Source organism: Mustela nigripes, chromosome 1, assembly GCF_022355385.1.
Source record: "Mustela nigripes isolate SB6536 chromosome 1, MUSNIG.SB6536, whole genome shotgun sequence".
Lineage (NCBI taxonomy): Eukaryota > Metazoa > Chordata > Mammalia > Carnivora > Mustelidae > Mustela > Mustela nigripes.
Genome location: NC_081557.1, coordinates 40,326,285 through 40,576,965, shown reverse-complemented (window position 1 = coordinate 40,576,965; position 250,681 = coordinate 40,326,285). Strand labels below are relative to the sequence as shown.

At 42.4% G+C, this 250,681-nt stretch overlaps 4 protein-coding genes and 2 pseudogenes across 19 annotated transcripts in view; 2 read left to right on the top strand and 4 right to left on the bottom strand.

The window, feature by feature from the left end:
* Positions 1–10,503: 10,503 nt before the first annotated feature.
* On the top strand, positions 10,504–56,642 carry AMPD3 (adenosine monophosphate deaminase 3). 8 transcript variants are annotated; one of them, XM_059408356.1, is made up of 16 exons: positions 10,713–10,965; positions 11,553–11,654; positions 20,619–20,844; positions 30,614–30,818; positions 34,441–34,603; positions 36,786–37,005; positions 38,920–39,049; positions 43,137–43,331; positions 44,671–44,802; positions 45,310–45,473; positions 46,227–46,353; positions 48,929–49,092; positions 50,215–50,335; positions 51,682–51,855; positions 53,427–53,537; positions 54,619–56,642. In XM_059408356.1, the coding sequence occupies exons 3-16, from the start codon at positions 20,624–20,626 to the stop codon at positions 54,793–54,795; spliced, it is 2,304 nt and encodes a 767-aa protein (XP_059264339.1). In that variant the 5' UTR covers positions 10,713–10,965; positions 11,553–11,654; positions 20,619–20,623; the 3' UTR covers positions 54,796–56,642. The 8 variants fall into 8 exon arrangements, with proteins under 8 accessions (XP_059264317.1, XP_059264339.1, XP_059264334.1 ...); XM_059408334.1 differs by lacking the exons at positions 10,713–10,965; positions 11,553–11,654 and adding an exon at positions 10,504–10,701; XM_059408351.1 differs by lacking the exon at positions 11,553–11,654.
* A 1,638-nt stretch (positions 56,643–58,280) lies between these two features.
* RNF141 (ring finger protein 141) lies at positions 58,281–95,674 on the bottom strand. 3 transcript variants are annotated; one of them, XM_059408395.1, is made up of 6 exons: positions 95,554–95,674; positions 83,823–84,015; positions 81,092–81,200; positions 72,800–72,981; positions 67,400–67,507; positions 58,281–61,440 (listed from the first exon to the last, which is right to left on the bottom strand). In XM_059408395.1, exons 2-6 carry the CDS (start codon positions 83,963–83,965, stop codon positions 61,290–61,292), a joined length of 693 nt encoding a protein of 230 aa, XP_059264378.1. In that variant the 5' UTR covers positions 83,966–84,015; positions 95,554–95,674; the 3' UTR covers positions 58,281–61,289. The 3 variants fall into 3 exon arrangements, with proteins under 3 accessions (XP_059264378.1, XP_059264385.1, XP_059264393.1); XM_059408402.1 differs by lacking the exon at positions 95,554–95,674 and adding an exon at positions 95,311–95,547; XM_059408410.1 differs by lacking the exon at positions 95,554–95,674 and adding an exon at positions 95,187–95,268.
* A 22,904-nt stretch (positions 95,675–118,578) lies between these two features.
* On the bottom strand, positions 118,579–134,811 carry LYVE1 (lymphatic vessel endothelial hyaluronan receptor 1). Its single transcript, XM_059408311.1, has 7 exons — positions 134,717–134,811; positions 134,254–134,382; positions 130,350–130,521; positions 130,104–130,243; positions 123,649–123,963; positions 120,509–120,587; positions 118,579–119,980 (listed from the first exon to the last, which is right to left on the bottom strand). Exons 2-7 carry the CDS (start codon positions 134,333–134,335, stop codon positions 119,794–119,796), a joined length of 975 nt encoding a protein of 324 aa, XP_059264294.1. The 5' UTR covers positions 134,336–134,382; positions 134,717–134,811; the 3' UTR covers positions 118,579–119,793.
* Positions 134,812–144,892: 10,081 nt separating this feature from the next.
* The window catches only part of IRAG1 (inositol 1,4,5-triphosphate receptor associated 1), a 127,787-nt gene continuing 21,998 nt past the window's right edge, over positions 144,893–250,681 (bottom strand). For 2 of the 7 annotated variants that reach the window (XM_059408287.1, XM_059408297.1), the window contains exons 2-21: positions 226,616–226,772; positions 209,145–209,245; positions 207,966–208,036; positions 205,098–205,271; positions 204,463–204,540; positions 203,634–203,686; positions 203,396–203,443; positions 201,615–202,232; positions 199,741–199,819; positions 186,734–186,857; positions 178,214–178,244; positions 175,639–175,779; positions 175,031–175,162; positions 173,597–173,738; positions 164,633–164,682; positions 163,991–164,098; positions 161,743–161,807; positions 152,783–152,902; positions 151,308–151,439; positions 144,893–146,275 (exon numbers count right to left, since the gene is read on the bottom strand). In XM_059408287.1, the coding sequence (XP_059264270.1) occupies positions 146,032–146,275; positions 151,308–151,439; positions 152,783–152,902; positions 161,743–161,807; positions 163,991–164,098; positions 164,633–164,682; positions 173,597–173,738; positions 175,031–175,162; positions 175,639–175,779; positions 178,214–178,244; positions 186,734–186,857; positions 199,741–199,819; positions 201,615–202,232; positions 203,396–203,443; positions 203,634–203,686; positions 204,463–204,540; positions 205,098–205,271; positions 207,966–208,036; positions 209,145–209,245; positions 226,616–226,684 (2,580 nt within the window). In that variant the 5' untranslated portion in view covers positions 226,685–226,772 and the 3' untranslated portion in view covers positions 144,893–146,031. Of the gene's footprint in view, positions 146,276–151,307; positions 151,440–152,782; positions 152,903–161,742; positions 161,808–163,990; positions 164,099–164,632; positions 164,683–173,596; positions 173,739–175,030; positions 175,163–175,638; positions 175,780–178,213; positions 178,245–186,733; positions 186,858–199,740; positions 199,820–201,614; positions 202,233–203,395; positions 203,444–203,633; positions 203,687–204,462; positions 204,541–205,097; positions 205,272–207,965; positions 208,037–209,144; positions 209,246–213,266; positions 213,403–226,615; positions 226,773–250,681 lie in introns of all 7 variants that reach the window. The other 5 variants (XM_059408246.1, XM_059408254.1, XM_059408262.1 and 2 more) reach the window with 5 other exon arrangements.
* LOC132010916 (large ribosomal subunit protein uL23-like) lies at positions 166,403–167,336 on the bottom strand (annotated as a pseudogene).
* Positions 236,359–236,521, top strand: LOC132009070 (U4 spliceosomal RNA; annotated as a pseudogene).

Here is a 250,681-nt window from a genome sequence, read left to right as displayed (position 1 = left end):
GCGGGTAAGGAGAGAGACTGATTTCATTGTCATACTCCAGAGATCCCTGTTAGGAATGGAATTTGGCAGTGCAGTTAGGCAGGACACATCGGGATAGGTAGAGATTAGATAGAACCAGTTGGAAGCAGGGTGAGGTGGTGCTATTAAGAGGCAGTGTAACCGTCCCTCAGAACAACGTACTGCATAAAATATAACCGCGGGTAAGGAGAGAGACTGATTTCATTGTCATACTCCAGAGATCCCTGTTAGGAATGGAATTTGGCAGTGCAGTTAGGCAGGACACATCGGGATAGGTAGAGATTAGATAGAACCAGTTGGAAGCAGGGTGAGGTGGTGCTATTAAGAGGCAGTGTAACCGTCCCTCAGAACAACGTACTGCATAAAATATAACCCATGAGAAACTATACTAGCCATCAAGCATGCTTGGATTCAGCCTTAAGAAAAACATGTACTGGCAACAGGCCTCTGGGGGAGAGGACGATAGAAAAGCTAATGAAGCAAGACCACAGCCCAGGATCACTGGTCACCCAGATTTTATTCCACTTGCTCTCTGGAGAAGAGCTGAGCAGAATGCTAGACTTGGGTTGGATGAGTGATTAAAGTTAGAGCTCATGAGGAAGGAGTAGGGTGGGTTGGCAGCTCCCTGACGGGGTCTGGCACTCGTGGGCCCCTCTGCAGATTTGGCAGAAGAAATGAAGATGCTTAGGGACACCTGGTTGACCCAGTTGGTTAAGCATCTGCCTTCGGCTCAGGTCATGGTTCCAGGGTCCTGGGATTGAGCCCTGCATCTGGCTCCCTGCTCAGTAGGGGGTCTGTTTTCCCTCTGGCTGCTGCTCTCCCTTCTTGTGCATGCTCTCTCTCTCTCTCTGACAAATAAACAGATGAAATCTTAAAAAAGAGAGAGAGAAATGAAGATACGTACAAAACAGCATAGGGAGGACATTCTTCTCCACTGACTACAGAATATACTCTCATGGAGGAATGTTTGAGACAGTTACTGGAAATACTCAGAAAACCCAAGGGGTTGGGGAGGGTGGGCATGAGGAATTTTAAGACAGCTTTGTTATAAATTTAATAAATGCTGGAAAAGTGACAGGATTTAGAAAAGTTAATTAAAGGGCGCCTGGGTGGCTCAGTTGGTTGGACGACTGCCTTCGGCTCAGGTCATGATCCTGGAGTCCCGGGATCGAGTCCCACATCGGGCTCCCAGCTCCATGGGGAGTCTGCTTCTCCCTCTGACCTTCTCCTCGCTCATGTTCTCTCTCACTGTCTCTCTCTCAAATAAATAAATAAAATCTTTAAAAAAAAAAAAAAAAAAAAAAGAAAAGTTAATTAAAAAAAACCACCCTGGAGCACTAAATCTGGTTTTATTTACCCAGGCCATGTGGTACTTCCCTTAGTAAACTAAAGAATTTATAGACATTGGAAATTGAGGTTTTATTGTGTAAACTTAGAACATGCCATCATGAATACATGACAGAAATAACATGGGGGGAAATGTCTGCAGTATTATTCCCTTAAATTCTCCCAGGGCCTTTGCACATGCTGTTCCTAATGTCTGGAACCTTCTCATTCCTCAGGTCAGGGTTTCTTGTTATGCCCTGATATAATTCTTATACTTTTCCTTTACAGAACTAGCACTATTGGAAGTCATGCTTTTTCTTTCTTTTTTTTTTTTTTTTTTTTAAGGTTTTTTTTTTTTTCCCCCCCCCCCCCCCACCCACACACAGCACAAGCAGGAGGAGCAGCAGGCAGAGGGAGAAGCAGGCTCCTTGCCGAGGAAGGAGCCCGATGCAGAACTTGAACCCAGGACCCCAGGATCACGACCCGAGCCAAAGGCAGACGCTCAACCAACTGAGTCACCCAGATGCCTGGAAGTCATGCTTTCATGGGGTTGTTTGATCAGTGGCATTTTTTACTCCATAGTCGATAGCCTCCAGGAAGGCAAGGGCTGATCACCATTGTTGCTCTAAAACCCAGAGCCTGACACCTGCCAGATGCTTAATAGGTATTTCACAGATGACTACCTGAAGAACTTTTAAAGCATGCCAAGTTAAGATGGGCTTCCCAAGTAAGAGAAGGTAAAACATAACATAATTTTGGTAACCTGGGCCTATGTTGTCTGCATTTGTCCATGTAAAGACATTCTTCTGACACCATACTAGTAAAATGGGAGCATTTTATACCAGCATGGTAACTGCCTACATTGGGACTTGATGAGGTGAGGGTAGAATCCTGCCCTTGTAGCATGAAACACAAATAACTCCTTTGATTTCCCCCAAATTGCCAAAAGGCTTTCACTTGACTCAGAGGTCTTGGATCTTGGAATGGCTGCCACAACTATGCAAACATCATGGCGTCCTGACTGACCCAGAGAAGTTCTGAGGTGGTGAGGAGATCAAACTGCACTGTGTTGGTACGTTTCCTGCTTTCTTTGATGTGAGATTTTAGGCCTGTTATCATCTAGTTAATCACGAAAGTCTATGGCAGTTATATTTGGAAAGGAAGGCTACGCCTGGGCAGAGTTGTATGTGAAAGAAGCACCAGGGTCATTGGTCAGTGATGCTACGAAGCTGCTCAGTGTGGCCCATGGGAGTTAAGTGGACGTGTGATATGGTGGCTTCATTAAAAGACATTTGGCATATGCCTTCTGACTTTAACTCTCCCTTCCTTCCGTCTCCTTTCTCTTCTCTCCCTCCTTTCCTCCCTCCCTCCCTCTCTCTCTTTCCTTCTTTCTTTTTTTTTTTTTTTAAAGATTTTATTTATTTATTTGACAGAGAGAAATCACAAGTAGTCGGAGAGGCAGGCAGAGAGAGAGAGACACGGAAGCAGGCTCCCTGCTGAGCAGAGAGCCCGATGCGGGACTCGATCCCAGGACCCTGAGATCATGACCTGAGCCGAAGGCAGCGGCTTAACCCACTGAGCCACCCAGGTGCCCTCTTTCCTTCTTTCAAGAACACTTACCATGAGATTTACAGTCTTGACAGGTTTTTAAGTGTACAGTACTATTATCTATAGGCACAATGTTGAACAGCAGGTCTCTAGAATTCTTCTGACTTGCATGAAATTTTATATATGTAGTATTTGTCCATCTGTGTCTGGCTTATGTCACCCAGCCCAGTGTCCTTAAGGTTCATTCATGTTGTTATCCATTTCAGAATTTCCTTCTTTTAAAGGCTGAGTAATATTCCAGTGGATGTGTATATCATATGTTCTTCACCCATTCATCCCTTGATGGACATTTAGATTTTATCCGTATCTTGGCTATTGTGAGTATTGCTGCAGTGAACATGGGAGTGCTATTATCTCTTGAGATACTGATTTCAATTATTTTGGATAAATATGTAGAAGTGGGATTGTTGGATCATATGGTAAAAAACTTAATAACAACCCCCTCCCTCCTACCAATAACCTGATTTTAAAAAGGGAAGACTTAAATAGACATTTCTCCAAAAAAGACCTCCGAAAGGCCAACTGTAAAATTGCTCAACATCACTAATCATCAAGGAAATGCAAATCAAAACTGGGGGGATTCTCTGGAATGTGATGGAGACATGAAATATGCAGATGGGCCAGTGACTGGGACTTCTCTTTCAGGGACAGTTGACAGATGATAGATACTGGTGACTTCCAGATGATTTATTTTTCTTTCTCAAAGGCTCAATCTTGAGAAAAATCACGAGTGATGGGACTTCTGCCCACCTTGAGCCGTAAGGGGCTTGTCTAGTAATGTGTCCCAAGATTTCTGAAGGTTTCTGGGAAGAGCTTCTGTATCATAATGACCTTTGGATTCTCTTTCCTTGTTATGTGATAAGCCTTTTTTTCTTCTGACAACTGCCTTCCTTTGTTTTCTGGGTTCTTTCAGGGTGGAACAGAACTCTTCCTTCTTTGTTCCCTCAGAGATTAAGCAGCTTTGCCTGAAGATTTGTGGAGTCAGATAGCTGACTAAGAGCCCTTTGCCTTGTTCACACTTAATGATGCAAAGCTGTGAAGTAACAGTTTTTTTAAAATTCAATTTTTGATTTTTTTGTTCTTTCACCTAGTTTTTCAACTATTTTTTATTGTAGTAAAACATATAGAACATAACATTTGCTATTTTTAACATGTACAATTTGACATGCATAATTCAGTGGCATGAATTAGGTTCACAGTGTTGTGCAACCATCACAATTTTTTAAAATATTTTATTTATTTATTTGACAGAAACACAGTGAGAGAGGGAACACAAGCAGGGGGAGTGGGAGAGGGAGAAACAGGCTTCCCGCTGAGCAGGGAGCCTGATACAGGGCTCAGTCACAGGACGCTGGGATCGTAACCTGAGCTGAAGGCAGAAGCTTAATGACTGAGCCACCCAGGCATCCCAACGATCACCAATTTTTAAGTTATTGATTTCCCAAATCAAATTCTTTTCTTTGGAAGATTTATTTATTTATTTGAGAGAGAGAGAGAGAGAGCACGCAGACGAGCAGGAGGAGGGGCAGAGGGAGAGAATCTCAGCAGACTTCTTGTCCCACTTGGGGCTTGATCTCATGACCTGAGCTGAAATCAAGAGCCAGTAGCTCAACCAACTGAGTCACCTAGGTGCCCTTCCAATCAAATTCTCATACAGAGTCCTCCTTTCTCACCCAAGGTGTTATTATCCCTAGTGAGATCATAGTTAGGCTCATTCCAATGACAGGAATTCAGGAACTGGAAAAATCCCTATGCTTCCCTCTGATAAAATTTCAGCTACTGCCATTCCTCCAGATGTTCCTGGTAGCACCCACGGAGCTGAGGGTGGATTGGGTGTTGAGTACTGTCTGGAGTTTGATGCTCAGCTTGTAAGCAGACATGGAGGGAGAGGATAGCTGCACACTTGTGCTCCCGGCTCAGCCTTTGACCCTGTCACTCACTGAATGGTTGGGCGGGCAGTTCCAAGCCAGGGATTGGGAAGGGGACAGCCTGAGTTAGCAGAATGCTAGAAGCTACAGGCAGGAGGGGTCTTGGGAATGAGTATGACCTAAAGGGTGTGTGTGTGTGTGTGTGTGTGTGTGTGTGTGTATGCATGTGCAGGGGGCAATGGGGAAGTTGTATCTCTGGGAGACAGAGGTCACAGCCTCATCTGAGACTATTCTGCCCACCACCATCTTATCCTTCCCAGATAATTCTAGAGGACCACAGTCATGCTAGAATTTGACATTTGACTTTCAAATTATAAGGTAAAAGATGAAGGGAGTTGGGGGCAGATGATTTGGGGAGTTCCGACAATGGGTTAAATGTGCAAGGCTGTCTGAGGCTGTGACTTTCATTGTAGAAGTTCAACTGCAGAGTCTCACCAGAATGGTGTTATGGCTCATGGGGGAGTTTTGGAGAGTATGAAAGACACACGACATGGGAATGAGCTAGGGGTGAGCTGGAGCAATTGCTTAGGAGTATCTTGTACAGAGTCTTGGAGAGAAGGCAGAGACAACAGGCCATTCTTAGATGGGGAAGGGAACTGCTAATTGCCAGAGATCATGTGTCTATGAGCACATAGGTGTGTTCTGGGGAGTATCATCCCCCTGACTACTGAGAGAGAGAGAGAGAGAGCATTCTGTGGCCATATGCTGGGGGCTCGCACCTCAAACATCCACTAACTGACCCTCCTTACTGCAGTGCCAACAGGAGTGACTCTAAGCCCAAGGTCTCCAGTCACCCCCAGACTCAACACCAGTCCCACCCCTGAGCTCTCCCCTCTCCCTCTGCTTCCTGTCACAACAGCTCCATTTCCACGACTGAGTACATGTGCTCTGGGTCCAGGGCCCAGCTCTCATTCACACTAGTCTTTTGAAGTACTCAGTTTTGACTTTCTCCTTTCTAGAAACCCATTTCAGAAAGAAGGAACCAGCTGTTAACTGTAAGGGGACTGTTCTGCCAACTGTCCATCTCCAGCTTGCTCAGGGCTGATTGATGTCCAGAGACTTAAATTCCTGGGGGAAGGATATGAACCTCAACTTGGAGCGAGAGGCACTGGCACGACACTGGCAAGGGGCCACAAGCCCCTTCTGTGCCCAGAGCCAGGAGAACTGCCTTGGGCACTCTTCTTCCAGCCTCCATGTACTCCTGATATACCTATTTCTGTCCATTGTTAGACCATATGCCATGATTTCAGTCCACTCAATGAGTAGTAGGAATGAGCTAGGGGTGAGGCACTTGGTTTGAAAACTGGGTGTATTTGATGAGGCTCTGTTAACACACTCAGAAGCAAAGCCCCTTTCTCACTGTCCCCTGGGGGGAGGTTTTGGCTTCTATAACCCAGGAGACTATAAAATGAGGCAGAGAAATTGGGTATTTGGAGGCTGCTACGGCCATCTTGGATGTGGGTGTACGTTATGTAACAATCACCCAGAGGAGAGCATTAGTGAGGGTGGAGGGTGGAGCCAGATCCCAAACACCTCTGGGTTGCCAAAAATGCTCGAATAACACCCACCCCCCAGTGGTATTAGGACTCAGAGCACTGTTGGAGGTAATCCGCAGCTCTGATCCCAGTGCTCTCCAGGACGTTCAAGTCTGAATGACTGGAGCAGATGGGAAGAGAGCAGGAGAGGACTCCGGATGTCTGCCACTGGTGGCAGAAGCATGGAGAGAGACTGGTGGTGGGTCTGCTAGGGATGGGAGAGGGGGCTGTATGGGCAGCGACTAGTTACGTGGTATTCACATGGAACCGAGGCAATGGCAGGGATGGATTAAATCAATGGTCTTCAAAGTGGGTGTTAGGATGATCCACTGGCATGTAAAAGAAAAATTAAAGCTTCTATTTATATTTATGTTGGAGACTCAAAATAAATAAATAAAGGTTCACCTATACTTACTATGTGGATTGACATAGGGGCCATAACTTATCCCTTGCTTCCGGTGGTGTCCACATCATGTAGTTAAGGTGTCCTCAGGGAAGAGGGGGGTTCTATTCCCCAGGGGAAGAGGTGACTATGGTGCTTTCACTGGTTCAGTTGCTTTTAAGTGAATCCCGAAGTATGATGAATTATTTGTATCCCAGGTGGTAGAAAGATAGATTATGTCATCTAATTATCATTTAACTAAGTTAATTCTCACAAAAGGAACAAGTGGCTTGAGAAGAGTACTGCAAAGACATCCACAGATTGAAAATAACATGAACAGGGCACCTGGGTGGCTCAGTGGGTTAAAGCCTCTGCCTTCGGCTCAGGTCATGATCCCAGGGTTCTGGGATCGAGCCCCGCATTGGGCTCTCTGCTCAGCAGGGCGCCTGCTTCCCTTCCTCTCTCTCTGCCTGCCTCTCTGCCTGCCTGTGATCTCTGTCTGTCAAATAAATAAATAAAATTTAAAAAATTAAAAAAAAAAAGAAAATAACATGAACAGTGTGAGCGAAATCAAACTCAGAAACATGGCAGGGCTAACAGTTTCCAACTACTCCTATGAGATCCATTATGATATATCAGAGAAGGGAGTAGACCAGAAAAAGCTGAAATTTATGAAAGAGACTGCTTGGAATACTGATCTACATCACTGTGATTAACTAACCTAAGGGTGTATTGGGCCCTGAGGTATCGGCTAATAATATAAATGCTCCATTCATAATCAACAAGATGTGTGAATTCTACGTGACCAGAGCTTGAAGACAAATCTCTACAAATTAAAAAAATTTTTTTTTAAAATTTATTTATTTGACAGACAGAGATCACAAGTAGGCAGAGAGGCAGACAGAGAGAGAGAGGAGGAAGCAGGCTCCCTGCTGAACAGAAAGCCCGATGTGGGGCTCGATTCCAGGACCCTGGGATCACGACCTGAGCCAAAGGCAGAGGCCTTTTAACCCTCTGAGCCACCCAGATGCACCATAATCTCTACAATTTTTTGAGGAGGAATATTACAAGTCCTGTGGCACTTAGTTGTGTACTTTGTGAGCTATCATTAAATGCAATAAACATGTCTAAAAATCTCTTTTGAGCAAAATCCCTTTTACTTAATAGTAAAAGGCAAAATGTCAGTTAGTGTCATTGGGAAAAACCTCTGTTGCATTTGCCATTGTTAAGGGGGATGGAATTAGTACAGAGAGAAGAAAGTGATACCAAAAGATGTGTTCTGTTGAAAGACACACAAGAAACACTATTGAAGATTTGAAGAAAAGGTTTAGAACACATGATGTGTGTACACATTGCTGACATGTTTCTCCTTACCCTTTTGCCAGACTTTTCAATGATGATATTCATAAAGAAATAATTTTTGTAACCTACTAAAGGAAAGATGTTTACAACCTGAATGGCTTAGAACATGCTGTGGGTTTTTTTTTCTTTTAAAGATAATTTCTACCTTTGAGAGAGAGAGAGAGAGAGAACCAGCAGGGGGAGGGCCAGAGGGAGAGAATCTTCAAGCAGACTCCCCACTGAGCCCAGAGCTAGAAGCGAGGCTCAATCCCAGGACCCTGAGATCACGACTGAGCCAAAATCAAGAGTCAGACGCTAAACTGACTGAGCCACCCAGACGCCCAACATGCTATGGGTTTTATGTGTAATAGGAACCACTGAGGGAGTGGCTGCCCTGACTGGAACACAAAACTGGGAGTTGGGAGCAGCGAGGGTCTACACACGAAACTCATCCACTGCATTACTCATTCATAAATTCTTGATTGTGGGGACGCCTGGGTGGCTCAGTGGGTTAAAGCCTCTGCCTTCGGCTCAGGTCATGATCCCAGGGTCCTGGGATCGAGCCCTGCCTCGGGCTCTCTGCTTGGCCGGGAGCCTGCTTCCTCTTCTCTCTCTCTCTGCCTGCCTCTCTGCCTACTTGTGATCTCTGTCTGTCAAATAAATAAATAAATAAATAATCTTTAAATAAATAAATAAATAAATTCTTGATTGTAATTGAAGTTGGAAGGGCACATAATACTATATGATGTCAATCACATGGCTAATTTGAACAAAATATGTATTTTTTTAATTTTATTTATTTATTTGACAGAGAGAGATCACAAGTAGGCAGAGAGGCAGGCAGAGCGAGAGGAAAGGAAGCAGACTCCCTGCTGAGCAGAGAGCCCGAAGCGGGACTCAATCCCAGGACCCTGAGATCAGGACCCGAGCCAAAGGCAGCGGCCTAACCCACTGAGCCACCCAGGCGCCCTGAACAAAATTTTAAGTACAGTAGCATCTTTACAATACTTCGTAATGAAATATGGAATGAGACTATGAAATCCTTCATATTACTCAAAGGTTTACTGATTATCTCAGGGTGAAGAACTTAAACACTGTGGAATTTAAGATGAGCTTAACAGAAGGACCAAGGATTCCAAATGTGCTGACCTTTGACGTGTGCTGGCTTGTGACTGTCACAGATACATGCATACACATACACACACAGAGTGTATCGTTTCAGATAAAGGTGATATTTTTGCCGTGAATATAATTGTGTTTGAAAGGAATCATGTTATAGGGAAAGAGTTTTGAAAACTGATGTTTGGAACTGTTTCCATTGTCATGTGATTTTAGTGCGTCTACTTATCTTTTGAGCTATCTTTTTTGGGGGGGGCAACAACAGCATTAGGACTAAGTATTGACATTAACTGAACTTAAGAACATACTTTGTAGATTCACAAGATATTAAACTAAGATTTATTAAGACCATTTTTAATCACGTTGCTCTCCTTCAACAGATTTTTGCAAATAACTTTAAAGTGAAAGGAAAAAGGTCTATTGTACCATTCATTAAACATGAAGTATTTTTTTTTTTAAACATGAAGTATTATCTTAACCACATTGTTTGACATCCGTTTTAGGTATGCTGCATAATATTAATACAGTTGTATGTGCATATCATTTATAAATAAGTAAACTGTAAATACCAGTCTGTGGGGGAGAAGGAATAAAACTGGATGTTTAAGGGAGGCCACTTAGTGACAGCAGTTGGCACAGGGAAGACACAGTGGGTGCTAATGACTAATGACTGGTTCCATCTCCTCCCTTGGTGATAGGTTTGATGGGAGAGATGATAAGCAGGGAGTCAAGGATGGCTCCCCGATAGGGCCTGGAGAGGAAGGTGGTGCTATCATTCACTAAGACTGGAAACACAGGAGCAGGAGCAGGTTATGGCACATTCCTGGGCGGAAATTGGGAGTTTGAGTTTGGGACTACAAATCTCCAGTGGAGATGGCCCCCAGGAAGCTGGATTTGCCACCTGCAGCTCTAGGACGTTTTGTGTTGGAGGTGAGGCTCAAAAGTCATTAGGCAGAAGGAGGTTGCTGGGGAGGCCTGCAGAGTGATCGAGGGGACAGGCTGCGCAGGTACCTGGCGGAACACCACAATGAAAAGCTGGGCCACCAAGGCCGAGAAGTGTAGTCACCAAGGTATGTAGGAAATTTGGAGAGAAAGCGGCGGGCGCCAACTCTGGAAACTTTTGTACTTCAAGCGATCCAGAAAGGAAGGCGTGGTCAGCAGGCTCAAACCCTGGAGAGAGCAGAGGGGCTACAAGGCACCCGCTGGATTTAGCAACTAGGAGGTCAGTCGGGACTCGGAGGAGCAGGTGTACAAGCCGGAGAGCAGGGGGAAGGAGTGAGTATGGGAGTGTGAGGGCGTGTGTGTATTCGCGCGCGTGTGTGTGTGTGTGTGTGTATGCGCGCGCGCGCTCCCGGGCGCGCGCGTGTTGGGAGGGGCAAGAAGGTGATCCAAGGAACTAGGCTGACACCCGGCTGATGCTTGCGAGTTCGTTCAGCTACAGGGAGTAAGTCACCTGTTTGGGGGCCGTGACCCCAGACTCTCACCTTGGGAAACGTCATGGTGAGGGAGGAGGCTCGGGCAGGTCCAACCACCGCGGCGAGCGCTCTCTGGGCCCGGCGTGTGGCCGCGGAGGCGAGTTCGAGGAGCCGGGCTGGAGGCTGACCCCGGGCTGCGGCGGGCGCGCTTCCGGCCGGCGGGGGGACAGGGCGGCCACCGCGCCCCCGGCGCTCTCAAGTTTCCTGTTGGCAGCGCCGCCCGGGCGCCTCAGGTAGCGGCGGGCAGGCCTGGTTGGTGGGTGGCGGGCAGGCGGACCTGCGCGGCTGCGGCGGCCCGGCCCGCGCCCTTCTGCTGCCCGCTCGTCGCCTCTCGGCTCCGCGCCCAGGTAGGGCACCGACCCGGGCGGCGCGCGGCTGGCGGGCTTCTTCTGCGAGGAGGCGGCTCACCTCTTCCCGGCGGGCCGGCCGGGGGTTCAGGGGTACGGGGGTGCGGGCGCTTCGGCGCCGCGGCGCTGAGCGGGCAGAACACTGGGTCCCCGCCCCCGCCGCGGTCTGCACGGCCAGCGCCCGCTCAGCTGGCTGGGGGCGCGGCCTGGCCCCGGCCGGGCCCGTACTGGCTGCGGTGCTGGGCAGCCCCTCCGCGGCGCTTGCGGTGCGCCCTGCCCGGCGTGGCCAACTGCCCTCCAGCCCCGCAGGCCGCCCCCTTCAGGCCCACGGCTGGGCCCTGGCCCCGGCCCCGGAGCCCATGAGTGCGCGCGATGCTGCATTGCTGACCTTGGGCCAGCGGCCCGCGGCCCCTGCTGCCCAGGACCGGAGCCCGAGCCCCCGGAGGTCGGAACCTTGGCTCTGGGTTTCCCAGGCCACCCTGGCGGCGGCGCCAACCCCGGACTCAGCCCTGTCCTGGCCCTTCCCTGTGCTCCTGCTGCTGTCTCTGCGGTGGCCTGAGCTCCAGACACGTCAGGTGAGCCAGCCTCATCTCAGTTCCCTGGCGGCCTACGTTGGATTTGAGAGGTTTATAGAAATTGAGGGACCTGAGACAAGCTGCCCCTTAAGGTCCGGTACAAGTTTCTAGGTGTTTGACGTTCAGCCAGATGCCCACTGCTGAGGTCGGCTTTCCACCTAAAAGGCAGGGGGATGGACAGAATGACAGGGTGTGGGTTCATTTGAGGCCTTCATCCTTACCTCTTTGGCTGCCTCCCAGCATGGGAGGTGTACTGGCCTATGAAAGTCTGCTTTCTGCCCTTGAACTTCCTGGTAGCTGCTTTGCCAGCAGAGTTCCTAATGGCTCCTCTCCCCTGGCAGAGGCCTCTGGGGGAAGTTTTGAGAGACCCTGGAGTAGGAGAGGCTTGCTAACTACAGTGTCATTACTCCAGACTTTAGGTCCTTGCATGTGTCTGGAAGCTTGGGGGTGACAAGTTAGCAAAGGAGCCAGGTGAAAGCTGGAAGGAAAAAAATTTAGCATGGTCCTGAGCCTATGATGTGGTGGCTGACATTTGGTCAGCTTCAGGGAAAAGCTGATGGTGGCTGAAGCCATCGCTGTGAAGCATTTTGGCTGAGTGGTAGTTGAGCTACTGAGTCAGAAAGACAGAGCTCCTATTAGCTCTCACCTCTCCGAGTGTTGGCTGCAGGTTTGGAGTCATAAGCCTGGGCTGGCTACTTCCCTGGGTGAAACTCTGAGGGGCTGGCTTGCTGTGTAGTTAATGGAACTGGGCTGCCCTAAGAATCATGGAGTTTGCATGAATGGGTTCCTGGGAGCCTCTTGGATCTCTTGGCCCCAGCCTCAGCACACCTTTAGTCCTTTTAAGATCCGAGATGATGGATGAGTAGCTTTCAGCTAGGTCAAAAAGTTCTTTGAGAGGTGAGGCCTCTTTTTCTTGTCCTGACACTAGGTAAATACATAGCTCTTCAAATGGCCTCAAAGTCAAACCCAGATCGTGAAAATATCACAGGCAGATAAAATATAGATAAAATATAACCATGGGATGAAGGAGGAAGATACCTTTTCTCCCCTAAAGCTCATTGGCCTTTCTGGTTCTTCTCCCAAATATATTAATCCCTTAGATCTTCTGTGTGCTGGCTGCATATGGAGGAGAGGAGACCCTGTCTTTGGGCTTTGATATATAAGGGGCCTGGGGCATAGAAAGAGGGGCTCATGGCCGGAACACTGGCCATGCAGAGTCAGCAAGAAGTATCAATCATGGAGGAGAAGGCTGTTTCTCCTGATCTGGTTTCACATTTAAACATGGTTTCTCTCTCTTTGCTCCCAAATAGGAGCTTGAGAGAGTGCCTGGCACATAATAGTGCTCCATAAGTAATATTGAATAGAAGGATTCAGTGCCTAGATGAACCTTCACTTTTGGTTACTTGTACCTGAAACCATGATGACGATGACGTTGATAAATGATACTTATAAAACATATACTATGTGCCAGGTACTATTCTAAGCCTATTCTAGCATATTTGCACATGCTAACTAACTTAATTGCCATGGCAACCTACAAGGTTGGTACTGTTATTATCCCCATTTTATAGGGAATAAAACCGAGCCAGAGAAACTGAGTAACTTGCTCAAGGTCATGCAACTAAGCCGTAAGATAGGACTCAAACCTGGGTAGTCTGGCTTGAGCCTATATACTTAACCATATACTGTACTGACTCTTGAGATTGCTATAGATAGATTAATCACTTAACTCATTCACTCATTCATTCATTCAACGATTATATTGATACCTACTGTTTTCTAGGCAACAGAGAGATATAATAGTGAATGAGGTGGTCAGGGTCTGCCATGAAGCTGGTATTTGGCCATTAAGCCCCTTTGTCCCACTCCCATGAGAGTCATGCACACCTCAGAAAGATGAGAAGGAAAAATGAACCCTTAGAGGCAAGCCCAAAGCATCCTTTCAGAGGAAGGGAGAGTACTATCTTTCTCGGTGAGACACAATTCGATTCCAGCCTTTCCTGTCCTGGTGTTTGTAAGGGGTACGTAAGCGGTAAAAGTGAATGCAGTCTGGTTTCCTGGGCAGGAGAATACAGGCCCTGGGCCTGGTTATCACATCTTGCCTTAATTTTTGTTCAAAAAGGAAATAAGGCTTTGAGCTTGGGACCCGTGCTCCTTAGTCCAAAGAGACTTCTAGGCCACATGTTGGGCTCAAGATGGACTTGTGAGGTCATGAGCGTAGTTTGCCCTCCCAAGGCAGAGAGTCACAGTTGGCGCCTACATTGCCACAGTTCTGGAAGCTCTTCTATCTCTTTGGCTCTAGCAGGACCCTTGGCCATTGTTCCAACCTCTATTATCTTTTTTTTTTCTTTTAAGATTTTGTTTATTTATTTGGCAGACAGCGATCACAAGTAGGCAGAGAAGCAGGCAGAGAGAGAGGAGGAGGCAGGCTCCCTGCTGAGCAGAGAGTCTGATGCGGGGCTTGGGATCATGACCCCAGCCGAAGGCAGAGGCTTTAACCCACTGAGCCACCCAGGCGCACCCTAACCTCTATTATCTTGACTGAGCTGCTGCCCATCTCTGTCCAGACCTGATGGTGTGGATCGCACATCCATACCTGAGTGTCAGGAAGGCAGCTTTCTCTATGCCGGAAAATGAAGGCTCAGGTGGAAAGCATTTTCCAAAGTCTGTGCCACAGATATTAATAGGTCTTTTTTCCTATGGTGGCAGTAGTGAGAGGCTCAAGTAAGTATGTTGGGCTCAACAGAGTCAAACAGCTTGCTTTACTAAAGGACTTCTGATGTTTAGAATCTGCTAGTAGAAATTGTGCATGAATCCCAATAAGTGATCATGGTATGCAGTATTTTCTAAGCCTTCTGACCTTATATGTTCTACACACCACACTTTGGAAAGTGCTTGTTTAGACTGAGGCTGTCCACGGTCTGGTTACAGGTGCAGAATAGAATTCCCTGAACTGAATCCAGGTAGATTCTCAGATGCATGGGCTAGAATGCTCCCACTGCAGACCCCTGTTGTACCTTCCCCTCCCCAAAACATTTCAGCAGAAGGACTCACTTGCCCTTCTTCCCTTCTGGCAGAACTGTACTAAGGACCTGGATGTTTTTCCCATATGCTTTAAGTTCGTTTAATTATCTAATGAATAAATATTACCCTCCCTCTAGGTTGCTTGTAGCTTGCTGATCTCACTGTTTGTGAAACAGCTGTGAGGACAGGTGGGTTGTAATCTCTGGGTAGCTAAAGCCCAGCGGCAGCCCGAGGATCATGTGTCAACCCTGTAATCCCACTCTGCACACACAGGAATCATTATGTGGGCTCAGGAAGGCGCAATCTCAGGATTGGACACGAGGAGGTGACTCAGGTCCAAGTCAGGACTAGCACTAGCCTCCTGGTAAACAACTGACCCATCCTTTCTGGGCTCTTGTCCCCAGGATGTCAACAGCATCACAGAAATAGCTGTTTTGCTCACGGTTACTTCTCAGACCCACACCATTTGTCTAAGTCACGGTACCGTTCTAAGCCTTGCTTTCAGGGGACTGCTTCTGTGGCTTGCCTGAGGCCACACCACCGTCCCCAGGGAGAGTAGCAGCCGCGGTGGCCAGGGGGTCGAGGGCAGCCAGTGCCCAGAAGGCTCCTCAGAGCTGGAGGCCCACGTGGGAGTCAAGAGTGGCAGTAAGAGGAGGAGGACGGGGTGGGGGAAGCAGGTGGGTCAGGAAGGATGGCCTTCCGTTCTGGTGCGTGCGTATGTGTGTATGTGTATGTGCGTGCGTATGTGTGCGTGTGTGTGTGCCTGTGCACACGTGCGCTGCTGCACTCATGCTCTGGTAGAGCCTGTTAGGCTGCCCAGTCACCTGGGACGTCAGGTCCTTTCAGGGAAGAAAGGAAGCAGAGGGACAAGGCATGCCAGCCTTTCATCCTAAGCCTGCTCCTGTACTGAGAAGTCTCCTCTCCCAGAGTCCCTGTCCTTTCCCGGGAACCAGGGAGCAGGTCAGAGTCCTCGGCTCTTTTAGAGGAGCAGGGGAAGGAGGAACTCTGTTGGCAGCTGGGCTCAGCACCTCCCCGTCAGTCCTGGGGTGCTTTCTGGGAGGTTGCCTGGGGGGGCCTTCTGAGGGAAGGCGGGGCAGGTTGTGGCCTAGGCTATCCCTTGGGTAAAATGAACCTGGTGGCCAGGCCAGGCCTGCCGCGGGGTTCGAATGGAATCAGCCGAGGGGACGGTATGGCCGGTTCCTGCCGGGCTGTCAGGGGTCTGGTCCGCAGAGGGAAGCTGTGGCTTCTGTGCTTGGTCAGGAAGGCCAAATGTTCAGCTGGGTCGGGCAGCAGTGGCTTTAGCTTCTGGCTCCGGAGAGGGGCACGAACCCCGCCAGGATGCCGCACGCCGCACGCAGCCGCTGAGGAGAGTTGGCATCACTTGGGCCCTTTAGGACCTTTGGAAATTTTCCACTTACATTTCGTATTCATGGAAGAATTTCCAGCCCGGACGTTTCCTGCTCTTGAATTTCCAGCCCGGACGTTTCCTGCTCTTGCTCAAGGCTGCGCACAGATATGCAAAGCAGAGACCTCCCACCCCAGCCGCGGCAGGCAGGATAGGCTAGCTGCTGTCACACTGACTCAGCTCAGCCTCCCGGGTGCACACGGCCCATGGCCCGAGCGTGTCGCCCGTGTGGCATCCTTGGGGCCAGCCATGGAGACTCCAGCAGCAGGCTCAGGTCTGTGTCATGGGTGCTGACAGTGGGAATATGGCAAGAGCAAGAGACGGCTTCTTTTGTCAGGAGGGGACTTAAGGGGTCCTGTGCTTCCTTTCTGAAGGGGTTGTAGAGCCATGAAAAAGCTGTTTCTTGACACTGGTGGCATTCTATAGCTTTCTAACCTTGGGCCACTTCTCCAAGCCCATCAGAGGGTGTCATTTGTAACAACGGGATAAGCTATACCCTAGCTGATTGACTTCACAGTTAAGCCTTCCAAGCCGGTGGCTTCAGCTGACAAACAGTTGACAAACGGTTGAAAACCAGGCTTGAAGAAGCAGCTGTAGCTGAGCCTCTGCTTAGCATCAACACAGCTGGCTTTTCTGGGCATGTCTGCCCTGCCAGGTGTCTCTGGGTCTGTGAAGAGAGACGAGCCATGGAGGGAGGGGTCAGCAGGTGGGAGCTGTCTGCCCAGGATGTCCAGAAGACAGGGTTATAACTGGCTCCTGAGGCCCACTGACTTAGCCTGGCACCCCAGCTGGGTTCCTCGGTCCATACTGTGGTACGGAATGAAGTCTCCCCCACTTATTTAAGACACTGGTAGTAATTCTGCAGGAGATGGTTATGGGTTCTGCGACAAAAGGGATCTAGATGGGGAAGTGTCCTCGGGCCTTTGATGTGTCTTGGGAATCCAGGGTCAGGAACTATGGGATGGAGCATCTCCCTGATAATTGACCACAAGACCTGTTTCACCAGCAACAAGTATCGACTTTTCATGGGACCCACTTTGGAAAAGGCTGATTTAAACTATTTAAAGAAAAAAGAAGATCTTTTGTAGAAAGCTGCCTCCAGGAAAGTATGTTTAATTGACTTCAGCAAAGTCAATTTTGTGTAAAGACATGGCAGGATCTGGCAGAAGAGTCCTCAGACACGAAGAACCACCCCCACCCTAACCCCATTTCTGAGGAGGCCTGGTACGCTGTGGCTGGTTCATGCCTGGGTGTGTTTATAGGGTAAGGGTTAGGGGTAGGAAGGTGGTGGTGGGCAGGTTCTGTCCAGGGAAGAGATGGGTCTCAATGGTATAATTCCCTTAGCTGGCCTGTTTCTGATGTGGGTTAAGTGGGAGAAGACCTTAATTACCAAAACCTGGGATGTAGAAGTTCACAATTTTTTTCCTATTTTCCTTTCTCTTTAAGAAACTCTTTAGGCTATTTTCTCTCTATCTTCTTTGTGTTCGTTAAAATGACATTATAACAGTGTTAGGGGCACCTGGGTGGCTCAGTCGGTTAAGCCTCTGACTCTTAATTTTGACTTGGGTCAAGATCTCAGGGTCCTGAGACAGAACCCCCTCATCAGGCTCCCTGCTCAGCAGGGGTTCTGCCTCTCCCCAGCCCTCCCCGCCCCCTCTCATGCACACACTCTCTCTCTTTCTAAAATAAATAAGTAAATCTTTTAAGAAACGGCATTATAACAACATTAGTGATAAAAATCAGATATTGCCTCACACACAGGCAATCCTGCCATCTGGTCATTTGAGTATCTCTCCTGCAGCCCTTTATCCTTAAGGGGAGGTATTTTCATATCACTGTACTCAAAGCATGGGTACAGTTTTATGTATTAATTTTTTCATGTACTGTCATTTCATGGCACTTTTTTATGTGATTGCATTTTCCTCATAGTTATAATTTTGGTTGTTTAACTTTTTTTTTTCCCAAGTGAGCATGCTCTCATTTGGACATTTTTTTTTTTTAAAGATTTTATTTATTTATTTGACAGCGAGAGATCACAAGTAGGCAGAGAGGCAGGCAGAGAGAGAGGAAGGGAAGCAGGTTCCCTGCTGAGCAGAGAGCCCGATGTGGGACTCGATCCGAGGACCCTAAGATCATGACCTGAGCCGAAGGCAGCGGCTTAACCCACTGAGCCACCCAGGCGCCCTCTCATTTGGACATTTTAAAGCTACATACGAATAGTGCAGGTAAACGTCTTTGCACTTTCCTTCCTGCAGATTCTTTTCTTAGAAGCCATTTCTGGACGTGGGTTTACTCTATCAAATGGCGTAGATACTTGATGGCCCTCGCTGCCCCTTGCCTGGGGCCTGTTTGATGTCTACTTCGGAGATGCCCTGTGAGGTTTTGGAATTCTGTAGTTGACCCGCAGCCTTAGGGTAGGGGGGACAGGGGTCCAGCTTTGTTCTCACCTACCAGTTCCTCCTGGCTCTAGTTCTTTGTCTTCCTCTCTATTTCTCTCCCGTCACCTTCCTCTCCAAGCCCCGTTCTGATGGTTTCCAGCTTCCCTTTCTGTCTGCTATCAGGATGTGGACATCTTCACAGTTAGCCCTGGTCCCCTTCCTCCGTGCAGGTCAGGCCTTTGCTGTTTTGCTTTCTGCCCCCACAGACCGATACAGTTGTGTGCCAACTTCCTTCCTCCTCAGCAGTGCCCTCTCACTGAACCTGCTGGAGGGGAGAGAGGCCCAGGAAAGGCATGGCCCTGTGGGTGGAAGGAAGGAGGAAATTGGCTTCGCAATCAAGGGACCACAGATGTACTTTGACAGGTGTTGCTAGCCTGCTTTCTTCTTCCTGTCTGTATAATGAATGAGGCCCAGTGGCCACAGAGAAGACCAGAGCAGCAAGCCTCCCTGAGCTTTGGAAACCCCTCTGGTACCTAGAAATTACAGCACTTAGAACTGAGAGGGCCTGGGAGACTGCTTAGTCTTTATCTCACAGTGGAGAAAACTGTGAGGCCCAGAGAGTGACTGCCCTAAGGTTGCTCAGTGAACCCCTCCTCCCCCGTAATTGCTTCCCCTCCTGGCCACACAGCATCTGGGTCCTGCCTTACCCTCAGCTTCCTCTCTCACTAACTAAGCCACCTCTCTCTTTAAACCATCCTCAGAGAAACTGTGGTAATAGGTAGACAGGACACTCCTTGTCCAGAGCTGCTCCTAGTGAAGGGGGCTCGTTGACGGGATGCAGTATTCACCCATTCCATAAATGTGATGCTGGGGACAGTGAGGAGACCTCCCTGACGCCCAGGTGGACAAGGAGAAGCTCTAGGGTGCAGTGGTTAAGAAGACAGACGTGGGAACCAGGTGCCTGGGTTCAAATCCCTGAGCAGAGGCTCAGAGAAGAAAGGGGGCGTGGGGCGTGGCAAAGGCTGAGAACAGCACAAGTCCGCCGGCTTAATGAAAGTGTGACCCGGGCACATTAGCTCTCTGTGCCTTCACTTTCTCATCTGTAAAATGTGAATAATAGGATTAACCGAATGAATAAATAGAAAGCAGTTTGGCAGAGTGTACTTAATATGTCCTATGTACCCGTCGAAAGAAAGGAACCACCCAGGTAATTTAGGCCACCTACTGATAGTAAGGAAGTAGTAGGCAGATAAGGCAAGCTTCTTTGAGGAAGTGAGTTTTCAGTTGGGCTGTGAAAGGTAAAGAGTATTCCTGACTCGAGAACTTTCTTTTATTTGCTGTGTCTTCTTCAAAGTTCCACAAAGTCTCGGAGATGGTAGACCCATGGCAGTAGACTGCTGCTTTTCAAAAAAAGGCCTTTTTGCATGTGAGGAAGAATGAAGCTATGGATTCCCCTGAGCACTGTGGTCATCTAGTAGGACCTTAGGCTCGTCACAGACCTTCCCTCTGTGTAGGAGGGAGTGAGGTTTGGTCATTGCTGTTCCCAGATGGCCTCTGGACCGTCTGCAGGAGGGAGCCTAAACTCTCTTCTCCCTTCCCCGTCGTGGAAACAAAGCCGGGAAAGGTGGGACTGCCCAGGTGCTGTGGGTTCCTTGAGTTCTGGAAAAAAGAAGCGCACATAGACAATTCATTCTTGGACTTCTGAATTTGCTTTCTCATGAAATGTGAGTGGTGCTACCCTCTTCACATCCAATGACTTATGAAGCTAGTTGTTTTTTTTTTTTTTTTTTTTTTTAAGATTTATGTATTTATTTGATAGAGACAGAGAGTGGGTGGAGGGACAGAGGGACAGGGAGAGAGAATCTTAAGCAGATTCCTTGCTAAGCGTAGAGCCCAATGCGGAGCTCAGTCTCATGACCCTGAGATCAGGACCTGAGCCAAAACCAAGGCTCAGAAGTTTAACAGGATGTGCCACCGAGGCGCCCTATGGAGCTAGTTGTTAAAATTGGGCTGTTGAGTTTGTTCTGGGGAATTCCTGAGCAAGACAACTGACCTTAAGGGTCAGGCCCTTATTTTAGTACCTTCTCCTCCCCCACCCCGCTGACTCAGGCCACCCAGGAATTCAGGAAGGTTAACGCTTGTTTCTTTTTCTGCTAGCCGAGATGCCACGCCAGTTTCCCAAGCTGAACATCTCTGAGGTGGATGAGCAGGTTCGGCTCCTGGCGGAGAAGGTCTTTGCTAAAGTGCTCCGGGAAGAGGACAGCAAAGATGCCCTGTCCCTTTTCACCGTCCCTGAGGACTGCCCCATCGGGCAGAAGGAGGCCAAGGAGAGGGAGCTGCAGAAGGAGCTCGCGGAGCAGAAGTCTGTGGAGACGGCGAAAAGGTCTGTCCCCATGGCCCAGTGCCCGTATGCACAGTTGTGCAGGCCCCTGCAGGCTGTGGGTGTGTGTCCTGAGATGAGCTGGCCACTCCCTGGGAGCTGAGTTTGTTTCTTAACCAAGACCACTCAATTTACCACTCATTTCTTAAAGAAAGTTTCAGTGCCTGGGTTAAGTTGGAAAGATCAAAACCGCCATTTTCTCTGCTGCTGTTTGAATAACAAATCAAGTGCCTAAACACACATCATTTGCAAATGATATTTCCACATTCTTACTGGAATTTGAGGATTTCTTGGGAAACACCAATTTCACTTCTTTTCATCACTTGACAAGTGCTTGGCGTTTTTAAATGAGTCCATTTGCTATTTGCCAAGTGCTGTGCTGGGCACTGGGGATCACTAAAGAACAAAATAGATACAGTCCCTGCCCTGTAGAGCTTACAGTTAGTTGGTCTAGACCATAATTAAGTAAGGGGACAAATTAGATAAAATATAGCAAGTTCTGATAAGGGCTGTATCAGTGAGGGTCTAACCAGAAAAAACAGAAGCCATGGAAGTACTGGAAATAGGATTTTAATGCAGGGGATGGGTACGGAGGGGGTAGAGACATGAGATGCTTCCAAGATGGAAGCAGGAGATGCCTGGCTTTAATCCTTCTGGCATCTTCCAGTTTCTCCCAGTGGTTACCATCAGTCAGATCAAGCCAGAAGCTAGCTGACACAATGCTGGAAACACAGGGGAAGATGAGGAGTGGATCTGAGGACAAACAGGCCTAGTGTGGGTGCTATGATGTGGATGAATAAGGAGTTTAAGGATAGAGAGAGACAGACAGACAGACAGAGAGAAGGAGGGAGGAATCTCACGCTGGAGGGAGTGTCAGGACTCAGGTCAGGCTGGCCTTGGGCTCCTTGAGAAGAAGTTTGGATCTTAGTTCAAGGGAGATGTGAAGTCCTCATTCTTTCAGTTTATCTCACCCAGCAGAGTGCGATTGAGGAAGAAAAGAGCTCTGAGAAAGCGTCTGGTGGGGTTTTAGCTGGGCGCTTGCCCAGCCAGCAATGGCAGACCCCAGAGCTAACGAACATAGTGGATATTGAGCCCTACCTGGGACCTCATAGCAATCAGGTCCTTCCTAAGATGCCTCCTTATTTTCAAAGGCAAGCCCCTTGCTTTCTTGGTAGCTGAGAATTTCAGTCTTACCTTAATGTGTTGGGAAAGAAGTGAAAAGCTGAGTACTGGTATAAAGGCAAGAACAGCTTCACCGTGCAAAAGAAGTGCTTTCCTTCCTCTGAGGGGCTCTGAGCCCCCGAAGTGAAGGGGTAGAGGGTGCCATCTGTCAGCTGTGAGTGCCAGCCGGTGCTGGGTGAGGGGGTGTGGCTGTTGGCCCCGCAGTGTGCGCATCCCAGGAGGGTCAAGAAGAGCAGGACTGTGGAGATCCCCTCCCCCCCTGCACTGGCTTAACAGAGGGCTGGCTCTAGGAACTGAATGGTGTGCAGGGCCCTCTGTGTTTTATGAATCGTGCATTTTAGACCCTTAATAATGAGAAGAGAAGAAGTCCTGGCATTTTTTTGTTACTAGGAATAGTGGGTTTCTTTTTTTTTTTTTAAAGATTTTATTTATTTATTTGACAGAGAGAAATCACAAGTAGGTGGAGAGGCAGGCAGAGAGAGAGAGAGAGAGAGAGAGAGAGAGAGAGAGAAGCAGGTTCCCTGCCAAGCAGAGAGCTGGATGCAGGACTCGATCCCAGGACCCTGAGATCATGACCTGAGCCGAAGGCAGTGGCTTAACCCACTGAGCCACCCAGGCGTCCCGAATAGTGGGTTTCTGAGGCCGCTTTCCATTACAGGGTGACATCTGCAAAATGAGGTGGTTCTCTTCTTATGGATGCCCAGCCTAACAGCAAAATGGAAACCTTCTTACTCCGGTCCCCATGGTGCTCCGAAGTTTCCAGAAATTCTTCTGTAGGCTCCTCTCCAGAAATCATGTTCTGTCCCTCCTTACTAGGATCGGTGGTCTCAGTTTGCATCTCTCTGGAAGCTCCTTGAGATTGGCCTCTGGCTCCCACTGTATCCCCAGGATCTACCCCGGGACTTAGCCATGGTGGCGAGCAGTGGAGGGTGGCAGAGAAAAGATGTCCTATTCCTTCACTGCTGCTGCAGATACCACATGAGAGCAGCTACAGCTCTCTGGACTGCTGTGTTCTGCCACTCACTAGAATTTTCTGTGACCTTGGAAAATTAGGAAAACTCTCTGTGCTCTAGTCCCTTCCTCTCCTATAAAGTGGGAATGGTAACAGTAGCTACTTCTGTAGGGTATTGTGAGGAATGAGGGGATTGACATGGAAGGGGCTTAGGACAGTGCCTGGGTCACACACAGCAAGCCCCATGTCGCTGTTCACGGCTTGCCCGATTCCCTACCGAGGAGACGATGGCAGTAGATGCTCGGTCCTGGGTTGCTCAGTGGGCTTTGCCTTCTTTAACCCCCACATCAAGCTGATTAGCTGGATGTTCTTACTGACTTCATTTTATAGATGAGGAAACTAGGGCTCAGAGAGGTGAAATTAACCTGCACGAGGATGTATAGCAAGGAAGTGACAGAGCAGGGACTAGAACTTGTGTCTTTGGAATCTAGAACCCCAAATTCGATCACGAGGTTCTTCCATCCCCGGCCAGGGGTGAGGTCTTTGTTTCCACCTATAGGTGCTGGAATGACACTGGGTACCCCTCACCAGGGTCTAATTGCTGGGTTTTGAATGAAAGGAGGGGAAGCTGGGCCAAAGCTCTTCACTGCCCACTGGCTTTTCTCCCAAAGGTTAGACTGGTCCCTGCACTTACCGGTGGGAGAGCCCAGTGGTGTTCAGAGTTGTATGGCCCTAATTCATCTTTCAGCTTGGCTGCTCAGTACAGGCACCGTTATGCAAATACTCATAGGCGAGCCGTCCCTGGAGGAGCTCTCTCCCCAGCTTCCTCTTTCTTTCTGGTGCCTCCCTGACATTCTGGGATATTAATGGTCATATGGAGCCATTCTGCAAGGAGCCCACAGGCCCAGAGCCAGCAGCACATCTCCAGATACCCGGAGTCTGTGGCTCTGTGTTTCGAACTGCGGCATGAGAAAGGGCATCCAGTTCGGAAGAAGCCCTTCCCCATCCTGGCTCCTCCGACAAGCCTGAATATTTCTGGCACTTGAGAAGGCCTTTCTTTACAACCATTGCCTTTTTCTCTCTTATTTAAAAAAGAAAAGAAAAGAAAACAGAAGAAAAGAAAAAAAAAGGACTAATTGTAGGTCTCATGTGAGGGCACAAACTAAAACCAAGACGTAAACCAGCTTCTTGTAAAAGAAGAAAAACTGGACGGTGAGTAGGAAAGATGAGGTGCTGCGGCCTGGAGGCTGGCTGTCCTGGATGGCAGCGGCTCTTAAGAGCCGAGCTGGGTTCAGGCATCTCCCTTCTAGGAGGGGGCCGACTCCAGGAGCCAGTGCTCTGGGCTGCTCAGAGAAGCTCTCCTTTTGCCGGCTGGACCGGATGAGGAGAGCAACGAGGGAAGCTTGCCACCGGCCCTGCCTCCTCAGGAAGATGACATTGGGACTGTTGGGAGTCCCAGGTCCCTGTTGGGTCTTGGGGGCAGGTCAAGGTGAGATGGTGGGGCGGGCAATCTATGGAATCAAAGTGGGGGGGCAGAGAAAAGCAGACAGGAGAAGCAAGAGGTACCCGGAAGCTGTCCCTTTGTCTACACGGAATCCTATCATCTCCCTAGTCAGAGCTCACCTACTCAGCGAAAGTACAAAAGTTGCAACTTAGGGCAATACTGATGGCCACAGGAAGAATATGCAGCCAAAATGTACATTAGTGCTCCCTAGCTCTTCTGTTTCTTCCTTTTACGCAGTTTTATTGAGATATAATTCCCATACCATACAATCTACCCATTTAACGTGTACAATTCATGCGTTTTATTATATTTGCAGACTTAGGCAGCCATCCCCACAATCCACTGTAGATCATTTTTATCAGCCCCCAAAGAAACCCTGTCATTTTCAGCCGTGATCGCCCCAATACTCCCATCCCTTCTCCTATTTGTTCTTTACAGAGAGTTCTAATAACCATGGTTGTCCTGTTTCTTATCTTGTGACAGATTTAAGGGGGGAGATTAGAAGTGGGGGGAGGGATCTCCATGGGCAGGGGCGCAGAAGGGGCATGTGGGGATTGTGAGCTCAGGCGTGGCAGTCAGGCCTGGGAGTTCAGATGACGGCCCTTCTCTGACTACGGAGTGGCCTTGGGGCGAGGCTCTTAACTGCCAGGCCCCAGTTTCCTGATCTGCACAATGAGGATAATAAAGCACCTACTTTGCAAGAATTAAGTGAGCTAATACGCATGACTACTTAGGACAGTGCTTGGAACGTCATCAGTCATCAGCGTTCTTGGTTTGGTTTTGTCATTGTTATTACCTGACAGTCAATAGTGAAGGAGGAAGTCATGAAAAGCCACACAAGAATTCGAAGCACAGTAGTCTTGGGACAAAATGCCTCTAAGCTCATGACTAGGTAACACAACGATGACTATGAGTCATCAAGAGAATTTTAAATTGTGTTTAGCATGCACTGATTAAAATATAGGAAATATGAATTTCATTTAAAAAAAAAACCCACACCATAACTGGCTTTTTTTTTTTTTAATTGAGTATAAGGGGACTAGATTTCGTCTGAAAAATATAGCTTTCTAGAACAGCTACTTTCCCAAGTCAAATAGATAAACCAGTATTTGTTAGGAATTGAGCGTAGTACAGCTATGGTGTTATTAAATCATTCTGTTTAATGAAATTTCTAAAATCAGGGGTAGGTAACTTTTAAAATTCAGGGCTGTTAACAAAGGAGCTTCATTTATTTTTTTAAAAAGTTTTTTTTAATTAAATTTTTTATTTTTTATAAACATACATTTTTATCGCCCAGGGTACAGGTATGTGAATCACCAGGTTTACACACTTCACAGCACTCACCTTTCTAAAAATGTATTTATTTGAGAGAGAGAGAATCTTAAGCAGGCTCCATGCCCAGCATGGTTCCCAACATGGGGCTCCATCTCAGGACCCTGAGATCAAGACCTGAGCTGAAATCAAGAGTCCAGTGCTCAAATGACAGAACCACCCAGGTGGCCCAAAGAGCTTCATTTAAAACAGTTTGATTCATTTGTTTTTGACGTTAGGAATAGAGAGTATTAGGCCTGTTGTAAAAGATAGCAAAGATTGTACTTCATTTTGACCTCTGAGGTCTTTTGGGAGGAAAGGCAGCTGGGAAGGACTGGGGAGAGGGAAGAAGGGAGCAGGCAGGCAATGGAGACCCACATTTGGTCAGGAGGGAGCCAAGGGAGACAGTGACAGTTGAGGGCAGGTTATCAGAGGGAAGTGAAGGGAGAGACCGTGTTTATGCCTGACAGGCTTCAAGTGTGCAAACCAAAGCTACGCCACTTGGGCAGGCGACTGGCCATTTGGTGTGTGCAAAGAGTAAGAGCTGTCCACGGGGCCCAAGGGCCTGGCATCCCTTCTCAGAGTGCTCGCCCCTCCTGGGCATGCACCAGTATAGTCAACTGTATCAGCTTTCTCTTTTCTGGATAGACTGTGACCTCAGGTCCCAATCATTGCTCCCCTTTTTAGACCATGGGTCCCCACTTCCCCAGGAATCAGTGCAGTGATGGTGGAAGCAATGGGGGACAGTGGGAGATGCCTGTCCACCTAATGGCATTCAGATTCACACTGTTAATAAATCTCCATGTTGTTTGGGACTAAAGGTTTGGGGCCAAACCTTTAAAAGGGTAATTCTCATCTGGAGGGGTAGAGGCTGCCAGAGTGATCTGAGTGTGTGTGGGGAGGGGTGGGGGAGTGGTTCAAACAAGCCTGCGCATTCTGAGTATTCTCCTCTCCCTTTGAGAATGAGGTAGGGAGACTTCTCTGTCCCTGCTGCTTTACTGCTCTCACCCCCAGTCTGACCAGGTGTCTCCTCTGGGATCCCCAGATCTCCAGCGCATCTCACACACCAACCATGTTGTGTGATGACAGCCTGTTGAGTGGTCTGGCCATCTATGCCATCATCAGCCAGCCCCCTGGAGTCCAGGGTAGAGTTTCTCTCTGTTTACCCCTGGGGCCTGGCACTTGGTACTTGATTGAGTAAAGTGAGGTCTGCATGTCGCCCTCTGACTCACTGTACACAATTGAGAGCCTTCGGGGAAAGGTTTGTTCTGCTGACTGGCCCTCCCCGGAAGCCCTCTGGACAGACCACACAGGGCATGTGCTTCAGAGGGTCCCTGGAAAAACACTGGCTGTTCTCTAGAAGATTGAGGAGGGCCTTGAGTTCTTAACTTGGGTTTAGCATATGAACCAAATGTTGTTATAGAAAGCTTTTGGGGTGCCCCGAGCTAAGGAGGTCTGGAGAGTGGCACAGGGTAAGGGATGGGAACACTGTGAATGGCAGGGGCAGCAAAGGGCCATAGAGCTGGGATAGGAATGGTACCAGATAGGTGCTGAGAGGTGCTGTCATAACAGCCCATGTGACCGGTTCACGTCCTTGTGTTGAGGGCCTGTTTGGGCAAGAAGGTCTCTGTGGCCCAGGAGGATCATCCATTTCCAAGAGGACAAAGCTGCTCCTGGCCCTTTGGGCCCTCAGGCCTGGCCTGGAGCTGGTGTCCTCCCAGTCCCACACCCTGCCAGCTCTTTGGTAGGACTGAGTCTCTGCCAGGTGGATATGTGGGTGGGGGAAGGAGGGGGCCTGCCAGCTGTGACAGAGCTGGCTGGCTCTGGTGCCCCAAGGGCTAGCACGAGGTACAACAGATGGGACTGTGGACAGACAGATCTTGGCCCATCGTAAGGAAGTGCTTTCTAACAGTGACAACAGATCATGTTTTGTTCACCTTGTTTGCGTGCTTAGCACTGGCCTGACCCAGAGTGAGTGCTTGGTGAATATATTTTGAATAAATGATTGATGGCTGATGTCTTGTTCAGAAATGTAATGAGCTGTTTGTCAGTGGAGGTGTTTAAGCAGAGGCTGCCTTAGTGAGGGGACTGGGATGTGTAGTTTAAAATCCTTTTCAGCCCAGACCATGGTTCTCTACTTCAGATAAAGCTTATGCCTCCTTCTTTTATTCTTGTTATGCGTGTGGGGCTTCAGATGGTCTTGAGAGGGAGAGAAAGACAGGTGTGGGGACACACACACACACACACACACACACACATTCAGTCACACAGTTGCTGCTCTCCACCTTTGTTGGCTGAGCCTTGGTTGGCTGGAATGGATGTTACATATGGGCCTATGGTAGACAGAATTTCTGAAATGCCCCCGCCATACATGGTCTTCTCTAATCTTCAGACCCTCTGAACATGATTAGGCTATAGAATACAGCACAGCAGCCTTACAGCCGCACAGAGCTGGTTTCTGCCAACCCCGTGCGTGAGCAGGGAAGTGGCTTCTTTCCTCGAGTCTCCAGATAAGAGCTCAGTGAAGCCAGAATCTTGACTTTGGCCTTTTGATACCCCAAGCACGGAGCCCAGCCAAACCCACCCAGACTTCTCACCTACAGAACTGTGGAGCCAATTAAGGCTTGTGGCGATTTGTCATGCAACAATAGAAAATAAATACAGGTCCTCTCCTTGGTCTCCATTTAGCTTTTCCAGTTTGCTGAGATACAAGCTTTGTGCGTGGCTCTGGTTACTCTAAGCCCTTGCCCCATCCATTGACAAACCCGTCCCTTGCACCTATACAGTCGGGGCTCTCAGCCCAGGGATGTTCACATGTGACAATCTTGTACCACTTGAAGGCCTAGCGGAGCCATAATGATGTCTTCAAGAAGAGTTCTTTGGGCAGCTAGGGGGTAATGGCTTCCCCACTACGGCAGAAAAATATGGATATTCCTAGGACAAGCCTGGTGGGCTCCTGGCTTAGGCAGCCTTCCAACTTCCTGAACGCAGCAGGCTTTATTACTTTTCTTACCTGTTACTCACCTCAGACGTCATCTTGCTTCTGCTTGGTGAGACCAGCCCTCGGGCGGTGTTGGCTGAGGCATGGGGGTGGGTGGTAGGGGAATGTTGGCAAAGAGATAAAAACCATGAGCTGGCAGGCATGTGAGTGACACAAATGCCAGAGTCTCATGGGATCCAGCTGAACAGGTCAGAATGTTAGAGGGGGCCCAGAGGAATAGCTCTTCCTGTAGGTATGAACGTCCAGAAGTTGCCAAAATGAGAACTTTATTGCTCAAGGTGAATCTTGAGGAAACCACTGAGGAATGATTGACTGGCAAGAGTGGACATCTTCCTTGGGGCAGGATGCTTAGCTCAGCTCTGTGGAATGCGTGGATGGCAGGCTGGAGAGAGCCTGAGCTGGAGGCTCCTGGAGTTAGGCAGAGTTTCTGGAATGACTCAGTGCCTCTGTTGTGCAGGGCCATGGGATGGGCAAAGTACAACTCCGGAAAAGGGGCTGCCTCTACTTTCCAGGTATAAACAGCCTGGCCGCAAACGAGGGATGACAACAGGTGGGAATATAAGGACCAGGGAGCCATGGCAAGTGGTAGGTGTGTAGACAGAGGAGGGCAGTGTGGTTCCTGAAAAATTGGCAGTGGGCCTGTGAGGAGAACTGGCCAAGTGTCAGGAGGTAGATAACTGCTTCCAGGTGACTCATAAGGCCTCTTTGGAGATCAGGCAGTTTCCCCACCCCTTCTGGGTAATCATGGTGTCTGGAGAAGAGAGTGGTTCTATGGGCTCTGATGGGTGTTTGGGTCCTTTTCTGGTGGCTATGGGCCCTGGTTCTCCTGCTGGGCCCTTAGCTCATTCCTGGCATTGGATACTCCTGGGTGGCAGTGTTAGGGGACCGGGGTCATTAAAGACAGAGAAAAAGACAGGGAGAGGGAGTGCTCATGGCTTCGCCTCATTCCTTCACTTTTAACTCCCTTCCTGGGGATCCTAGGACTTGGGGTGATGTCTTTAGTTAATGAAGAAGGTGAGTTTCATGAATCACTGCAAATAAGCATAAGCTTGTGGCCTTGTAAACCACCAGTGCCCACTTCCCCAAGAGTTGGTGAAATCGTCTTTTTGTGCTAAGGTGACAGGTCCAGAGGGCCCTGAACTTGATGCTGACCACTCTCTTTCCCATAATAGAGATACAGGTCTGTGCCTGCCCGGCAGTGGGAGTGGCTAGGATGGCCCATGTCAGGCTTGAGGAAGGAGCGACAGAAGTGACAGGATGGAGCAAGGTCCTTGGGAGGCTGAGGGCTAGCTGCCACCTTGCCATATGACCTTGAGCAAGCTCTCTTCTATTTCTGGGCCCCTAACTCCTTCATGAAAAAAAGAGGTGGGACTAGTGGGTGGTCATGCTCTCTCCGGGTTCCAGTTTCAAACTTTGTGAACTACAGGGTGGGTGTCACCTGTGACCCTATTCACTGTTCTTCCTGGGGCTGTTCATGTGCTGGGACTTAGAGTTTGGGTGACTTGACCTGGTTGTTTGGTGTGAGACCCTGGCAGTGTGGTCTGTCCTCTGTCTCCCAAGACAGTTGCTTTCTCCAGGGTTCTGTGTGCTGTCCAAACAGGCCAGGGCCATGCTCAGTGATCCCAGGGAGGGGTGTCTGGAGGGCTGCTCTATATCTCAGGCGGTGATGTGTATGAGAGGAAGGCATAATTAGCAACTTCTTCATGGTAGGACCAGCACCAATGACGAATCAGAGGAAATTCTGCCATGTACATAACAAAGACTATAACTTGCCCCAATTCCTGGCTGATGTTTCCCACTTTTCCTTGTCCTTGGCTTTTAGAAAGAAAAGTTTCAAGATGATTCGGTCCCAGTCCCTGTCTCTGCAAATGCCGACGCAGCAAGATTGGAAGGGCCCCCCGACAGCCAGTCCGGTCATGTCTCCCACGACTCCTGTGTTCCCTGGTGCCACTTCCCAGCCCACGCCGGCGCCCTATGCCATGCCCGAGTTCCAGCGGGTCACCATCAGTGGAGATTACTGTGCCGGGGTAAGGTATCTCCCGCTCCCCACTCTCTCCCTGCGCATGAAGGCCAGTGTGCCTGTGCAGAGGCCAGGGTCCTTGGGCCACCGGGGACATCACTTGTGCTGAAGCCTGGTCCGCCTGCGGGGGCCTGGGAGGTGGTGGGCAGGAGGCACAGGAGTCTGAAGACAAGGAGGGTCTTAGTGGAGGTTGTGAGGTGCAGGTGTGGCTAGGGCACTGCTCATCCCTGTGAGGGGGGCTGAGGGCTGTGGGCTGGCATGCTGTGCCTGTGGCCTGCAGGTTCCTTGTGTTCTGTGGGTCCAGAAGGCTGCTCTCTGTCTCTGCAAGCCATGGAGGAAGATGCCAGCTTGGACCCTTGAGTGTTTCCAAATGTTGAGTGGACTCCACGTCCAGGCGTTGGCTTGTTCGCGTGGAATCAGTCATTGCCGGTTCAGCTCCTCCATGAGATTCGGCTCAGTATCCTTAAATACAGGCTAGACCCTCCCAACCAGGAAGAGGGCTCCTGATGAGAAAGTGAACATGTAACCAAGTTGGTTAGCTCAGTCACTGAAAATGTGCTAATTTTCCTGGTTGGATGATGCATTTTTATTGCTTCCTTCGTGAAGAGAAGTATCTCTTGGTACAGTTGTAAGTTTGGTTCTCTCTTCCTGGCCCTCAGCCTGCTACCTGCACCTCCCCCTCCCCCCTCCTTCTTCTCCTGCTTCTTCTTCCTTCCCCCCCCCTCCCCCTCCCTCCCCTCCCCCTCCCCCCCCTCTTCCCCTCCTCCCCCTCCTCCTCTCTTCCCTCCCCCCTCCTCCCCCTCTCCTTCCCCCTCCCCCTCCTCCTCCTTTCTTCTTCTTCTTCAGAGAGGGTGCACACACATGAAAGGTGGGGAGAGGGGCAGAGGGAGAGGGAGAGAGAGTTCCAAGCAGACTCCCTGCTGAGCGTGGAGCCCATCGTGATGCGGGACTCCATCTCACATCCCTGAGATCATGACCTGAGCTGAAGTCAAGAGTTGGACACTTAACTGACCATGCCACGAAGGCGCCCCTGAAATATTTTATTGTTTGAGGCTACCCTTGGTTTTGGTTTTCTTATGTGTATCTACAATTAATTGGGCATGTATAATTTGTTTATCTTTACATAGATGGTAGTTTACTATACACATCATACTGAGTCTAGCTTTTTTCACTTAACAGTACATCTGGGAGATAATGCCATATCAATAGATAAAGAACATCCTTGTTCTTGTTCTTTTTTTCTTTTTTTTTTTTTCACAAGTGCCTAATATTCCACTGTGTGGGTATACCACACTTGAAGTTCTTATCGATGGGAATTTTGTTGGATTGGACACAATGCAGGCCTTCTCTGAAGTCACAGCCTCCTGACCAGGAGTCCTTGGTGTCTATCTGGCCCCTGACATGTGGGCAGGATGGGAGAAGGGGGAAATAGAGGCAGGCTAGCAGCCAGCTGAATGGGATGATGTTGGCCTGGTGCAGTAACTAGCTTCTTTCCATCGGTCCCCTGGCACAGAGCCCCTGAAATGGACAGTTGGCCCCAGAGAGCTATGAGCAATGAGAGATAGGCTGACCTTGCAGATCACCTTGACTCCCAGTGGGCTTACTCCCAGGCATGGGGCCCGTGTATCTATGAGCTGGCTGGTGGCTGCTGGTCCACTGGGATCCTGAGCACCTTTTCTGATGCCTTTAGCCATGGTCTGAGCCCCTTGCCCTGCTGAGTCCATTGGCTCTGCCAAGTGTTTGGCTTTGTCATCGGCAGGGACATATTTTTGTCTAAGGTTCTAAGATGTGTGTGTCTATTCACCTATTCCTGCTGCTCTCAGAAGTCATCCACCAGAAGGTCTAAAATGGAATTAACACGCCCTCATGGGGATACTTGGAAACAGGAAAGGAAAAGCTACTTTCTTTCTTTTTTTTTTTCTTTAAAGATTTTACTTATTTACTTATTTGATAGAGATCTCAGGTAGGCAGAGAGGCAGGTGGGGGAGGGCAGGAAGCAGGCTCCCTGCTGAGCAGAGATACCGATGCGATGCGGGGCTTGATCCCAGGACCCTAAGATCATGACCTGAGCCCAAGGCAGAGACTTAACCCACTGAGCCACCCAGGCAATCCAGGAAAAGCTACTTTCTTAACAAAAGCTAGGAGCAACGCTGAGTGAAAGTATAGAAACATGCATGGGAAAGCTATGTACCAACTTCCTTCCTCTGAGCCCGGAGCGGAGTGAAAGAGCGGGGAGGGGAGTGTTTTAGCTGTATCTGTGGTGATTTATTTATTCAAATATATAAGAGGTCTGGAACAGTCATGAAAAACATTAAAAGTTTTAGCACTGGAAGGTAGACACATGGGTGTCTGTTGTATTATCTTCAGTGCTTGTTTGTGTATTTAAAATATTTTCAAACTAAAAGTGATTTTTAATTAAAGCAGTGAGGAAACTGCCAGGAACCCCTCTCCCCCGCCCTGTGCTCCACCCGCATCTTGGACCTCCCTCTGCTGTGGGTCGCTTGTGTCCTGTTATGTCTGTCTGTTTAGCTTCTTGTCTCCCCAGACATGTTTGGGTTTCTGCCACATACCTCCTTCCCAGACAGACGGGGACGAAGGAGCCCACTAGAAGGTGGGCATGTATCTCTTTCTTCCTTCATTGAGAAACAGGCAGCTCCGGGGAGACAGAACATGCTTAGGTGCTGGGAGCCAGTCAGATCAGAATCTGAAGTCTGACTTTGTAACTTCCGGCGAGTGATTTATCCTTGCTGGCTCACAGTTTCCCCCTCAGTAGGATGGGTTGCCGTGAGGACCCAAACGAAATCCAACACTTAGCCATAAGTGCTTGTGGACTGGGTGAATTGGTGATTCACAGATGAAGCAGAGGCCAGGGGATGGCAAAGCAGCAGACTGAGCCCTGCAGAGTTTTTATTTTCATGTCTGGGGGACCCCTGGTTTTTCGCAGATGAAAGTGGTGAGCCTCACCCTCATCAGGGATGTGGTCCAGGCCCTTTTCATGCTCAGGGTGCATCAGCGGGTGGCTTAACCATCTGTGGCTTAACCAGCTGCATTTGATGCCCGTCCTGGGGTTGCAGGCCGGAGCACTTCTGGGTCTCCAGCAGCCCTCATTCTCCACCTGGGCCGGGAGTCCCCGGGCTCAGTCATTCACTAGGAGGACACCTCGGACCCAGCCCAGAGGTGCTCAGGACTAGGATTTATTACAGTGATCAGATGCAGAGTGAAGTCAGCACAGGGCAAAGGTACAGAAAAGGTACAGACAGGAGAGTCTGGAGGAGCCCAGGCGCCTCTCCCGGTGGCATCAATAGAACACACTTCATTCCTTCACCATAGCCGTGTGACATGTTTGAAGTGTTGTCTACCCTGGAAGCTCATCAGAGACTCAGCACCCAAGGTTAATAACCTTGTCTTCCAGACTCCCAGAAAAAACCAGGTGTTTGGCATAAACCGTAGTGTTTGTGCAAACCACTGAGGCCAGATGAGCCGCTCCTGTTAGTCAGTGAGTGGTGGGCATACACCTGAAACGCAAGTTCTCAGCCGTCAGCTGAAAGCCAACTTAGCAGGAGATCTTGCTATGGACAGTCATCTCAGTCCTACTATGTGGACTCTTCTCTGCCCACCCCCTTATGCAGATCACTGTGGAGGACTATGAGCAGGCTGCCAAGAGCCTGGCCAAGGCCTTGATGATACGGGAGAAGTATGCCAGGCTTGCCTACCACCGCTTCCCACGGACCACTGCCCGCTACCTGGGTCATCGGCGGGGAGACACTGTGCCTCCGGAAGAAGGCCTCCCAGGTAGGGCACTGTGGGTGTGGGGCATGGGGGTCCTAAGTGGGGCACAGCTCAAGAATTGGTCAGGACTTCTTACTGGCTGTATGTATTTGGCCCAGATGGTGTTTTAAGGAGAGGGCCCTGGCTTGGGCTTCCTACACCCATGTTTGCTGGTTTCCCCCAGCATTGCGTCTGCACGCACTGTGTGCTCTGCTCTGGGTAGAACTGAGCTATAGAAGTTCAGAGAGAGGTGAAGGACAGTCCCTGAGCTTGATAGTCCCCCAGAGAGAGGCAGTCTCATCCTGGATATTTACAACAACACCATTAGACAGTAAATGCTGAATTTGCCGACGGAGTGGGATAGAGTGGGGGGGTAGATGCAGAGTGCATGTTCTGGGAGCAGGGAAAGTAGGCTCTGGAGTCGAACACACCTGCATTCTGGTCTTAGCTCCACAACTTTCTTGGGCAAGGTATTTCTCCAAACCTCAGCTTCTCAGTCTGTAAAATGGGACTGATATCTCTGTCCTGGGTCTGTTCTGAGGATTGAATGAGAGAGTGCACGTGAAGTACTTAGTGCAGTACTGGCATGACTGAACACTCTGAGTGAGTGTTGAGTCAATGGTAGCTGCATTTATGCTAAAGAATTTGGAGAAAGAAGAGATCAGAGATAGGCAGAGTGGTTGCTGGGGGACTCTGGCCTGAGAAGGACCTAGGAGCAGTAGAGGCTGTAAGTTGGGTAAGATGAATGAAGACAACAAAAAGCCACCATCTACAAAGTTGGCACCAGAGGACCAGGCAAGGGCCTGCTGGTCTGTGCCTGTGCCCAGGACTCTGGCTGCCCTCTGGGTGTAATAGGTGCCAAGGGGTCTCCCGTCTGGGTTTTCCTTGAAGCTCTGAGACCTGGATGTTGAGCATGTGTGACTTCCTGGGACCCTGATTAAATCTCAGCCCTTCTGGTTCCATTTCCCTGAGGCAAGTCGATGTCGCCTGCCTCAGTCTTGACAAGGGCCAACAGAGTACCCAGGGGGCCTGGGAATGAGTCTGGTGAGGCCGAGGCTGTGTCTTCCTGCAGGATCCTGGTTCACTTTAGGGACTCCTGAGCTGGCCGGGGGCTGTGCCTAATGTGGGCACATGCTTTAGCCCCTGTGATGCCTCACATCTGCTCTGGGGTGGTCTGTTCCAAGCAGTGCCCGGGGGGATACCCAAGCAGGTCACTCGGCCTTGGCTGCTTTCTTTGATGAAGAGTCCCAGGCTTCCCCCTGCCTGGGCTGGCAGCTGAGCAGCTGGACCCTGTGGAGGGTTGGCTGGTGTGCAGAGTCGGAGCCCCCAGATCTATTGCCATCTAGCATAACCTCTGTTCCTTGGCCAAAGGCAGAGCTCATCTAGAGTCAGGAGAAATCATAGGAAGAGTGATGAGAATAATGTTGTCTAATTGATGGGTCAGGAATTACTGTTACAAAGCCCCTCTTATACCGACTTTTGTAGCCTTCACAACAGCTGGTGAAGGCAGGGGGTGTTAGTCTCAGGGGTGGGACCAGAGAGGTGAAGTGCTTTGTTGAGTCTCATAGCTGGCAAATGGCCAAGGGCATTTTTGGTTTCCCATGGGCTAACAGCCCTGGGGACTGAGAGCTCTGTCCTTGCCATTCCCCGCTCTGTGTGGGGGGGGGGGGGATGGGCTGCCTAGTCTGTGCTTATCTGGGGAGGAGGGGGACCCCCCTTCTATTTAGCCCTGTGGCTGCCCCGGGCTCAGGAAGATGTGGGAGGACAGAGACAATTATTCCCACTGGGCAGTCCCAGGTGCTGCCTGGGACTATTTTATTACGAGACACAGCGGCCCTTTCTAATGTGCCTGGTGTCCCTCTCATCCCCAGGAGGCTGAAGCTCATTTCAGTTAAATTAAAAACATTTATTGCCGTGCCAGCCATGTGCCAGGGACTGTTCTAGGAAATGGGGATACAGTACTAAACCAGACAAACAGATAGGTCCCAGGATAAGTAAGTGGAATTATTGCCCATAGCGGCAAATGCCACAGAGACGATACAGAGGAGCGAGGGCTACAGGTGATGTCAGGGCAGGTAGGGGTGGCTGGGGTGATGAGGTTTTAGCTGAGATGATGAGGATAGCCCTCCCTGAGTAGGTGACTTCTGAGCTCACGTGAGCTCATGAGGTCAAGGGCACGTTGCCATCACTCAATCCTGTTTTGCAGATTTCCACCCTCCCCCTCTGCCCCAGGAAGATCCTTACTGTCTGGACAATGCTCCCCCCAACCTGGGCTACCTGGTTCGCATGCGGGGGGGCATCCTCTTCGTGTATGATAACAAGAAGATGCTGGAGCGCCAGGAGCCCCACAGCCTGCCCTACCCTGACCTGGAGACCTACACCGTGGACATGAGCCACATCCTGGCTCTCATCACGGATGGCCCCACGTAAGCCCGCTCTCCCTGAGTCCACCTCTCTGCATGGCGGCTGTCCTATAGGAAGGGGCTGTCAAAGGCCAATCAGGTCCCCCTTTTACTCCTGGCTTTCCTGCACTTAAATCACCCGCTTTCCCCCGTGCTTTGTGGGTTCCTGTAACAGTTTTCCATCATAAGCTGGCATGTTCTTAGAGTCGGTACTACCTGTCTCTTCTGCATCCTGGAGTTGGAGCTTCTGCTCATCAGGGCCAACCTGTGCACCTTACAGTGACGGTTCTCCCTCTCCCCAGGCAGGGCGGCATCCTTGCCAGGATCCAGCCTAGGGCATCATAGACGGTGGAGGAGAGAAGACTGTTGCTTTGGTTGTTGGGTTTTCTGTGTTTCTGGAGGGGAGAGTGCAGGGAGCCTGGGAGCTTTGTGCCTTGACCCCCAGGATGCTTGCAGGCTCGGCTTGAGCTAAGCTGGCCGGCTGTTGTCTCCCTACATTGGGCCCCTCCCTTCTTGGTGAGCACTTCAGCTCATCAGTAAATGAGGTTTGGCAGGCCTGGCCCCTGAGCCAGGGTGTGGCTGTGCTGAGTGCTGGGCTGAGTGCTGGGTCAAGTGCTGGGCCAGGAGCGGGAAGGGGGCAGGGAAAGGGTGCGGTCACTGCCCAGGAACCTCTCTTGCCCTGCCTTCAGGGTTTGCTGGGAAAGCAGTGATGCCAGTTTCCAAGCGAGGAGAGTGGGTCCCAGGGGGGTGGGCAGAATGGGTCTCAGGCCTCACTGATCTGAGGGCAGAGCTAAGAACCAGGGAGGAAAGAACAGTTTTCTGGAGGCTTGCCTCTGCCATGTGAGGAGGAGCTTTGCTGGGAAGTTTGGGGAGGGATAGGAGGGGCAGGACCCCGGCTATTCCAGGAGGTTTGGTGTGTGTGTGGTGGGGGGGAAGGGTTGTTCTATCCAGGAGGTTGTCCAGGCCAGTCCAGCAGGGAAAGGGACTAGGTGAGATGGCCTTTGAAATCCCTTCTGACTGCATCTTCCTGCTTCCTCTGAGCTCTGCACTGGGGCTTGGCTTGGTCGCCATGACGACACTGTCCCAGGGTGGGCAGCTGCTCCTTATGAAAGGCTGAGTGATTTCATGCCAAGAAAGCTGCTGTTTGTTTGGGGGGTCACAGGAAGGAGGGTGGCGTGACTTGTGGTTGAAGGTTCCGTGTGGCTGTGGCACATGGCCAGGCCCCTGGGCTGGGTGTGGGCCTGGAGCTGGCCAGGAGCCGTGAGCCTTCCCACCTTTGGCGGCCTTTGCTGGCTGGCAGGAGCATTAGTCCCTGCAGAGGTTTCCATCCTAGTAACAAACATCTGTACGTTCCTCATCTGCTCAGGATACAAACACCTCCTCCGCTTGTCCTGAAACCTCAGAGCTGAAGGGTCTTCAGGTCTCGGGTTTGGGGAAGGCATTAGGTCACAGGATGCTTCCTCCCCATGCCAAGGTGGGACTCGCCTCACAGTTTGGCTGTATTACTGAGGTTCTGGCAGAGGTGGAATTCCTTTTAAGGACTTAAAGGTGGCTGAGGATTGGTGGGAAGACAGAAGGAAGGAAGTTGGATAAGGAGGGAAACCTTTATCGAGCATCCTCTCTGCTCAGTCCTGGGTACTGCCATTTCCATATGTGTTCATGGGAAACAGAGGTTTGGGATAAACTGCCGAAGCTGGAAGTCAGAGAACCTGGATGAGGTCGCAAGGTCAGCTTTGCGATGCCCCGAATGGACTGTCCACTCCTGTCACAGGGCACGTCCAGCTGGGTCTGCCGAAAGTTGGAATGGCCACACCCCTCCCTGCTGCCCCCTAACCTTCCACCTGAGGGCCCGTCCCCACAGCCACCGGAGATCTCCGAACTGAAGAGCTCCGTGAGACTTCTCCTCAGCTGTGGTTTCTCCCCCTTCCCCACCCGCAGGAAAACATACTGTCACCGGCGACTGAACTTTCTGGAATCCAAGTTCAGCCTGCATGAGATGTTAAATGAAATGTCTGAGTTCAAAGAGTTGAAGAGTAACCCACACCGAGACTTCTATAACGTGAGAAAGGTGCGTCAGTAGCCCACTACTGAGAGCCACCCCTCCCGGGTGCCCTCCCAATCCAGTGGGATGCCCTGAGTCAGTCTGGGGCTGGTCCCCTATGTGGCCTTCCTTGGCCAGAAGATTGTGACGTATACGTGTGGAAGCTAGACTGGTGGGTTGCCTGCCTGCTGTCAGGCCATGCCTCAGACCATACTTGGTATGACTCTAGGTGGGAACTTTTGTCCGTGTTCTGTATCTGTTGCAGTGCACCCTGTGACTTGAAAAATACGGTACAGTCTGTTAATTGCTCGTAAGACTTGAGGCCAGGCTCCTTTTAAGGTGGAGGATGTATTCATCATGGAGAGAAAAGGCTGTTAAAATATCTTTGGATTTGGGAACTTGTGGTTTAGGAGTAGGGAAGGATCCCATGTGCTCCTGTCTTGCCCCTCTGCTAGGGTGCGTGAGCCGTAGCCTGGGCTTGGGTGTGTGTGTTAAATAGTCCTGGCCTCCAGCTTTTCCATTTTCTTACACTTAACTAATATCACTGATAAGCCTGGGGTGTTTGATGTTGAACGGGAGTCACTGCCTGTTCCTGAGAAGTTCCCAGCCCAGTCCTGTCAGTGTGAAGTATTGTGGCAGGAGTGGCTTCCAGGAAGAGCCTAGAACTGAGCCAACTTGAAGAGTGCATAAGACTCAGCCTGGGCAGGGGCGGAGGGCAAGGGAATGGAAGGGATGGCGTTCCAGGCAGAGGGCACAGCCAAAGACTGAGAGGAGAGAGTGCTGTGCCATGGGAGAGGACAGACTATGTCCAGTGGTGTCACAGGAACTCAGGTGTGAGTGACAGTGTGGTGCTGGGCAGTGGGGAGAGCGAAGTGAGAGGTATGTGAGGTTCTGGACCATGTGGGGGCCCCTGGGTTTCTCAGAGGAAGCAGGGAGGGGCCATGGTCATACTCCGGGAGAGAAGCTCAGGGTGAAGGGTAGGGATTAGGCTTTGCCTCAGGTCCAACCTGAGCTGACTCACAGTGGGCTCCTCATCTCTGGAGGGGCCTCTGTTCAAGATGTGACCCTTTGATGACTGCCCCTCCCCAGGGTCAGCTTTGAGAGGCGGGCGTTAGGGGAGGATATGGCTCATCTGTGGAACCCAGGCCTCCCTGACCTGATTGAGAACACTCAGCAGTAATGAATAGACAGCCTCCCCGAGGTAGGCCCCAGGGTCACTTCTGTTAAGCATCATGGGGTCTGGCATGGACTCCCACTTGGAAGGGACCTTAAGAGGGGGAGGTGGCTTCAGCACATGGGCTGTGAGGCTTACGGAAATGTCTCAGGCGTTCCAGGTAGAAGTGAGGGGTTGTGTTAGAAATCAGCCACCTGGCATTCTCACCCCTGAGCACTGTTTGCTCCTTCTCTGTGAGGCTTAGGTACTCAGACAGGTAGGTGCTTCAGGCACTATGCCAACTCCTCTCAGCTCTGCTGAAATGCACTACAGGCCCAGGTGGGTGCCTGGGGAAGCTCCTTGCCTGGCCTGTGCAACCCCGCCCTCTGCATGAACACTCTGGTCCTGGTAGCTTCCTGCTTTCTGGGGCTAAAGGGCTCCTTGCTAACTGCACTGGCTCAGACACTGTTTGCTTTTGAGGTGGGGCCCCCGTGGGTGTTCCTAGGCCCACTAGCTACTTTCTGGCTGTGATACAGGAGCGAGTCCTGGTTATGAACCCCTAGGTGTTCCCTGTCAGTCTGGGGTGAATGTGTTCTCTGGATAGGGATGACCTTGACCCCTGTGCTGTGAATCATTGGCCTGTTCTCTGGCACCACAGCAGTCCATAAACACGGGCCCAGATCTGCTCCAAGTCAGGCCTCCGCCTGCCCTTCCCTGCATCCTGGTTGCTGGCTGCTTTTTCTGGCCCTGGAAGCTTCTTCGGTGAGAAGAGAGCCAGTTTTCTGAAACTCAGGGTGGGCTGCGAGGGTGGCTCTGTATTTCCAAGGTAGCTGTCAGTGTTGGGAGGGCAGGCTGGGGCTGTGCTCGGAGGCAGAGGCTCTGAGTGGCCACGGGTGTGTGGGGCTGGTCTTTGTGAATGTGTCTGTAGCATCACAGCATCACAACATCGCATGGCTTAGGACACCACGTGGCCCAGCCGGCGGGACTGTGTAACTGAGACATTTGTTTTTTGCTCAGAGCTAAGAACCAGAGCCTAGTGTGTTTACTGCCGAGGACTTGGGTAAGATTGGGTTTTCTCCATGTCGGTTTAAGTGTCATATCAAGCAGAGCAAACTGGCTTCATCTTCTGTGCCAAACTCGACCAATCGGCCGTGGCTACTCCCATGGCTTAGTGAAAATGCTGCATTTGGTTACCGATGTCTGACATGGCTGGGGGAATGGCCAGTGTTGGCTCAGGGACCGGGGGCTGGGCAGCCCTGTTTGTAAACTGTCCTGTTGTGAAAGCCGGGACCTGATGTGAAAGCAGGAACACACTGGTATCTTCCGGTGAGTTGAAAACACGGACATCCCATGACGGGCTCTTTTGCGTGTTCCTAAAATAATCACCTTGGACCTTCTAAAGTTTGGGTTGGATGCTTTCTGGATTGTCCAGTTGTTTTTCTCCCTCATCTTGTGACCTGTGGGGGTGAGGACAGCCTGCACCCCCTGCCATGTGTCACTGGTATGCGAGAGGACGGAACCAGAAAACCCAGAATGTGCTATGTCATGCCGAGGTGGTTGAGTCCAGCTGTGTCCGGCTGAGCTAAGCCTGGCTGGCTACTTGGGCGTCCCACAAAAGCCCCGCCTGTCCCTGAGGTGACTGAATCCCTACATGGTGTTTTGGGTGATGTTCTGGCTTTTGGTGCTTTGAGTGGTTTTATATCTTTAATGGCTAGTGGTCTGTCTCTCTTGTTGGAAGGGCAGGATGAATGGCAGGAAGGGCCCCGATGAGTCAGTGATGTGGCCAGTGACATGGACTGGCTTGTATAATGTTCACAGAGACTCAGTAGATCAAATGTCCGGTTTGGCATGACTTGGAGATGCTGGCCAGCTGTGGACCACATTCTTTGGCCACAGGTCAGCCGCCTGCCTATCCCAGCCATGGCAGAGTGCCCAGCTGGCTGCAGCAGGAAGGAATAGCACAGTCCTGGCCTGGGAGGCTGTTGCCATCTCCCTGGGCACCTCTCTGAGGCCCCCTGGGCTCAGGCCAGGGGAGTCAGGATGCGCACTTCGACCATAGGCCATCCCTCAGCCTGGCCAGGGCACCACTGCATCAGGGCTACCCGCTGAAGGGAATGTTCCAAGAGGGGTCAGTGGGAAGGATGGCATTTTGTGGGGCATTTGGCGGGCCCTTGGGGTTACATGAGGATGTGGATATCATCATTTGTTCATTTGTCCATCCATTGATTCAACAAATAAGTCATACTAGGCTCTGGGATAGGCGTTGGAGACTTAGGTGCATCAGCTGAAGCCCCTGTGCTTTGAGGCCTGGGCTCCTGGCCTAGTGGCAGAGTCGACTAGTCTGTAGACTGAATTGGGAAGACATGTACGGTAATGGGAGTGTGTGTGCTAGCTTTCCTGGCTGGGCGGGGGAAAAGCTGGTCAGTGTCCCGGGGTGATCAGGACTGGCTTCCAAGTGGAGGAGGTTATAAGGAATCCCACGTGGGTGGATGAGACTGGTGAGGGGCTAGAAGGCCTGCCCAGCAGAAGAGACATGTGGGCCAAGTGACACAGTGCAGAATAGCATGGTGCCTCGGGCCCCTGTTAGTGCTGGGTCATGGCGGGAGCACAGGCTGGGAGCAGGAAGGAGGGAATTAAGGTTGGAAGTCAGCCCCAGGCGAAGGCATTTGGTCTTTCTCTTGGGGAGACCTGGGGGCCAGTGATGACTCGTTAGCAGGGGAATGGCCAGATCCAATCTACATTTTAGAAAGATCTCTGGCGAGGTCGAGAGGGCAGCAAAGCTAGAGGGAGGACCAGTTTCAAAGTCTAGAGGAGACTCTGGGGGGAGAGGTGCAGGTCCAGGTATCGGCGGGACTATGGGTGCTGAGGTTTCGCACACGACTTTGAGGCTGGGACTCCCCATCTCCTTGCCAGTGGGCGTGGGGGTGGGGCTGGCTCATGGCTGGTGGCGCTGTGCTGCAGGTGGACACGCACATCCACGCGGCGGCCTGCATGAACCAGAAGCACCTGCTACGCTTCATCAAGCACACGTACCAGACCGAGCCCGACCGGACCGTGGCCGAGAAGCGGGGCCGCAAGATCACCCTGCGGCAGGTGTTCGACAGCCTGCACATGGACCCGTACGACCTCACCGTGGACTCCCTGGATGTCCATGCGGTGAGTGAGCCTCCCACCATCCTGGGTGGGTGTCCTGCCCCCAGGAAAGCGGCCCAGTGGCTGTACCTGGGAGATGCTGCGGCTCTGTGGCTTCTAGGCATGGAGAGGTGACAGGGAATTTGGCCTCAGGGAATCACAGGGCCATGAGACAGGGGAAAAGGGTATGCGACCTGGGGTCAGACAGGTCCCAGTTCTAACTCCCCTCTGCCAGCTGGGAGTTATAGGCCCTTAAGCAATTCACTTACGCTTTTATTGCCTTGCTTATAAAATGGGGAATGCCATGTGCCTTGTTGATGGGACGGTTATTAAAAGACTAAATGATGGTGCAGAAGACAGTATGGAGTGTCCTAGGAAAAAGTTAAATACAGAATTGCCATGTATTGCAGCAATTCCATTCCCAGGAATATACCTCGAAGAACTGAAAGCAGGGACAGACACACATACATGCACACCCAGGTGGACAGCAGCATTGTCTCCAATGGCTGAAAGGGGGAAACAACCCCAGTGTCCATCACTAGGTGAAAGGGCAAACAAGATGTGGTAAATGCGTACAATGGAATATGATTCAGCCCTGAAAAGGAATAAAGTACTGATACTCTGATATGGATGAGCCTTGAAAACATGACGCTAAGTCAAAAAAGGTAGACAGAAGAGGACATTTAATGTATGATTCACCTGTACGAGGCACAAAGAGTAGGCAAATTCATGGAGACAGAAAGGAGTTTGATGGTTACCAGGGGCAGGAGGAAGGAGTCATGGGCTGTCATCGTTTAATGAGCACAGGGTTTCAGTTTTACGAGAGAGAGAGTTCTGAAGACGCATGGTGGTGATGGTTGTGCGATGTGATGAATGCATTTAATACCATTGAACTGTACACTTAAAAATGGTTAAGATGATAATTTTGCGTTAGGTATATTTTACCACAATAAAAAAAAAAAATCTTTGTTAAACAAACAAAAAAAAACATGGAATGAGGTGATGTGGAGAAGGTGCCTTCCGAAGTCCAAGCAGGAACAGACACACTATGTTACTGATTGTTCAGTCGTCTGGTGTTTTCTGCTCACTCAGCCAGCTGGGCTCCTAGCCATGGTGCCTTGGAGCACGAGGTCCCTTGGTCCCCACAGAGGGCCCCACTCGAGGACTGGCTCAGTGAGGACAGGCTGGCTGAGTGAGGACACGCGGCCTGGCTCCGGGACTTCCCACGGGCTCACGCAAGAACGGACAAAGAAGACATTGGTCAGCGCGGCTGCACATAAGGCCACCTCTTGAAGGCCTGGAGGGAGAGACGTGCGTGAATAGGAACAATATGGCGACCTGCCTGGTGGTCTCCTCTCTCCAGGGCCGGCAGACCTTCCATCGCTTTGACAAGTTCAACTCCAAATACAACCCTGTGGGGGCCAGTGAGCTGCGTGACCTCTATTTGAAAACTGAGAACTACCTGGGAGGAGAATACTTCGCTCGGATGGTCAAGGCAAGTGAGCCCTGGGCCTCTTCAAGCCTCCCCACTGACCCAAGATGCTGGATAGCACCTGCCTGTGGAGGGTGGGGGCGCTGCAGGCCTCCTGTTTTCCCCTCCCCGAATCCCTGCGGGTCCACCATCCAGCGCGGGCAAGGCCCAGGTGCCTAGGGTGCCCTGGCTACCAGCTCCTGAGCACAGGCGGGCTGGTGCTGCAGGTGCCCACCGCAGGCCGCAAGAGGGCAGGGTACTCACAGTGTCCAGGCTCACCGCCCTGCAGCCTGGCTTTGGCTGGGGGCATCTGGAGATGCTTCTGCTGCCTGGCCTGGTTATGCACAGCACCGTGCAGAGGCCTTCCCTCCCCCAAGAAGGAGCCTCTCCTTCCTGAGGTGGAGGAGCAGTTACATGGCAGCTAGGGGATACAGATCAGGTCTCCTCAGCCTGGGAGCTGGTGACGGAGGAAGCTGCTGGATCCAGCAGCTGGCGTGCTCTTGGGCTGACCTGAGCTCTTCTTGGTGCTAGGAGGTGGCCAGGGAGCTGGAGGAGAGCAAGTACCAGTACTCAGAGCCACGGCTTTCCATCTACGGCCGCAGTCCTGAGGAATGGCCCAACCTGGCTCGCTGGTTCATCCAGCACAAGGTCTACTCGCCCAACATGCGTTGGATTATCCAAGTGCCCCGGATCTAGTAAGTGAGGTGGCTTGCTGTGTGCTGTGCCCTCTGGGGACACAGCCCATCGCTCATGGGCTGCTGGGTCTGCACTGTTCTGGTGGGGCTGGTGCTGGTACCGGCTTGGGCCTCTCCTCCCTAGACATTGTCCCATAGCAAGGGGTAGTTGGCAAAGCTCCTTGCGTCACTTCAACCCTTGTTTGTTGACAAACAAGCCTGTGCAAGGCCTAGTAGGAACCACTACCCATCTTCTCACTGGGGTTTGAGGGTGGGTGATCCTTTTGCCTGAGACCCTGGGTGTGAGAAGCTTAGTGGTAGCCTACACTGCTGGCTCTCTCCATGGCTATGATTCAGACAACCACTGGCTTCTTCCATCTGGCCGGTGTGGGGCTCATGGTCCCTCAGTGGGCTGGGATATGCAGTGTAGGGGAAGTGAGCTGAGGGGCAGAGAGTCTGGATCACTGATAAATTGGTGAACTCGTCTCTTAGAGATTGGGTCAGCCTGAGTCCCCAGACCCCACTCCCAGCATGGTCTGTAGCTTGGGAAAGCTCTTGGATGGGCAGGGGTGGATGTTGAGCTTCAAACCAGTGCTTAGTGTTGCAGACCTTGCTGGGAGCTAGAGAGGAGAGGAAGGACCTGTGTTCAAGCTGCATCTCTCGCTCTGCTCTGGGTGTTTCTATGGGAACACAAGCTGCTTGAGCAAAGGATGGGGCTGTCCTCCCCTAGGCCAAGGGGTTCACTTTAATTAGCAAGTCTCTGTTTTCCCCCAGTGACATATTTAGGGCAAAGAAGCTGCTGCCAAGCTTTGGGAAGATGCTGGAGAATATCTTCCTTCCCCTCTTTGAGGCCACAATCAACCCCCAAGATCACCAAGAGCTTCATCTTTTCCTCAAATATGTAAGTGTGGGTGGTGCTGCAGGCGATGTGCTCAGCGGTGGATGGGAGAGAGGATTCCAAGGGGGCTGGGTCAGGCTTCCCTTCTCAGATCCTCTCTCTCATGTGCTCAGGAATGGGCAAGAAACGGAATTTCTAAAATAATGAGTTTGCTCCAGGTAGCGGAAGTCCCCTTCTCAGCCCTGGGGTGTGGGTAGGGTGTCAGGGAGACAGCAGTAGGCAAAGACTGGGGTGGAGTCGGTTCCTGGCCCGGTGGGGCTGGAAAGACTGGTTCCTGTGCCCTGCAGCACCCAGCAGCTGCCCCAGGTCTTTAGAAATGCAGACATTTCAATGGTCCTGCTTTTACCTTGAAATAATGGTCCTCCCGGCTTGTTTGGTTGAGTACCGGTGACGGACAACATTTGTTTTTCTGACTAGTTACGGGAGAGGGAAAGAAGGAATGGAGAGGATACCCAGAAAAGGTATGAGTGGAGCAGGAGCTGATCCCTCCCAGAGTGGAGGTGGCTGTCACAGTGAGAAGTGAGCCCAGAGTTCCATGGAGGTTCTGGGCGTCTGACGGGGAAGAAGGAGAGAAGATTCCAGAGAGCTAAGTGGATGGGGGAGGGCTGTTGAGTCTGTGTTTGTGTTGAGTCTGCCAGGAATGGTTTACGAGACCAGTGCTCTAACCCCTGAGCTACGGAGCCCCGCTGCCGGGAATGGTTTAAACAGGCCGGGGGACATCACTGAATTTATGTTTTAGACAAACATCATTCTGGCTGTTGTGTGGAGAAAGGCCTGGAACAGAAGCTGGCTGGCGATGGGTGGAAAGGGGCAAGAGCAGAGTCAGGGGCCCCACTCCAGCCCTGGAGAGAGATGCTGGGGGCTTCTTGCCGCGATAGCAGCTCATGGTTGTTGAGTGCTTGGTGCCTCCTCCCGGGGTCCTCGCTACAACACGATCTCATTTCAGTCTCAGGACAACCTTATGTCACGTCCTTTTGTTGGTATTAGTGCTAAACGGAATCCTCACGTGCTTGCTCTGTGATAAGCACTGTTAAGCGCTCTCCATGGACTGTCTCATTTAATTCGCACAGCAGTCCTGTGAAGCTACCAGCACCCGTTCACACAGGAGGAAGAGACATGAAGCTAGGAGCTGGCCGAGTGGGCATTCGCAGGCGGGTGTCTGATCCCGAGCAGGGTATTGTCCATGTGCTACAGGGCCTCCCACGTAGGAAAAGTGAGGCACAGGCGGATGGCAGGCTAGGGCCTCTGGGCACGAGGTGGGCATCGCTGTAGTATTGACAGGGCCTGGGCGAAGCCTGAAGGTGGGCTGGGGGAAGAGTCCAGGGTGCCTTCGGGGGTCACTACCACAAGTGGGGAAGAGCAGGCTCATGGAGCAGGAGTTGGGGGTTGGACATATCTTGTGCTTGAGGACACTGCATCTGTGGGATACAGAGCTCAGGAGATGGGCTGATGTTACCTCCATGCCAGGTCCTGGAGAGTCCAGATAGGGCATGGGGCTAGTGAGGGCAGGGGGGGGGCTCCCCCAGCCTCCCTGGCCCCCAACCCCATCCAGGCTGTGCTGGGAGCTGTGGTGGCAGTCCTCTTATTGCCTTTGACACGTGTTTCTATGACAAAGAAGTCTCTGCCAAGCCCTCATAGGTCCCTTGTTCTCGAGGCCCCTCGAATGGGAGGGACTGGCAGACCTGGCTGGGGCTCCCCAGTTTGGGCCAGCTGTGGAACAAGGTGGACAGTCTTCCAGAAGCCCCTTCAAAGTGCCGCTGTGGCTGAGAAGCTACATCTTTTGTGGGTTCACTATGGTCAAGGTCTGGGACCAGGTGACCAGGAAGCCAGTGACTAAAGGCAAAGTTCGGGCCCCAGCTGAGGAGCAGCTGCTGTGGAAGGACAGAGGGCTCAGAGGGCAGAGCGCCTCCCTCCTGAGGACCACAGCTCAACCTTCCACGGGGCCCTCTTGGGTGGGACTTGTCTGTGAAGCATTTAGACTGGTTTCCTGTGGGCCCAAATGTGCATCACAGGGGTGTCCTCGACTTACAGCCCCAGAGTCTAGACCTGGAGCCCATTTAGGCTCAGAGCCCGGTTGTCTTGTGAGGGCAAGATCCCTGAGCATTTTGGGCCTGGTTTGTTCACAGGCAAGACCTCCCTCACAGGGTGGCTCTGATGGTTACGTTAGCTGTTGTGTGGTAAGTGCTTAGGGCCTGGCATATAGTAGGCTGATGGGAAACACCGGTCCCACTCCCCTCATAGCCATGCTGCTGATGACTGTTTCTGCTAGCTACCCTGCGGTGCTCCTCCTTGGCATAGCAGAGAGGTGGGTGGTGGGTATGGCTTCCACTGGTCACTTGGTGCAGCCCGAGTTTTCCCTTGCCATCACCATGATCACACCAGGGCTTGGTACTCTCCAGGCTGGCCTCCTGGGCCACAGAGGGACGGACTGTGGGCTTGTGCCCACTCCCTGTCCTGGGATGACATGGCCTCAGGCTGCACAGTCCCCAGCTAAGGTATGAGCCTGGGATGCCAGGACTTCAAGGCCTCTGGCAGCTCATCGGCCTCAGCTTGAGACAGGACTGCTCCTCCCGCCCAGGTGACAGGGTTTGACAGCGTGGACGACGAGTCCAAGCACAGCGACCACATGTTCTCAGACAAGAGCCCCAGCCCGGATGTCTGGACCAGCGAGCAGAACCCGCCGTACAGCTACTACCTGTACTACATGTACGCCAACATCATGGTGCTCAACAACCTCCGCAGGTGGGTGGGCCTGGCACGGCCCGGCCCCGTACAAGCCCGCGTGCCCCTCGCCTCACACCCGTGATGCGCCTGGCACACGACATGGGACTGCGAACACAATCGTACACAGTGTGGCCAGGCTGTGCCTGTACACACGGGTGCATCCGTGTGCCCCCCAACTCCTGTGTGTACCTGTCTGTCTCTGGCCTCTGACACAGACACGGGACGTGCCAACACACGCCTGCGTTCTTTCCACGATACCAGCGGTGTTCATGCACGATGTGTGTAACAAGTGTGTACCTTCTATGTGACAGGCACTGTCCCAGGCCCAGGACATGGAATAGGGAACAACACGGACTAAACCCATGCCCACATGGAGCTCCCGGCCAGTGGCCTCACCTGTACAGTCTCCCACCAGTGCACACACACACACGGGGCGACTCTGGCAGGAGTTGGGAGCCCGGGGCAGCCCACACAGACCTGTTCATTACCCCCCTGCAAGTCTAGCCTCCCTCCTGCCCCCTGCTGGGCCATGGGGCCTCGCTGGCTCAGGCTAACCCAGTGTAGTCTGTGAGTAGGAAGGTTCTGGATGGACCGGGATTGAAAAGAGATGGCCTGGTATGGGGGAGGGGCAGTCCAGACTGAGCTTCTGGAGGTTGGGGCTTGAGTTCTAGCTCTGCTGCTGACCTGCCTAGGGGTTCCTAATGCCTGACTCCACCCTCTGGGTTTAACCAGTTTTATGACCACGAAGTGGGACTTGATGGTTTCTCATGGCCCTTGCTGCTCTGAAGGTCTGTGAGAGCCTGGGCTCCAAGGCCTGGTGAAGAGCAGAAGGTGAGGAACGAACGGGGACAGAGCAGGGTCTCTTTCCACCATTCCGTCCCTTATCTGTTCCCCAGGGGCAGGGGGAGGGAGGTGGCATCCCCTGGTTCTGAAGATCCCTGGACCTGGCACTCTATATTTTGGAAGAGGTGGTTTCCAGAGTGCCTGTGATGGCTGTATTGACTCTGCCATGGGCAAGTCTCTCCCCCTGGAGCAGGCCCTGGGCTAGGGGTGCAGGCCTCAGGCCTGTGGGTTCCTAGTAGGGGCCCCTAGTAGGTTGAAGCAGGGGGTCCTTGCTGACCAAGTGCCTCACTTCTGCAGGGAACGGGGCCTGAGCACTTTCCTGTTCCGGCCTCACTGTGGGGAGGCTGGCTCCATCACCCACCTGGTGTCTGCTTTCCTGACCGCTGACAACATTTCCCACGGGCTGCTCCTCAAGAAGGTAACCAGGCGACTCACGGAAGCGTACCCTACAAGGCTGGTCCTGCTCTGGCCTCCCCCCGGGGAGGATTGGGATCACCTGGGTTCCTGTCTGCCCCTGAGAGGCTCTGGCCAGTGACGTTAAAAGGCTGGGGCTTTTTTCTGGGTCGGGCTGTCCATCGTCATCTTGGTTTCATATTTAATTATGAAAGGAATATAATCAAACACATTGCAATTTGGATTTTCCAAAAGATGGAGAAATGGGAAAAAATCCTTACTGCTATTACTTCAAAAGAAATAGCTATTATTAGCTTTTTGGTATTTAGAATTCCCATCTTTTTTTACCAAAGCATATTTCTTTCTTTCTTTCTTTCTTTCTTTTTTTTTTTTTTAAGATTTTATTTATTTATTTGACAGAGATCACAAGTAGGCAGAGAGGCAGGCAGAGAGGGAGAAGCAGGCTCCCCGCTGGGCTTTGAGACCGATGCAGGGCTCAATCCCAGGACCGAGACTGTGACCTGAGCTGAAGGGAGAGGCTTAATCCACTGAGCCACCCAGGCGCCCTCCAAAAGCATACTTCTAACATGCTTGTTATTATGAGCACAGGTTTTTTGTTTGTTTCTGCTCTTTGAATAAGCATTTTTCTGTGCTGCAACATAGTACTTATGTTCATTCTAAAGGCGGTTAGAAGGATGGCCCACCGCTTGGACAGTTTATAATTGATTCAACTAGTCTCCAGTTGTTGAACAGAGTCCATCCAATTTTTCGCTTGTGTAAATAATGCAGCTACGAACTCTGCCCATTTGGTCTTCTCCATAGTTTGGATCACTTCCATAAGAAGGATGTTTGCTCAGACTCTTCTTGTGCCCTGATCCTGGGGAGGGGGGTGTCCCAGTTCTGTGAGGGGCAGGCAGTACATCAGAAAACCACTCTAGCCTCGTCAGGCCTGCCCTTCCCATCTCTGAGGAGCTGGAGTGTTTACAGACTCAGCCTGTATGTTTGTGGTCAAAGCAGCAGAACCACCAAAGTTGGGATCTCTCAGGCCGACCCACTGGGGGAAGTCCTGGGGGAGGAGGAGCAGAGTGTGGGTGGGCTGGGGGCAGCCTGGCGCCTCTCAGCTGCCTTCCTGCCCTGAGCGGGATCTTGTTGGCTCCCAGCAACTGGGGCAGAGGGCAGCCCAGGAAGAGAGGGGCACGAGATGAACTTGCAGGGAGGGAGAGGTGGGTGGGGTCTGGGTGCCCCGCCCTTGGGGAACTCTGGGCTTGGTGAGGGAATTGCACAGATGCTACCCAGACCCCGAGGCTCCTGCTCGCCCTTCCTCCCTCCCCTCTCTGGCACTCATCACTGAGTTTGGTGGTTCTTTTGCAGAGTCCGGTGTTGCAGTATCTCTACTACCTTGCTCAGATCCCCATTGCCATGTCTCCTCTTAGCAACAACAGTCTGTTTCTTGAATATTCCAAAAACCCTCTGAGGGAATTCCTGCACAAGGGACTGCATGTTTCTCTCTCCACCGACGACCCCATGCAGTTCCACTACACAAAGGTGAGGATGTCAGGCGCCCCAGCAGGCCCCAGTCCTGGCCCGTCCCCCACACTGCAGGCCCTGGAGCGCAAACTCAGTTCTGCTTTTGGGGTGGGGCTTGGTGCCCAGTGAAGGCAAGAGGTAAGCTCCTGGTGAGCAAAAAGTGTTCCTTCCAGGAGCCCTGTCTTTGGAGTTCTTGGACCCTTGAAGGCACAGTTTAATTTTTTGCCCTCTCAATTTTCCCTTTCTTTAGCATTTACTATCTCTGTGATCTTGGTTAAGTTACTTGATCTCTATCTTATTCTTCTTCATCTGTAGAACAGGGATGCAATTGTCTCTATGTCTATCTCTATTTTATTGTGAGGATTCACAAGATAATGAACCATAGTCTGTTTAATAGAGTATCTGAATATAGCACATACTAAAAAAGCTAACATTTGGTTAACACTATTATTATTAGAATACTTGGGATCTGCAGGGCAAGGGAAGAGGAAGGGAGAGGTGAGGCCATGCCTGCGGACCAGCCATTGACTAGTGAAAATAGAAGTGCCTCACACGCTCTCCAAGCTTTGGGGCTCAGGACCCCTTTATACTCTTAGGACCTTAAAGATCTTCAGAAAGCTGTTGATTACATAAGTTATATCTAGTGATTTTTAAGTGTATTATAGAAACTAATGCAAAACTGAAAAATATTAACTCACTTAAAAATAGCTTTAATAACTCTATTACATGGTAACATAAATAGCAATTTTTACGAAAATTAGTCACATTTTCCCAAAACAAACAAACAAACAATGGCATTGGGAATGGCATTGTTTCACATTTTTGCAACCCTCATTAATGTCTGGTTTAATAGAAGACAGCAGGATTCTCGTCTCTGCATCTGCATTCAATCTGTTGTGATGCCTTGTTTTTATCAAAGCATATGATGAAAATCTTGCCTCACAAAGATAATGGTTGGAAGAGGGATGTCCTTTTTCAAAAGGCCTCGGGGACCCTGGATCTCACTTTGAGAACCACTGCTCTCGGTTACAGAGGCAGTGGGGTGTCCAAGAGCTTGTGACCAATGGCAGACATCTCAAATCCTAGGGGATAAAGTGAAAGCACAACTCAAACCTAAATCCCCTTGGATTACTGTCTCACCGCCTGATCATTTCTCATTTTCTACTTGTCATACTTTATTCAGATTAACTTTGATTTTTGGACAATCTTCAGAAAGTGATGTGAAAAGGCAAAGCTACAGAGCACGTACTTAACATGTGCGCGGCCAGGGAGACTGTCGCAGGAGAGCAGAGGCAGGCATCCCCAGGCCTGCCCCAGGGCTTCAAGGATGTGCCGGTCAACAAATCCACGTGGAGGCATTCTCTAAGACATCTCTCTTGGGAAACCTGCGAATCTGCCAAAAATGCTCTTAGGAATTCATCATTTAAGGGGGCGGTGGGGTGGGAACGTTGTTTGGTTATCCAGGTGCCAGACTTTAAAGAAAAAGTAGAGCTGCAATATCTGTCTGATGTTTCTAGCTTTGGAGATGTGTGAAGGATTGAAAGGGGATATCCTACTGTCTAATACATTTCCTTTCGGGGGGGATCTAGGAAGCCCTTATGGAAGAATATGCGATTGCAGCTCAAGTGTGGAAGCTGAGCACTTGTGACCTGTGTGAAATTGCCAGAAACAGCGTGCTGCAGAGCGGACTGTCGCATCAGGTATGGGCAGTGACAGTGCTGTCCTCCATCCCTCCTGTCCAACACACATTTGGTGGGTGCCCGCGGCAGGCCTGGCACTTTCTAGGCGCTGAGATTCCGTGAAGACAACAAGCAGTGTGTCTGTCACACTGAAACTCATGTCCTAGAGAAACCTGGGGAGACTTCTGAATTTTCAGGGCAGCTCTCCTCAAATTTTCAGACCTCTCCTCAAACATGACCTCCTCTGAGAGGCCCTCCCCGGCCACCGTTCTACAGTAGCCCCATACTTGCCATTAGTCTCTATCCCTTTGATCTGGTTTCCTTCAACATTTATTACTACTCACATCGTAATATGTAGTTACGTGTTTTCTCTTTCCTTCCAGAAGGTGAGTTCCATTATAGTAGTTCCATTGGACTGTTTTGTTCAGCATTATATCCCTAGGGCCTAGAATAGGCACATAGTGCACACAGAAGACACTTGGTCTTTCTTGGATAGTGAATAGTAGTACCTAGTGAATAAAAAGTTGTAGGGATGGAACCTGGACATCAGCATTTTTACAGCTCCTGAGGGGATATGATAGGGAGCCAGGTTTGAGAACATGGTGTCTTAGGCTCCCGGGGCCCTTCCCTGCGTGACATCACTGGTACAGGAAGAAGCTGCTTTGGTGCCACTCTTATCGGATGCTGATGCAGAGAAGAGCTAACGGTTCAAGATTCAATTGTGCAGGCCTGCTTCCTAAGACCGGGCCTCCCCAGAAACACCTGTTTGGCCCCATCAGCTCTCAGGAGGGACTGAGTCTTCATGCCTTCATCTTGCCTTCTTAATTGCCAGCAGCATTGGGGGGAGCGTCTTATTTTTGTCTCCTGATCAAGGAAAGCACAGTCAGAAATGAAGGGAATGAATGTGGGTGTCAGGGTGACATCCTTGAGGACACAGAGGCCGGGAGAATTTTTAAGAACCTCATGGGGAACCATGTCCTGGCGGAGGATTGGCTTCAGGGGTACTGGTTTCATTTGGCATGGCCAATGTCAAAGCTGCCATGTGGTTATAGAAATCAAACCTAAGGTTTATGGTTTCATTTGTACTTTTCTGGTTCCACAGGAGAAGCAAAAGTTTCTGGGACAAAATTATTATAAAGAAGGACCTGAAGGAAATGATATTCGAAAGACGAATGTTGCTCAGATCCGGATGGCGTTCCGATATGAGACCCTATGCAATGAGCTCAGCTTCCTGTCTGATGCCATGAAATCAGAAGAGATCACGGCTCTGACCCAATAGGTCCAGCAGTGGACATGCATCTTAACTTTTTGGTTTAATTTCAAGTCTGCTGTGATTAACAGTGGTCAACATTTTACCAAACTAGGACCGCCCTCCACGGAGAGGAGGCCTCTAAAGAACTTTCAAACTAGTGATTTTGGTTGCACCGTTCACTTTAAGATCTAACATGCCCACTTCTGTTAGTATTTCTGAGTAATAGATGGTGACTCCTCCTTGGGGATATGGGAGCTGGACACTTGTCTGTACTCATTCCAAATTTTCCAAATATTTCTCTTGAAACCGCTAGTGCTTGCACTGTTGGGGCCAGGATCTTCCAAGGTCCAGTGCCTACTGACATGAGGTCTGTGTGGTTTTCTGCCAAAATCCTCTATAGACCCTGCAAGCTGGTTGGTAGTTGTTCATTTCAGCCTCTGGCTGGCTGGCTGCCTTAAACAAAACCAATTTCAAAGCTCCCTTTCATAAAGGAACTACTTTGAAAGAATGAAAATAGAAAACTTCCTTCTTGACAATTTGCATTTTTTATGAATTTCGTACACTGTTTTCTTTAGCCCTCCACCCTCCTTTCTATTTAGGAAGCCAAATGTGCACACCGAACCAATCGCTCCTATTCTGTGTCTTGGTTTTCTTATCTGAAAAGTGAGGGTTTGGACTAGATGAGTCGTTTTCAAATGTTGTTATGTGAATCCCCTCCAGGGCTGGGGGAGGTTCTGGGTGCTGCCTTCTTCAAAGCAACTCTGCTGTCGTCACTTACACTGGGCCTTCTACATATTTTCATTTGAACTCAGGACTGTGGAAGACATAGGATTAGATGATCTCGGTTCCAGTATTCTGATGGTAGCCCAATTACTATTTTACTTAAGAAGAGTGAGGGCCAGGGAGGTGAAATCTGTTTGAGGTCACACAGATAAGTAATAGGAGCAGAACTAGTTTCCCCACTCCTTATCCAGTCCTTTCCCCACTACTCCATTAGATCTCACAGATGTTAAGAGTTTTTTAAATCACTATAACCTCTGCATTTTTTTTTTTTTTAAGGTAAAATGTCTCCCTTCTCTAACATACAGACTTCTTCAGAAGACATAGGTGGTCCCAGGGGCCAGGTAGAAAGCACTTCTTCTTCTTTTTTTTTTTTTTTTTTTAAATTTAAAATCAATTGATTAACATATAGTGTATTATTAGTTTCAGAGATAGAATTTAGTGATTCATCAGAAAGCATTTTTTAAGACCAATCTGAATTTAAGCTTTACCAATGTACTCTTCATCTGTGTTACTAGTGCCTGGTACATAGTAGGTGCTCAATAAATGTACATTGAATGAATTTCTCTTTTGGCAACTTTTTAAGGACATGTGCTCCAAGTATTCAACAAGCTGCTCAAAGACCTTTCTGTCTATTTCTGTGGGCAAATGCAGATTATGATAAGCCCTTCTGAATTATTATAGACTTAGAAGAATTCTATTTTTGCTTGTGAAGATGCTTCTTTGACTTTAGATTGTCTTGTCCTGTGACTTTATAATGCTCGTCCCTTCCACTGGTTAACTTAGCATACAGAACAGTAAATGTAGTCTTTTTATTAGGCAGACATGTGTGCTCTTCCAGCTAATGATGAAACTGACTGAAAACCTAGCATTTATCTTACACATTATTTTTGAAAAACCCCCATTTGTATACATTTGTCCTAACATAGCAATTATTGTACAGTTTTTCATTGTCATTTTATCTGTACCAAGTATTTATTTTTAATTATTAAATAAAGTCTGTTAGGACTGTGGCTCAATAATTTAAAGCTATTTCAAGTTAATACTATTTAAAGCAAAACAAAACAAATGAATAAACAAACAAACAAGCAGAATCAGACCATTAAATACAGAGAACAAACAGATGCTTGCCAGAGGGAAGGGGTGGGAGGGTGGGTCACACAGGAAAGGAGTGTGGGAGATACAGGTTTCCAGTTACGGAGTAAGTCACAGGAATAAAAGGCACAGCATAAGGAATATGGTCAGTGATACTGTAATAACATTGTATGGTGACAGATGGTGGCTGGCTGTACTTGTGACAAAGCATAATGTACAGAGAAACTGAATCACTACCTTGTACACCTGAACTAATGTAACATTGTGTGTCAACTATATTGAGTAAAACATTAGAAAAAAGGGACATCATGAAAAGTTACCAGTAACTACTAATTTATCTTTCACTAAGACTCAGACATGGATGACTTTCACAGTAAATACAAATTTTAAACTGAAGTTCACTAGACCCATAAGGTAAACCTTTACCATCTTTCTCACTCAAACGTCAGCCCTCTTAACAGTTCCTGAGCAAAGCCACATGTGTTCCTTTCCCCTGGATATTACTTTAGTCTATTCAGCTAACACGTGTTCGATTTTACCTGTCCTACAAACTTTTCAGATTACCTTTTTCAACAGCACTTTGCATTTTTATCACATCTTTATACCTAATTGGCCTTTTTTTTTGGGGGGGGGTAAAATCCCTACTTTCTTTTGTGTTCACAGTTGGAATCAAAGGCAAGTGTACACTAGCTCATATTTCTAGAAGAACAAATTTTGAGGCATGTATCCCTTACTCTAACAGGCTCAGGTTCATGTATGTGTTCCTTCAGACTGCACTGTTTGAAATGATTGAGGATACTGCTCTTTGCCACATGAAAACAAATCACAGCTCCTGGGTTGGTATGTACCGAGGCCTGTCCTGGCCTTTACTTCCTCTTATCCTGGATTAAAACAGAGTTGCAAGCACATCCTTCTGGCTTCCTCTTTATTTGTTTCTGAGCGCTGCACTGGTGAAACAATATTCATCTTTTTTGGGGTTTTAGACACGACTCAAAGTGGAATGTTGGTAATATACCTAAGCACTTGATGCCTGACTATGACTGTTACAAAGGACAAGTGTAACTAACCGCAATGAAAGGAACACTAATCAAAAAAACATAGTTTCTTGGAAATTTTAAAATCCTCAACCTTTAAATAAGCATTTTATCAGAAAGATCAAGGATGCCAGAGAGTAAGGCTATACAGAGCTGCAAGATTATCAATATATTTCTGAGGAGGCTTTTATGTCTCTTGATACCAAAATGTGTACTTCTTCAAGATGATGTACATCAGCAAATTCAATTATAAACTACCATTCCTTCTTATAAAAGGCTTTCCTCTTCTCAGTACTAAGATTCTACCTTGCTTCTCTAATGATATTCTTTATAATCATTTTGAAAGTGATTTTACAAGGTAAACATTAAAACTAATTCACAGTGGAGTATTTTATCTATAATTTTCTCTGTCCTACAGGGAAAAAGGTATGAGCGCAAATGAAAGTCTGTTGCCAACTATTTATATTACATTGTCATTATGTTGCCCATCATAATGTGGGTGATCAGCTGACCTCCCTCATCTCCCAACCAGTTTTTTAATTCCTGGGTAGATAAAGTAAGCCTGTCTTACTTTCTCTCATGAAGAAAAAAAACAGTTAAAAATGCAAATTCTTCAGACTGCCTTTTAATGAATCCAACTTTCCAATGTTAAAAATCATGGAACCAAAAGATATTTTCAAGCCGCCTTATAACCCAGATATATATTAGGTGTAAGGAAATTGAATCCAATTTGAAATGAATTTTAAAACATAGCACACAAACATTACAACTCCCCAGACCACAATACAAAACAGTCCTCTAAGAAATATAAACATTTAGTATATAAGAATGTGAAACTATGTAAGAAAAAAGTCTCTCCAGTAAGCTAAAATTTACTTGCTAAAGACTATTTATTGCACAATATATCAGTTTGTTCTAAGAATAAAGCAGATACTATTATTCTCAACTTCTAAATTCAGTACCTAGTCAAACTAAATTTTCTCAAACTAAAGTTCTATAGCATTACAGTATGAGTAAACTTCTTGTTACTGCGTTAGGATAGGGAAGACTTCATAACTTACAAAACAAATTCCTTACAGTTCATGAAAACATTTCACAGATCCTACAAGGCACACATCATATTTCCTATCTTAGTAAGTGCATTTAAATACTTCATATTTGGAAAAGACAAAGCTGTACAGAATACAAAAAGTGTACATTTCATCCATTAAACAAATTTACAACTTTTATGATTAGTTATAATAGTAGAACCTACCTAACATTCACATCTAAAGAATTATCACCCAGTTTAATGGAGTGAGCAAAAAACTGTGCTCATTTATTTAATAAGACTAATAAAAACACTTTCTATTTCACAGTAGATCAGTTAGTATCCTGGAACTCATATTGGAAAGTAAAAAGGTTTGGGCAACATCAAGTCACTGGGCTTAGTGCTAAATAATTCCTAGAAAGGTGAAGGATTCTGGGGGATAAGATCATTGGCTATACCTGGAAAGATCTAAAAACACGTACAGCAACTTTGTTCATTTTCAGAAACATTCTTTAATTAGGCAATCTGAGTTAGACTCAGCAAGTCTAATCCAAAAGGACAGTTTAGAATCTTAGAGCTGGGAAAAGATCTCAGACAACATCTACCCTAAGATTTTCAAAATATGTCCCATGGAATAATAAGACTTCATTGAGGAGAGTCAAAGTTCTGCAAATCTGACTTGAATTTAATTAAAACAATTTAAAAAATAATTTAAAAAACAACTCCTATCATATGACTACATAACTCACTAAATTTGAATATCCTGGATATTGCCAATGCATTCATAAATGTTTTTATCGGTTGACTTTATAATATTTATTATGGTATATAAAGTTTACATAAGGAAATTTTTATCAATAAAATATGACTTTCATATAGAGGGGTGGTGTGTGTGTGTGTGTGTGTGTGTGTGTGTGTTGGGGGTATAGCATGTGTGTGTAGGGCTTCTGAGTAAGATTTTATCTGAAAAAAAAAAAAAGAGGCTGTACTTCTGAAATAAAATAAGAAAATACTACAGATGAAATCTTAGTTTCTAAAGGAACCTACAAACCAGCAGAAGGGACTTTTTTTAAGGTCACACAAATTATCAAGTGCATTGCCAGGTTGGTATGCTAGAGTCCCTGGTACGCTGCCTGTATACACATCCATAGTGAGTGTTCAGCTATTTGATACTGAGCTGTCCCCATCATAAATGTCAACCAATTATCAATATTTTTTGGGTAAAATCAAGCTACCTTTGTCAGACATTCTGACATTAAATAAATGAATTATTTAATCTGCATGCCTATTAAACCCCTAGTATCCAAAAATTCTGCCATCAATAAGCAGCAACTTAAATTGCATACTTTGGTATTTTGGAAAATAGTATCACAACTTACCAATAATAAGTCAGAAAAGTTACATGGAATTTAACACACCTTTTAAAGGAGACATCAGGTTCTAGTTTCATTATATGCTAAAATGTTAATGCTTAACATAAAACAAAGATTTTACCTTATAAGCAGAATTTAATAAAAAAAATGAAGTGTCACTGAAAATCATAATCCATTATGACTGTACTCTCTCTGAGTATTTCAAAGTACCATGAAACAGCAGAAAGCCAATTTATCTCCTCATTTTCTCCATGTTTATGGTACATATGTTTAAAAGCCTACACCCTATTTTCTCTCTTAATAATATTAGAAATTTGAAGACTTGCAGACCTCAGAAAGATGCCTTTAAGTTAAGAAAATAAAAGCACCATGAACCAATATTGAATGATTTATCATAATTTGGAAATACAAAATTCAGGATCTGAACTGAAAAAAATTTCCTTCTGAAACTCCAAGGTGCATGAGCATTATCAAAAGCTACTTAGAACAGTTTCCCCGCTGTGGGAAAGCATTTCCAGAATAGCCAAGAAGATTCCCCAGCAGAAATCCATTTACAAGGCAAAATCACGCCTCACCCAAATTATACAGCATGAAAAACAAACAAACAAAAAAGATTTGAGTAACAAACATGTAGTTCCAAACACACTGCTAAAGTTATGAAACAACTGTGGATCATTTCAAGTAAAAATTATTAAAGAAGCAATAATTAACCACAAGGGGGCACACACACTCCTTAGATTCCAGCAGAAAGACTAATTTAAGTAGTAACATGCACTTTGATGTAGTCTACATTTTCAGTCACTTCAAATTTTCTCTCAGTTGGCTACAACTTTTTGACATTCAAGGTTTATTTTAAACCTAACTAAATAGATTCCAGAATACTCCTGCCCTGAAAAATAGTGTTTCAGAAGTCTCTGGAAATGCTGCTGTTACCTCAGCAAAGAATTCAAGAGCTATTAGTTCTAATATATATTAGAACAGATAAATAATAGAAAAATATGGTCTAAAACAGTAGCAAATTTTAGTTTACTATAAATGGAAGACATGGAAAGTTTATCAAAAGAAATGGAACAAATCGTCAGAATAGCGAAAATAAGAGGGAAGGGAAAATTGATTTCTCTGTGTCTGTACCACAATATCCCTGCATTCTTCTCCCATGACCGAAACGTTTGTAGCTCATAATAGCAAAAGAAGACCTTCACCCCAAGGTCATGGCCTATGGGGCTGGCCTGCCTCATCGGCCATGTTAAGAATATAGTTAGCCATATCGTCTTCAGTGGGCGCATCTGACACCACCCAAGATTCATTTGCTCCAGTCATCTGCAGGCGACAAATAGGGCAATTCCTGTGTCGATCACTCCTATCAGAGAAGTCAAATAAAGAACAGTTTGTTTTCTTTTTCTTCTTTTTAAAAAAACCGGTGTGTTTGAAAAGTAATACATGTACAATGTACATGGTTTAAAAAAAAGTGGTTTAAAAAAAAGTGAATAGCAATAAAAGTATACAGTGAAAAATAAATCTCTTCTTTCCACCCCGATCTTTAATTCTTATCCCCAGGGGCAACTACTGTTAGTAGGTTCTTACATACTCTTCTAGGAAAAGACTAAGCATATGTGTGTGTATATATATATATATATATATCTGCTTTTTTTTTTTTTTTAAACTTGTCAATATCTCTTATAGGCCATTATGTAGCAGTACATGTTAGAGCTATCTGTTCTTTTTAAACATAACACTGTACGGACAAGCCACAATTCATTTAATTAGTCTCCTGCAGAGGACATTTCAGTTTTCCCCTATCTTTTGCAGCTACAAATAAGGGAATGGAAGCATTCAAAGTTTAAAATAGAAGATGAATCTTTTTTTTTTTTTTTTAAGATTTTATTTATTTATTTGACAGACAGATCACAAGTAGGCAGAGAGAGAGGAGAAAGCAGGCTCCCCGCTGAGCAGAGATCCCGATGTGGGGCTCGATCCCAGGACCCTGAGATCATGACCTGAGCCGAAGGCAGAGGCTTTAACCCACTGAGCCACCCAGGCGCCCCAGAAGATGAATCTTAAATGCAGAATAATTATTCCAATAGGGAAAGAACTTATATATGATCACTTGAATGAGATTATGTTTTCTGAAGGGATTTTTTTTTTGTCTTGACAAATATTATTTTGGAAATTTCAAAAATACCACATTTGAGCCAGAAACATGTCATGCAGGGAAAATGTTTTTCTCCTCATTTCACAGTGAAATCTGAGACCAAAGTAATTAAATTATATCAATTGCTTTGGCTTTTGTACAAAAATTTAGAATCTGTTCCAAAAACTAAATGTGAAAGCTAGAGCTGGCATATATTATTCAGATTCATTTCTGGTTCCTCAGAGATATTTTATTAAGATAATTATATGTTCTTCTCTGTGCATAAAAGTCACAATTTTGATGGTTAACTTTTGCTTCTGGCCAAAAGGGACCAAATTTATCTTCCCACTTAATTAAAACACTGGAAATAAACATGAAACAAGACTTTCAACACTGGACATCATCAACAACACAGGACAGACATCCCTGAGGATGAGAAGCAAGAAGGTGAGCCCCAATCACTAACTTATTGCCTTCAGAGTTTTTAGGCTGTGGAGCAAGCAGGAGAAGCCCAGATGAAGCCTGGCAGACTCTCTGAGTTGCAGACACACAGCTGAGACTCTCAGGAGGCCAAGGCAGCTAGAGTTCATAGGACAGAGTACTGAAGTACTTAAGTGCGGAAAGCTGCACAAAGGGAGAATTCTGGAATCTACTGAAGTTCCCCCTAGAGTACATTTGCATGTAAGGAAACTACTTGAGGCTCAGGAATCATCCAAAAGGATTTGAAGGAAGAGTACCCAAAACTCACACAGGGTTTGGGATATTGCCTTCTCTCACCAGACAGACTGGAAAGCTTCCTAACTCCTGGAGCATTGAGCAGAGTGACTCTGAAGGGTCCTGCCTCGTTAGTGGGGCATAAGTAGCTCTCAACTAAACACTATTCTGGTCCTGCCTAATGAATCACAAAAGCAAGATCCAAAAGGATCAAACTGTTTCCAAGTTACTATATTCAAGAACAAAGCTCAAGGATATTTATAGGAATACAAAAATACCTAGTACCCAAAAAGGTAAAAATCACAATGTTTGGCACTCCGTCAAGAACTACCAGGCATAAAAAGAAACAGAAAAATACAACCCCAAATAAAGAGGAAAAAAATCAATCAAAACCAATCCAGAGCAGATACAGATGTTAGAACAAGCAGGCGAGAAAATTAATGGTTATCATAACTGTATTCTCTGTATTAAAAACACTGGAGGAAAGACCCAACATATGAAGTAGAGACATGGAAGATATTTTAAAAGCTCAAATCAAACTTCTTGACATGAAAACTATGTCTGAAGTAAAAAATAGACTGAATGGAACTAATGACAAGTTAGACACTGCAGAAAAAAAGACTGGTGAGTTGGAAAAGACAGACCAATTGTAACTATTCAAAATGAAATACAGAGAAAATGACTTCAAAAAGGAAAATAGCAAGAGTGAGTTGTGGGACAACTAGAAATGGTCTAATATATGTGTGTAACTGGAGTCCAAGAAGAAGGGAGAGGACAGAAAAAAAATTTAAGAAAATAATGGCTGTAAATTTTTCAAAATTGGTATTACAGTAAACCCACCAATCCAAGGAGCTCAATGAACCCTATGCACAAAGAACACGAAGAAAACTACTGAAAGGCATATCATAATTAAACTGCTCAAATCAATGATAAAGAAAAAAGCAGCCACAGGAAAAAGGGCAATATTAACAGGAGTGCCAGGATGGCTCAGTCAGTTAAGCCTCCAACTCTTAGTTTCAGCTCAGGTCATGATCTCAGGGCCCTGGGATTGAGCCCTACGTTGGGCTCTGTGCTCAGCAGGGAGCCTGCTTGTCTCTCTCCCTTCCCCTCTGCACCCCCATGATTTCTCTCTCCCAAATAAATAAAATCTTAAAAAAAAAAAAAAAAAGACAAGATTACCTACAGAGGAAAAAAGATTAGTGTGATAGCATATTTCTCATGGGAAACAAGGCAAGAAAAATGAGGGTGGAGCAACATCATTAAAGTACTGAAAGAAAAACATTATCAGTCTAGAATTCTATATCCAGAAAAAATTATCTTTGAAAAAGGATGTTCAGACATTCAAGAAAGTCCTATGAAATCTACAGAAAAGCTATCAGAACTAGTAAATGGACTTAGTAAAAGTTCATAGAATACAAGATTGATACACAAAAGTCTAATGTATTTCTATACACTAGCAACAAATGATCAGGAATTGAAATAAAAAATATATTTAAAATAGTATAAAATTCAAAATAATTAAGGATAAATCTGTCAAAGATATGCAATACTGAAAACTACAAAAACTGATGAGAGAAATGCAAGAAGACTTAAATAAATGGAGATGTATACTGTTTGCAGACTGAAAGACCCAATATTGTTAAAAAGTCAATACTTTCCAAATTGATCTATTTACTTAATGCAAAACCTTTACAGGTTTTTTTGGTGGATACTGAGATTGATTCTAAAACTCATTCTGAATGCAAAAGAATCAGAATAAAATGACAAAGAAGAACAAACTAAAGAAGAACTCACAGTCCCTGATTTTAAGACTTAGATCCAGAAAGCTACATTAATCAAGGTAGTGTGGTATTGGTATGAAATAAACAGATCAATGGAACAGAACAGAGTCCAGAAATAGACCCATGTGTATTTCAACATCTGACTTCCAATAAAGGTGAAGGGGCGATTTAGGGAAGAAAAGAAAGTCTTTCCAACAAAACGTGCTAGAGCAACTGGATAGCCATAGGCAAAAAAAAGAAATTTAATTGGTACCTCAAGCTATATACAAAAAAGTAACTCAAAATGGATCATAGACCTAAATGTAAAACCTAAAACTATCAAACTTCCCAAGAACAGAAGAAAATCCTTATGACCCGGGTTAGACAGATTTCTTAGATAAATCACTGTGCATAAATCACAAACTGATAAACTGGACATCATCAAAATTAAAAACTTTTACTCTTTCAGAGACATTCTTAAGAGAATGAAAAGACAAACCACAAAGTAGGAGAATATATTTGCTGGTCAAATATCTGATAAAGGACATGTATTCACAATACAGAAAGAACTCTAAAACTTAATATGAAAACAATCCAATAAAAAAATGGGCAAAAGATGTGAATGGACACTTCACCAAAGAAGACATACAGATTTAGCATATACGATGATGCTCAACATCATCCGTCTGTAGGGAAAAATAGACTATAACTATCATGAGACAACACTACACATCTATTAGAATGGCTAAAATTAAAAGGACTGACCATACTTACCAGAGAGGTATGGGTGGGGAATGGGTGAAATGGTGAAGGGGATTAAGAGCACACTTATGTTGATGAGTACTGAGTAGTATATGAAACTGTTGAATTGCTATATTGCACATCTGAAACTAACACTGTTATTAACTATACTGGAATTAAAATTAAATAAAAATAAAGAAAAAAAAAAAGATTGGGGCGCCTGGGTGGCTCAGTGGGTTGAGCCGCTGCCTTTGGCTCAGGTTGTGATCTCAGGGTCCTGGGATCAAGTCCTGCATCGGGCTCTCTGCTCTGCAGGAAGCCTGCTTCCTCCTCTCCCTCTCTCTGCCTGCCTGTCTGCCTGCTTGTGATCTCTGTCTGTCAAATAAATAAATAAAATCTTTTAAAAAAATTAAAAAAAAAAAAAGAAAGAAAAAAAAAAGATTGACCCTATTAAGTATAGGCAAAGTTGTAGAACAATTAGAACCCTCAGACATTGCTGGTGGGAATGCAAAATGGTACAACCACTTTGGAAAACAGTTGGCAGTTTCTTAAAAAGTTAAACATATACCCACCACATGATCTAGACATTCTACTTCTAAGAATTTAACAACAACAACAACAACAACAACAACAAAACAAAAACAAAAACCCCAAAATAAATGTCCGTAAAAAGACTTGCCTACAAATGTATATAGCAGCTTCATTTGTAATAGCCAAAAATCGGAAACAACCCAATGTCCTTAACAGGTGACTAGATAAATAAACTGTGGTATATCATACAATGAATATTACTCAGCAACAAAAAAAGGGAGCTTCTGTGGGGAACCTGGGCGGCTTAGTCATTGAGCATCCAACTTTTGATTTTGGCTCAGGTTGTGATCTCAGGGTCATGAGATCGGGATTCTCTCATTTTCCCTCTCCCTCTGCCCCTCCTCCCACTCATGCTCTTTATTTCTCTCCAAAAATAAATAAATAAAATCCTAAAAGAAGGGGAAACTACTGGTAACATGCTACAACGTGGATAAATCTCAAAATAATTACACTGAATGAAAAAAAAGAGCACATGCTGTATGATTTAATTTATAAAAATTCTAGAAAATCCCAATTATTTTTGTAGTGACTAAAAGCAGATTAATCCTTATCTGGGGACTGGAAGGAAGGGCTGGGAAGGAGACTTTACAGTGAGGCACAGAGTCACTTTTGGGGTGATGAATTTGTTCATTTATAGTTGTGATTTTTTTTTATGGGTGTGTACATGTGTCAAAATGTATCAAATTATACTTTAAATGTATGTAGTTTATGGTATGTCAATTATAAAGTCATCTAAATGCTTCATTCTTATTTTATAAAATAATGAACTTGACTAGCTGATCTCTAAAGTTCCCTCCCGGTCCAATAATCAGTATTCAATGATTCATATTATTCCTTTTAATCAAAGATAGAGGAAAAATACAGAAATGAGGAGAAAAACAAAGAAAGAGGGAAATTCGTGATTCTAGACTCAAGTCAGGCACAAATCTTTTTTTTTTTTTTTAAAGATTTTTTTTTTAAGATTTTATTTATTTATTTGACAGAGAGAAATCACAAGTAGATGGAGAGGCAGGCAGAGAGAGAGAGAGGGAAGCAGGCTCTCTGCTGAGCAGAGAGCCCGATGCGGGACTCGATCCCAGGACTCTGAGATCATGACCTGAGCCAAAGGCAGCGGCTTAACCCACTGAGCCACCCAGGTGCCCAAGTCAGGCACAAATCTTAGACCAATAGTAAACTGCCAAAGCTAAGACACATTGCCAAATTTTATAAACTTTAAATATAAAAGTATTTTTAAACAAAGAAGGAAGCATGTCATACAATTCAAAGTACTAAAGAACAAAATCTTATACTTAAATACAATATTTTTGTATTTTTTGGAGTTTATTCATATACACTTTCTCGTTTGACCTTTGCCTATCCCATGACAGCAGCAGATAACTTACCATTTATCAATGCATTTCTGACAAAAGCTGTGAGCACAGGGCAGGATGAGGTCAGCTCGACCATCCATGCAGATACAACACTCCTCCTCATCAGTCAGCTGCTTCACCCTGCAATGTGAAAGCATAAATCTTCTCTGTTGTCATTATGCTTTAACTTTGTCTCCAATGCCTTAGAAAGCATTATCAAAAACCAATGTAACCCTCAATATAAAGCAAAACATGACTCATGCAAAATCAGACTAAATTTTAGGGTTAACAAATATGTTTAGGGAAGAAGTACTAAGAGGGACAAATTTCATAAAGAAAGGCTGGGTCATAAATACTGTGAAGATCAAAAAGAATATACAAAGAAAAACTGGAAATACTCGTCTTTCTGAAAATAATAGTCCATCTTAATCATATCACATTTATATAAATGAACTCAACTGTCAGAAGACTTATTTGCCATGCAGAATACAAAGCTCTCTAAAATATGAACTTTGCCCTTGGACATTACCATGCTGATGCTGATAATGGGCATATACATGAAAGAATAACTTAGTCTGAATAATTGGGGCTATAGGAAATACAAAAGATAGGAAGTTTGCTTCCTATCTTTCTCTGTCCTTAAGGAGCTCTTTCATCTTGGGAAGAGATATTGAACCTTCTATTCCAGCCCCAGTGTTCAGCAGCCCCAAGTCAGCAAAGTGCCTTTGCATGTGGTATTTCCTTTTCCTGGAATACCCCTGTGAGTCTGGTAAACTCTAACCCAAGTAACTCAGCTCAGAATATCTTCTCTCCGCTCTCAAAACCAATATTTGCCTAAATTAAAGGACTTTAAAATATTGCATTAAAAAATATATTGCATTTTAATTGGCTGCTAATTGGTCTAGCTACTAACTCAAAGTTCTTTGAATACAGACAGTTTGTCTTAGGTTCTCAATAAATGTTTCTTTTTTTATTTTTATTTTTTTGACAGACAGAGATCACAAGTAGGCAGAGAGAGAGGAGGAAGCAGGCTCTCCGCGGAGCAGACAGCCCGATGCGGGGCTCGATCCCAGGACCCTGAGATCATGACCTGAGCCGAAGGCAGAGGCTTTAACCCACTGAGCCACCCAGGCACCCCTCTCAATAAATGTTTCTTAAAGTGATTTTAATCTGCTTTTATCCTTCATGTTGTTCTACAGTTTTTAGGTTTTCTTTATCAAGCATGTATCACTTTCATAAGTATGCAAAAACGAAATGTTTCAAAGTATAGTCACTAGACTATAAACTTCTTAAAGGCAGAAGGTATCTCTGACGTTTTGATTCCCCGCTGTGCTTGTACTAGTATATACAAGACACTGAAATACCACTGTAGTTGGTGGGAATGCAAGCTGGTATAGCCACTCTGGAAAACAGTATGGAGGTTCCTCAAGATGTTAAGAATGGAGCTACTCTACGACCCAGCAATTGTACTACTAGGTATTTACCCCAAAACCACAGAGGTGGTTTAAAGAAGGGGCACAGGTACCCCAATGTTCATACAGCAATGTCCATAATAGACAAACTGTGGAAGGAGCCAAGATGCCCTTCAACAGATGAATGGATAAAGAAGAGGTAGTCCATATACACAATGGAATATTATTCAGCCATCAGAAAGGATGAATACCCACCATTTGCATCGACATCGGTGGACCTGGATGGGATTATGTCGAAGTGAAGTGAAGTGAAGTAAGTCAAGCAGAGAAAGACAATTATCGTGTGGTTTCACTCATACGTGGAATATAACCAATAGCACAGAGGACCACAGGGTAAGGGAGGGAAATCCAAAGCGGGGGGGGGGGGGGAGTATCAGAGAGGGAGATGAACTATGAGAGACTATTGACCCTGAGAAACAATCTGAGAGTTTCAGAGGATAGGAGGGTTGGGGGAGGGGATAACAGGGTGATGGGTATTGAGGAGGGCACATGCTATGATGAGCACTGGGTATTATACTTAACTGATGAATCACTAACACTACATCAAAAGCTAATGATGTATTATACAGTGGCTAACTGAACACACACACACACACACACACACACACACACACAAGAATTACCACTTTAAAATTTGTCAATTTGAACATAAGAAAGAATATAAGCAAATGTCAAATATGCAAGTAGTAAGTGCTAACTAAGAAGGAACAAATGAGTATTAATGAGCATTTCAAATCTGTTGGAAAGATGAGGTTGAAAAGTGACATACCTTTGACAGAGGACATTGTGGGTGAATAAAAGTTGGTGAGGTAGGAAAAAAAATACTTCTGGAGTATATATGTAACAATCTGATCCCTGAATGTCAAAATATGTTTAAACTTATTCTGATTGGCAAACTAGAATCAGAGTTTGATCAAAAGAAAAGTGAATCCCCACTGAAATAGTATTTAGGAAGACTAATTGGGAATGCAGTATGGGACATTCTAGAGGGAGGAAAATCATTCAGATCCTTACTTCAGCAATTCACTTGGGAGATAGCGACCAGTAAAGGGACATTACAAAAGACAAATCGTTAGGATGTGGGTGATAGGTTAAACCTCCAGGCAAAAGAAGGAAGCCCCTGAATCAAAGTGGGGAAACTGAATGAAATGTAGATGGACACACACCTCATTTTCTAGATCTATTCGGTTCAATGTTTCCGTATCTCTTAGGTGCTACATTCTGGACCAGACCCAGATAAACTGGGGTCTCTGCTTTTGAGCAGCTTACAATTTGGCTAAGGATGTGTCAGTAGCAAAGACTTAACTGAATCCAAAAAGAGGGACAGAGTTCTGAAGGTTAGAAGGCTGTGAAGAAGAGCACTGCTCTGGACAGAAGTAAAAGAAAGCACAGGAAACACAGAAGCAGCCAGCAGAACCTGTACAATGTTCACTTGATTTCTTGCTACCTTCCTAGCAGTACACGAACTAGAAGAAGGAAGGAGAAAGGGTCTTGCTCTAGTTGTCCTTGTTACACCGCTTGTAGAATGGAATATTGAGTTCTATGCCCTCTACCCTGAAAGATATATTGACAGATAAAGGATTTTCCAGGAAAGCTTCTGGGATAGGAAAGAGACCCAGAGAACAAAGGCCAAAGGAAGTGGGGGTGCTCATCCTGCAGAACAGGGGACCAGTGAGAATTTGATTAATGTTTTCAAATATTTGAAGGGCTGAAGAGAGAACAGATTTGTTTGGTGGGATCCAGAGGGCACTGCTACTGAAATAAGAATACAGTAGTAAATTTAAAATAATGAAAAAAATAATAACAGTGAACTCTTACGTATTATTACATGCCAGGCCCTGTTGTAAGCATTTTTCATATCTTGACTCACTTAGTTCTCTCAAGAATCCTATGAAGCAGGTATTATTGTTATCATCCTCTCTTAAAAAAATGAGGGAAAAGAGAAAAAATTGCTCAATAACTTGTCCAAAGTCACACAGGAGTAGAGCCAGGATTTGAACACAGGCAATTTTGTTCTAGAGTCTGTGCTATGCTGCCTTGAGAGAGTCAGATTTTAGCTGTCCTGAGGAATATAACGCGAAAGGGAACATTTCACAGTGATTAGTGCTTGTGTTTGTGTGGCACTGAGTCCCATATACCTTCAGATGTTCAAGTAGAGCTGGACAAAATGTGACAAGACTACTACTCAAAGTCTTACTGGTGGATCAGCAGCAGTGACTCCATGTGGGAGCTTGACGGACTCTCCAGCTTCTCCTCGAAACCACTGACTACAAAGTTTAAGAAGCTCTGTGGTACAGTCTTTACTCATTAGAGAGTAATAATGCAGAGGTTAGGGGCATGGTTGTATTGCCAGCCTCATCTGAATGTGACTCTCAGCTAGGTTAATTTCTAGCCAAGTCATTTATTTGTCTAAACCTCAGATTCTCTGAAATGGGCCAGTAATTGTATCCCCATGGGGTTGTTTTGAGGATTTAATGAGTTTATATGTAAAGCACTCATCAAAACGCTCAATACACTGTAAGTACTCAATAAATGTACCATTAACAAACACATGTATGAGATAGAAGACTAAACCAAATAAATATCCTTTAAAACACCTTCAACTTGAAAAGTCTGTTTTTCTATGAACTAGAGTATCAGGGTAGAACTCAAAACCAAAAAACATACAAAGGCAAGAAGCAGCCCTAATCTACCAATGAGGCACTGAGTTTCCAGGGATAACACCCTTACCTCTTTCATTGAGATGACTACAACAAGAAAAAAGTATTACTTTCATTTGCTACCACACAATTTAAATATCCTGGTAAGTCCTATTCTCAGCTTTCAAGATACTTAAAACAAAACAATAACAACAACAACAACAACAACAACAACAACAACAAAAACTGCCATTCTGAACAGGGAGAGGAAGAAAAGCAGAAAATCAGACACCTGTCTGTGAAAGATTAACTTTACAAAATACAGAAAATTAAACCCTAAACACTGCCTATCATGTTCTAAAACTCACTTGGCATTTCAGTACCACTTGTACAGCCCAAACCCAGAAAACCAAACAATCCTATAATGATAAACAGAAAATAACAAATGAAGATATATATACCACAATATAGTTTTGGAAACCAGTTGGCTAAGAATGGACCAGAAAATGCAACTGTAAATCAAGCAATAAAAGAGAAATTCTTGCTAAGCATATTCTTAATTTTAAGGTAAAAAATACTGTCAATACAGATTTTTGCTGTCCATTCAGTATGACAATAAGACAGGATGTCAACATGTTTGGACCCACGTAAGACTTTTTCCAATGAGGCATTTACAATTTAAATTATGGTCATGGTTGTCAAATGGCAACAGGTGGAAGCTTTCACATGCCAAGAGCATTACAGAGAAGGAAAAGAAAGTTTAGATAGAACAATAATACATTAGGCCTGAGTAAACAAGTGCCATCAAAGAAAACTCTGGCTGATTTCATTTCCTTCTGGTAATTCAGTATATGCAGTTCATACACCAACTTTTTCATTCCTGAATGGTCTGCCAATATTTACAATTTTTAATGCTCCAATTAGTCAGATATTTTAAAGGAAAACTGGAATGATTTTGCCAGATTCTTAGACCTAATTCCCTGAAAAGCTTTGACTGTCTAATAACATAAATACCTATTATAAGAGAGATATTAATATCCTCTGTTATTAAATTCAAGCATGTAGAGTGGAGAGTGCATTCATGGAAACTGGATTAAAAGAAACATTAGCTGGTGTGAGCCACTTTAATTTTTCTTTAGTTTAGCATTCTAAAAACATCCTGAAGCACAGAATAATCCAAAAGCTTATCTGGGATACAATACAACTGAGATAAAAGGTAATGTGACTCAGAAATCACAAGGGGACCAGCAAACGTATTACTGCAATTTCAGTAGCTTGTGTATTAGAAAACAAGAGAAATATGGTTCTTATGCATTCTATACCTTCCCATCCAAAGACTAGCCTGACAAGATGTTACAGATGATGAGTTTTCATCTTGGTCTTCAGAAGTGGAGCTCTGGGCCAATACTCCTGATGCTTGACTTGTGATGTCTTTATAAAGCTGAATAAACTGGTACAAATTCATGATCCGTGATGCTTCTACAATGCCAGTGCTTTTGTTGATCTAAAAATAAAATTTTAAAAAAAAGGGAAAGAAGAAAAAAAGTTCATAATTTCTCTGGCCATTTTTTAAAAGTTTTTATTTAAATTCCAGTTAGTGAGCATACAGTGAAATATTAATGTCAGTGTAGAATTTACTACATACAACACCTAGCGCTTATCGCAAGTGTCCTCCTTAATCTCTATCACCTAATTCACCCATCCCTCTTCTCTGGTCAATTTTTCCCAAAAAGGGGGAACAAAAATTTAGTCAATCACCGTAGGAAATAAAAGTTTTCAAAGTTTGCAAATTACCTAACAAGAGAAAGAGTCTGAGCAAGTGAGTGGAGTTCAAAGTACTTGCACACATTTATCTCATTTGATACTCAAAATAACCCTGTAGGGTTGATTAGGCATCACTCTGTTTAGAGTTGATGAGGTCAGATAACTCTCCCAGACCTAAAAAATGAATTTGAGAGATCAGTATTGACAATTCTTTTTAATTTCTTAAAGAATTTAACTAAAAGATTTGAATCCAACACTCACATGCCATTCTACTATACTTGAAACAACTACTAGTTTTCTTGAATATCATAAGTTCTAGTTTTTGCTAGAATTTCCAAACTAAAGCAAGAAAATTACATTAAAGTAAATATTAACAAAAAGTGGTTGAATTCTTCCCAGGAGGCTATTTTGCATTTTGGCAAGCACCCCTCTTTGTTTTGGCAAAAAATTCATTTAATAAGAAGTAGAACCAGTGGCCTACAGATTGTACCTCTCCTCACTTGAGCTTACATTCTTTTTTTTTTTTTTTTTAAGATTGTTTTTATTTGACAGAGAGATAGAGTCAGAGAGCACAAGCTGGGGGGAATGGCAGAGGGAAAGGGAGAGGCAGGCTCCCCGCTGAGCAAGGAGCCCAATGCAGGACTCAATCCCAGGCCCCTGGGATCATGACCTGAACCGAAGGCAGACACTTAACCAACTGAGCCACCCACACAAATCCCTGGAGCTTACATTCTTAATGTGAGGATATATTTGGGGCAAGTGTGAGGTACAAGGTAAGGAGAGAAACTATTGCTTTCATAAGACTTCGGGAGTCATAGAGTGGGTCATATATTTTCTTTTGAAGTAATCAAAGTAAATAGGGTTGAAAGGGGACTGTTCTTGGAAGAACCTGAAGTAATCAGTGACAGGCTAGAGATGTTAAAGACTTTTTTTTTTCATCTATATTATTACATATAGTATGCTTTATTCTCCTTGCTTTACAATATTCCATTGTGTAAATATGCTTCACTTTACTCATTATAATATTCAATTTCATATATATATGTAATCTATTATTATTATTATTCATTTTAGCCATTCATCATGTTATTTTATTTTCTTAGTTAACTCACTACTTATGATCTCTACTATGTTATTTTAGTAACTGCTATATGGTTTATTGCTTTATGCTTTATAGCTATGCATCTTTATCTCACCAGTCTACATTGATGTGATGGTATGACACTTCAGCTATGATAGCCTTAAACAGTACACTTTCATTCTCCCCCCCTTTACTTTTATGCATTTGTTGGCATGCATTTTCCCTTTGTGCAAGTTATAAACTCCGAACTACATTCATATTATTTTTGTTTAAAAATCAATTATCTTTCAAAGAAACTTTAATAACAGAAAATATTCTTAAATTTTTGACATAGCTAACATTTCTAGTACTCATTGTCCATTGTGTAGATATATATTTCCATCTAGTATGATTTTTCTTCTGCCTTAAGGACCTCCTTTTAGATTTCTTGCAGTGTGGGTCAGCTGGTTATGGGTTCTTTCACCTATTATATGCCAAATTTAGTCAAATTTGGAAAATTTTTGGTTATTTCTTCTTCAAATATTTTCTGTATTTTTTTTAAGTGTTTCTTTCTTTCTTTCTTTCTTTTTTTTTTAAATTTCTCTGCAGCGTTAACAGTATTCATTGTTCCGGTGGTGGGTATTAAGGAGGGCACATATTGCATGGAGCACTGGGTGTGGTGCAAAGACTGTTTTTTTAGCACAGGAGATGGTAAGGAAGACTATGGGAACAGAAGCAATGAAATCTACTAAGTACATATCAAAGTTAACAGGACAAACAATATCAGAAAAAATTTACAAAGAAATGAATGCAAGAAGAGGGGGAGAAGGCCTTAAAATTGTGCAGAGTAGGTTTTTTTTTTTTTTAAAGATTTTATTTATTTATTTTACAGAGAGAAATCACAAGCAGATGGAGAGGCAGGCAGAGAGGGAGAGAGAGAGGGAAGCAGGCTCCCTGCTGAGCAGAGAGCCTGATGCGGGGCTCGATCCCAGGACCCTGAGATCATGACCTGAGCCGAAGGCAGCGGCTCAACCCACTGAGCCACCCAGGCGCCCCCAGAGTAGGTTTTGAAATGTGTTCATGGAACTGGGCATATAGGAAGGTGAAGTAGATAGGTTACATTTTAAAAAAAATTATTTGGAGTGAAAATAATAATAGTTGTAACTAACATGTATCACCTGTTTATTATTTGAGAAGGCAGTGAGAAAAAAACTAAGAATCAATTATGAGTCAGATTCCGTACTGTGAAGATAGTGGAACAATCTCTAAAACTGATGACATTTTGGGAAGGTAAAATTTATCTGGAGATGCAAATATGTAAGATTCTTTGTAATAAAAGATTATATGTGAGATAGAGGACAAGAATAGAGAATCAAAGGTGACAGGAAATCATAGAGGCCATTACAACCGACTTTCAGAGCTGAGGAAAATAGACGAGACCTCCTTTGGAACTGCAGAGTTTGGAAGAAATAAGGGAATAATTCCTATAAACTTGGTATTTAATAGCAAGATTGATCAAACTAAGCTACTATAATCATAGGATTCATGCAACGAATATTTACTAAGTACCCATTATATGGATATTATGCACATAACTATGTACTGTGTGCACTGTTCTAGGCACTGGTGGCCTACTGTGTATAAACAAAATCCCTGCCCTAACGGAGGTTACACTATAGGCAGGAGAGACAAAGTACAGATCAGATGAAATGGAAATAAGTGTTATGGAGGAAATTAAATGGAGAAGATACACTGAAGGGTTGTAGGGAAGGCCTCACAGAGAAGGTGATATTTAAGAACTGGAAAAGGAGCAGGAATGAGTCATTTGAGTATCGGGGGAGAGATCATTCCAGGTTGGAAGAATATTTCGAAGTGCACAGAAGTGCACTAGGTGAGGAACACGAGGAGTCCAGCCAGGAGTGCAGGGGGGCTGGACTAGAATGAGAGAGGGAATGAGAGTGGTAGAGGATAAGGGTAGGGAATGAGGTGAGACAGAACATATAGGACTTCACTAATCATAGTACTAATTTTGGTTTTTATTATAAGTGCATGGAAAGTCACTGGAGAGTTCTGAGCCAAGGACTAATATGATTTGATTTCATTTCAGATTATATGTGGAACAGACTGGTTGCTGTGCTGAGACTAGACAGAATTATGGGGGCAAGGGCAGAAGCAGGGAGACCAGTTAGGGGGTTATTAGCATAAGCCTTGTGAGAGATGATGGTTGCTAAGAATAGGGCAGTAGTAGTGGAGATAGTGACAACTGGCCAGATTCTGAATATATTTCGAAGAGAAACCCATCAGGATTCATTTATGGATTGACTGTGGGATAGGAGAAAAAAAGAGAAGACAAGGATGGCTGGCGCCACGGTTTTGGTCTAAGTAACAAGATGGATGAAAATAGTATAATTTATGAAGTTTCTTAATAGCCATCTTCGTCTATAATTTTAATTAACCCATTAATTTTTCTAATATTATTCCCACAAAATATTTCATTCAAACATCATTTAGATTATTTTTTATAATGAATTAAATATTGTTTGAGGGTAATAATGATAGCCGATGACAGTAAAGAAAAGGTCTTTTTGTAAATACAGAAGGTTATAGTACAATTGTTTAGTTGCTTAAGATTAAGAAATTAGAAATTTCCTCTCAATCAGGTTTTCCTATAGGATTTCAATTTTTTTCCTAATGTTAACATTGACTTCTCATAGATTCTTTCATTAAGAACCTAGGGAATGCAAATAAAACACTTCTTTGGAGTAGATCTAAAAATCAAAAAAAATTACACAAATGAGAACTCTGCCTGCCTACTGAGGGAGAGAGAATCTCAAGTAGACTCTGTCAGCGTGGAGCCTGACGCCGGGCATGATCCCATGACCCTCAGATCATAACCTGAGCCGAAATCAAAAGTCAGATGCTTAACTGACAGAGCACCCAGGCACCCCTGTATAGGTCTTTAATATTTGTGCTTTTCTATTTAGAATCTTAGGGAAGATGTTTAAGTGCATACAGATGTAATGGTTAGAGATACTGAGGTGACAGGAATTTGACTAACAGTAAATTAACATCTTAAATATTAATCCTATGTTTGCCAAAGAGGAGTAACAGAATACCAAGGGTTCGGAAGCCTGATATTCATATTCCCACAGTTCTCTACAGTTTATACTTGCGTCTTCAACATGAGCTGAGTACTTTATGAGGTAAAGATGGAGAGAGAATGTAATTTAGGTATTGTACTGTATCAATCAACAAGGAAAACTTCAGCCTATCCCAGTCATTTAAAATGAGAGTACTTCTACAGATTTTTGTTCACTCAACATATACTGAGTTCCTACCAGATGCAAAGCAGTACAGGCCATAAGAGATAAAAGGATAAATCTAGACAGAGCTCCTGCCCTCGGGAACTTACTGTTTACTAGGGGAGCTTAGAACCTAAATAATTTTATTCTTAATGTAGAATTTAGTTTATGAAGTATAATAAAATGCTATTGGAGTTTGGAAGAGGCAAGAGAATTTCTATTGAGGAAGACTTTATGGATGAGATGGTATTTGAGTCGGACCTTTAGAGACATTAAGTCTAACCATGCAGGAATAAAAAGATGTGGGAGAAACTATCACCTGATTACCCACAAGCCATTCCCACTTTTCATTGCCAGCAGAGCCCTGATTTTGTTTTTGTGTCTCTCACTCCCTGAAATGACTCAAGTCAGTCCTTGTTAGTCTAACCTAAACCAATCATGGTAATTGTAGCTCTTGGGTCAATGTATAAGAAGGGGACACGAGCTGATAGTGATCCAATAAACTGAGAAGAGGGATCTGCTAGGTCTTTGAATTAACCAATCTGGGAGCCACTTTGTATAAGGATTTCTTAAAAAGTGAGAAAATACATAGTGTTCTTCTTTAAACTAGTGTAACAGGAGTTTTCTGACTTGTAACCGATAGCAATTTAAATGAGAGAGGAATGGACTTTCTAGCTGAAGGAACCAATGAGCAGAGGCTCATTTCCCACCGGGTGGGAAAGTAACAGCTATACAACCTTCAATTAGTTAACCCTGGTGAGACTGGAGTGCAAAAGGTGATAGTGGTAACTGAAACAGAAAAAATAGTCTAGGTTGGTAGATTGTTCAGGACCTTGAATGTCAGGTCAACAAGCTGGGACTATTTTGTCGCCAGTGAAGAACTGCTGCTGAGTTTTAGCCAGGAAAGTGATCTGATGAGAGCTGTGCTTTAGAAAGGTTATCTTAGAATTAAGAGAAGAGTCTGGAAGTCTGGTGATTAATCACAGAATCTAAGGTAATCTGGATGAGAAGAGAAGCCTGAACTATAGTTACAGCCCCCTACAGGGCATGGAATCTGTTTTATGGATAATCTGAAAGTGAAACCCGGTAGAGAGAAAATTGACAAGATCAGAGAGCTAATTACTATGGATAAGGCAAGAAAAGGAGCTAGAATGTTTGTTTTTCAGAAACAACCGTTACGGCCAGAGTTCTTATAAATTCACCCTTGTGTCCTTTGAAGTTTACTTTCATATAATCCTGAACATTATGTGCCATGTAAATTTGCAGCTGTGGGATGATGGGATTATGGAAGATACTGAGCCTGTCTGAATATACTTTACAGGTTTTTAGCTCAGTTCTTCATTTCTTCTTTACATTATTCCTTTGCAAAGTCAAAAGCTGAGGATTCCCAGAGTTCTTTAGAGAGTATGTGAATTAATAACACTGTAAAAAGAAAAAACCCTAATGAATTTAATATAAATATAATATAAACCCAATAACAAAAACAAGCAAAAAACCCCAGAAAATGGACATAATATGTGGTTGGTATACAAGTTTTGAGTCTAGGAATCCAAGTATAAATAGCAAACAGGATGTTGGATCAAGTTGTCAGTATTTCAGTGTGAGTTCTGTTACTATGATTTGTAACATATTATACACTGTATAAAGTTACACTGCTGCCCACACTAGTACCACATTAGCTACCTCTGTAATAAATACAAAAATTTTTAATGATGGTTCTCTGACAGCTATCATATTGTTCTTTAACATTTGGATTTAAAAATAATCAACATAAGGAAAACAGCATGGCAGTTCCTCAGAAAGTTGAAAACAGAGCTACCCTACAACCCAGCAATTGCACTACTGGGTATTTACCCTAAAGATACAAATGTAGTAATCCGAAGGGGCACGTGCACCTGGATGTTTATAGCAGGAATGTCCACAATAGCTAAACTATGGAAAGAACCTAGATATCCATCAACAGATGAAAGGATAAAGAAGATGTGGTATAGATATACAATGGAACACTATGCAGCCATCAAAAAAATGAAATCTTGCCATTTGCGATGACATGGATGGAACTAGAGGGTATTAAGGTTAGCGAAATAAGTCAATCAGAGAAAGACAACTATCATATGATCTCCCTGATATGAGGAAGTGGAGATGCAATGTGGGGAGTCTAGGGAATAGGAAAAGAATAAATGAAAAAAGATGGGATTGGAGGGAGACAAACTGCAGGAGACTCTTAATCTCACAAAACAAACTGACGGTTGCTGGGGGGAGGGGGGTAGGGAGAGGGTGGTGGGGTTATGGACACTGGGGAGGGTATGTGCTATGGTGAGTGCTGTGAAGTGTGTCAACCTGGTGATTCACAGACCTGTACCCCTGGGGCTAATAATACATTATTTGTTTATAAAAAAATAATCAACATAAGTAAATGTTTAGTGTGGATAGACCGAGCTAAATGGTATTAAACTATGTTGTGTATTCTCTCTAAATCAACTGTAAACTTTAACAAGTGCCATTCACTTTCAGGCACTTAGCCAAGTATGGAATTAACATCTCTCTGTCTTTGCTTCTCTAAACTCTTTAAAGTTCTTTTACTACTTAAGTTGATTAGAACATCTAATTTGATCAAATATCCATAATCAATCCTTCTACACTTAAAGCATAGTACTGGCAATCGACCCACTGGGAAAACATGGCATATTATTTGGGTAACCTCCAGGGTCCATGACACTAAAGAAAAAAAAAATGTTCTTACCCAGTAGTTCTTTACAGATTGATCAGGAATGGAATTCAGGGCACTCATGAATGCTCAATTTATTATTTAAATGCATATGGGTGGTTTTATTGTTGGCTTTAGGGCAGGAGTTGGGGTAGGAAAAGGCCTAATAAAATGCATTGCTTCATTTTCAACAAAAGGTTTATGGCCTCAAAAAGATTAATTACCACCTCTCTAATCTACCCATTGGTGGATGAGTCTTACTCATACTCTATGACAGCTGCTATTATGTTTTTTTAGCAATACTCAATCACCTAAGATTTAAAAACCAACTAAAAGACAGTACACTGATGGTGAAAAATCCAGTCTGTAACTTAAATATTTCTAAAAACAGAAATGAAAAATCACACAAAAACTATTCTTCTTAAAAGAAATGATCTCCCAAGGTAACTTTAATTTTTAAGGAGTCATCTTAGAGCTAAGTAGGGTATTACCTTAGGATTCCACAGCCAGCTAAAATCCAAAAAGAGAGGTAGTAAGAGGTTACTACCACCTCCTTTGATTATAAAAATCTCTGCATATGGCAACTGTATAACCAATGAGATTCCAACAGTTAACTGGGAAGGCAATAACACTAACAAAACTGTGTTTTATAGAGTTTTACAAATAAATGTTAATAATTAACAAATTATTAACATTTACTTCTAGTATACTACACTATTAAATGTGGTTCTAATCACCAAAAGAATTTAAGTTCAGAGTTGGAAGTCTCTATCATTCTCACCTTGGTACAGACCACACGTACAACGACTTTCCAAAAGGCAGAGGAATCAGACCCAGGTTGTACCTCAAAGAGAAGATGTTTTTCCTGGCCAGAAGCCACTTTAGCAGTTCTGCAAAGAGAAAACACATTTGCTAATTTTATGAAAAGTCTTATAAAACAATGAAGCTATGAAACCAGATTCAAGAAACACTTTAAAACAGAGAAAAAAAATTTGAAGAAAATACAGAGACAGATAACAATAATGATCATAGTAGATTCTTAAACACTGGGATGGAAATGTTTTGATTATAAACATACAACTAAGTTTTTAACATCAACAGCATAGCTGACAGGATATTTACAAATCTTTTTATGCCCTTTCTTAATGATTTTTACTTTATTTATTATTAATTATTATTATTTAAGATTTTACTTATTTGAAAGAGAGAGAATGAGAAAGACAGCATGACACCAGGTAGGGTCAGAGGGAGAAGCAGACTCCCTATTGAGCAGGAGGCCAATGTGGGACTCGATCCCAGGACTCCAGGATCACAACCTGAGCCATAGGCAGTTGCTCAACCAACTGAGCCACCCAGGTGCCTCTCTCAACGGCTTTTTAAATGTTTAACAAAGACATCTAGAAAAAACATGTCCAAGGAATCAGGTACTTAAAGAAGAAATTTAGCTAGTTTCACTTACCTACATTTTGACTATTGCCTTAGATGTATAAAGTGTGAAAAAATCTTACTCTTGGTTGAGTCCTAATTTAAACAACACACACCACTCTGAAATTTTTTTTTACAATTTGGGACTGGATCAAAACAAATGATTTTGAGACACCTTAAATATAGCTTTGCTGTTTTCCTCTAGCAGAGTAATTTTAATTTAGAGAGCCATAGGATTCTAGCATAAAAATATAACTTTTAGAAGATGATTCAGTATCTTCTTATTAATGCCAATTTAAATTAGATCAAATATATACTTAAGTATTGTGGCTCCCTTTTATCATTAGTCACATTTCTCTTTGAGCACCAGTGGCGATATCACCTTTGAACTAAACGATGTACAGCTAACTAGAGGCCACTGACAATGAAGCAACTAGCCCTAGGTAGCAAAGTCTGCCAGTGGAAGTAATTTATCTGCGCTAGTACCCAGCTATTTCTAGCTATCAAGCCATGCTTTTTCTTTTTCTTTTTTTTTTTTTTAAGCCATGCTTTTTCTGTATAGATTTAGCTTTATAATTCTCAGGCAGCACTGCCCTTGTTGAAATGCCCAAATATGACCCATGGAAATCAGTTTTAAGAACTAAATCCAGTCAAGGTCCTATGCTAAATAAATAAAAGGAAGATATTCTTTACCGTCATTTTTGTACTACACAGTAAGCTTACCTTGTGTATCCTTTTACATGACATACTTACCTGGCATTTAAAGCCAAAAGGCAAAAATTTAAAGAACAGATGGTTTACGTAGATAAGTTCCAAAACTCTAAAGGGATGGCAAATGTCATTGACTATTCTTCATCAGAATCAAAACAATAAACTTAAAAAAGCATTCCATTCACGATACTATTAAATTCTTAATCCATTTTTACTCCTTAAGAATATGGTCCCAGAAGTAATGCCTCAAATATTACCATTTGGATAATTTAATAAATAAATAAAATGCCAGAGTTTTATGACTATATTTTTGTTATAAAAGATCAGACAATACATAATTATACACAGTAAAATGTACAATCTCCCTTTCCTGCCTCCCTTTTCACCAATTTCCCAGAAACTTAGTGTGTATACTTAACAGTTCATTTTCTAGGAATTTATATGTATATTCATACAGGATCCATCCATATATCCATACAGGATTTCTTTCTTTCTCCTTTTTTTTTTAAATGAATGATATCTACTGTTTCTTTTTATTTTTAAAATTCTTTTTAAAAAAATTTAAATTCAATTAATTAACATTAATGTATTATTAGTTTCAGAGGAAATCTGATGTTTCTAAAAGAAACTATCTTCTAAGATAACTAGCTTTTAAGACATTCTTTATTCTTCATGACTAGATAGTAACAGTAGATTCTATTTTAATAGCTTCTATAGAGATCAGTATAAAAACTGATATAATAAAGGAAAAATTCACAAAGAAAAGGCACAGTTCTATTAGATACGTACTTTTAGAAGGCAGAGAAATTTAAATTCTAAGATGGAATTTAAATTTCTCTGCCTTCTAAAAGTGTTAAAATCTCTTTAAGTGTTAAAGAGATTTGAAGATGGTATAGCTAATTAGAAAATATTAATTAAAAATACCTTATTCCTTGGTGGTGACAAATGAATTATTACTACTTATGTGTTTCTCTGGCAAAAATAATGCTCAGTGAACAAACACAGAAGATTTATTAACTAGATGAATTGGCTGATGTATAGAAACCTGAGTGCCCTTTGACTATACCTGGAAGCTTTTTCTAGAGTGGCTAATTAGCTTATTCTCTTCTATTTTGCATACCTTTAGTGCTTTCAAATAAGAATCAATTTATAAGCCTGTGTTTAAAAGGGTTTTGAAGTTTGTTTTGTTCATTGATCCTATATATGTTTTAAAATAGCCACATAGCAGGTCTTACAGTAGGTACTCAATATATAATTGCCTGTTGCTACTGAAACATTCAGTCTTACCAATCAATATTTCTGGTTACCTCTTACACAGTAATAGCATGTGGGGCATGTCAGGTAGAAAAAATAAAATGAAAAAGAGCAAGCCTTACATATCATTAAGTTCTGCTACTCTCCCAAGAAATTCTTCATAAGTTAAGGAGCCACTTTCTCGAACCAATATGACATGTTTTGCTACTTTTTCTGGTAACTTGTTAAGAACCAACTGTGTCTGATCTGAAAATTGCTGTCCCATGATGAAAGGATGTCTTGAAATCCAGAAACAATGTTGCTTCACATAGTTATCTGTCAAATATATACAAAAGTTACTTTTATATACACTATAAAAACAGCAATATACTCATCACTTCAAGAAAATAAGAAAAACTAGGAATACCTTTAAGTGAGAGTTCGGTAGACTTAAATGTGTCTAAGGTGGGATTTATTTAAATGACTATATTTTTATTTTTTAATGATTTTTAAAACAAATTTTATTTACTTGTTTGACAGAGAAAGAGAGAGAGTACAAGCACAAGCAGGGGGACTGTAGCGGGAGAAGGAGAAACAGGCTTCTCTTTTTTTTTTTTTGGCTTGAACACTAATGACCACAACCAGTGTTTATTGAACACTTGCCGTGTATCAGGCAGCCCTCGCAGCCACATTGAGAGGTAGATGCTATCCCTCTAAATGTGGAGAACTGGGTGTAGAGTGTAGGAAACCCACCCAGAGCTGCAGAGAGGAAGTGGCACAGCAGGAACTCCCACCCAGACAAGGGAGCACCTTGCATTGGCAGGGGAACTGGCTTCAGGGGGGGAAGCTCTTTCCCCACTCCAAGAAAAGCATAAAGGAGGTATCTTCAGATATCTGCAGGCACGGGGACTTCCTGCCTCCTGGGGATAAAGGGAGAGGCAGCTCTGAAAGCAGGTGCCCTAGGTCTAACCTCATAGCCACTGTTGTTTTAAAGAGATCACCTCCAGAAACCCCCTCCACCCCCACCTCGCCCCAGGCCTCCCTCTGGGGCTTGATCCAAGGATCATATTATGACCTGAGCAGAAGGCAGACGCTTATTGGACTGAGCACCCAGGTGTCCCTAAATGACTATATATATGTATGTATGTATATATATATTTATTTATTTTAAAATGCATATATATATTTTTAAATTAACATATAATGTATTATTTGTTTCAGAAGTACAGGTGATTCATCAGCCCTCACCACAGCACATACCCACCCCAATGTCCATCGCCCAGACACCCAACCCCTCCCATGCTCCTCCACTCCAGCAACCCTCAGTTTGTTTACTGAGGTTCAGAGCCTCTTATGATTTGTCTCCCTTGCTGGTCCCATCTTGTTTCATTTCTCCCTCCCTTCCTCTATGATCCTCTGTCTTGTTTCTCAAATTCCTCATATCTGTGAGATTATAACTGTCTTTCTCTAACTGACTTATTTTGCTCAGCATAATACCCTCTAGTTTCATCCACATCATTGCAAATGGCAAGATTTCATTTCTTTTGATGGCTGCATAGTATTTCATTGTGTATATATACCACATCTTCTTTATCCATTCATCTGTTGATGGACCTCTAGGCTCTTTCCATAGTTTGGCTATTGTGGACAATGCTGCTATAAACATTGGGGTGCACATGCCCTTTCAGATCATTACTTTTGTATCTTTGGGGTAAATACCCAATAGTGCAATTGCTGGGTCATAGGATATACTGTTCATATTCTTGACCACTATGATATATGAAGATATATAATCATATATAATTACATCAGCCAGATAACATTTATTGTTGAATTACTTTATTTGTAAATGTGCAGCTTACTTTTGATTGTAAAATATATAAAATTAAACAGGTTTTTGGTTTGAAAACCAAAGAAAATTAAAAGATTAGGTAATTTATTTATTTATTTATTTAAGATTTTATTTATTTATTTGACAGACGAAGATCACAGGCAGGAAGAAAGGCAGGCAGAGAGAGAGTGTGGGAAGCAGGCTCCCCACCGAGCAGAGAGCCCGATTCAGGGCTCAATCCCATGACCCTGAGATCATGACCCGAGCTGAAGGCAGAGGCTTAAACCACTGAGCCACCCAGGTGCCCCTAAAATATTAGGTAATTTAACCACCTCCCATTTTCTGCTTAGGATAGAAAAAAAGACCGCATTTTTGCTTTTCAACTTTTCCAGGTGTTTTAAACTTTGAGTTTATAAAATTTGTTTTCTAAGTATGAAGGTGATATTCTAGTTAAAAGGCTAGATTACTACTTTAATAATCTACTATCAATATAGATCAATAAGTTGTTGAATTAACTTAAAAAAGTAATCACAAAACATTTATTGAACAACTAAAGTCTTGAAAGATGTAAGTCTATGAATTGTGGCTAGAGAAGAACTGAATGTGTTTATTCCACAAAGTTTTTTCCTTTGGTAAATAATGATTTATCAGAATATTAAGTATTGAGAATATGGTTAAAATAGAAAATAAAGTTTAGTACTTTTGTTTATGCTGACTTATTCTGTAACTTAATATGAAAATCCCTGTTCATCACAAATACTACTACTAATAGTAAAAGCTAATACTTTTGATCACTCCCATTGCAGATCTTCTGAAGAGACAATCTTCTAAGCACTTTACATGTATTCATGAACAGTCATTTAAATCCCCATAATTACCATTTCATAGATGAAGAAACAGGATAGTTAAGGAAATAAGCTCAGAGAGGTTAAAATAACAAAGTCACATAGCTGATAGGGTTTTTTTGTAATATAAAGTTAGAAGATGAAAAAAGCAGGAGTGCTTGGGTGGCTCAGTTGATTGAGCTGCGACTTTTGATTTCAGTTGGGGTCATTTTCTCAGAGTGGTGAGATCAGCCCTGCTCCCCAGCGGGGACTCTGCTTGAGATTCTCTCTCCCTCTGCCCCCGCCCCTGCATGTTCGCACGTGCATTATCTCTCTAAAATAAATAAATAAATATTTTTAAAAAGAGAAGAAAAAAGAATTACAATTAAAATTATCTGATTCCCCTCCCCAAGAGATTCCATTTTATCTACTCACCAAAAACTATCATTTTTATTGCACACAAATTAATGCTCATATAAAGCTGGTTAAATAGTAACAATTTTATAGGAAAAGTTTACCAGGAAATCTGTGTTATTATTTAATTAAAAAATAATAAAGGTCTAACTCTTTTTAATACCTATTCATATTTTATTGATTTATATTTTTATTTATATTTTATTTAGTTACAATAAGTAAATAAAATTTATTTATTTATATATTTTATTTATTTATATTTATATTTTTATACATATTTATGAAATGTGTTTAACTCTAAAATATAAAACCATTTACAATAAGAGTTTTCAATAACCATAAATATGTAAATTTGCTTTTGGTATTAAAATTTAAGTTACTGTTCTTGAGATTTATTCTTTCAGTCACATTAAATAAAGGAAAAGTAAAATTATACCTAAAAAAGAAAACCCAACAATTACTGTTTTGAATCTGAACCTACTTGGCAACAATAAATATTACATTACAGAGTTAAATGAAAGGAAGTCATTGAGGAAGACCCATGTCACCAAAAAAATCTCTGAAGGCGAAATTATGTATTTTAAATATAGCCAAGTGGATTCATAGCAACTGTATCCAAAGAGAAAGATCTTAGTTTAGAGATGGTCTCTAGGGTATTCAACATTAATTTCTGGTTTCATAGTCTAGTAAAATACCAAAGTCCCATGGTTTACACATTTATTTTTATTCTCAGTAAAGACAATTTCCAAAAATAGACAAAATACCCCAAAACTTAACAAAAAACTTAAAAAGAACCATTTATAATTTGGAAAGTAGAAGAATGTTAAAATAAGTCTTTCCCAAGAAGGCAGTAACTTCACACTGACATATACCACACATATACATGTACATTTTGTCATTATTTTTCTTGTTCTAATTTCAAATGTATAAAATATAAATGTATAAAATGTGTTAAAACATCATTAGGAGTTGGGGTTGTAAACTGGTGTTGGTAAATGGCCTTTTTAAGGCCATGGAGATACAATAGTGAGAAAAAACAAACAAACACGGTTCTTGCCATCATGGAACATATGATAAAGCAGGGAAGAGACAACAATCACACCAATAAATACATTATAAGATGAATAAAGCTAAGCCAAACAAGTACAGGGTGCTACAAAAGCCTATAAAAGGGAGGTCTGACCTAGTGTTTTGTCAGGGAAATCCTTAAGTAAACATTTTACTTGAGATCAGTTGGCCAAAGAGGGGCAAAAGCAGGGAGAGGAAAGGACATTTTAGGCAGAGGTTATAGGCAGAAGTCTAATGTATGAAGGAGCATGGTGCCTGAGAGTTAATAAAAAGGGCTAGAGTGACTAAAGCAGAGAGAGAGGGAGACTGGTACCAAGAGATGGTTTACCTTTATACTGACGACCTGAAACAAGCCTGCAAGCCTGTCCATCAAAGTAGATGGCTAAAATTGGTCTGAATGAATAGTGTCCACTGAGTCCTAGGATCAAGATTGAAACTGATAATGATTTTCTGAAATGGAATAAGTTGTGTCATATATGACTAAAAGTTAAACCCTGAATGTTTTGAAAAGTCAACTGCACAAAAACACACAGATAACATGTGCTTAAAAGCAATTAAAATATAAAGTCTGAAGGTTTCAGTTAAAATAAGTCAGCAGTAAAATAAGGACAAGATGATGTTAAAATAGCCCTAAACTTTTGCTAGAAGCAGATGTCCAGATCAAGACCCTAGTCCTATTGTGCTCTGTAATGGGTCTACTACAGTGAAGTACTGTAATCAGCTCTAGACAGTTAAAAAATTATTTATTTATTTCTAAGGCAGGGGCAGGTGAGGGAGGGACCAAAGAGGAGGGAAATCTTTTTTTTTTTTTTTTTAAAGATTTTATTTATTTATTTGACAGAGAGAAATTACAAGTACACTGAGAGGCAGGCAGAGAGAGAGAGAGAGAGAAGGAAGCAGGCTCCCTGCTGAGCAGAGAGCCCGATGCGGGACTCGATCCCAGGACCCTGAGATCATGACCTGAGCCGAAGGCAGCGGCTTAACCCACTGAGCCACCCAGGCGCCCCGAGGAGGGAAATCTTAAGCAGGTTCCATGCCCAGTCCACAGCCTGATGCAGGGCTTGATCTCACAAACCTGAGATCATGACCTGAGCTGAAATAAAGAGTTGGCCGACTGGGCCACCCCAGGCAGTCACATTTTTAAAGGACATTAATCATTTTAACATAACTGGAAGAGTATACAAGATGCTATGGATCTAGAAAAGGGGAAAAAAAGTGACTTATTCTAGATAATAATTCAGTAACAACCAACAGGTTTGTTCTAACATTTGGAGATATTTCATGTAGAAGAGGAAGAAAGATTTATTTTATATAGTTACAGTGAAAAGAATGGCAAGTATGAATTAGGCAAATTCAGGTCAAATAAAAAGTTCCTATCATCCACAATTATCCAAAGGTATTAAGGGCCCTCTTGTATGTCAGTTTGTTTTCATTGGAAGTGTGGAGGTGTTTAAAGATTAGAAGTTCATCTAATAAGAAAGTTTTAGAGAAGATTTTTGCTTGGGTGAGAAATAGAGTAGGTGACTTCTAACCTAGTATTTCATTCCCAAAGTGAAACTTAAATTCTCTCCAGCTTTCATGTACGAATCCAATCCAGATGCTGTAAAAAATTCTAACTAACTAGACTGAAAATTTTAAATTACACCTACACACTTAACAAAGAAAAAAATTAAACTTTTGAAATACATGATCTTAATATTTAAGAAAACATGTAATAATTTAACCAATGTGCCTACCAGACAGATATTTAAAAAGAAGCCACGGTCACTTATTTATTGAGTTAGAAAATGATTCCTTTGTTTCTGCATTGTTTTGATCTGATGGTCTAACTTTGAATAAGGTTTAAAATCTGAGGCAGCATATTAACTTTTTATCCTGTAATTGCAGTTGGTATCTGGGAAACCTAATCACTAACTCCTTTGATTAAAAGGTGACACTATTTAGACACTAAGAGAGCCTGGGCAATGGTTCTTAACCTGCTTCAGTGGACAGGGTCTAGATTTACAATTCATTTTGAATACCATACAATAATGATAATGATTAATTTTAATATGTATCACTAGCATAAAAATATGGCTCTGTGATCTATATGCATTATAAAAACAAACCAAGGGGGCATGTTCACAAAAACAGTCTGTTGTGGCCACCCTCTAGCCACCCGCCACAGGTTTTTCAGTGCCCCTCTTTGGTGACTCGGCACATTCTTTTATAAAAGAGCACATATCATCAGTTAGGTCACTTGACCATCCCTCTCTGTGGGCTTCCTGAGGACAGAAGCTGTGTTCTCTCTTCTGGTAGATACATAAACATACAATAAATGTTTATGAACAGATACAATAAATATTGTTGACAGTTTTTTATTATTGTTCACTTAGTATTCTTTTGACTTGCTAATTTGTTCATTCATCTATTAATCAGTTGGAGAGAAGTTGAAATTTTAAAAATATAAGAAAAATATAAAATTGAAAAAATATATCACTAAATTAACATGTATATAAGTTGAGAAATATTCATTATTTGATATTATCAAATAATTTCCTCTAGATCATGCAGCAGATCATGCTATACAGAATAGGAATATAATTTGCCAATTACTGACATAGAATTCAGCAAAAGATTAATCTCCAGTAAAAAGATTCAAAGAACTAGCAGGTCTCATACTACTATGCCACCTATAATTTTGTACTTTCTGGCAGGATATAAAAGCACACCTTGCTTTACTGCACATGGCTTTACTGTGTTTCACAAATATTGCCTCTTACTCCCCACCCTAAAATTAAAGGTGTGTGGCAACCCTGCATTGGGCAAATCTATTTGGAGCAAAAGCATTTGCTCACTTCATTTCTTGTAACATTTTAGTAATTCTTGCAGTATTTCCAATTTTTTCATTATTATTATATTTGTTATAATAATCTGTGATCAGGGATCTTTGAAGTTACTAATGTGACTGTTTTTGGGTGCCATGAACTGCACCCATATGAGATAGCAAACTCAATTGATAAATGTTATGTATATCCAGACTGCTCTACAGACTAGCTGTTCCCCCATCTCTTTCCTTGTACATTAGCCTCCCTATTCCCCGAGACACAACAATATTGAAATTAGGCCAGTTAATAACCCTACAACAGCCTCTAAGTGTTTAAGTGAAAGAAGAGTCACTTATCTCACTTTAAGTCAAAAGCTAGAACTGATTAAGCTTAGCAAAGAAGGCATGCCAAAAGCTGAAATAGGCCAAAAGCTAGGCCTCTTGTACTAGTTAACCAAGTTATGAATGCAAAAGAAATGTTCTTGAAAGAAATTAAAAGTGCTACTCCAGGGAAAACACAAACGATAAGAAAGTGAAACAGCCTCAATGCTGATACAGAGAAAGTTTAAGTGGTCTAGATGGAGGATCGAACCAGCCACACCATTCCCTTAAGCCAGAGCCTAATCCAGAGCCTAACCCCCTTCAATTCTACAAAGAAGGCTGTGTGTGGTGAGGAAGCTGCAGAAGAAAAGTCTGAAGTTAGCAGAAGTTGGTTTGTGAAGTTTAAGGAAAGATGTCATCTCTGTAACATTAAAGTGCAAGATAAAGCAGCAAATGCTGATACAGAAGTTGCAGGGAGTTATCCAGAAGATCTCAGATAAGTCATGAAGGTGGCGGCACTAAACAGACATCCAGGGTAGATGAGACAGCCTTCTCCTGGAAGAAGATGTCAGCTAGGACTTTCATAGCTAGAAAGGAGAAGTCAATGCCTGGCTTCAAAGCTTCAAAGGACAGGCTGACTCTCTTATTAGGGGTTAGTGCAGTTAGTGACTTTATTTACTTTTTTAAGATTTTATTTATTTATTTGAGAGAGAAAGAGTACAAGAAGGTGCAGCTGGCAGAGGGAGAGGGAGAAGGTCAATCCCAGGACTCTGGTATCATGATCTGAGTGGAAGGCAGATGGTTAACCAACTGAGCCATCCAGGAACCTCTGTAGTTGGTGACTTTAAATTGAAGCCAGTGCTCATTTACCTTTTCAGTCATCCTACAGCCCTTAAGAATTATGCTCAATCTACTCTGCCTATGCTCTAAAAATGGAACAATAAAGTCTGGATGGCAGCACATCTGTTTACAATATGCCTTACTGAATATTTTAAGCCCACTTTAGAGAGGTACTGCTCAGAAAAAAAGATTCCTTTCAAATTATTATTGCTCACTAACAAAGCACCTGGTCACCCAAGAGCTCTGATGGAGATGTACAGTGAGATTAATATTGTTTTCATGCCTGCTGACATAACATCCATTCTATAGCTCATGGATCAATTAGTAATTTCAAGTCTTATTTGTTAACATTTTGTGAGGCTATAAGACAAGACACCACAAGACAGCAATTCCTCTGATGGATCTGGGCAAAGTCAAATGAAAACCTTCTGGAAATGATTCACCAGTCTAGATGCCATTAAGAACATTCATGATATGTAGAAGAGATAAAAGTATCAGTGTGAACAGCAGTTTGCAAGAAGTTGATTCTAGGGGCGCCTGGGTGGCTCAGTGGGTTAAGCCACTGCCTTCGGCTCAGGTCATGATCTCAGGGTCCCTGCTCAGCAGAGAGCCTGCTTCCTCCTCTCTCTCTGCCTGCCTCTCTGCCTACTTGTGATCTCTGTCAAATAAAAAAAAAAAAAAAAAAAAAAAAAGTTGATTCTAAAGGTCAGGGATGATTTTGAGGGGTTCAAGCCTTTAGTGGAGGAGATAATGCAGATGTGGTGGAAAGAGCAAGAGAACAAGAATTAGAAGCAGAGCCTGAAGATGTGACTGAACTGCTGCAATCTCACGACAAAACTTCAATGGATGAGGAGTTGCTTCTCATGGGTGAGCAAAGAAAATGGTTTCCTGAGATAGAATCTGTTTCTGGCGAAGATGTTGTGAAGACTGTTTAAATGAAAACAAAGGATTTAGAATATTACATAAACTTAGTTGGTAAAGCAATGGTAGGATTTGAGAAATCAATTTGAAAACTGACTCCAATTTTGATAACATTACAAGCTAGAGAGAAATCATTCATGAAAACAAGAGTCAATCAATGAGCAAACTTCATTACTGTCTTAGTTTAAGAAATAAACTATTTCTTAGTTTAAGAAATAGCCATAGCCATTCCAACCTTCAACCATCACCTTGACCAATCAACCACCATCAACACTGACGTAATACCTTCCACCAGCAAAAAAAAAAAAAAAAAAAAAAATTATCACTAGCTGGAAGCTCAGATGATGGTTAGCATTTTTTAGCAATAAAGTATTTTTTAAATTAAGGCATATACTTTTTTTTTTTTTAGACATAATGCTGTTGCACTTAATAGACTATAGTATAGCATAAACGTAAGTTTTATATGCAGTGGGAAACCAAAAAATTCATTTGACTCGCTCTACTGCAATATTTGCTTTACTGTGGTGGTCTGTTACTGAACCTGCAATATCTCCAAGGTATGCCTGTAATGTGCTTTCAAAAAACCAGGATTGAAGGATTTTCTAAGTAAAGAATAAATGTTATTTTGAAACTCATAAGAATATCAAGAATTCCAAAAATGCCACATTCTCTAGTGGGTGGTAAAATACACTTAATCACTTCTTTTTCTAACAAATGAATTGTTGTAGTTCAAATATTCATTACAAAGATATAAAAATCACATCATGGGTAACTGGCAAAACAAAAAAATGAAACAAAGCAAAAAGCTCCATGAATGTTTAAACCATATCCATTCATAAAAGGATTAAAGCAAAGCTAAGAAGCCTGAAAGTACAGTAAAATGACTAGATGACAAAGTATTGTAGTATTTAGAAAACCTCTCTGAAACCTGTTCTCCATGAATTTTTGTATCTACTTCTTTACTCACAAAAATGATATTTATAATTGAAATAATCATCAACTACATTCATTATTAAGTTAGCTTTAACATCAGTGGTAAAAACTAAGTTCTAAAAACTAGATCCTTAAGGGTACTATTTATTTTACTACTCACTGCTTAATCAAATTCTAGATCTGTAACCAGATATTAGCTGGTCTGCAAGACAAGAAATTAATAGCAGCTATTAACAGGTTCATAAGGAAACAATTAGACCAGTTACTATAGGAGCTGGAATACTTGTTCTGGGCTCAAAGATTTTTTTTTTTAAGATTTTATTTTTATTTATGTTTGTGTGAGAGAGAGAGATCACAAGTAGGCAGAGAGGCAGGCAGAGAGAGGGGGAAACAGTCTCCCCGCTGAGCAGAGAGCCCGATGAAGGGCTCCATCCCAGGACCCCGAGATCATGACCCAAGCCAAAGGCAGAGGCTTAACCCACTGAGCCACCCAGGTGCCCCTCAAAGATCTTAAGAAAAAAAAAAAAATTAAAGAAAGAAAAACTACCAAAAGAGAGTACTTGAGATTAAGACTATGGATTTTTGATAGCATTGCTGTGCTTGCTAAATACATTTCATATTTAGAAAAACACACTAGCTAGACTTGTAAGAACTTTCTCTGGACCTCCCCTGCCTTTTTGGGAGAAGGGGAACAGAAGGGTGTTAAGTGTTTAGACATGAAGTAAGAAGGATCAGGATCAGTTTACACAGTTCACTTACACCAAATGACAAAGAACACATTTTGAAACCTAGGATCATATTCTGGAGGAAACCACTTAGAAACCACAGTCAGGGAGAATAAAAGGGAAGAACAAAAATCCATACTACTTTTGAGTTTTCAATTCAGAAAGCATCATTTCTTAGGAGTGACTTCAGTATAGAGGTTACTTATTTAGGATTGTTGATCCATGGCACCTCATAGCCCAGGTGAAATTCTGAATGGACAGACAAGAGCAGAAAAATAACTTTATGCAGAAGATCTAAGACTTACAAACCACAGTAAGTGTTAAGGCAGCTTTATAAATATACCAGAGGAAAGAACTAAATCATTTGGCAACATGAAATAGGACAGGGCTGGAATATGAACGTAGACTGTAATTTAATAAAAGGGCTAGGGATAAATTTGAGTAACAGCAGTAAATCCACATTTGGTAACACAATACACATAAAAGAATAAATCACTGCAAACGCTAACACAGAAGGCTTCCTTTCCAAGAATAGTTACTACAATTATTAGCAAGATAACTTTTTGTCTCCTATCGGGCCAAGGTAGCCGGTTCGATCAGGCAAGCCCTTTGGGAGGACGGGCAGTGTAAGGTAATTTAGCAACCGGGGACCGGCTCCGCAGACCCACCTGGCCATTTCTGAGCTATCGCCCGAGGCAAGGGTTTCTAATCTGGGGTGTCGAGTGCGGCAGGGGCACACAGGTTTCCGCAGCATCGGTGTGTTTGCTAAGTACACCCGCCACCCTCTGGCCATCCTAGCCGCCTGTGCCCCTCCGCAAGCGCACCTGCACTTTTAACCAACAGCTACGTCCGCTGGCCCACTGACTGCGCCGGCGGCAATATTCAAAAGCGGTTCCCGGCTCGAGGAGGACACACTCTCTCCTGGTTCCCCAGAATCACCCTTCCTACCGGACAAGACATCTGCAGCCCCGGTCACTGGAAACTGGTTGGGGACATAGCGTCCACGGAAGGGCCTCCCAAACCAGCGCTGCGCCCTAAGCCGAGGCCTAGGAAGGGTGGCGGGGCCAGGCCTGTTTCCCCAGTGAAGCGCCTCCCGGCAGCAGAGGACCGGCGGGTGTCTCTCTTCCCAGCTCTAGGGTCTTGGAGCAACAAGGAAGGGAAATGGCGAAAGGACGGCTCTGGGCAGCTCACCCCAGGTTCAAGGCATCGCGCTTCCGGCAGTGGCAGCTCCGCCTCAGCCCGCCGCTCAGACCCGCAGGCGGCGGCGACTCCCCCTTGGTCCGCGACCCGGTCGCACCTCAGTGACGCAGCAGCTCTGCCCCCCCCCCCCCCCAGCGTGTTGCCTGGAAACGGTGGCCACCCTCTCCCGACAGTCCTTGGCTCCCGCTCTCTCGTGCCGCTTTGTCTGAGAACCTTCGACCCCCGAGCTCCCTGAGGCCGTCTGAGTGGGGAGGGTGGCGGCCCAGGAGGGGGCGGGTGAAGCCTCGCCTGGCAGGCTCCTTGAGGCGCGGCCCTGTGAGGTGGACTTGCCTCTGGCCTGGCCGGCTGCCGCCTCTCCTGGAGACATCTCCCCAGCAGCTGTCGAGGGCGCAGCTGTTGACAAAGGCCGCACTGTAAATCCCGGGTTTGGTCCGGGGTTGGAGTCCAAACCCCGCCTTATTAGGCCTCCAACCTCCCACTGGTCGTAGCTACACAAAGGTAATCTTGTTACTTGACCCGGAGTGGGCCGGTTATACTCACCTAGCTGCAGTTAGGAAGCGTAGAAGACTAGAAAAAATTAAAATTCTAGAAAATCCAATTTATACAGTAGAAGACTGTATGGGAAGTAATTAGCACAGGGTCCCCATCTCACAGATGGCATCTCATAGGTGGCAGCGATTGTTATGAACACATGCTGGTGATACTGTCGCTGTCCGTTAAACATGTATAGTATGTGTGTGTACACACACACACACACACACACACACACACACACACACAGTGTGTTGTGGGCCACACACTATATACTAGGTCACCTTCCAGGCATTGCTCTTGTTTAAGTAGTTTGCTCAAAGTTACATAGCCAGTAAACAGCAGAGCAAGGACTTAAACTCAGATTTAAACTACTTAAGGTAGATTAAACTAAATTAAGCTACTTAGCAACTAATTTAAACTATTTATAATTCTTAATGTTTGGGCACCCGTCCTTCAGTCATTTGTAGATTTATCCTGTGAAGAATTAATCCTGCCCTCTAATAATGGATAATATTTATTGATCATTAGAACAAGACCTATTCTAAGTACTTTAAAGGTATTAGTTTAAACCTCATAGCAATCCTATGAGGTAGGTATTATTAATACCTTCATTTTACAGTTGAAGAAACAGGAATATCAATTAAATTCTCCAAATTCTAAAACTCATAGACAACAGTATAAGAAAAAAAACACAGTTACTTTGGATTTGGCAAAGATTTCTTAAATATGGCACAAAAAGCATAAATCGTAGAAGGGAGAAATTAACAAATTTTACTTTATCAGAATTAAAACTTCTTTTCAAAACATGAGTAAAAAGGCAAGCCATGGAGTGGGAGAAGGTATTTGCAAGGCATATATTTGATGACTTCTATCAGAATATACAAAGAACTTGTAATTATAAGTCAGTAAGCAAAGAACCAAAATTTTAAAATTGGCCATCAAATTTAAACAAGACACTTCATCAGGGCACCTGGATGGTTTAGTGGGTTGAAGCCTCTGCTTTCGGCTCAGGTTGTGGTCTTGGGGTTCTGGGATCGAACCCCACATTGGGCTGTCTGCTTGGCGAGAAGCCTGCTCCCGCCACCCCGCCCCACCTGCTTCTCTGCCTACTTGTGATTTCTGTCTGTAAATAGATAAATAAAATCTTTTTTTTAAAAAAAGACACCCCATTGATGAAGATATATTGATGACAAACACATGAGAAGATGCTTAACATCATTAGTCATCAGGGAAATGCAAAGTAGAAGTACCGTGAAGTATCACCATGCACCCTGGTCACAGAATGGCTAAAATTAAAAAGGCTGATCATACAAATTGTTGACAAGGATGTGGAACAATTGGAATTTTTATATACTGCATTTTAAGAATATAAAATCATGTAACTATTTTTGGAAAGTCAGACCATTTCTTAAAGTGGAAATTTGGCCATTTCTTTAAAAGCTAAAATAAACATAACACCTACCATACGATAAAGCCATTCCACTCCTAGGTATTTACCCACAAAGACTATAAATACTCATTTCAGCATTATTTGTGATAGGTCCAAACTAGAAACAACCCAAATACCCATCAACTGGTGAATGGAAACAAACTGTGGTACATCTATACAATGGAATACTACTTGACAATAAGAAGGAATGAACAAATGATAGACTCAGAATAGATTTCTGAGTGAAAGAAGCCAGGCAAAAAAGAATAATACAAACTGTGGGATTCCTTTGATTTAAAATTCTAGAAAAATCCAATTTATAGTGATAAAAGGAGATCAGTGGGATGGGAGGGATGAAAAATGAGGTGTTGGGATGGGAGGGAGGGCGGAATCACAAAGGGGAAACATTTTGTAACGATGGACATGTTAATTTTCTTGATTGTAGTGATGGTTTCACAGATGAATACATATGTCAGAACTTCTCAGATTGTATATTTTTATCATACGCAGTTTATTATATGCAAATTATACCTCATAAATTTGGGAGGGAAAAACAGCCCATTTAAAGTTTAAAAGGCTTTATGTTCCAGCCTAATCTGAGCCTGGGAGTCAGAATATCCCTGCATTGCTTTAAAATTCAAGTAGTCCTTTTTATATTTCATAGAGAGTATAGTGAAGATTGCACTATAGGAGAGATTACAAGATTAATATATTTTAAAATTAGTATTATTATCAACATCTCTAGATAATTTCTTCTCATCATAAGAGCTTTTCCCCCTGAATTTGCCAAAGCATAATGATTTAACTAAAATAATAAAACCTTAAGAGAGTAATAAGGATTATCTTAAACATTGTAATAGAAGAGATTAGAAATTCTGAGATAGGAATTACAAAGTCATTTTGTAGCAAGCTAAGGAAACCTTTATTTTTCCTACATATAAAAAAGGTATAGGAAAGTGTTTGTAGGGAACTGTAAATATGAATAGCAAGAGTTATGGAAGAAGAAACTACTAAGTTAATTCTTTTATAAGAGGAGTGGATCCTTTTGCAATGAATCTTATAATTTGTAATATGTATTCATATTTTCATATTTTACACAGGTATTTATCCATTAAAATACAGAGGCTTCAGGATGCCTGGCTGGTTCAGTTGGCTAAGTGGCTGCCTTCGGCTCAGATCATGATCCCAGGATTCTGGGATAGAGTCCTGCATGAGGCTCTCTGCTCAGTGGGAAGCCTGCTTCTCCCTCTCCCTCTGCCTGCTGCTCTCTCTTCCTCTGCCTGCTGCTCCCTCTGCTTGTGCTCTTTCTCTGTCAAATAAATAAACAAAACCTTTAAAAAAAATATAGAGGCTTCAATAAAATTGTAGTAAACACAGCCCTGTAGTGAAGACCAGGAAAATCTGAGAGACTTTTGAAACTCTTTTTCTAGGAAAATATGTTGAATGCTTCCTGCTTTTTGTAAGGTTATTAAACATCTGTGACAGGACCGTGAGAAAATATGAGGAAGGCCCTGAGTGATTTTGGATTATAAACATTTTAAACTTCCTATATTTATTCATAAAAATCATGAAGTTAAAAGAACTAATACATCATTTAGTCCAACAATCTTCCTTTGTAGATGAGGAAATTGAGCTCCAAAGATGACAAGTGATTCACCTAAGGAACACAGAGCAAATTAACTAAACTGGATTAGAATCCAGATTTCCTGGCCACTAGTGTAGTGCTTTTCCTCAATACATTACTGCTTTTAATTATATTAGTGTAGAATACAGAGGAACAACTGGCTACCTGTAATTAAGATTAGAGCTTCATCATATTCTAGGATGATGCATTTTGAGCTTTTTAAAAAAATTATTATTTTTTAAAAGATCTTATTTATTTGACAGAGAGAGAGAGATCGATCAGAAGTAGGCAAAGAGGCAGGCAGAGAGGCAGGAGGAAGCAGTCTCCCTGCTGAGCAGAGAGCCCAACGCGGGGCTTTATCCCAGGACCCTGAGATCATGACCTGAGTCCGAGGCAGAGGCTTAACCCACTGAACCAGTCAGGTAACCCCTTTTTAAGGTTTTTATGTCTTTTCTGGTTGTTTCTTCTCAAGCTTTGTCCTCAGTTTTCTGCTTTTATTTTTGAAAATTTGAGGAACTCAGGCACTCATAACTTCAATTATCATCTGTATTCAGATAATTTCCTAATCAACATTGCCTGTTGTTATCCTTCATCAGTGTTCTAATCCTGTATTTCTGTATTTATATAGAGTATCTCCCAGAGGAATGAATAACTACAGTAATGGGCACCTGAATTCAACAACCTCCTTATCAAAGGAGCTTCAGTATACCTTCTGGTCTCCCAGGCTAAAACTTATGAAGAGATTTCTTTCTGTCTCCTAAAGCATTCTGTCATGCTGTTCTGTACTTTCTTTATAATTTCTTCTAGTTTTATTTTTTTATCCTTTTTTTTTTTTTTTTAGTTCTTAGTGTGTACCAGGTACCAAAAGTATTCTATATGTATTATCTCACATAAGCCTCACAATAGCCCTAAAAGATAGATATCAATATCATCTCAATTTTATAGAAAACAATCCTACAAAGGTTAAATAAATTGCCCAAGTTCATGTAGCTCATAAATGGTAGAGCAGAGATTCAAATCCACTATCTGATTTCAGAACCACAAGTTTTATTTACTTCATTATATTTCTACTATTGCGCTTAACCCATTCCATATTACCATCTCAATATAAGTTCCTTGGTATCTGATAGATAGATTAGTATAACAACATCTTAGCCAATCAACTTATTCTGAAACATATTTATTCAGTCCATCCTGTATCTTGCTGCCAAACCAAGCAACTTAAAACATTGTCTTTATTAAGTCTATACCATAAAGGTGCTGGTGTTCAGTATTAGGCCAGAACATATCAAGAAAATGGAACCCAGTGTTTGGGAACTTACTTTAAATGGATGATTTTACCATCCCATTGCCTCAAAGATCTACCTGGATCTTGAGGAGAGTCATTCTATATACTGCCTATTCCCATTATTACCATGTCATTTCAAACCACCTCCTAACACTCTCCCCCACAATCCTTTATTGCTATGGCCTACGGTCACTGATCTCTGCAACTCTTTATAGTTCACTCTGCTTTGGCATACCTCATCTTCACTCACTCCAAACTAGCTTCCTCTCTCCCTTAGCTACCTCAGTTTGACCTCAGGAATTCCCATTCTCCTGCCAACAACTCCTCTGTCCTTACTTGCTTTTCCTTTGAACACTTTCTGCCTTACTGAAATCAGAGGAATCTACTTCTCTGACAACCTTTTTTGGCTTGGAGACAAGTTAACATTCTCTTCCCTAGCTGTCACATCAGTGTTGTAATACTATCAGTCGGCTGCCTCTCTCCTTTAAAATCTTCTAGCTGGAAGTCTGTTTTTTTGTTTGTTTTTTTCCCTAAGCCAGGAAGGCCTAATAACTGTAGAACAAAGAAGTCATGTTTCTCCTTATGCAAATGCAAAACTCAAACCTTACCTTTATCATGTATAATGCAAGGAAAGATCAAGCCAATGTATACTGACAGGGCCAGGGGTAATGAAGTCAGAAAGTTCAAGAACAACAACGAGAATACTTACTCCAAGCCTGGAAGCTATCCACCTTGGTCTTTTGGGTCCTTGTTGCCACAGACAGACCAATGGGAAATGACAAAGTTTTCTCCCAGAGACAGAAACCGGGGTCAGTTTATCACTCTGCTACATGGAAAACAAGGACTAGAAGCAGCAAGTTCATAATTATATTTCCCAGGTTATCTAAAATATGTCCTTTACAGGTAATAAATTTGTACTCTTGGGGCACCTGGGTGGCTCAGTGGGTTAAAGACTCTGCTTTCGGCCTGGGTCATGATCCCACATTGCACTCTCTGCTCCTCAGAGAACCTGCTTCCTCCTCCTCTCTCCCCGCCTGCCTCTCTTGCCTACTTGTGATCTCTGTCTGTCAATTAGATAAATAAAATCTTTAAAAATATAATTTGTATTCTCACTACTATTTTTAAAAAGATATTTTATTTATTTTATTTGACAGACAGAGATTACAAGTAGGCAGAGAGGCAGGCAGAGAGAAAGAGAGAGAGAAGGAAGCAGGCTCCCTGCCCAGCAGAGAGCCCGATGCGGGACTCAATCCCAGGACCCTGAGATCATGACCTGAGCCGAAGGCAGCAGCCTAACCCACTGAGCCACTCAGGTGCCCCTGTACTCTCACTACTTTTTGATTGTTATAGTTGAAATTTCTTTTAATTGAGAATAGTCCTTCTCCCCCTCTTTTTATCATACTAATACCTTCTTGCAGAAACTGGGTGTATTGGGGTTCACCAGAGAAACAGAATAAGTAGGAGATACATACTAAGAGATTTATTGCAAAGAATTGGCTTATTCAGTTTCGAGAGTTGGAAAGACAAGATAGAAATGGAACTCGTGGGCATGAGCTGAAACCACTATGCACAGAATTTTTCTGAACACCCTCCGTTCTGCTCTTAAATTCTTTCAACTGATGAAAAAGACCCATCCAGATTATGTAGGATAATCTCCCTTACTTAAAGTCACTTGACTATGGACTTCATTGCATAGAAAAAATACCTTTATAGCAACACTTAGATTAGTGTTTGCTTGAAATAACTAGGGACTAAAGTCTAGCCACATTGACATGTACAGACTATCACATTAGGTCAGTTGTTGTATAGACTATTCCTACATTCTGGATTTATGTGTTTTCTTCCTTGTAGTGCCATTTGCTTTGTCTCCCCCTCCACCCCATTTTCTAGAAATGAAGCTTGGCTTTAGAGGTTTGATTAGATTCAGATTCCATCAGACTCTTTTGGCAAGAATATTTTCTTGCTACTTTCGTGCCCGCAATATCTGCTTGTCCTACTTTAAGACTGATCGTTGGGGTTCTCATCAATATTTTATCTAATAATTGTATCTATTAGGATGGTAGTCTGAATCCATTTTATTAGGAATTACAAAATGGTGGCTCTCTAATTATTTATCAGTGTCATTTCTGTAAAAAAAAAAAAAACCCAAAACACAACTTTTCAATGAACTAGGGCTATTTGGTTACCTTGAAATACTGTCCATATAGGAAAGTCAAGAAAAATGCCAAATTTTTTACTTTTAAGGACTTGGTACCTAATTACTAGCAATCATGTCCAATGTGTGGAATTTAAAATTTTTTTAGTATAACTACAAATTTGTGGGTTTTATATATCTGACCAATTGCATTTAATATTACTTTTGTTGTGTAGTTCCATCTTTAGCCAACTGTAATCATATCATAGTATCTTTTTGACAAGACAACTTTCTTGCATTCTGGTCCCTCCCTGTCTTATCCTCTATCTTCTAGACCTGGAATGAGCCATTCCTCCAAGGAGTTCTGGATCCTTTCAATGAGGAATGATATTTAGAGACTACACTCTGGTTTCTAGATATATTTCATAGTTATTAGATTGTCCTTACTTCTAGTCCTTTTCAAAGGACAGAGCTAGGGAATATATATTTTTTATTTGTTTTTTGGGAATATATATGTTTGAAAAGAAAATAACAATTTAGAATTCATACTATTATTCCTAAATTAAATTTAATATTACAGGGTTTTAAATATAACACTTATTTTAATAGTTTTATCTCTTTAATCTCACATTGAAAATATTATTACCTAATAACATTAAGTAATTATTTATATTATAAGGTGTAGAAAATAGATTCAAAATAAAAATAACAGTATTACTACTGACTATTTGGTTACTGAGTAAAGTTTACGTGTACTTACTCTCTATTTGTCCTTAAAATATGTATTGCTAAAATATAGAGTCAAAATAGCTGTGTTCTAGACCCTTGGAATAATTCTTTTTTTTAGTGGTTCGGCAGCTTGTTTTTTTATTTTTAGAAATTGCTTCTTAAGTTTACTTCACTTTTGAAATGTTAAAGTTTTCACTGTTTCCAAAGTTAGAACTACATAATAAGGCACATTTGGAGAAGTACCATGCCAATTTCCAGTCCTCTACCCTGATACCTCATTTTCCTATATTTAAACATTTTGGTCTTTCTTTACAAGATTTTTGCAAATATAAACAAATGCATACACACACAAATAAAAATGGAAGTAAAAACATGTTTGTGTTTTCCACACCATTTCTACAGAAAGTATAGTGTTCAGTGACTTCTTTTTTTTTTTTCACTTAGTGATATATCCTGAAGATCACTTAGTAATTAGAGTAATTAAAGAATAGATATTTTAGAGATTTGCCTCATTTTTTGACAACTACATAGAATTCCAACATATGGATTTATCATAGTTTCTTCAACTAAAACCCTTTTGATGGACATTATTGATTTTACCCATTGAGTTGAACAGTGAATGATCTTTTATGTAAGTAATTTCACTTTTTTTTGCCAGGTATTACCCAAGTTCTCTCTAGGGGAAGAATTCTCAGCAGCAATGTATAAGAGTGCTCTGTGCACCTGGGTCAGAAGAATATTGTCACATTTTTTAATTTGTGCCAATCTGTAAAATGGTATAGCAGGAATTAGTTTTAATTTTCATTTTTCTTATTATGAGTGATAGCAAGCTGATTTCTTATATTTAAGAACCATTTTTGTTTTTATTGTGAATTGTCTATTCTTTTGTCTATTTTCCGCAGTGGGCTAAGTTTTTTTGTGTGTTTAAGAGCTCTTCATGTATTAAATATATTAGCCCTTTACTATGTTTTAAATCACAGGTACCTTTTCACACTTTATCACTTGTCTTTTGACTTTGGGATTTGGGGCCATGCAAACTTTTTTATTTTTATATGGTCAGATTTTTCAAAATATATATATAGTCTAGGCTTCATAAAGATACCAATCATGTCCTTATTGCTTCTGGATTTTGCATGATAGTTAGGAAGATTTTCTTTTCTTCTAGATTATAAAGGAATGCACCCATATTTTCTTCTAGTAGTTATAAGGTTTCATTTATTACATTTATTTTTTTTTAAGATTTTATTTATTTGTTTATTTATTTATTTATTTGTCAGAGAGAGAGAGAGAGAGAGACAGAGAGCACAAGCAGGAAGAGTGGCAGAGAGAGGCATAGAGAGAAGCAGACTCCCCACTGAGCAAGGAGCCCAATGCGGGACTCAATCCCAGGACCCCAGGACCATGACCCAAGCCAAAGGCAGCAGCTTAACTGACTGAGCCACCAGGCGTCCCTCATTTATTACATTTAAATCTTTGACTCATCTGGGATTTATCCTGGCATACTATGTGAAAGATCTGATTTTATCCTTTTTACTAAGCAATTCTCCATTGTTCCAATACAATTTAGTCCATCTTTCCCCCTCCTATCTTATTTGTCCCCTTTTAAAAACCATATATTGGGTGGCCCAGTTGGTTAGTCTTCTTCCTTCGGCTCGGGTCATGATCCCAGGGTCCTGGGATCAAGTCCCATGTCAGGATCCTTGCTCAGCGGGGAGCCTACTTTCCCCCCTGCCTACCGCTCCCCCTGCTTGTGCTCTCTCTCTCTTTCTCTGACAAATAAATAAAATCTTTAAAACCATCTATTGCATTCTTATACAAATTTAGGTCTATTTGTGAGATGTCTATTCTGTATACTGGTCTTTTCATGCACTAGTGCTAGTGCACTTGTTTTGATTATAGATATTTTATAATACATTTTAATACCTCAAAAGGATAACTTCCTCCTCTATTGCTCTTTTTTTTTTTTCTTTTTTCCTCCTTGGAAGAGAGGTCATCTGAAGGGAAAAAGAAGTCAGGCCATTATGAATGACCATGTAATAAAGACTTAGATGAGGAGTAAATCCTTAGATGAGTTAGATGGAACAAGGCAATTTTGACTAAATTTTGTCCATGAACCAATTCCCATGAAACTAAATAAGTCACAAATTTATCTAGGGATGCTCGTAAAATCTGCAAAGCTGTTTGCACTAAAATGACAGTATATTAGCTTATGGTTAAGTACTGCTATAGTCCAATGCAGGGCTGGATCCCAGGACCCTGATGTCATGACCTGAGCCAAAACCAAGAATTAGCCACTTAACCAACTGAGCCACCCAGGCACCCCTGCTGTGTCCATTTCTAATGGAGTTAAGTACAAATGGAACAAGAAGTACTAATTCTTATCTTGTCATACACTAGGATTGGTAGATAAAACACATGACATTCAGTTAAATTTGGATTTCAGGTAAACAATAAATAATTTTTTAGTGTAAGTATGCCTCAAGTATGGCTACTTCACACATGTATATGGGACATACTTACAACAAAATATTATTTGTTATTGACTGAAATTCAGACTTAATTGGATGTTTCTGGTATTTATTTTGCTAAATCCCACAAACCTATCTAGACACATTTCTTAACTTTGGGAACTCAGGGATTCCAGTGCATCAGCACTAGTGTCAGGCAATGTTAACTGCAGTAATACCTGGCAGAGATGGCAGTGCCTGAAGGCTTTTGTGGTAACTGAAGGGAAAGGCAGCAGTCTCTAGTAGACAAGTCATCATTTGGTGAAGCAGCATTGTTACTTGGTGGATGCGAACTAGAATATAACCAGGGAAACAACAGAAGAATTTGGCATAGTCAGTGGTTCCTTGTGAGTGTGGCAGTTCCCAGAAGATATAGAAGCAGGGATTAGCAGAGGCAGTGGTACCTGGTAGCTGTGGTGATACCTAGAGGAGATAGTCATGATGTTTGGTCAGAAAGAAAGTAACAAGCAGACGTGGTGAATGCATCTAGTAGAAGACATGATAGTACTCACTGGAGGGTAATTAGGCCAAGAGCAATGGGAAGAAACTTAATGCCATGTAAAAGGTGACCATAGTTGCTTGTGATCACATCTGAGTGTCCTACTTCTGGAATAACCCAGAGAGTTACTCTTTTTCAAGAAGCAGGATTCTGCTTTAACAGACCTAGAGAAATGCAGGTTACATTGGTGCTTCCCAAGTCATCATTCTGGTAAAAGAGAATAAAGGAAATATAGGCATTGTAATAAGGTAATTATGTTTGACCCTACCCAGACTTGGTAGATATCAGCCAATAACCTCCAGTTCAGGGCTCTCTGCAGAACTTTTGAGCATAGGGCTTTAAACCTGGAGGCTTACGTAGGATCCCGAAAGAGAAGAACACAATAAGAACCACAAGTCCACTTATCTAACCACGAAAATAAAGTGGAAGTGATAGACGAGGATGGGTACCTGGCCTCTAGGGACCAGGCCCTGCCAGGGTCTGAGATAGAAAGCAGACCATTGAGTGCTAGGGATAGTACTGGGCTTTAAAACAAAATAACTCTACCTACCAGTGAAATGTGATCCAGAAGAGATCTTGGCTATTACCAATTGGGTTTCCTATGGGGGGTGGTATTAAGAAAGGGACATATAGAAGTGGGAGCAAGGATGGGAATATTCTCTTGCTTATATTAAAGATTGAGTTGTTCCTCAACTCTGGTTGCCACCACATGACTTTTTCCTCTCCCAGATGCAGGGGACCCACTTACTCTAAGTGTTATTAAAGTGAAATTTGACGGAGTATTTTGATACTTTGACCTACCTGCACTGGGGTGTCAGAAATAGGGCTAGATCCCCCACAGGCAAAGCCATGTTTCAGTCCAAATTGGGATCAGGTTTGCTTCTTCAGATACTAGTCAATACCCATGGTAAGTTCACATGGTCTCTGTTGTCTACTAACAGTATACACCTTGTGCCATCCTCTCTAGATTTACAACCCAAACATATTTTCTGACTTGATCCAATTAGATTGAGACATCGCCTGCCCATAGCTCTACTACATAGAAATTTCTGTTACGTTTTTCCACTTGATAGTATGTCTTTAATAGATTTGCTTTGTTTTTGTTTTTTAAATTAAATTTAGAATTCTAGTATAGTTAGCATACAGTGTTATATTAGTTACAGGTGTAGAATATAGGATTCAGCAATTCTATACATTGCTCAGTGCTCATCATGATAAGTGCACACTTTAATCTCCATCTCCCTTGGAAATTAAATTTAATATTACAGGGTTTTAAATATGGTGGAAACCCATCCCCCTGCCCACTTCTCCTGGTGGCAAACTGATGGTCACCATCAGTTTGTTCTCTGTAGTTAAGAGTTTGTTTCTTGGTCTCTCTCTCTTTTCCCTTTGGTCATTAGTTTTGTTTCTTAAATTCCACATATGAGTGAAATACTCTGGTATTTATCTTTCTGACTGGCATTTTCACTTAGCGTTATACCCTCCAGATCCAACCATGTTGTTGTAAATGACAAGATTTCATTCTTTTTTATGGCTGAAAAATATTCTAACACACACGTGCGCGCGCACACACACACACACACACACACACACACACCATATCTTCTTTATCCATTCATCTATTGATGGAGACTTGGGCTGCTTCCATAATTTAGCTATTGTAAATAATGCTATAAAAAATAGGGATGGTGCAGGGTGCTTGGGTGGCTCAGTCATTAAATGTCTCCCTTCAGCTCAGGTCATGATCCCAGGGTCCTGGGATTGACCCCCGCATTGGGCTTCCTGCTCTGTGGGAAACCTGTTTCTCCTTCTCCCACTCCCCCACTTGTGGTCCCTCTTTCACTGTGTGTCTATCAAACAAATAAATAAAAATCTTTAAAAAAAATAGGGATGGTGTAGGTATCCTCTGAGTTAGTGTTTTTTGTATTTTTGAGTAAATAACAGTCATGTGATTACTAGGTATTTTTAACTTTTTGAAGAACCTCCATACTGTTTTCCACAGTGACTGCACCAGTTTACATTCCCAGCAGCGCCCAACGGCTCCTTTTCATCCACATCCTTGCCAATACTTGTATTTCTTGCGTTTTTGATTTTAGCCATTCTGACAGGTGTGCGGTGATACCTCATTGTAGTTTTGATTTACATTTCCCTGACAATGAGTGCTGTTGAGCATCTTTTCATGTGTCTATTGTTCATCTGTATGTCTCTTTCAGAGAAATATCTGTGTGTGTCTTCTGCCCATTTTTATTTTATTTTATTAAATACTTTATTTCTTTATTTGACAGACAGAGATCACAAGTAGACAGAGAGGCAGGCAGAGAGAGGAGAGGAAGTAGGCTCCCTGCTGAGCAGAGAACCCACTGTGGGACTCGATCCCAGGACCCTGAGATCATGATGCGAGCCGAAGCCAGAGGCTTTAACCCAATGAGCCACCCAGGCGCCCACTGCCCATTTTTAAATTGGATTATTTGGGGGGTTTTTTTGGTGTTGAGTTGTGTAAGTTCTTTATATATTTTGGATACTAACTGTTTACTGATATGTCATTTGTAAATATTTTCTCCCATTTAGTAAGTTGCATTTTAGTTTTATTGATTGTTTCCTTCTCTGTACAGAGACTTTTTATTTTGATGTAGTCCCAATAATTTATTTTTGCTTTTTTCCCCCTTGCCTCAGGAGACATATCTAGAAAATTGTTGCTATGGCCAATGTTAAAGAAAATGCTGCCTGTACTCTCTTATAGAATTTTATGGTTTCAGTTCTCACTTAGGTCTTTTTTTTTTTTTTTTTTAAGATCTTATTTGTTTGTCAGAGAGAAAAAAAAGAGAGAGCGCGCACAAGCAGAGGGAGAAGCAGGGAGAGGGAAAAACAGGCTTCTGGTGAGGATTCCCATGGTACTTGATCTCAGGACCCTGGGATCATGACCTGAGTGGAAGGCAGACACTTAACTGACTGAGCCACTTAGGCGTCCCTCACATTTAGGTCTTTAATACATTTTGCACTTATTTTTGTGTATGGTGAGAAATTGGTCCAGTTTCATTCTTTTGCATGTAGCTCTCCTGTTTTCCCAATACCACTTGTTGAAGAGACTGTCTTTTTCCCATTGTATATTCTTTACTCCTTTGTCGAAGATTAATTGGCCATATAACTGTAGGTTTATTTCTGAATTTTCTGTTCTGCTCCATTGATCTATGTGTCTATTTTTAAAAAAGATTTTATTTATTTATTTGACAGACAGAGATCACAAGTAGGCAGAGAGGCAGGCAGAGAGAGGAGGAAGCAGTCTCCCTGCTGAGCAGAGAGCCTGATGGGGGCTCGATCCTAGGACCCTGGGATCATGACCTGAGCCAAAGGCAGAGGCTTTAATCCACTGAGCCATCCAGGTACCTCTATGTGTCTATTTTTATTCAAGTACTGTACTGTCTTGATTATTACAGCTTTGTAATATAATTTAAAGAAGAGTGGAATTATGATACCTCTGGTTTTGTTTTTCTAAGATTGGCTATTCAGGGTCTTTTGTGGTTCCATACAAATTTTAGGATTGTTTGTTCTAAATCTGTGAAAAATGCTATTGGTATTTTGATAGGGATTATATTAAATGTGTAGATTCCTTTGGGTAATATAGATATCTTAACAATATTTGTTCTTCTAGCCCATGAGCATGGAATACCTTTCCCTTTCTTTGTGTCATCTTGAATTTCATCATTGTTTTATAGTTTTCAGAGTACGGGGCTTTTACCTCCTTAGTTAAGTTTATCCCTAGATATTTTACTGGTTTCGGTGAAATTGTAACTGGGATTCTTATTTTAATTGCACTTTTTGCTGCTTCATTATTAGTGTATAGGAATGCACCAGTTTTCTCTACAATGATTTTGTATCCTGTTACTTCACTGAATTCACTTATCAGTTTTAGTAGTCTTTTGGTGGAGTATTTAGGGTTTTCTATATATAGTATATCATCTATAAATAATGAAAGTTTTACCTCTTTATTACTAATTTGGATGCATTTTATTTATTTTTCTTGTCTGATTGCTGTGGCTAGAACTCCAGTACTATGTTGAATAAGAATGATGTCCTTGTCTTGTTCCTGAACTTATGGGAAAAGCTCTTAGTTTTTCCCCATTGAATAAGATGTTAGCTATGGGTTTACATATAAGACCTTTATTATGTTGAGGTATAGTTCCTCTAAACCTGCTTTGTTGAGTGCTTTTATCATGAATGTATGTTGTACTTTGTTAAATATATAGCAAATATATATCTGTATATATTTGCAAATCAATGGAACATTTTCCAGAACAGATCACATATTAGGCCACAAAATAAACTTCAACAAATTAAAAAATATTAAGTCATTCCATGCATCTTTTCTGACCACAACACCATGGAACTAGATATCAACCATAAGAAAAAAATCTGGAAGAAGCACAAGTACATGCACATTAAATAACATACAACTTACTAAACAATGAATTGGTCAACCAAGAAACCAAAAAAGAAATTTAAAAAATTACATGCAGACAAATGAAAATGAAAACACAGCAGTCCAAAATCTTTGGCATACAGCAAAAGTCGTTCTAAGCGGGAAGTTTATACCAAGACAGGCCTACTTAAAGAAAAAGAAAAATCTCAAATAAACAATCTAACTAACTCTACACCTGAAACATCTAGAATCAGAAAAATAAACAAAACCCAAAACCAACAGAAGAAAGGAAATGATAAAGACTAGAGCAGAAATAAATTATACAGAAACTAAAATAAATAAATAAACAAAAATAAAAGATCAATGAAACCAGAAATTGATACTTTGAAAAGATCAACAAAACTGATAAACCTCTAGTCAGACTCATAAAAGAGAGAGAGAGAGGACCCAAATAAACAAAATCAGAAACAAAAGAGGAGAAATAATCAACATCGCAGAAATACAAAGAATTATAAGAGAATATTATGAAAAATTATATGCCAAAAAATTGGACAAACTAGAAGAAATGGATAAATTCCTAGAAACATATAACCTACCAAAATTGAAGCAAGAAGACATAGAAAATTTGAACAGATCAAATACCAGCAATGAAACTGAATCAGTAATCATAACGGCTTCACAGGTAAATTTTACAACACATTTAAAGAAGAGTTAATAATTCTTCTCAAACTATTCCAAAAAATAGAAGAGGAAAGAAACCTTCCAAAATCATTCTATGAGGTCTGCATTACTCTGATACAAAAACCAAATAAAGACATCACCAAAAAAGAGAACTATATCTCTAAACAATGAATTGGTCAACCAAGAAACCAAAAAAGAAATTTAAAAAATTACATGCAGACAAATGAAAATGAAAACAATCTTAGAAAAGAGGCCAATATCTCTGATAAATATAGATGCCAAAATCCTTGACAAAATATTAGCAAACCAAATCCAACCATACATTGACAAAATCATTCATCACAATCGAGTAGGATTTATTCCTGGGATTTAAGGTGGTTCAGTATTCACAAATTAGGGGTGCCTGGGTGGCTGAGGTAGTTAAGCATCTAACTCTTGGTTTTAGCTAAGGTCATGATCTCAGGGCTGTGAGATCAAGCCCCATGTAGAGCTCCATACTGGGCGTCAAGTCTGCTTAAGATTCTCTCTCTCCCTCTCCCTTGCCCCTCCCCACTCTCTCTCTAAAATATTTGTCTTGCTTCTTTTTAATAGATTCTTTTAAAAAACCTACTAATGAAGATTAACATAATATGATTTTAAGATATTTTGTTATGATACAGGAGTTTTATGCAATTTGTAATATCTAAGTCTTTGCTATTATTATTGTGATTTATGATGTTGACTTTTGCTGAAATGATGATCTTTATAGATAAAGAATATGTAATGTATATGGAGGTTCTATTAGGTCTTTGCATATTCATAGAGATTTTTACTTTTAATTTTTTCTTTTTTTATCATAAAAAAAAATTGACCAGAATGTCTTCAACTTAGCTAAAGACCAAATCCAAAAAAAATAAGAACACAATTGGAGTAGTAAAAAATAAAAGTGTGGAAATATTCCAAAGGGGATCTAACTTCTAGAAAATGATTGTATTAAGTATGTAGAATTCCAGATTGCCAGGAAAACATCCTAGATTTCAAAGACTAAAATAAAAATCTAGAGATCAGGAAACCAATTTTTTGTCAATACTTATTGGCTTTGTGGTTGCTGAGGCACCTCAGCTTTCTTTGACTTGACTGCAGTTCAAAACACATTGCAGTTTAATTGTTAAATACTAAATGAGATTGCTCATAGCAGTGAGTCAGTAACCTCCTCAAGAGTTAAGTTCAAATACAATCGCCTTTATGTATTCTTCTAGTTTGTTCACAACTGCATTCTATTCTAAAGGTAAAACATCAAGATGAACAATATTTAGGTAGACAGAAGCAGTTGGCCCTATAGTGAATGATCTTAACACTCAGTATAGATAGCTGGATAAAGGTAAGACTCAGAACTCATGAAATCCCAAAGAATATATGCATTCATTCATTTAGCAACTTTCACTGAGAGCCAACTAAGTAGTGCTAGCTTAGCATGTACTACACAAGTGCTAGAGATAAGAGGAAAAAATAAAGTATGTATATAACTTTATATACAACTACATTGTATATAATACAATGTAGCATTATATAAACAAATTGCAAAGAAAAGGAATGAGAAAGATTCATTAATGTGGTGGGGGGCAGCCTTATAAAATGGATCCCAGTGATCCCTGTCTTCTGGTATTTATGGTCTTGCATAATCTCCTCCCCTTAAGTGTGGTCTGGACGTAGTACGGCTTGTAATGAATAGAATAATTGCTAGAGTAATGGGATGTCACATCCAAGATTAGGTCTAAAATATGATTTCCTTCATGCTGTTACCCTCTATTTTTGGCTCTTTCTCTAGCTGGCTTTGATGAAGGAAATTGGCATTTCCTAAGCTGCCCCAATGGAGAGTTCCACATGGGAAAGTACTGAGGGCAAACTTTGGCCAACAGTAAAAAAAGAACTAAATCTTGCCAACAATAATATGAATGAACTTGGGATTGATTCCTTTCAAATAGATCCTTGAGATGAATATAGCCCTGGCCAATATTTTGATTGCAACTCTGTGAGGCTAGATTCTGGAACTTTGCTGCAGAAAAGCCCAGTATCTCCATGATCATGCTTGCCTGTAGCAGTGGCTGAAGTAGCATAAAGTTGGTTCTTCTGTCTCCTTGCTCATGTGGTCATGCAATATTTGGTAGAACTTATTTGATTTCAGAAGTCCAACTATAGGCAGTCTGGGAAGAGTAGTTTCAGTTTTTCATCCTCTCCAGTTTAGGAAGGCACACACTTGAAATGGATGCTGAATGTCAACTCACCAATCTTCTTAGTATAGTAATGTGTTTGGGTTTGCTTCTGGAAAAAAAGGGGAGCCCTCAAAGGTTCAAGGAATGGCATAATAAGTTCTGCATCTGAGAAAATTTATTTATGTAGTATAAGAGGGTGGACTGTAGGTGTGACAGAGAGCTTGCTGAGACTGGAAAAAGAGCAAGAGTATAGAAGAAAAGTGATAGATAAGAGCTTGAACTCAGGTTTGGGAAATAAGCAAGGAGAGGTCAAAGAATGTGTAAGACAAAATAAATTGAATTCATTCCAATACAGTTACTATCTAATGCCACCATTTAAACTCTGTCCCTTATTTCATGTACCCTCAGTGATACTACTCTAGGGATTTTTTTTTAATGTAATGATAGTACAGGAATAATACTTACTGTATTATCAAATCTAATAATTCTTTATCCTTTACTAAGTATAGGTCTCCATGATTCAGGCTTGCAGTGATGCTGAAGTGAAAGAAATACAGCACAACAACCAAAATTAGCTTCAAAATAATCCTGTTTTTCCTGTTTCTCAAAAACTATGATCATACATATGCCACAGCAAAGTTTGTAATAATTTCCTTCCTACCCTATCCATTTCCATCACGCCCCCAACGACTCTGGGGCATTACCTTCCATAAATTCCCCCAATCTCTCTTGACATCTACCCTCCTGTGATTCTTTCTTTACCTCATTTCCCTTGTATCCCTGCCTCTTTCTCATTCCCAAGGTTAACTTAGATTCTCTCCAGCAAAGTAAGCCTTTCCTTTTTTGAGAGGGAGATGCAGGGAAAATTAGACTGGCAATTGGAGAAGTAAAGTTTGCATGTTAGAGTTTGTCTTGCGACAGTTTTCACCGTCAGCTATTAGATATTTTTCATCGTTTTTTTACCTCCAAACTAATTTCTCCTTTTCCCCTACCAAAACACTTGCATGTTAATGTCTTTTAAAAACTTTATCTTTAGTCCTGCCTTTCCCCAAATCTAAAAATTTACTTTCTAGATACTTCCACCCAGATATTCTGTTTCTGTACCAGAAACAACACATTCTCAAACCAAGATTATTATCTTCTAATCTCAAATATACTTTCTCCTCATACCCTAACTAGGCTAGTGAAATAACTATTCGTGTAGTTGCCCAAGTTGAAAACTCCACTGTCATTTTTGAGTTCCTTTGGTATCTCATCAATGAGCCAGTATTTCTGGCTAGTCTCTGAAATATCTCTGGAATACATTTTCTATCCTATCTGTGTTGCCATAGTCCAAACCCTTATCATTTCACATTGGCATGCTTTGTCTTACTGTCTCTAATCCCTCTTTTCTGTAGTTCAGCAATTCCCATTCACTGATCCTGGGGCCAGCTAGATTTGAGTCTCTGGGATTTTTTGCTTTTGTTTGTTTGCTTCAGTACAGCTCTCTAGGTCCTAAACATGAAAACAAAAACAAAAACAAAAAAAATATTGATTCTTTTGGGCTGGGTTGGGGGCCCACGATTTTGAGCTTTTACAAATCTCCATTGTTTGATGATCAGCTAGGTCTAGGTGTGCCTAAACAATTTCTTTAGTCCATATTTTATACCACTACTACTAGAATCATTTCAGAATCCCCCAAATCTTATTATGTCTCTGATGACTTTAATGCCATGATATTTTCCTTTGCCCATCAGGAGCCTAGGAATGAAAACACTGCAGTACTGGTCACTTGCATATCTTCCCAGCTTCATTTTTCCCCCATCTCTTCCCTATTACCATGAAACCTTAGCCTGCAGCCATAATATATAACTAGTTATCTGGGCCTAAATTATGGCATTTAGTATAGTTAGGTTCAAAGTACTGTGAGTTGCAAATTGTCTCTCCTTCCTTCCAGACTTGGAACTCTTTCTTTGCTTAATGGTAATGGTATGTGTATGTAGTGGGCAAGGCCGGGGTAGGGGGGATGGAATGTGGAAGGAGAGACAATTGGGAGGGTAGAAGGATTTAGATCCCAATTGTAGGACTTGTTTACTTGCTCTCGGCATGTCTACTTTATCCTAAAAGGTTATCTTAAGTACAGCTCAGAGAATTATTTTCTCCAGTTGATTGCTAAAGGACACTCCTTTGATTGGTATTTATCAATGAGTAAATCGTCACTGGTAAAATGAGGAAAATAAGGTCCATGTAGTCAGCTTTTTAAAAAACTAGACTTACTTAGTGACTTCTTTATTCTGATTTTTATATCCTTGCTCTTTGCTATCTTTTGTAAAATGATAGAAATGGAAGTATAATTTTCAATGTCTTTATCTGAAAACATTAAAAAGTTAAAAAGCCCATTTTGACCCCAACTTTAAAAAAGAATCAATGGTCTATGAAATTATAAACTACTGGGACTGCTATTGCCTGGGTGTCTGGGAGAGGGCCCAGTAACAATTTTTCTTTGTTTAATGGAGAATAAAGTGAATTTGATTAGGAAGAAGGAGACTTTTAGACCAGGCTGTACTTCTAGCTATCTATGACATTTAGCTTCATTTTTTTTTTTTAACTTTGTGAAGAATTTTGAGAAACTTATCTTTGACCCTTGTGAGACACATATTTTCTGGCCATATGAGCTGGACCAGGTAAGTCTTTGCTGAAGTTGGTGACTACATCAATGAAGGAACAGTTCTTTTTTTTTTTTTTTTTAAGATTTTTATTTATTTATTTGACAGACAGAGATCACAAGTAGGCAGAGAGGTAGGCAGAGAGAGAGGGGAAAGCAGGCTCCCCACAGAGCAGAGAGCCCGATGTGGGGCTTGATCCCAGGACCCGGGGATGTGGGGCTTGATCCCAGGACCCGGGGATCATGACCTGAGCCGAAGGCAGGCTTTAACCCACTGAGCCACCCAGGTGCCCCGAGTGAACAGTTCTTAAAGGTTTTTAGTGGTTCTCCCTTTTTCCTTGTTATTGCAAATGGATTTAAGAAAAATTCTCTGAAGTTGGGATGGGAGTCCTGAGTTATTTTTCTTACTTGTTTTTGGCATGTGACTGATTTCAAGCTTATGTACTGGAATAGCTGACATCGCTATATTGTCATTTACAGAAAAAGTGTTGTGGTATAGGGAAAGGAGTATGGGCTCTGTGGTCATTCTGACTTGGGATTAAATCCTACCTTTTGGTGCTTAAGTGGACCTGTGACCAAAGAAAAGTGATTTAACTCCTCTAAATCCATTTTCTAACTAATAAAAAAAATGACAGTAATAATTCTTCTCAGAGGAAACATAATGATTAAATAGGACAACATGTGAAAATGGCCATTATGGGGTGCCTGGGTGGCTCAGATGGTTGAGCATCTGCCTTCGGCTCGGTCATGATCCCAGGGTTCTGGGATCAAGCGCTGTGTCAGTCTCCCTGCTCAACAGGGAGTCTGTTTCTCCCTTTCCCTCTACAGTTCCTCCTGCTTGTGCTCCCTTACTCTGTCAAATAAGTAAATAAAATATTAAAAAAAAAAAAAAAAGAAAATGACTACCACTTAGTAGTTACTCAGTAAAAGTTTTTCCTCTCTTTCTTCCTCCCCACCCCCCCTTTTTTTTTTGAAGATTTTATTTTTTTATTTGACAGACAGAGATCACAAACAAGTAGGCAGAGAGAGAGGGGAAGCAGGCTCCCTGCTGAGCAGAGAGCCTGATGCGGGGCTAAGGCAGAGGCTTTAACCCACTGAGCCACCCAGGTGCCCCTCTTCCTTTCTTTCATAATAATGACAATTACATTTCATCAGTATGTTTGCAATAGGCACCTGGGCTATCTAGTGGATAGGTGAGGTTTTTTTCCTTCCCTCTTCCTCCTCCTGAGTAGGGCATATACCTGTCTAAATTAATAGTAGATGATAATATCCTGACATATAGTAGATGTCCACAAGATGGCATATCTAGTGTGGAAGATCTGATTATTTTTCAGCTAACATACATAGAAGGAAAGCCATTACTTAGGCTCTTTCTGCTTTTTTTCCTTCACTCCCTAAGAACTAGATGAGGCTGATAAAACTTAAGGAATGACAAACCAGAATTTCAGACTCACCGACCTCAGTGCCAGGAAGACTGAATGAGTGAAATGGGCTAGATGTGAAGAAAAAGGGAATATATTTGAGATCCACAGGGCACCTTTGGTTTGGAATGAAGATGCAATAGAGCATGGAAGACTGTGGTAAACTGAAGCAAGCAAAGCCCTCTTAAAGAGGACAGCCACTGCTTAGTCTGAGATAATTATCGCTGTGGGGGAATATGGGCTCTCTATCTCCAGATCTTCCCATTTTTTCAAGGGAACCAGGAATATAAATATGTGAAAACTCTTGACTTTTTAAAAAGATTTTATTTTTAAGTAATCTCTACACCCAATGGGGGGCTTGAACTCACAACCCCAAGATCAAGAGTCACATGCTCTATTGATTGAGCCAGGCAGGCACCCTTTGATTTTTCATTCTTGGCAACTAAGCCAAAATTTAAGATAATACTCTGTGGGCCAACAGCGAAAGGCTATGCCAGCAGTTCATGGCCTGTGAGCTGAAAGGGTCATGGGGCTAGCTAGCTGTGGTGTCACTGGTGAGGGGAAGATGATGTTAGTGGTCCAAAAGGGAAAACCAGAGAGAGGGAAAGAGAAGGCTAGAGAAATAGGACAAATAACAATCCTGCATCCTCAGCTCCCTGTGAACTCTGAAATGGATTGTAATGTAGGACCCAAATGCTAAGTAAAGGACTGTTTATGTGCATGTTACCTGACTGACTTAAAATAAGATCATAAGCAAGAATAGCCCCATATGGTGATATATGTCCTAAATGGTTTGTAAATGTTCATTTTTCAACAACGAATATTTGTTCGTTGTCCCTCTTTTGTTTTGCAAAAAACAGGTTACTTCAATTTTGTGTGAAACGTATAATGTATCTATGTAAATAAGAGAGCAAAGAAATTTTCTGAATACTTTTATTTTTTTGACACAAATATCTCTGTATCTCTTGGGATTTTTTTGCTGAAAAAGGAGAGCTGGTGATACATTTGTTAATGACATTTAAAAAAAATGTGCTTCAGTGTATAGAGGTAATAATGTACTTTTTAGGTGTTAATAATAAATTAAGGTTATAATGGCTGCCATGTTAGAGAAAATAATGAATAGATTAGTCTTAGTAAAATATTAGTTTTGCAGAAGATAAGCTAGGGGTATCAAAACTGAAAAAATTAGCTTCAGACATTTTACTGTATACAAGTTTTTGATAAATAACATTCAATTATAGAATGTAATACCTTACCCAGCACCTGACATATTCAATAAATGTTTGTCAAATTTTACTGCTTTTTAACACAGTAATTTTCCTCAGTAATTTCTCAGATAAAATTTGATAAAAGTAAAAAATTATAATAGATTTGTTTTGGTTCCTTATAAAAGTGTATGCTTCTAGAGAAAATAGCAGCAAGAAAAAGAAAAGTGTGTGTGTATTCTAAAAAGTGATTCCGATTCAGATTATTTAAAGATGACTACTTTGACCCTATCTGTAGTTTTAGTCCCTGCTGACAATACGCTGGCAACATCCTTGGCCTCATTCTTTTTTCTCTACTTATTTTGGCTTTACAGAGATCAGGTCTCAAGTCATGGGAATCTCCCTGGCCTTTAGCTGCTGAACTTTTCTTTCCTTCTTTTGTTCTTGCCTGGCTCAGAAGGGCATGCCAGATGATGTGCATTACGTTTCCAGAGTGAAGAAAGGATCTGGCCTGTGGAATCAATAGAGAAAGCCTTGGTCTAGGTGGTTTCTTGGTTTTCAACTCACCTATTCTCAGCCAACCAAGAAGCCTCTTTATAAATGTGTTCTGATTAGCTGTTTTAGCTCCCTGTGCTTTGCGAAGCTCCTTTCTCCCACAGAGATATTATTAGGCCATAGCCAGGCTAGAAAGGCTGTCGGAAGCTTTGGAGGTAGGAGGATAGGATCCAGAAAGGATTGCAGTAAGAAAAAGGGAATTTCATTTGGTGAACTCCATAGTCCAAAGGTAAGCCCTGAGTTGATTCCATTTAGGAACCAAGGGTGGACTTTCTTGTTTGGTTCTTCAGCCTTTTAAGTTTCCTCATCTGGGGCCAGGATATGTATCAGGAAAGAAATCAGCCTTGGTGTGTCCTCTCATTTCTTTCTCTTCTAAACTTCAGCTTCCAGGCATCGTACTGTAGTTTTGGGTGGACTCTTGGGCTCTTCTGGCTTTTTATCAGTTTTCTTTGATTCTTCGTTAGAGTTGCTATCATCAATCTTCTCCTCCTTTACTACTTTGGTTTCAATCATTTCCTTCTGCTGATTCTTGTTTGTAAAAGGAAAGTTCTTCACATACCTATACGCATAATTATAAAATTAAAGTGAGAGATTTATATGTAACACATATGGCAATAGATAACACTTTGTCATAGCCCGTATTAGCACAGCACACTGGATACCTTTATTTCAGAGAGATTCGAACACATGCACACTCAAATACATTAATGCATCCCCACTTTAGTGGATTCATTTACATGAGACAGTAAGTTTGCAGGCCATACTTGAGGCTGACCTCATAACCCTCCCACCAAGAACAAAGAATTGAGAATCAAAACAAAACCTATGTTTTTTCTCTAGATGTCAGTCTGTCCCTTTTATCTCTTGATTTTCAAAGGGGTTGCACTGACCTGTTTGTAAAGGCTGGGTGACATGCGTGAGCTGAAATAGTAGGAAAGATTGGGTGGTGGGAGGAAAGGTGAGATGAGGGAGAAAATTTACAATATAAGAAGACTATCATTTCTGTTTTGACCACAACAACCTTAGAAAAACACAAGATAGGGATGTGACATAGATTATAAGGCCAACAATGTGCCAATAAACCCACCTTTTGACGTAGCAAATTGCCAGACCAGCTGCAGCTGCAAAGAAGAGGAGTGCGAGCACTAGCAGAGCCGTGGGGACACCTGGAGGAAACAGACACATGGCCTATTGGGTCCTTCGCTTATGCATTGTTTTGTGTTGTTGTTGTTCTTTTTTTTTTTTTTTTTTTTTTTTTTTTTTTTTTTTTTTTTTTTTTTTTTTTTTTTTTAAGATTTTATTTTATTTATCAGGGGGGGGGGCAGAGAGCAAGCACAGGCAGACAGAATGGCAGGCAGAGGCAGAGGGAGAAGCAGACTCCCTGCTGAGCAAGGAGCCCGATGTGGGACTCGATCCCAGGACACTGGGATCATGACCTGAGCCGAAGGCAGCTGCTTAACCAACTGAGCCACCCAGGCGTCCCTTTTTTTTTTTTTTTTTTAATTTTTAAATTTTTTTATTTACATAAAATATATTATTTGTTTCAGGGGTACAGGTCCATGATTCATCAGTCTTACACAAGTTACAGTGCTCACCTTAGCACATACCCTCCCCAATGTCCATCATCTACCCACCCCATCCCTCCGCTCCAGCAACCCTCAGTTTGTTCCTGAGATTAAGGATCTCTTATGGTTTGCCTCTCTCTCTGCTTTCATTTTGTTTCATTTTTTCCCTCTTTTCCTCAATGATCCTCTGCCTTGTTTCTCAAATTCCACATAAAAATGAGATCATATAATTGTCTTTCTCTGATTGACCTATTCACTTAGCATAATACACTCTAGTTCCATTCATGTTGTTGCAAATGGCAAGATTTTACATTTTTGATGGCTGCCTAGTATTTCATTGTATATATATGCCACATCATCTTTATCCATTCATTTGTGGATGGACATCTAGGCTCTTTCCAAAGCTTGGCTACTGTGGACATTGCTGCTATAAACATTCGGGTGCATGTGCCCCTTCGGATCCCTACATTTGTATCTTTGTATCTCCTGAGTAAATACCCAGTAGTGCAATTGCTGAGTCATAGAGTAGCTCTATTTTCAACTTTTTGAGGAACCGCTACACTGTTTCCCAGAGTGGCCGCACCAGCTTGCATTCCCACCAACAGTGTAGGAGGGTTCCCCTCTCTCCACATCCTTGCCAACAACTGTCGTTTCCTGACTGGATAATTTTATCCATTCTGACTGGTGTTAGGTGATATCTCATTGTGGTTTTGATTTGTATTTCCCTGATATTGAGTGATATTGAGCACTTTTACATACGTCTGTTGGCCATTTCCATGTCTTCTTTGGAAAAATTTCTTTTCATGTCTTCTGCCCATTTTTTGATTGGATTATTTGTTCTTTGGATGTTGAATTTGTTAAGTACTTTGTAGATTTTGGACACTAGCCCTTTATCTGCTATGTCATTTGCAAATATCTTCTCCTATTCTGTCGGTTGTCTTTTGGTTTTGTTCTGGGTTTTTTTTGCTGTGCAAAAGCTTTATATCTTGATGAAGTTCCAATAGTTCATTTTTGCCCTTGCTTCCCTTGCCTTTGGTGATGTTTCTAGGAAGACATTGCTGCGGCTGAGGTCAAAGAGGTTGCTGCCTCTTCCTCAAGGATTTGAGGATTTTGATGGATTCCTGTCACACATTTAGGTCTTTCATCCATTTTGAGTCTATTTTTGTTTGTGGTATAAGGAAATGATCCAGTTTCATTCTTCTGCATGTGGTTGTCCAATTTTCCCAATACCATTTATTGAAGAGACTGTCTTTTTTCCATTGGACATTCTTTCCTGCTTTGTCAAAGATTAGTTGACCATAGAGTTGAGGGTCAATTTTTGGGCTTTCTGTTCTGTTTCATTGACCTATGTGTCTGTTTTTGTGCCAGTACCATACTGTCTTGATGATTACCACTTTGTAATAGAGCTTGAAGTCCAGGGTTATGATGCCACCAGCTTTGGTTTTGTTTTTCAACATTCCTCTGGCTATTCAGTGTCTTTTCTGGTTCTATACAAATTTTAGGATTACTTGTTCCATTTCTGTGAATAAAGTTGATGGTATTTTGATAGAGATTGCTCTAAATGTGTAGATTGCTCTAGGTAGCATAGACATTTTCACAATATCTGTTCTTCCAGTCCATAAGCATGGTATGTTTTTCCATTTCTTTGTGTTGCTCTTCTAATGATTCTTTATACAGATTCAGACAACAGATAGTGCAGGAGAAAATCCTTCTCTGTGACCACAAAGGGGCTACTTAGAATGTTGGGTCCACATTTGCTTCTTTGCTTCTTGCCTATAGAAATCCTTGGCCTTGCTTCTCATCCTCTCTATATTTTATAAATTGCAATATGACGGAGTCCATTTCCTCTCTGTGACCTTGAGATGATATGTTGGAGCTAATCAATTGTAAACCCTTCCTTTTAAATAAGACAAACTTTTAAATCATAGGCCTTTAAGGTATATATTTTTAAAAGAACTTTGATGTATTAATAGATAGTGATTTATTTTTAAAAGGCTTTGAGTTTTTAAAAGTGAAGCTATTTCATGCTATGCAGCCATCAAAAGAAATGAAATCTTGCCATTTGCAATGATGAGGATGGAAGGATATTAAGGATAGAGGGTATTATGCTGAGCGAAATAAGTCAATCAGAGAAAGATAATTATCATATGATCTCTCTGATATGAGGAATTGGAGAGGCAGGGTGAGGGGGTTGTGGAGGGTAGGGAAGGAAAAAGTGGAACAAGAAGGGATCAGGAGAGAGACAAACCATCAGAAACTCTTAATCTCAGGAAGCAAACTGAGGGTTGCTGGGGGGGATTAGGGGGGCTAGGGATAGGGTGGCTGGGTTATGGACACTGGGGAGGGTATGTGCTATGGTGAGTGGTGTGAAATGTGTAAGCCTGATGTTTCACAGACCTGTACCCCTGGGGCAAATAATACATTATATGTGAACCAAAAAAAGTGAAGCTATTTTATACTCATGATTTTCTGTTTAATCATTAATGTTTTTTAGAGCCCACAAGTTCTACGACTTTATGAAAATTGAGTTTGCGTTAAGGTCTTACTTGTATTTGGCAGGTCCTGAGTGCCTACTCTGGAGACAACATGGTTTTTATGTACTGTCTGTTATTCATAAACACACAAACACACACGATGCAATGCAAACATAGAAAGCTTTTACCTCCAAACCCAGTGGCCTCATTCTTGAATGCTGCTTTATTTTCGATATATGACTCAGTTTCTGTTGCTGTAGCTATGGTGCTAGTTTCCACAAAACCTTCTGTTACACAAATCAATTTTCTTTTCCGTTTAGTAGAAGTGGAAGCCCGAGCAGAAGTAGGAGCAAGAGTAGGTGTAGCAGAGTAAGGTACATCAGTAGCTGAAGCGGAGTATGCATTGTCACTGACAGTTTCTGTTGTGTATGTTGCCTCTTCACTATTGAATATGGGATCATTGGTGGTGATAATTTCTGGAAGGCATGAGTTAATCCAAATATCTGTTGGGGGAGGGAAAAATAAGGTAACAAGTAAGTATTAAAACAGTCTCCTAATTTTTATTCTTGACTCTAGTCTTAGTCCTCTCTAATCTTCCTCCAGTGCAGCCAGAATGATCTTACAGAAATACAGATCTAATCATATCATTTCCTTCCTTAAAATTCTTCAGTGACTGCCTCTATTACATGACCTATAACGCCCCCTGTGATCTGTCCCCTGCTGACATGGCTAGCCTCATCTGATCAGTGTGTCTTTCTTCCTACCTTCTCAGATTTTTTTCTGTTCTTTGATACTCTTTCTTTCATATCCAAGGCTTTGACCATGATGCTTTCTTTACCTGTAAGTCTTTTTGCCCCTTCTTTACTTAGCTCTTACTTATCCTTTAAGTCTAAGATTGAATGTCTCTTTATTAGGCAGATTTGATGATGAGATTGTGTCCCTAGGCATGTTTTTATATACCTCTTTCTACTTCCCTTGTCAAGGTTCGCATTGCACTGCTCTGTACTGGACTGATCTCATCAGGAAGCAGGAACCCTGCCTGTCTTAGTCATCATGGTATGCTTTCTGTGCCTAGCACAGAGTTCATGCTCAATCAATAATTAATGAATAAAGAAAGGATGGAGAAGCAACAGGATGGAAGGAGTAAATGACACCAAATATACACACATGACAATGTACACTTCAGGACAAAGATCTAAAAAAAAAAAAAAACAGATTTCTCTGCGCTCTTCAAAATAAAAAATTGTTTTAAGGAGGGGAGCAGAGGAGGGATATAGATTTGCTTTCCAATCTGTTGAATGTGATAGAGAGGAAACAACATTTTTTGAGCCTCATATCTGAGTTGATCATGACACTTCATTTAATGATTTTATTCAACTCTCATTTTATAGGAGGAGACTGAAATTTAGTGAAACTGAATAACTTGCCCAAATTCACATAGCTGGTAAATGACAGAGCCATGTAACATATTATAGTATGAGTATGCATCTATTTTAAATTCCTACTTATTTCTGGCAGTAGGTAACATCATCTGGACTGTTAGTTAAGAAGAAAAAGTTATTCCATTCATTTCTGAAAAATATAATAAATTACCAATCAAGGTCATGGATACTACTGATAAAACATTTTGACTGCACACATTCAGAATTTTGTAATTTTTTTTTTTTTACTTTGAAAACATCTGTATTCAAACACATATCATCCTTGACTTTTGCCTTGAACTTTTAGTTTCATTTCTTATTTTTGAGCACATGCTAAGTTTTTCCTTCAAAAAATGAAAATTTTTAATATCAGGGGAAAGAAATACTGGATACAATAGATCACATTGGGAACTGAAAGTACAGAGACATAGAGTAAAGTTTCAGTTTCCAAGAAAGACGTATTTTGATAAAGTTGAGAGGAAATCACTGGGGATTCACAGAGGAGATGATATGGAGGGTTAATATGTTTGTTCAACAAATATTTGTTGAGCCCCAACTATGTGCCAAACACTGTTCTAAGTGCTAAGGTCATGGTACAAAGAAGACAGAGTCCTTACTTTTAAGAGGCCTATATGCTAATGGAAGGATATATTACAAAAAAAAAAAAAAAAAAAAAAAAAAAGCCAGGATGCCTAGGTGGCTCAGTTAAGTGTCTAACTCTTGATTTCAGCTCAGGTCATGATCTCAGAGTTTTGAGATTGCTCCATGCCAGGCATGGAGCTTGCTTAGGATTCTCTCTCTCCCTTTCCTTCTGCACCATCCCTTGACCCTCTTCATCTCTCCTAAAAAGAAAAAAAAAGTCAGGAATTTTAGAGGGTGATAAATGTTAAGAAGAAATTAAAATAGGATAAAGATTAAACCAATAGGGGTGGGGAATATGAGATGGATACTTCGACTAGGATGATGAAAGTAGAGAGGTGATACTTAAGCTGAAACCTAAATGTTAAAAAGTAGTCCGTCATTGAAGATCTAGGGCAAAAGCATTCCAAGTAAAGAGAACAGGAAGTTCAAGAGTCCAAAGTTGAATGAACTCAGTGTGTTTGATGAATAAAAGACCACTATGACTGGAACACAGCAGTAGCTCCTCTAGTATGGAAGAGGGAATAGAACATTCCAGTCAAAGGAATAGCATGATGCAAGAATCCAGAAGTTTGAAAATGTAGTCATACCAAATAATGACAAGGAGTACAGTGTAGTTGGAGAGTAGGGTGTGTGTATGGTTGGGAGCATGAAAGACTGCAAGCAGGAGATGACTGGTAAGATAGGCTGGAGCCAGAGTTTTGAGATTCATAATTGCCATGTTAAAGCATTTGGAATGTATTTTGTAGGAGATGGAATTTTCAACTGGGTCCACCAATCTCCCAACTAATATATAGGAGTTCTCATACATGCTCACTTTTATGTGTAAAAGGCTTCATAATTTACATCATATTCTCAAGTAAGAAGTCACCCAAGGGCTGTGGAGCAGAGAAGTAATGTAATTATCAGTGGAGGCATGTGGAGGATGAAATGCAGTGGGGAGAGAGTACAGTCCAGGAACAAGAAAGGAGATTATTGCAATTGCAAAGAACTAGAGGAATCTAGAAGTACCTGGAATCCTAAAACTTAGATCTTAGAGATCTCCTAGGAAAGAGTGATTTTGAACTCTGGCTACACGTTGGAATCATCTGTGGAGCTTTTAAAAAACATTGATGCCCAGAACACCCAACCTGGGCCTGGTATGTTATTGATGTATAGTCATCATCATGGAAGGAGCTATGCGGAAGTAGTATGACTCAAGGTTTAAAGCCTGGCTCTTTCCCTTATTGACTATGACCGTAGCAAAATACATGCTAAGCATCAGTTATTTCTCCTGGGAAATATAAATGATACATTTGTGTCATTTCACTGAGGATTAATGAGATAATAAATGTGTGGGGCTTAGCATAATGTATGGGCATGATAGATAGGCTCTATCTAAGAATTTGTTTTCTTTGCCTCTCTGTTTATTAAATGTAGCCCAGAGAGCCACAGTGTGAGGGAGCAATAGCAGTCTGATCCTGTGATCCCTACTGGGTTGAGGGCACACCTAGAAGTGTTAGGACCTAGCTCTCCTTCCCCTCCAAACTATGAATATAATTTCTTTAAAATATGCCAAGTACTCTGACATTAAACACAGAGTGTGGTTGGACTCCAAGAGGAAAGATAGGAGTAAGGGGTATGGGAAGGCTTCTTGAAGAGGCTGGCATTTGAAAATTGAGTAGAGTAGCAGTTAGCTAAGTGGGGAGGAAGATAGGCATTGTGGCAGAGGAACAGCATGAAACAGATGGTGCATGCCGAACTGTCAAGGCACTTCGGTCTGGTCTCCCAAAGCTTACAAAGAGAGCAATTAAAAAAGACAATTAGGATAAGGTGTTCGGGTCAGGTTTAGGGTTATTTTAATCCTCAGACCTCACAAGATAGCTATAAAAAAAAGGTTACAAAAACAAAGAAACATAGGGTAAGTTTAGGAGTAGAGTTTGGATAAGGGTTAGGTTAACTCTGACCCTCACAAAGATGGCAAACAGAAGCAGGTGAGCCCAATTTATTTGGAAATGATAATATAACCACATAGATTTGTGAATTTTTCTAGTCACATTTGCACATAGTTGTTTGCTTGTTTTTGCACATAGTTTTTTCGACAATACGCTGTTAGAGGGCTATCTTCTGGGGATTGAAAGAAATGCAAAGAAATATCAAATTTCATTCAATAGGTTCATTATTCCTAATAATATTTGTTTTATAATTTTGAAACTATTATAGGACAAGAAAGTATATTACTGTTATTTATTAGGAACTAAGATCTTCTGTGTAAGAGAAAAAAGATGCAGGTGTAAAACAAACTAGGAAAAATTTGAATTGTTAAATTTGAGTTGGAAATATCAATACAAATTCATGATTTTAGATATATGTATGTATGTGTAAATATATGGATAGCTATTACTAAAATTACTGAGAAGCAATGAAAACTCCTTTGGTAATGTGAATTACTTGAATTCAGATCTTGGTTTCTACTTAACATTTTCCATTACAAATAACCTGGGCTTCTTGGAGAAATAAATGGCTGATTCCACCAGGGGCAGAGAAGTACAAAGTAAGTCTGGGACATGCTATTATTATGTTAGAAAGAAATTGCTCCAATACTAATGGAATAAAGGGCACAAAGGTCAACTGGGGGGCTCCTACTCATCAAATTTGAGACAATTTGAGCATCAGAAAGAATAGAAGGATAATAATTATAAAGTTGATAACATGTTGAACACACAAAATAAGTAAAATGTCATGTGTCCATAGTAGTATAAGGAGGAGGGAAGTGTGTGTGTGTGTGTGTGTGTGTGTGTGTGTGTGTGTCAGAAAGAGAGAGAGAGAGAGAGAGAGAGAGAAATTCTTCTTTATCAAAGAATGCTGGCTAACAAATGCAGAAGGAAGATTTAGAAAGTCACTATCTTGTGGTCCTACATATAATAACTGATTCCAGGAATAATTACCAATGGCTGCTTAAACTACTAGGTACAAGATGGTTGGGGTCAGAATATTTGCATGGTGCCAAAATATCACAGTGTAGATTACCTACTCATTGCAAGGGGGAAAAGCATATCTTTATGAGTTCATATAGAAAGGTCTAGCATCTTATTGAAATGATCAAAGTTAGCACATTAGTAATGGGACACACTGGTATTAAGTGACTTTTGTTGAGAAGTGATCTAAAGTACACAGTATCATCTATGAAGTCTTTTTAAAAAAATTATTATCAGTTAGCTACTATATAGTACATCATTACTTTTTGATGTAGTCTTTTTGCCAAAAATACTGAACAAGAGTTGAATCAAGCCTCCAGATCTAACTTCAATTATACAGGAAATATAGGGGATGGAAGTACAAGTTAAATGAAACCATGAGGAAACACTCAAATCCAAGTACTCTTCCTGTGACTCCATTTTGTGACGTCCAGAGGACTGGGTATCATATCATCACACTGACAGGTAGGAGGAAGGCAAGAAAGTTAAAACCCCAGGTCATTTGTCAGGCATGAGCTGGCTATGAGTGATACAGGCATGTGAACCACCAATTCCCCAGTCAGAAGTGGTGGGCAGAAGAGGCAGAGAAGAGGATAATGGTGAAGCAAATGTTGGAAGAAGCTTTATGTTCCAGTCTTGACCCTGCCACCAACTGAACCAGCCAGATCTCCAGTCTGAGCTATCATTTCATACATGAAATGAGGAAAGTGGACAAAGTATCTTTGGAGTCCCTTTCTAGATCAAAGCCTCCTGATTCAGAGAACCTGCTTGGACCCTTTGTTGCCTTTGTGCAACATAATTTTGCTAGTGCACATAAGATCTCTTGGATCTTAGAGTATGACTTTGGAATCTATCCTTGTATGTGACCACTTAGCTGTCTGATCTTTAGAAGGTCAGATTTATGAGTAGGTGTGAAGGGTAATAAATCAGCAGATGTTCTTATGATAAACTGAGAACAAGTATTTAGTGAAGGAAAATCTTTCTGAGATGTTCCTTAGGTAGAGCACTTGGGTTAAAATGGTTGTGGTTTCCAAGCAAGGTTAAAAGAACAACTGTGTGACCAAGAGCAAACCAATTCTATTTTCTAGCTTTAACTCCTTCCTTCATAAAATGATCTTAATCCTTGAAGATGTCAGGTGTACCATCTGAATTTCTTCTCTAAAAAAAAGAAGGTTAAAAGAAAGAGCATGGTTTGAGAGTTAGATCTCTGTTAAAATCTTCGTAGTAGTGAGAACTTAGACAGATGTACTTATGTCCTCTGAGCTTAATTTCCCCCTCTACAAAATGGGGGTCACAAAGTGTACTCTAGAGAAAGATTGTCAAGTTTCAGTGTGATAACTCAGTACATTGCTTTGTCTAGAGTGGGTATTTCCTTACCTTATAAGATGGAGGGGCGTGGGTAATGGAGCCTCCTGAAATACCCTCTCCCTATATTGCCATTTAGTAATACTTTCCCTAACTTTTTCCTCTGAGGGGCACATGGCCACCTCTAGGTTGGTCACCGAGGCATTCTTGGGAGTATTAAATGACCATCACCATGATTTCTTCAGTGCTGTCCAGGGTTACTCTTCTTAAGACGGATCATAGAGCTAGAGAAAACATTCAGAGGCTGTAGATTTGACTTACCAGATGAGTTGTAACAGTAGGCCAAAAACTTTTTGCTGACTGAATTTCTCCAAATCAGGACACCTGTCCCATTCTTCCCACACTTGGGGTTTGGCAGGATCCGAGGGATGACCAAGAACTTATCTGCAACCCATCCATAGCTATAAGAAAATACACATTATTTGAATGGATACATTTATTTCTATTGCTCAAGAACACAGTGCTCAAAGAGCTCCAGCAGTGTTTATGAATCTAGTTGTTTCTCACCTGCAAGTCTCAAAGCCAAACCTCCATGCTGCTTCAACCTGGTCTTTACTGGCCAAAGTTAGTCCCATCAGCCTACAGGCCTCCTGGGCTTCTGCAAAATTCAGCTGCTGGGCTGCCCTTTTGTTCACAAGGGTGACCCCCATAATTCTGCATGGCCCTGAGGTGGAAAGCTCTGCAAAGGAATCACAGAAACCTTTAATTTGCTGCTGTCCTTGTTCCCAGCCTTTAGGCTCTTCTTCCTAGTAGAGCATTATTGTCTTGATACAGCAATGAAGCCCTTGTGGCTGAGACTGAAGTTCAGAAATAATGGAACATAAGCCAGGCATTTCCCACAAGGTAAATACTTCTGGGTTAGCTGGGTGCTTGCTCTTGTCCAAGCTATACCTCTCATCAGATTGGAGTCTATCATGCCCCACTGCATAGTTGCCTTGTTCCTTATGTGGAGGCTTTGACTACCAGTTCCTGGGGTTAGTTTTAGGTGATGCAGTTGTGGCAAACCATTTTGGAGTCTATAAAAAAAAAAAAAGGTCTGAGACTTTGAGAAAGATAGAATTCGGGGCTCTGGTTAATAGAATAATTAACAATACTCCAAACCAATGTGGCTTGGGAATACCACTATTTCTGAGATGGGCTGAAAAATGTTGCACTTGGTATAACAGAATGTGAGCCTTCTCAGTTCCAGGTCTTCTCTGACCATTGGGGGGCAGGCTTACTCTGAAGTTCCTGGAGGAACTGGGCAGTAAACCTTGCATGGTGAGGAACCTAAATAAAGAAAGTTGAGTTTTAGAGTTAGACTTGTATTTAAATCTGGCCTATGTCAGAGCCTTGCTGACTCTGTGATCTTAGGCTAGTTACTTCATCTCTTTGAGCCTCAGTTTCCTTATTTATAAAATTGAGAAAGTAACTATCTATTTTATAGGGTAATGAGAGTTGAAAGAGTTCATTCAAATAAAAATGTTTAGCATAGTGCCTGCTGCATAGTAGATGCTCAGCAAATCATAAATACATCATTATATTCTCTTCAAAGCTTTTTGGTTTTAGTCAGCTTATGATTGATCTCCCTGGGGAAGCTGAAGCAGTTGAACAGATATGTTGTAAATATATTTTACTCAAAGTTAATGAATCCAAGAAATCTTTTGATCCCCTTTCTTGATTCTGGGATTTATAGACCTGTATAAAATTGCAAAGTTGTATCACATTCAGGTACATTATTCCTATCGGGCTTTATCCACAAGAGGCCGTAAGAGGACGTTACAATCTTCTAAGTTGTTGCTGTACACAGATCTGTGCATTGGTAGCCCAGTTAAATGATTTGACCACTTTCTAGGTTAGTATTTAAAATTTCTTCTTGCAAATGTTAAAGGAACATTTCTAAGTCTTCCACTGACCTTGCAATGCTCAGACCAGGAGGCTGGAAGAGGGGATATGTATACTATGTATAATAATTACAGATGGCTTTATTTGCTTCCAGACCTTGCTCTCACCAAAAGAGACACTAGAGTGCCAATACCCCATATTAGTGTTTGTGACAAAACAGCCACTTATGACTATGCACTAACACGAATACCTATACCAATACTGGTATTAATACTAATGCTAGTATTAATTCTAACATCTATCATCTGTTTATGTTGCTCTGTGCCAAACCCTGTGTCCTTTAATAGAAAGTGGAAGCTCAGGAAGATTAAGTAACTTTCCCAAGTCCAAGGATATACACCAAAGACATAGGACAGATTGGGAGCACAAACCCAATTATGACTGACCCTAAAACTGCAGTTCTTAACTAGGACACTATTCTGTTTCCTGCTGTATTATAGGGGAGATGAACACACACCCACACCCACACCTACACACTATACAACTAGAACTGGACTCTCCAAACACACATTTTCCCTAGAATTTGGCTTATTTAGTCCATGAGCTTTTTGAGTCATGCTCAAATCCCATGGCTGCAAAGAAGGTTTATTAATTACACTATCAAGTGGTCTTGCTACTTTTTCATCAAAACTTATTTTTACCTTAAAGTTATCATTTAGAGTAATGATAGACCTATTCTGGGCAATAGACCTAGCCTTGATTATTTTGTCTGTTATTAATTGGCTCTGGGACTTTGGGCAAGGTAGTGTTCTCATCTATAAAATGGAGATGGTCATATCTTCTTCAGGGAATTTTTGTCAGAATAGATACTTGTACCTAGCAGGGTCTCCATCATAGGTAGTCAACAAATAGTGGTCATTTTTATGCTTTCCTATTTCATTTAAAGACAAAAAGAAGGAGCTGGAATCCAAGAGCTACTCCACTAATCTCTTCCTTAAGATATAAAAAAAATATATATTTTATTTATTTGACAGAGAGATAGAGAGAGAGCACAAGTAGGCAGAGTGGCAGGCAGAGGGAGAGGGAGAAGCAGGCTCTCTGCTGAGCAGGGAGCCTAATGTGGGGCTTGATCCCGGAACTATGGAATCATGACCTGAGCCAAAGGCAACTGCTTAACTGACTGAGCCACCCAGGCACCCCTCCTTAAAATTTTATTTTTCCCTTAAAATTTTTTTAGGAAACAGCAGGCATAATAGAAATACCCTATGCTTAGGATCGGACAGGGCTGAATTCAAACCCAAGCTTTATTATTTACCATCTATATGGCATTAGGCAAGTCACTTGGCTTTACTTGAGCCTGTTTCTTCATCTATAAAAGTCTTCTTAGAAGATTAAGTGAAATTTTATATATTACATATATAAAAATTATATGTAATATAAAATAGTTTAATTTCCTTAGGAAATTTTTGCCATCATCAAAGATGGTCTAAAGAATGCGATGGTTTGGGGAGGGTATGTGCTATGGTGAGGGCTGTGAAATGTGTAAACCTGATGATTCACAGACCTGTACCCCTGGGGCAAGTAATACATTATAAGTTAATAAAAATAATTTAAAAAAAGAATGCAATGGAATCATTTCATAGAACAATTTTGAGTTCTACTTAAACTTAAAGTTTGAGTAATGGCAGCATTGTGGGAAAAAGTGAATAATATCTCCAGAGGAATTTCAAAGAGGACAAAACTAACTTGAAAATAACAGTTCTGGTATTTGAAAACAATCAATTATATAGCTGTAACCTCTCATAAAATTAAATACAGCAATAAATGAAGCAACTCAGGATATCTGATTCCAAAATATTTTATATCACAGAGCATCTTCCAGCATAGGAACACATGATTTTCCTTTTAAAGTGCTCAAATTTTCATTTACCTAGGGCTGTAATTGAGTGATTTGTGGTTACAATTTTTTTGCCTACATTGCACATGAGGTTACTGGTTGAGCATTTCAAAAGCCCAGAAACCACTTGAAGTCATTCCTTTGGTAGGGAGCTAATGACCAATTTTCAAACCTACATTTTCACAGGTTTTTTTTTTTTTTTCCAGTTAATTGGCTATTTATTTCATATTAAAAATATATATGCAGTATAGTAAAATTGTAATTAAAATAATTGTTCTGGGCAATTATTGCTGACACTTCCAAAAATATAAAATAGGTCAGTATTTAGCACAAGTTGGCCATTTTCCCCAAGCTTAAAATTTATTATAATCATGGTTTGTTTCTGCAGTGAAACACTTTTAAAAACAAATGATCTTTCCTCAATGTTTTGATTCAAGATATTCCCATTAAAAAAAGATTCCATAACCAAAAATGAAAGTTAAGATAACATAAAGGTAAATGTAAATCCTTTTGGTGAAGCCAACAATATGATGAAAACATTTCTGGCAGAGCAATCCTACCAACTAGATCTTCTGTTGACATTGAGGATAACCCCTACTCCCAGCATTCCACACTTAAGAATTTGGTAGGCTTAGGACAATTTGCAAGATCTTGCCTTGCCTCAGGTTGCAAATCTGGTAAGAAACGTACCTTCTATACGGAGAGATGTGACCAGGAGCCTTGTGGTCCAGATGGAGGCGAGAAGCAACACCAGGCTGAAGCATTTGGCCATTATGCCAACCCTTTCTGAGCCAGAGAAACACCCTGGATGGTTAGTGGCTGTAATGGAAGCAGACAATCACCAGTCTGGATGGAGACTTCTGGAAATATGTTGGAGCCCCACTGTTCCACTTCATAACTGAGACATCCGGATTTCCCTGCTTTCAAGCTTCTGACTTGGTCACTGGGGGAAATGAGTGACGTCCCTTAAATGCCCAGGCTGTACTTTGTGGATTGCTTTCTGGAAAATTTAGCTAATGCTGACTCAGAAAACAGACAAATGAGGAAGGCAGATAGCACAGCATGAACTGCTGGAGGTTTCCCCAATTCCCATATTCCCTGCCACCTCCCACTTCCCTCACCAACTCATTCTCACACAATTCATTGTTATTACCTGTGGAGCCTATTCATTTATGTACTCTTAGGAGTGTCCATCTCTAAAGGAGATTGAGCATGGGTTGTGTTTCCTTTCTTCCCACAGTCAGTGATTTTTTTTTTTTTCTCCTCCAGCTGCTTATCTTTGTGATCTGGGGAGGAATGATGCCAAGGCTCATGAAAGCAAATGCCCATTTAAATACTGAGTGCAGGGTGTTTATGCCTCCCTTTTCTTTTATGCACTTGAAATTTCTACACCACTCTCACTGATTCTTTCTTCAAAAAATAAGACATACAGTTCATATTTAGAAAACACAGCTGGGGGACAATTCATGAAATTTTAGTCATTTTTCATTTTACAAAAGGGTTTTTGACTTTATAATAGTAACCATCACAGGGGTCCTTTATATGATAACTTTCTCCTTAAAAATTCTCTTGTGTTCTGATAGACCAAAATTCAGTTTAGATTTCCCCTTTCTTCTTTGATGAGTGTGAGGTTTATCTGTACTATATATGAGCAGACTGCACTCTCTTTCCCAGCTGGATATCCAGTGGTTTGTCTGCTATGGTAATTTTGGAATTCTGGCTTGTGAATAATGCTTTGAACAATGGATTATGAGTTTTCTCCAAAATGAAAGTCGTTTATAGGAATAGTATATGCACAACAATTCCTTTTCTGTACAAGTGGTATCAGTCATAAAATTAGATATCTGTACAGAAAATACTCATAATGAAAGAAGAAATTTGCTCTGTACCTAGGTAACTTGCAAGAGACCAGGGGACAACTCTTAAGTATCTCTACTATTTAAATATCTGTAGACCTCATTACTTGGGTGAGCACAACCTGCAGGCTACAGGTACCTCAGAAACGTATGTGATTTATCACCATGGAACCAGGTAGACAAGAAGGCAGGAATCATGTCTTATCATTTACCTTAAAGCCTAACACCATGCATGAAAGAAAGTTAGCCTTCAAGCATTTGCTAAAGCATTTCTAAAAGAAAGAAGAAAGGAAGACAGGAAGGGAAAAATGAAACATGGAAGGCAAGGACCCAAATTCTGGAAACAAATTTCTAGAAGAGGAATTATTAGATAAAGGGAGTCTGCATGATGGTGCTGGTGCTTAATATTGAGTTTCTGGAAGAGGAAAGAATCTTATTTCATCTGTTTAAATTTTCTAATTCTTCTTGCTTGTTTTGGTAGGTTATTTTTTGGATATCCATATTGAAAGAAGTTAAGCCACCATTGGAATGTGACTGAGAATGCTTGACAGGAATTGTTGCCTCTGTGTTAAATGTGAATATTCTCAATCTTCAGTTGTAGGCCTCTCACTCCAGTCAAGTTTCTGAAGAGTTAGTCGCCAGGAGCTAAAAGCTAAACTGGAGAGCTATACAGAAAATATTGCCAGCTAATTTCTCTTCACTGTTTTGAGAAACAGTGTTTAAGATATGGAAAACAAGACAAAACAAAACAAAACCCAGCAGCACTATCCACTTCTGAAATGACAGCTTATGCTTAATGTCCATTGAAGAGGGCATGTGGTGTAATGGACACTGGGTATTACATAAGACTGATGTATCACTGACCTCTACCTCTGAAACTAATAGTATGCCATGTTAATTAATTGAATTTAAATTTAGAAAAAGAAAAAGTAAAGTAGCGATCTGCCCTAAAATAAATAAATAAAAAAAATGATAGATCATGGTATAATCAAGGAGAATCAACAATTAAAGAAAAAATTTGTAGAATTAGAAGGGAAATTTGAAAAGTTATAACAGCAATCAAGTTGTAAAGGAGAGTAGGAAACAGAATATCCAGACCCATTTTCTTTTTTAATCTGTTTTTAAAATTCCACTATAATATACAGTGTTATATTAGTTTTAGATACACAATATAGCGATTCAACACTTCCATGCATTACTTAATGCTCATCACGATAAATGTACCTCTTAATCTTCATTATGTATTTCACCCATTCTCTACCCACCTTTCCTGTAATAACCATCAGTTTGTTCTCTATATTTAAGAGTCTGGTTTTTTAAAAATCTTTTTTTGTTGTTGTTCATTTGTTTTGCTTCTCAAATTAAACATGAGTGAAATCATATGGTGTCTTTCTCTGGTTGACTTATTTCACTTAGCATTATACCCTTTAGATCTATCCATTTTGTTGCAAATGACAAGATTTTGTTCCTTTTTATGGTTGAATGATACACCATATCATCTTTATCCATTCATCTATTGATGGACACTTGGGCTGCTTCCATAATTTGGCTATTGTAAATAATGCAGCAAACATAGATGTGCTTTTATCCTTTTGAATTAGGGTTTTTGTATTCTTTGGGTAAATCCACTACTGTAATTACTGAATTATAGGATAGTTCTGTTTTTAATTTTTTGAGGAATCTCTATACTGTTTTCCAGAGTGGCTGTACCAGTTTGCATTCCCACCAGCAGTGCAGGGGGGTTTCCCCCCCCCCCCCGCCCATCCTCACCAACACTTGTTTCTTGTGTTTTTGATTTTAGGCATTCTGACAGATGCGAGATGATACCTCATTGCCGTTTGATTTGCATTTCCCTGAAGATGAGTGATGTTGAGCATCTTTTCGTGGATCTGTTGGCTATCTTCGTGATGTGGGAAACAGAGGCAGAAGAAAAATTATTAAATTTCCTTACCCACTGACAAGCCCTTAAAACAGGCAGAGTGACATTCCTCTAGAGACTCAACTGCCTCCACCTTAACACTTTGCTAAGGGCAAAGGGCAATCGTAGCCTGATGGACCCCTACCCCCAACCAGGATCCTGTAAATCTACTTTAACAATTCCTTTGGAAACTATCTCTAAACCTTCCAAGATGCCGTTAACAGTCATTCCCAAGCATATGGCCCACTGATATACATTTAAAGGTCTCACCACAAAGGTTTTATTACCATTAATGAATAACTTTTCCCCAACAATAGCTAGCCCCTCAAGGTCCTGGAAACCTTGCTTCCAAAATTCCTTAGGGACTTAGGCCATCCCTGACCCCCTCCCAGCTTGCAAGCATATAATAGACCATTCCTCACAGCCCCAGGGCAGCAGCAATTCCTGCGCACAGGTCCTGTCCCCATGCTTTAATAAACCATCCTTTTGCACAAAGATGTCTCAAGAATTCTTTCTTGGTCATTGGCTCAGGACCTCACCACACCGAACCTCACTTATATTCTAAGACTTCTTCATCAATTCTTCTTTGGAGAAATACCTGTTTATGTCTTCTGTCCATTATTTAGTTGGATTATTTTGTTTTGTTTTCGAGTTGTATAACTTCTTTATATATTTTCGTTACTAACCATTTATTGGATATATCATTTACAAGTATCTTCTCCCATTCCACAGAAGTAGATTGCCTTTTAGTTTTGTTGTTTATTTCCTTTGCTGTCCAGAAACTTTATATTTTGAAGAAGTCCCAATAGTTTATTTTTGCCTTTATTTCCCTTGCCTCAGGAGGCAGATGTAGAAAAATGTTGCTACCACCAATGTAAAAAAAAAAAAAAAAAAAAAAAAAGATTATTGCCTGTGTTTTCTTCAAGGATTTTTATGGTTTCAAATTTCACATTTAGGTCTTTAATCCATTTTGAGTTTATTTTTCTGTATGGTGTAAGAAAGTGGTTTAATTTCATTCTTTTGCATGTAGCAGTCCAGTTTCCTAACACCATTTACTGAAGACTGTCTTTTTCCTATTGCACATTCTTGTCTCCTTTGTTGTAGCTTAATTCACCATATAATTGTGGGCTTATTTCTGGGCTCTCTATTCTGTTCTATTGATCTATTCTGTTCTATTGTGTCTATTTTTGTGCCAGTACCATACTGCTTTGATTACTACAGCTTTGTTGTATACCTTGAAATCTGGGATTATGACACCTCCACTTTTTTTTTTCTTTTTCAAGATTACACTTGCTATTTGGGTCTTCATACAAATTTTAGGATTATTTGTTCTAGTTCTGTGAAAATGCTGTTAGTGTTTTGATAGGGATTGCATTAAATCTGTAGATTGCTTTAGGTAGTATGGACATTTTGACAATATTTATTCTCCCAATCCACAAACATAGAATATCTTTGCATTTCTTGTATTATCTTCAATTTCTTTAATCACTGTTTAATGGTTTTCAAACTACACGTCTCTCACCTCCTTGATTATGCTTATTCCTAGGTGTTTTATTATTTTTGGTGCAATTGTAAATGGCATTGTTTTCTTATTTTCTCTTTCTGCTGCTTCTTATTAGTATATAAAAATGCAACAGATTTCTGCATATTGATTTTGTACCCTTTTACTTTACTGAATTCACTTATCAGTTCCAGTAGTTTTTTTGGTGGACTCTTAGGGTTTTCTATATATATAGTATGTTACCTGAAAATAGTGAAAATTTTACTTCTTCCTAACTGATTTGAATGACTTTTATGTCTTTTTCTTGTCTGATTTCAATGACTAGGACTTCCAGTACTATGTTGAATAAAAGAGCTGAGAGAGGACATCCTCCTCTTGTTCCTGATCCCAGGGGAAAAGCTTTCAGTTTTTCACAATTGCGTATGTTGTTAGCTGTGGGTTTTTCAAACATGGCCTTTAATATGTTGAAGTATATTATCTCTAAACCTACTTTGTTGAGGGTTTTTATCATGAAGGGATGTTTACTTTGTCAAAGGCTTTTTCTGCATCTATTGAAATGGTCACATGATTTATATCTTTTCTTTTGTTAATGTGATATATCACATTGATTCATTTGCAAATGTTGAACCACTGGGGAATAAATCCTACTTGATTATGGTGAATGATTTTGTTAATATATTGTTGGATTTGGTTTACTAAAATTTTGTTAAGGATTTTTGCATCTATATTTATCAGGGATTGGCCTATAGTTAGTTCTCTTTTTTTGTGCTGTCTTTATCTGGTTTTGGTATCAGGGTAATTTTGGTCTCATAGAATGAATTTGGAAGTTTTCCTCCCTCTTCTATTTTTTTGGAGTAATTTGAGAAGACAAGGTGTTAACTTTTCTGTAAGTGTTTTGTAGAATTTTCCTCTGGAAATTTGGGAAAATCTGGTCCTGGACTTTTTTTGTTGGGAGTATTTTGATTACTGATTCAATTTCATTGCTGGTATTTGATCTGTTCAAATTTTCTATTTCTTCCTAATTTAGTTTTGGTAGGTTATAAGTTTTCTAGGAATTTATCCATCTTCTAGTTTGTCCAATTTATTGGCATATTAATTTTTCATAATATTCTCTTATAATCCTTTGTATTTCTGAGGTGTTGGTTGTTATTTCTCTTCTTTTAAAAAATTTTTGATTTAAATTCTAGTTAGTTAGCATATAGGGTAATATTGGTTTCAGGAGTAGAATTTAGTGATTCATCCACTTACATATAACATCCAGGGCTCATCATAACAAGTGCCCTCCTTAATACCCATCACTCATTTAACCCCTCCCCCAGACCCCTCCCTCCACCAACCCTTAGTTTGTTCTCTATCATTAAGAGTCTCTTATGTTTTTTTCCCTCTCTCTCTTTTTTCCCCCTCCCCTGTGTTCATCTATTTTGTTTCTTAAATTCCGCATATGAGTGAAATCATACTATTTTTCCTCTTTCGTTTCTGATTTTGAGTCCTCTCTCTCTCTCTGAGTCTGGCTACTTATCTATTAATTTTGTTGATCTTCTCAAAGAACAATACCTTTTTACTGTCTTAGAGTTCTGTAGGTCAGAAGTCTGGGTGGGCTCAACTGGGTTCTCTGCTGTGGTTCTCACAAAATTAAAATCAATGTGTAGGCAGTGGTGTGCTCTTACCTGGAGGTCCTGGTAAGGCCCACATTCTTGCTCACTCAGGTTAGTGGCAGAACTCATTTTCTTGAAGCTGTAGGAATGAGGTTCTTGTTTCTTGCTGGCTGTCAACTGGGGTCTATTCTCTTCTCCAAAAGGCTGTCTGCTTTTCTTTTCATGTGACTCACTCTATTTGCAATGCAGCAGTGACACTTTGGGTCCTTGTCATACCTCTAATCTCTTTGACTTCTACTTCTACCAATAGCTAGAGAAAACTCTCTGCTTTTAAGGGCTAATGTGATTACATAGGGCCCACTGAGATGATTTCCCTATTTTAAGGTCAACTTTACTGTATAATATAACAGGAGTAATATTTCATATTCAAAGGCTTCAGGGATTGGGGTGGGACATCTTGGAGGCATGTATTTTGAAATTCTTCCTACTACAATTACTTACCTTTGATTAGATCTTGAATCTGCTTCCTGGGAAAAACTCCCATGTCCCATGTGTCCACTGATCTCTGTAGGTCTCCATTGTCTACAATCTTCTTGGCCACATTTGGAGTAGAAATTAAGGAATATGCCCTCCTGGGGTGTAGTACAGCTTTTGCAGTCCACCTTCTGTTAGTATAAAGCTGAAGATCCCAAAAGCTGTTTTCTAATTTGAACAGTTGAACTTTTTCACTTTGGCTTATGTTTCTTTGTAAATATAATTCCCTCACAAACCTAGACTTCTGATCTATTTTCTTCTATTTGATTCCATGTGCCAATAATCATACCCCAAATCCTTTCCCAGTCATAATTATCAAGATGTATTTCTTTATTTTCTCAGCTCCATTCTTCTCTCTCTTTCTCTAATTTAATGGTGCCTACATTGAGTTCATTTCAAACCACACATATCCTTAATCTGGTTTTCCCATAGGCTGAGTTGATCTGAGTTCAACTGAAAAATTTTATTGGTTCTTTCCCACTGAAAGCTCTTTTTATTCTTTCTGTTTAGAGTTTAGAAATAGTCAGGCTTTCTAAGTCTTCAGTCTGAACCCTCTGTATTTTTTTTTTTCTTTCTACTGCCAAAAAGCCAATTCTTTCCCAAGTGCTTCTTTTTCTTACAATATGTGCCAAAGGTTGCCAATAAAGTTTCACATGGATTTATTCCAGCCACTTCTCCTAGGACTATAGGCTGCCCATGGTCTGCCTTTCAAGTTATCATGGGAAATACTTTGCCAATTTTGTTTTTTTGTTTTATTCACCACATGAGTCACCATATTTCTAGCTCCTGAAATTAGTTTTCTTGTTTTCTGCTGCTTGACTGCTAAGCCAGTGCCTTGCATTTTGAAAACTTGAAATTGAAGCACCCCATTATGGTTCAAATCTATGTATTAATCAGAGTAGGCTAACTGCTATAACAAATATAACAATTTCAGTAGCTTAATACACTAAAATTTTATTTCTTGCTCATGGCACAGCTGTATTCTGTGAGTGCCCATTCAGAGATCTAGCTTCCATCTAGTGGTTCTGCCATCTTCTCAGGCCACAGGTCCTCAACTAAATCCTCTGAATTTGGTAAGAAGTGGGGAAATAAAGACAGTGTGAAATATTGGGCAGGAGAGTCTACTTTAGGGCATTACATCTGAAGGGTCTCCACTCCCCTACATCTAGCTGCAAGAAAGACTGAAAAATATAGTCTAGCTGTGGAAATCATGTTGGTGAAAATACAGCAGTCTCTAGCACAGCAAGTGTATTAATTTTAAAAATTCAAAGAGACAAAAAACTTAAATACAGAAAACAAACTGGGGGTTACTAGAACGGTGGGTAGGGGGATGGGTGAAATAGATCAAGGGGATTAAGAGGGCACTATTTTGATGAGCACTGAGAAGTCTATAGAATTATTGAATCAGGGGCATCTGGGCGGTGCAGTGGGTTGACTATCATACTCTTGCTTTTGGCTTAGGTTGTGATCTTAAGATTGTGAGCTCAAGCCCTGAATCGGGCTCTGTGCTCAGTGGGGAGTTTGCTTGAGGTTCTCTCTCCCTCTCCCTTTGCCCCTCCCACTCATGCTCGATCTCTCTCTAAAATTAAAAAAGAAATCCTAAAATAAAGAAAATTGTTGAATCATTATATTGTATACCTGGAAAAAATTTATAGGCTGAGGAGTTCTAGGAAACTAAGATTAGTCAGGGATGAAGGAGAAAGAAAGGAAACAATCCAACCCCCAAGAGGTAGCCTATAGTACAATGACCCAAGGCCTGGGGACTTTGGGCTTGGTTCTGGGAAGCCCTAATATCTAAGGGGATCTAATTCAGGTTTAGGGCAAGATTGTGGCTCAGCTCCATAAAATTAGAAGGCATTTGGCTACTGCCAGAGGTTTGGAAATGTGCTTTTATTTTCAAACTCAGGTATGTGACACTATATAGTTCAATGCTAACACACCTGTGTGAGGTTTAACAACATTAAGAACTGACAGCCAGTGATACACAAATCCAGCATCTCCCTCTCCATTTACTCTGCCAGCTTATACACATGGGATGATATATATGGATTTTGTGGCAGCCAGAAGGTGAAGGCCCTTTTAGGAGGTGATATCAACAATGACACAAACTACACATCACTGAAACTCAAGATAGGCACCAGAGTCCTAGGGCTAAGCAGAAACGTCAGACCGGAGGCATTTGGAGGGCAACTTTTATTTTAGATCAATATCACTGTTGGAAAGACAGGGCTCATTTCTCTCCATTTCACCAGCCTTGGTAACGTTCCACCTGCTTCTGATCTAACTTTGCTTTTCAGAAAAGAAATGCCAAAGAGTACTTTTTTCAGGAATGCCCTTGGAAGAGTGATTTCTCTTACAGTTCTTCTTTTCTTCAACCTCTCTTTCTCATAGTATATTTTGAGTGAGGGCCTATGTCTGGAAGTACTCTTGCAGGCTTTTCTGTGGAGCAGCTGGAGGTTTAGGAGCTCACTGTAGCTGCTCTCCTGGCCTTTGTTTTAAATGGTAACAAAGGCGGGAACCCTGTGGCCAAGTGGACTGTGGGCCAGCTCAGCCTGATCCTTCTTTAAGGGAGGCTGAGACTAGACATTGCCAGCATAGAGTTCTGCCCCACAGCTATTGTCTCTGGGGCCCCATTTGCATCCTGCCGGTGACTCTGAAGGCCTAAAAGATTTTTCAGTGTGTCCAGTCCCCCTTGGTACAGCAGGGAAAACCATTCTTCCAGGACGCTGAAGTCCCTCTGCCTTGATCTGTACCTCTTTACCTTAATGGCACATTCTTGGTCAACCCTGACTTGGGCTTCTCTCACAGTGGTTTTCTAGCCACTGTAAAGGATGCCCCCCACCCTACCTTAAAATAACACACTATTTTACAGAAGGGCCGATCTAGGTGGGTCTTTTTGAAAGGACTGATTGCATCAAGCCCAGTCCTTGAGCTTGGAAATGGTGTTGCCAATTAAGTCTCATTTCTGCTCTTTCATAGTGTAGGCTGAAAAATAATAGAGTAAGTCTAGGCTAATAAAGATATTTTTCTTATTGAGATAATAGCAGTGGTGGTGCTGGGACTGAGAAGTGTGCAAAATGTCAGCTGTCTCTAGGCTGCTCTCTACCACCTTGAATTCTCACTTGTTCTTTTGGCCAACATTCAGTGACACCCTCCCATGTATCAGCCGCCATGCTAGGTACTTACCCCAAAGAATGGGTAAGATATGGTTCTTGTCTTTGAGGAAAAATAGTACACACACACACACAGAGTTATTGTGATATACTGTCACAACTGTCAATAATGAAGATGTTTAAAAAGTGTCAGAAAGTAGGGTGTGGCCCATTATGTGGAGTATGGTAGGGAGTTGGAGAGAGGTAATTAAAGCCTGTATGGAGGGGATAATTTTGTACTTGGTTCTGAAGAGTTACCAGTAAAAAAGAGGAGAATGGCAGTAGAAATACTGGTGAGTAGAGGAACAGAACTATGAGAAAATGATTTAGTCCGGGAACCAGAAATAATCTGGAGTGGCTGGAGGGCTACTTGGGGTAAGTGGGACTGAAATGTAAGGTATGCAGTTAGGAGACCACTGGAAAAGGCAATTTTGTGCCGGCGCCAGTCTGCTTGGATTTGAATTCCAGGTCCATAATTTACTAACTGAATGTACTTGGCAAGTTGTGTTTTTGGGCTTCAATTTCCTTATCTGAAAATGGGAGATTGGTACCCACCTTATACTTTTTCCTTTTTTTTTTTTTTTTTTTTTGAGGTTTAAATGAATTAATACCTATATAATACCTAGAACAGTGCTTGGCTCACAGTAAGTTCTATGTAAGTGTTAGCAACAAAACAACATCAACAACAAAACAAAAACAAGAGCAGAACAACCACAATAAAAACCCACAAGAGACCAACACCCCCCCACCCTACACACACAACAGATGAGGGATGAATGAAAACAATGGCTTTAAATGTGGAGCAAGAAGTCAAATTGGAGGTGGGATGTGCTCCTTCAGTTTTATGCTAAACAATTGGGAATGCTCTGAAATATACTTAGGTTGGAAATCCCATTTGAACTAAAGCACTTAGGTGCGACTGCACATTTGCATGTGGGCACACAGGAGCTGAAAGCATACGGTGTCTCCTCCTTCACTTGAGAGGGTGGGTTAACTGCTCTCAATAGGAGAGGACAAATAGGGAATAGACTGTGTTGTACAACAACTTAGAATTAGCACTTGAAATGGAGACCAGCAAGTTCACTGTTGAAATCATGAGTTTTCAGTGTTTTTCAAACATCTTAAATCCATGTGGAGAGCTCATTGAACAGGTGCCTAGTGACTGCCCCACACCTAGTGAAAATTCTGTGGGTTGGCTTTATACAGAACACACAATGAGAGCACATGTTTGGAGGGTTGATGGCTTCATGCACATGCATGCTGTGTGTATGTATGTATGTGTTGTGTGTGTATACAGATGCATATATATTAACTCATATCTTCCCATTTCATTTTAAGCACTGGTCTAAATTCAGCCTAAATATTTTTCTGAGAAAACTTTCCTACTTCTGTAAAGAGAAACTCTTGGTTCCAAAGGGGAGAAGGGGAGGCTGGAGGAGAGTCAGTGAGGATGAGATAGGAAATGGGATGATATTCATGTTGTGACTCCAAATTCTGGGTCTGATCATCAGGGTGAGTGTTAGCCTGTGGACATAATTAATTCTTCTCTCTTCTGACTACAGAGAGGGAAAAAGGGGAGGGAGAGTGAGCTTCTTACTATCTCCTGCAGTGAAGGTGTTTTATTTTCCCCCGCCATCTGAGCTAGGGGCACATGAATTTCCCTTCTGTTCGAGTTCCTTGGTAAAGGTGACTTCATCCACAAGATGCTTTACGAGGGCAGTTTGGTTGATCTTCTGAGAACATCAGTTTTTGTGTATGCACAACTCCCACACGGGTGCTGAATGTGAAAGAACCCTGCTCATTTCCTGATGGGTTAGTGGCAGCATACCCACACCTGGCCTGAAACACTATGCTTGGGGAAAGGGCAGTCAGCTGTGTGCTGGAGCAGGGCACCCACTGGGTGTCAGGTTTCCTACTGCTCTGCAGGTTGCTCATGCTGGAGTCCTGAGCTCCACCATGAGTCCCTCTGGGCTGCTGAGCAAGTGGATCTCCCAAGGGGCCCATCAGCCTGCTCCACACAAGAGTTATAGGAATTGTAGAGCCCCAGTACAACAGTCAAGACCAGCATCACTGTGGCCATCATCCAGATGACTTGCCAGTGCTGACACAGTTTGGGATACATGACTTGTAAGAAATGAACCAATTCTTCAAGTTTGCTGTCAAATGAAAAAATAGGAGAAGGGTTTAGTATATTAGGAACATTAAAATTTTTCCCCAGGTGATTTTAATGCTACCAGTCCATAGCCTTGATATTGGGAGCTACGGGGCTAGAACCCTCCTTCTTCTTGTTTGATCATTCATTCAGTCATTCATACATGCCCTCATGTATTCATGAGATGTTCATTGGTACCTGAACTCTCTCTCAATCCCCAGGATACAAGGTTGGCTGACCCACACTCCCATGCATGAAGATGGGACCAGCATCTTTTCTGTACTTAGTGGTATTTAGTGATCAGTTCCAACTTATAATCTGTCCCCTGCCTTCATGTTCTGATGCATATTTTATTGTCTTCAGTTCCCTATCTGACTGCATTCAGAGTAGAAGAACTGTGCTAAACCCCTAGAAGACTCTCCATGTTCAAAGGTAAATGAAAAGGAGCCAGATCAACCTCAGGAGCTCACCTCAAACCATCCCAGGGGCAACCAGAGGACTAGTAGCCTCCAGCAACCTCTCAGTGGCTTAGTCTGATGTTTTCTCAACCCCAGTAATCTTCACTCTCTATTTTCCCTTCTTCCTTTTTCTTCCCTCTTCACTCTCCCTTTTTTTCTCTCTCTCCTTTCCTCTCCCCCGTCACCATTTTTTGGCTGCTTCATTCCCCTTTTCCCTCTTCCTTTCTTCCCAACTGCTTTTCAACTTTCCCCTCTCTCTTTGTAGCCTAGTGAAAAGACATTTGGTCATATGACCTTCTTTGCAGAGTCCATTCTTCTAGCTTTCTAGTGAAATCCTGGACACATTCACTAGGTTGGAATTTTTTCCTATTTCTAATCCCTAATCTATTCCCTAATCTATTTCTAATCTATTTTTTAAAATAATATAAAAAGTAAGGATACTGAGGATCACCAAATGGAGGAGGTGAGAAAAATGACAGGAGGGCTTTATGAAGATCTGGAGGCACACATAAACACTGTAATATGCAGGCCATTTGCTGAGAAGTAGACAGCTCTAATTTAGTTAGTAGAAAAAAGATTCCTTATGACTATTGGAAAGACTCAACAATACCTTCCTTGGAAAGGGACCAGAGGCTGAGAGTGCCTGCCTCGGATGCTAAGGTACCGATTGGTTTCTCGTTCTCATAGGAAGCATCTGATGGTTGTTTCAGGAACAGTTAGGCAAAGCAAAAAAGGGAGCACATTAGTTGAGGGGCAAATTAATTTCACAACTGTTGGGAAGGGACACCTTGGAAATGGAAGCTTATCTTCTTTCAGCCTTGTTTAGATTCTTTAGTTCTATTTAGATATAACTGGATGCTAAAATGCAGTCTTTCTTTGGGGCTGTGTCTCCATGCTTCAAAATAAGCTTCTAGAGTGGGGAGAATCCCACTGTCATCCCACTCTGAAGTGGAACTTAAGAGCAGGAGGTCAACATCTGGCTCTGTGACTTTTAGCTGGTCCCCCATTTATAGCCTATGAAGGAGTTAGAAATAGAATTAGATTAGAAAGAGAATCTTTGTAGAAATCAGCTTTTGATTTTTGACCTTCCATAAAGGAGAATGAGTTGGCTTCTCTCTCACATGGGCCTAGGGAAGAGGGGCTTCAGAGATGCTGCTTGGAGAGCTTGATATGTTGAGGCTTGGAGGACATAGTAGACTGGTGTGTGCCTCACACATGAGCAGTTAGAAGAGCAAGAATCTTGCTGACATGCTTGATAGCATCAGAGTGGTGGGACATGATATGGAAAGCTGTCCTTCTACCAATAGTGAGCCAAAGGGGCACATTTCACCTCAACTGGTTATAGTGAGGAGAAGGAGAGCTGACAGGGGGTGTCACAGATTCTGCCCAGAAATGCTACTTAGAAGCTGAACAGTGAAGGTATACTTCCAGTTGCCCAAGGATTGAGAGGGATTTTGAGCGACTAGTTGGGAGACATGCATTTGACCTCATAAAGGGACCAGCAGCTGAGAGGACCTGGGCAATGGTGTGTATGGTGGGAGATGGGAGGAGCGGTTTTCTCTAGAGGTCCCATAAAGCAACACACTAACTAAAGTCAGCAAGTCAACTTCAAACCCCTGCCAAGCCCTGCAGATTGCTCATCATACGATTCAACTAATACCTTCCCAACCCCTTCATCTCAACTCCCTTTCCTAGTGTTGATCCTAGAGAGGTCAGATGCTACACTGGTAAAACTGGAGAAGGTAGAAGTGCCAGTGGGATAGAGGGAAAGAAGCCACACTCCCCATGCCTACTATAAGCTTCTTTCCTGAAGCAGATGACCTGCAGGAAAAAAGAAGGATAAACTTTAAAAGTTCAGGTTTTTTACTATTTTAGAGAACTGACCATTTTAATTAATGAAATGAGATTATTCTTGGGACTTAAACATGACCAGAGGACTTCTGCTTTCTGAGAGTTACTGGAAAAGTAAAGGAATCAGCCTAATATTGTCTAAACTCCATAGAGCAGATTTGAATGGGCAGAAAAAGGGCTAAAGTTTTCTGTTGCACTTCGTGAGTCTCTCTTGTGTAATGTATTTCTTAATGTATTACTTAAAACATGTTGGGTTGATTCACCCAAAGTTCATTTTAAAAAATAAGCTGATCCTCCAGAAAGTAATACTTACAAGAGATTACATTATTATACAATTGACCCTTGAACAGCATGAGTTTGAATGTGCAGATCCACTTTAATGTAATTTTTTTCAGAAAATATAGTAGTGTAAATGTATTTTCTCCTCATAATTTTCTTAATAACATTTTCTTTTCTCTAGCTTAATGTATTATAAAAATACAGTACGCAATATATATAACATACGAGATATGTGTAACTGTTTATGTTATTGGTAAGGTTTCAGGTTACCAGTATACAATTAGTAAGTAAGTTTTTGAGGAGTCAAAAGTTATACTTAGATTTCTGACTGTGGTGGGTGGGTGCCCCTAATCCCCACATTGTTCAAGGGTCAACTGTACATTATTATAACAGAAGAGAAATTCAGACACAAAGACTCTGGTGTTTGATGTGGAATCTCTTAAATAAGGAGTCAGTTGCAGCAATGCCAAAATTTAATGGGGGAAAATCATGTTTGAGTGCGGGTGCCTGCAGGCAACTGTGTGTCTACAGAACTCAGGAATGAATGAGAAGATTGTCTGAAATTAAAGACAACAGGCTCTTAGGACCAACCTGGCTTTGGTGACAGAGGAGGGGACCCTGTCACTGTGAGCGAACAGTTCATATGTTAGCAGTGTCACTTATTATTGAGAAGATGATGCCTCACTACTGGGCCTGAAAAGGGAGAGCTACACTTGGAACAAGCACCCTTCTAAGTAAGGGCTGTGCTGATGTCTGGTATTCACCACCTGAGGTACAGGCATGTTCTCAAAATCAAAAAGTAAATCTGAGAGGATGCAAAGTTTAGGAGAGAGAATGAGGCTTCTCAGGATCAGCAGGACCAGGAGGATACTTTTGGACAATGGATGTGAAAGGCAGCCATTGTTATGTGCTGCTGACCAGGAGCTGGACAGGGAGCAATCCAGGCATAGCCTTACTTTCCCTGCGGTTTCACAAAATGGGAGGGAGCTGTTCTTAGCTGCTCAAATTTGAGATAGAATTAGCTAGATAAGGATTCCAGTCTTGTGCTTTGTAAACCAGACTGTTTATATTCCATGTACTCTGTTTAGTTCTCTTTTGTTCTTTCTCAGTACGTGGAAGTTTTAGAAGTTCTAGCCTGTCTTGGCTATATGAAAAGAAGCCAAAGAAAAAGCTGTTGTCCAGGTCTGGGCTTGACTGCATTAAAGGGGAGGAAGACAGTTATAGTGACCTCTAAAATATAAGAGCAGAGGACCCCCAAGAGGGAGGGAAGATGTAAGGAGAATAGGATTCAGCTGCTTGGAGTAGTGACTGTACTTTCATTGTTAAAACTTGGGGGTTCTTTCACTAGAAGAGGCAGTACATCCTAGCATAGGTTTGCTTTCAACAGTGAAGCATTTTCTCCAGCTCTCCTAGACCCTTTTTCCCTTGAACACTAGGGTTGACCCATGTAGGTTGAGACCTCTCTGGCTGAATCTTCCTCCAGCTGGGCTCTACTGGCTGTTCCTATGTGCTTTGAAGCATATCCCTCTCACCTCTAATCTTCATTTTATTACCTTATTCACTGCATGCATGTAATTTTGAGTCTGCTAGCCATGAGGCACAGACACATACCCTGTTTGAAGTTTTAACAGCTGATTAGAAAATTATTTTGGCTGGGGTCACACTGGGCTTCAAGATAGCCTGGGGGTCTAAAAACAAAGACTTTGGTGGTGTTCCAAGTTTTTTATAACCACATTTAAAAAAATCAAAATTAAAAACGAATAAGAGACAATAAGGCAGAATGTATGGAATTGAGGGTATGGTTAAAATCCAAGACACCCAATGAGGGCACAGATATGACAAAATGCAGAATGTATACTACCTTTATCTACATGTTATATATTTCCCCCTATTGAGGGAAAAAACACTTGAAATATAAAGTAAACTAAAAAAGAAAAGCCCAGATATTTCTAATCCAAGTGAAAATCCAAACTTATCTGGTCAGCATGGAACCTGTTGGAAATTCTCCTTTGCCAACAAGTTGAATTCTCCCCTACTTTCATATATTCTCTCTGCCCCTGTTCTTGTAATAAACCCCCTCTAGGGCTTTAGACCAGCTCCCTTGACCTTGGCTCTTGGCTCTTGGGGATAGCTGGGAAATGAGCTAACTGTGGCTGGGCTAGGGGGTACTCCAGTAAGGGCCCTTGTAGTTCCTCAGTTCCTACGAGCTCTTGATTGCTGTTGACCTCACTCTTAACCACCTCTGACCTCCCAGATCTTGCAAACATCTTCTTATTAACTATTTTGGCTCCTTCCTCTGCCTCCTCCCTCAACATGAGTGCCCTCCTTAGTTGCTGTTAGCTGTTCACTTGGGCCCCAGACCCACTGCTGCCCTGTAGTTGGCACCTCTAGGGATGTTGTGCAATTAAATGAATTGTGACCCATTTCAGCAATGGCAAGGGCTCCAACCTGCTTCTTTGGTCCTTTTCCTCTTCCTCAGTTTCTTCTGCCTCTTCAGCTTCTTCAGGGCTTTCACCCTTCTGTTCTTCCTCCTCCTTCAGGTCTTGAAGCTCTTGGGTCTTCTTTAGACCTTCCTGGTATCTGCAGGGCAAAAAGGAACAATTGAGTCTAAAAAGGCCAGGCACAGAGCATCCTTTCCTGAATTCTTAGAGGTGGGGACTCGAACACCTCCAATAATTATACACTTCCTGTGGTTCTACACAACAGGAAAAAGCTGGGAGGCTCTACTGAATCCCAAGGTGGCTCATGTCAGTACAATTTCCCCTCACTCCTCGGTCATCCTTCCTGTTTATATGTGAATGTGTGACAAAACTGACAGGGAAAAAATGTGAGTACAGAGTCCTGACTGGGTTCTTATCCTACAAAATGTTCAGCAGAGTGAAAAATCTGCTTTCTGTGTAACCTGGGTGCTTCAGGTTCTCACCTATAAAGTGGAAAGGATGGCATTTTGAAATACCCTATTTCACAGGGTATGTGAATGTTCTGAGGAAGTGCCAGGCATGTAGCTTGACCTAGGAAAGGTGACACCCATCACATTGGCTTGTTGGGAAGTTTTATGGAAGTGGCAGTCACATACTAGGCTTAGAAAAGTACTCAGTAAATGTTTACAAAGCCAATGGAGGTGTTTACTTCTGTGCATGCTTAGTATCAAAGATAGTTGTGGATGAAAAGACAGGCATCCCAAGAGATACCCTTCTGATGTCCTTTGCCCAGGATCAGTACTCTTTTTGCTTGTACTATAGCTGAATGTTTAAGACAAGCATAGTTTGGCTAGGACAACCTCACCATAGTATATACGGCTGCTACACAGAAGCCCACAGGTTCTATAATGGGAAGCTGTGTCTCCCTTAGGAGCTGTGGAGAAAGGAGAAGCTCAGGATGCTATGCCTGGTCAGAAATACTTTTCTACCAGTCTAGGGTTGGGCCCTGCTCAGTACTCTGTCCCCTTAGTGACTGACAATGAGCCAAAGGTGTTATCGAATCTCAATCAAAAAAGGGGACAGTTGGAAGTTGAGGGGGCCTCCAGTTTACAGAAGGAAGGGATGGCAGGGGCAGTTCTAAGAAGCAGGGTTACAGCTACTCCTGGGCATTGTTGATAGCAACATCACTCCTCTGAGCATGTGTCAGTAAGCCTCAGGCACCACCAAGAGGAATCCACCCAGGGGCTTTATTTCCAGACCATTCTGGGCAGTGGCATTCTGGTGGCAGTCTAATTATTGCCTAACCACACCCTCTCACCCTGCTTCCTCTTTTCCTTCCTGTGGAACAGTACTGTTCTTTCTTATGTAGTTCTTTACTGAGGTGAGGCGGTCCTAGGGCCACAGGTTGCTTCCTTAAATCCTCTTAAGAAACAGGAAAGGCCCGTGGGAAGGTATCTTCTGAGACCTACCAGGTGACCTCAGGGTGGATGAAGTCTGACTCACCCCTTGTTGTATGCTTCCTCCTCCATCCTGGCCTTGGTCTCCTGGCTAATCTCCTCCAGGCAACTCAAAGTCGGCATGGGAGCAGAGGCTTCAGAATCTGGGTCCCCATTTGTCTTTCCACTAGTGAGAAGAGGGAAGTACAGGGTGTCCTTTCAGCCAGATTGGGTGTCTGAAAACCGAACCATGTCTTTGGCCTGATTCCTTTTCGGAAGTGAGGAAACTCATTCTAGGCGGTGTTCATTTCAATCCTTCTACCCTGAGACAAGATTTTTCAAAGGCCCTGGTCCAAAAATCCTCCTCAGACCTCTAAACATCAAATACTATGCTAGCTCTCTTTTTCTTCATGCACCTAAATCCATCTTTATTCTTATTCCAGGAGATTCTATGAGTGGACAGGCAGCTGTTGGGAGCTCCATAGCACTAAGATGAGGAAGATGGAGGTGGGCCAAATGTTCAGTTGGAATCATTCCATTCCAGTAGTCCATCTTTTGCTCCATTCATTTAAGTATCTACTAAGTACTGACTAAGTCACAGGCACCTTATAATGTACTGGGAATACTTTAGATGATGAAAGAAACAGTCTTTGCCAACATGGAGCTTAGCAGGAGAGAATGCCCAAAAAGAGGAAAGAAAATAATATGTAGTTATTACAAATTGTGATAACTTTATTGAAAGAGATAAACTCTGTGCAATGCAGAAAGTAACAAGGGGAGAATCTACTTCGATTGAGTGGTTAGAAAAGACCTCTCTGAAGTGGTTTAACTGGAGCAAAGACCCGAAAGATGAAAAGTCAGCCATATCTGTAGCAGAGGGAAGATCATCCTAGGGGGAGGATGCAGATGTGTGAAGACCCTGAGACACAGAATATGCAGATATATTTGAGGAACTGAAAGAGGCAATGAAGCAGGAGTTAACTTCTGAACAAGGTAAATTTTCAATGCCAGTGAAATATCCAGATGGAGATGTCAATAGGTAGGTGGATACACCAAAGTGAGTTGGAGAAGAACTCTAGAGGCTAGAGATAACATTTGGCATCATCAGAATATGTATGACATTTAAAGCCAGGGGGATGGATAAGATTGTCTAGGGAAGACAGTATGAGGAAATAGGAAAAGAAGACCCAGGACCAAGCCCTGGACATCTCTGCCCTTAGCTCAGGTGAAGAAGAAACCTACAGAGGAGTAGAAGCCAGAAAGGTAGGAGGAAAACCAGGAGAATATGGACTCCTGGAACCCAAGAGAGGAGAGCATGTCAAGGAGGAGTTAATTGTATCACAGTTTCACTTCTGAGAGTCCAAGTCAGATGAGTACAGAGATCTATAGATTATTAGATTTGATAATACGAAGGTCAAGAGGAGCTCTGGTGAAATGGTGGGAGCCAAAGACAGATTAGAATGGACTTAGTAGAGAATGAGAGGCAAGAAAAAGAAGATCTAGACACAGTAATCTGACTGGAAAGGGAAGTAGAAAAGTGTGTTCTGGGATACATAGCTGAAGTGGAGGGATGAATGCACATTTGAATGTGGATAGAAATGATCCAGTAGAGGGGATGAAAGAAAGGGTTGACCAAAGAAACAAATTCTTTGAAAAGTGAAGTAGGGATAGAAAGGTGGAGAAATTGGAAGGGGAGGGGAACCATGAGAGATTCTGGACTCTGAAAAACAATCTGAGGGGTTTGAAGGGGTTGGGGGTGGGAGGTTGTGGTACCAGGTGGTGGGTATTATAGAGGGCATGGATTGCATGGAGCACTGGGTGTGTTGCAAAAATAATGAATACTGTTATGCTGAAAATAAATAAAAAATAAATTAAAAAAAAAGAAAGGTGGAAAAACTTCTCAGTGAGAACAAAGTGGGGATGGAGGTGAAGACGGTGGGTAGGAGATCTGGTGAAGGAAGAGGAGGGCTCCTATCTAATAGCATAAATTTTCTCTTTAAAATGGAAGACAAGATCATACGCTGAGAGTGAGTGGTAGATTACCCTAGGAAGGTTTGAGAAGAGAGGAGAAGGTGTGCATGAGTCATGTGAGAAGCAGGGAATCAAAAATGCTAGAAAATCATAGTAGGATAGCTAGGCATTTCTGGGAGTCCATCTGAAGTATGCAAGCATGAGTTTAAAGGAAGGATCCTGATGGCCATGCCTTCCCTGTAAATCCTGCAGCCCACCTAAGGTGTCTGACATCTCACTGGGAGTCATGCCATGGAAGAGCCCTTGAACAAGGCAAAACAGTGAGAGAAGCTTTTCACCCAGGACTCTGAAAGACTGTAGCTGCTACCCTCTACAACCACTCAGATAGGCTCTATCAGTGAGCCTTATATTTTCTCTTTCTTGGCATCAGCTTCTCATCCCTTAGTTTTTCCTCAGACCTTGTAAAATTTACATTTCATCAGGCTGGAAACCAAAACCCATTGTGAACAAGAAAGATAACACTCTAAAAATATCAGCTATTCATAACATTTCTTCTTTTGCAAATTATATTATCCACTCCCTTCCATGTGGCCTTTGCCTAATGTGCGGTTTCCTATTTGTCCAAATGATTGGAACAGAGCAGAAAAACATTGCTACAGCCCAGGGTAGGGAAGCAATTCTTTAATGAAGTACATTTCTATGTTAGAAATGAAATACTGGTATCAGGCTTTTAGTTTCTTTTATCTATAGCTGATAACCTAAGAGGTTAGTGACAAATAGTATGGAGGATGACAGTGGAGTATAGAGGAAAAGAACCTGCCTGAGGCAAACTAGGGTTCAAATTCCAGCTGCAGTGCATGCAAATTCTTAACCCTTCCTGAACTTTAGATTCCCAATTGTAAAATGAGGGTAATAATATGGACCTGATGATGGTAGTGTAGGAATTAATGAAAAATATAAGTAAATGTTTTGGAATATAGTACTCAACAAATGATGTTCATCACTATCAGTTATGTTGGGGAGCAATCTGAGGTTCTTCCAAACCTGATCCATAAAAAAAATTCAAGCTAATAAATTACCAGGTGGTTATTTATATCTTTAAAGGAGAACTTGGTTTATATTATTCTGACACTTCAGAATCAGAAGAACCGAACTTTCACTATCCTCAGGTCACCACCGCTCTCTAGAGACTAAAACATTTCCCTTATAGAGCTATTTCAGTGGCCCCTTAACATAAGGATCTTCTGTCCAGGGTCCAACTGTCCCAGGTTGTGTTGATCACCTTGTCCAACGCACTCACCAATGGGGCTTCAGTTCTTAAAGTGCTTTTACATATATTACCTCACTTGACCCTCCCAATGATAAGAAGAGCTAATATTTATCTTATGTATCAGACTCTGTGGTAAGATTTCACTTAACACTCATGAATCACCCATGAGATAGGCAATACTATTGTGGTCAAGTTAACCACAAGTCAAGGCCCAGAGAGGTTAAATAACCAGCCCAAGATTACACAATCTATGTGTGATCGAGTTTGGCTTTGACCGTGTGCAGTCTGACACTTGCCCATGCTCTTGACTGCACTAACTGCCACCCAGGCAGGGTGTTATCCCATCTGTGAGACGAGAAACCCAAGCTCAGATTGATTAGGTGACTTGCCTAAGTTCACATTATTGATATGTAGTGGGCCTGGCTGGGATTCTCATGGTCTTCTAAATTCATGTCAAGATGCATTTTTCACATTTCCTTGAACCCTCCCTTTCAATAGAAGTCTTTTTCTGGGGCTCTGAGTGGTATGGGGCTCCAGGGTATCTGCTGAGTGAAGCCATTCTGGCCGCTCAGCTGGGCCATGGCTTATGATGCTGTCTTCTTGTAAAGGGTACTTAATTTAGAATGTAAAGTAGGCTGAGACAGCCTTTGGTTTAATACTAGAAGTAGGGGACACATAATCTGTAAAATATTTGCTGTTATCTCCTGATCCCTAGACTGAGCTAATAGTTCCTTATATATATTTCTAACTACCTGGAAGCTTCTTGTTGTGTATCTTTAAGACTCAGCTCAAATACCTTCTCCTCTGTGGAATATTTGCCAGTGTTCTCCCCACTCCCACATCTTCTGTTTAAAGTTGATCACTTCTTCCCATCATGTCCTCATTGCACTCCTCATTTCAGCCTAACTCTGAGAGAGCGCATTTTTATGTTTTATATACCTAACCGTCCTTCCATGACTGCGATCATAGAGAGAGACTGCTTGAGTTATGATGATGCTTAGCATAAAGTAAGTGCTTTAAGTGTTGGCTGAGTTGCACTGACTTTACTATGGCTTATCCAGTCTGCCTATTAATTTTGTGAAGTGAGCAGGCCCTTTCTGTAAATGGCTATTTCCTGAGGACCCAGTGTTTGGGTTGAGCTACAGGAATCCCTATTCATGGCTATAAACATGGAGCTGAGCACAGCCTGTGCCCACCCTAGAAACTTCTGGGCCAAACACAGATGGATCTTGGCATCTATTCCCAGCCTGAAATCTTGCATGCTTCTTTCTGGGATGATTCATTAAAATGAAGTTCATTGTTTTCTCATGTCCACCAGGTCAAAATTGTTTGTCATTGTGCTTAGTTCTAATTAATGTGAGGGGTCCTTCAGTCAAAATGTATTGTTTAATTGGGAGCTATGTTAGAGTCTATTTTTTCCCATGTGGTAAACAATATTTGAAAGTGACTGCAATTCTTTCTAGTAGACAGATCTTACCTTTTTGGGTTCAGTGATGTCTCTAAACCACTCCCATTTCCTTGAACCCCTCAGAGAAGTCCAGTCCAGGGGAACTGAGCTAGAAGACCTTCCTTACTCGTGTTACTCAGTCTCACATGCCTGGGATACACTGCTAGTTGATGGAGGGCTAATTAATTCCAGAATATCAGCAAAGGGGAGTTATTTGCTATAAATATTTGACATCATACAAAGCCTTGAAGCAGTTTACCCTGGCTGCTTCAAAAATGTAGGAAAATCGTGGATGGAACTAGAGGGTATTATGCTTAGCGAAATAAGTCAATCAGAGAAATGCGATCTCCCTGATATGAGGAAGAGGAGATGCAACATGGGGGGTTAGGAGGGTAGGAGAAGAATAAATGAAACAAGATGGGATCGGGAGGAAGACAAACCATAAGTGACTCTTAATCTCACAAAACAAACTGAGGGTTGCTGGGGGGAGGGGGTCAGGAGAGGGGGGTGAGGTTATGGACATTGGGGAGGGTACGCGCTATGGTGAGTGCTGTGAAGTGTGTAAACCTGGCGATTCACAGACCTGTACCCCTGGGGATAAAAACACATTATATGTTTATAAAAAAAATGAAAAAGTAGGAAAATGGTTATTTTAGAGATTATAGTGAAAATTTCTCAGTGATATATCATTAAATTGCCCCTTTTATGAAACCAATACTGTGCATCATTCACATCCATGGCTTTGCTAATTCCCCAGTGCACTGTTCTGTGTACACATGCTGCTCCCATCCCACACTCTGCTTCATGGCCAACCATAAAGGTCAACAGGTCATTCAAAATAGTTCATAAGACTTCTTATAAAAATAGCGCTTAAATGCATCCTCTTGTCTCCAGTCATACTGCACTTGTTTCCTTTCTTCTAGTTGGAGTGTCTATTAAGAAGCTAAGAGCATAAGTTCTGTTCCTCACTACTGTGTAACCTCAGGCAAGTCATTTCTCTGAGTTGCAGTTTCCACATCTATAAGAAAGCGATGTTAATATTTAATATTAGTAGTTAATATTGATATTAATACCTACCTCTTGGGTATGTTATAAGGATTAAATGAAATCATTAATGTAAAGCAATTAGAACAGGACTTGGTCTGAAGCAAGCATACTGTAAATAATAGTAGTAAGTATCACTATCATCTTATTATTATTTCTTGACCACTCCATACTTCCTTGCTTCAGAGCCTGGAATGTTGTTAACCTCCAGTTCACCTGGTTAAACTATGTAATGTTCAGGTTTCATTTTATTTTTATTTATTTATTTTTAAATATTCTACTTATTTATTTGTCAGAGAAAGAGAGAGAAAGAGAGTACAAGCAGGGGGAGCAACAGGCAGAGGGAGAAGCAGGCTCCTCACTGAGCCAGGAGACCAATGCAAGACTTGATCCCAGAATCCTGGGATCATGACCTAAACCAAAATCAGATGCTTAACTGACTGAGCCACCCAGGTGTCTCTCAGGTTTCACTTTAAAAGTAAATTCCTAGAGGAAATATTTTCTGAGGCTCCCCTCCCCCACCTACACCCAGTCTGGGTTAAGGTACTCATTTTCTTCTCTCCTACTGCTTTAGCAAACTATACTTCCTTATGCTATCATCCATCACATTGTATTGTAATGGGCTGTTTCCCATCTGCCTTTTCCATTACACTGTGAACTCCTGAGTGTATTCTAGATACCTATACCTTGGTGATTAATTGTTGAAGGAATGAGAGAATAAGTCTATAAATAGCTCTTTTCCTACTTACGGAATTCATCATGAGCTTTATTCTGCTTTAATCCTTAAGATTAACTTCAAATATTACTCTGCATATTTTCCTATAATTCTAAATATCCCTAAACCTAGACCTAAATATTCCTTGAGTGAAGAACAATTTACTATGAAGTGACCTCAACAGCAACACTCAGAATTCTCTCAAATCACCTTGGGCAATCAGCCCTCAGGTATATGCTTGAGAACTAGCCATAGGTAATTTGATCTTCTGATCATCTTTCACATGCTTAGCCATTTCCCTTCCTGCCTAGTCATCATATGCTTAGGGAAATCTGAAATCACTTTAAATCTAGCTAAATATAACAATTTTTTCTCCTTAACAGTATGGAGAAGGTAGCTAGAATTTATTGTACTTGTATTAAAACAAGATATGAATTTATTTTAATTCACAGATTGTCTCTTGGCAATCTATTAATATTTCCAGTTTCATGAATTCAGATGAAAGTCACTTAGCGCCTTTCATAAATCCAGGAGGGAAGAAGCAACTGTTAGTTAGAATCCTCCTCTTTTGAATATGTCCTCCCCCTTTTGCAGCCATTTTTATAGGCTGGGTGCATTCCCAATAGGCAAGTCAGCCACAGCATGGGAAGTATATCATGGTGGTCCCTCTGGGTAGAAAAAAGTGAGCTACAGATACCTTCCTTGAGCTTATTCCTTGACTTGTCTCAATCCTCACTCTGTCCCTGTCTCTCCTGCTTCTAAACTCTTGGAATGGTGATGCCATTATTGATCCTCATTCATTGTCACTTCTGATTTGGGGCCAATGCTTGCTGTCCTTAATTTTGTATCTCATTCTCTCCTACCAAGGATAACTCAGGTTCTTGATAATCTCCACTGTCTGAGAGGGAAGCTCTCAGCTGGCATGAGCAATAGTTCTATAGAGCCCAGGCCCAGCTCCATCATGATTAGTCTTTTTCAAAGAGTAAGGACAGAGATTGTTGTCCTTGATTGCTTCTGTAGGCCAAGAATAGAGGATGGGGCCTTGTTGGGGGCCTTTTTGAAGAAAGGGTTTGTGCATCCAAAGGCAGAATTAGAAGGGAGACTTTTAGCATGCTTTTCACTCAGGGCAACAAGTAAACATCACTGGAGAGATTCAGAGATCATGGAGTAGACATTATGGCTCTAAGGATTGATATGTCTTTGTAATCTTGGTTACTTCCACATGGTTTTTAGTTTGTACCCTTTACAATTTCTTTGTAATGCTTGAAAAAAGTAAGGAAACAAAGATAGAAACAAAAATGTCCTACACAACACAAAGGACCTTGAAGCTTTCACAGAGTGAGGTGTCCAAGTAAGGAGTTCTAGACAAACTTCAAGACTAAAGTGGGTGAGTCAGTGAGTGATAGGTGGGTGGTTGGGTATACTGAGAGGTGAGTTAAACAGGCTGAGTCGGCAGGGGTGGGGATGGAGAGCTTGGGAGATTGTCTCTACTGAAAAGGGACCCACATAGAGTTTCCTGGTCAGGTCAAACAAAACTATTCTAACAACAATGAAAAATGGAGGGCTAAAGCTGTCTTAAGGCAAAGAAGAAGGAAGAATAAAGGTGTATGTTCTACCAAGTGAGAAAAGACACAAGGTGAAAGTTCCGAGAGGTGACAGCTGTGATCCAGATGTTTCCCAGCAAGCAAATGAAAAAATTTGAAAAGCAAGTTATAAACTCTTCTGAGTATAAAAACAGCCTGCCTTGCTCTGGCTGAGGATGAAAAGACCTACAAATTGCACAGATGCCTAGAACAATTAGGCATGGCAGACACTATTTATTGCCACTCCAGTACTCAATCTCCTGCCTGTTTCCTTACAAGATTATAATTTTGCTCAGGAATTTACTCTTCTTCAGTGTATCACTTTGCTTCATGGGAAGCTGACCATCTGTCCCCATCTCCAGGGTACAGTGTAAACCCATGATGACAATCCCATTTCCAAAGTCTGTGTTTGATTTAGAAAAGAATTACATTCCAAATTTACTAACAAGATAAGGAAGTCTAAAAAAAAAAGTTTCTGGGTTTGTTCATAAAAAAGAAGCATGGGAAGAGATAGCCCTCTTCTAAATACTTCATGTCTGGATAGAATACTTGAAAATAGTAGCCATTTGCCACAAGCTGCTGATAAAGTCAACATACAAAGTGAGCAGAAGCAAGCAAGGAAATCGTAGAGGCCGAGCTGGGGCCTTGATATACTATACCTGGGAAAGCCCTACCTCTGAACTTACTATTTAAGCCCCTTCGAGTTGGGGATTTCTTGTATCTGTAGCCCAAAGAATCCTAACCAACAGAGAAGGTGTCTCTCTCCTCTAGGCTCTTCTGAGATTGAGGTACACTTGGACTCAGCCGTAGCATCTTCCTGGTCCAGACAGCAAACTGACTCTGAAATCTTTGTGGGTCTCAGAGTCCCTCTTATTTCCTTCCCTTAGAACTTAATTTGCTTTCCATCACATTTTGGGAGTGAGGATGGGAGGGAAAGTGACTTAGGGATAGTTTTCTCAGAGATCCCCAAAGTTAAGAGGAAGATAAACCAACTTACTTTTCCAAAAGTGCAGGCAGTGCTGAGGTGACCGGTAGGTTGCCTTTCCCATTGGGTGATTCTGACTAGATGAAAAACAGGAGACAGACAATTGAAGATGGGCTAGGAAGGAAGCAGTCAGAGCTGCTACGTTTCTAATGATACGGGGAGGGGACTGCTGCTCTCTCAGCTCTTCTCCCACCACCATGGTTTCTGATCTGCTTCTGAACCCAGGCGTGGGGCCTTCCCTGTCATCCATTCCTTAGTGCCCCTTGAGGCCCATACAGCTTGCACCTTTTCCTTCCCCTCTTAAGTTTCCCCGAGTGAAGAATTTGTATTTTGACGCCCTATTCTTGAGCAGAGCCTCAGTTTTTCCTCAGTCCCAGGTTTACTGACTTGGACTAAATACCAGCAGACCTCCTAGCAAACATAAGCCCATCTCTGCCTTCGAGCTGTAGCTCCAAACATAATCCTCAGGAGAAGCCTGTCATTATTAAAACCCCAAGCCATAAGAAATGTCTTTATAATAAATTATATAAATATAATATGTAATGTTATATTTATAAATATAATATATAAGTATAAAAAATAAACAATGAGGTACTTTTTTTTTTTTTTTTAATAACAGATTTGGTTTAAGAAATGGATCTCAATTCTGGCTGTACCTTAGCATCACTTAGAATCACCGATCCAATTCAGAATCTTGGGGTGAAGCCTGAGCAATGTTTTAGAAGTAACTTGTGTGATTTTAATGTATATCCCTGGTTGCCAATTTTTAGTCTAAAGGAATATACAGTTGACCCTTGAGCAACACGGGTTTGAACTATGTAGGTCTACTTATATACGGATTTTAAATATAGTACAATACTATAAATGTATTTTCTCTTCCTTATGATTTTCTTTTCTTTAACTTGCTTTATCATAAGAATACAATATATAATACATATAACATGCAAAATATGTATTAATTGACATGTTATTGGTACGTTTTCTGATCATCAGAAGTTTTGGGGGAGTCAAAAGTTATATGCAGATTTTCAGCTGCCTGGGGGTGGGTGCCCCTAACCCTTGCATTGTTCAAGAGCCAACTGCATATTTGAAAATAATATTCTTATATGTAGCATAGTACTGGAAATAGATCTATCAAACATACTAGCTAGCCCTTCCTAAGCTCCTTCAAAAAATTTTTTTTAAATTGGCTTGTTTTAGTGAGTGATTTGGGAATTTAGGATAATTTCATAGATGATTGAAAAAGAGGTGAAAGAAGCTATTGCTACCTACTGGAACAATAGAGCTTGAATCTACCTTACCTATTGCTTACACAATCAGATTGGCTTATAGAGTAGTGCTGCTCCTGGACAGAGAATAGAGAAGTAACTGAAGAAAGAATTAGAAAAGTTTTAAATAATATTAACCAGATCCACAAAAGACTGGGATGTAGAAAATATTCTGCTATATAGGAACCAGGTATGTTTAAAATAATTGAAATGAAAATTTTATTCTGATTATTGGTGATAGATTATTATAGAAATATAAAAATGCATCAGGAAGAAAATAAAAATCACCCGTGGCTTTACCATTGCCCAGAGATAACTATTAATAGTTTTACGTATATTCTTCCAGAATTTGCTATGTCTACACATAGAAAAAATACTCTTCAAAAAAACCCTACAAAACAATTCTACTGTATATATTGTTTTTAATTCCTTTTTATTAATAATAAATTATGGACATATTTCATGTTATTTTTAACAACTGCACAGAAAGCCCTTTTTAGGGCTGTCTATATTTAACCAAGCTCTTATTAATGGGCAGTCTAGTAGTTTCATTTCTAAATGCTGCAATGAATCGATGCAGGGTAACAGTGGGTTTAAGAATTCAGGCCCTGGAATCAGAAACCCTACAGTTAAAAGCTCAGCCCTACCACTTACTATACAATGCAACCTTCAGATATTTAAATCCATTGCAGAGTGGGAACAAAACCCACTAAACCCATCTTGGAGGATTTTGGTTTAAGCATGGAAGGAGATAACATTTTCAAAGAACAGTCTTTGAGATGCCAGCACCTTTCTCAAGGATACGGAGTCTTCTCAGGGCAATGGAAGACATGGGGGCCTGGTCTATACTGAGCTTTTTTGAGCCCATATTCCAAAATCTGTGCTGGGAATTTCATCTCCTTGTTGACCCTGCCCCCACCTGGGTTACCCCATAGTAGTGAGTCTGAGGGAGAGGTTGAAAAGGGTTGGGAGGTAGGCATCATCATACTCACCATGGTGGGTAAGGACGGGATGGGTGATGAGCTGGGAGTTTGGCTGGCAATGTTCAGGGCATTAAACTTGGGAACCACTGCAACACTGACCCTCCGGCGGGGCATGTTCTGTGGGAAAAGAAGTGACCAGGCCCACTGTCAGGGAGGCAGCAGCCACAGTTCAGAAAGGTCTGGAAAATGCCTACTAGTTTCTGATGCTATAATTACATTCACTGTATATTTTGGTTTGGGGTTAGTGATGGTGTTGAGGGTTCATGTGAAAAAATTGGCCAGAGTTGACCCAAGTTTTCTGTTAGTGGTGAGTGATTTCTCAAAATGTTCTTATTTTAGCTTATAGCTGAAAAAATTTGAACAGAAATGACTCCCAGGCTCTGGGTAACACCCTGGAAAGTATATGAAAAGGATAGGACTACACCAAGATTTATGCATCATTCCATGTTCATTTGGGGGATGGTATGATCAGGGAAACCATGAATAAGGGAAGGCTGAAGGATGAACTAGCAAGTGTGGTAAGTCAAATTAGAGAATCTGTCTAGAGGTTCTCTTGACACCTGTGGATTCAAGGATGAATGGCTTTCTGGTGACTATGGAAACTTCTGTTGGAATCCCAGGGGAGCCCTGGTATTCCTTGAAAGTGCATACCTTTCCCAGTGTGAGGGACATGGATCGCGCTGTTCGAGGGACCCCATCTTCTGCAGCAAGAAGGAAAAGAGAAGAGAACTCAGGTAAGTTTTCAGAGTAGGCTCCAACAAAAAATGGGTATCCCAAAACTAAGCTGAGATAGTGATTCATCAGAACTGACCCTCAAGTGTTAGTCCAAGAGCCTAGGTGTTGGGAACACTAAGTTTCCCACTATCCCCTGAGACAATTATCTGCAAAGTGGGCTTTCTGTACAGAACTTTTATCTTAACTCCTCTGTGCACTATGAAAAGCCCATCTTGGACCTCATATCCACTGCACAGTCTCTGGTTATACCCTGGAGAGTGTGCAAAAAACTACTTGTAGCAATACCAAGGCTTATTGGGTCATTTCTTGCTCATTTAAGAGATGTACAGTCAGGGAAATTATGAGCAGGGAAGGTACAGTATAAGTAGAGAATGGAAACTTGTTGACAGAATGGTTTCAATAAGTCATCTATAAAACAATTTGGAACAAAGGAAACCAACACCCTGGGATTTTAATCTCCTTTATGCATACATTAAGTGATATAGTTTATATAAAATGTTTTGCAACAAAGAATACATTATATATTAATAAAGAAATTTTGTACCACATCTGGATAATACTGCCACCCGAAAACACCAATATGTACAAAGAAAGGTTTTTAAAAGCTCAGTTTCAGTTTGATTAATATCATTTGGCTTATATATCTATTTATCCTTCTTATCCATGTATATTAGATGTGTTTCTTAAGAAACCCATAGCTAGCAGCGCCTGGGTGGCTCAGTTGTTAAGCGTCTGCCTTCGGCTCATGTCATGATCCCAGGGTCCTGGGACAGAGCCTCGCATCGGGCTCTCTGCCCAATGGGAGGTCTGCTTCTCCCTCTCACATTCCCCCTGCTTGTGTTCCCTCTCTTGCTGTGTCTTCTATCAAATAAATAAATAAAATCTTTAAAAAGAAAGAAAGAAACACATGGCTAATTTTTCCCTTTTTATTTATCTCACTTCATTGATTTTTTTCCCCTTCCCACCCTGCACATTGGTTTAGAAGTTGCACATTTTAATTCTAATCTTCAATTTTTTACACTAAACTACAAATTTTTATTTGCTTTGCTTAAAACCATATAGGAATCGCCAATCTTTTATTTACTTTTAAAAATTTATTTAATTTTATTTATTCTTTTATTATGTTCAGCTAGCCACTGTATAGTGTATAATTAGTTTTTGATGCAGTGTTCAGTGATTCATTAATTAAGTATAACACCCAGTGCTCATCACAGCATGTGCCCTCCTTAATACCCAACACCCTGTTACCCCTTTCCCCTATCCGCCTCCCCTCGGAAACCCCCAGATTGTTTCTCAGGGTCCATAGTCTCTAATGGTTCATCTCATTCTCTGATTTCTCCCCCTTTGGATATCCCTCCCTTCCCCTATGGTTCTCCATGCTATTGTTCATGTTCGACATATGAGTGAAACCATATGATAATTGTCTTTCTCTGCTTGACTTACTTCACTTAACATAATCCCCTCCAGTTCCATCCATGTCAGTACAAATGGTGGGTATTTTTCCTTTCTGATGGCTGAGTAGTATTTCATTGTTATTATTTAGTTCTAATCTTTAACGTGCCCACTTAAATTTGTGCTATGTTATGTGACTTTAAATTTTAAATTAATCAAGATTTCTATTTTTTTCTTAATGAAACCTTAAAACAATAACTCCCTTGAATCTCAGATTATATTGCTTTTCAGTATTTTTGTTTCACTTTGTTTTGGTAATCCCATGTTATTATGACTGTTGTTTTATATAGTAAATGCTTATTTAGATTTACCCACATTTATAAATGTCTGATCATTCCTTCTTGCATCCTACTCTTTTTTTAAAAGATTTTATTTATTTATTTGACAGAGAGAGAGATCACAAGTAGGCAGAGAGTCAGACAGAGAGAGGAAGAGAGAGAAGCAGGCTCCCTGCTGAGTAAAGAGCCCGATGCGGGGCTCGATCCCAGGACCCTGAGATCATGACCTGAGCCGAATGCAGTGGCTTAATCCACTGAGCCACCCAGGTGCCCCATCTTTTTTTTTTTTTTTTTATCTTAATTCCCCACCCCCAAGTCCATCCTTACTTGTTCTTTTGGCAAGGATTTTTTTTTTTTTTCTATCATGAAAAAACTGTATTTAGATTTAGCCAGCTGGACTCAGTTTAGATGATCCCAATTTTGTTGGCAACATCCAAAGCATCATAGTCAGGGGCCAGCTGAACTTATGCCTTCTTCTCTCCATCAGGCCTGATTCCGGTGTTGACCTTGGCTACATCAATGTCATAGAGCTTCTTCACAGCCTGTTTGATCTGGTGCTTGTTGGCCTTGACATCCACAATGAACACAACTGTGTTGTTGTCTTCTATTTTCTTCATGGCTGACTCAGTAGTCAGGGGGAACTTGAGGATGGCATAGTGGTCAAGCTTGTTTCTCCTGGGGGCGCTCTTTCGAGGGTATTTGGGTTGCCTTCGGAGATGCAGAGTCTTGGGTCGTCGGAACGTAGGTGATGTGCGGATCTTCTTTTTTTTTGTGACTGTGGATGCATTTCGGCACCACTTTCTTGGCTTTCAAAGCCTTTGCTTTGGCGCGGCTTTGGGAGGGGCAGGGGCTTCCTTCTTAGCTTTCGGCGCCATCTTCATAAAAGGTTGGCAAGGATTTTTGAGAGGTAAATTTTCTCAGTTCTCAAAATATTTTTATCTAGACTTCAAGCTTGCGTCATAGTTTAGTTGGTTATATTTTCTCTAGGTTGACAGTTATTTTTTTCACAGCTGCTTGAAGACTTTAACGTCATTCTTTTTTTAATTCAGTTAATTAACATATAGTGTATTGTTAGTTTCAGAAGTAGAGTTCAGTGGTTCATCAGTCTTATTATAATACCTGGTGCTTATTACATCATGTGTCCCCCTTAATGTCCATCATCCAGTTATCCCATTCCCCTACCCCACTTCATTGTCTTTTGGTCCTACTATTGCTATTGAGAATTATCAGTCTTTTGTAAATCCTCTCTCCTCTCTCTCTGGTTACTTTTAAAGTTTTCACTTTGCTTCGATGTGTTTTTATTTCTTCTTGGAATTCACTGTTCTTTCTGAATCCAATGATTCATGTCTGTCTTTAGTTTGGGCAAATTCTCAGATTTTGGAAAATCTTTTTGAGTATTTTCTCTTTCCCTCCTCTTGTAGATCTGCTAATAGATGCATTTGGAACTTTCTCATTTTATACTCTGTACCCATATCTTATAATACAATATTTTCTTTCATATTTTTAATCAGTTTATCCCTCTGAACTGCATTTTAGGCAACTTCTGAAAATCTACCTTCAGTTAACTAAATTTTCCCCTCAACTGTGCCCAATCTGATTTAAATGTTATACCAGTAAGCTAGGTTATGCTTATTAATAAACAGCCCCATAAAAAACAGCCCCAAAGTTTTAGTCACTTATGACAATAAAGATTTAGTTCTTCCTTATGTTACATGTCCATTCTGGAGCAGTGATGATTGTCATCTGAAGAGGAAGAAACATGTAATTCACACACTAGTTCGTTCGTTCGTTCCTTCCTTCCTTCCTAAGATTTTATTTATTTGAGAGAAAGAGAGAGAGAGAGCACAAGCAGGGGGCCAGCAGAGGGAGAGGGAGAAGCAGACTCACTGCTGAGCAGGGAGCCCAATGATGGGGTTGATCATGACCTGAGCTGAGGCAGAGTCTTAACCAACTGAACCACCCACTGCACACTAGTTTTTTAAAGGCCTCAACTCAAAGGCCTTCTGCTCACATTTTATTTGCCAAATCACATGGCATCACCTAACTTCAAGGGAATAGAGAAGTGTGCCTGAAAGGAGAAATTTGGAATCTCCACTAGAATAATTGCCACCACTATAGTACCTACCACACCTAAACTACTGAGTTTTTAATTTTCATGATTCTGTTCCTCATTTCTAGTTCTATTTTATTCTTTTTTGATAACTGTATTTTATTCTCATGTTTTGATTCATTGTTTGATGCCTTTAGTAGTTTTTTTTTTTTAATTTTTTATTTTTTATAAACATATATTTTTATCCCCAGGGGTACAGGTCTGTGAATCACCAGGTTTACACACTTCACAGCACTCACCAAATCACATACCCTCCCCAATGTCCATAATCCCACCCCCTTCTCCCAAACCCCCTCCCCCCGGCAACCCTCAGTTTGTTTTGTGAGATTAAGAGTCACTTATGGTTTGTCTCCCTCCCAATCCCATCTTGTTTCATTTATTCTTCTACCCACTTAATCCTCCATGTTGCATCACCACTTCCTCATATCAGGGAGATCATATGATAGTTGTCTTTCTCTGCTTGACTTATTTCGCTAAGCATGATACGCTCTAGTTCCATCCATGTTGTTGCAAATGGCAAGATTTCATTTCTTTTGATGGCTGCATAGTATTCCATTGTGTATATATACCACATCTTCTTGATCCATTCATCTGTTGATGGACATCTAGGTTCTTTCCATAGTTTGGCTATTGTGGACATTGCTGCTATAAACATTCGGGTGCATGTGTCCCTTTGGATCACTACATTTGTATCTTTAGGGTAAATACCCAATAGTGCAATTGCTGGGTCATAGGGCAGTTCTATTTTCAACATTTTGAGGAACCTCCATGCTGTTTTCCAGAGTGGCTGCACCAGCTTGCATTCCCACCAACAGTGTAGGAGGGTTCCCCTTTCTCCGCATCCTCGCCAGCATCTGTCATTTCCTGACTTGTTGATTTTAGCCATTCTGACTGGTGTGAGGTGATATCTCATTGTGGTTTTGATTTGTATTTCCCTGATGCCGAGTGATATGGAGCACTTTTTCATGTGTCTGTTGGCCATCTGGATGTCTTCTTTGCAGAAATGTCTGTTCATGTCTTCTGCCCATTTCTTGATTGGATTATTTGTTCTTTGGGTGTTGAGTTTGCTAAGTTCTTTATAGATTCTGGACACTAGTCCTTTATCTGATATGTCGTTTGCAAATATCTTCTCCCATTCTGTCAGTTGTCTTTTGATTTTGTTAACTGTTTCCTTTGCTGTGCAAAAGCTTTTGATCTTGATGAAATCCCAGTAGTTCATTTTTGCCCTTGCTTCCCTTGCCTTTTGCGTTGTTCCTAGGGAGGGCTGCAAGGTTGGTTCAACATCCGCAAATCAGTCAATGTGATACAACACATCAATAAAAGTAAGAACAAGAACCATATGATACTCTCAATAGATGCTGAAAAAGCATTTGACAAAGTACAACATCCCTTCCTGATCAAAACTCTTCAAAGTGTAGGGATAGAGGGCACATACCTCAATATCATCAAAGCCATCTATGAAAAACCCACCGCAAATATCATTCTCAATGGAGAAAAACTGAAAGCTTTTCCGCTAAGGTCAGGAACACGGCAGGGATGTCCATTATCACCACTGCTATTCAACATCGTACTAGAGGTCCTAGCCTCAGCAATCAGACAACAAAAGGAAATTAAAGGCATCCAAATCGGCAAAGAAGAAGTCAAATTATCACTCTTCGCAGATGATATGGTACTATATGTGGAAAACCCAAAAGACTGCACTCCAAAACTGCTAGAACTTATACAGGAATTCAGTAAAGTGTCAGGATATAAAATCAATGCACAGAAATCAGTTGCATTTCTCTACACCAACAGCAAGACAGAAGAAAGAGATATTAAGGAGTCAATCCCATTTACAATTGCATCCAAAACCATAAGATGCCTTTAGTAGTTTTTAAACATACCTTTAAAAAATTATCAGATTGTTTTATTTTCTGCAGTCCTTAGGATATAACCCTATTGTTTAGTGTGTCTGATGATTCTTGTTCAAGGTGGATGGTTTTCTTACGTATTTTATAATTCTATACTGTAAAATCACCTTTAGTGAGGCTTCAGTTAGAGGAATCTTGTGTGCCCCGGGAGAAGTGTGTGCCTCTCCACAGTGGCTTTATGTTTGTTTCTGACAGTGTTCCTACAGACATCATTGTGATGTTCTTTACAGAGTCTCTGCATATTGCACCACAACTTCTGTCATGGCATACATTTTTCCTACGAGAAAGCAGAAAGTATTTTTCCTACGACAGGGTGAAATGGACTTCCCTGATTTGTGTCTCTGCTATTTGGCAACTGTTTTTTTCTTGTTTAAGTTCTGTCTAAAGATGCAGTCCTTGGAAAATCTTAACTGTGGGAGTCTCAAGTCAACTCTCTGTCATAGGTGTCCGAGATATCTCAGATTGCATGCAAGTGCAGAAGCTCAGCACCCAGATAACTGAAGCTGACTTGTGTCCCCAAGGAAGCTGCAGGTTTCAGTTCTCTTTTCTTTTCTTGTATCTGAGTATTTCAATTTATTTTCCTGTAGATTCAGCTATTCTTTTAGACTAAAGCTTGCTTTATTTTATCCAGCAGAAATGTCTAAGTACTTGTGGTCAAGGAGTTTCAAGTTTTCCAGTCAGCCAAAATAGCAGAACCAGAAAATATTTTTTATATATTGTAGCATTCATACAAATGAATAAAATGCCAATTTTATAAGTGGGCAAAAGATATAACTAGAGAATTTATAAAAGTGGAACTACAAATGTCCAGGAAACAATTGAAAAGGTAAAAAATAATACAAATTAAAATGATGAGATAGAATCTTGGCTCATCAAAGTAAAAAATATTTTTAAAGGAAAGGACAAGAATCTTAATGGCACAATGAACTGAGCTATACTGTTACCCATTAAATGGAAATATCAATGAGTTATTTGAAAATAGTTTGCTTTAAGAGCCTTATAAAAATTTCTTTCCCCCAAGCCAGTATTTACACATCTAGAAATCCATCTTAAGGAAATAATTCAAAGTGTAAACAATCAGTGTTTCATATTCAGGAAAAAAAATGGATATTTTTAAATGTGTATAACCTTTCTTTAAATCAAAGTTATTTTTATTTCACTATAGTCTTCAGACAAAGATTGCTAGAAGTCATGTAAAGGCTTAAAAACTAACATTATTTGGGAATGGTCACAGGATATCCAATGGACACACCTGTTAGGTGGATGCTGGACCCTCTACATCAGACCAGGCTGAGAAAGAGTGGTATGGGAACAAATATCTGAAAAATATTTAGTCACCATTTAAGACTCAGCTACCATCTCCCTACGTATTGTAAACACTTTCTCATGTCCCCAGACTGAATGTGGGACTCTGTGGTATGCTCCCTATAAAAATCTGCTTACTTTTGTCACTGGGCTGGTTATACTCCTTTGCCCTCTGCACCAGCTGGGAGTTCCTTTGGATCTCAGTCACCATGTGCCCTTTACTTCTATAGTTAGTATCATGTGGGGGACAGCAAAGGAGTTCAATAAATATCTTTAGAATGAATGAATGAAACTCATGGTAACTGTTCCTTTCATAAATCTTGGATACGACAGTTTACAACAGACCTTGCACCTTCCAGAGCAATAATGCAAGAGCTCACATATTACGATTTCTTTGGTGGCAACTTCCCCAACTCCCAGCACTGACAGAAACTAGTTTGCTGTAGGCCCAGATGCATGTGGGTCAGGAGTCTTGCTGCCAAGATCAAAAGCAGACAGTTGGGAGCATTTGTACACTGCCTTTGGACTCTGGAAAGTGTCACTGATATTCCCCAGGAAACTTGTGAAACCTCCTGTTTATAAAGGTTCCTCCATCTGTTATACTTTCCCTCCTCCTGCTCTTGGTAACACGGATGTTTGCATTCCACAGGGATTCCTGTCACTAAAACGTCTGTTTTCTCCTGCTAAAACCATCCTCATCAGCCAGAGCCTAGACCCTGGCTCTCAAGGAGAGATCCTGGTCCAAGGCACCATCCTTCTCATGCTGGACTGCAGCAAGTGCCTCCAGACCTCAGTGTCTATACTCTCCTAATGTATTGTCTACTCTGAAGTCAGACAAATCTTCTGAAAATAGACTCTGACCATGTTAGATGGTATAAATTCACCAGCGTTTCCTCATAGCCTCAAGGACAAAGGCCCAAATTATTAGAATGACCTGGCATATGGCCCTGGCTTACCAAGGCTTACCTTCAAACTGTTATCATCACACTCCCAACACTGTAACCTCATCAAATTCTTTGTTCCATACCCTTTCCCTTCCAAACCTACATCCTTGTCCACACTGTTTCCTCTACTTGGGGTCTATTTCCCCCTTGCCTGGAGAATGCCGATTTTTACTTTGAAAAACTGCCCAGATGCCATCCCTCTGTAAAATCTTCCTTGACTCCTTCAGGAAGAATCACCTCTGTGCTCCTATAGCAATTGTGCAGAACACTTTTAAAAGAGTTTCTTTAAAACATTTGTCTTGCCCATGAGTCTGCTATTTATCTCAGGAATATCTCTTTTAGCTAGGATCTCATGCCATTCCCACTGCCCAGGTTCATCTCTCACCTGGACTATTGTAATAGCAGCTTTGTGGGTTTCCCTGTCTCTGGCTCTGTCCCACTAATGTAACTTCCACACTGTAATGAGGGAACATTCTAAACTCCGTGTGTGAACTTAAATATTTGGTTGGACCCCTAATACTTTCTAGGATAAGGCCTAAATTCCTTAGTATGTATTCCAAAACACAAAGACTGTAAGGTCTGGGGTCTGTCCTTCTCATAAAGTAGAGAGAGCTCTTATAGCCTATGGCTTCATATCAGTGGTCAACTGCTGTGGTTTATTGTGTCAGGAGTTGCTTTGGGACTATTCTTGTTTCCTGGTTCTTGGTCCCTAGTCTCACCTGAACAGCTGCTGTGAGGCCCCTATGGGCAGCACTGGGCAAGGACAATGAGCCTTGCTCAACTAGAACTCCTCAGGTTGCATTGATGGATGTGATCCTGCCTAGAGCCATCAGGGACCCACACTGCGGGGCCAAGATGGGGGCAGGAGCCCAGTTCCTTACCAGAGGGGCCACAGCTGCGGCTTGAGTTCTGATTTGCAAGTTTTTTAAACTCCATGAGCTCTGCATGGTCTTTCTCATACGTTCTCTTCAGATTCTCCACATACTGCATCATTACCTCTGTTGCCTTTGACATGCGCTTTTCCTGCAGGAAAGGAGAGCGTGAGCACACAGGGCAATTGGAGGAAAGGCTTGTTGGCACTTGTTTGCTCTGAGCTAACCTGTGGGCTGGAAGAATTAAAAGGACACAATTAAAAGATGCAGCTCTGCCCTCTAAGGGTTTGCTGTCTGTGATGTGAGCTGAGGGAGGGGGATTCAGGCACTTGCTCTCACGGAGGACAAGAATAAGCACAGCCACAATGCCTCAGGAGATGAGAGGTAGGAAAGTCCTCTATGTTGAGAGAATGGGTCAGGGAAGCTTCCTGGAGGTAGCCACTTCCCTTGAGCTCTCCCTTTGTTGCTTCTCCAGTCAGAGTGACTTCCTGGGTGTGCTGCTGAGTCAGGTGCCCTTTCCCCAGAAGAACACAGGGGTGGGACCGCCCAGTGGCTTGTTCTTCCTTCATTCGACAAGAACTGCTCTAGGCTCTGTCCCAGGAACACCCTGCTGATGTAACCAGTGCAGCATAACAGGTGAGCACCGTCCTAGCAGCAGTGATAATAACATCTAGGCGCTTAGCAAATATTATGGTAAGCCAATATAACAGACGCTATCATCATCTGCATTGGCTGGAGAAATTGGAACACAGAGAGCTCAATAAATGGCCTGAGGTCACACAGTGAATCCTGATGGAGCCAAGATTGGGCTTAGGCAGTCTGATCTCATGACACCATCCTGGATCAGGGTGGTGCCCTGTGTGTTTCAGGACTTCAAAGTGGCTAAGAGGGAGCAAAACCTGGGTCTGCATCCCAGCGGTGCCACACACTAGTGCTATTACCTTTCTGAAGTTTCGTGTCTTTGTGGGGAAAAGATATTTGCAGAGTTGCTGGGAGGATTAAATGAAACAAAGCAGTTTTTCCTAAAAGCATATTTGCCAAATACTAGTTCCATGGAAGTTGAATAGGTATTTTGTGGTTCTTCAGTCAGATACGTTTAGGAAACATACATACAGGTAGTTTTAAATAGGCTTCTTCGCTATAGGTGTTCTCAAAGCCTTGATGGTACCAATATGTGTCAGAAATTTCCAAGAAAAGAAGGTAGTAGGCAGCAATTTGCAAACTTACATGTTCACAGAAAGCCTTTCCCAAGGAACACCTCAAGGGTTTAGAGGTCCACCAAAAATACCTTAATAAAACACAATAATGTACACAGGATGTCTGGCACAGAGGAAGCCGTCAGTAAGTGGGATCTCTAGTTGTCATTGCTTACATTACATTCGTGCTCTAGTTACTGTGGGCAGAGCTGAGCTAGTCAGATGGCTGGGAGCTGAAGAGGCTCACCTGGCGGACGGCCCCCACCATCTCAGCTCGGCTGGAGAGGCGTGCAGCCAAGCGGTGCAAGACAGCAATATCCTCCAGCAGCTTCTGGTAGGTCTCTCGGTGCTCACAGTGGTGCCATAGTGAAGCTGAGGACTGGGAAGTGAGAAGGAACATCAGCTGGGGTCCATACCAAGACTTGACTTGAGCTGTCACAAGACAAGCCCTGGTCCTCATCCTGGCTGAAAAGAGTGGCCTCTGTAGGGTCTGGGCTATACCTTCTGGGGATTGAAAAGCCCAGTGTGGATACTCTATACCTGACTGACATGAAAGAAGAGAATCACATCCAGGTCTCTAGTTCCTAAGGAGCTCCTTTTGCCATCCCAGGTCACCCAGCCTACTCTTGAGAAGCTTCCAAGGACTCAGAGGCCTTATTCACAGCCCCCAAGGTAACCAGGCCTTCAGGTCTCTGCCTTAGTTCCTCCAAGCTCTCTGAGGAAGACTCTCCCTGGCTCAGAGCCTTGGCCTGATTTCTCATGTCAGGATACTCTACTTGTTGACTGAGTAAATCAGGACACCTGGCATAGCCCTCGGAGACAGTCAAGGATTCCCCCATCAGGATCCACAATTACCGTGATGGAAGCTTTGAAGTTTTCCAGTTCCTTCTCTGTGTTCTCCTCTGTTAGGTTGCGTTCCCTTTCAGCCTGGTTAATTCTAGATTCCAGAGTGTAGCTGTCATTTCTAAAGGCCAAGGACAGTTGTACAAACACATTCTGTTGGGAACAAGAGTGTAGGAGAGATGCTAGGAGGAATTATTACAGGGAACAAGGTCACAGGTGTGTTTCTTGCATGAGCGTTTTACATCAGCTCCTGGAGCCAGTCACCAAAACAGCTGCATACAAGTGAAATTCTCCTTTCATAGTAAACTGCACAAAAGATGATGAAATAGTAACCTGAGGTCCATGCTAGGTCCTTTCCAGAACCAGAAGACCAAATGCATTTTACTGAAAAACAGTAAATTTACTTACATTTTACTGAAAAAGAATAACACTTTGCCTTTTCTTGTTATTTTCAAGAAAATAACATCCTGTATTTAGGTTTAGGTAAACTCAGCCCAACATAGCTGATTGTGAAGCAGTTTCGATTCATGCTAGGATTTCTTACACATGAGTTTTGGAGGTTTTGCATGGAACCACTGTATTTAAAGAAACTCCATTTAAAATATAAGCACTGTTGACTTAAAGCAAATTTCAACCAGCATCTTGTCTGAGTATTATAAATCCTGCACAGAAAGCAGCTTTAAGAAGCTGCCAGGATATTAAAGACATCGAGGTATGATTCTGTTAGGAGAAGTTTTCTGGAACAAATATTCCATGCCAAAAATACGGGATGCATGAATGAAACTTTGCAAGGTGGACTGAGCAAACATGAAACTCCTGGCATGATAGGAAACTACCGGGGAGGAGAAATAAACAGATGGACTCTACACAGGAAGAAGCAATGGCTTTCATTTTTACTCCATTCGTTTGCCCTGAGTCAAGTGGTAGAAGATTTACACCCTTGGGGTGAGCTAACACTGTCTGATCTTCTGAGTTCATGTAATATGGCCTACAGTGGGTAGACATCTTCAGACAGAACTAAAGGCCTTGAACTGACCCAATAACAACAATGATGGCAACCCTGGAAGCTACTCCTCATTAAGCATGTACAAATATGCTAGCACTGCTATGAGTTCTGTGCACCTTGACTCATTTACTCCGCAAAAAGCATTTGCAATAGGAACTGTTGTGGTCACTTTGTGGGTAAAGAGACTGAGACCAGAAGGGTCATTAACTTGTTCAAGGTGACATGAAGTAGTAGAACCAGGATTCAAATATTACACTACTTGATTTCAAAGCCTGTGCTGTTGTTACCATGCTGAACACTAATTGTGTCAGTACACACCGGCAGATAGAAGCTGGTCATTAAACAAACTGCCCATAGCCCATCTTCACCGGTGTCAGTGGGTGGGGATTTTCTGTCCTACCCAAGCCTCAGTCCAGTCAAGTTTATCAATAATGTTCAATGTTTATTTTTTCTATACCTGAGTTGTCCCCTTCATGGCAGTGTGATATAGAGAGAGTCCTGTATTTAGTTAGAATATTTGGGTCTAAATGTTGGTTCTGCTAAGCACTGGGTCTGGGACCTTGGGTAAATTATTTCATCACTTGATTTCGTCCTTTGTTCTAATTCCTGCTCTACCAACTTCACTGAGCTGATTGGAGGATCTGTTGAAAGGATGGATGTGAGTGTGTGATGAACTAAGTGCAATATCTGTGTACAAGGTAATTGTTACTGTCTCTGGGAGACATTTCACATTGTGTGTCTTCCTCTACTTGTCCAGTCCACTGGGTCTCAGAAAGGGAATATTCATCTTCTTATGGTCAGTGGCAAACAATGCTACAAAGACTTTTAAAACCTTTTAACCTCCCAACCTGGAGTAAAAGATTCTGGACTCATTCAGGTTCTTACCCTCTTCCTTCTATCAACTCCAACCTAATTTCTTAGAAACAAACTAGGTGCTGGCATCAGAGGTCCTCACTACCTTACCACCTCACCTGGGATGCACTGTCTGTGTCCATCTCCCCTACCCCTTCACCAGAATGAAATGCAGAGAAGTTCCTCTCAGCTCACCCACCAACCCCATTGGGATAGCATCTCTACAGAGACAAGGAGGCCCCAAGGGGAGTAAAGGAGGAATCAGGGAAGGCTGATGAGCTGACAGCACAGCTTCCCACCTTGGCTGAGCTACCTTCCTTGTGTCTGGAACCCTCAGAAGGGAAGTACCTTCTTCCTCTGGACCAAAGTTTAAAACGTGAAATCTGACCATCTGTGATTAATTTTGAAATAAATTTGGTTCAATTCTGCAGCCTCTCAGTAACTTTGCATTTCTAAGTCATATTTTTAAAGAGCATAAACCATTCTTGAAGAAGTGTAGAATTTCCAGCTACCTTCTCATTTCTGACCAAATTTGCCAGAATCTTCCATCACCTGGGGTGGGAGTCTCAGCATTTCAGTAGGGCTGATCACAATTTCCATATTATCCCACAATCACACATTCTCATTTTTGTACAAAATTGTCAGGGGCAGAGGCTAGAAAATGGAATGTTTTCGATAAACCCAGTCAAGCTTAGGCACTAAATTTCATAAAGCACTGGAATCACTTACCTCAACTTCCTTTTCGGTGAGTGGAGGGGCACTGTGAAAAAGAAAAGACATGCAAATGAACTATATCCAACCTATGAAATAAAACCAAAAAGTGACTTTGAACAACCAGCAGACCATGTCTTTCCAGGAATGTAGTAAGAAGAATTGGTGAGTTGGAAAAGATGCAGGGTACCCTTTGTGTGAGCTCTGTAATCATAAGACATTTGCCCAGATATGGACTCTTACAGAGGAAGGGTGGTAGAAAATATTAGATCTTGGCATCAGTCCTCCATCAGCACCCACTACTCTCTGTGACTTCAGATAAGTTATTTAAATTTGCTCATCTGTAAAATGGGAATAATATCTACCTTGCAGGAACATTATAAATATGTATACACACGTATATATAGATATATGTGTATATATTCACACATATATGACACACATGTGTTTATGTATGCATACATGTGTAAATGTGTGTGTGTGTATACATGACATCCACACTGAGTAGGCATTCAGGTGATGCTAGCTGCTGTTATAACTAACTCACGGGCTTATTGTGAGGACTTAGTAAGAGAATGCATGTGCTACATACTTCATAAACTGTACACATCTGAGTAGTCTTCATAATTTTTTCAGGCCTACCCTGGTCTGTAAAGCCTGACCCTTCTGTCTCTGAGAGTTATGACAAGAGTGCATTTGGGTCAGAGAATACAAGGTAGGAAAAGGTGCCCAGAGTCCTTCTCTACAGTGAGAACCCCCTCTGATGGTTGGAATTAGAGACCAGGCAAGAAAGTCCCAGCCCCTACACAGGGATCACTCTGAGAGGTTCCTCTTCATGTGCAATGCGCACATTTAGCAGTCCTTTTTTCTGCATGCTCACTCTGCCTCTGCTGCTCTTGCTGTTGACTAAAGCTAGTCCTGTTCTGAAACCCAGACAATGTAAATAATGCACAGGCCCTTTCCTGTGCTGGGGTGGAAGGACTGGGAGGGGTCCTACCAGCGTCATAGGACTTGGCAACAGAGCACGCCATCGATAAGATTCTCAGGAAACACAGCTTCCTCCTTTTGACGGGTGTGAAGGGACCCCAAGAGCAAAGGTAGGGGTCAGTTATCTCTGCAAGGGGCTGGTTCTCACCCCTGACAAAGGACTGTGAGAGCCTTCCTGTGAGGATGAGGCAACAAGACCCCATGGTCATCAAGTCAGCAGAGTACAGAGCATGGAACAAACAACTGCAAAGATGTTTGATGCTGTATTACAATGCTTGTCACAACCCCACCCATCAGGCGCTTTCCTCTGTGGGCCAGCCAACATAATCTTGATTGTCATATAGAGCACATATTGCTTTAAACGAATTTATCAGATGTTGCTCAGCTTGCCTTTGACTCCTGGCTTTATTTGGATAGTACATGAAATATACATATTTTCATTATTAACCAAACTTACTATTTTGATAATTCAGTTTCTGCTTTTCTTCTATAGAACACATTTTTTTTTTTTTCAAAATGTGCAAAGAAAGCCCTGAGGACTCAAGGAGGTGTGATTTAAGTTAAAAAAAAAAAAAAAAAAAAAAAAAAAAGGCCACATAACATGGTCAGCTCCTGATACAGAAAGCGCTTTTTTTTTTTTTTTGCCTATTTTTAAAAAATTTCTTTTCAGCGTAACAGTATTCATGTTTTTGCCCTCTCTAATACCCACCACCTGGTTCCCCCAACCTCCCACCCCCTACCCCTTCAAAACCCTCAGATTGTTTTTCAGAGTCCATAGTCTCTCATGTCCATATTCTCCCCTTCCAATTTCCCTCAACTCCCTTCTCCTCTCCGTCTCCCCTTGTCCTCCATGCTATTTGTTATGTTCCACAAATAAGTGAAACCATATGATAATTGACTCTCTCTGCTTGACTTATTTCACTCAGCATAATCTCTTGCAGTCCCGTCCATGTTGCTACAAAAGTTGGGTATTCATCCTTTCTGATGGAGGCATAATACTCCATAGAGTATATGGACCACATCTTCCTGATCCACTTGTCCATTGAAGGGCATCTTGGTTCTTTCCACAGTTTGGCGACCATGGCCATTGCTGCTATAAACATTGGGGTACAGATGGCCCTTCCTTTCACTACATCTGTATCTTTGGGGTAAATACCCAGTAGTGCAATGGCAGGGTCATAGGGAAGCTCTATTTTTCATTTCTTGAGGAATCTCCACACTGTTCTCCAAAGCGGTTGCACCAACTTGCATTCCCACCAACAGTGTAAGAGGGTTCCCCTTTTTCCACATCCTCTCCAACACATGTTGTTTCCTGTCTTGCTAATTTTGGCCATTCTAACTGGTGTAAGGTGATATCTCAATGTGGTTTTAATTTGAATCTCCCTGATGGCTAGTGATAATGAACATTTTTCATGTGTTTGATAGCCATTTGTATGCCTTCATTGGAGAAGTATCTGTTCATATCTTCTGTCCATTTTTTAATATGATTGTCTGTTTTGTGTGTGTTGAGTTTGAGAAGTTCTTTGTAGATCCTGGATATCAGCCTTTTGTCTGTACTGTTATTTGCAAATATCTTCTCCCATTCCATGGGTTGCCTCTTTGTTTTGTTGACTGTTTCCTTTGCTGTGCAGAAGCTTTTGATCTTGATGAAGTCCCAAAAGTTTATTTTCGCTTTTGTTTCCTTTGCCTTTGGAGACATATCTTGAAAGAAGTTGCTGTGGCTGATATCGAAGAGGTTACTGCCTATGTTCTCCTCTAGGATTCTGATGGATTCCTGTCTCACGCTGAGGTCTTTTATCCATTTTGAGTTTATCTTTGTGTACAGTGTAAGAGAATGATTGAGTTTCATTCTTCTACATGTAGCTGTCCAATTTTCCCAGCACTATTTATTGAAGAGACTGTCTTTATTCCACTGTATATTTTTTCCTGTTTTGTCAAAGATTATTTGCCTATAGAGTTGAGGGTCCATATCTGGGCTCTCTACTCTGTTCCACTGATCTATGTGTCTGTTTTTATGCCAGTACCATGCTGTCTTGGTGATCACGTGATTCTTTATATGGAAAACCCAAAAGACTCCACCCCCAAACTACTAGAACTCATACAGCAATTCAGCAATGTGGCAGGATACAAAGTCAATGTACAGAAATCAGTGGCTTTCTTATATACTAACAATGAAAATACAGAAAGGGAAATTAGAGAATCGATTCCATTTACTATAGCACCAAGAACCATACGATACCTGGGAAAAAACCTAACCAAAGAGGTAAAAGATCTGTACTTGAGGAACTACAGAACACTCATGAAAGAAATTGAAGAAGACACAAAAAGATGGAAGACCATTCCATGCTCTTGGATCGGAAGAGTAAACATTGTTAAAATGTCTATACTGCCTAGAGCAATCTATACTTTTAATGCCATTCCGATCAAAATTCCACCGGTATTTTTCAAAAAGCTGGAGCAAATAATCCTAAAATTTGTATGGAATCAGAAGAGACCCCGAATCGCTAAGGAAATGTTGAAAAACAAAAACAAAACTGGGGGCAGCACGTTACCGTATTTCAAGCTTTACTACAAAGCTGTGATCACCAAGACAGAGAGCTCTATCTTATGAACTGGTATAGACAGCTAGGGGGCAGAGCCATGGGCCTTCGAAAAAGAAGGAAGCCCAGCAGGTTTTGTAAAATGAGATTATTTGGGATGGCAATGCCTGCCTCAGAATTTAAACTCCCTTAAGTAGAATCTAAACTCCCTTAGAATAAAATCAGGATTTTTTTTTTTTACCTCAATTTCCACTCTTTATTTTTTATATATTTTTTTATTTTTATAAACATATATTTTTATCCCCAGGGGTGCTGTGAAGTGTGTAAAATCAGGATCTTTTGTGAACCAGCCTCTACCAGACTTTCCTTTTCCTATTCTCCATTGACCACTCTGCTCCTCACACTCACTTCAATGTGGTCCCAGAGGCTTTGCATTTACTGTTCGTTCCTCTTTTTTTAATCCCCATTTTCTTTCATAATAGCTTTATTTGAAATATAATCCACATACCACAAAATTTACCCTTTTATAATTTATAATTCAATAATTTTTAATATATTCACAGAGTTATACAACCATCAATCACTATGGTTAATTTTAAAACTTTTCATCATCCTCATCCTCAAAAGAAACTCTGTACCCATTAGTGATCCATCTCCCCTAGCCCCATTCCCAGCCAAGGCAATACTAATCTCCTTTCTCACTCCATGGATGTCCCTATTCTGGAAATTTCATAAAAATGGAATCACACAACATGTTGCTTTTTGTGGCTGGCTTCCTTCATTTAGCATAATATTTTTAAGATTCATCCATGTAGTAGCATATAGCAATACTTCATTTTTATCGCTGAATAATATTCCATTATATGGATATATCACAATTTACCTATCTAGTCATTGGACATTTGGGATATTTCCACTTTCTGACCAATATGAAAAACACTGTGACTGAACATTTGTGTATAAGTTTTTGTGTAGACACATGTTTTCATTTCTCTTTGTTATACACCAAGGAGTAGAATTGCTGGGCCATATGGTAACTTTATATTCAACTTTTTGAAGAATTGCCACACTGTTATTCCAAAGTGGCTGCACCCTTTTACCAAGAACTCTGGTTTCTTCACATCCTCACCAATACTTAGTTATTATCCACCTTTTTTATTATAGCCATTCTAGAAGATATGAAATTGTATCTCATTAACATTTTGATTTGCATTTCCCTAAAGATTGATGTTGCACATCCTTTTAATGCTTACTGACCCCTCATATATATCCTTTGAAGAAATGTCTACTTAAATCCTTTATCCTTAAAAAATTAGTTATCTTTTTATTGAATTAGAGAGTTCCAGATATATTCTGGAAATAAATCCCTTATCAAATGCATGATTTGCAAATATTTTCTCACATTCTGTGGGTTGTCATTTCACTTTCTTAGTGGTATTATTTGCATCAAAAAACTTTTGTTTTGATGAAATACTATTCATCTATTTTTTTTCCTCTAATTGCTTGTACTTTTAGTGTCATATCTAAGAAACTACGGACTAACCCAAAGTATTGAAGATTTGTTTTTATGTTGTCTTCTAAGAGTTTGATAGCACTAGCTCTATATTTTGCTCTATGGTCCATTTTGAGTCAATTTTTATGTATTGTGTGAGGCCCCTTTGGGTCACTACATTTGTATCTTTACTCTTTTGCATCAAGTCATCCACACTATTTGTTGAAATTACTGTGCTTTTTGTCTGGAAATGTCTTCACCAAAATCTTTGCATGGATGACTTCATTTTGTCATTTGCATGTCTCATATTAATTACTACTTTATCATAGAGGCCTTCCTTGACCCTCTACCCAATGTTCCATCCCTATGTTATTCTCTGTATGTGACTATCTTATGGTCTTCTTCGCAGTTTTGCTGTCTGGAACTGTACATTTAGTTACTTGAATATTATTTGTCTCTCTGCCTAGAATGTAAGTGCCCTAATAACAGGGACTGTGTCTGTTTGTTCTCCATTCTAATGTCTGGCACATAATAGGCACTCCAATGACTACTTATTGATTAAGTGCCTATTTATTGCTCCTATTGGTTTTTGATCCCCAATGTGGGACTTGATCCCAGAGCCCTGGGATCATGATCCGAGTTGAAGGCAGATGCCTAACTGACTGAGCCACCCAGGCATCACCAGACCTGATTTTTCTACTGAATTTATTCAATTTGCTGACTCTCTGAGCTCCTTCTTGGTATGGTCCAGTCCCAATTCACATAGCCCACATAGATCATGAAACCAAATCCTTCATATTAAAACTCATATTAAAACTTCATATTAAAACTCATGGGGAAATTAAATTTCCCCATATTTTTTCTAAGTGAAGGATTCTTGAAATTCTGGCTTCCCCTTCTGCTGGGCAACTCTTTGCCCATCTATCCCAAGCCCCAAAACAGGAGTAGAGCGTTCTGGGCCCAGCCATGAGCCTAAGCTGCAAATAGCCTTTACTGAGGCCAGGAGGAGGGAGCCTGGTTTAGTGGTTGGAGCAGAGAGTTTGGGGATGGGCAATGTATCTCTCAATGCACGAGAGCCACTGACTACAATCTGAGAGCCTGGATCACAGGTTCAGATGCTGATCTTAATTCATTGACCATGCAGGCCCATGCAGGTCCAATGTGGCCTCAAGGTTTGTAGCTAGTAGCTATTAACTCATAGAAGATAGAACTGCTCAGTTTCCCTCACCCAGGTAAGCTGGGGGAATTTAATTAGCTGGAGGTGAGCTGTAATGACACTAATTATCTTCAGCTTTATTGAGGAAAAAGAAGTCAATAATACTATTCACCAGCCTTGTTCCTTACAGACAAGAGTACCAGTGCTGAGTGCCTGGGTGGCTCGGTGGGTTGGGCCTCTGCCTTCAGCTCAGGTCATGATCTCAGAGTCCTGAGATAGAGTTCCACATCAGGCTCTCTGCTGAGCAGAGAGCCTGCTTCCTTTTCCCTTTCTCTCTCTGCCTGCCTCACTGCCTGCTTGTGATCTCTCTCTGTCAAATAAATAAATAAAATCTATAAAAAAAAAAAAAAAAGAGTACCAGTGCTGGTTTGGGTACTTGTAACAGGCCCCTAGTATAATGGAAAGGCACTGAGTCTGCAACTCAGCCCACCCTGAGTTCAATTCCTGACTCTGTCACTTACTATCATGTTGCTTTGCCTCTTTTCTTTCACTGAAGATAAACAAAATCTTCCTTTTCTGCCTCACTGGGTTGTTACAAACACCAAAAGGCACAGCATATAAACATGCTCTGTAACCTGCAGTGTGCTGCCATGTTTCTCCTTTGGTTTCCTGCCTCTGGACAGCCTCTCTCTCTGCCTTCCCTGAGATGAACTGGCCCCACCCATGCCCTTCCTCAGCTGTGGATGCAACCTGTTTCTTTTTTTAAAATTTGCCTATAATGTATTATAAGGGTACATGTCTGTGATTCATCAGTCTTACAGAATTCACAGCACTCAACATAGCACATACCTTCCCCAATGTCTATCACCCAGACACCCTATCCCTAACATCTCCTCCCCTCCAGCAACCCTCAGTTTGTTTCCTGAGATTAAGAATCTCCTATGTTTTGTCTCCCTCTCTGATTTTATCTTGTTTGATTTTCCCCCTCTTTTCCCCTATGATCCTCTGTCTTGTTTCTCAAATTTTTCATATACATGAGATCAAACCATAATTGTCTTTCTCTGATTGACTTATTTTGCTCAGCATAATACCCTCGAGTTCCATCCATGTCATCGCAAATGACAAGACTTCATTTTTGATGTCTGCATAGTATTCCATTGTGTGTGTGTGTGTGTGTGTGTGTGTGTGTGTGTGTATACACCACATCTTCTTTATCCATTCATCTGTTGATAGACATCTAGGTTCTTTCCATAGTTTGGCTATTGTGGACGTTGCTGCTATAAACATTGAGGTGCTCATGCCCCTTTGGGTCACTACATTTGTAACTTTATGGTGAATATCCAGTAGTGCAATTGCTGGGTCATAGGGTAGCTCTGTTTTCAACTTTTTGAGGAACCTCCATACTGTTTTACAGAGTGGCCACACCAGCTTTCATTCCCAGCAACAATGTAGGAGGAGGGCTCCTCTTTCTCCAGAATGCAACCCGCTTCTGACCTGTTTCTGGCACTTTTCCTGATGCTGGCTTAATTTCTAGGCCCCTCTGAGCATTGCCTGATGTCAGTGTTTTAGGTGATGATAGTGTGCAGTTTGAATATCACATCCCCTGGACAAAACTTGTTTTCCTTTCCCCCAAGTCAGGGAGTTCTGTTACATCTGATTTCTCCTAATGGCCTTTCTCAGGCCCCCAACAATTTAGTCTCCAGGTTACTTGAGCCTGGCAGGATGCCTCAATTGCAGGCACCCACGCAATTCTTATTCCTTAGTGATATCCTCTCTTATCTCCTCCATTCATTTTTCAATCCAGTTATCAAGGGTGTACCATGTGCTGACATGCCTGCTTACACACTGTCTCTTTTAGCTAGTGCAGCATCCTACCAATGACAGCTCACTTATGACCTTTGTTGTGTAGGTGAGGAGGATGATATTTGGCAAGTGAAGTCACTTTCTCCGTGTGTGGAAGAGCCTGGTAGATTTCCCAAGCAATCCTTCTTCGTGTGGTTCCAAATGTTCTACATCTCTGTTTATGCATAAATCAGACCTAGAATCTCTCAGTTATGGGTAAATGATAGATCTCAGACTGAAACCATTTTTCCTGGGCCAAAGTCTACCACCCTCTGCTGCCATGAGCCTCTGGTGATACCTCATGCCCACCTGTGAAACCCATCTGCTGTTTGAGTTAGAAGCACCTTATGTGGCTCTTTATTATTCTTTTTATTTTTTGCTGCATTAGCCCTGTCTGGACCATTAGACTTTGAACATTCTGGGGGCAAAAATCAAGGCCCATGCTGTCCTATGTCCCATCTAGAATCTAACACAGGGCCTACCCAATACAGTGTCTTATGCAACCCATGCCTTCATTTTACCTTCCAGGGAGAGACCTGTGGACCCGCAGTTTGCGCAGCAGCATGTCAGAAATATTAGGCATGACATCCAAGCCAGTCTTTGGTTCTTCTTCCTCAATAGCTGAGGAGAGTTCAGAAGGGAGCCCTGAAAAAAAACAAAGTGCTTAACTTATAAAATGTCTGAAACCACAGTAGCACTGTTGGTAACTTGCTTCAGTTTATAAGAACCTAATTATATGCTAGGGGCTTTATAATTTTTATTTTATCTTCACAATGATCCAGTGAGCTAGAACTTAATCATCCTATTTTACAGATAGGTTAGTCAAGACTCTGCAAGGTAAATAACTTAAAGTCACAAAACTAGTAACTCATTGTCAGATTTCAAATCAATTTCATCTGCTTTAAATTCTAGTTTTTCCCATTGCTCCCCACAGTACCAAGCAGGCTCCCGTGTCTGGGGTTCAGGGTTGGTTTCTGGCAACTGAAAGCTGGTTGCTCTTTAGCTGTAATATTTGGAAAAGTCCCCTCTCTTTGGCAGGCTTCTCAGGAGGCCTGTTGCCCAATTATTCTTTCTCAAATGAACTCAGTGATTCAATCACTGATGTCCTACCTAGAAATCTTGAAATATCCCCATAGATAGAAATAGAAACAGTGTTTTTCCAGGGTAAAGTTAGGGTCATTAGATCTTTTACAGATCCCAGAAATAGATGCCTCTTAGCCAAAAGAACCAATGAACAGCCTTTTTTTTTAATCTCATGAAACTATCCTGGGTGTGTGCTCTGAGAGCAGAAAGAACCAACCAAGTATTCTCCTTCCCATAAATCTTTCTCCGGTTTGAAGACAGCTCTTGTAGCTCTCTAAAGCTTCCCTTCTCCAGGCTTTACCCTTGTTTTTTCATCTGTTCATTATCACCCACTATGGCCTATGCCCTCTAGATATCATTCCCTTCCTGCACACGTTCTGACTGTTGCTGTCCCAGATACGTTCTAACAAGTGCTTAACTCAGGAAGACATGGGCAAATGTCCCTGGCATTGACATTTGTTATTCATGCAGCATAGACTCACTGTACCTTCCTATGGGCTTATGGTACCTTTAGGATTAAAAGCCTCAAATCTCTTTTACTTGGGTGAGATCAGGTATCTTCATCCCATACAATGGTTAGTTTCCATTCACATGCAGGACTTCTAGTCATCCATGTTCTACCATCTCTCATGGGCAGGTTTCCAGTCAGCTCTTTTTCCAGAATTGTACACCAGGCCAGAGATTGGGACTAGAGGTATACTTGTGGTAGCCATCTAAGTGCAGCTAAGATTGGGAGTCATGTGAATTAGAAGTTTCTCCAAAGGAGAACATGCAGAGAGAAGAAGACTTATATAGTTTGGTTCAAGATAAAGATTATTTAAATATTTTGAGCTTTCCAATAACAGAACAGTGTTCAGGAGTTTGCTGGTACTTAAGGTATCCCAGCAAAGTCTGGAGGGCGATCTGTCAGAAATGGGGGTAGTCAGTGATCCTTCTTTGAATATAAGATTGAACTAGATGTTCTCTTAGCTACCAGTCATCTCTTGGGTTCTGTCCTGGCACTTACTGCTCTCTGACTTTTCAGTGTGATAGATGATAAACCTTGTGTTCCCTCTGGTCTTGTTATACCTTTATGTATCCACACTGCACCCAGCAGAGAGATAATTAAGCAGTGGACTCCTGAGAAATCCATATGATTAATTGAACCAAAGAAGAACTAATAATCAAATGAAAGCCATAACAGGGGCTTTTGCCAAGAGAAGTTGCCTAGGTTGAGCCTCCCCTGCCCCACCAAAAAAATAACTAGTGAGGCCTTCTAGCCCTGATAAGATGGCTATCTGAAGGGTGATCCTAGAACTTGTAGATCCTAGAACCAGTTATCCTCCTCATTAAGTCAACAATTACAAAAATTTTTAAACCATAAATATACCAGCAACTCTCAAATATAAGAAAAAGCAATCATCTTTAAAAATAATGGCTAGAGGGCGCCTGGGTGGCTCAGTGGGTTAAGCCGCTGCCTTCGGCTCAGGTCATGATCTCAGGGTCCTGGGATCGAGTCCCACATCGGGCTCTCTGCTCAGCAGGGGGCCTGCTTCCCTTCCTCTCTCTCTGCCTGCTTCTCTGCATACTTGTGATCTCTGTCAAATAAATAAATAAAATCTTTAAAAAAAATAATGGCTAGACAATGATGTGGATGGAACTAGAGGGTATTACGCTAAGCAAAATAAGTCAATCAGAGAAAAACAATTATTATATGATCTCTCTGATATGAGGAATTTAAGAGGTGGGGTGGGGTGTCGTGGTGGGTAGGGAGGGGAAAAAAATGAAACAAGATGGGACCAGGGAGGGAGACAAACCATAAGAGACTCTTAATCTCAAGAAACAAACTGAGGGTTGCTGGGGGGTAGGGGGGAGGGATGGGATGGCTGGGTTATGGACATTGGGGAGGGTATGTGCTATGGTGAGAGCTGTGAATTGGGTAAGACAGATGATTCACAGATCTGTATCCCCAAAGCCAATAATACATTATATGATATGTTAATTTTTAATAAAAAGTTATATGCAGAAAAAAAATAATGGCTAGAGAAAGACAGAACTTGCTAGGAATAAATGTAGAGCTCCCACCCTTGATAGCTCTTTTTTCTTCCCTCAAAGAATCATTACTGAGGAGAAGATGTTAAGAGGAAGAATTCTGGCAAGAGTATAATACCACAGAATGAGAAGGGAAGTAGACTGAGGGGGTGAGCAGGCAGCCTCCACAGGAGATTCAGAAAGTTTCTTCAGAAAGGAAGGATCTCCATGCTACTACAACAATACTCCCAACAAGAGAAAAAACTTCCTGTGCTACTATTTGCTTTTCTTACTGAGTAAGAGGGGAGAGGAAAAGCAGAATGATTGCACAGCATTTTACCAGAGCTGATTATCTCAAACAATATGGAGGGATTTACCAGAATGTAAGACAAAAGAAAAAAAAATAAAACAAGCCCATCCAATAAAGTGTGGGCAGGAGACACATGGAAAGCCCCAGTTGAAGCTGCTCCCTACCCCTGACCACCACTTTTGAAAAATGGCATAGTGGCCAAAATCCTTAGATCTTTTTTTTCCTTTCAAAAATCCAAATTAGATCTTTTTAAAAAAATTTATTTATTTTCAGCATAACAGTATTCATTATTTTTTGCACCACACCCAATGCTCCACGCAATCCGTGCCCTCTATAATACCCACCACCTGGTTTTTGTCTATTTTTCCTTTCCTCTATCTGACAGAGGAGTGAGAATGGCTGCTGGGAATAGTTGAGCCAAGTCTGGAAAATAAACACCTGGGCTGATTGTCTCTATAATTCTACCCTAAATTGGGGAATAATCTATAATCCACTACTACTCGCCTAAAAGCATAAGATATGCCCATACTATAGTGTAATAAATTCATATGTTGGACTATGAACAAAGTTATAGAAAAAAGAGCAGAAACCAATCCTACAAACACCACTACACACAGTTCCATCTGAACTTCCCCTTTCCCTACCACCAAAGCAGGAATAAAGCAAACATAAAATATCCAGTCTTCAGCTAAGCACTGAAGGGAGAACAGGGATCTCAGATAAGGTTGGAAGGAGTCAATGAAAATTGACCTTCACAAATTGTTTAGGTAAAGAGAAAATCCAGGTGAAAATGTCCATATCAAAAAGAAATAAAATGAGAACAATGGCATGGCAACTACATGACAACTGAGAAAGAAAGACTGAAGTTATTTAGAGATTAAATAATGGACCTGTAGTTGAGATACTGGTGAGAAATTTACAGATTGTGGTGTCTTTGAACTAGTGAACAAAAGGAACAATTCATATATACATTTGTACATACACACACACACACGCGCGCGCGCGTATGTATAAAGAAGTGCTTCTCCAACTGCCCTTGTGGAAAGAGTAAGCCATCTACAGGGAGAGGTGGAGGTTGAGGGGAGCTGGAAATCAGCTGGTCTCAGACTTCTCTACAACATTAAATACACTGTAGCATCTACCAAGTTCTGAGGAAAAGAATGACCCCAAATTTAAAACTTTGCAAGCTGTCCTTCAAGAATAAAGATAACATTTTTAAACGTACTAAAATTCAGGAAACAGCACCTTTGAGCCCTTCTAGAAAAACTATTGGATAATAAAATCTAGCTAAACAAAACATAAATCAAAATCACAAACTAGGTAATGGTGAGCCATCGTAAAGGGAATGATGGTCAGCGTAAAATCCTTTTACATATAAGTTTAGGGCTAACTATGGAAATTATATTTACAGAAAGGAACGTAGATGGTAAAGCCTTGACAGTACAAAAAGTATAATTTATCATTTGTATTTGTGGAGATGGAAGGATAGGAAGAAATATGAAGGTGGGAAGAAATGCGGTCACTTTCAGCTTTTTCAGTAGGAAGTCAATAATCCAAATTTAAAACATGGAATGTAAAAAAAGTAACTCAATGACTCCAAACTCTTAATGCATTTCATAATGTATATTTTAAACTTTAAAAAACTAATCTCTGTTTTCTAGAGGAAGAAAATGCCAAAATTCAGCAATTCTTACAGTTTCACTCTGCTTTAATTCAAGTTCAATTAAATTTTCATACTTTTTATCTAAAATAAGTACATCTAGCAATCTAACATAATCTTCTTCCTTCTTCCCTTCCTCCCCCTGTATTTGTGGGAAGAGGGCATTTGTTAGAAGCTATATTTACTTTCTTGCATTTTTCACTCTTATTTAAATATTTTTATAATATGCAAGAGGCATTTTAACAGAATTATTTTAAACATATCTGCTTGTATTAGCTCATTCCAATGAAAGCATTTGTTTCTGGCAATCTCCAAGACTTAGAAAAATAACTTCTGGGGCTTCTGATTAAAGATGCTCTGAGACTCAGGATGACCCCCAAAAGGCCAAAGCTATTGGTTGGGGATAAACTCTCCTCAGATTGATCTTCTCAAGGAGGACTTTTCCCTGCCTGAAATCTGAGGGCTCTGAGCTCAGACTGGGGTAGCTAGAGGGACTCCCCATATCTCTCTCAACCTCCATGTCCAGATATCCAACTACTTCCTAGATGTTGTCACTTGGATCAAGATGATGAAAACAATATCAGCAGCCACTATTATCAAACATCAACTTGTGTTAGCTGTAGTTTCTGTTACAATAGCCTTGCAAGATAAATATTGCTAAGCTAATTTTCTGCATTCTAGGAAACTTAGGCTCAGCTAAGTTAAGTAGATTTCCCAGTGTTGCAGCCAATTGGTAGTAGAACTGGGATGCAAAACTAGGTCTGTCAGACTGTGGCATCCAAGCTGCTCTCCATGAGCATTCAGCATATCCAAATCCAAACCTGATGTCTTTCTCCTCCGGTGAGCTCTTCCTCCTGTTCTCCCCATCCTCATTTATGATGCCATCACCCACCTTGGCCATCCAGACACACATTTGGTGGTCTTTCTGGTCTTCCCCTCTACCCTGTCTCCTCATCAAGTCCTGGCAAGCTGACGTCCAGAGAGCTCTCAAACCTGTCATTCACATGCCCCTCCTGTCCATCTCAATCTACAGTCTTATCACCTCTCACCATGCTGTTTCCATACCCTTTTTACCAGTCTCCCTGCCTCCAGCCTATCCCATTTCAGGCCAGCTTTCATAATTTGTCAAGAAGAATTATTCTCAAATTCAGCTCTGATCCTGATGCTTCCTTATCTGCAGGTTTCTCTGGCTTTCCAAGGGGTCCTGAATGAAGTTCAAACTCATTAACTGTCCCTCAAAGCCTTCACTTCCCCTACTCCCTACTCATACTCCACCCTTCATATTCATCTCTCTAGAACACATGACCCACACTTGGTTTACATAGGATTACTTCTGTTCCTGAAGGATGCCGAGAACTGGAAGATGCATGTGTGTCTTTGCTCCTGCTGTTGCTTCTGTCTCCAGTGCCTTTCTTTTCCTCAGCTCAAAGCAGCTGCTCCTGGAATCCTGCCCTCACTCACCCCTACTGAGCTGGCTGCTTCTTTCCCTGTGTTCCTAGGTACTTTGTATTGTAAAGTCTTTTTTTTAAAATTAATTTATTTATTTGACAGAGATCACAAGTAGATGGAGAGAGAGGCAGGCAGAGAGAGAGAGAGGGAAGCAGGCTCCCTGCTGAGCAGAGAGCCCGATATGGGACTCGATCCCAGGACCCTGAGATCGTGACCTGAGCCAAAGGCAGCGGCTTAAACCACTGAGCCACCCAGGCGCCCTGTATTGTAAAGTCTTGATACAATATATTATAGTGATGTTTTCATCCTTGTGTTTCCTCTCCTAGAAGGTGAAGGTGAACTCATTCATTTATCCAGTATTTATTGAGTGCTTACTATGATTCAGACAATGGGCTAGGAACTAGGGATATAATGCTGAGCAAAATAGACAAGTTACTGTCCTCTGGGAGCTTGTTACCTCATGGGACAGAGATTAATTACATTACATTTAGATCAAACATTTCATTTCATATTGTGATAGATTTTATAAGACAGAAGGATCTGGAGGTACTGGAAAAGTGTTCCCTAGAAAAGTGACATTTGCGCAGAAAAGACTGAATGAGAGTTCATTAGGCAAAGAGGATGAGAGAAAGAACATTCCAGGTTCTGTGTCTGTGCCAAGCCAAGGAGGAGGAGTGGGTTGCTGAAGGAAGGCCAAGATATTGAGAGTGAGGAGAGTGGCCATTGAAAATGTGGGAAAGGGAAGGGGGGTTAATTACACAGGGCCTTGTACATCCTACTAAGGATTTTAGTGCTCATCTTAAGAGCTGAATAAAGGGCCCTGAAGATGCTGAACCAGATGCGTATTTCAGAGATTTCCTCTGGCTGAGTATAGGCAGTGAATTGAGTTGGATGAGGAGGTTAGGAGTGCTGAGAGATGGGATGGACGTTGTTGAGGTAACTGAAGGAACCAGTAATAATGACAGCCAAGACAAGGCCCTCTTCTTGAAGGCAGAGCCTGAGTCTTTTTCACCTCTGCATTCCCAGCATGCAGTCTGGGAACTAGCCCACAATCAGCCTCACATCTTTGGCATGAAATGACCTGCAAATGATTAGGACCCAAACATCCTACAAATGGTCTGTGAAGAAAACTTGTTGGATTGTTGGAAAGACCAGATGCAGCAGGAAAGAGCCTCCCAATCCTCAGAAACTGAAAGAAAGCCAAAGTTCTTAAGATTCCAGAATGTTCTGATAAGGATCTTTCCCATTTCCCAAAGGGACAGCCAACAATTATCATAAGAGACTCGAGTTTTTCCTATGAGCTCATATACATTGTTGTATTTAGAGCTCCCAAAAAGAGCTGGCCTCTTTAGCTTTCACGGAGACTCCCAGAGTCTTTCATGCTAGATATGAGAGGGGAAGAAGCTCTTTGCTTCAGAATGTTCAGAATGTAGGAAAAGGAAGTCCCAAATCTGCAGATATCAATCAAACACATGTGGCTGCTCACCACATCTCCAGCACCATCCTACATATACTGTAGAGTATACAGGACAACATCCCACATGTGACACAGTTCCACAACCTTGATTAGAGGAATTAAAAATGTATGCCAGTTTTCTGCTGGAATAAAGACCAGTATCACATACAAAAATTATATCAGCCCAACAAAATAGGTACTATAATACTATTATTATACCTATAATATAGATGAGCAAACTGAGCCATCTAGAGACTAAGAAACTTGCCCAAGGCTATGCAGCTAATCAGTGTTGAAGCTTAAACTCTTAACCACCCAGATCCTAGAAATGACAGAAAAATGGGAGGGAGGGCATGTAGTGGATATCTAAATTGGCATATATTTTTTAAAAATTTTATTTATTTAATTGACAGAGAAACAGACAGTGAAAGAGAAACACAAGCCAGGAGAGTGGGAGAGGGAGAAGCAGGCTTCCTGCTGAGCAGGGAGCCCGATGGGTGGCTCAATCCCTGGAATCATGACCTGAGCTGAAGGAAGATGCTTAATGACTGAGCCACCCAGGAGCCCCAAAATTGGTATACATTTTATAAGTTAATTTGGCAGTATGTATATGTATTTAAATATAAATGTCTTTTGATCAAGCAGTTCCACTTCTAAGATAATATCCCATGGCAAAAGTTATGTATTTCTATAAAGATACATCTAGGAGAATGTATAGAAATGCAGAGAAGAAACTAAGGTCCCTGAATGATTATGTGAAGCAGAGCCACCTGCTAACCTGACAGCTTGCCTTAGAATCATTACTCGAGGCTGACACATTCTTCTCTACCCTGCAGGTTAGCATACTTCTGGGCCTCTATGTTAAAGCAACGTAGAATTTTGTCTTAAGTAATGCTAGAACGTTATAGAATACCTTAAAAGAAATACTTATGGAGAAAATTTGGTAGTACACATAAAAGAAATTGCAACATGACCAAATGAATTTTATTCCAGGACCACAAGGGTATATTTCTAAATTTGGAAAATTATTACTATATTAAATGACTGAATTTATGTAATTCTTCAATAGATGCCCAAAGCAAATTGATAAAATTCAACATAAATATTGAAGCTTTAAAGACCAGATTATTTCCTTAAAATAATAAAAATGTAAAATAATACACTATATATAAAAATATATAAACATATAATATGTATAAAATAACATAAAATACATAAAATGGTATACTATATGATGAAATAATGTATTTTTATATTCTACATATTTATTACATATCTTTTTCTATTTAGGAATATAAAATATTTAGTAATTAAATAATATAATAAATTAAAATAGTACATCTATTTAAGAATCAGACACAATATGATCCTTCAAAGAAAAGCACAAAAACAATTCAATTAAAAACAGAAACAAGGCAAGTATTCTCCTTATCACCATTATTGTATTAGAGAATGTTGCCAAAGTAGGAAACTTGGACAGATACACAAGTACACACACACATATGCACAAATATACAACCAAGACAGTGAATTCAATAAAATAAAAATAACAAATTGTGAATGTGAAAAAAGTATTGTGCAAAGTGGTCAAGAGCCTTTGGATTTGGTCACCTCTGGATTCTGATCCTGACTTCAGCAATTAATAACCATGTGAACTTAATCTCCCCAGACTTCAATTTCCTCATCTGTAAAAGGGAAGAGTAAGGCCTGCCTCCTAGGTTTGCGATAGCATTAAGTGAAATATTATCAGATGCTTAATCCAGTACCTGGCATGCAGTAATCACTCTAGTTATAGTAATTGTGCTAGTTAGTCACTGTAGTAATCCATGTATCATTTCTTCATATAAAAGAAACACATATAATACCATGCAGTATTCATCTATGCCACTGATTGTCAACTAGGAAAATCTAATGAAAAAAAGAGTCTTCTTCGTGAATAGGTAAGAATGTACAGAATGTGCCCTAATGAGAGATAAGGAGACCTATACAAAGAGCTTCAAATCTTTTAGAGGAAAAAGAAAGGAAAACCCAGATTTATAGAGGGACACACCATGTGGAATGAGAACTAAATTTTTTCAAAGTAAGTAATTTAAAAAAGTCTATAAACTATAAAACAAACAACACTAGGACAGTTCTTCTGAATCCAGTGTGTAGCTTTAGAGCAATCACAATTAAAATGTTGTATAGAATGGTATAAATCTCACTTAAAGAAATGGGTAGTTAAGGGACACCTGGGTGGCTCAGTTGGTTAAGCAGCTGCCTTCGGCTCAGGTCATGATCCCAGCGTCCTGGGATCGAGTCCCACATCGGGCTCCTTGCTCCACAGGGAGCCTGCTTCTCCCTCAGACTCTGCCTTCCACTCTGTCTGCTTGTGCTCAATCTCGCTCTCTCTCTCTGACAAATAAATAAATAAAATCTTAAAAAAAAAAAAAAAAGAAATGGGTAGTTAAGAGGCAAAACCAAAAAGGACCTGTAACCCTTGAATCTTAGAATCTTACTTTTTAGAGCTATGAGCCTTCTGAGGTCAGCTCGTATAAGAGGGAACAGAGGTTGAAGAATGCATTTAAAGACTCAATCAGGGGTGCCTGGGTGGCTCAGTGGGTTAAAGCCTCTGCCTTCAGCTCAGGTCATGATTCCAGGGTCCTGGGATCGAGCCCTGCATTGGGCTTTCTGCTCAGTGGGGAGCCTGCTTCCTTCTCTCTCTCTGCCTGCCTCTCTGCCTACTTGTGATCTCTGTCAAATAAATGAAATCTTTAAAAAAAAAAAAAAAAAAGACTCAGTCAGTTGGTTCCTGGGCTGAGATAGGAACTCAGATCTCCTGACTTTTTGTGCAGTTGTTCTTTCCATTATTTTGCACTGAATCTTTATATCTAGAACATAAAAGAATATTCTGAAAAAGATGAATAGTGAAAGAGAAGTAGTCTTACATAATACAATATATTTTAAGGCAGCAGTAATTAAAATGGGTCAGTATTGATTAGAATAAAAGAAAATAAGGTGCTCAGAACTAGTGTTTGGTATATATAAAAAAGAATGTAGTATATGATTGTCTAAGCCACAAAATAATAAGAATATACATACTAATAAAAAATTATTAAGGATCTTAAATTTCCAAATACCTATATCTTAAAATAAATTCCACAGGTATTAGCAAAATAAATATAAATAGATCAAACTATTAGAAAATAGATTTGCTATCCCAATTAGGGAGAAGTAATGTTTTTATAGCAATTTAAATAATGGAAGACTTCTCAAAAGAAAAGATAGGCAAAGATTATCATAAAAACTTTACAATTTCTTGGGGCGCCTGGGTGGCTCAGTGGATTAAAGCCTCTGCCTTCAGCTCAGGTCATGGTCCAGGGTCCTGAGATGGAGCCCTGCATTGGGCTCTCTGCTCAGCAGGCAGACTGCTTCCCCTCCTCTCTCTGCCTGCCTCTCTGCCTACTTGTGATCTTTGTCTGTCAAATAAATAAATAACATCTTAAAAAAAAACTTCACAATATCTCTAAAGTAAAACTTGTTAAAAAGCAAAAAATGATGGGATGAAAAAGTACTAAGAAAAATACAAACTCAACCAGAGGATGTAACATTTGCAAATATTTATGCACCCAATATAGGAGTATCTAAATATAAAACAAATATTAACAGAGTGAAAGGGAGAAATTTTCAGCAATGCAATAATTGTAAGGGACTTTAATAACCCCACTTTCATCAATGGAGAGATTATCCAGACAGAAAATCAATGAGGAAGCATTGGCCTTACATGATGTATCAGACCAGATGGACTATTAGAAACATATAAACATATACAGAACATTCCACCCAAAAGCGAAAGAATACATATTTTTCTCAAGTGCACATGAAACATTCTCTAGAATAGATAATATGTTAGGAACAAAACAAGTCTCAATAAATTTAAGAAGACTGAAATTACATCAAGCATCTTTTCCAAGCATTATGGTATGAAACTAGAAATAAATTTCAAAAGAAGAATATTGTAAAAGGTTAATGTCTGTAGAGTTTACATATATTACCAACAAAAAAATAAACCAACAAAAAACCCTAATACCCATATGGACACTTGGGTAGAGCAATGCAAAGCTAATCTGCCCACTAAGAAAAAACAGAGTAAATAAACATTTAAAATATTTAAATTTGAACTTGCTTGCTAGCAAATTAGTTGAAGTAATAACAAAGTGGCATTTATTGATTATCTGATTCTTAATATATTCTGGCCCGTAAGGAGTGAAAGCAAAGCAAAGTCCAGTGCTGGTAGTTCTTAGGAGGAAGATGCCTCTGTCTTTGCCGGTAGCAGTCTACACTGGAGGCAATTTGGCAAATGCAAGTGTTTCTATACTTTGACCCAGTGAATCTCAAGCCTGAGAATTTGTTCAAGGGAATAACTTGAAGGAAGAAAGAAAAAAACTATGAGTACAGAGTTATTTAGAGCAGGGTGGTTAATCATAGCTAAGAGAACTGTAAACATTTGGAATACCCAGCAGTCAATGCATCAGTGGAAAGGTACACCTATTCAATGATAAACAACAGGACAAGTCAAAATATATGGAATCAGTTATGAAATAAGTTTAAAAAGTAGAAATAAGAAGATATAGCTATACAAATCAATTGTGAAAAAAATTATAAATGCAGGTAAATACTGGAAAGAATAAAAATTGCATATTTTTTTCAGAATTTAGGGGATTGTGGGGCAAATTTTAAGATGAATCTTTTCCTAGTGTTTTGAAGCTGCTTTAATAAGCACAATAAAAATTAAAAGTAGAAAAATATATCATATTTTTCCCCGAAGTTTTCCTCTAAAGATGGTTAATTTTCTTTAATTAGTACTTTAAAAAGTTGTTGGAAATTTTTCTTCTGGGAATCTTGTTAATGTTGAATAGGTAGCTGTTAGTTAACTATATTTCAGATCAGGGCTTCCAACAAAGTTGATGGCACCCTGGTCCTGCCCATACAACAATCTTTAAGCAGAAGGCTTCTGTGCTATGACTGACCAGAGAAGAGGTGAGCCAGGAGATGGGGGGCAGGAGGGAGGCAGGAGATCCAAAGTCTTATTTTCCAGATGAGTCTGGCAGGGTGGATGGGTGGGGACTTGCAGGGCCAGGGAGGAAAGGGCTGGTGTCTGGACTTTGTGGTGACAGCAGATTAGAAAGCAAGAGATGACTCTGATGTCTTGAAAAGAGGAACTGTTCTATTTGAGTGACTTCCTGGGTGTGAGAGGAAAAGGAAGTGTCAAAAGTTGAGGCCTGGGTCACCCTTCCAGGCCTTCTAGGTGCTAACAAGGCTCAGGGAGGGCTGGCAGGGTCCGGAAGTGGGTGCTGGTTGGGAGGAGACAAGTTTAGAGGTTCTCTGGGCAGGAAACATGATCTGATTCATTCATTTATCTGCAAATATTTACTGAGGGCCTCCTCTGTGTTTGGCCCATACTCGCCACTGAGACCAAAGCCCTGACAGAAGTCTCCAGTTTACACATTCACCTTCTTTTATCTGGTAGAAATGAATCCAGCCCTGGCCTGAGGAGAGCATCTGCCCGGACCCCACCTACCTTTTTCCTGCTCAGCTGCTTCACTAAGTTCTGGAAGCTTGAGCCCCACTAAGTTCTGATTTCTTATCAGGATGTGCTCCTTTTTAGGGGAAGAAGAAAACAACATTTCAAACAATAACATCAGGCGGAGCTCTTCTCTTGGTTCTGTTTATGCCTCTGTGACCACCCAGCCTTATGTGGGAGGTACTAGGGGCAGCCTCAAAGGGGGGTGGACAGCCATGACATGGTGACATATGAAGGGCACCTGGAAGACAGCTCCTCTCCCAGCCCATAAAAGTGCCCCAAACCCCACCATTAGCACCACATTTCTTGGGTTAAGAATTGTCCTTGGCATGGTCTGCCTTTTAAGTAAGCCTGGGGGCCTCAGGGCAAATGAGCTCCAGCCACACTGTGGCTGAGAGTTATATGACAAACAGAAGCAGAGCCCAGGGCTCTGGGGACAGGATGGTCGCCTAGATGTGTATGGAGCTTCTGCTGGAAATTTTGTTGAGCCCATGACTGTGCTTCAAGCTAGCTAGAGCTTCCTGCCCTGTTGTTCAAGGCAGTAAATGCCCATTTCTAGGAGTTGTGACCTCTCCTACCCCAGTTTTGTCAGGGGCTGGTTATGGCACCCCTAGAGTTGTTAAACTCTCCAGACAAATGAGGCCTGAGAATTGCTGCCCCACTATGCTGCTTGGGGCCTTGGCAGTCGAAGCCCAGGAGAGATGGGGATGCTGACCACAGGTTAGTCAGCACCAGACCAGCACTTCCAACATTTGAGAGATCTCCTCACGCCTGTGACTTGTGCGTAAGAGGGGATTTTCAGTCTCCCGTGTAGCAGGGGCCACTTGAGTGGTTTGTCCCCCGGATAAAGAAGAAAAAGGGAGGGGCCAGCAGAGGGTGCTCCTGGCCCAAATGGAAGCAATTGGCCATGGCCCTTTACCTGTTCCCTTAGCAGCTCCCTGGAGCCTCCAATTCAGAGCATCATGGAAAGTTTCTGAATAGGAATAAAGGTTTCTGAATAGGACACATTGCAATGTGTCCCTGCTAGCACAGAAACCTCCTCACTTGTGCTTGACTGCTATCAGATGCCTCTTTTCCTTCCCCAGCTCACATGCCTTCTGTAGGGGAACCAGGGGAACCTTGTCCAGTTCTAGCCATGAGGGTGCCAGGACCCACCCCATGGAGTCCCAGTTGCCTTGGCCTGTGGCCTGGGCTGGTCCTCTGGGGAAATGGGACTGGATAACAATTCCTTGTCCTGTTCATCTCTTTTCACCCTCACATCCTATCTCGGTCCCATACATTGCTGGATATTCCCAATCACCCCTTGCGTAGGGTTGTCTCCCCATGAGAGACTACTGTGCCTGGTTTGATGGCCAGTGAAAGATGGGGCCATCATGGACAGTGGAAGAAATTCACCACAGGGGGAGCAGCCCCTCATAGCCATCATTATACCTGAAGATGGACTTGAAGCCTTTGGTTAACAGGCATGAGGAAGGAAAGTTCAGGGGCCTGACAGAGGGAAAATCTATGCCATCCTTGGCATGACAAGGCACTCTATCAAGGGCTTCCTGTTTATGAGCTGCCAGCTCTGACTGGAGGGGAAAACACAGCCCAGTACTGAGGGCCCATGTGCCCATCTGTCCACCTGCCTTCCCCTTAAAATGTGACTTTGTGTGGCAAGTACATCCCACTGATCTCACCCTAGGAAGGGAGGTAAAAGCACCTGAAACATATATGAAGAAGATGCTGCACAGTGGGCCTGATTTATCAGGATGGGGAAGTTTTGGGACCCATAAGGCCCCAGTCCAGGCCACAGCTGCCCTGCCTAGCAGTTCAGCCTAGAGGTCTCCAGCCCAGGGCACACCCTGCCCAGCTGGCCCCCAGGAACTTACCTCACGGAGCTTAGACAGTTTTTGCATCCGTACTGGCTGCACTTGTATCTGGAAGTCTTTGAGTCCGGGTGCCTTGGCCAACTTGCTGCCAACTTTGCCTGAAAAACGCTTCTCTTCCTCTGCCAAAGGCAGCTTGGCAAGCACTTTCTGCAGCCGGGGGCCAGATTCTTCAGGACCGCTGTCCCAGGAGACTCCCCGCTGTAGGGGTGGCCGGGAAGCAGGGGGCCGCAACTCTGCTTTTGAGCCAAATTTTGACCCTGTCGGCTCTCCAGCTGTACCTTTTCCCTGGGGGCTCAGGGGAGCCACCCCTCCAGAGCCCTGGGCTGGACCTCTAGGCAGAGGGTTGCCTTCCTTGGCTGTCTTCAGAAGTGCCTTTCCCAGCTCATTTTCAGCAGGGCCAGGCTGAGGGCTATTCAGAGCCATTTTCCCACCACTGCCTATGCCAGAAGCTGGGCCTTTGGGTGTGGCCTCAGGGCATTGGAGGGGATCGCAGTTTTCCTTCTGGTCAATTGCAGTCTCTTTGGATTTCTCAACTGTGGGACAACGAGGAGTCAGCCTGCCCTGAGACACTTTCCTCTGGTCATTCTGCTTCCGGTCAGCTAACCCTTTGGAGACATTCTGAAAGAGACAAGGTAGAGCTGGGACTCTGGAGGCAGGCTGGAGAGGAAAGAGGTGGGGCCACTTCCACTGTGGGGCCTCTGTCCCCACAGACCCTGCTAAGGTGGCTGTGTGTATGTGTGTGCACTGAGTGGAAGGGGAGGGCTTCTCAGTCAAATATAAACCAGTAAAGGAGGATGCACAGGCAAGCCTGAGGTCTATAAAACAGATAGGACAAGGGGACCTGTCATTCACAATCTTCCAAGGACTTCCCAAGGGCTAGGGGCTGTGGAAGACAGCGGAATAGTAGACTGGTTGGGGGCAGTCACAAATTTCAGCCTTGACTCAGTTGCCCCAGTTTCTAGTCTTGACTCTTCCTGGCAAGGCCCTTAACTCTTTAGGGACTCAGATTTCTCATCAGATTTGTGAGCCCTCTGAAACTATTGCAAATGTATATGTGTGTTTATGTGTGCATATGGTATGTATTTTTCTGGGAAGAGAAACCATGGCTTTCAGCAATATTGCAGAGAATTCCATGATCTAAAAACGGTTACGGATCTCTGGATCAGGTGATTCTTGCAAAGGTGATTATCTTACCACTCAGAAGTTCTAAGATTCTGGACTCTTATTTCATTTCTCAAGGGAAACCTGCTTTGTGAGGAGGATTTGTATGGCTATCTTGTGTGAGTAGCAAAACTCTGCCAGAGGACTCTATCCTAGCCCCAGTTCTAGATGAGATTATATTTCATGCTGCCCTCAGCATCACCTTGAGCACTTTGCTCTAAGCAGAGGTGGGACCCTAGTGCTCATCAGCAAAGATGAGATTTTTCCAGGCTGCTGCCAAGAGGAATCCCAATCAGGAACTGGAAATTTACTGTAATTTTTACGAGAGTGACAAAAGCAGCTGTCTTGTCTGACTGTTCCTGGGCCCAGCAGTCCCCCTAGTCTATGGCCAGTGGCCCTAGTGAAGGTGCCAGGTTATAAGGCTAAAGTGAAGGTGAATCCTGCCTCCTTAGCCCCCGCATACTTTAGACTTCCAGTCATCATAGAACAGAGGAAACTTCTAGCCTCCCCAGCCATGACACTCCACTCACACTCACTTGAAGACTTCCCAGGGCTAGCCTAGACTTTTGGAACAGTGTTTCCCACCCAAATCACCCAAATAGGATAGAGTTCACACTCACAGGCTCGCCAAAGTGAGGTGAAGAGACTTCGGCCTCATCCCCCTTCTGCTGGAGAAAGTGAACACATGTCAGACAGCAATGCAAAGAGACCATATCTTTTCTTAAATACCCTCAAAGTGGTATAGACGCTTTCCCTTCCCAGCACTGTCATCTCAGTGGGTCATGAGGGCCTCTCAGGGGTTAAGGGATAAGGGGAGAGACCAGTTGGCATAGAAACCCCAATCAGGACCCCTGTTACCTGTGGTGGTGCTCCAGGCAAAGGGGACTGTGGGTCGCTGCATGCATCCAAACCTGGAATAGTCCAGACTCTGGTGAGTGATGTCTAGCCCCTCAGACCATCAGCTGTCCCTTTAGCAAAAACATATCTACCTCCTCAGAATGCCCTCCCTTGGTTCCCCAGCTATGGTTGTCAGTAATGCCTGACATGTTAAGTACATTTCACATGTCACATTCTATGGGGAGCCCTCATTTAATCAGCACAGAAACCACATGAGGAAACTGAGGCAGAGGGAAATCAAGGCCATACAGCCAGGAAGTCTCAGCACTGGGAATTGAACCCAGGATGCCTGGTCAGAGCCCGAGTTTGCCCAACATCTCTGACAAGGGCAGGCTGTTCTCCCTGGCACCATGCCCCTTTCCGAACTGGTTTAAGGGTGTGGCCCTGTACACAGTCTAATGAAAGGGAAGAAACCAAAAAGAAAAGAGTGGCTCAAATAGAGACCCTTTTAAATAAGTTCTGGGGTAGCCCCTCTCTGAGTTCTCTCTTAGCAGAGAAAGCACCAGTTGTAGCCCCTTTCCCACAACCTTGCCTCTGTCCTCACCTACCTAGACTCATCTGGGGCAAGGCCTGTTTCCCCACACTAGCTCAAAACCCCAATAGAAAGTACATCTACCTCCTCAGAGGCAGCCCGACCAGGCCTAGGTGGGAGTCCTCTGGGGAGGAGGCCAAACAGGGGTCCTGACTAGAAAGCCTGCAAGATGGGATGCATCCTGGTCGGACCAGGGGTTGGACTCAGCTGCCACCCAAAGGGAGAAGCCAGGACAGGAAACCTGGTACTGAACCTCACCAGGTGGTGTGGAGACAATAAGCGAGTTGCTTTGGGAGGAGTTTGGAGAAGCTCCGGGACTGAGATTCGGGGAAGCAGCTGTGGAGACAGACACAAACTGGCCAGCATTCATGAAGGTTTACGACTTCAGCCTAACAAAAGATATCCTTTCGGGCAATTTTGACCCCTGGGAACTGGGACTGCTTTGTCAGGTTAGGGGCTGATTCTGGACTGCCATGTGACTACCACAGGAGGACTCCATCCATGCAGGAAGGTCCAAGAGCCTGTGCACGTGGGCCTCACACAGAGATTTCTCTCTATGTAGGATTAAGGGATGGGGAATCCATGTTAAATTCATGGGTATCATAAGGGCTGACATTTCTTGGTGAAACAGAAAGCCACAATAGGTCCCCAAAATTAAAAGCGGTGTTTTCTGGGCTAGAGTTGGATCAGTATTTTAGAGCTTCTGAAATAGGGTAAGATACCCTCTCTTAACAAGATCTTCACAAGGATCAGTCCTCCTGGCACCTAGCCTGGGGGCAGGCAAATCAAAGGCCACCCCTTGGAAGCAGGCCTCCCACTACAATTGGATCCTGGCCCTCCCTATCCCCTACCCCACCTAGGAGGGGCTCAGGGCAGCCACCTGTATATCCTACCTGACAGGGAGTCTCCGGGGCCGCTCCTGGACTTCCTCCCACGGCGGGTCAGGAATCGTTCACTCACCAACTTGGCTTCTTCCAGCAGTGCCAGGTTTTTCTTCTTGTCCTCTTCTGAGATGCTGATATCCGGCAGCTGGTCATTGACCAGGTCAATAACGTGCCCTGCGGGGTCTACAGCGGGAGGGTGAACTCAGGGCGAGAACCACACAATCCTTGGCCCCTCACACCTTAGCCCAGGGAAGCTGCCCAGAGCAAACTCAGCCCACTGAGGGCTGCCTCAACAGGTCTGTCATCTGTGGCTGTGGCAGGTCCTCTGTAACAAATGGTCATGAAGCCACCTAGGTTTCCAGTCCTGTCCTAAACTCTGCCATTAGGAAGGCCATCAGGAGCTCCTCCTCCATGCGATCTTTCCCTAGAGTGTTGTTCTTTCTGGTCTCTATTTCAACAAGCTAGAGAGCTTAAGGTGTGTGGATAAAGAGCACTCCAAAGATCACGGCCACCTTCCCTCCCTTCTTTCCTCTACTCACACTATCTACCCCTACCTTTCTCCAGAACTGACTCTTCTCCAGCAGCGCTTCTCTGGGTGAATGACACCACTTTCCCCAGCTGCTCAGAACCATGGGAATCACTCCACACTCCTTCCTCGGTCTCTTGACATCCATCCCATCAACTGATCATCAAGTCCTGATCATGATTTGCCTCAGAAATATCTCTGGAACTTGTGTCTCCTCTCCACTCTTGTTCCTTACATCTTACCTGCACAATTACAACAGCTGCTTCATAGGTCCTCTACCTTCACGCTATCCCCTCCTGCCATCTCCCACTGCCACAGAGTGACCTTCTTTTTTTTTTTTTTCTTTTTTTAAAGACTCCCATTTATCTATTTGACAGACAGAGACCACAAGTAGAGAGAGAGAGAGAGAGGGAGGGGGAAGCAGGCTCACCGCTGAGCAGAGAGCCCGATGCGGGACCCGATCCCAGGACCCTGAGATCATGACCTGAGCTGCAGGCAGAGGCTTTAACCCACTGAGCCACCCAGGCACCCACAGAGTGACCTTCTTAAGAGCCATATCTGACCTTACACTTCTCTGCTGACCTCACATCATCAGGATTCCTCATGGTCCCTAGTCATGTGCCAATGCCAGACTGGGTCCAGCATCTTTACCCATCCCACATACTTCTCCAAAGGCCCTTCCCCTCCCCCCTGATGGTGAACATCTTTCACTGTGCCTCTCTAGCTCCCCTTCCCGCTTCTTTCAGTCATTTGCATTGGGTGAAGCCTCAGTTTGCGTTGGGTGAAACCCCGCTGAGTCTCAATTATGTTAGTTAAGAAGGAGCTAAACCCTATCCTCCAAACTCACCCGAGCCTTGGCCAATAGGTGAGTTCAATCCCCCTGTCTACAGTGATTGACTCAGGGATCACCACAGAAGGCCAAGGAGAGGCAAGTCTGGGAATTGTGTTGAGTACACAGAAGAAGGACTCTCTTTCCACTGATGGGATATAAGCCTGGAGTTGCTGGTAGCCATTTGCCAAAAAGAAAGCTAACGCATGGGTGGAAATTTGAGAGATGGGATGAGCCGATTGATAATGACCCAACTAGAGCACCTGGATTCAGCACTCCTTGAAAACACAAACTCTGGCTTTATTTGTATGTATGTATGTGTGTATGTATTTTTTCTTTCTTTTTTAAAATTAACATACAATTTATCTTTTGGTCTGTGATTCATCAGTCTTACACAATTCACAGCACTCCCCATAGCACATACCCTCCCCAGTGTCCATCACTCAGCCACCCCATCCCTCCCACCCTCTCCACTCCAGCAACCCTGTTTGCTGTTTCCTGAGATTAAAGTTTGTTTCCTGAGATTAAAGGTCTCTTATGGTTTGTCTCCCTCTCTGGTTTTGTCCCGTTTCATTTTCCCCTCTCTTCCCCCATGATCCTCTGCCTTGTTTCTCAAATTCTGTATGTATGTACTTTTAGTGTAAGATAGTTTGAGTTTTTCTATCATTTGGAAGACTCCTAACTAATTCACGCAGCAGAGCATTCAGTTACTTTCTTATGGTTCCTGCTCCCCTACTATGTTGTTTCTTCTACCCAGAATAATTTTTCTTTCTTTTTCTATCTGTCCAACTTCCTAAGGCACAACTCAAATATGCTGTCTTCTGGACAGTCTTCCCCCTCCCCAGACAGAATTGATCCCCTTCTTGCCTCAGTTTCCCTAACGCTTCTTTAAAGGGCCTTATAATATGGTGTCCTGATTATATCTGTTCACTTCTCAGTCTCTTTATAGACTATGAGCAACATGAAGACCAAATCTATATTTTATATATAGAGAGAGACCATCTATATTTTATATATTTATAGAGACCAAATCTATATTTTATATATATACATATATAAATATATATATATAAAATATCTGTGTTCCAATGGTCCAGAATAGACCCAGAACATTGCCCAATCATTTGGGTAATGAGTTGGTGATTGGGGCAGCGACCTGTGCATTCAAACACATGCCTACCTGGATTTGGGCCTTTCTAGCCAGAGGTAGAGGACTCTGCACCCTATGGCCCAGAATTGAGCTTCACCCTGCTGTTCTGTCTCTTTGACTTCCTCATCCTTCTCTTTACCCTCTTGCCTTGTCTTTTTTACCAAAATAAATTAAAATTAGATATCATACTTCTTCTGGGCCCAAACACAGAGGGGCAGACTGACTTTGCTTTCTTGGGCTTGTAGGTATAGACCTGCCTGAGAATTAGGAGAAGGGAAGGAGCTGCCAGATCTCGGTCTTCCTGCTCAAACATACATTCAGCTGGACCCCTATGTCTGGTTGCAGAAATAAGATAATTACACTAACCCTTACCCACAGAAGTCAGTGAAGCAGTGGAAACCTTCAGGTGTCGGTGAGAAAGCCTCCTGTGGGGACTGTGAGCTCTGAAAGACAGAACAGAGTCATCTTGTTAAGAAAATTTGTCCATAGCTTGTAAAATAGATAAATAGATACCTGTATATTCTTTCAAAGTCATCCTAGAGCATCATCTTATAAGCCTACGCTTGAGAACTTGTTAGAAATTCAAATTCTCAGTTTCCACTCCAGACCAAACAGATCAGAAACTCTGTGACATGGTGCCCAGCCATCTGTGATTGAACATGCCTCCAGGTGATTCTGATGCTTGCTAACGTTTTTGAAAAACTGCTCTAAGGAAATGTAACTTTGGTTATTTACTTTTCATTAGGGCCCCCACTTTGAATGAACATCTAACTGTAGAAAACTCATAAAATATGAATAATTGTCTGATAGAGATATAGATGATTTATTTCTGTTGGGGAAGAAAGATAAAAAACAAGGTTTCATTGTCTTGTGGAACAGTAACCTATTTTATATCAAACTTAGTCATCTTATTCCAGCATTCTTTTCCTCCCCACTGATTATATATGTATTTCCATTTCTTGTATCCTCTTTTGAACTGACTTTGTCATCCTGATGGTTTCCTCATCAATGAGTTAAAAAATCTTTGACACATGCTCACTGTATTTTTGTGTGAGAATGATCTTTGTAGCTTTTTGAAAATTACACTTAGTCTTACTCCAGCCAGACCAATGCATATGTTAGTGCTGGGTCAAACTGAGGCAGGAACATCACTGTGTACATGAGCCAGTGTCCTTCCCAAGGGGTCATCTTCCTCCCAGGACCCCCTTTTCCCAGGGGCAGGATTCTTTGGTCAAAGACTATTATCTCTCAGGTCTGTTTGCAACTATCTGGGCAGTTATTATGGGAAACTACCCTGCTATGATTTGTGCTTAAAGGCTAGCAATGTACAAGAACCAAATCCAGGAAAAGAAAAATAATTTGGGGGCAGGAAGGGAAAGATAACGGACAAATCTCAAGCTCTTGCTCTCATTTGGAAAAACTGCTTGATTCTGTTTCATCAATAAAATGATCAAGAAAGAAGATTTATAAAAAGTATATATAGCCATATAATCCTCATATGCTAGGAAATATTATTCTTCACAGTGCAAAGATTAGGCACATGAGATTTACCTGTTGACGAAGTTTTTGTCAGTTTCTCCTTCCGGTGAACTGGCATCCCCAGTCAGGATGATGGTAGGTGGACTGCAGGATATTCCTGCAGTGTGAGGGCCCTGGTGGTTCAGAACAAAACACAGGTGGAGTTAGGCTTAGGATGGTGGAAACTTCCAGTACCTAGAGTTGGAGCATTTACTCCAGTATTATGACACTCAAAACCATATTTATAAGGTTGAATACAGTTTATTTGGATTGTTCAGGGGAAAAGAAAGAAAGGAAGAAAGAAAGAAAGAAAGAAAGAAAGAGAAAGAGAAAGAAAGAGGGAAGTTTCTCCTTCATTCCCCAGCAGACACTCACTGAGCTTAATGTGGTCTACTTTTTATGAATTACGTTTACAGCGGGGTATACAGGGTATACAGTGAGATCCCACACTTGGGTAATCGTGACATTTGGATAAAGGTGATGTGTTCAATGGGTCATGGAATATGCAGTTTGATTGTGTAACCTTGAAAAATGTTTATCTGAAGAAATACACATTTCTGAAATTAGAACAAATGTTATTAGCCAGTCCTTAGATTTTTGAGGTATTTCAAAACCACTAAACAAAATAAAACTAATAATAGCAAACATGAGTCATTCCATTCTAGGTTAGTAAGGTTGTAGTGAAATCGGTGTACTGTGATGGCTGTGTGAATGGTAAAACCATATCAAGGCTGTAATAAATATTGATTGAATGAGTGAGTGAAAGAATAACATGAAAGCAATATAGGATATAGAGCAAGGTCCATAAAGATGTACATCAGTCTGCATTTCCCTACAACTCTGTACGGAGGATAAAAATAGGACTAGGTAACAGTAATACACAGTCTCTCTGGTTCTTTTGCCACCTATTGCTATAGTACATCCTTTTAGAAATCATTACCAGTGTTATGGATGTAGGGGAGGGTATGTGATATGGTGAGTGCAGTGAAATGTGTAAGCCTGATGATTCAGAGACCTGTACACCTGGGGCAAATAATACATTATATGTTAATTTAAAAAATCGTTCCCAGTTATGCCTGGAATCTCTCTAGGGGTTTACTTATATATCCTCTCATCATTTTCCTTCTGTTCTTCCTTGCCTTCCTTACTGGTGTGTATTGTCAAGGTTCTCTGTGAACACCCTAACGTCCCTGCCAGGGCCTGTCTCCTAGCACTCTCAAGCATGTCACACCAACTCCCACAGTTGGAGTGGCTTCCTGGAGCTTCAGGGCAGTAGGTCCCCGTTGCCACTTCCTCTGGTGGTGGACTATGTCTTCCTGGAGCCTCTGGGCAAAGTGTTCTCAATTCTACTGGCCCTGCCAAAGCTGTCGCCTGGGAGCTGCCCTTGCCCAGGGTTGAGCTGTGTCATCTTGAGCACTTACTGTGCAAGGTGGGGAAGAGGTTCTCTCTCCTTTTCACATTATTACTTGTTGTTAAGTGGGTCCCATACAGTGCTATCTAGGCTTCTTAAATCCCACAATTTTTAGTGAAACCAACTGTTCCTGTTTTCATTTGTATCTCCTCCCTTGCTTAGCCTCAAACATAAGGCTGGGTAAGCTGGAGAAGTGTCTCTGAGTCCCACCAGGGAATGCCAGATCTCTATGGTCTAGGACCTCTTCAGCTGGAGGGAGGTGTAGGGACTGGAGGAGGAGGAAACATTCAGAATCCCTGGACACATGGAAAGAAAGTTGAAACAGGGACTTTGGCTGGATAGGAAGCAATAGGAAGCAGCACTGCCTCTTATAAGAATCCTACAGAACTGTGCTCAGATTTCTGCTCATCATCCACTAGCTGTGTGTTCTTGAGCAAATTATTTAACCTCTCTGGGCCCCATGATCATAAAATTCAATATACAAGGTTGATGTAAGGATTAAAAATAGTATTGAGAAATACTAGCACATGACTAGCTGTTTTCAATAGTTATATTACTGTGAGATTACTTTTCTCTCATTCAACAGAGACACTTCAGTTATTCATCATGTGTCAGGCGCAGCTTGGAAAACGAAGACCCTCAAGACCTCACAGCCAAGCAAGGGATATAGAGAAGTAATGAAATATAATAAATTTAAGGTGATAAGATATGGACCACATTCTGTGAAAGCTCAAAGGAAAGGGAAAAAAAATTCCTCAGGGGAATTGGAAAAGACTCTCCAGGAAGACATTTCAGCTAGGTTTTGAGGGATGAATGGGAGCCTGTAAGACAAAGATATTAGGGGAGAGGTTTTGGGCAAAAGGAAAAGCATTAGCAAAAGGCATAACTGGGCATTGGGGATTCATCGGTGTTATTGGAGCATGGACTCTGGGGTATTTAAGATAGGAAAGTTCAAGGATGGGTGCTGCAGTATTGTGGTTTATAAGAAATTATATGTATTTGGTCATTCAGTATTATATGTATTCAGTATTCTTATAATTTATAAGAAATTATATGTTTTTGGTATTCAGTATGTATTTGACCAAAATACATTTTTCATGGACATTTGGTCTTCATCCACAGATCCTGGCTCATGGCTTCCAAGATCCTTAGAATTTCCTGAATGATAAGAGCAATGGGAAGATTTTTTGTTATAATACTTGGTCTCTTTCCTTAGTTCTTAAACTCCCTTCAGAGCCATAAAGGTGAAATGGGTGACTTATTACCTATAACAAACCCTTTCCACCACAACTGGGTTTACACTAATGAAGGTGACTTTTGCAAAGCACCTAAGTATGGAAGCTGGTTGCCAGGGGGTAACAGCCATGAATAGAGGGTTGGAACTTTCAGTCCCACCCGCTGATTTCCCAGGAGGTGAGAGGGACTAGAGGTTGAATCAATCACCAATGGCCAATGAGTTAATTAATCATATCTAAATAATGAAGCCTCTATAAAAACCCAAGAGGAGGAGTTTCAGAGTGCTTCCATGTTGGGGAACCAAGACACTTCCACATGTCACTGTGCCACATCCCAAGCTCCACAAGGACAGAAACTCCTTTATTCAGGACCTCATCCTACATATCTCTTCATCTGCTGTTGATGCATATCCTTTAATATCCTTTGTAATAAGTCATTAATCTAGCGAATAAATGGGTTTTCCTGAGTTCTATGAGTCACTCTAGCAAATTACCACACCTGACGAGGAGATTATGGGAACCTCTAATTTCTAGCCAATCCATCAGAAGCACAGGTGATAACCTGGGCTTGTGACTGGTGCCTGATGTGGGGGCAGTAGGACGGAACCCTTTACCTATGGATCCATCTCCAGGTAGATAGTGTCAGAATTGAGTGAGTTCTTGGACACCCTGCTGGTATCAAATAATTTTTTGTTGATAAGGGGGAAGCCTACAACACATACAAACATGCCTATGTTGGACTTAGGTCCAGAAAGCTAATTTAGGGGCAAATAATGGAAGTAGAATAAAAGGTTGAGCCAACTTCTGTTAACATTGGGCATTACTCCAGTGAGTTTGATTTTTGTGGTTTTGGAGATGGAGAACACTGAAGGTTGGGTTTGGGATTAATTTGACCAACAAAAGAGAGAACATAGAAATGTTGACGGATGTTCCATTTATGGATCATCATGGCACACATTGGTTGAGTTGAGGAAAATGTCCAGTTATTACAGCATCATCCTTCTAGGAATTTTGAGGAACTTTCAATAAATTGGAACTGTGTTACTCTCCATCTGGACACCCACAGTTGGCCAGAGTAGAGTGACAGAGAGTCAGCTTGATGCTTATGGTTGGAGCCAGAACTGGCCAGACTGTCCTTATAACTCCAGAGCTCCAGTCCCTCTAAGAACACAGATATCCATTCTTCTGTCAAGGACTCCTCTTGTAAGAGATCCTCAGGAAGTTTCCAAAGAAGCAGCAGCTCCTTCGATGGGTTGTATAAACTTGATGAACTAGTGATGATCATTCTTGATGGTCACTTGATTTGTCCTTCTGTTACCTTATCTCTTAGTCCCCATAACCCATAACTATAAAATGGCCAAAAGGCCTGCTCTGTCTCAAAAGAAGTTTGTGTGAATAGAATGAAATGATGAATGTGTATATGCTTTGATAAGTCTCATATAATATACAAATACCCATTAATCACAATTATCATTAAAATGAACAATGGCTCTACTCAGTTCTCCCCACCTTTTGTCCCCTGGTAGGAGGCCAGAAAGCAGCAGAGAGGCTGGGGCCTTCCAAGGGGCCAGGAGGGAAGCAGGAGAATCTTGGGTCATGTTGTGGGTCTTGATGACACACAGTGGAACAGTATCCAGAAGAGCTGCTGGGGTCAAAAAGGGGAATCAGCGTGTCAAAATGGCAGGTCATGGGCTGGAGCTGGTGTAGGCAGGGCCAGGGGCAGGTGCCTCTTTACTGGGAAAACTGATAAAGAGGGAGGAATGGGGAGTTTTTCTACTGTGTGGATTCTCCAGTGAGCAGAAAGAAGGGCTGAAGTTTATCCAGAGGCTTCTCTTCATGTCACTACAAGGGCTTGTTATTGATGTGGTTTCTCGGATCTCAACTAGGGAATAAGCCTTTTCTCTGAGCTACAAATTCTCTGTGGTACAAATCAGAGACCTAGAGGGCTGTTTGATGTGAGTAGTGTTTATAAGTTTTTATATTAGTTGCTAATGTTCTATAATTGGAATTCCCTAAGTTCTGGATTTCCTGCTTTTCCTGAAAAAACCAAGAGACCAAGCAATCTTGGGTCTACATTTCTGCAGAGTAACTTTTGGTCTGCTTCTGCTGGCTTGCTTCAATCATTTGTGCTCCCTGCCTGGCCCTGAAGGCATCCAGGTTACTGTCCCTGTGTGCACAGTTCTTAACCTATCTTGGTTTTCTGGAGCACGGGAGGTTTATGCTTAAAGCCTCCTCCACTCATAACACCTTTTCTTTTCTAAACCACTTTATTAAGGTATGATTGACATATGAAAAGCTATACATATTTCATGTATACAACTTGACGAGTTTAGAGCTAAATATACACTTGTGAAACCCTTATCATAATTTATGCCATAAACCTATCCATCACTTTCCAAAGTTTCTTCCTGTCTTTTTATTTATGTACTACTATTATTATTGTTGCTGTTGTTGTGATAAGAACACTTAAAAGATCGACGCTCTTAGCAAGCTTTTAGGTATACAATACAATATTGTTAACTCTAGGCACTAAGCTATACAATAGATCTCTAGGACTTAATCATCTTGTATAATTCCGACATCATCTTGATGAGGTTTCTTTCCATACAGCCTCATGGGGGAATTCCATTTGAAACACTGACTGTGCTTACAGTATGTTTGAAGTTCCTTCCCTGGGTGGAGTTTATTTTGACCATGACTGTTTGATCTCTAGAAATTACCTTATTTGTGACTTTCAGATTGAGAGAATTTCTATCTTGTATGAATCCATGAGGGAACAGGAAGAAATGCACTTTGGCTAACATGTCATTTTCATTTTATTATATCATATGGTTTTTGCCATCCCTTGGGATAGGCTTTTTTTAATTCCCAGCAGGCATTAATGCAGATGGGGTAGGTCTGCATAAAAGGGGCAGGAGACCCAAACATCAGTTTCTTCATGTTGCATTCTGAAAGAAAACTTGTGCTAGTGCTGAGGGGATTATAATATATACCTCCAACAATTTTATATATTCAGGCTGCTAAGTAAGTAGAATATAATTAATTTATTGATTAAATTTTCTTGACACACTGCCTATTTCCCAAAGCAATTTGAAGTAACCAGCAATGAGATCTATGATTTTTAAAAAGGAGGCTTTTTTGGGAGAAAATTTGATAATTATAAACATCCCTAGGAGATAAAGAGAAATGCATGCTTCTAACAATCCATGGTTTGTCTCTGAAGTTAAACTGTTTGACCTGAAACCTAATGAATCTGTGATCCATGTGGTCCAGGCTCTGAGAAAAATTGCTTTAAAGAATTATTCAGCAAATACAAAAAGGCAATAGAAGAACTCCATTCTTCACTCTCACGCCTGCCCTTTGACTTCTCACTTCCTTACCCTCCCCACGTGAAGCCTTTCTTCTTCTCCCTCCCTCAACTTACTCTTCCAGCTCCATCCATTTACTTATTGTACAGATTGTCTAAACTTTCTCCTTATGATTGACTTAGTTTTCAAAAGTCTTAGGGTCTAAGAGAGGTCACTGTGTACACTTTCGCACACTATCAAGCTTTATTCTCCACTTTCATCCAGCAAACGTCCGAATGCTTATTACGTGCTATGATCTATGCTAGGGCCTGGGAAGAGAAAAGTGAATTAGGCAGGTCTCTGAAATGCTTCTCAGTTAGCACAGTGGGATGGGCAATGAGGAAAGTACCCCCCACACCCACCCCAGGTAGCGCCCAGGGCCTGGTGCCATTAATTTTGACTGTGACATAAATGGTCTGCAACACACTGGAGGAGCAGCTTTCTGGTGGAAGTTTTCTCTGCCTCCTGGCTAAAGACTACTTTCAGCAAAGTTCTCCTGAGGTGGCTGTCATGCATGGGGCTGTAGGCATCCTCACTCAGAAAAGGGCAGAGGTGCTCACACAGAAAGGCTGAAACAAGCCACGGGTGGCAAGTGCCAAGCATGTAACCACAAACACACACAATTCAAAGCTGCTTAAAAACCAGGAGGCATAAAGCAATCAGGGAGAAATCCTCTAATCCCCTGACGGAATGTCCTGGAATGCTCCTTACTCTCTCCTTCCAACGTGTGCAGAATATGCAATAATAAAATCAAAGTGTTCTTTCCCTAATCGGTACAAAGAATGGCTGAACAAGCTCTGGGCAAAACTGTTTTTGTGGGGAACATTCAGTCTTCTGTGGGCTGTTTCAGTTCAGCAAGCTCTAGGGAGACAGGAATCCAGGAGAGTGTGGGAGATTCCAGGGACCCTCTGGAGTGAATTCTGCCAGAGTTTAGTGTGTGTGATGCGTGTAAATACTCCTCCCTGCTCCCACCCTGAGCTGCCAAACAGAAGACAGGGCCTCAACGAAGCTTGCCGTGCAGCATGTTCAAACACAGTCTTCCAGTGAAGTTACTCACTTTAGGACTTCAAGGGCCTTGGGCTTGAGAGCCACAGTAATTCATGCATGACACAGCTACTCACTTACTAGCTGTGTGACCTTGGGCAAGTTACCTCACCTCTCTGTGTCTTGGTTACCTCTTCTGTAAAAAAACTATCTCACAGGGTAGTTACAGTAATTAAATGAATTAATACAGAAATAAGATTGCTAGTTAAAATACAAGATGTCCAGTTATATTTAGATTTCAAATAAACAACAAATAATTTGTTTAGTGTTGTGTGTGTCTCAAATATTGCATGGACATAACTGTATTTTCATTTCATTAGGTCTATAGCTCGAAGTAGAAAGCTCATAGAAGCACTTGGCACTTAGTAAATTGCTCATTACGTGTCAGATGTTATATTCTGTTATTGTTACCTTTGTGGTTGAATTAATTACTTTGGAGTTTTGGTTCTGAGAAGATTGTTGTTTTTAGTTTTGAGTCTGATCAACCACTTGGAGTTAAGTTAGGAGGGCCTCGGGTCATGAAGCCACAGAGAATCTCCCAGGGCATCTGACCACCCAAGCTCCCGTGGTCTTGTAATCAATGACTCCCAGAGTGGTCTTGTGATCATTGACTCTCAGAGAAGCCCATCTCCAAGACCACCTTTACCTGGCTCCACTTCCTCTCTTACCACCTGCCCCTCAGATCAAGTAGAGCTTCCCTGTGTGGGTTAAAGACACAAGAAGCAAAGGAACAAATGTGGGTCGAGGGCAGTGACACTTTCTTAGACCTACTGTGTGGGGGGCCCTGTCCCAGACACTTCTGATATGTTTCCTTATTTCATCCTCTCCAGCAATTCTGCAAATGAACAAGATACCCATCCACAAATTGGGGGTGATAATGCCTCCTGATGTCATCAAATCATGACGAGGAAAGTGAAGTCCCTAAGCATGGAATAGGCTATGGATACATTTCTTTTCCCTCCCTCTTTTCTCCCCTTCAATCCCCACTTGATCAATGAAAAAACAGATTTGCCCAAGGCTGTACAGCTGGTAAATAGTGGGAAAGAAGGACTACAGACCAGGCCTGTTGGCCTTCCCACTCCACCATGCTACTCTTATAGTTGTTTCCCCTGCTCTTTGGTCTTACCTCCCCTGTTTCCTGGTATGGGCAGGATACCCTGACTACCCTGACACTCTTCTGTTATTCTTCCAAGCTGCTCCCTCCCTTACAAACCCCTTCCTCTAGGAAGCCCTCCAGCCAGCACAAGTATGAACACACAGCTGGAAGAGAGATGGCAGGGTCATCCCCTTACCTTTCCATGGGCCCAGCCTCCCCAGGGATCCATTTCCCTTCCCTGGAGTCAGCCAAGCACTAGGCGCCTGGGCCATCTCCCACAAGTTCACCCTATAATAAGCCAGCAGGTCACATTTTGTTCTCCTTAAATAAACCTTATAGAAACATTTAAATGTTTATTTCACTCATAAATTCCCAGGAATGTGCAACAGTTTCCTAACCGCCTGGGTGCAGGGATAAATATAGGCCAGTGTCATAGACGGGAATATTATCTTCCTTTCCCCAATGTCACATGACTAGGCCTGGACTAAGAAGCTCTAAGCAATAGCTCCAGCCCCAGCCCTAGCCCTGGCAGGACTGGGGAGTTTAGTTCCTGTACTTGGGCCCTGGCAGACAGCCTGAGAAAGACGGACCCTACTAGGAGCCAGTGTGGGGTAATGAAGTTGGAGAAACCTAGCCAGAATTCCACCTAGATGACCTTCACTTAACTTTTCTGAGTTACATATTCTCAAACATTATGTGGAGCTAATAATTCCTATTTTCCAGACTTATTTTAAGGATTAGACAAGATAAAGCAATAATAGTGATGATGATGATGGTGATGATGATGATGAAGATAGTGAGGGTGGTGGTAGAGGTTGGGCCTTGTGGTGGTTTGTATCCCCAGGTACCTCTCATAGCCTGGAGGACTATCTCTGTAGAAAGGGGCCCTGGCCACAGAGAAAAGTTAATCCTCTTGTGATAGGATAAAAGGACTCTGGGGACTCTCGAGAAAATGATTATTCCAGCAGCAAGTCCTAAGACCATGGGAGAGAGCAGAAATTCCTCTGCTGAAGTCTGCTGGACATGGGGCTCTTCCCTGCCAAGCACTGAGGACTAGTTCCTGGCTCCCTTAAGTTCCTTAGTGCCCACCCTGTGGATCCCTCTGTGCACCCAAGGCCTGCCTTGCCTCTGGTGAATGCTCTTTTCTGCCATTGTCCACTCTATTCCTAGAAGCCTGGGATCAACAACCACTGGATAATCCTGCCTTCTTCATCACTGCTTTCACTCTCATGCCAACAGACCCAAGGAGCATGGAAATATATGCAATGCCTATTAGTCCTACTTAGTGGAGAATGTATCACCCAATAAGCCATTCATTCATCACCATCTTCTATCCTCTCCTCCTCCCTTCTTTTCCTTTTGTTCCTCCATTTTTTTCCTCTCTCCAATCAGGCATTTAATCATGCCAGTTACCCACACAACCTACCCACCCAGCCTATCACACATCCATCCATCCACCCAATTATTATCCTCCCAACCTATCACACATCCATCCATCCATCTGTCCATCCACTCATCCATCTACCTGCCCATCTGTCATTCATCCATCCTTCCTTGAGCTCCCACCACATACTAGAGCCTATGCTGAGAACTGGAGATATACACATAAAAGACACAGCCCTGACCTAAGTAGCTTATGTATAGCATAAGATAGGAGACAGGAGAATCAGAAAAACAAAAAATAGTAAACTACTTCTTTTTGATCACTATAGGAAATAAAGACAAGTAGTTTTAATATACATTCCTGACTTTCTGAAACAATCAAAATTCCCAAAACACTCTCTCTGCTTTTTCTTTGGTGCTTCCACAGCTACAATCTCACATTGTTACTCTGTGACCAGAACCACTAGAAGCCATCCTGGTGGAACTGTCCTCTTGGCCCTTTTCAAGCTTCTTTTCCATAAAGGATGGGATATCAAGAAACTGCCCCCCATGTGTGGGGCCTTTGATACTCAGGACACTGGCTTTATTGTCAAGTGGGGACAAGAAAGGAGATAAAGCCAACAGAAACACTTTAGCAGGAAACTCAGGTTTTAATCTCTACACAACCACAACACAACTATGTGGACTTTGACAATTACCCTCACAGAGACACAGTTTCTTCTTCTATAAAATAAAGAAAATAATATCTACTTTAAGGAAATGAGACCACATGGCAGGTGCCCAATAGATGGTTTCAATATCTCATACGTTATCTCCTAATGTTTTACTGATAATTCATTTGAAGATATTTCATTGAAGATTGTAATTGAGGCTGTTCTTGCAAAAGGTAATGATAAATGAAGATAAGCTCAGAGAGGATGAATTCAAAACCCTCAATTGGACATTCAAGGTACTGGCCAGTTTCTAGTGTGTGGAGTGTACTTCCTTACCTGCCTCAGTTTTCTCATCTGTAAAATGGAATAATTATCATAACTACTTCCTAGAGTTGTTGTGAGGTTACTGCTTGTAAAGTGCTTAGAGCGGTGCCTATCACAAAGGAAGCCTGGCATGAGGGTTCGCATCAAGTGAGGTGAGGGCATGTCCCCACTCCACACAGCTGTCACCAGGTTCCTAGGGTTTTATGTGCACTATTTTGTCTTAATCCCATTCCTTACAGACCATTGATTCTTTGGGTCCCAAACCTTTTTCTCACACATTTCCCAAGGGGTCTATGGGGAGGTGTAGACAGAACCCCAGTCTCCCGGCCAGTGAACACAGGGCCTGGACAGCCAAGGGGATAAAACGAAGGGAAAAGCTGGCAATCTACCTTATATGGTAAAGCATGTTGGTAAGCTCTAGATATTTCTGGGGATAGCAAGACCAAGGATCCTCATATTCCTGATCAGAGAAGAGAACACAAAGCAAATTAGATCAGAAAGTAGCTGTCATTAGATTGTAAACCCACAGGGAGGTAAACTCGTTGAGAGTGGGGCCTTAGGTAGTGCTTAATAAACATTTCTTGAATGAATTCAATACACGTTTATAATTAACTCTTGAATGTGGGTTATAAATTATATGTGGAGTTTTTTAAGAGTATGGTACTCTAAACATATTCTCTCTTCTTTATAATTTTCTTAATAACATTTTCTTTTCTCTAGCTAACTTATTATAAGAATGTAGTGTATAATATGTATAATATAGCAAAATATGTGTTCATGATTGTTTATGTTATCAGAAAGTCTTCCAATCAACAGTTTTCTATTAGTAGTTAAGTTTTCCAAGAGTCAAAAGTTATACATGGATTTTCAACTGTGCAGTAGAGTAGCGTCCCTAATTCCCATGTTGTTCAAGGGTCAACTGTATTAAGTAAATTCAACTCAATTCCATATTTATTGGGTGCCTATCATGTATGAGTGAATAGTTGTGCCTTTCCTGTGTGCTCAAATTCTTTTATGGTATAGTGGGCTATTTTCTGGACTAGAAAGAAAAAAATAATAATTCTAGCCCTGTTTCCTCAGCTTACAGCCACGAGGCAATAGAATCCAGGTATTGCCACTTCCTTGTTATGCCCTTTGGATAACTGACTTAACCTCCCAAGCCTGTTTTCCTAATCCATAAACTAGGTATAGCCATAGCTAACTTATAGGACATCATGAAGGTTATCTGAGATCATTAATATAAAGAGTTTAGTTTAGAACATGGTAGGCACCCCATGTTTAGCTTCTTTCCCTGCATCTGGATATGATACCTAACTGCTCCGAACATCCAGCTCCCTGGGGGTGATAATTGCTGTTCTTACAGTGGGATTAGGGCATTGATTGCAGTAATATATAAAAAATCTTTTTAAAAACTGTTTTGTGCTGTATTAGGGACTGAGGGCCTATTTTGAGATAAGGACCTTGCTTGGCACTTTAGATATATTATTCTGGTAATTAAAGTCAAGCTGCCTGGGGTTTGACTCTAGGCTCAGTGACTTAGCTGTATTAGCTAGCACACATTACTTTGCTTTACTGTGCTTCAAATCTTCATCCCTAAGTACGGATAACAACAATACGTATCCCTCAGAGATCTTCTGAAAATCAAATGAGATAAAGTGTCCCACAAACCTAGCAAAGTGTCTGGAACATAGGAAAGTTTCCTTAAAGGTTCACTGTTGTTAGCAGCTATTACTGTAAGTCTCGGGTTACAGATGAGGAAACAGGCAAAATGAGTAACTTACCCCAGGTCCCACTCAAGGATGTGAAGCCCAGCTCTTTCCACACTGCCGTAATACCTCTATACCTTGCATTCCTATGGAACAGAAGCATTTCCTGTCCCTTCTAGAACTCCCTGGCTGCTTGGGGAAGCCTACTTGGTATTTTTCTCTTCTAAAAGGACAGCTGAGCACGCTCAGCTCTGGGTCTGTCCCACTGACTAATGTTGGTAAGCTAGGATGGGTCTCTCACACTCTGACACAAACAGGGAGAGAATTCCAGATTCATTATGGCAGCAGATATCAAGATCCCCAATTCTGAGCCAAAAGAGGAGGCCCAGCAGCTTTGTGGTCAAAGGTTCTAGGAGCTCCACAACCAATCCCTTCCTGTTAGGGCCACACACAAAGGGCGGATTCTCCAGAGCACATGCCAACCTAATTTTCAGTTAATTAAAAATTGAAGGTGGGGATAGTGGTCGGAGCAGGGATGCTACTGGTTAGTTGAGTGCTTCAGTAATCTTAAGTCAAAAAGATGCTGCTGTATAACATGGGTAAGCATCAAGTTGTCTAGAGGATCAGAAAATGCAGTACAAAGTAGGCATATAGGGAGATGTACAGAGGGAGTAACTCGTGTGTGGCCAGAACCAGGAATTGCATAGTGATCTGTGTTTCTAGGAGTCGATGTGCATCGAGTTGGGCTGTTTTATTGTCTGATCGTTGAGAAAGAAGGAAGAAGGCATAGGCAGCACAGTTTCTCAGCAGGATGTGTAACACTGAGCTGTATTTTCTGGCCACATGGGCTCAGGCATCGGAGAGGATGGCAAGCAGAAGTAAGACCCTATAGTGCTTTGGAGCATGTATGGCAGTGCGTTTGCGGGGCCCAGGTTGGCTATCTCAGACAAGGACTTCAAAAGAACAAGACAGTGCCTGTCTTCAGGCACCCAGGGCTCCCACAGAGGGCCCCAGAGGCAAAGCCCCAGCTGCCAGGCTGTCTGGTTTCGAATCCTGGGCCTGCTGCTTATGAGCTATACAACCTTGAAGGAAGCTACTTAACTTCTCTGTGCTTCAGCTTCCTCAGCTCTGAAATGGGGATGATGATACTTACCTCATAAGGCTGATTGAAAGTTTAAAAATTTAATACAGTAGAATAGTGCCTGGCATTATTATTAAGTGTTGTGGACAATGGAGACGGGGGTGGGAGTTCGTCAGGGGGTGGTGGAAGGGAGCTACTGAAACAGACGATATGAAAGGTGGTCTGCTTATGAGTTCACATTGACGTGCACCTGGGGACTTCCAGAAAGCCCTGAGAGAGGATGGGGATTGTCTGGGTGGAAACTAGAGCCAGCTGTTAGAGCTAACCTGAAAGTCTTTGCACATTCAGGTTTACAAGGCACTTCTGAGGAAGCCATGCTGTTCCAACAAGTCAGCTTTCTGTCATGGCTGCTGGTCACAGGCCAGGAAATGGTTGATGTCCTGGTCTTGCTGCCTCTCGGGCCCAGGGCCAGGTCTAGTGCCCCATGATTAGGGGAGACAGGTAGGTATGTGCCCAAAGGAGAGATCTGGGAGCAATGCCTGGAGGAAGAGAGGAAAAGGGACTGTGGAAGGATGCATAAACTGCCTTCCTCCATCGGTAGGTTTTCACCCACTATAGGCAGTTGTGGAGGGCAGAACTGAGGGGCAGTCACAGGGAGGAAGTTCCAGCTTGACCAGCAAGCCAAACTGGCCAACCACAGCACAGATATCCTTGTGAGGTGGGGAGTTCCTCCGTATACAGCTACTTCTACAAACTCCCAGGACCCAACCCAGAAGACACTCATTTGATAGGCCTAGGTTGGCAGAGGAATCCAGGTTTAACAAGCTTCCAGGTAACTGTCTGGGGGGTCACACTATGCAGAACTTTGCCTGCCTGGGAGGTAAGGGGCTCAGATGAGATCTAGTATTCCTTCTAGCTCTTAGCTCTGATGATCTGTCATTCTGTGGTCCCTTAAGGTCCCAGGCTTGTATCCTGACAGCTTTTATTGCTGCCAAAATCTCTTGGCTATAAGCTTATTCATTTGAGCTCCTCCCTGTTCTAGGGCCAACCCAGAAAACACACTCAGGACATAACCTCACTGAGTGCATTGTCCAGAAGCTTTATTTCTTTGTGGGTCTTGATTACAGCTTCTGATTAGGGACCTCAAGGATGTGTGTGTGTGTGTGTGTGTGTGTACGCATGCATGTAGAGAGAAAAACAGGATCTAGGTCTGCAGCTTTTGTGTTTTTGTGTGAGAAGGTCTCAGCTAGTGTTCATGTCAGTGATGGGAAATGGGGGCTGGGGTTTGAGGAACTAGAAGTAGGACTGGACCCGGGGGAGCTGTAAACTCAGAAGGATGCTCTGGTTCTTTGCCCGCTTCACAGAGAAGGAGTTCACACGGTGCTAGGAATTTCAGCCAAATCCTCCTAGCCAACCCTGCTTTCCTGGCTGCCTGATTTCCGCAGCTCCCAGGAACTTGCACTCCAGCCCCTGGAGGCTCCAGCCCTATTCACAAGGCCTGACCTTCCCCTGAGGCTGTGGCTGCCTGAGAAGCCCAGTGTAGATTGTCTGATGGGTCAAAGAGGGAGGTGTTCTTCACTGACAATGCCCATGGACTTCTGGAGCACTCAGGGATGCCTAGTGCCTATCAGTAAGGGCAGAGAATAAAAAGATATTGCATCTGATGTCGTCTTCAGTTTAGGGTCTAATCTGCCCCAGCCCCATGGTCCTGCAAGTAAAAAAGGTACTAGAGGGCTGTGCTGATCAGAGTCTAGGAGGCAGCCACTAACACTTGCCCAGAGGAAGAGATGAGGAAGCAGAGGCACAGAAAAGTTAACAGGCTCACAGGAAGTCTTTTGACCGGGATGTGGAGGAGCCCAGCTTGGTCTGACTCTAGAGTCCACATTCTTAAATCCTGTGTTAATGGTCCTCCCTTAAGGACCTGGGCATCATTTCACCTGAAGTCCTCATGGGTTCTTCTCCGGCTGGGCTCCAGCAATGTAGAGGCTAAGGGTATCACAAACATCTCCTTTATTGTCTTGACTTCCCAAAGGCACAGAGATAGAATCATGGCATTTGAAGGCCCTTCAGAAATCATGGGAGTCCATGCCCTCATGTTACAGAAGTCTGGTTCTGGTTCAAGGTCACAAGGAGAATGAGCCTGTGGAAAGCTGGAATCTGGAGCTCCTGCTGTTCTCTGACCCTCAAGTGTGTGATAGCTCATGGATTCCCTTCCCTGGCTTGGCTGTGCCTGGAAATTCATGCTCACCTCTGACCCACTGGAGCTGCACCTAGGTGTGCTCCGAAGTCGTAATGGTCAAGAGGGCTATCAGGTTTTTGTGCTATCTTGTCTTAGTCTCCTGAGAAGGCTTAAAGGTTATTTAGAGAGATGAGATGATGAACTAAAGGTAAACTGAACTCAGTGTAAAAAGATCTCTTCACTAACAGTGGAGTTGCAGCTTTGCCAATTAATTATGCTTTCTTTTTTTCTTTCAGAGCACTTGTATTCTTGGGGAGCATAGCATGACAGCTGTTTGGGGGAGCTGGTTAGGATTCAGGAGCCAGATTTTACATCAGAATCTGACTTCAGCACACTGTTGTTATTAGTGAGGTGGAAGGGGTCAGGAAGGGCCATGGTAAGAAGGAACCCAGGGCTAAGGAGTAAGGATGCTAAGGGGACAGAGCCTGGGAAAGTCATGACTGAGAAGAGGGAGCAGTCACATTTGAATCCAGATGCGATCTTTTGCTTTATGCTGTCATACCCTTCTTTCATCTTCAAACTTTCAGTGTATTAAATTTTTTGTTGGCTAAAACATATAGCCCACTATTACCAGTGTTTTAAGGGAATTGTCCATGCCTGGTTAGGAACAGTGGTAGAAAAGCAGCAGCAACAGAGTACCCAATTTGGGGAAGACCATACATCACCCATAGAAGAGCAACCTGCCACTGAGACCAACTGACATGCAGCACACACCAGCCCCATGACATTCCTGGAAGAGGTTCAATAAGACACTGAGCTGACTACCGGTGGCCAAATGCATGGGGGCTTGGCTTACCACCACTTAGAAATTCAAGGGCTCCCCAAGGGTACCAAGTTCTGCAACATCTCAATCCAAGTTTGGGAGAGGGAGCTACAAGAAGCCATTCTTTTCTAAGTATTTACTATCTGAGTTCCCACAATTATGATATGCAAGAAAACAAATGTCATTCGAACATGAAAATGTTCACTGAGAGTCTGCCCGCTTACTAAATTAATGCTCACTCATACATCCTTCCCTCCCTTAACAAGTCCCTTCAGGCTGAGTTCAGTTTGGACATCTGTCAGATAGGATGGGGGTAGTACAAGTGCAAACCAACTGCAAAGTTCATAAAATCAAAGAAAACAGAGTTGGAAAACTTCACATGGAAGGTCTTGGACCAGTAAAGAGCAAATGGAGCTGGAGTAGATAACAAAGAAAAAATTACAAGGATGATGAGACAAGATAGGTTCTTTATGAGAAAATGATTTGCATATTGAAGGATCCATAGATGTCCTTGGGAAAATGAATGAAACCCTTAAATATTAGACACATAGTCTCTTACTGAGGTGCTGTAAAGTAAAATGTGAGGGATGTGGTTCATGTGAATCAATTATCATGTTGGCATAAAGAATATACCAATGCCAAAATGAACACAATTCTTTTGTCCTTCTAAAAAAAGTAGCACATAATCAATTTTTTATATGTACAGCTAAAATAATTTGTTTTCATAATTTCATTTGTACAATGCAATCACAATAAGACCCTTTAAGTTTATTTCTTTTCATCATTTTTTTGCAATACAATTTTATTGAAAATCTTTTCCACTATCTACTATAAAATTTTGATCTTCATTTTAAGTAGACTCAATTTAAATGGCCTTTTGCTGGTGACCATAATCCTGACATGACAAGGCCCTCTGTGCTGACAGTTCTCCTCCAAGTCTTTCTCCATTCTAGGAGGGTGCCTGCAGGGTTAGGGTGGTTGGACCTCCCAGGAAACTTCAGTCAGACATGGAGGTTCCACTCTCAGTATGGCTTGGCCAATTCAAATGGACTCTGGGTATTTATTCCTCAGTGTGGCAGCCACATACCTTCCCCCAGGTGCCCACTGCAGCCTGCACAGGCTGTCAGCAAACTCTCTAGTCAGGCTGAATGATGTGGCACCAGCCCAGGGTACTTGGCTTGGCCCCTGCCAGACTAACTGCAGGCAAGGAGGGGGCACTTACTTGGCCGGTGGGGCTCTGGGCTGCCTGTGGCTCTCCAGGGGGCTCCTCGTCCTCGGGAATGTGGGGCATGGCAGCCTCCTGGCGGGAGTGGCCGCGTGTGCCCGGAACCTCCACGGCGTCAGCCCCAAGATGCTCCAAGAGGCCTGGGCTCCGCAGGCTGAGGAGACGCCAAAAGGACAAGTCAAATCCACTCCCATCCCTGACCCAGGCTGGATTCCATTTCCAGGAGCCATGAGCTGCAGAAAAAGCCTGCTTGAGTTTGCATCAACACCAGAGGTTGGACTAGGCTAGGAGAGGGCATTTGGAATTGCATTTCCTCCTGTTCATTTGCTCTGTTTACAAAGTCAGAGATGACCTTAGAGATTTTCCATCTAATTTGGTCCTTAGAGTAAACACAGCTATCCCAGAAGGGAGAAAATTGCTTCAAACTCCTCAAAGCCATAGCTAATGGAGGACATTCCATGGGGATCAGATTTGTACTTATGTATCATTTATTAAGCACCTATTACATACCAGGCACTATCCTAGGAGCATTTCCAACATCCCCTAATTTAATCCTCATAATGATCTCTGATGTAGGTATTAGTATTCACATTTTATAGAAGAGTGAATGGCTTCAGAGAGTGGTAGCCATTTGCCAAAATCATATAAAGAACCAAGCATTTGAATCCCGATATTCCAGTTTTGCGGCGAAGGCTCTTTTCACTCTACTACATAGCCTTCCTTCCCTGGGTTGAGTAAGAGGAGGTTGTTTCTGGACTTTGTACCCTATGGCTGGCCTCATGTCCATCAACATCTTTTCTGACCCTTGGTATGGGGCTCTCTCCCTTGAGGACAACCCTCAATAGGCCTGTGATTCTGGAGGCTCCGCCAGGGTGGATCTTGTGTGCCTTCTGCAGTGCCCACCTGGAGCAACCTTTCTTTGCTTCCCCAGAAACCAGGCTTATCCTGTCTCATGGTGTAGCAAACTTGAGGCCCAGCTCGTATTGACCCAGTCAACATAATCTCACTTATCTCACGATAGTGATTGGCTCAGGGATAGAAAATAGGTTCACTGTATGGAACTAGAGGGTATCATGCTTAGCGAAATAAGTCAATAGCAGAAAGACAACTATCATGTGATCTCCCTGATATGAGTGGAGATGCAACAGTGGGGGTTAAGGGGGTAGGAGAAGAATCAATGAAACAAGATGGGATTGGGAGGGAGACAAACCATAAGTGACTCTTAATCTCACAAAACAAACTGAGGGTTGCAGGGAGGAGGGGGGTTGGTAGAAGGGGGTGGGGTTATGGACACTGGGGAGGGTATGTGCTACGGTGAGTGCTCTGAAGTGTGTAAATCTGGCGATTCACAGACCTGTACCCCTGGGAATAAAAATATATTAAAAATAAAATAGGTCCACTGTAAACCAGTGAGCACACTGCAGTGTTCTGGGACCCAGGTGCTTTATCTTGCTTTGGGTGGTAGAACACACAGATGTAAGACCTGATGCCATTTTGTTTCCATTTGGAAGTCCAGACTAAGGCTAAAACTGACAGGCATAGAGAAGGCAGTAGGGCCAAGACACTTACAGAAGAAAAGAAGGTTCATCTCTGACCAAAGTTCACCTGAAGCCTGAATTCTTTCTGTACTCACCAGTTAAACAAACAATTAAATTTCTTAGTGTCTAAGTAAATTTGGGTTGGTTTTACTTATACCTACTAATTTATAACTACTTGTCCTAACTTATAACTACTAACTACTGTTACTTATAACTACTAACTATTTTTTCATGTTTCTCACCAATCAAGAGGTCTAGGACCATGATCTCGCCAACAGACCTGAACCAGTGGGCCTGGGTCCTCTGCTTCTTCTTAGAAAAGGCCAGTAATGTGAAGTTTCAGTCTGGAGAGGAAGGATAGCAAGGTAGAAAGAACACAGGTCTTGGAACGTTATACCTGGATTTGAGTTCCTACTCTGCCACTCATAGGCTGTGTGGCCTTGAACATTGGCTTTACTTCTGAGCCTCACTTTCCTTGTCAGAGAAACAGAGATAAGAATGTCTCCCATGCAGGAATGTTCTAAGGATGAAATAATATACAGCACTCAGCACAGAGTAGGTGCTCACAGAGACCACCTGATTGGAGATCTTCAGCCCAGGAAGCTCAGCCAGAGTCCATAGGCCTTTACCTAACCTCTTCCCCCACTAAATTCCTCCAAGTCCTCTTTCCCTAATGGCGTGGGAGAAGCCTTCAGGGACCTGCAGAACAAGCAACCAGCCTCGTTCTATAACTTCAGAGATTTCCTAAAGTTGTTGATCTGCTAGTCAGCAGATGAAAGCCACCAGATGCAGACCCTGCCCTCAGACACAGTCAGGGGCTTCTGGGACACACAGAGGAAAAATAAAGAACACTGTCATTTACTGAGTACCTACTATGTCCTAGGTCGTATGTAAGGGTGCGGGCTGCAGGAAGCTATAGGTGGAAGTCAGAAAGCCCTACCATCTCCCATGATACTAGATATTCTTCTGGTCCCACAGGGAAGGCCCAAGGGCCTAGAGCCAGAGGGTTGTAGGCAGGCTCAGATCTGACATCAGCCACAACTCTGAAAGATGCCCCTATCCAACATACACACCATTGACTGAGCTTCCTGAGGAAGGCAGGGATTTGATTCATCATTGACAACTAGAAGAGAAATTGCTTGTCGACTGGTATTTAAAGAACTAGAGAACTTTAGCCACGGGGTTGGTCAATGTGACCACCATCTTGACTTCCATCAGTCTCGGCAGTGGAATGGTAGTTCAGCTTTCAAACAATTGGGGTGACCTCTGCTGGTCAACTCAAGAAGTCTCATCTCAAGTAGGAAATCCATGAACTAAATCATTCGTTCATTCACCACACTGACTTTACACAGTCCCTACCAGGCCCTGTGCCAGGTGCTGGTGACTTAAAGATGATGAAGATGTGGTACTCCTTGGGGAGCAGAGTCCAGTGGTTGGAGGCAGTATGAAAACAATGTAACTGTTAAGACTTTGAAAGTAAGAGAAGTGGCAGGATCTCAGAAAAGGATCCCCAACTCTGAAAATTGGGACAGGTGAGATAAAGTTTTAGACTAGATCCATGTTAGAAATGGTGTTTGAGCTGAACCTTGAATACTGAAATGCCGAGTGAAATTTCTCTGAACAGAATTGCTAGAGGGGAAGGTGAAACAAGAAGGGAGAAGCCCTACTGAACAGATTCAACCTGTCTCTTGGGAATGAGAATATAAGGCCAGGGCATACTATGTGTCTCTTCCCAACCAGCCACTGTATGGATGAAATAAGCAACAGATCTACCCAAAGGTTGGCTCTGTGATTAATTTCTATTACCTTTACTTGGATTTCAGCAGCAGTGTATCAGTCGTGTTGGACAAAGTATATGGTCACAGGGGTTGACATTAGCAAAAGACTATCCACAAACCCCAATTATACTGGGAAAGTTGGTGCACCTCCCTAGAAACCTCTTAAGTGATGATGGATTTATGTGAAGGTTCATCCTGTCTTAATAGTAATATGGTTTCCAAAACATGGGAGGTGACAGTTCTACTTTCTTTTCCACCTTAATCTATATGAAGTGTATTGCACTCTGAGTGGTAAGAAGGATTCAGACAAATTGGAGTATGTTCCTAAAAGGGGAAGCAATATGCAGGAAGCAAGAATTTGTCTTTAAAGAACTAAAAATCTTTAGCCTGGAAAACAGATGGTGCAGGGAAAAATAAAAGTGCTTCTCAGATACTTGAAATTCATTCCTGTAATTCTGTTGTCCCCAAAGGACCAATGAATGAAAGGTCAGATCAAGGCAAGGGAATCCTCTCTAGTGGTTGAAACTATTTGAGATGAAACAGGCTACTTTTTAAGGTAATAAATTCCCTACTCCTGGGAGAGTTCCAGCCAAGTCCAGGGTAATGGTCATAGGATTCCTAACACACTCCAGGGGCCATTTTCAACCCTAGGTGTCACTGAATTCTTTGACTCTTCCTAGGGACAAGAAACCACAAATGTAATGGTCCCATTTCATACGATTCTGGGATCATGGTATCCTAAAGTCACATAAAAAAATATCTCATTTTCTGTTCCTCCTCACCTCCTGCTCTTCAAGAAAGACCTTAATTTAAGTCAGTCCCTCGGTCAGAAAGCAAAGCAAAACAGAAATGAATTAAGTGAGACAAGCACTAAGAGATGTAAGTTGCTGCAGGACAAAGCAGATTGGAGGCTGGCTGTGGCCCCACGTTTGACAAGACAGAACCCCGAACCCCTCAGGGGGAGCCCCAGCAACCCGGCCTGCCAAGGCCATTCCCACGCTGCTCCTGCCCTGTTTGCTTGCTCTCCCGTCCATTATTATAAACTCTCTGCTTAAAATAGCAAGGTAGCAGCAGAGTCCTTCCCCCAGGGTGACATCTGGGTTCTGCTGGAGCTTGTGGGCACATGGACCTTGCATCCATCACAGCAAAGTTAGGAATATAATCTGCAGGAAGTGGTGATCTAGAGCACCGACCCATAAAAGGAAAAAATATTTAGTAATGTTTGGTCTCTGAGCTGCTCCTTCTTTAACCTGTTTTCAGGGCCCTTCTAACTACCTCTTTAGCCTGGTGGGTAAAGGGTTAGACAGGTCATTGTCAAGAGCCAGTCAGCTTTTTGGATTCTACTCATTCTGTCCCCAGCCAGTGCTTTATAACATAGTTTGGCCCATTTTATAGGAAGGAAAACTGAGGTGCAAAGGAGGGAAACAACTTAACTGGGTCCAGTAACCTTTGTACCTAGTGCAAATTACCTAAGCCTCTGCTGGGATAACTCTCCAATCATTTGTGTAACTGACAAGGCCAAACGTCTCTAATCCATATTTAAATATTTTATCGGCCCCCAACCATGCTCATGAAAGAAAGCAAAACTACTATACTTTTCTTCATTCTCCCATTCATGACATATTTCTAGTTTGCCTACTGAGTGTCACATACCATGCTAGGTGCTTTCAAGTGCTATCTAGCTTAACCCCTGTGAGATGGGTTTTATTATTTCCATTTTACATATTAAAGAAGTAAGGATCAGAGAGGTTCAGTAACTTGCATGAGCTCCCACAGTCAAGGATTATATAATGCAGGCTAGTCTGACCCCAAACCCATCTCCCTACTCCTCTCTATCTCCTCCACCTGGAGTTCTGCTAAAGTACAGTAGAACCCAACAGAGGAACCTGCCCCACAGAGAGCAGGAATGTACATTCCCAGTGGAGCTGTGGGTGGGTGGGTGGGTGGGGGAGGCAGGGCAGAGGAAGCAGCAGCTTGTCAGGCAGAGGTCTTATGAGGGCAAAGGTGTGGGCCTACAGTTTGAGGTTTCAGGATTCCAACTGTAGGGTAACAAATGCACCCATTTACCTATCCATCTATCTGTCAGGCTATATATTCACCCACATGCCTTTGACTTCTCCATTCATACAACTGTCCATTTGTTTGGCTTTGAAACTTTTACTCCAGAAAGTCCTACACTTGTTAGATCAGCTGCACAGGCTCTGCCCCCCTGGAAAATCACTGTAGGGTCCTGTGGACTGTGGGGAGAGTGCAGGAGGGCAGGAGAGGACTGCTCTGATGGAGTAGCCATTCAAACATAGGCATGCCCACCCACAGCTGGCAGAACACCTCCATCCTGCACCCCTAAGCCTGTGGGAGGGACACTGGCTTCCTGTGGTGGTTGCCCATGTCCCTACAAGCACCATCACTGCTCATGATTTAGCAAGGGCCTTTACAGAAACCTCATAAGTACTATTTTCTTTTAAAAGGTTGGGAGTTGAGGGAAATTGGAAGGGGAGATGAACCATGAGAGACTATGGACCCTGAAAAACAATCTGAGGGGTTTGAAGGGGCAGAGGGTGGGAGGTTGGGGGAACCAGGTGGTGGGTATTAGAGAGGGCACGGATTGCATAGAGCACCGGGTGTGGTGCAAAAACAATGAATACTGTTACACTGCAAATAAATTTAAAAATTAAAAAAAAAAAAAAGATTGTACTTATTTATTTCAGAGGGAGAGAGAAGGAGCGCAATAGCAAGGGAGAGGAGTAGATAGAAAAGCAGTCTCCTGGCTGAGCAAGGAACCCAACACCAGGCTCTGTCCAGGACCCTGGGATCATGACCCAGTATATTATTATGAACATTATTAATCCCATTTTACAAGTGAGGAAAGAGCCCTAAAGACTTATTCAAAGTCACAAAACCCATGAGGTCTGTTTGACTCCCCAGTCCCCAACTGGTCAAGGCCACTGGCTCATGGGTAGTGGTCTTGGCAAGTAGTGACCTTTATAATGGCCCCAAGAATGCCTCTCCCAGAGCCTTGCCATCAGCCCAGAGGAAACCATACTGCTCTCTGAATCACAGTGACCCAGGAGCACAGTCTACAAACTGAGTGGCTCTCACATTTTCTTTGTTAATCTTTGGATGTCCGGGGAAAAGCCAGAGGCCCTTCTGGGGAAAAAAAAACGGGTTAATCCAGACTCCACTGACCTTTCTGGAGTGACTCAGAATTCTCAGAAGGAAGGTTTTTTGTTCTTCCAGCTTTGAATTTTTGCTTTCATTTTAGCAACACAAAGAATTTGAAAGAGATTAGGTTGCTATTAATACCACTGGCCTATCTCTAGATGAAGAATTTGATGAAGGAAATTGTTTGGGGTGAGTGCACACACATCTCTCTCAGTCCCTCTGCAAATTCAGAGGATGATGGAGAGGGCCACTGGAGATCAGCAGATCCTGCCTCCTGCTCCCATATTACAGATCCAGACAGGGGCAAAGACTTAATCAAAGCCATACTTGTGAGTGAGGGGCCATCAGAGAAGGTCCCAGAACCCCTATTCCCCAGGACTTGCTACAGACATCAGCTTTCTGCCTCTAATTTTGAAGGGCTTGCTTTTGGTATATGATAAACAAATGTGTCCATGCGGTGAAAGCAGGCATCTTTTGGCAGTGCCTCCCAATCTTCCTCCTCCTGTGGTTACTCTCATGGGAGAGAGAGGGTGCTCCCTGGTTCCTGATCTCACTCCAGGGCTGTCCCCCCACACACTTAGAAAATCTGGGGCATCAGAGATCAGGTCAAAGTGCTGATAGGCACTTCTGTGGGTCCCTAGGCCTGGCTAACTGCAGAACTGGGTCCTAGATCCCATAAGCAAGCCTAAGCAGGGTTCAACTCAGGAAAAAGCCATCCTGCTTCCTAACCTTGGGATGCTGCAAGAGGGCTTTGGAACCTGGAAGATTGGATTCTAATTCTCTTCTGCCTCTTCCCTGCTGGATTAGTCTCCCCTGGCCTCTGTTTCTTCATCTTCTCTATTAGGGTTGTTATAAGAATTAACTTAGAGAATACAAGCAATATGGTTGGACATTGTATGTACTCAACGAGTTCCTTTCCCCCCCTCTGAATAGGGCAGCTGAGTTCTCTGAGTCATGGCATCAAAATCCAAGCAGGTCCAGAGAGTCTGCCATTAATCCTGAATAGCAGAGCTCAAGCTTCGTCTCTTGCAGGTAAAGGATATATATTCCTGACCTTGCCAGGACTTCTCTGTACAAACTTGTAGATAAAAGGCAGTTAGATGTGATTGGAATTAAACCCATCAGGGGCTTTACACCCTGGCATTTACTCTTATTGTACAAACATACTCTGTTGTTGGGCAACCAATGGGGTTAGAGAGAGGGGGTAAGTACTGTGGTCATCCCAAGTCCATGCTGTGGTCATCCCAGGGCTATGCTGTGGTCAGTTGCAGGTCTGCATTGTGGTAAGCCATTGATCTGTGCTGCAGTCATCTCAAACCTGTTCTGTGGTCATCTCAGGTATGCTGTGGTCAGCCCTCGATCTGTGCAGTGGTCAGTCCCAGGGAAGCAAGGGTAGAGTATAGAAGGGCAGAAGAAAGATGCAACAGAGAGGGAAAGATGAGGGGCTGGAAGGGACTTCCCAATGACTTCTTGCCCTCAACACAATCTCTCTGGTCCACGGAGCCAGGGGGGATAACAGGGGCTGCAGTCAGGTCCTGAGCACTTCCCAACACCCCATGGATGTCTCCACCCTCTAGCCATGCTCTCCAAGCCTGAGGATCTCTTATAGGTTCTGTTGGCTGGGGGTACCTTCCTCCCCCAATTCAGACCCATTTCAGCCCCAGAGTGAACCAGCTTCTGCTCAGACCAGTGTCATGACCATGTCCAGGAGGAGATGCTAAACCAGCCCCAATAGGAAGAGTGCAAAATTTGGCAGCCAATGTGCTAAGCAGGGGGGTGGAGTAGGGGACACCTGAGATATCAAAAATAGTAACTGACCCCTCCCTTCCCCTCAGACCTCCTTTCCCCCCATTGCCTTTCCCCTCACACAAACATGGAGGCCATTCTGTGCTCATTGCCTCGGGGAGAGGTGTAGAAGCAAGACGTATGGAAAAGGGAGTCTGTCTCTGCCTCATATGTAGTGAGGGGCTAGACCTTAGGGAAATGAAGAAGGCTCAGGGTTCAGAAAAGAGATTTGGGGAAAGCACCCTAAGTAAGCATAGTTGTCCCCTCATCCCCAGGACTAGTAAAAGATTATGGGGCAAGGAGCAGACAGGAGAGGCCATGTAAAAGCAATGAAAATATGGACTCTGGTGAGGTACTAGAAAAGAGCCTTTGCCCTGCTTCCCTGGAGAAATGGGGGGAAAGTCCCAAACTCTAAGAGCAGAGAGGTCTTGGGTCCCGTTTCCCAGACAGAACCCTGAGGAAAAGACCCCAAAGAGAAGTAATGGTTGTTTGGAATGACTTGATAGACAAGGCCTTCAGACAGCCTCACAAGACTCTTCTCATCCCAGGGGATGGGTGTGTGTGGGCAGGGGGGCACATGGCACACTCATTTCTATGTAGCCAGGAGCAAAGTTGCCAGACTTGAAGGTGCCTTGAGAAGGCTGATTTGGGGGTCATCTACTGACCAACGACTCACAGAAAGCATGGTGGATATCTTGTCAAGTAAGCCAGGACAAATGATGTCAGGTACAAGCGCACCTTTCTCAACCTAACTCCCTGGCACTCAGGAAGCTCCTTGGACCTTGGGTACCATTTTGGAGGAAGTGGGTTGGTGAAACCCTCACATTCCTGGGATTGGGTTCTAGGTACCCTGAAAAATGGCCAAGCCAGGGCCGGATCTCACTCCAGCCGAGCCCAACCCCCAGCCATGACAGGAAGTCAGCCAAAACATTTCCCCAGGTTTCCTCCCCAGCTTGTTCACTTCAGCAATTCTTTTTTAAAAATAAGTCCACTTGAAAAAATTTTCTCTTCTTGGAAATATGTGCAATTGCTCAATCGGAGGCAGTTCAAAGGCACTGGAAACAGCAAAAAAGTATCTGAGCCTCCCATTTAGCTCCCAGCAGAAATAAATCTTGCCCAGTTCTCTTTGTTCCAGGCCGCCCAGCAGCCTCTTCCCTGAGTCACTCACTCCAGGGTGACATGAATCATCACCCTAGGGTCAAGGACCACACGGTTTTTCCCTGGGTCTGTGTGACTGACCAGGGCACTGAGGGGCCATCAGGAAGCATAGAGGACCAAGAGCCTCCTCCTAGGTCCTGGGTCTGAATCTGCCCTCCCAGATGTGTGACCCGGGGGAGTCCCTCAGCCTGTGTGACAAGGAGGTAGATTTATAGCTCTTCCAACTTGTCCTTTCTTGGAGCTTCTCCAGTGGTGTACTAATTGTTAAGAATTTTGTGAGCTGGTTGTTAAACACAGACATCACTAAAAATTGAATTATAGCTTTGTGCTGTGGAAGTATTGTAGTCAATGAGGTTTATCCAAGGCGTGATTATTGCTAATTAAGAATTAAGTTACAATTAAATGACACTAAAAATGAAATAAACACCCACAATGATCCTAATTATTTTGCTACATCTTATTGTTAAATCATCTCTTGAGATTATTTAGTTTTCTTTTATCTGTGGAGGGAAACTCTATATAATGATGTGCTACTGTGCATCGCTTTCCAACTTCACATTCAGTGAATGTGGAGTTAGTAGCTGAACTTCGTCATGGTGTCACAGAAATCAGCAGATCAGCAAATGCTCCATGTCAAGGCTTTTGTCTTAAACATTTACTAGCTCACCAATGAGCCTCTCTGTTCTGGGCTCAGCTCCTCGCCCCTGCCAGGGTGCAGAAGGAATGCAGATGACCTTAATATCACCCCATGATAGCAGAATTACAGAGATCTGATGGCCAGTTACCTTTGCACAATGCTGCTTAGGTGTACCATGTCCTGAACAAGTCCTATCATTTCTTTCCCTCCCCAACCCTGCCTTCTCCCAAGCCCACTCTTCCTGTACCCTAGTGAATGGTACTCAGACTTAAAACCCAGAAGTCATCATAACTACCCCTCTCCATCACCCTACAATCAGCTGGACTCTGAGTCCTGTCAGTCTTAGTTCAGACATGTCTTTGATTGCTTCTCTCCTTCCCCTGGCCACCATCCCTGCCATGGATCTGGATGAACTGTGTCACCGCAAAAACCTTCTTTTTCTCTTTCCCTCTGGTCTGGCCCTTTCCAACCACACTCTACATGATGCCAGAGAAGCCCCTCCAACATATAAGTTGGACTGTCCTGCCCCTTCTTAAGGAAGATGGAGTGTGGTAGGCCAGGGAATACTGGTGCCATCTAATGAGAGCAGTTACTATTCACTTCTGAGGTCATGAAAAATTATGTGGGAGGCCAAGGCCTTTCCACACAGAAGCACCCCGCCAGTCCAGTGGACATGCCTCTGACAATGTCATCAATTCAAACTCAGCACAACATTTGGTAGCAAGCAAGAGCTATGGTACAGTGAAAACAGGAGGGGTTTGGAAGTGAAATAGACCAGGTTCCAGGATAGCTCTGGCCCTTACAGCTCCGTGATCCTTGACAAAGCAATGAATGTTCTCTGGGATCAGGCTATCATTTGGAAGATGGAGCTAAGATACTTCTCTCAAAGGATTGTTAGGAGACTTAAATAAAATAAAGCATGTGTCCAGCACATAGTACTTAGGAAATGTTCTTTCACTCGCCTCTGAGAAAGAGAATATCGATTAACAAAAGTCACTTTGCTTCATGCCACACAGGGCTTACAACGTAGGTGTACTCCTTCCCATGCACTTGAAAGGCTCGGTTTTCTTCCCAGCCCTTAAAAGCAGTGAGAAGGGACAACTGACTACAGGAAGGAAGCAGCTGCATTCTGAAGAGAAGATATAAGCTCTCAGCCTGGCATACACTCTCTGACGCCTTCCTTGTCAGCTGAGTTCAGCCCCAGCTTATAGCCCAGCCGGAAGCTAGCAGGCATGAATGAAGCTAAGCTCTGATGTTGGCTCCCTGGAAAAGACAGGAGAGCAAGTTCCATTTCAGAACAGTTCTATCCAAGATGGTTAAAATGCGTAGTTTGACACTTTAGACATAATCATTTTTGTTCACAATATATTGATCGAGGGGAAAAATAGGTAGTATGATTGTACTTTCATTTCAAAATTATAAATATTTTTATGTGAAATAGATATAGATAGATTATGGCTACATATTAGGGAAAGAAGTCTGGAAGGTTAAAACCCAATTGTTAAAAGTGGTCGTCTTCAAAAGGAATTATGATTAAAATCAATTTAACACCTTTTAAATATTTGTATCTGTGTTTTTTTTTTCATTATTTTCCCACAATGAGCATGACTTACTTGCATAATAAATGAAGGATTGTTGAAGGTGTTCTGAAAAATTACTTAGGACAGTTTATGCCTGATCATGGACTACTTAGGCATTAATAGTCCTTGTTTCAGTATGTGCTAGTTGAGGCTCTGAACCTTCTTGTGGACTCTCCCATCTGGGAATTCCCTGGCCAACTCTTGTTCATCCTTTAATACTCTGTTCAAATGTCACTTTTGCCACAAAGCCTCCTAGACTCCATCTTCTGATGCCACTCTTCTGGACTCCCAATAGGCACATGTTCTCCCTTGCCTTATGGCTCTTTTTCTTGTCTTGTAATTATCTATTTACTGCACAGGCGGTTCTCAACCTTCCTGCTACCCAGTCCCCCTAAAGCGTATGGCAAGTATCTATTAACTATTAATTGAACTTCAGGGTACAGAAGCATGAATTGTCCCCCAGTGAACTCTGACGAGGGTCCGCCCCGCTGCCTGCATTGGGTACACTATCCCCTCCACCTCCTACCTATCTTCCCCCTTCTCAGACACACTTCATGAAGAATCATGTTCTAAACAGTGGGCAGCATATAATTCATCTGCCAGGATTTCTTGAATAGATGAATAAATGAATGAGTAGGTGAGACAGTAGAAGGAAATATGTCACAGACTGATACAGAGTTGTTAAGAGTCCAAACCCTGGTTTTTAGGAACCCTTGGGAAGTCAAATGGCCCCTCCAGGGCTGATTTTGCTTGTGGCCCCATCATGGCCTTGGAGTTCCTCATGTGAGAAATGAGGAAGACAAGGCCCCATTTTCCTCTTATTTATGTGATCTGAGCATACATCACCCAGGCGGCTACATCTGTAGGTAGACAGCCTTACCTGCACTGTTCCTACTGAGCTTACCCAGGTTAACAGCTCCATTTTCTCTCTTGATGATGTAAGTGGGTTTCCTGTCTTCTCTGACACACAGGTGTGCAAATTTTCCCCTTAGGATTCTACCAACTGAAACCTCACAGAGAGCAGGGCCTCTTCCTCTGCCACTTACATGCCTCTGTTTGACCATCTGGGAGTACTTTGCAAAGCCACTTTTAGGATTTTCTTATCAATGGGACTTGCAGCTTTCACTTAAATCCTGCAGGAAGCCACAGAGCGACCCCACTGGCTCTTCCAGCTCCACTTCGAAAAATGGCTAATGCGGTCCCCAAATTGCTGCCAGTTGTATGCGCTCAAATATGCCATTACCCTAGTGTCTGCTGCCCTGCTGTTCCTGAAACTAGTTCCCCCTGCAAAAGAGTTGAGCCATGAGGGTTGGCAAAATGGTCATAGTCTCGAAGCCAAACCTGGACACGTGGCCTAACTCCTGCTCTGATGAGGGGACAGATGCTGATGTTGGGGGTTCTGGGAATCCAGAACCCGGAATCTCTGGGAACTGTGGTTTCATTTCAGGGAGAAGGCCAGAGGAATTGGGCCAGTTTGATGGGACCGTGGCAACAGCTAGTCCTGCCCACACTGCACATGTGGACTCTCAGAAGCCAAAAGTGGGGACAGATCTCAGCTAACAACCTTTTCCTTGGAGCTTCTGGCTTCTGTGTCTGAAGACATTCATTCCTCAGGATGAGGACAAGGATGGAGAGAGACAAATGGTGTTTTGTCTAAGACATGAGATGTTTCAAGGACTACCCAGGAGCAGCCTGTCTGAAAAAACCAGGATCAGAACCCTGTTACCTTGGAAACTGTTCCAAATAAAAATAAAACTTCTTTCTTTTTTTTTTTTTTAAATACTGAATTCTTTTTTTTTTTTTTAAAGATTTTATTTATTTACTAGAGAGAGAGACAGTGAGAGAGAGCATGAGCAAGGAGAAGGTCAGAGGGAGAAGCAGACTTTCCATGGAGCTGGGAGCCTGATGTGGGACTCGATCCCGGGACTCGGGATCATGACCTGAGCCGAAGGCAGTCGTCCAACCAACTGAGCCACCCAGGCGTCCCTAAAAATAAAACTTCTTTCTTAACTCAACAAGACCATTAACCCCAACATGAATGAATGAATGAATGACTAAATAAATAGATAAATAACTATCCCAGTATACCAGTCCTCTCTCTGTCAGTCCCTCCTTCCCTCTTTCCTCTTCTCCCCCTCCCTTCCCAGCTTTGTTCTGGGAAGTGACCATAGAACTCTGAATGTGGGAACTGGTTTCAGAAAATCCAAAGAAAAAGATGGCTTTCATAGTGCCTGCCTAACTCATTGATTCATTCCACAAATGCTTAGTGGGTATCTCCTTAGTGTCAGGTATTAGGCTAGGTCTTGGGCTCTGAGGACCTGAGTCCTTCAGGCTGCCTTTCCAGGAAGCCTTCCCTGATCTCTCCAGGATACTGTGTGCTCTCTGGTCTATGACAGCATGATGCAGTCGCCCCCTATCTGCCACACAGTGGTCTCTGTTTCCTCTACATTAATTGCCTCTGCCAAGTCTGATGACACAAAGCTTTCTTTTGTGCCCCAAGCTGTGGAAACATAGCATAGGTCCAGAGCAATTGTTCAGTGTCTGGTGAATCCCTCCTTTGAAAGCAAAGACTCTACAAATCAAACCTCACTTTTCATATGGCCTACCACACTCCAAGCACAATATATAATTAGCTCTTAAACCCTCTCCATTCTGTGAAGTAGGTATATCTCCATTTTACAGATGAGGTGAACCAAACCTCAGAGAGATAAAATGATTTGCTCTAGATCACACAGTCAGGAAACAGGGTCAGTACTAAAACCCAAGTTTCCTATACCCAAAATGGTGTCCTTGACCCTGCTTGAGTGAGAAACCATTCTTGTTCTCCTCCAACCCCAGTAGAGACAGAATGAGAAATATTGGGAGAACTCTCCTTATGGAGGATCTTGATTGTTCCAGATCACAGCCCTACCTCAGGGACAGCAAGGACTGTGGCTGAGGCACAGAATGGAAAGTCTTTCTCCCAGCATCCCCTGGAGTCCATAGGAAAAAGCTGCATCAGCTAAAACAAATAGAAGAGATAGCTCTTCCCTGCTGGGATGGAGTGCCCCGGCTCAATTCCTTGCCCCCTATTTACTTTCTGAATCCCAGCTCTCAGAAGCTGTGGAAAGAGGCCCAAACCCTGGTGCTGGGCATCAGGGCACAGCATGGCCTAATATGTGCTTCAGGAGGCCAGAGGAAGGATTACAGAGGCTCAGTGACAGAGGTCTTCTTGGGGAGGGAAGAGCAAACTGTGAAGCCATCCACCTGTGTCACAGTGGGTTCCTTTACCACTTAGGCCTCAGTCTTCCCATATCCACAGTAGTAGGTTGGGCTAATTTGCCAGCCTGAGCCCTACTTTCTACCCTATGAGTTTGGGGTCCATGTTGCCTATGGAGAGCAATCATCAATCAGAGGTGAGGGGATCTAACTGGTGACCCCCAAGGCTGGAGGCTGCCTTTGAACATCTTTGCATCACATCCCCCCAGTTACAGTGATTGGTGAGCATGTGACCTACCCAGAGCCAATGAGACACAATGTGATTTTGCTGGGAAAGAGAGTCTTTTTATTTTTTTTCCAGCATAACAGTATTCATTATTTTTGCACCACAACCAGTGCTCCATGCAATCTGTGCCCTCTCTAATACCCACCACCTGGTTCCCCCAACCTCCCACCCCTCCCCGCCACTTCAAACCCCTCAGATTGTTTTTCAGAGTCCATAGTCTCTCATGGTTTACCTCCCCTTCCAATTTCCCCCAACTCCCTTCTCCTCTCTAACTCCCCATGTCCTCCATGCTATTTGTTATGCTCCACAAATAAGTGAAACCATATGATAATTGACTCTCTCTGCTTGACTTATTTCATTCAGCATAATCTCTTCCAGTCCCATCCATGTTGATACAAAAGTTGGGTATTCATCCTTTCTGATGGAGGCATAATACTCCATAGTGTATATGGACCATATCTTCCTTATCCATTCGTCCGTTAAAGGGCATCTTGGTTCTTTCCACAGTTTGGCGACCATGGCCATTGCTGCTATAAACATTGGGGGACAGATGGCCCTTCTTTTCACTACATCTGTATCTTTGGGGTAAATACCCAGGAGTGCAATTGCAGGGTCATAGGGGAGTTCTATTTTTAATTTCTTGAGGAATCTCCATGGGAAAGAGAGTCTTAACTGAGATCTTAAACGTAAGATGGTGAAAACAGAATCCTTATTGTCTAAGAATGAAATCAATGTGAAAGAGAAGATAGCAAGGAGCTAGAAACTAGGCCCTGAGGCTGTCATCTGATGCCTTGATCAAGCTATGCCTGATATCCCTGGCCTTTTATGTTTCAAGAACCAACAAATATCCCTTTTTGCTTAAGTTGGTTTGTGTTGGCTTTTTTGACACTTGCAATAAAGAATTCCTACTGGTACAAAGCTTAGCCTTTGTAAAGTAGGCTGTACAGGGACTTTCTGGACACCAGAGGCTTCTCTCACCTTGCTGCTCTGCTGCCAACATGAGAGTCTGAGCTGGAATACTCAGATCTAGAGCAAATGAGCTTTCCCTAAGTTATTCCCTAACTAAATGTATCACCCTGTGCCTTTCTCAGAACCTGATTCTCCTTCTGCATTCCCAGCCCATATTGATGGAATCAGTGTCCTCCCTGAAACCCCAACCCAAACCTCTGAATCTCCCACCCCTCCAATGCCTGCCCACCACCCTACCTTCCACTATACATGTATACATTTAAACATCTACTCAGGTTCCAAATGAGGAATTAGCTTTGACCAACCTCCTTGTTACTGCCTAAAAGATACCTGGTGAATATAAAGACATGTTAATTGAGTTCAACTCCAACCTTCAAATGATTTTCCAACATTGTTGCTTCCTTCCAGATGACTACCAGGAGCTCACTCCATCTATTCCTCAGCTCAGCATTGGATGGGATGGGATCTGACTGCTAACTGTTCCCTGGGAAATCAGACCCCAGACCAATGGGGGGCTTTGTGAACAGGTTTGCTGCCTGGAACCCCAGCGCCACACTTTGGAGTGAGGATTCCAGTTTGCAGGACCAAGAAGATTATACCTTGCACACTGAAACCAGTGGAGGGAATGGGAAGAGTTGTAGATCTTGGCCAGGGTCATCAGGGGAATCTGAACTGAAATGCATTTGTAGTTTGGTCAACTCAGAACTTGGACGGAGGCTGTGGCCACAAGAAGCCGCATGCCAAAGTAAAGTGGACCAGTTCCCTTAGCAACCAAATCTATGCAGATAGCCACAGGATTTGGGTCTTCAGGCACCACTTGAGAACAGGCTATGATAAACAGTGTTGCAAAATGGTGGTGAGGAAGAGGAAGGCAGGAGCTTGGGAATGGCTCTCAACAGCAAACTCTGGTGGCCTGAGGCACATGAATTTCAGTGTGTTCCTCATAAACAGGCTTGTGTAACAGTGGCTACTTGATAATATGAGACAGGAAGTAACCACAGAGGATTTCTCTCCAGGGAGTTGTCATCTTTCCACTATGGAAAGATGGGAAATGCATCAATTTTGAGTATTAGTAACAATTTTGAGGCATCATCAGAAGAGAACCAATATTTATTATGCCAGGTTCTCTATCCGACTCTTTATATGCTTCATCTAATTCTGTCATGACAATACCCTGCATGAAATTATTATTCTCATTATACAGGTGAGAAAACTGAAGCTCAGAAAGGATAATTTGCTCCAGGCATCATAATTACTAAGCACTTTCAACAGGATTTGAGTTCAGGGTAGTCTGACTCTAAGCCCAGGTTCTGCTCATCACACCATGCTGAGGCTTTGAGGGCAACACAGAACCCTGCAGCACTGTTGTCAACCACCACCGCCACAGAAGAAACTTTGACACAGGACCAGAGGACCAGACGACATTTTTCTGGCTAAGGATTCACCAACTGATTCATCATGGAGAAGGTATTTTCCTTAACATCAGATTCACATATATTCTACTAAATTGCAGTTTGTTGTTTATATACTATTTCTCCTTAAATTAACTGTTTGGTCAACAGCATAGAGTTCAACCCAGGGTTTAAGCTGAGTCATTCTTTAAAAGCCTGTGGAAATGCAGAAACTTCTGGAAATTTCTCGTCTGCACTTTCAGATGAGAGAAGCTGATAACTAACCAGAAATGGACCTCCAAGACTGATCATTCTCCTAACAAATAATCTTTCAAGTAGAAATGACCTTTTTAAAGCAACTTTGGTTATATTTCTCCCTTGATTAGAACATTTTACTGGCTCTTCCTGCACTGATTCCTAAATCCAAGAATGCTTACTAGAATCATCTGAGGTGTTTGATAAAATGCATTCTCCTGGTTCCATCCCAGATCTACTGGATCAAAATATCTGGGGACAGGGCCCAGGATCTGTATGGCTGACAGTCCCTCATGGAAGTGCGATACAGCCGGTCTAGAAGACTAGAGCTGGCAAATCTCTGGTCCCTAGATAAAGTCCAGGTTCTCTGGCACATATGCCAGATTTCCTGCTCTGAGCTACAATCCTGTTTCTTCTCTAGCCACAATCACCAAGGTATCCCACACCCCAGCATCACCTAATGATCCTGTTTCCAAATGTTCCATGTACTTTCAAACCTCCATACCACTCTCTGCCTCAAAGACCTTTCTCTCCCACCTGCCTCCGAGGAAGACTGTCCTCACCTGTAGGATGAGGGATCTTCCTGTAGGATCCTCAGGCTCCTCCCCAGATGAACTCCTTCTGCCCATTTCTTTTCAGAGTTGTAAGTGGTTTATTTGAACATAGACTGTAGAGCCAAACAAGATCGGGTTTTACCTTGTGTTTGTCACTTCCTAACTCTGTGATTTGGCTGTTGAATCTCAGTGTCCTCACAAGTTGTTATGAAAAATAAACAGGCCAATATATGTGAATTGTAGAGACATTGCCTGGTGTAGGGTCTCTAGCAGAGTTAGCTATCAAAATGGTAGCTTTTATTATTATCACTGTTGTTATTATTATTTGTTTTGGATATTGTCGTGACATTTCTCTAACACAGGGTTCAGCAAACTACGGTCTGTGAACCAAATATGACCAAATGACTGTTTTTATATAAAGAAAGTTTTACTGGAACATAGCCACAGTCGTCCATTTATGTATTGCCTATAGCCGTTTTTGCATTACAAGGGCTGCGTTGAGTAGTTGAGACAGACTCTATCTGACTCATAAAGCCTAAAATACTTACTATTTGGCTTTTTACAGGAAAAGGTTTGCCAACCCCGCTGTCACGTAATAGCAATTATTTGTTTGCAGGTTGGTCTTTCCCACTTGACTGATAGCAACTCAGTAGTTTTCATGGGTGATTCTTACTTATCCTTTAAAACCCAATCTTTCTCATCTTTGTATCCCTGGAACTTGAAACATAATTAGTGTTTATAATTCCTTAACCCAGCTGAAAGGCACACATCTCCAGAAAAGCCCCTGAAGGGAAAGGGGGAAGACTCCCTGCAGGACCAGGACTGAGTTAATAGAGATATCCAACTTGGAGAAACAAGGTACTACTGGGAAGTAAAATCAGGCTTTCATGGGTTGTGAGATTTTCACTGCAGCCCTGGTTCTGTGTTCCTGATTCAAGGAGGCCCTGCACTCAGCGTACTATGAACAGTCTCACTGGCTCCTACCACCTGACCCCAGTACCCTGGGCCTTACTGTTGGAATATTTTCACTGACGGAGAGGAGAGGAAACCCCCTTTTAGGAAATTCTCTTCTGAAGGTTTTAGTATAGTCCCATTTTCCAAGAGGGCATAATTGGTTTGGTCCAAATGGTCTGATGACCCTCATGGTCCTAACAGTGGGCAATTTGATGTATGATGTACTCATTTTTTTTTAAAGATTTTTATTTATTTATTTGACAGAGAGAGATCACAAGTAGACAGAGAGGCAGGCAGAGAGAGAGAGGAAGGGAAGCAGGCTCCCCGCTGAGCAGAGAGCCCGATGTGGGACTCGATCCCAGGACCCTGAGATCATGACCTGAGCCGAAGGCAGCGGCTTAATCCACTGAGCCACCCAGGCGCCCCTGTACTCATTTTTAATAAATAAACTTATGGATATCTTTTCTATGCAGATTTACTTTTTGTTTGTTTGTTTGTTTTGTTTTGACAAATGAATTTTCATTTTCTGAGCACAGCTCCTTTTGGAGGAGAACTAGGATTTCAAAGCAATGGGGCTATTTCTTTGTAAGCTGGTTATGAAACCACTCTGTGACCTTGGGCCAGTCATGCCTATCTCTGGACCTAGCTTTCAGCTTCTGTACAATGACTTTCAGACTTTTGACTCTCTGGAGTTCTGGCTGGAGGGGTGGCCTCCCCAACTTGTACTGATGAAAAGCAGTGGGCTGACAACAGACAGCTTGATGGAGCTTCTTTCTTCCTCCATGCCTCTGTGTTACAGTAACACACTCTCCCAACTTCCCCCACCCCCCTGAAAATACAACAATTCATTCCTTCTGCCCTTTCTTGAGGCTCGAAGAAGATACTTTAGCTCTGAAGCAGATCCTCAGGAGATAAGAAAATGCCACTGATGTGGTTGGAAAAATCTGAGCTGGATGAAATGGAAACACAGAGCTTTCCCCTGAGGCTGGATGAGAAGTGTGTGGATAGAAGCCAAGTCCATCCCTTCCTTGAGCCTCTGGGAGCTGGCAGCTCATTGCCTCTCTCAGAATATATACCCCCTTATCCTTCACCCTACCCCCATGAGTATAACTGCTGAGCCTGAAGGGTCTTGGTTATCTGGGGGCAAATCAGTATTACTGTGGATTGAACTGGTTTTTATTGATTTCTCTGTAGGTGATTTATAACTGCCTGCTTCCTAAAAGGGTTTGTGGCCAGATGTCAATAAAAACACTCAAAGGGCAAGAGTGTTAAAAATAAGACTGAAAAGGGGAACATAAACTGTGCAAAGGAAAGAGGGAGATAAGCGCACCAGCCAAGGTAGGATGATGCCTTAACTCAGATGATCTGGAGAGTAATCTTGATTTTTAGTTCCTACTGATATGATTGAGATCAGTAGCATCTTGCTTTCGGCTACTATAAGAAGTACAGAGCAAAGAATACTTACATCTTGAGCTTCCAAAATGGACCCTTCACTCAAAAGAGAATAAAATTCGAGTGAACATTTTAAGAAGTTTAAAGTTCACTTCACAGGAGTCTTTCCATTTAAGAACTTCAAATTTTACTTCACAGAAGGACTCCTCATGCAAGTTCATCACCATACTGTTCATTCACACAGCACAACTTGGAATTACTTTTGCTTTTTTTTTTTTTTTTTTTTTTTAAGATTTTAAGTATTTACTTGAGGGAGATAGAAAAGGAGAGCACAAATGGGGGAAGGGCAGAGGGAGAGGGACAAGCAGACTCCTAAGCCCGACTTGGGACTCAATCCCAGGACTCTGGAATCATGACCTGAAGTGAAGGCAGATGCTTAACTGAATGAACCACCCAAGTGCCCCTGTTGTTGTTGTTGTTGTTGTTGTTTTCCAGTAGTCAGTATAAATGGAGGTGCTGTGAGTTCTGTGTCTGATGGCTGGTTACTGACCTTCCTTGATGTGGCTGTAGAGAAGATTGACTAACTGAGCTCAAGGAACATGCAAAACTACACATGAAGATCCTTTATCTCAGGAACCATAGGCAATGCCTTTTAATTCTGGCTGCAAGCCAATGTCATTTAGTGGTCATGTGAATGGGTTATTTAAACAAATGCTGGCTTCCCTAGTTGCAGCTAACCAGAGATCAGATCTCTCAGGGGAACACTCATAAGGCTATTTTTTGGGGGTGAACTGTGTCCCAAAGTTCATATATTGAAGCCCTACTCCCCAGTACCTCAGAATGTGACTATATCTAGGGATAGGTCCTAAAAGAGGTGACTGATTTAAAACGAAGCTGATCGCTTCTCAGCCTTTTGGCTAAGACCAAGTGAAGTTAAAATGACGCTCTTAGGGTGAGCCCTGATCCAATCTGACTGGCATTCTTTTTTTTTTTTTTTTAAGATTTTATTTATTTATTTGACAGAGAGAGAGAGAGATCACAAGCAGGCAGAGAGGCAGGCAGAGAGAGAGGAGGAAGCAGGCTCCCCGCTGAGCAAAGAGCCCAATGTGGGGCTCAATCCCAGGACCCTGAGATCATGACCTGAGCTGAAGGCAGCGGCTTAACCCACTGAGCCACCCAGGAGCCCCCTGACTGGCATTCTTATAAGAAGAGAAAATTTGGACACATAGAGAGACACCAGGAATGTGCCCGCACAGAGGAAAGACCACATAGTGACACAGAAAGAAGGTGGCCATCTACAACCCAAGGAGAGAGACCACAGGAGAAATCAAATCTGCCAACACCTTGATCTTGGACATCTCCAAAACTGTGAGAAAAATTATTTGTGTTGGTTAGGGCACCCAGTCTACAGTATTTTGTTATGGGATCCCTAGCAAACTAATGCAGCTATTAATAGAATTTCTTAGCTGTATCAGGTTTGAATTCAAATCTCTTTCAAACACTTAATCTTGGAAATTGGGATCAATGAATTTGCAGGAATAACTGCTTTAACATTTTTTAAGACAACCACAAAGCTCCTTGCAGGACTCTCTGAAGAAATAAAGATGTTCTGGACTAGGGCTCCAAAATTCTAGTTATGAAGAAGTAAAACTACTATTACTTGCAGATGGCATAAACTTGTGTATATAAAATCCTATGGAATCCACTAAAAATCTATTTGCACTAATAAATGAGTTCAACAAGATTGCAGAATATGGATTGATATACAAAAATCAACTATATTTCTATACACTAGCAATGAACACTTTAAAACGAAATTAAGAGAACATAATACTAGCATCAAAAGCTTAACATACTTAGGAATACATTCAGTAAAAGAAATTAAAAATGAATACTATGAAAAAAAACCCCAAAACATTATTGAAGGAAATGAAGGAAGACCTCAAGAGATGGAACACCATCCCATGTTCATGGATCAGAAAACTTCTTCATTTTTTTTTTTAATTCATCTGTCTATTTTAAAAGAGGGTAGGGGCAATAGGAGGGGAAGAGAGAGACTCAAGCAAACTCCAAGCTGAGCGTGGAGCCTCACACAGGGCTTGATCCCATAACCCTGAGATCGTGACCTGGACTGAAACCAAGAGTCAGATGCTCAACCAACTGTACCACCCAGGCACCCCAGGATCAGAAGACTTAACATTGTTAAGGCAGAAATATCCCCCTAATTGATTTACTGATTCAACACAATCCCTATTAAAATCCTAGCTGCCTTTTTTTTTTCTTGCAAAAACTGCAAATAGATCCTCAATGTCATATGGAAATGCAAAGGACCAAGAATAACCAAAACAATCTTGAAAAAGGAAGGGGAAAAATAGATAATTTATATCTCTCAATTTAAAAACTTAATATATAAAATTACTGTAAGACAGTAATGGAAGAGAACCAAGAGTCCATAAATAAATTCTTCCATTTTTATAGTCATTGATTTCAGTAAGGGTGCCAAGATAATTCAATGGGGAAAGAATAGTCTTCAACAAATAGTTCTGGAACAACTGGATATCCACATCAAAAGAGTAAAATTGGATCCCTTCCTTATACCATATATAAAAATTAACTCAAAATGGATCAAATGCCTAAACGGAAAAGGTAAAACTGTAAAGCTCTTAGATGAAAACATAGGAGTAAATCTTTGTGTCCTTGTGTTAGGCAATACTTTCTTAGACATAATACCAAAAATACAGGCAACAAAAGAAAAAATAAATTGGATTTCACCAAAATTAAAAACTTTTGCACCATAAATAATACCACTGAGAAGTGAAAATACAACCCATAGACTATAATAAAATATTTGCGAATGATATAGCTAATCAGAGACTTGTATTCAGAATATATAAAGAATGCTTACAAATCAATAATAAAAAGACAAATACTTTTAAAATGGCCAAAAGAATCAAATAGACATTTCTCCAAAGAAGATATACAAATGCCCAATAAATGTACAAAAAGATCCTCAATATCATTAGCCTTCAGAGAAGTACAAATCAAAACAACAAGATACCATTTCACATCCATTAAAATGCAAAAAACAGAGAAGAACAAATATTGGTAAGGATGTGGAAAATTTGGGGCCATTATGCATTGCTGATGGAAATGTAAAATCATACAGCTACATTGGGAAACATACTAGCAATTCCTCAACATATTAAACATAGATTTGCAATATGACCCACCAGTTCCACTTCTATGTATTTACCCAAGAGAAATTAAAACGTTTGTTCACACAAAAACATGCACACAATGTTCAGCAGCATTATTCACAATAGCCAAAAAGTGAGAACAAATGAAATGTCCAGGTAATTAACAGATGAATAAAATGTGGTGGAATAATATGGTGGAATATTACTCAGCCATAAAAAGGAATGAAGT

What these genes read in the sequence shown, in the direction of transcription:
- AMPD3 (XM_059408325.1), top strand. Translation starts at nt 16,333, where the DNA reads ATGGAGACTCCAGCAGCAGGCTCAG. An exon ending in TCCGGAAGAAGGCCTCCCAG is followed by an intron (nt 34,604 to 36,785) that starts GTAGGGCACTGT and finishes CCTGTTTTGCAG; the next exon opens with ATTTCCACCCTCCCCCTCTG. An exon ending in ACGGGCTGCTCCTCAAGAAG is followed by an intron (nt 50,336 to 51,681) that starts GTAACCAGGCGA and finishes GTTCTTTTGCAG; the next exon opens with AGTCCGGTGTTGCAGTATCT.
- RNF141 (XM_059408395.1), bottom strand. Translation starts at nt 83,965, where the DNA reads ATGGGACAGCAATTTTCAGATCAGACACAGTTGGTTCTTAACAAGTTA. An exon ending in GTAGCAGAACTTAATGATAT is followed by an intron (nt 81,201 to 83,822) that starts GTAAGGCTTGCT and finishes TTCTCTTTGCAG; the next exon opens with AACTGCTAAAGTGGCTTCTG. An exon ending in CAGAAATGCATTGATAAATG is followed by an intron (nt 61,441 to 67,399) that starts GTAAGTTATCTG and finishes CTTCTCTGATAG; the next exon opens with GAGTGATCGACACAGGAATT.
- LYVE1 (XM_059408311.1), bottom strand. Translation starts at nt 134,335, where the DNA reads ATGGCCAAATGCTTCAGCCTGGTGTTGCTTCTCGCCTCCATCTGGACC. An exon ending in TTTGGCTTTGAGACTTGCAG is followed by an intron (nt 130,244 to 130,349) that starts GTGAGAAACAAC and finishes ATTTTCTTATAG; the next exon opens with CTATGGATGGGTTGCAGATA. An exon ending in CTACTGTTACAACTCATCTG is followed by an intron (nt 123,964 to 130,103) that starts GTAAGTCAAATC and finishes CTCCCCCAACAG; the next exon opens with ATATTTGGATTAACTCATGC.